This window comes from Aulonocara stuartgranti, assembly GCF_965226115.1.
Source record: "Aulonocara stuartgranti genome assembly, chromosome: 5".
NCBI lineage: Eukaryota > Metazoa > Chordata > Actinopteri > Cichliformes > Cichlidae > Aulonocara > Aulonocara stuartgranti.
Genome location: NC_138943.1, coordinates 15409445 through 15671043, shown reverse-complemented (window position 1 = coordinate 15671043; position 261599 = coordinate 15409445). Strand labels below are relative to the sequence as shown.

The following is a 261599-nucleotide window of genomic DNA, read 5'->3' as shown; positions in this document are numbered from 1 at the left end:
AGATAGGGGCAGTGTTGTCTCGTAGTTAAAGGCTTTTTAGATGCAGAAGTAATGGAGCCTATGAATAACATTTTAGAATCAGCATGACAGGAATTCCAGTATCACTGCATATGTTCGGTTGAAATCCTTTTTAGTTCTGCATCTCTGCCTTGTTGTATTACAAACAACTAAAGTAAAAGATGAAGGAAATCATTTAGTTTCAGTCTATGATACTGTAAGGTCATTGCAATGCACGGATTCCTGAATTGATTTTTTTTTATTGTTTACAGTTGCCAGTTAAATAAAGCTGAATTGACCTTTATACTTTAGTGTCTGTCTGTCCCACTTGGGCGTATCAGTGTATACAGAGCTATCTCTGTTCATGCCCATAGTATTTATATCCTCCTCCCATATCTTCCCACAGCAGAGGAAAATGATCTTCACTTGAAAGACCATCTGCAAATACCACCCAGGGCACTGTAACGTTCCCAATATAACCTCCCGGCACAGCCGGCTGGGCTGTTCCAGTCAATGGCCTCACACAGTCTGGAGTGTTACTAATGTAACAATTTCCCACTCTGTTTTTCTTTGGTTGTGCTTTTTTTTTTGCATTTAATTAACACCATGATGAAAGGGGACGATTCAGAGGAAGTGGATATAGATTTGGGGGACTCCAGTGACCCTGAAGACTTTGAAAATGGGGAGCAACGTGAGACACTGTGGAAGGCCTCTCCTGCTATGGAAGAGGAGGAAAACATTCACACGTCTACACTAGTGGAAATCAGTGATACCAAGCCGCTGATTAATGCAAGAGACCCCCGAGGTATCAATGACTGCCTTAAGGTATTGCATTCTTTCTGCAGTAGCTCTATTAAACTTTATCTCATGGTCTATCTGTACATTTGTCATGCTGCACATTAGCTGAAAAAAACAGAAAGCACTTAAATATTCTTTAGGTGACGTTTGAGGATGTTATAGCTGAGCCGGTATCAGTGCGGAGCGGTGACAGAGTGTGGATCTGGAGCCATGCCCTGTTCGAGGTGTCTAGGATCTGGATTTACCGGATAGTCACAGTATTTTTGGCCATTCCTGTGTCAATAATCTCTGGACTCCTGTTCGCCATCCTCAGCTGTCTTCATATCTGGTAGGTTTAGATTCGGACCTCTAGGTTAGTAATTAAGATTTTTGTTTTCAATTAAAGTAATGTACAGGTGACCTTTTGTGACCGCTTATTGAGCCTGCACACACAACAGTGAAAGAATGCATTACTATACATTTTAATCTTTCCCCAGTACACATCATACTGTGGTATAGCAGCATGAACTAGACAAATTTTTTCTTCAGCTTGATTTTTTTTCCCAACCATCATAAAAGACTAAGCCTTCCTAAGACTGACACATACAGCTGCGGTCAGAGAATATAACATCCTCCTCCATAATGGTTGTTATAATTATAAACTGACACAGAAATGAACCATGCCAACATAAGTGCATTTTGCCTCTGTTGGGTGGCTCCCTAAATTGGCACATGGTCATCAAAACATATCCGAACCTCCGGCCTCGAGGCTAAAGAGCCACCTGACCCCTCTGGAGATGAGACAAGAATCTGAGAAATATTGATGGGGAAAAATTTTCTATAATGCTATTAAAGTGTCACTCCATGGGCGATAGCTTCCGTGGCCTGGAGGGAGCTTTCAAATCGCTCAAAGAAATGACCTCGATGATGTCAATTAAAACCTTGTGGTTATGTGAAGTCTGAAAGACATGACTGCTGAAAGGTGGGATGGGTCTGATTCAAGCCCCCCTCCAATTTTGTTTTGGGAAGCCAGGTGTTTTCCGAGCTTTTCTGCATTAGGATAACTTTAAGATGCCATATAAGTACTAATCTCTTCACTTCATTGTTGAGAAACAAAGTGTTATAGCAGAGTGTTATATATTAATTCAACATGAGAAATTAGAAATAGGAAATTATTACTGTTACATATTAAAACAAACATTTTTGTGTTCTCTTCTATGACAGGTTGGTTAGTCCCTGTATCCAGTGTCTCCTTATTGGCACTCGCTGGCTGCAGAGCCTATGGAGCATTGTCCTTGGTGTCATTGTACAGCCTTTTCTCACAAGTGCTGGAAAATGTTGTGGTGGCTTCAGCATTCACCTGGCCAAAGAATGAGACTCACATGTGAGAAGCACTTCAAGACTGCAAATGCTCATTGACATGGACAAGTGCACTTACTGTTGTGTGGTCACGTGGACCCAAACCAAGCAGCATTTAAAAAAAAATACTTTATCCAAAATGTAACACCCATTATTTATAGCTATTATTAAAGTTCGATAGTATCTGCTGAGACTTGAAGTAAAAAAATCAATGGTGACGCAATTCTTCGTTTCACATTCGGGATGTGAAACCATTTTAGTGACTCTTTTTGCTCAGCATGTAGTTCTTTTTTCACTCTGAGGGATTATAGTTTAAGAAATGCATGCAGAAATCATTTTTTGCAATTTGAATATTACATAATATGTAATAGAGTTTGGGCTTTTCAAGATCTAGGTTTGAGGATGTATGAAAAGGGGCTTTAACAATACTTTGTCTAGTCAGAAAAAAAGAGTTCAGTTACCTTGTACCAAGTGTTGAAATGAGTTCTACTTTGTCAATGAAAAAATATTTGATTGTGCAAATATCTTTCATTTCACAATTATAATTACTGGACATGAGCTTCTCCTCTATCACGGCTCAGTTGTGGTCATAGAGAAAGAAACTTTATAATTGTTAAAGGTTTAGCATTGAACAGAATATCAAGAATATGTTTCTGAATAATAATAATTAATATTTGATGTATTGTCCTGGAAGGAAATGAAAGTAAAAGACATGGTTTAATATGGTTTTTAAACTAATACACTTTTAGACTTATTGTTGATATTAAAAAGACATTATTAAAGCATTTTTCAAATACAACGATGATATGCTCTTTTGTTGCAACATCCCTAATATAAGGTTAAGTTTTCCTGTGTCATCTCTTTATCTTCTTGCTTGAAGACAAATGACCATGCAGGGAGATACTGTATATCCAGTTAGTTATTGTGATGTGTCAAGATTGCCTACAGTACATTTAGCAATTTGAGGCAGCAAACACTTGATTGAAATAGGTGTTTCTGATGTCACTCTTCCACTCCCACAGCTGTCAGTAACAACAGGCAGGAACAGATGTGCAGTGGCATCCACATTCACACGACAGAGATCGACTTCACTGGCACACTTTATTGTTGCAGAAATCCATGCACATCAGAATTTACTGTGGCATATGCTATGTCTAAGAGAAATCTCTGTTAGATATAATATCTATAGACAGACAGGATGGCAGAAAGTGGACAGATAACTATCATTCATGACTTATGAAATTTACTGTGTGATGGTATTGGACCAATTACGTATTTGCAGATTTATTTCCACACTGATTTGAGCTTTTGAGGAAAAAAAAGTCTTTGTGTCTTATAAGTGTGAATTATGAAACTTTGGTTGGTTTGGAGGGTTCAATCTTCAGGTCAAATTAGTATAACTTCACCCAAATCACAAATCAGAGCACTTTCCCTCTCGCAGACAGACTGTTTTTTATTTGACAGCTCTACTGCTGACACTAATGCCCCAACCCTTTTATATAATCCCCTCCTCCACCTTAAAGCTTCTCCCTGTGGAGGCTATACACTACAATGTTTTCTTTGACAATTCACAACAAACATATATGAATAAACGTAGCTGACCTTTCACATCACACATTACATATTACCTTACCTTTACACATATTTTTTGTTGCAAAGAAAGATGAAAATGATAACAAATTCTTTTTAAATTTTACATCACATTTTGTTCAAATTCTATACACGATATATATAAAACACCATTTGTACTGTTTTCTGTCACCAGTGGGTGCAGGGTGTCATCTGGACAGGAAGTTTACATTGTCAGTTTAGCTCGATTCAAAATGTTACAGAAAAAATGTGCAGCAATAGCCAGCACACTGCCTCTGTAGTCAGTTAAATGGGTGAAATGGGTAGCTGTATGAGTGCTAGATTACTTGATTGCACGAAGCTTGCATGCCTTTTAGCTGGCTTTTCAGTGTACCATACTGGATGTGCGTGAGAGGCTCCTCTGACTGTTGGTGTTCTTGTTAACGTAAGTGGAGGAGCCCCTTTTGTGTCTGCACTGTTGATCACAGCTGCACGAGCATTCTGTCAGGTACCGTCGACAGCAGCAGAAGAAACACTGCATCAGGTCATGGAATAGGTGACCCGCGAAGAACATGTAAATCCACGGGTTACAGCAGCTATTGAGACTGGCTAGCAACATTGCAATGATGAAAGCCATGTCTAGGAAGACGGAGAGAAACAAGAACATGTAAGAGGTTATTTTGAAAGACTTTTTTTTCCCTCTTCATACATTCTTCTTTTAGTCTGTTATTTCCCAGAAAAGCCACAATCAACATTGAACTGACTCTACTAACAAATATCAGCTGTGTAGCTCGACTGATCTTATCCAGATGATATTAAAAACATATGAGTGACACGCAGCGTTAAACTGGATAACATGTTTTGTCATAAACATGACCATTGGCACAATAATTTACAACCACATTGGCGTTCAGTCCTATAGATATATTTACCAAATAATTTGAAACAAATACATACCCAACAAATACACTGTCTTCCTGTTTTAAATTGTGTATTTTTGAAACTTTCTTTTAATACTTTAGTAGCAAACTACTTTTTTTTAAAGATTTTGATCATCTGTAGAAACCACCAGATGTGAGAATTATAGCTACAAACAGTGCGGAGAAGCGTTAAGAGACAAACTAACACGTATCTAGTTGTCAGCTTTTCACTGCATTTGCTGACAGTGATGAAAATAAAGATGGGAAAAATACCAGACCTTGCCACCATGAATAAAATGAACAGTTTAGAAAGAAGAAGTGGGTTGATCTTTAAAAAGACTAGCAAGTCTTTCCCCATCACAGTAAGATGTAATCACTCGATGCTTAGGTTTGAAAGTTTGTTTATTCATAAGTTGTTCAAGCTTCACGAGGCTCTAGGAAGGGTAATGGCAATTTATTACTTGAGCCAACACTTTTAGTTTGTATTTAAATATCTGAACAACTACTTTATAGTCTAACAACTTAAACACCCTGCTTTTTCATCAAGCCCCACCATCTGATGTAATATTTTAGGATAGCATATCTAATAGTGTGGTTGATAATCTTTTAGGTCACTAAAAGTACTGGGTTGGGGTCATAAAACCCAGTAAAACCACTGGGGCCCTTTTTAATGCTTAATTTCATGTATGTATTGTAAATCTGTCAATCTGATGTACTTATTGTATACCCACATTATTCATACAGAATTATATTAGCTGACAAGCTAATGCAATTCAGACTTCCTCCTCCAAAAAACATTTTGGATCATAAAAATGAAACATGGTAGCTGCTGGATGCCTCACAGATAGAACTTTAGGTTGCTTGAAAACAAATATGACGAACAGCTTCGATTAAAAGAACCTGTCCTTGGTGGAAAAAATACAGCTTTTTTTTTCATTCACTCAATTGATTACATTCCAATTATTAGAGCCCTGGAGTACACTGAATAAGCACATAATCTGAAAAGTGGAAAGAGGACAACTTCCAAGTCCCCCCTCTTTATCCTAAATAGGGTGAGAGAGATTTAGAGCTTGCTGGCGTCGGTCCTCAAGCACTGACCCATTCTCTTCCCTGTACTCTGAGTCCCCACAGTACTTTGCTTTATTGTGAGAGGTGTGCCAACCAAATGGCCCATCAAAATTCTGAAAAGTGTTTAACAGCCTGCCCAGAGTTGTAAAATCATTTGGTGCAAGAAATCCTAGCCACTGGAAATACAGAGGGGAAAAAAACTGAAAATGACAGCATTCAACTTTTCCTTTTTATATTGGTACAATGCATTCATCACTTTCTGAAATGAAAGAAAAACATTTATCTTAACTCCTTTTCAGCATTGTGATTTACTGCTCTTTTCAGGAGAAATATAAAGGATGAGATGTCAACTTCAAAAACAGAGCTGCTGTCACTTTGTGGAAGAACAGGCTCTATATCAAAGATAAGTTTGAGGATAAAAAGTTAAGAAAACATTGCAGGAGTGCAAGAAGCCACATTCTCCTCCATTATCAGTGAATCCTTTGGAAGTTTTACAGTGTGATGTTATGACTGAAGTGCAGGCCCTGGAAAAAAGTTCACAGGTTTCATGCTGGATCAAATGCCCTGATAAACACGACCTTCATGGAGTCTTAACCCATGTGGCATTACTTCAAAGAGACTGCAATGAGTCAGAAAATATAGAGAATCTAAATTATCTTTACTTTTGCATATAGATTTGCACAGAGACTTTCCTTGGAAAAGTATTTTTTTGAAATCTAAAAGAATTTGATGTGCACTGAAACCACAAAGCCTGATTTAAATTCAATCTGTTGTCTGCCTCTCATAAAACTGCTCCAGTTCCACAAATTATACTGATGTATTAAGCCCCACTGTATTTTTGTTATGCCCTGTAAATAGTACCAGAGGCAGACCAGTCACTCACTCTTATGATTTACTTATGCAAGCATGACTATATGTCAAAGGAATTTTTTGTAACCCTCTACTGATTTATAAAATTTTTGAGCTCCTTAAGCAATGCTTTCTTACTTGCTTCAAGTTAAAAAGTATAATTACAATTAAAAAGGCTTTTTAAAATTTACCAGAGTGGGAACAGTAGAGAAATGATTCTACAATAACAGTCTGCTGATAAGATAATAATATGTGCAACACCGAAAGAGGCTTCCCCGCTGCTTGCATGACAGACAGAGACGTGGCAAAGATTAAGTCAGTGGTAGGTTTGGAAACCCTTCTCCAGTCCTTGGCTTGGCTTTGTTCGTAATAAAAAAGACTGATCAATTTAAAGTGATTGCACTGTTCGTTCCCCTATTCTGCATTATTATTTGGATTTACAAATATTAAATATATGCTTAATATTAGAGTGTTAAATCCAGTAACATTGCTATCCCACTGAGTTATAAAGAAGGAAACAAGTTTTTATTGTGGCTGCTTAATGGCAAAATATATGTGTAACTTTTTTCAATTATTGTTCAGGTGTATTTATTGAGAAACAGATGATACTGCTTGACCTGAGTAAACCAAGAAGATGAAGACAGAAAAAATTTTGAAAGTTGATATAATATATGAATGTGAGACCAACATAAATTTTCTTTATTTCTAAAGTTTTATTCTTTATTTCTAAGCCACTAAACGTACTTTTTGTGTCCACAGATAATACTTATATTGCTAAATGCACTCTGACAAAAAATACTTCAATACTTCAAGCAATCTGGAGTCCCTAATATAACACAGCCTTCTGGGATTTTTTTTCTTTTTAGATATATTTTAAATGTAATTTGTGCTTGTTTGACACATTTTTGGCCTTGGTATTTTTTATTTTTTTTAAATGAGAGCAACAGGAAAATGATTATTCTGGGGGGAAAGTCTGGCCACCAAAACATTGATTGGAATCTCTGAAAGCTCTGAATGCACATTTGTGGATGTTTTTAAGATAATGCAGCTTGAATGTCTACTTTAATGGCAAACTGACAAGATCTGAGGAGTATATCTGAACAAACAGTTCAATTAAATGGATATTAGACAAAATAGCACTGGGAATTGAGACAGAAACGCTTTGATGTTCTGGTACATTTACTCCCCTAGAGGCTCTGAGGTCTTTCTTCAAACTGATAACCACTGTGAATGTTACTCCCATCCATTTCTGTTTACTCTGGGGAAGTCTGATTTTAAACACCATTGTGTTGCCTTGAAAGAACGGCGGATTGCTTGTGCATTCCTAAAGATGTGTTGTGAGGTGGAAGAATGATTTTTGTTTGCGTGGGACACTTGTGGAACAGAATTTTTTTTTCCCTATTAAGTGCTTTTGGCAAGAAAAAAAAATCAACACCATTAATCTTGGACAAAGACGACGCATTAGTCATTGTGTCACTAAGCACTTTGCCCACAATAGAAGGAAGAAAACGGCGTCATAAACCAATAAATATTGCCATTAATCAAAATGTGTAAACACTTTAAAAAGAAAAACTGTTATGGTAAAACGAAGGCCGTTGGGTGCGCTTTTACCTTCTCTTGGTGCAGCAGGATCCCATGCCGACCACATCTGGACAAAGAAAAAAGGAGTCCAGCACACAATATAAGCAAGTACCACTACAAATGTCATTTTTACTGTGCGGATCTTAGCCTTCGAAATGAGTCTCACGCTGCTCACACGAGAAAAGGGTTGGGCGCCTTTGGAGGGCCTTGGAGTGAGAGCCAGAAAGTGCTCCCTTCTGGTTTTTAGATTGAAATTCTCCCATATTTTAAAACATATCAAACCATAGCAGATGCTTAAAATGGCCACTGGGAAAATGTAAATGCTCAAACTCATCCAAGTGATGTATGCTTTGGCACCCCAAGGCTGCACGAAGTCCCCCCAGCAGTCATACACACCATTACCGACCTCCCTAAGAGAAAATATGTAAGCTTGAGGACTGCTGAATATCAGGCTGAGCATCCAAGAGGCGATCACACAGAAGCGGTCTTTTTTCTTGTGCACGGAGCGAAGTGGCTGGCAGACTGCCAAGCACCTGTCTATCGACATTAAAACCAGCATGTACGTAGACGCAAACATACCCACGACCTGGAGGTATTTCACCAACCTGCACAGCAAATCGGGTCCATAGAAGCGAAAAGTGATATCCCAGATGAGCTGAGGTAAAACCTGAAAGATTGCAACTACAAGGTCTGCGATGCTCAGGTGCTTCATGAAGTAATACATCCGAGACTGACTGTGCTTGGTGGTGTGAATAGCCCACAGGACGCACATATTGCCTGTCAGCGCGAGAAGCAGCACAAGGACCAGAACGGTAACTTCCACTTTAGCCACTTCTTCATTTCGTTTCAGAGGGTTCACCGTGGTGTTTCCTACGTAGCTTTCATTTTCACGACTTGAGCTGCTCCATGTGAGATTGTGAGACCAACTGTACTGCTCGCGTAAAAGGTCTTCCATCGTGCGTAAAAGCGCCACTTAGGCGCAGCCAGCAGTCACATCACAAACCCAGGTTCGGGACCTCTATCAGCTGTGTTAGCTTAGTTTCCCTACGTAATTTTCTGCCAGCACACCCCGCTATTATTATTATTATTTTCCCTTTCTGTTTAATAATCCGAACTCAGGACTGCAGTCTGCAGAGAGAAGGGAAAACATTATTATTGAAAACTCTTGGTCATTGCACTTTAATCTTTAAACTAATAAACAGTAAATTAACGAAATAACAGTATTTAAGTGATTATGTTCAAAAGGCGCTCACCCACTAAATCATCCTATCTTCTCTTAGGGACTTTGGAGCACCACTGTCCTCATCACTCGCTGCCTCCAGTTTGATGTCTGATCTACCGAAGCTCTGCTTGCTACCAGTGTCAGTAACCCCCTCCCCTCGTTTCATTTTCCTTCGAAGGAAACTGCTTACTTGGGTATGGACCTTATAGTTCTTTCTGTCTCGCTCTTCCTCCCCCATACGTTCACTTAGTGTAAGCTTTGACAATGTGAAATACTTTGAGCCAACTCATCCCAATAGCCTAAAAGCAGTGTCATTTTTGTTTCACAGTTTCACAGTTAGTGCTTTCAGCATCTACATTATTTAAAGCGAGCTGTTGTTGGAGTCCAAAAATTCCAGTCTGGACTATAAAGGTCAATATTTTCTCAAAGATACCGTATATGGAAAAGGATGTTATCTGGATGAATGCCATTATATATGGGATTGTGATGTGGTGCTGTAATTTGGCACTTTATGCTAAGGGTCTGTCAGGTAATAGCAAAAAGCATAATAACTGTGCAAGGGAAGTGACTCACTGAATCCAATTGCACATAAAGAATGTGGGTTGATGTCATTAATACCATCAAAAGTGCCCTTCACTCTCATGCAACAGTCAAAATGAATGTAGTCATTTTGTTTAAATGTCAGATATCCTACTTTTGATTCAGACTCCATGAAATCACTCTCATCCATTTTAAAGCAGTAATTTAATGTTTTATCATTTCTTTATAGAACAACCTTATAGCAATTCAATTCTGAAAAAAATCATTATATATTTCTGACATATTTTAGTTACTTAAAAACAATAACCGTGATTTCAGTGTATGAAGGTAATCTTATTTCATTAAAATCTTTACTTTCTTTATTAAATCCAGTGTTTCTTATTTGCTTCACTGCAAACGGGTCTCTTTTATTTTGACTCGATAAGAAATATTTATTGTTCTTAATGAACATGAACATGGGAACATCAGATGTACAGTATGAAAGACATTTGTTCCTTTCAGTTTATCTTAGAATAGGTGCAGATGAACACTTGCAGGTGTTCTATTGTCTGTTATCACTCAGCTGAACTGGCCTGTCTGAATTGCCTTGTCTGTTAAATTTAATCTAACCAGACATGTTGGCAGATTTCTCTGTCTCGCTCTTTTTTTTCCCATTTAAGTATCAGTACATGTAACCTACATGTTTTTGCTTTTGGCTCAACTAGTTGACCTAAGGCAATGATGCATAGCAACGAGAATGAGCTATAACATCCTCTATTTTCACTGCCTGTAAATTGATAACTTGGCATAAAGCATGGAGCGCTCACACAGAGTACATGAAACATAGAAAAGAACATAAATAACTATTTCAAAATATGTAAGAAATTTACATTGCTCATTATATTAAGTACATGTACTTAATATAAGAGGCACTTAGTTCATTTATGTCTCAGGACACCTCTGAATGTATTGACCAAACTACTGTCCATGTTTAATTATTTATCCAAATAAATCTCAAGACATCTTTATGACTAACTGCTTAATACGCAATGCAGTACAGCTTTGAGTCATTGTAAGTAATGCACTGTACTACAAAGTACTGTTCTTAACCTCTTTTTGTTGAATAAAAGTCACTCATTGCACCAGACATTAGCATTTGGGCACATCCCCAAGCACTGGCACTCTACACTGTGGCGTGTCAGTGCTGCCCATAAAGCCGTCATAAAAACCGCAATACAAGCACCTACCAGCATGTTGCCTTGAAAATATAAAAATATCTTATTTAGAAGTAAGAACTCAGTAATGCTTGGAAAATCTCTCAATAATAATAATACTAATGATGATGTCTCTGTTTTGGCTCATGGCTCCTCTTTGCATAATAGGCAAAATTTAATTAGTGAGAAGGAAGCTGTAGATTAGAGGTCAAATAAGTTTTCATAATACTTGAAATGGTTTCAAATAGCAAACTCCCAGCAGTGTATGAATTCTAATCCATTTCTTGAAGCAATAGCTTCAAGAAATAAATCCTGGCAGATTTAACCGCTAAAAAAACTTTCCACCTCCTTCAGTAATTTTTAAATATTTATGTGGGGACATAAAAACGACATTAACCGGGTTCTGTCATCTCTGAACTAGTGGCCTCTACTGGTTGGGTGAGATATCTGTTAAATGGTTCTCAGGGACCTTTAGATTTTAATGTCTTGTTGTCAGATAAAATAAAAAGCATCTGTGACATTAGAGCAAACAAATGGTTGATTACACTGACCTTAGGTCAACAACAGGGACTAAGCAGTTAATAAGAGAACACAGAACAGATCAAAGTTTCCATTGGGGTATAAACTTAAACCCCAGACCAAACCATACTTACGTCAGACCCAAGAGGCTCGCTTATTGTGACAGAAAGCTATAATTTACTTACAAGAAAATATGCCAGACCGACTCACAGAAGTAACTGTGTGTGCTCTTAGAGCAAAGGACTTTATCAGAAAAATAGTCTGCCAGTCAGTACTGAGTCAGCTTTTGCTTCCCCCCCCCCCAAAAAATATGGCCAAGAGATTAATGCTAATAAAGTCAGCTTTGAACACAAGTTTAAATGATTTTGAACAGAACAGATCTATGACCCCACATCAGATAAGGTTATACCGTTCCCACGATGAGGACATCTGGACCCTAATCATTTGAGATTCTGAGGATATTTTCCTGAGCAAATGTACACTTTATTTCATTAATTACAGTCTGACAGGAAAATTCCAACACTCTCTTCCTTTCCAGTTTGTAGAAAATAGTGACACATGCCAGCTGATAAAACCTGAACACACCAAACCCAGCTCTTTGTCTCAACCTGGATATGTAACATAAGTGTATTTATTAACAGCTTTTACACAAAAAGAAAAAACTAAATAAGAACATTAAATGCCGCAATAGCCATTAAAAAACAACAACAAAAAAACCCAACCAAATATTCAACAGTCACAAAAAAATAAACGGGTAGTTTCATAAACAATAATTCAATAAAATCTCTCAACAGAAAGCTTGTTTAAATAAAAACGTTTTTAACTGCTTAACTTCTCAGTGTCACAGACCGAAAGGCTTTGAGACACATCGGCCCAGGCAACCTTTTTCCCATCTTCTGCTGTCCAATTTTGGTGAGCCTGAATAAACTGTGACCTCAGTTTCTTGTCCTTTGCTGATATGAATGGCACCTGGTGGGGTCTTATGCTGTAGGCCATCTGCATCAAGCTTCAATGTGTTCTGCATTCAGAAATGCTCTTCTGCATACCTTAGGTTGCAGCAAGTGGTTACTTTTAGTTGGATTCTTATCACGTTCATGCAGTCTGGCTATTCTCCACTGGTCTCTGAAATTAATTAGGCGAAGAGAACTGCTGCTGACTGAATATTTTCTCTTTTTCAGCCCCCAACCACAACATATTTAAAGTCACTTAAATCACTTTTCTTTTTCATTTGGATCCTTGATTTGAACTCTGGCCTGTCATCTTGACTATGTCTACATGCCTTAATGCATTGAGTTGTGCCATGTTAATCACTGATTAGATATTTACACTCACAAACAGTTGAACAGGTGTACCCAATGAAGTGGCAGGGGGATCTATATTTTTTAAATAAAAAGCTTATGGGTTAAAAAGTAACTGGACAGAAACATAAAGTCAAATATAATCGACACACCCACAGACACAAGCCTACGCTCTGTATATTCCCTGCTAATGGTCTCTGAGGCTTTCATTGCAGCCACCTTTGACTCATTTTTATTTGGCAGTTTCCTTGCCATTAGTCTGATTCTCTTCAAATAAAATGCAGCTCACTTGAATTGGGACCAAGAGAGTCACTTAACTAACCAAGAGTATATGTGACCTCTGTGTAGTGTCTTCTCTGGTCTGCATTAACAACAAAAAGGCAATGGTTAGAATGCTCTCTTTTTAATGTCGTGGGCAATCAGCACAAAATCTCGCAGGAATCCTCCATTATTCTGAGGATTACATTTCCACTTGCAGTGTGATCGTATAGTGGTAAATTTATACAACCAAAATAGAAAAACTTCAACACCATTAACATTGCATGTTAAATTTCCCAAATGAAAGGAATATAGAAATATATTTTAAAGCTGTACATGAAACAATGTAAATTCTCTAAACAGTGTGGCACAGTCACATACCTGCATTCACAACAAAAAGGCAATGGTTAGAATGCTCTCTTTTTAATGTCGTGGGCAATCAGCACAAAATCTAAACGGGAAAGCAACAACAGAGTTAGCTAACTATGCTCCCATTTTGTTTCCTCTCCTCCCAATAAAGAAATCTCACATAAACGTGCACTCAGTTCAACATAAAGACTGGAGAAATGACCCGCAACAAATGATGTATAAACAACAAAAATAATCGGGTCAGACTGTATTACTTTAACAGCCTGCGATATGATTTTTCCTCCCCACGACATTTGCGCATTCCTTACCTCGCAGGAATCCTCCATTATTCTGAGGATTACCCAGAATCCCTTGCCCTTTGTGAATATTGCAGGGTCACTTTTTCGACAGTAGGTGGCGCCAATGTCCCATTTAGCGGGATTTAACTTCAACTCTATTTAACTATGTTACACACCCCCCCCTTAAATCCTGCTAAATTGGGGCATGACAACAGAAAAACAGAAACTTCCAATGCATAAAACATAACAGTGTGACCGTGGGAGCACAAGATAGTTCAAGTCAGTTAAAAAAACTTTCCATATGGAATAAGGCAAGCAAGAGAGCGGCCAATTCCCCTGCCAACCCAGATATGAAAGATGCCGTATACACCTCCCATGATGTGAACATTGCTCCACGCAGGTATTACCCAAAACGTTCTGAGTAACAGCACATTTGCAAAACGGCTAGTAATCTATCCTGAAAACATATTTCGCACAAATGAAAACAAGGAGTCAACTGTCGACACTGAATCATCAACCTGTTGTTCATTGATCTCACAAATGAGACGTGTTGGAGGTTTCACAGGTCTACCTGATCTAGTACAAAGAGGTGGTGGCTGTGTACGCACTACACGGTCCCCTGTACTCAGTCGTGTGTCAGTCACAAGCTCAGGGGAAAGGACATGTGGAGCATCTCCCGCCAGAAGCTGCGAGGAGGCACTCCGGGACACAACAGATTCAATAGAGGGGGCAGGGGAGGGCAACCGGGAAACCAACGGGTCACACCCAGCAGGCGGGGCCACAGTCGATTCTGCCTCAGAGGTTGGGACGCTGAAAGCCGCACCAAGAGAACAACCAGGTTGACCAACCGCAGAGTCCCTGTCACTTGCTTGGTCCATCTGCATGAGCCAGCGAACCGTCTTCGTCTCACCATCCTGCACATCACCTGGAAGTTCTGGTTCACCTTGTCCACTATCCGCAACCGAGGGGCAGGTTGACACTGGTATGCACTCGTTTCCTGCAGGAATGAAACTCACAGGAAGTAGTAGGTTTCGGTGAACAACTTTTTCCCTGAGAGTCACAGGGTCTCTGATGTGGTACACATTGATGTCAGGTTTCACAGACGCCACCTCAAAAACTGTGGATTCCCATTTGTCAGCGATCTTCCTCTTTCCTCTCTCACCACGATTAGCAAGCAAGACTCTGTCACCGACTGAGAGGGGCGCACCCTTAGCCTTGCGGTCATAATTCCTCGCCTGGCGAGCCTGGGCAATACGGCTGTTCTGCCTGGCAATGCGGGCAGCCTCAGACAGGTCACGCTTCAAATGGGCGACAAATTCACCGTGGTCAACAACGGCACCATCAGGGAGAACATGCTGGAAAACAACATCAACAGGCAGACGAGGAATTCTCCCAAATACGAGAAAAAAAGGTGCGAAACCTGTTGTTTCATGTTCAGTGCAATTGTAGCAGAACGTCAACATCTGAAGCATTTGCGGCCACCTGGCTTTGGATTGAGGGGGCAAAGCCCGTATCATATTTCCCAAGGTCCTGTTGTATCGCTCGACAATACCATTCCCCATTGGGTGGTAAGGAGTGGTGTGTGATTTCTGGATGCCAGCCATGTCCAGGAGCTCCTTAATGAGTTGACTCTCAAAGTTGGCTCCTTGATCAGAGTGTATACGTCTGGGAAAGCCGTACACACAGAAAAAGTCATTCCACAGGCGGCGAGCAACCTGCTTGGCAGACTGATTCTTACAAGGGAATGCATGCGCTAATTTGGAAAAATGGTCTGTGACAACCAAAACATCAACGCACTTCTTGTCAGTCTGTTCAGCAGTCCAGAAGTCGATGCAGACTAGCTCCATCAGTTCAGTGGTACAAATGCTCTCCAGTGTGGCACGGTCATTCGGCTCTGGGGTTTTCCCAACCACACAACGAAAACAGCCTTTCACATGATTGATGATGTCACGCTCCATCCCTGTCCAAAAGAATCTCTGCCTTGCAAGAGACAGGGTGCGGACTTGGCCCTGATGACCCGCCGTATCATGGATGCCTCGGAGAACTTCAGTCTTCAGAGTGTCTGGGACAACAAACTGGTAAATCGTCACGTTCATGTTCCTGTCTTTCTTCACCTTATACAACATACCATCTTTAATCAAGAGTCTGGACCAATGTCTGAGTAATTTCATTACACCACGGGACTCGCTAGCACGTTCATGCCTGGTGGGCCTCTTGTGACGCCGGACATAAAAGAAAACTCTGCCCAAAACCTCATCTTGTTCCTGCAGGTTAGCGAGTTCACTTCTCGGCGTACAGGCTGGACGGGCAATAGTTGGGACCTGAGGGATATCAGATCCCACACCTCTCACATGGCTGATACCACCAGTGTCATGTGCAGCCAACACAGCAGAAACATCCTGTGACGAGAGAGAACCTTGAGGGTTAGCTAGGATAGTTGTAGCTCCTTCCTCAGACTGATCCACAACCAACTGGCAGTTTGCAGCACACCGAAACATATCCTGCACAGTCCCATCCACCAGACCGTGCATTTGGTTCAATAGGGCAGCATAAGGTTCAGTGACTAGCCTGTGGCCTATGCACGACTGGACAAATGGCTCTCTACTCAATGCATCCGCGACAACATTTTTGGTGCCAGGGACATACTTCAGTTCAAAACTGTATGCTGCAAGCTTTGAAACCCATCGTTGCTCACATGCATCTAACCTAGGCTTGGTTAAGATGTATGTCAGCGGGTTATTGTCCGTCCACACTGTGAAGTGGCTCCCTTTCAGCCAATGGCTAAACTTGTCACAGACTGCCCATTTCAGAGCAAGAAACTCCAAACGATGCGCTGGATAGTTTAGCTGAGAGTGTGACAGGGTCTTACTGGCGAATGCCACTGGTCTGGCGATGCTACCATCAGGGGGCAACTGTGAGAGGACGGCTCCAAGGCCGTCAAAGGAAGCATCAACTGCAAGGAGAAAGGGCGCAGTAAAATCTGGATGGGCTAATGTGACACTATGCACAAGTTCATGTTTTAGGGCCTTGAATGCTTCCCTGCACTCATCAGTCCAGTCAGCCGGAGACAGCTTCATGTGGCCCCTTTTAAATTTAGGCTTACGGCCTCTACCTCTCTTGCGTAGCGCAGCTGGTTCAGCCACAAGATCAAACAGTGGCTTAGCTTTTGCAGAGCACCGCTCGATAAAATGATGGTAGTAGAGAACCATCCCCAGGAAGGATCTGATTTTCCTTGCACATGGTGTCACCCCGTCAGACTCCATCAGGTCTGCTTCCTCCACATTGTCTATAGCCTGCACTTTACTTGGGTCTGTTTTCACACCCTCACCACATATGATGTGTCCCAGGAACTTCACAGACCGCTGAAGAAAGTGGCATTTCTTTGGTGCGAGCTTCAGGTTGTTGGCAGAAAGTCGTGAGAAAACCATCTGCAGACGTTCAAGAGCCACCTGTTCGGATGGGGCATAGACCATAAGGTCATCCAGATAACACAACAAACTTGTGAAGTTCTCATCACCAAAAATGGACATCATCATCCGCATAAAAGTAGCAGGACTATTTGTCAGGCCTTGAGGCATCCTGTTATATTCATGAAGGCCAAATGGGGAGGAGAATGCCGTGTATTTTTTGTCGTCCTCGTGGAGTCTGACATTGTAAAACCCCGATGTGAGATCCATTGTAGAAAAAAAAAAACATTCCCACCAAGTGCTGCGAGGGCGTCTGACTGATGAGGCAATGGATGTGCATCTTTAACTGTTCTTGCATTTAACCATCTAAAGTCATTGCATATGCGCAGGTCACCATTTGGCTTAACAACTAAGACAAGGGGGGATGAGAATTCACTCTGGGACTTACGGATTATCCCTGACTCCTCCATCTCATCTAGGGCAGTGCGAAGCTTCTCGTAATGGCATGGTGGGACCCGTCTGTATGGCAGTCTGAAGGGCTTGTCATCCACCAGGCGGATTCTGTGGACAAAGTCAGCAGCCTCACCGCAGTCCATTTTGTGCCTTGAAAAGATGGACTCATACTGCTCAATGAGTCGCAGCAGCCTATCTCTCCATTCTGGGGAAACTTCACAGGACGAGAGGTCCAGGTCCTGCAGGCCCAAATCACACAAGCGCTGTGACATCTCCGCTTCTGATCTCGGTGCGGGCGACGAGTTCTGTGTGTATTGTGTACTGGATCGAATTTGAACAGGTTCAGGTAAGTCCTGCACAGAAAGACACATCAGCAACCTTAGCATTTCTCCTGAGAGTGAGGGGCTTGTCGGAGGGATTCACCACTTTAACAGGGACCCAACCATCCCCAAACAAGGAAGTGACAACTCGCCCCACTAGGATCTGTGCAGGTTTGGATCGAGACTGAGTGGGTTCAATAATGACAGCACTTCCCACCGCTGAGGCATCAGGAGCAGGCAGCTTAGCCCACACTAAATGTTCAGACAAGGGCTGCAAGGTGATGCGTCTCTTAAGCTTTGCAGTGCCGAAACTTGGAGGCATTGCTCTGCCACCACAGTCATCAGAATAGGACAGCAAAGTTGCCAAATGAGGGAAAGCATCATCCTGGGTACCAACAGTCATTTTTAACTGTGAAATAAGCCACTTTATCGCATTGCTGCCCAGAATCATGTCATCAGCCTGGCCCGGAACCACCAGAACAGGAATCACCACCTTTAAGCCATATATTGACACTGTAAGATCATACATAGCAGAAGGCGTAACGAGGTGACCCCCACAACCAACAATGACAACGTCTTCAGCTGAACGTCTCTCAATATCAGGTATCGATTGTGAAAGTTTCTCATCAACTGTCTCACTTATGGTGCACGCCATAGAGCCACTGTCCACTAATGCTTTAAGAACTTGTCCACCACTAGTAGTCACTGCAGAGTAGAATAAACTATCAGTGTTTGAGAGCCTATGCAAGCCCTGTGCAATCAGTGTTTTATTTGGCGGGACAATGCCACTGTAAGTAGAATACAAAGTGTCATAATCATTAATATCAGTCACATCCAAGATGGGAGGCTTACTTGCTGGATCTGCACTGTCCTCCCCTCCACGCAGATCGTTCAGTTTCCCTGATGACCACTGGAAGGAGTACACTTGCCCTCTGGGCAGTTACGTCTCGAATGACCAGGTAGGTGACACATGAAGCACAATCTGTTTTCCCGACAGTGCGTGAGTGTGGAGTGGGAGCTATCTCTGCAGATGGAACATGGTGTGTCATCTAAGCCCGGTATTCTCGGCAGTCGGGCACTCTGTCGCCTGGCATTAGCTCGAGCATAGCCTGGGCCTTGAAGCAGCACCTTCTCTAGCATGCTGATCAACCTCTCAATAGCAGAGCCATCCTGACTCACAGCTGGCCTCTGCTCATGGTCAGCCAAACAAGGAGTACCATTTGTGCTAACCTCTGCCTCATTCACATAGACACAGTTACCCGTCTGTGGAGGAGACTGGAACCCCTTACCCAGGTGATACTCATCCAGTACCTCCTGAACTTCACGAGCTGACCATTTATCACATGTTTTGGTTCTAAAAATAAGAGCCAAGTCTCTGCAGGGGCAGTGTCTGATGAACATGCGTGCAACCTCCACACCAGAGTTCTCAAAAGATTTCCCCTGCTCCTTAAGACAGTTGCCAACAACATCAGCAGCCTTGTTCAGCCTCAGCCAGTACTCATATGGATCCTCTCGGTCCTTCGGCAGGGTGGAATAAAAGTCAGCCAGGGGCACAGACGAGCACTGGGTGGAACTAAAATGTTTGTGCAGAAGTCTGTAGATAGCTTGTGGATTATGCTGGACATCAATTCCACCATTCCTCACACCAAATTTCACAACATCTTTTGCCCTGCCTCTCAGATGCATCAAAATCTCCTCAGCTTGGTTTTCTGGAAGAATGGCACTCTTCTTTATGTAACTCTGCATGGCTTCCTGCCACTCATCAACAGACAATGAGTCCGAACTCTCCCCCCGAAACACAGGTGGGTCTTTAACCTGTCGTGGAGCCACCAGCTGGACTTGAGAGAGATCTAGTGAGCGGCTGGAGGGGAGATCTGTTGTTTCATGCGCCACCTCAGGACATGTATATGTAGCAGATGCAGGGCTCGAAGTGTGTGGCGTAGTCAGGTGTGACAGATTGCTATCAGCCAGGCGTTGCCCAATTTGCTGCACAATGTCGCTCATTTGGTCGACTAGACTCACATCAGTTATTGGGGGGTCTGAGGTAGATGACTTAGTGCACTGTACTGACTGCGACTCAGCCACCAGCTCACAAGAACTATCTGCTGCTCTATGCCCCACCCGACAGTCACCCAGTGAAAAAGGAACAGTTGTGAACCCTCTGCCCCTACCCACAACAAGGGGAGTCACATTTGGGGTGTCATCAGAGTCACTTAGATCCATATCTAGCAGAATATTAATAGAGCTAAGGTGGACTTAATACAATATGGCAATATACAAAGCCAATATAAAAGTATGTCCAACAGTCCCCAAAGTTTGATTCCGTTACCCAACAGACTAAACAATAAGGAAGCTGATGCTCCACGATGATGCTGCGACGAGAGGACACCAGCCCGATTCAGCAGCGTCACGAAGGAGTCACGGCACCAATGTGACCTCTGTGTAGTGTCTTCTCTGGTCTGCATTCACAACAAAAAGGCAATGGTTAGAATGCTCTCTTTTTAATGTCGTGGGCAATCAGCACAAAATCTCGCAGGAATCCTCCATTATTCTGAGGATTACATTTCCACTTGCAGTGTGATCGTATAGTGGTAAATTTATACAACCAAAATAGAAAAACTTCAACACCATTAACATTGCATGTTAAATTTCCCAAATAAAAGGAATATAGAAATATATTTTAAAGCTGTACATGAAACAATGTAAATTCTCTAAACAGTGTGGCACAGTCACATACCTGCATTCACAACAAAAAGGCAATGGTTAGAATGCTCTCTTTTTAATGTCGTGGGCAATCAGCACAAAATCTAAACGGGAAAGCAACAACAGAGTTAGCTAACTATGCTCCCATTTTGTTTCCTCTCCTCCCAATAAAGAAATCTCACATAAACGTGCACTCAGTTCAACATAAAGACTAGAGAAATGACCCGCAACAAATGATATATAAACAACAAAAATAATCGGGTCAGACTGTATTACTTTAACAGCCTGCGATATGATTTTTCCTCCCCACGACATTTGCGCATTCCTTACCTCGCAGGAACCCTCCATTATTCTGAGGATTACCCAGAATCCCTTGCCCTTTGTGAATATTGCAGGGTCACTTTTTCGACAATAGGTGGCGCCAATGTCCCATTTAGCGGGATTTAACTTCAACTCTATTTAACTATGTTACATATACATAATGGTAAATGGTAAATGGCCTGTATTTGTATAGCGCTTTTACATACCTATTCTTCCCTGGTTGCTTTGGTTGTGTATTAAGGATTGTTGACTTGTTGATGCTTTTGACCTAATGGAGCAAAATGCTGCTATTTCATTCAATCACTTCATTCAGCAATGAAATACTTAAAAACTGCCAGTGTGCCATAATGAAACTATGCCCACTGTAGATGACGCATGTTGGCTTATGAGTGGGGAATTTTTACTCCACCCACTCGTCTCCATCTTTTCCTTTCTTTTGTGAGTGTTTGTCAACGATAGCCTTGCCTTTCACTGCAGGTCATGAAGTCTCCTTTTGATTGTTGTAATTTTTCCCATGTTTTTACAATCATCATCATTCTTTTTTTCTTGCATTATCCATTTTTCTAATATTGACAAGCCATTTGACCTCAATCCAAAAGACAACCCTTAAAACTCAATCAAGTGTCACTGTATTAATTTAGATACTACTGTTGGTGCACTTCCCTCTCGCTGTTTACAATATGCACACTATGTACCTAGGTAGTGTATAAATATCAACTGGGTAATCTTGTTTCATGGAAAGTTGTGCACTTGTTCAAGTTGTGCAAGTGGGGCTTGTTGGAACTTAGGTGGTAAAAGAGGTCTTATATCAATCTGAAGGTTGGAAAATTGATTCCCAATGCCTCCATTCTGTATGTCAAAACATCCTTGGGCAATATTCTGAACTCAGAGTTTTCTCTGATGTGTCCATCATCAAAGATAAGGTCTTGAATAATCAGGCTACATCTTCTAAGACAGCCTCTCTAGTTTTAAGATAAACTTAAACCTTTTCTTTTTGATAAAGCATAGATTTGGGCTGGATCAGGTAACCCTGAACCCTAGCGTAGTTACATTGCCATTTTAAACTTGAATTTTTGACCATTAGAGATATAGGTACTTGTACCTTGCACTTATGGAAACAAAATACTTAGTAGTAGTACATTATTTGGGACACTGCATATGTTTTAAGGGCTTCATATCCCACTCTGGTCATTCTGACAGTACTGTGCAAAAGTCTTGAATCACTCCTCTTTCTTAATATTTTGCTTTCAGTGAGCCACATTTTCTTGTACTATTTAAAGTGGTTCTTTAAACAGTAATTGTTCTCTGGGTGAAGATCTCTCAAAGTGGTTTTTTGAAGATTGACTGCTTTTTTACTCATTTTCTGTCTAGTCATTGTACCTGGCCATTTTTTTTTTTGTTTAACTCAAATAACATTATGTTATAAATCATTCAAGCACAAAAAGGCACCAAACTCAAAGGATGAGCCAGTGTTGTGTCTGCACATAGCAGATCACTTACAGAAAAGGGGTTACTAACAGGCTGTTGCTAGCAGTGTGCCACTGTCAAGGTTTGGCAGTGTGGCAGCCAGGATTTGGACCCAAATGCTGGAATCAGAAGACAAGATATGAACTCAAAGGCAGCTTTAATGCTTAACTCAAAAATACACAAAACTACAGACTGTAGCTGACAAAGTGTAGCTGGCAAACAATCCAAAAACTAGGAATTTCCGGAAAATGTGGAACAAGGAAACACACTGCCAAGAGAGAGGACATAACAAAGGACAGAGGGGAAACTCAGAAAATAAATACTTACAAAATGATGAGGGGGGAGGAAACAGGTGGGAACATTAGCTGTCTGAAACTAACATGATGACTCAAAAGGAGGTCAAACTGAACACAAAGCAAAGTACAAGACACAAAATATTGCCAACATAACATGGAATTAGCCTAACACAGAGACAGATGGTGCACTCCAATAGTCCATTTTGCTTAGGATGTTCCTAATTTAGAGAGGTGACCTTAAAGTATCTGCGTGATGGTCATAATAAGAGCTGCGTCAGTTCTCCAAATACTGAGCAAAGGAGCTTCAATACTTCCTCTATTGCTTCCTTTAATATCTGGGTAAACTGGACCGGATAAAAGGGGAGGAGAAAATGCCATCCCATAATTCATAGCAACAGAACATCTGACCATCATTGAAAACAATCGACATAATAAACAAAGCGGTGCAAATGTTAGTAAATCAGGCCCTAAATATTCCTTTTTCTTTAACATTTCAGCCTGTGTAATGATGGATATTTTCACAGGCTGCCCTGTGTAAAAGCACATTTTGCAGATTGTCTTCAGCACAATGTGGTTTCAACATAAAACAAATGACCCAAACATTAATCATGAACTAGAAGAGGACTAGATGTGAAATGAATGACCCAGAATCTAAACAGAAAGAACCCAACCAGAAAATGCTGATATAACAAAAATGCAAAACAACACAGAATGATACTCAAAACCTAAAGGAGTCGTGAAACCACAAAAGTCAAGACCCGGAATTGTTGAATCTATCGAACAATTCAAACCATAACAAAGTCAGAAAGGCATATAGTACACAGTGTGTTTTTAAAAAAACATTGGAGCACAAAGGATGACGTGACAGGTCTAGAAAAATATCTACAATAGATTAACGATATGTGAAAGTCATGTCGGCATAAAATCATTATCTGTCGTGGACTGGCCTCTGTAGAGCCCAGACGTCAATACTCCTGAAGACACCTCACAGAAGTTACCCAAAAGTTTGCCTGATAGCATTCAAGCTATGTTGAAGAATAAGGTTGCCACACCAGATATTGACTTTCAAGCTTGCTAGAATTGCACAAACTGTTTTTTCATTGCATCCTTTATTGTATTTCCATTTGTGCGTGCACCAGTTTCAATAAATAACTTCATTTTCCATTTTCCTAGCAAATAATATTTAAATAATTAAGGGTGACTCCAGACTTGTGCACAGTACTGTATAAAAAGAGAGAAAAAAATCCAGTGCACTCTTGATTACACAAACATTGATCTGACATCTTTATGCATCATTAGTCATCAGTATACGTTACTGAGAGTTGGTTGAGCTAATGTAAATACTGAGACATCTTGCTGTGGTGGTGTCTGAGCACATGAGGGTCACTGCAGCAAAGGATAATAAACCAGTGTGCTGGTACAGCTGTCCTGTGGTTTCCGTGCACTCGAGCAGGCATAAACCAGCAGTCACTCTCTTGCTCCTAACCTGAAGCATGTGCGGGGTGGTGGAAGGGTCAGAAATCTCATGCAGAACTTAATGTGACTAACACAAGGTTTGTGCCAACCAAAACAAACACTGTCTGATGTGTTTTTCACTTAAATGCCTGGAATGTGTGCATTGGGGGGGGGGGGGGGGGGTATTTTTTCACTGCTGTAAGATTTTTTTTTAAATTTACAAAAAATACAATATGCAGATCTACCTTGTCAAAAAGTGAGTAATTTTAAAGTGACACAGAAAGATCAGTTGCTGTGGATTGTGAAATATGCATACATGACTGAATGGATAGTTTATTAAACGACTTAATAATTCCTTTTAAGTTTTCTATATGAAAAAGCAGGTCTACACAGACAAGCAAAACTGTTTTTGTGTTTTGTGTTTTTCTGAACGTGAGCAAAAGCTGAGCACTAACACATATATGACATCACTGTTTAACAATGCAAAACTGCCTGATACACAGGCCAGCACTGATAAAAGAAAATAGTAAACTTGGAGGCACATGATTCCATTAGATTAGACAATTTGGAACAGTTCTCAACATCCCTATACACACATACGGTAACACGAATAGCCCACTGATTACAGATACTTGACACATATTTGCTTTTTTGTTTTGTTATTTAGAAATGAGTAATTCTATTAACTAATCCATAATCACAAAGTACAGAGAGAGCATGTACAGTAAGTAGCAAACAACCAATAGAATTTATTAGTCGATTAATCAATTTTCTTCAGATGCAAAAATCCCTTTGCTTATTGAATTGTGTTGTTCAAGGCAGGAGATGTTAGTGTGGAGCACTGTAACAGTGATGTGTGCTGTCGCTCTGTTAGCTCTATGTGCAAACTGAAGTGGGTCAAACTTGGGTGGGAAGCAGAATACAATGTTGCATATAACCAAAACATTCCAAAGCATTCATTATAATAGGGGTCAGAGCAAAGGGTCAGTAGATGTTGAGGCTCTCGGTTGTTGGTCTTTGTGGGTAGAGGGACGATTGTGGCCGGCTTCAGCCATAGTGGCATGAATGCCTGAGACAGTGATGATGGTGATGAAGATCTTAGTGAAGACCAAGGGCAACTGGTCGGCACACTCTCTGAGGACCCTCCCTGTCACGCCATTTGATTGAGTTGCTTTCCTGGGGTTCACTGTTCTGAGTGTACAACTCACCTAGTGCTTCCGCCCCATGACACTTGAGCTGCAGCTTCCTTGGGTCTTTCCAACTCAGTGCCTCAAATATCTTTGGATTGTGGGAAGCCAGAGCCCCCAGACAAAACCCATGCAGGCCGAGGGAGGTCAGACTCCACACTGACAGGACCCAGCTGGTTGGTGGTTTTGAACTGCTAGTTGGTTGGTTGAAAAGTGCTAACCATCACACCACATTGCACTGGAATTTAGCCAGAAGTAATCACATTAATTGCAGTTGTGCTTTGCCTGCTATGATCTGTTAAAACATGTATCAAATGTATTTTTTTCTCAGTATGGTTACAAAATCCTTGTCATTGATTTACCATTGTGGATTCACTTCACCAAATGACTATTCCTTGTTTAATTCTGACCCTAATGAAAAGTGCTGCGGTTATCTGCTACTGTAATTGTTTCCAAGGAATCTGTCTGACTGTGCAAGGTAAAGGAAGGACATGAACATTCACAGTATGACTTCAATAATTAAACTGATATAATTGTTGTTCTCTAGCAGAGCTAGCAACAGAGTTTAACAAAAGGTAGCTGTGTGAAGGAAAATAATAATCACTTTGTTTTAGAGCCAACTTTTTCGAAAACTACTCCAGCATGTGGACACAATTTAGAGCAGCAGGGATAAAAGCCAACAGCCCAGAGAATCCATATAATAAGAGTAGACTGAATACAGCCCCTGGATCGCGCAGAACTCGCAGCTTGTGCAGCTGAGCTCAATCAATGGAAAGTCAGTGACATGCATTCAAGTGGAGGGTTTGCATGCAAGCTGCAACCTTTTGATGCTGTTCCTTTTGATTAAGTGTACCTTTTCTACAAGCTCTTACTTCTTTGATATAATTTATAAGTACAATGATTTCTTAAACAGGTAAAGGAAGGGGGGATTTCAAATGTCTGGATGGTTTACAGAATATTGTAATTAACAGTTTCCTGTGCTGGCTTGCTTTAGTGGAGGATGCAGCCCAGATCACGTCTGTTTGTTTATTCCAGCACAGTTGGATATTGTGCCCACCCCGAGTAAATTCCTTTTAAGTTTGCACCTAGTCAACACAGAGTTCGAGGGAGACTGACAGGAAAACCGCTTTATGTGACAGGGTCATGTTTACTTCAGTATTTACTTCAAAGCCTTAATTGAAACAACAATTTGAAGAAACTGTTGTTATACATACAGGAAGTGCAGAATTATTAGGCAAATGAGTATTTTGTCCACATCATCCTCTTCATGCATGTTGTCTTACTCCAAGCTGTATAGGCTCGAAAGCCTACTACCAATTAAACATATTAGGTGATGTGCATCTCTGTAATGAGAAGGGGTGTGGTCTAATGACATCAACACCCTATATCAGGTGTGCATAATTATTAAGCAACGTCCTTTCCTTTGGCAAAATGGGTCAAAAGAAGGACTTGACAGGCTCAGAAAAGTCAAAAATAGTGAGATATCTTGCAGAGGGATGCAGCAGTCTCATAATTGCAAAGCTTCTGAAGCGTGATCATCGAACAATCAAGCGTTTCATTCAAAATAGTCAACAGGGTCGCAAGAAGCGTGTGGAAAAACCAAGGCGCAAAATAACTGCCCATGAACTGAGAAAAGTCAAGCGTGCAGCTGCCAAGATGCCACTTGCCACCAGTTTGGCCATATTTCAGAGCTGCAACATCACTGGAGTGCCCAAAAGCACAAGGTGTGCAATACTCAGAGACATGGCCAAGGTAAGAAAGGCTGAAAGACGACCACCACTGAACAAGACACACAAGCTGAAACGTCAAGACTGGGCCAAGAAATATCTCAAGACTGGTTTTTTTAAGGTTTTCTGGACTGATGAAATGAGAGTGAGTCTTGATGGGCCAGATGGATGGGCCCGTGGCTGGATTGGTAAAGGGCAGAGAGCTCCAGTCCGACTCAGACGCCAGCAAGGTGGAGGTGGAGTACTGGTTTGGGCTGGTATCATCAAAGATGAGCTTGTGGGGCCTTTTCGGGTTGAGGATGGAGTCAAGCTCAACTCCCAGTCCTACTGCCAGTTTCTGGAAGACACCTTCTTCAAGCAGTGGTACAGGAAGAAGTCTGCATCCTTCAAGAAAAACATGATTTTCATGCAGGACAATGCTCCATCACACGCGTCCAAGTACTCCACAGCGTGGCTGGCAAGAAAGGGTATAAAAGAAGAAAAACTAATGACATGGCCACCTTGTTCACCTGATCTGAACCCCATTGAGAACCTGTGGTCCATCATCAAATGTGAGATTTACAAGGAGGGAAAACAGTACACCTCTCTGAACAGTGTCTGGGAGGCTGTGGTTGCTGCTGCACGCAATGTTGATGGTGAACAGATCAAAACACTGACAGAATCCATGGATGGCAGGCTTTTGAGTGTCCTTGCAAAGAAAGGTGGCTATATTGGTCGCTGATTTGTTTTTGTTTTGTTTTTGAATGTCAGAAATGTATATTTGTGAATGTGGAGATGTTATATTGGTTTCACTGGTAAAAATAAATAATTGAAATGGGTATATATTTGTTTTTTGTTAAGTTGCCTAATAATTATGCACAGTAATAGTCACCTGCACACACAGATATCCCCCTAAAATAGCTAAAACTAAAAACAAACTAAAAACTACTTCCAAAAACATTCAGCTTTGATATTAATGAGTTTTTTGGGTTCATTGAGAACATGGTTGTTGTTCAATAATAAAATTATTCCTCAAAAATACAACTTGCCTAATAATTCTGCACTCCCAGTATGATGGCGAAAGCTATTCACAGATATTTGCCACTGATCTTTAGCTATCTTCTTCTTGACTTGTTTTATTGTGTACTGAATTCATACTTTGCTTTTCTTGCTACAGTATTAGATAAGATCAAATCACAAGACTACTCTTTCAGTCCTGTTTCACTCTTTGTGTGTGTGTGTGTGTGTGTGTTATAGTTGCTTTTGGCTATAGAACCAGGCACCACAAGTCCTTGGTTATGTTCAGGAAAAATTCTTGGTTTGATTACAGTTTTTCTCATTCAGTTTGGTGCAGTTCTCACAGCAGAAAAAGTCATTCTCAGCCTTCTCAATGTAGTTCTCAAAACAGTTAATTGGCAATAAAGTATCTGAATTTTTGTGCCCCAGCCTCCCTCCCCTTTTAAATTCTTTCACTTCTTTCACTTTTTCACTTCCATATAGTACATGGGGATCTGCCAGGCCCTGGAGATGCCACCAGTCCCCTTGGAGGCCTTCCCCAAACTGCAGCTCAATTTATGTTTAAGCCATTCATCTACTAAACTGTTGTCAAACCTAAAATGAGGATGTGGGCCCAGAGTAATTTTCTTTCCAGAAACCAACAAGGAATGAGAAGGATTTTATTGAAATGGTATGGTGCTGAAATGCAGAAAAGCAAAACAATACTTATTAAACTATATGGATCAGAAAAGAAAGAAAATATATACAATATGAGAACACCAGCTACTGTATAGTCCATGCTACATACATTCAGCAAACATTTTATTAGGTATGCCTGTTCCACTGGTCATTGACGTAATCCCAATATCTAATCAGCCTTTCACATCACCAGGAACTCAAAGCATTTCTGCATGTAAACATGGTCAAGACAGCCTGCTGAAGTTAAAACTGAGCATCAGAATAAGGAAAAAATGGTTGTTGGTGTCGGAGGGCTGGTGTGAGTATTTGATGTACTGGGATTTTCCCGCAAAACCATTTAAAGGTTTACAGGGAAAGTTTTTAAATAAGAAAATATGCAGTAAGCAGCAATTCTCTGGATGAAAATGCCTTGTTGATATCACAGGGGAAGGGCCAGATTTCTTCAAGCTGATAGGAAGGCAACAATAACTCAAAAAAACACTTGTTACAAAAAAGCTGTGTAGAAGAGCGTCTCTGAAAACACAATACATCTGACCTTTAAGCAGATGGGCTACAGCAACAGAAGAGACTCACCAAAATTAGACAACAGAAGATTGAGAAACACTGTATGGCAATGGCGACCATAGTCACTTAATCTCAGTGCAGTGGAGCACCTTGGGATGTTCTTGAAAGGGAAATTTGGATGAGCAGCTGTTTTTTTGTATTGTATTGTATTGTATCTTTATTTGTTTCAGACATATAAAACAAAAAACAATATATACACACTACATATATTTTCATTTACAGATACGAATATATATGTAGATATACACACACACACGTATGTGTTCAGATAAACAAAAAATATATAATGAAATAAAACAAAATCGTCTGACATAATGTAACAATGTTTGGTCTGAAAAGGAGTAGGAAGAAGTATGAACATACTTATTAATTCCTACCCCTGCTCAACATCTTATTGATCCCACATAATTCACCTAATTCCCATCATCACATACTCCACACGATACACGAGGAGAACCTATATAAACTTGGCTACCGTGACTGATATAATTTGGATATAATTTGATATTTTTTATACATACAATGGGTGATCATCTTTATCGGTATCATATTCTTCCAAAATCAGTTTTCGAAGTATTTTCATGAACTTACTAATTCCTGAGCATTGCTGTAGATCTATAGTAAAACTATTCCACAGTTTTACCCCATAAATAGTGACACAAAAGGTTTTAACCTTTGACCGTGCTTTAAGAATCCTTAGATTCAATTTCCCCCTCAATTCATAGTCTCCTTCTCTGTCATAGAACATCCTCTGTATATTTCCTGGTAACATATTGTATCTGGCCTTGTACATAATTTTTGCAGTTTTATATTTTATAAGATCCATAAACTTCAGTATTTTTAATTTCAAAAACATGATGTTAGTATGGTCTCTAAATCCTGCTTTATTAATCATCCTGATTGCTTTTTTTTGAATTTTACATATTGGTTGAAGTGCAGTTTTATATGTGTTTCCCCAAATTTCCACACAGTATTCCAAATATGGCAATATAAGTGAACAATAAAGTACCCGGAGTGATTTGGAAGGCAAAAAATATTTAACTTTACTTAGTACGGAGATGCTTCTTGACAGTTTGGCTTGTATATGCTTTATGTGAGGTTTCCAGCAGATTTTGTTATCTATTATCACACCCAGAAATTTTGTATCCGAAACTTGCTCTATTTCAACATTGTTTACTAATAATTTTGCTCCTGCATCTTTTTTACAATTTCCGAATAACATAAATGTAGTTTTTTCCAAATTTAATGATAGCTTATTTCTATCAAACCATGTTTTCAGTTTAATCATTTCTTGTGTGACAATTTCCAAAAGCTGCTGTAAGTTCTCTCCAGCACAAAAAATATTTGTATCATCTGCAAATAGAATAAACTGTAGTATATCTGATGTTCTGCATATATCATTGATATAGAGGATAAACAGCTTTGGTCCCAATACTGACCCCTGCGGAACTCCACAAACAATGTCCATACACTCTGATTGATATTCCCCAATTTTCACAAATTGCTGCCTGTCTCTCAAATAACTCTTTACCCATTCTAACACCACTCCTCTAATGCCGTAGTACTCCAGTTTATCAAGTAATATGTCATGATTAATTGTGTCAAAAGCTTTTTTTAGGTCAATGAATACACTAACTATACATTGTCTTTTATCTATATTGTTGGTGATATTTTCGATCAGTTCCATTAATGCCAATGATGTTGATCTATTTGATCTGAAACCATACTGACTATCCGTTATTATTTTGTGTTTATCTATAAATTTGTCAAGTCTATTACTAAAGACTTTTTCCAGTATTTTTGAAAATTGAGAAAGTAGAGAGACAGGCCTATAATTTGTGAATTGGTGTCTGTCACCATTTTTAAACAGTGGTGTTACTTTAGCTGTTTTCATTTGTTTTGGGAATGCACCAGTTTGTAAGGACAAATTGCAAATGTGTGTTAAGGGTTTGGAAATGCCCTCTATCACTCTCTTAACGATTTCCATATCAATGTCGTCAGAGTCTGTAGAGTTTTTTGTTTGTGATTTCCCAACAATATCAATGATTTCCATTTCTTCCACCACCGTTAAGAACATTGAATGAGGATTGCGGTCAATGAGTCTAGTTTCTTTCTCTACAGAATCTGTTATATCAGGAATTGTTTCAGCCAAGTCTGGCCCAACACTTACAAAGAATTTATTGAACTCATTTACCATATCTCTCATATTAGTAATATTTCTATCATTATTTGCGAAATACGAAGGATAGTCTGCCTGCCCCGAGCCCTTTTTGATGATGGTATTTAATGTTTTCCAGATCCCTTTAATATTATTTTTATTCATAACCAGTAATTTTTCATAGTATTCCTTTTTACATGACCTTAAAATACTCGTTAATTTATTTTTATATTTCTTGTATTTATTTTCAGCTTCTGTGCTTCTGTTCATTATAAATTCTCTGTATAAGGTATTTTTCTTCTTACATGCATTTTGCAATCCTTTTGTAATCCATGGGCACTCTGCATATTTTTGTTTTTTACTATATTTCTTTACTGGGCAATGACTATTATATAACAGTTTAAATTTTCCTAAAAAAATCTCATAAGCTTTATCAATATTTTTTTCCTTATACAGCATCTCCCATTCTTGCTTGAGTAAATCACTTTTGAATGCGTTTATTGACTCTTCTGTTCTCACTCGTTTGTATTTTATTGTGTTTTGCTGTTTAACCTTCCTGTAATTGCTGTTATACACTATAAAAACAGGTAGATGATCACTGATGTCATTAATTAGGAGACCACTTATGGTTCTATTTTCTATTTCATTAGTAAATATATTGTCTATTAGGGTTGCCGACTGTGCTGTAATCCTGCTGGGCTTAGTGATCACTGGAAAAAGTCCCAAGCTATACATTGTATTAATAAATTCCTCTGTCGCTCTCTGCTTGTTTGGATTTAGTAGATCTATGTTAAAATCCCCACAAATGAACATGACTTTTTGATTTGTCCTAATGAATGTTTTATCTACCCACTCCTTAAAAATTTCAATATTAGAACCTGGTGTTCTATATATACAGCTTACAATGACATTTTTCTCTTTTCCCATACTAATTTCTATTGTTACACACTCTAATATATTATCTACCGCCACCGTCATTTTTTCTACCATCTTGTATTTTAAATTTTTATCCACAAACAAGGCCACACCACCGCCATTCTTATTCTTTCTATTTGTAAGATTTAATTCATATCCATCTATTACAAAGTCCTCTCCTTTCTGTTTATTAATCCATGATTCAGATACTGCAATCACACTGAATGGATGTGTAAATTTGCTTAAATATTCCCTTATTTTGTGAAAATTTGCATATAAACTTCTACTATTAAAGTGGATTATAGATATTTTGCCGTCGACCTTGACAGTTTTGTTGAATTGTTCTTCAGTATGATAGTAGCAGGTATTTTTGATGTTAAAAAAGTTCAGTTCTGGATCAATGTCCTGCTCTGTGAAGTGTGTTTTGTATTCCGTGTTTACTGGTGAATTTATCTCCTGATTAGCAATCCTTTGTGGTAGCAATGTATAATTCCCAGATAATGAATTAATTGATTGTTTCATCCTTGAATACGTTACGCTTTAGCTTCCGTTGTTGTCTTCTATTACCTGCTTTGATGACTGTAGATTGTTTGTCCCGCTCCTTGCCTTTGTAGTCAAGTGACCTGTTAATATTTTTCCAGATCCTGGATGCATTTGATGACCAGCACCTTGGCTTCCTCCGGTGTACCGTTGAGCTTTATAAATATTTTACAGTTTGCAGTCCAGGTGTTCTGAATTTTACCCAGTTTCTTTAGGTATCGTGCTTTCTTCGCTATGTCAGCATTGGATTTGGTTAGATGGTCATTCATGTAGACGTTCGATCCTTTTAGTTTCCTCCCCTGCTTCAGCAGTGCATTCTTGTGTTTCCTGTTTACAAATCTTATGATGATAGCTGGTTTATCACTAGCATTTCTCCTGGGCAAGGGGTGGCATGCCTCGATGTTATTACAGTCCAGGTCGATCCCTTTCGACTGCAAGAAACCAGCTGTGACACAAGACTGAAATTATGTATCTCTTTTTTTTAAATAGAAAAAGAAAACCTCTAACAGTGTGTTACTGTGTTACGGCTGTGGCCATAAGAACACTGTGTGGGCTGTTTGTTCTGTGTCTCTTTACTGTGTTTAAGACTCTTTACAGGTCCCTCCCCTAATGAAGAGTAGTGCGCAGCTGATTGGACCATGGAACAGGTGACCACATTCAAAAAGCCGCTCTGACAGCTCCAGGGAGAGAGAGAGTGTGGAACGAGCGAGTAGCCTGACAGCCGTTGCAGTCCTGACCCTGGTTTTCCCAGCGTGTGTTTATCTTGTGTATTTGTGGGAGTGTGAATTGTGAAAGCCGCTCCTAGTGCATTAGCTGAGAGCTTAGGCACTCGTGGGCTGAAGCGGAAGGGGTGAGCTGCCTTTTCTTTTGGAATCGTTTTCTCCTGTTTTCTTGGTCAGGGAGCGAGGGATAGCTCTGTCATTTGTTTGTTCTTTTTTCTTTCCTAGGGTTTAGTTAGTCTTTTCTGGTGGGACTTAGTTGGTTTTGTTCATTATTTTGGCCTGGGCTCACCCTGGAGCTATGCTTCTTGTCCTTAAATAAAATCATCTTTTTTTCTCACAACTGGTTTGGATGTTTGGCTTGGGAACCAGGGCGGGGATTTGTCTCTCTCTCCTCCAACCTTATGTGCGTCCCTACCCGCCTAGACTAGGGGCGTAACATACTGTATTTGCTGTTTCACTCTTTCAAAAGTAATTAGATTACCATGCATATCAGGACTGATGCCAAAGGAAACCTACATATCTCAGAGGCTTTGAGTAAATGGCAGTATTTGACAACTTGTGGAAATAGTTTGGGCTCCATTAATTCAATATTTATTACAAAGTATCTCTTTGTAAATATAATATAGTATTATAAATGAACAGTGCCATTTATAATACTATATATACTGTAATTTTTAAAACAATTATTTTTCACTACACAAATTAATAACATGAATACAAGTCATCACATCACTTGTGATGTTTTATTTTATTGTATTTTACTACCAATGTTTTTTATTAACAGTAAAACAGTTCAGTTTATACTGTATTATTGACAGTGTTTACCAAATTGTTTGCTTAGTGCATGAGAAGGGTGAGTCTGCAGACATTCAGAATACATGACACACTTTAGTGCACCCGAACTTAACTTTACATCAAATTATTCCCAACAATTATGCTGCATTTACTGATTAAAACATGTATGAACTTTAAATTATTTACATAAAGCACATGTGTCATGTAGTAGCAGTGTTGTGTTGTGTAATAGCCAGCTTTCTCACAGAGAAAATAAAACTAATTTTACCACAGACTACAAACATCAGATTTTGTTCCCATTGGGTTTTTTTCCAGTCAGCAAATGTATTATTTTGGTGTACTGGAAAAAGTGGTAGAAATGATGACTGGCGATGTTTTTAATAACTACCATCTACTGAGGGAAAACTCTGATTGGTGTACTTCACTCAACTATGTTCATCAGATTTTTGCTTATTGTAGGTTTTAGTTTTGAGTAGATGGGATTTTAAACAACAATGCAAGAAAACTTTAACAAACAACTGGATTTCTTCAAGCAAAAGTGTACATTTTCCCATTGAGCCCACACATATTATAACCACTCCAGATTGCAGTTCAGAGACAGTAATGGCACTTACTAGCAGCAACAGTAAATTTACCAAGCTACATTTTTTAACCTTGAAAAGGAAGGAAGGGATATGTTGAATGGAAGAAATCAAGGAAAGATTTCTACCTGTTATAAGCAAGGACAAGGAATTCATTTTGAGGAAAGAAAGGCAAGCACACATCACAAAAGGAGACTAGTTCATCATTCTACTCTTATTCAATATGCTGTTGTTTTCTAGGGCATAATACAGTGTTACTGTATCACCAGATAAATTTATCATTGCCAGGCAAAAAAATAAGAATAAATTAAATAAATCACATTTTTTGGGGGTATAAAGGATTTGTCAACATGTCTTTATTTCCTGTATAGCAAGTGTACTGGTGTTCCTCAGAGTGCTTGTCTTCCTATAAGACCAAGAAAAAATAGCAGAGGTCAGGCATAAAAGCATGATGAGAAGCACAAAGGACCCATCAATGGTCTGACTCATAACACAAATACGTCCTATCTGGTGAACTAACGGGGCTGGTTTAAATTTTTCTTCTCATTTTCAGCATGATCAAAGTTTTTCTGTGAGTTTTGATTGTTTTCTCAAATAGTTTCAATACCTGATAAAACATTGCTCCAATGGTGGTATTTACTGGTAATTTGCCGTTTTAAAAACACAAGAAGTTACACTAGATTTAATTTTGCTAAACAATATTTTAACACAGAACATGTTTTGGCTGTTTTGTTATACATCCTTCCAGCTTCTGGAGGTAAAGAAAAACTGAAGGAACCTCAGGCTGGAGCTGGCAGATATTTCAAAGCAGCAACTTTAGAGTGTTCACCAGCTGTGAACTCATAATGAGCAAGCTTTCTTCCCTCCAGATTCTTATTTTGTCATTACGAGGTGAAAATTGGGAAAAAATGTGAGATACAGCCTCAAAAGCCCTCATTTTTCTACACCCTCATTAGTGAGTATGGATGTCATTATGATCAGAGAAATAAAAAAACAATACAGGAACGGTGGAAAACACAAAATATGTATATTGTCAACTGTGCTGTGGTGTAACACCATTGTATAGATGCACATATGGACATCCGCAAAACCTTCAGTTAGTTTGATGAAAGAGATTTATAAACTGAGCAACTTGTGAACTCGAAAAGAGACAGTGCTGCACATGTGCACCCTACGAAACAGTTTTCTGGAAACAGGAGAAGCCGCCAACAACTGAAGAAGAACTAATATACTTTACTTTTCATGTATCTGCCTATCTTTGTAAGTAAATCCACCTGAGAATTAGCTGATAAAACCAGCTGTACCGACAACAGAACCTCTATTCTTTTTCTTTCAGTGCTTCCCAGTGCTGAACCTCTGTCTATTTTTGCCTTGCAATAGGATATTATGAGAGGGTTTACTCCGAATAACACCATAACTGAAATGGAAACAGTGAGGCAACACAATGTAAAATTAATCACCGCGCGATCTGTCACGTAATGTGATGACAGCACATGTAGCATAGCAGAGGAAAAGTGCCTATTGTTAGAACATGTTTTCAAGATCTTAAGAACTGATTTCCCCCTAAAAATTTCTCTCTCTCATATTCAGCACTTAAACATTTCCCATGTATGACAAAATGACATGATATGTGTGTGCTTGTTCTAAAAGCATGCAGTTTATTTGTTTATTTATTGCTGATCCATCACTTTAAACAGATTTTTTGCATGTATATATGTAAAATTATTATAAAACTCTCAATATGTAGTTATAAAGCAGTTGACTTAGCACCAGACCAGTAAGAATGTATATGACATGAAGCACTATTTAACATGCGAAAACCTAGCAATGACTAGTCATTATAGTTCTTTTTTATTTGTTTTTTTAAAACTGCCCCATCATTTTTTTTCTGTTAGAGGTAGAAATAAAATTTGCCCAGGAAACTGTCAAGATTTGTGAATGTACATGATTTTTTTTTTAAGGTTCAAGGTTCAAGGTTCTTTATTTGTCACATGCATAGTTATACAAGTATAACACACAGTGAAATGTAGCTAAATCACATATTTAACCATCATTAAAGTTAAACTTGGTTTTGATAGAAAAGCAGGAATTCATTAATTAGAAAGTCTTTACAATGTGCAGAAATGCTGTATTCAAATGATTATTCTAATGATCTTTGTTGCTCTGTGGTCTGATGTACTTGTTAGTGATTTTCTGCTCTCAAATCTCATTAAACAAAATCCAATAGGAAAGTTTTGATTTAGTCAGAGAACTTTATTGATGCTCCTACAGTAGCAACAATCTTTTCTTGTTTATTTGAGAAATATTCAAAAACAAAGTAAAAAAAAACAACTTAATGAGTTTTACCTGCACATTTGGCTTTACATTGCTTAGGTTTTCTAGTGATTGCAGGTAAATTAGATTTGTTTCTCAACTAGATCTTTTAAATAGACTACCCACTGGTTTTTGCTTGTGATCAGGTTCAATTTTTATCTTCAGACATCACAAGTCTATTTACCAGCTACAGAGGTTGAGCTCCTTTCCAAAGGAGTTTGCCTTCCATTCCTTGTTGTGCTGAATCGTCCACCTAGCAGTGGTATCAGATAATTTATTACAGTTTCTGCTGTTGCCCTCCACATTATCCTCTACAGTGTTCTTCGTGTTCATCGCTTCGTCATCGTTATGTGCTTTGTTGCTAGTAAAACAAATAATTGAGGCTGGGCATGCATTAGTTACTTTGTTGCATGCATAAGTATGATACTTGTTCATTCATGTAAAACTATGTTACAACTTTGACTTTATTGTTCTCTGTCAAATATTACTGTTTATTTAAATTAATTCCTTTTGTCTTTTTCCAAAAAAGCCTGACAGTGGGCCCTGCGACAGCTTGGCAACCTGTCCAGGGTGGACCATGCCTCTCGTCCTGTGGCAACTGGGGTGAGCTCCATCCCCCCGGTGACTCTGAATTTAGAAAATTGATGGATGGATTATCTCACAGTGGCCGACTGCAACAAACCAGATATGTGAATAAAAATAAACCTATGTGTGTATTTTAAAAGATAAAAATATTCATGAACAACCATCTGTTTCCTCCTCTGTTTGTGTCTGTGCTTGTTTACTTTCACGTATGTGAAAACTCAATTAACAGTTCCTATTTTGAGATTAATTGGTCAAGCTTATTACATTTGCTGCACACTATGCTCCTCATTAAAGGCCTTCATCATATCATTCTTATCTGTTTCAGGGAACACTAGTCAATAATTTTGTTTCACCACTGCTTGATTAAATTTTTTTTGTCTGTGCCCAAATACACTTGAGTGTAATTGTCATATTCTGAATTGAGTTGAATTTATTGTCTCATGTTGGCTATTGAAAAAAGGGAGACAGAGAACAGACATAATATTGCCAGGTGGACGAACAGTTCACTTCCCTTTATATCACTCACAATGGACATGCTGTTCTATCGCTGTCTGCTGGCTTAAAGTATGAATCATGGTTTCCATCTTGCTAGCTTGGCTAGTATGAGCAATGCTAACACTATTCTGACTGAAAATCATCATAATTTAATTTCAAGTTATTCTCATCAAATCTTGCTTTATTTTTATGCCTGTAATTTATCATTGCATCACACAAGACTGCAAGGAAATGAGAGTTAGTCACAGACTGTGGTTTTGTTTGAATAAATAAACAAGACAGCAACAAAATCAACCACCACAGAGGAAATTACAATTTATGTTTTCACTGGGACAGGCTGATTTATCAAACTCTTGTGTTTTCTCACTTGTCTGGGTTCACTTTAATCCAGAGTCCCACAATCATGCTGTGTTCAGTAATTTAACATTTGCAAAACAGATAGATGCAATTTTTGACACAAACCGTTTAATCACAGTTCTTATTAAGGTGAATCCATTTGCATGAAACTGAAGGTAAAAGTTTAGTTGGCTAATATATTATATTGCATTTATTATATGAAGCTTGGTTCTTGCACATACATGTCAACGTACAGAATAAATTAAGATGAACAACACACCCGCTTATCAGCTCTGTTTTTGATGAAAGGCTGTTGACAGTTGATCTTTATTTGTGTTTTTCTTTTTAGCTGCATTATGTCAAAGTCAGATATGATTTGATGCAGGAGATAATCAAGGCCACTGAGACATTCCCACCAAGGCAACTCAGACAGTTAACTCCAAAACTATTTGCTAAAGTAATGAAAGTCTCGTGTGTTATTTGTTCATGCCTGTCAAACCTCTGAGAACCACATAACAATCACCATGTCTCAAGAGATTTTATCAGTAATATCTGCTTGGCATTAGGATACAGGCTGTTTTTCTCTTGTAATTCAGTCACGACTCTTAGTTTGACATCGTAGTAGTGTCTAAATGAAGAAACACTTAATGATAGAATTGACCTTTTAAAGTCTGAACCATGAAATAATTGCCAAATCTGACAAATTTATATAAAAAATACTTTTTTTTAAAACAAATATTAAATAAATATTTCATTAAAAAAGAATAAATTTGTATATATGGGATATGGAATTTGATACATGTAATAGTCTTGGTGTTGGTGGTATTCATGGATGGATCAATATTTATAATGAACTTGTAGCATTCTCTTAGGCACACTTTGGTAGTACCAGGTTATGTTTTAGTTTTTGGTTTCCTCGTGGCATTGATGCAATAAGGTGCTGCAAATCTTCCTCCCAAATTTTAGAGATTTTGCTCCCTACTGACATGATAGCATCACACAGCTGCTGCAGATTTGTCTGCTGCACCTACGTGACTCAGTGTCTGTGAAGGTTCTCAGTACACCATGTCATTGTAGTCTAAGGGTGGCTGTAGCTCAGGTGGCAGAGCAGGTCAGCCACTAATCAGAAGGTCGGTGGTTCGATCCCAGGCTGCACCCTGGCTGCATGCCAAATATCCTTGGGCAAGATACTAACCCCGTGTTTGCCTACTGGTGGTGGTCAGAGGGCCCGGTGGCGCCTGTGTCCGGCAGCCTCGCCTCTGTCAGTGCGCCCCAGGGCAGCTGTGGTTTCAATGTAGCTTGCTATCGCCAGTGTGTGAATGTGTGTGTAAATGGGTGGATGACTGAATGTAGTGTAAAGCGCTTTGGAGTCCTATGGACTAGAAAAGCGCTATACAAATGCAGGCCATTTACCATTTAAGGAGCTTGGAAAGAAAAGCGTCTAGACTTTGTTAAGTTTCCTTGAAGATGTTTCACCTCTCATCCGAGAAGCTTCTTGACTTGTAAGAGCAATTGGTGGAGAGTCCCAGATTTGAAGCCCCATGGGAGTGTCCCCAAGAGGGTCATGGACCCCATATTGATCCTCTACCTAATCACACGAGCCAAGGTGTGAAAATGGGTGTGGGTCACATTCAGCCAAGATTTCAGGTGAGCTCATCACCCTATCATGTGATTTACTGAGGTCAGATGGCCCAGGGTGTGAGTGGGCATTAAGGCGTCTGAGAATGGATCTCAAAACTGGATTATAGATGGCAGACAGTTGGTGTCGTAAGCCACCCCCTCTGTTCAAAGATGGTCGTTCACAGTGGACATAGATGGCTTCTTTCACTCCTCTTTCGAACCATCTGTCTTCTTTGTCCAAAATGTTAACATTGGTGTCCTCAAAAGAGTGGCCCTTGTCCTTTAGATGCAGATGGACAGCCACGTTTTGTCCCGTCGACTCTTTAGACTACATCATTCAGTCCCACCACACCGCAGAGCTTCTCTCTTTCACTGAGATCTGGAATCGGTGGAGACCATTTGAGTGCAATAAACTCATTGTCATGTTCAAGAAACCATTTTAAGATGGCTGGAGCTTTGTGACATGGTATGTTATCCTGAATGTAAACATTTATGTTTCATGCAAATTCTGACCCTACCATCCAAATCTTAGATATTAGATTGAAAAATGGGTGAGATGTGAGATGGAGCTGCTGGTAGGCAGGGTATGTAAATCATGCCATGTCAGTCTGAACATGTGTACGAATCCTCATATTCACTCACCAACTGCTTTGTTGAGACTACACAATGACATTAATAAATACACGTGTAAAAAGTGTCATTATGAATTATGAAATATCATAAGAATAATACATGTTTTTTCTCAAGTCATCTTGTGTTTTTATAATGCATTTTTTGGTGTTTTGATGTTTTTACAGTATATATTTGTGACTGTCACAAATGCATGCACATTAATGTGGCATGTCAAATTAGTTAAATTGCACACATTTGTAAAAAGTAGTTTAAACAGTTTTCATCATGCCTTTGCAATATGTTAGACATTTAACTGAACTTTTGGCCAGTTGTTTACACTACATCATTCGTGTACACAGAACATGCAAATAGAAATGATTCTTCAACATTTTCATACAGTGTTTTGATCAGACACCTTGCCTGAACTTTGTGAATTAGATCAAAGCAAAAACCTTCTTTGATTTATGTAACTTCCCTGAGTTAATATGCAACCTTTCACCAAAAAGCAACTTGCAAGATATTTTTAGTGCTGATATGATGTATTTCACTGAGACTCTCCCCAGCACACTGTTGGTTATTTCATAAACCAAACAAATATAATCAGTTTTTCCAGTTCTTTGTCTTTTGTTCTAAGCACACACATATGGATACTAAACAGCTCTCCAAAGCCCTTTAGCTAATCACTGCCACACTGCAAGGAAACATCTAAATATGGCAAGTCTTGTCTCAATACATATTTACTTTTTTTTTTTCATCCGAAATAAGAGAACATTTCATTTTTAAGCTTATTAATTAACAGTTCTCTTCTGCAGCATTTGGCTCAGCATCAAGCGGTTCATTTTTAAAAGTTAAACAATGCTATATATATTCTACACAAACCTTTAACTATAATGTTTTAAAATTGCTCTTACAGATCAGCACTGAACAACATAAATGGAACTTTAGTTAGGTTTATTCAAATTACATCATCCTGTATTCTGCTGAAGCCACTGTTTACATAATTGGATGTGTTTGGAGAAACAGAGAAATATAGAAAATTCTGTAACATTTATGCATTCACAGATTTTAAATATTTACAAATTGATTACGGGCAAATGATTTACAAGGATTACCATTGTAAGTTATTCAGCTTTGATGCATCAGATCTCATTATTCCTGTGAAATGCATGGGTATCCTCTTGAACCACATTTCCATTTGACCAGCTTAACAGAGTTCAACGTATTCAGTATTTCTCACCATGATCACAGAAGCTTGAAAAAAATGTAAATGGTTTTTTACTCCTCTGAAGACATTACTTTATGCTCATTTTTAAAAAGCTATATAAGAGCAAAAGGCTCTCATCTGCTACACTTGATTTAATGCAGCAGACAAAAAAGAATTTGGATCAGCATTACAGCAAATTCTTTTCTTTTCAGAAGCTTGGCTACTGTTCTTTATCCAAACTTACATAAGGACTGTAAATTTTTTGAATAATTATTGCTTAACATGTCAGTTTATTCTTAAAGAAATAATGTTAAGATTCTTGGAGTGTATATTCTAAAACTGTGGTACTTAGTAGATATGTTGTTAATGAAAACAAGTTTAGTTAGCATAATTTAATTAGATTATTTATATTATATTAAGTCCTGCTGAGGCTCATGAAAATGCTATTGCGTGTGCAGATACTTAGTCATAGATGACAAATTTAATTGTTTTCTTCATGGTGGTACAATTTGCAGTTCAAAGTATCACAACTCCATAAGATTTACCCTAATATACAGGCCATTTAAAGATGAGGATTCATCCCTTGAGGATGTTGTTGACCCCAACATAACATTGTCAACCAATAAAAAAGAAGACAAGAAAAAATGGGTGGTTTTCCTGTGACTGAATTGAGGTTTTTGTTGGTTTTGTTTTTGCTGGTTTGCTTTTTTGCATTCAGCCCGTGATTACAGGTAGTTTTGGCAACCATCTGGTTGCCCAAATGTTCATCGTGCAATACCCTTAACCTCCAGGTAACCTATTATACTCACAAGGTGATCAAAAGTGGTTGATTGTTTGGAGATCCCACTGTATCCAGGAACCTGTTTCCATACAGACTTTCTGGCTTGGACTGGCTACAAAAACTGTCAGACAGATTGGCGAAGGTTTGAAACTAATTGCAGTCTAATTTGTCAATTCAGACAGATTGCCAATCCTTTGCAATTAAATTGCAGTGAGTGCAAGTAATCTGCCATGTGTCTCTTTGCAATGTGGGACTCAATACAACTAGTTGACAATTGGATGTCTTCTAGTTATATTCCTATATTACAGCAAGGTTGCTGAATGCCTGAGTGCCTCTGCAGTTACATTTACAGAAACTACGTCATTGTTTTGCCAACTTGACACCATTCAGTTTTAAACTAATGGCTGACTGACTCGTATTATTTTTAATATTATAATCTTATTGCCATTTTATCACAAAAGCCAACAAAGACAGAAACTGACTGTGAGTGGTTGCAGACCTGATCCCTATCTTCAAAGCGACCCTTTCAAAGGCAGCAAAATTGTAAGTACATAAAACATGGTCGCAGCAATGTTGTTCATGCTGTTGTTTATTGTTTTCCCTCGTGTGAATGTACTTGTTAGAACTGTAAATTTCAATTTCCCACATTATACATTATTTTGTAAAATAAGATTAATTTAAAGAAAAAAATAACTGCCTGTGACTCTGAGAAGTTCAATGTCACAAACACTTATTTTATTATATTATGCTCTTTCAATACCCTTAGGCGAGGTCAGGAATCCAGAGCACACTCTGAGTATTTCATCCCTATGCACTTCTTTACCCATGAGACTCTTGCAGTCTGATGCCCCGGTCCACTGTGGCTGCCTACTTGTTTTCCACAGGAAACAAACAATGTCCTGCAACTTTTTTCACATGTAACACATTGCACTTCAAATATGGGAAAGATATTCTACATCTGCATCTCATAGTAAACAGAGACAGATGATATCCATGAAATGGACACTGGGGAGGCTCTCATCAGTGTATGTAGTAACAAGGCTTCAAGCTACTCGTGAGAATTGGAGAACTATCCATATCAAATCGCAGACTGCTACTTCTGGTCATTGACATTTTAAACTCACTAGACTGTATACTTGAAGGACAGGAATTCAAGTTAAATGTTCAACAGATGGAGGTAAGTGAGTTCCCAAACTGTGAGGTAATCATAGTTTGAAACTATTTCAAAACATGCTAACAGTGAAACTATTTGCATGCATGTTTAACTGAAGACTGACTTCTATTCTTGGCTACAATAGTTCAGGAAGGAAGTAACACCTTAAAAGACACTTGGCTTCAAAGGAAGTAAAAATGAATGGGGAATGTAACTGTTTTGCAATAACAATGAGTGTTAAATGTCTTATCTTACTCCTGAAAGAAAATCAAAAAACTGTTATTAACATTTTCAGTTGCGTTCAAAAGTTTACATACATCATAGGCATGAGTGTCATGGTAATTTGGGGCTTTTTTTTTTATTACTTTTCCATCCATCCATCCATGTAGTTTCTTCCACTTGTCTGGGCCACAGCTCAGTACCTCTTTCAGCTCATCTGGGACAACAATAGGGTGTTCCCAAGTCGGCCAAGAGATGTAATTTTTCCAGCATTTTTTGGGTCTTATCCCGTGACCTCTTCCTGGTAGGATATACCTGGTAGCATCAGATGTCCAAATCACCTCATCTAGCTCCTTTTAATCTGGAGGAGTAGTGTCTGTATGCTGAAACCCCTCTCACTTGACTGAACTCCTCAATCTCGAAGTCAAAAGTCAGCCATAACTAACTTCCAGTGTTTACATCCACAATCTCATTCTTTCCTTTACTACCCGTAGTTCGAGACCATTGGTGAGCGTAGAGACCTAAAGCAACCAGCAAATCAATAGCTTTGCTTTAACACTCAGCTTTCTCTTCACCACAATGTCTGGTGTCATCCGTGACATCCGTGTCACTGCAGATGCAGCCCCAAACCATCTGTCAAGCTGCCCTTTTCCTCTCCCCTCTCAAGCACACCACCTACAGACTCCAAGAAGGCTAGGTACGCTGAACTGGCGTTTGGTGCATAAATGCAAATGAGAATCAGGACCCATTCTCTGACCCAAAGGCCTAGGGAAGCACTCGTTTGTCCACTGGTAAAAAAAAAAACAACAACAACACAACCCTGTGCTGTGGTATCCCACGAATACGCACCCCTTCCTGCTGCCTCCAGTCAACTCCAGACTAGAACAGAGTCCAGCCTCTCTCTACAACACTGGTTCCAGAGTCTAAGTTGTGTGTTGAGGTGAACCTAACTATATCTAGCTTGTATTTCTCAACCACATACAAAGCTCAGGCACCCTCCTTCCATCAGAGAGCCACCTCCTCTGGCTGCCTCCAGGGTGGGGCTGATCATTTTTTCTCTTTTTCATAGGAGTTGTCTGATTCAGTCTTCATCAGGGTCCTCACCCAGGAACAACTTGCCTTGGGAGTTCCTGCCAACAACAGAGACCCTGGGATAAGCACCAGAGAAAGTCCTTAATTAAAATTGGTAAAAAATTAAAAATCCTCTGACAGACCCATAAATACTACTTAAAGTTTAAAGAAACAACAGAGGTGATCCTCATCCCTAGGTTTGTCACGGAGAGTGATTTGTGCAGATTTAAAAATTAAGAACTAGTAAATGTTTGGCCTCATGGAAAATATGAACTTTTGGCCAGAATAACCTGCTGTGTCCTCTACATCATGAAATCATCATTTCTTAAGCCCAAGCCATGTTAAGCTGGAAAAAAAGATTGAAAAAAAGGTTTAATTTGAGATTGAGAGGAGAATTTTCTCTTTATATCCAGGTCCATTCCTCCCAGCTCAGGAAACAGAAAACCTGCATTTTTCCGTAAGCATATTAGTTCCAGTGATAGATCTTGATTCTCACTGAATGAGAAATTAATCGCTGTGACCTGGCACAAGTGTTTTGGCACATTGACGTCTGCCTCCAGTCAGCAGGTATTATCTGAGTGTTTCTTCATCTTCCTCATGGGCCAGAGTTCCCATTGGATTTTTTTTTATCAGGCTCATATATATCTCCTGACAGTTACCTCAGCATCTTTAACTTATTGAAGTAAAATATAGCAGCGCCAGGGAGCAGATGCCAGAGGGTTACTCACTCCACCATGTCCCACTGATTGAAAACAGATCTCTCACACCAGAGGGGGAAGAGGAGACAAAGGCAGTGTAGTAAGACTCATGCTGTTCACATTTGATTTCCAGTTGTATTGGCACAGTTTTACCCGGCTAGTCAGCAGTCACAGATTGTTGCATTCCTGTGCTCTGTAGATATTGTAGATATTTATCAATGGTTTAATAACAGTGTTAAAGAATGGGCATGCACACATATATAAACCCATCTTACTTTCTTGATTTTTTCCCGTTAAATTAAAATGAACATAATTCGAGAGCCATGACATCCTGTTAGCCCTTTTCTATTCACAGTGAAGTGCTTTTCGCCCAGAGCTGTGTACACAAGACTTAATGCTCAATGCTCAAAAGACAGTTCTTCTCCAATTAGTCTGAACAGTGGATTTTGCTTTCACAAAATGTTCTATGTTGTGCTAGCTAATTTGAAGTCAAAGCACCGCTTACGCACACATCTAACCTCAAAAAGCTTTACCTTTTCTAGTAATCCCAAAGATCTATACCTATTCCCTACTTCTACAGTCAATTATAGCATTAGGGACTAACTTGTGAAGCAGATAAACGAACTGGAATGCTGAGGTAGTAGCTTCTGGTCTGCTGCTTTATCCCCATATCCCTCTGGAAAATGTATATGCTGAAAATTATGGCTAATTTATAAATGCAAATGTCTTTAAAAGTGAGAGAAAATACTGGTACCTATAAAATTAAACGGGCAGTGCATAAAATGTCGATTCCTTCATTTTTTCTGTCAGTAATGAAAGAATTGTATTGACGTGCAACAACAGTGCAATACTACTGCATTTTGTAACGCTTGTGCTGACCTTCAAAAAACTTGAATTGTGGTGATACTCTGCCGTAACCTCACTCTAATAATTGTCTTAACAAAACATAACTGAAGCCATAATTAAGGATGCAAAGCTTCTAATTCTAAAGTCCTCTACTGAAGACTCTGACTATAGCCCAGCATGTAATGTAGGTTAAGGCTTCAATGCACTAATTAAAAGATTACGTACATCTTATAATATATCTTTTATTCATATACAATTATTGTACATACTTGGACATTTTTTTTTGTTTTAACTATATAACAATGATCTCATCACAATGAGGTTTCTAGGCAACCCGCACTATAGAGACATACTGCACAACAAAGTCTAATATATAACTCTGTAAAACATGAAAATGTCATTTCCTTAACAGTATAATTATTGAGCTTTAGAAGGTTGTTTTTTCTTTATAGTATTGCCTTTGTGCCAAACGTTATTCTACTCAGGGTAACAACATCAACAATATGATGACTTACTCTGAAAAAAAAATCTGCGTATAAAGTTATTTTGTTTTTGTTTTTTTTAGTTTTGTCTAAGTTTAAGTTCAGAATTTTAAAAAAATCACCCAAAGAACATGGAAAAAATCTGTTAGGGACCTGTGTGTCATTGTAATTAACTGTCTTCTCACTGCTATAACAGCTTTAGATCACTTCCCACTCTCCAGTCTTCTTGACTAATTCCAATCCATAAAAACAAAAGTGGATGGCATATAAAGGGCTTTAGTTGTTTGAAAAGATCAAAAATCAAAGAGGAAATACAGTATACATCCATATACTGCAGAAAGTGGACACGCAGAGTACAAAGATACAGAAATATATGTAAATATAGTGGGCATCCAGCATTTATCAACTCGCCCTCCAAGTTGGAAAATGCTGTCGTGCACAGGGGTCTCAAGAGGAAGAAGTATTTGCATCGCTGTACTTTTTTCTGTATTCGTTTTACTGTATTTCATGCCTCCCATTAAAATTACACACAATAACACAAACATTTTTGCCACTTTGTATGAAGAAAAATGTTTTTTAGCCTTTCAATGAATGTTGATAATTCCACAACCCTTCAGATGCATCATCCTCAAATTATACTAGTTTCCTCATTACTATTATAGGAGCATTATTAGCACTTTAGTCTCTGACCGTAGTGCAGCTTCTGTTAGAAAAGTTTATTTTGAATACAAGACATTCCTTTGCAAGCATTTCTACTTTTATTGCTAATTTTAAGGTAGATGAAACAGAGTGAATACAGCAGCTGACTGATGATTGGTTAAATTATGAGGTAAATTATATGGTTGCCTGGTTTGTCTGTAGTCAGCCATTAATTAAATTTAGTTTAAACTATAGACTAAGGAAATTTTATTGGTGTGGAAGTTGGAAAGTGTGGACCTGTCATGAGAGACTGGTACAGTTAATGTAACAATTCATGCAATTAAAAGAAAAAAGTTAAGAGCTGTCTGTTTTATTTAGTATGTGCTGCTGTTCTCTGTTCTCTTTACTCTAGTCAGATGTGTGACATTGCAGGACAAATGGAAAACAAAGTATTTTCTGGCGATTTAGTTTCGAAGCTACCTTCATTATTTCCTTCAGTTTCCACCCACGTGTATGAATAAAAAACATTTCCCTGTCACTTAGAGCTTGTTAGAAATGCACTGATCAAACAGAGATGTGGATTTTATCATATGACACTGGTATTTGCACTACTCTCCCATGGAAGAGAACAGAAAAGTAACATCACTACACATTTTCAGGGGTGTGTGTCTGTTTGTATGTGTTTCCGTGCGTGTGTGTGTATGCGTGTGCGTGTGTTTCCATTTTCAAAGTTTCCTTCTTACATTTAGAGGTGCGTAGAGAAGAATAAAGCTTTACTGTGCCCCAGGGGAAGTTTACTTTGCAGAGAGTGGTCAAATAAATATATATATTATACAATGTGATGTACAAAAGCAAATGTGCTACACTATCACCATGAACCATGAGGGAAAGGATTCAAAACGTGTTTAAAGAAAGGAACTGGAACTTAATATGTAAAGGATGCTGAAGGTCCAAAATGATTTGAGTCCTTTAAAGGACCATCATGTCATATACTTGCTAAAGCTGATAAAGTGTGGCCCAAGACATCTTAAAGCATACCTTTACAGTTTTAGCCAGTGTGTTCCAGTTTTTTAAGGTTAAGAAAGCCATAGAAGATGAAAGCACTGACTCAATAAGGGAAAGATAAAAGATTTTCTTTAGTGTCCTGATACATTAATAACTTTGCAACATTTACTGCCTTTCTACACAGTAAAGGTTTTTTTACTTTTATCTCAGATGTTTCCAGGGATGGAAAGTGTAGGAAATATTTAACTAGGTTACAATCTGCTTCATGCTGAAGCACCTTTCAGTTAAAGTTTGCTATATGCATTCGATTGTAAATTTAATATAGCTGTTTTCAGTGTTGTTACCTTGGCATACTCACTGAATAAGAAAATACCTCCACATTGTAAAGTTTTTATTAATTTTATTTTCTTACCAATAAAAAGGGATTCATGATGAAATTAAGATATGATCAGCAAACACTTTATTTTCACTATTTATGTCATATTTAACCAATTACTTACACACAAAGTATATTAAAGTATGTGTCACAGTGAGTTTTATATATTTACTAGGTATGTGTGTTTTTAAAGGGATGTCAAATGCTGTCATTTTTCTGTAAAGCAAATTTACCTTGCCTTTAGGTATAAATAAAGTTACCTTACCTTACCTTACCTTACCTTACAGTCCATATTTTTCTCTTGGTAGCCCACACAACTTCTACCGTAGGAACTACTATAAAAACAATCGACTTCTAACACTCTTGCTTTATATAGTCAATCAGTTATTGTTTTATTTCTTGAAAACAAAGACTTTAAGCAAGATATGTGCACCTTACAAGTCTGGTGCCTTACAGCTGCTTATTGACTTTGGATAGAAATATGTTTTAACTCCAAGTTGGATCGCCATAATGAATGAAGTGTCAGATTAACTTAAGTAAACAGCAACTGAGATTCCTTCTGGGGTCAAAGAAACATTACCTCACGAAAATGGAAGGAAATAATTCTCACTTATCAAAAACTACTCAAAATACCAGTGTTCACAAGTTACATGGATAACTATTTCCAGAAATCATGCTTTCTTTGCACAAAAGACTTACTTTATCTCATTAAGGACAGCAGAGGTGTCATGCAAGGGGTCTCAAGACAGCTTTAAGTGGCTGTGAGGTAATTAGTGGTGTAGTAAGCTGAAAATCTGCTACAGACGACTCCTTATTTTTTTACTTTTGCTTCCAATTGTTCATTATTAAACTCCTGCATAGTTTTAATTGACCATACTTGAAAATCTTAGTAGAATTGAGCAGTCTAATGAAGTGAAATCAAATTTGAAAATAAATCACTTACCTCAGAAATGCACTGTGTAACATTATGCTTCCTTTCCTTGTAAGTGCAAGGAATGAAAGGCTGAGCATCTTTTAGAGAATAATCTTATGCAGGCAGAATATACCTATACAAAACATTACTTAACTGTCATGATTAGGCTGTGTGCAGGCAGGATGAGGACGCAAACGCAAGCTCACGGAGGCAGGAATGAACTCAAAACACAGTTTTATTGCTGACGGAAGTTAAGGCGATACAAAATAATATGAAACTAAACTGGGAAGTCATAAAGGAACTGACTCACAAGGAAACACACAGAGGGGCACACAGTCATGAGGGAGAACGCTAGGGGTGGGGGAAAAAATCGATACTGTGTAGTATCGTGATATTTTGTTTGCTAATAATGTATCGATACAGGGACAGCAGAAGTCGATATTTTGTTACAAAAAAAGGTTTTGTGCTCTGACTTCAGAGCATGTTGATCCTTTTTCTGAGCAAGAATCCTGACATTCCTTCACTGTCCAAATGTGTTTAACTTTTTTTTGGCAGCAATAAACATGACAGTTTACTTATTTTAATTTAAGACATGTTTTATTTTAATTAAGTTTAAAACTTTTTTATTTAATGTAAAATTATATTTTGTTTTAATTTACTTTAAAATTCTTCGGTTGCTGAAGGGGCTGCATAGTTTTCATAAATTGCATAGTTCAGAATAGCTATAATTGTACCAGATGGTTGCATTCAGTTAAGTTGGACTAGACTGTAATACAAACCGTTCAGTTTGTCAACAATAAAACTGACTGAAATGAGAGAAAAACTGAGTGCGAGACTTTGATATTAGATAAAATGAATATTGATAAAGTTTACCTTTATGTACAGAATCTGAATATCGCAAAATATTTAAAAAAAATTGCAATAATATCGTATCGTGCGTTAAGTATTGTGATAATATCGTATCGTGGGATGTATGGTGATTCCCACCTCTAGAGAACGCGACACTGAACTGAGGGAGACGCGGCCATAAATACACAGAGGGTTAACGAGGGAAGTGGGACACACGGGGAACACAGCTGACACAGATAATCGTAATGAGACAGGGCAGGATCGAACACAACATGACACATACTGACGAGAGACTGTCAAAGTAAAACAGGAAGTAAACAGAGGTTCAGACAGGAGGAGAGAGAGCACGGGGAGAGCACAGACATAACGGGCTGGGGAAAACATGGAATAAAACACAAGGAGGGGAAACGAGGGCTCACAGATACACAGAGGGGCACACAGGGGGTAATCAAATAAGGAACATCTTAACAGAACAACCTAGGAACCAAGGCATAAATAAAGAACAAAATACAAAACACACGAAAACTAAGAATACTGGGCCAACATGGCAACAAAAGGTTACTGTAACTGAGAGCAAAAACAGAAACGTTTATTTAATATTGAAAATTAAAACCACCTTCGAACTAAAAATGTGTTCTAACATTGGAAATTAAATTTTCATGTTTTAGGCAGAGTATCATCAAGTCTAAATGATCAAAATATGGACTGTAAAATAGCACGTGATGCTCCAATAAACGTACGTCTCCCTTCTTCACTCAAGTTTCATACGTACTGTTACACTTGTAAGTGGGGGACCTGAATACTGTATTGCCAGGAAATACTTTACTTTGTGCTTGGTTCGACTCTGGTGGCCTTGCTAATCATATAACAACATCAATGAAAAGGCCTTTTGAAATAAGAACCCATAGCCGGAAAGCTGGGTGTTAGTCTACAGGTTGTTCATTCGCTCTTGGCAGGCATTCAGGCCTCAGTTAAGGCCACAATCTGATTATATTCCCACTTTTAATCTCAATAAACACACCTAAGTGAATTAAACTTGACACTGAGTGCTGGTTATGGAAGAAGCAAAACAGACTCATCTTGATCAGGATATGGGGGGAAAAGAGAGTTTTTGCTTTTGAAAAGGTGGAAAGCTAGTATGCTTACTTCTTTTTTGTTTTTTCACTTTTTTTTATGGTTTTCATCCCTTTGCATTATTTACAAATTTGTCTCGCAACTCTTTGGATGAAAATAAGTTGTGTGTTTCCCGCAGTGAAGATGACTTCCATGTACTGGGCTGGCCTCTGAGTACACGTGCATATCAATAAAAGGAGACTCTTTGAACCTTTTCAATTCGGCAGAGCATTTCAGTCTCCTTTCAAGGACCCAAGAAGCACAATGTCTCCATCCACAGGACAAATGTGGTCATTGAATGGCTTCTTAAACATTAACCGTGAACCATTACTAATATGTTATAGTTATGAGACATTAATCCAGTGAGAAGATTGTCGCTAGTGCAAAAAGGAACATTCATTATAAAAAATTGAAAAAAAAAAACATACTGAGATATCATTGCAGGGATCTGACCATGTGGATCTGACCATCAAATGACTAAAGATAAAATAAAAAGAAAGAAAATACATTTGACACTAATTGACTGTCAGCGCATGTTGCATTATATCTTTCATGTATGTTTGCAGTTTCAAATGTTTTCTTTCAGTGATTATTTAGCCTTTCAGGATGGCACTATAATCCATGCCAGCCAGTAGATGGCCCTGCAACACAACTATAGTTACAGCATTTCCACTGTACATGCATTTAAGTCAAAGTGATTATACATTATGTTGATTTTCATTTCTTACAAAGAAGTAAAGTCACTGCATTACTTACATTTTGTGAGGTGCATTTGCAACACAGCTACTGTTCAATATCGATCATCTACATTGTTTTGTTTTTAACTCAAAATCACAACAGAGACATTGAAGACATTTCTGGGAGGTTTCATTGATTTATTGTTTTACCAATTTCTGTGCAAGGGTAAGAATTACAAAAATCTACACACTAGAGATGATAATATATCCTGTTTCTATCATACAATGTTACTTTTACAAGCGTCCTTTAACAATATGTATATATTCATTCCGATGTACCTATTACACATTAAAGATATACTGATCATCCTCATAAGACGGACCACAAATATCACCAACAGTAAACAAGTTTGGCTAAACGTACGCACAGCCTGCAGTGACCATGTGTACTCTAGACGAGGCTTGACAAGCTTCAATGATGATGTGCTATATCATGTTCCTAGTACAAGTTCATCAAAATGAAAACACAAAACTTACAAATGCAGCACAGTTCCCTGTAGTGTTTTTTGTATAAGTGCATTAGTCATTTGAAGTGTACGAGAGTCTGTTGAGGTAACACAGCTAATCCTTTAATATAGAGAGTTGACAATAATATAAGCTCTTTTTTTTATGTTTGTCTTTATTTCATTGTTTTAATTATAGGCACAGCATATCTATAATGGTCACAACAACTTTCGGTATTATTTGTATTACTGTACTTCAGGTTATTTTGCTACTCTCTGGCCCATTCTGACATTAACAGATGAAGAAAAAAGAGAAAGTAGTTTTGGCTAAGGAAATCACTTACTTTTCTTTTGATATATAAGAATTAAGAAGTAACTTTAGAAACAGATTCCCAGTCCTGACACGGAGTGGACACTATCAAATATTAGAATCACAGTGGGTATATAACAGTCCTGGTCCACTGCTGAGGAAATGTAACAAATGGAGGGAGAAGAGGAGCTGCACTGCTGCCGCCTGACACAACTTTGCCTGACACAGGCTATTGGACAATGAGACTACCTTCGCAGTGGCCGTAAACTTGCCAGACTGAAGCAGCAGCACAAGCTGGCAAACTGGTGCCAATTAGGCCCATTTGTGCTTTAGTTGCCAATCAGTCTGCTGCCAGGAGTTTCACCAACACTTTTTTCTTAGCTTTACCCAGCTCCTTACATTTCAAGGTAACATTTGGAGGATTTCATTTAAAGCCACCGTGCATAGAGGTTTTGTATAGAATCTTTTAACGGCTTGGGGCCGAAGCCCATGATAACATTACACAGCTGCAATTTCCTTGGAGCCAGCATCTAGTGGTCATTAGAAAAACTGCAGTTTGAGACAGGTCCACTGTGTTTTCCCCATCCAGCCATGTTGTCTGTCTGTCTGCTTATGCTGTGACGCTGTGGGACAGGCTTGCTGAGACAACTTCTTTCAATATAAATGGTATATAAAAGGAATATTATGAACCACCACCACAGACTAGATGTCTACATGATTAGTGGTGAAATATTCCCTTAAGTATTCTCTTTATAATGGAGCAGGAAACCACTCACAAAGAACACGCTCATGGCATCTTTGTAACCTAATAACATTTCATTGAGATACTTCTCTGTTGTGTTTCAGTAAACAGAAGCATTTTCCAGTGCATCCCTTTACCCAGCATGGCTATTCAGCATGACAGCATTACTATAAAATAATTCTCATAGATTTAAATCCTATTTTTGCGTAACATATCACTGCAGTACAGTACATTGACTTGTTCCCAACACACGTGGAAACAGAGTGGATGTTGTGGGCAGAAACAAGCACCTATCCTACACTACACAAGATTAGTGGTAAATATTCATCGGGTGTCAATGTTTGTTTTGCCGTCCAAAAAAAGGGGAAGGGACATGATGATAATCTGAATCACTCTGTATCCACAGCATTCTTCAACCACTTGTCTGACTGGAGCTACATGTTACCTTGTTTGTCCGAGGAAGAAGAGGAGGTGGATGGTGATGGAGACGGTGCTTTGGGGAAGACCCTGTCAGTGGGAGTAATGCTCGGGCTGCCCAAACCAGACGAACTGGAGCTGCTGGAGCGGTGAGGTCCTTGGCCCTGTCCAATCACAGGAGCCGGTCGAACAGGTCTGACAGGCGGGGGCCTTAAAGGAGCACTTGGTCTACGGACTGACAGAGCGGGCTTAAAAGTGGTCATAGTCTCAGATGAGGAGCTACTACTGCTGCGTCGCTGGGCTGCATCTGGATCCCTGATCACCATGGTATGGAGAGGGCTGGCAGACACCTCCTGCACTCCACCAGGGTGCTTAAGCGGCTCCAATGTGTCGAGCACAACGTCAGGCGCGTGCTTGGCTACATTCTGCCTCTCCAACTCACGCAACTCATGCAGGGCTGTATTCATTGTTTTCTCTATATCCTGAGAAGCATAAGTAGAGGAAAAAACAAAAGACACTGATGTCAAGCAACCAAGCAGAGAGTAGCTAAATCTATTTTAAGTTTTATTCCTCAGAGCTCGAGCCTTTTTATGTGATGGTGGAAAAACTAAACCCAAAATTTTATTTGCCAACTGTGTAATGTTTTGGTACCCATCAAAGAGCTAATGATGCACATAATATTTAGGAATGGTAGCGAGAATTGAGATTTTTTTCCTCCTTAATTTTGCCTCGATACAGTTATGATTTTTCAGATGAAGCTATAAAAGGAAGCTCCCTTTTTAGAGAAGCCATACATATAGGATAGTTGTATACGTACATGTTTGTTATACAATAAAATAAGAAAAGTCTATATTAAAAACTGCATGTGCTTTTAAGGATTTTAATCACCTCAGCGAGTGCCTCGGTCTCAAGAGCCTTGTGGTCTCCTAAACTTGCATGCCGGGTGGTGCTTGGTGATGATCTTTGAGAGTGGCTGTCGACAAACGCCTTTCTATCAGGGTGGCTGATGCAGCCAGCACTGCCAAATGTGGTGAGACGGCGTTTCTCGGGACTGTCAGTTAGACCCCTGCTGACAGCTATTTTGTGTGGACTCTGGGGGCGAGGCATAACCCTGGGGGGTAGATCAGCAGCTCTGGTGGGGCTCAGGCTGTCGGCGCCATTCCTATGGCGTGGAGCTGCAGCGCCATCTGATCGCACTCGCACCCTAAAAAGAGGCGATGAAATTGATATTTAATTCGTGAATAGTTTCAGTTTCTTTGCTCTGGATAAATATTCAATGTCCTTCCTCTCTCAAGTCCATCCCAAATATCTAACTGTTACTACCTTCCTAATGCTGGTCCAAAGCGGTTCTCAGGTGTGTGTTCACAAGGAGACTGACGCTCATTCCTTGATGAGGTTCTGTCATCGTGGTGCGGCCCACTGCTGGTCTCACTCTCAGTCCGATGAATGCTCTCTGAGAACGCGTCGTCCCTGATACAGATGCATATCGATGACGCTTTTTTATTCATGTTTAACATAGAAAATAATTGACAGTAGTCTGCTAGATAAACTAAATAAGGAGTTCTGCAGTGTTTGAACTGTTAATTCATTTCTGTGTTCAATTTTTTTAAAGATTTTTTTCTTGATGAATGAATCATTGATAACTACATTCCCATTTCATTTAAAGCAACTGTTCATTGAGTTTTTGTACAAAGTATACAATCTGTTAAAGCCAGAACTGTAAGTGCTTGATTCTGAAGCCAAAGCCGACGTAACAGAGTTGTAATTTCCTTGGAGTCAGTGTCTAGAAGTCAATAGGGAACTGCAGTTTCAGGCAGTTTCACTGTCTTCAACTTCTTTCATTATAGTTGTTGAAAATCAAATGAGAATCCTTAATAATCACATCCCTGCACAAAAACACCACAGCATTGTACCTACCAAGCCCATTCTTTTAAAGGGAAACATTAACCACTAATTACTCTGTCCTTTTGGTCCTTTTCTGCATAAATCACTACTCTTCCTAATTTAGCTTTAATTTTGTTACCTGCCTACTATTTATCAGAAAAGAAGCTATTAAGAAATTAAAGGCCTCCATTCAATACGTGACCTGAGTGAATGTCCATTCGAAGAAAATCTCTTTTTAGCAAATTGTGGATCAGAGGGTAATTGCTTCGACCACAAAGGTTATGTTTTTGTTACCCTTTGTCTGTTAGCAGAATTACAGAATAACTACCACTTGAATCTGAATCATGAAAAGATGGATTGTAGCCAAATAAAGATCTCAACACATTTTGGAATAAATAAGAGTGATTAATGTGCTTAGTTGAGGTCTGCCCTCTTTGAGTATCTGTTGCTCCAATAAGAATGCAATAAAATGAAAGTGTAGCATTTTATTCATAATGATCCTTTCATTAGGAAGATTTCATTAAGGCCAAGCTTTCTGAAAATGGAACACAACTGACAAGCTTTTTTTTTTTTTACTTTTTATGGGCTTCACAGCCTAAATAAATCTAACTTACATGTCTTGTACCACAATGTATTGATGTGGGATCAGCCCATCCACACCATTATGTCGCCCTTCCCACCAGTCCTGAGAAGCTCGCAGGTAGAGCAGCAGAGAGGCTCCCTTCTTAAAGGACAGCTCTCTTGGACTTCGGCCCACGTAGTCAAATTTGGCTATGGCTTCGATTTGCTCCAATTCTGCCATATGAAAAAAGATCAGAGGAAATCTCATTATTTTCTCTGTCAGCTTCTCAACATCCAGCTGCTGTCTTCACAATGGATTGATGTGTTTGCTGACTCACCATCATCACTTGTGTTAGGCCCGGTACCATTGTCAATCTCATCCAGAGCTCCTGGTTCACTGTGGGGGCTTTCACTGGAGAGAGGAGATGCAGAAAAGGAAATGAAAAAAATAAGAGCCATTTACGCACTCTTATTCTTCAATCATTACCTTTTATAACAAAGGAATCCTTAATTACCAGACCAATATTATATTTATCATGTGGCAGCAACCTCAATAGACCGAGGCATGCAGACAGTCAAGACAACCTGCTGACATTCAAACCAACCATCGGAACATGAAAGAAAGATGATTTACGTGATTTATCAGCTGGTCTTATCATTTCGGAAACTGCTGATCTACTGGGATTTTCCCACCACAGCTAGGGTTTACAGAGAATGATCCGCAAAAAAGAAAATATTCAGTAAGAGGTGATGGAAAAATGGTCAGACTGCTTCCAGCTGGTAGGAAGGCAACAGCATCCTAAATAAGTACTTGTTACAATCAAGGTATCCAAAAAAATATCAGTGATTGCACACCTAGTGCCATTCCTGTCAGTAAGTCTACAAGTCATGTGGACTTACCAAAGTTGGACAACAAAAGACTGGAAAAATATTTCCTGGTCTTTCTTCCTTTATATTCAGATAGTAGTGTCATAATTTGGCACCAGGAACATGAAAGCATTGGTCCATTGTGCCTTGTATCAACAGGTGGTGTAATAGCATAAGAGATGGGTCTTGTGATACTCTGGGCCTTGTGATACTCTGGGCCTGTCAGTACCAAATCAGCATCTTTTAATCAGCACAGGTTCAATGTTTTTTGTGACATTCAGATGGTAGGGTCAGAATCAGAGCATTGTGTCAGCGGTTAAGGCTGCTGGTGGTGTAATGGTGTAGGGGACATTTTCTTGGGACACTCAGGACTAACTAAGCATTATTTAGATGCCACAGCCTACCTAAGTACTGTTGTTGACCATATTCAGCCTTCACAGCGTACTTCTGATGGTTGCTTTCGGGACAATAACATGCCATGTCACAAAGCTCAAATCATCTCAAACTGTTATGTTGCAAATGACAATGAATTCACTGTAGTCAAACGGCCTCCACGGTCACCTGATCCTAATCTGATAGTCTTTGAGAGCGGAATGGGAGATTCGCATCGTGGATGTGCAACAAACAGATCTGCAGCAACTGCATGATGCTATCATGTCAGCTTGGACCAAAATCTTCCAGGACCTTAATGAAGATATGCCATGAATAATAAAACAGCTCGGAAGGCAAAAGGGACTCCAACCCAGTATTAGCAAACTGTGCCTAATAAAGTGTCAGTTTTTATTGCAAATGTTGTTCATGCAAATGAAAAGCTAAAAAAGATCCTGGCCTTTTTAATTTTTCTATATGCATATTTTTTCATGTATTTTTTGGAAACCTCTAAAACATACACTTTATACACCAAATTAAAGCAAAATCCAAACTACCTACTACATTAAATGTGAGATTCATATTATCCAATTAAATGACTGATCAGGATAAATCCTTTTAACAAGGAACTGAACAGCTACTCTTCATTCTTTAACCCTTGTGTGGTGTTCGTATTTTTGTTACTCAGCCAGTGTTCATGGGTCTGGTGGACCCGCTAGAGTTTTGGCTTTCCAAATTAACACTATCAAACAATTTTATGTTAAATTACTCAACAGATGTTTACTTCATCCCAATTACAAGACATATGAACAGCAAACATGGTTAATTTTTTCCCTTTACCTTTGTTAGATCACATTTATGAATTAATGTGCTTCTCGTTTTTCTTTTATATAAAATGTTGTAAATAAATCAGTTATAATCAAGTGGAGTGAGTGGAAAGACACAACACATTTACACGTGAAAAAATAATTAATTGTTTAATTTTTCTTTTGAAAAAAACTGAACACGGGTCTCACAGACCCGAACACCATACAAGGGTTAATTCTAGCAGTTGGATCATTTAAGAAAGGCATTATTGATGTTATTCAATAATCATATTGCTGGTGCATACAGTCTTTAAATAAACAACACTTGCTAGCGTCGCTATAGAAAATAAGTCTTGTGTTTATGAGAAAAAAGCCAATACCCTTTATTAGGTGTCTGTCTAAGAAGATAATTCAGTATTGAGTGTAAAATCTACAGCCTTGTACAAAATGGCTTAGAGCCAGGGTAGGAAGTGGAAAATGTTACATGGTGCTATTTTTCCAAGGCCAAGTTGTTAATGGCTCAGAAAACACAGCACATTTTGGACACCTAGCTTTGAACCTACCAGTATTCGTCCCCTCCAGCCATGCACTTCTCATACACAGGTCCCTCCAGTTCTCGCTGGGTTGGAAAGATGACCTCATGGTGGATGATGATTGTCTTAATGATCTCATTAACATGTGCTTGGCAGGCCACAGGATCTTGGTCATCTGGTATGGGCATCAGTGTGGGGCCAAAGCAAATAGCGAGATTGTAGGGGTCCATCATGTTCTCATCGCTGTACTGGGAAAGACTGTGGAAAACAGAACCAGTAAGTATCATTATTTTAATTTTGCACACCGGAAAATTTGTAGTGACGAGACTTACTGGTTTAGAAATGCAAACAGGTATCTCATGACGATGATCACAGGCCGCGGAAGAGTCACGATTATCTGCTGAAGGTGATGAGCTCTTTCTGCACCAGAGTCAAGCTCTAAAAGTAATAAACAACAACAATCACAGAGTGCTACACTAAATAAAACATATTCCACATGTTTTCCTGGAATGTTACTCACTGGTAGTGGATATGAGGTCGGCGAAACGCTCTTTAGGGAACAGGGGGTTTTCCAACCCCCGGAAGTAAAGCTTAAGAACTCCCGCCACAGAGTTAATATCATGATCTGTCTGATCATCCATCAGTGGATCTTCTCCTGTAGATGTAGCATATTTTCAGTCTACTCAGTATTCATCCATTGCACTCACTTTCATGTAAGATAGCAGTGATTCTTAATATACATTTCAAATTCGGAAGTTAATGTATGCATTAAGAGTGCAGTTATGTTTGCTCATTTAGGATGCTGATCTCATGTATTATGCATTAAATGGTTTACATGTCCATTACAGGGTTACATATGGCACACAGGCTCTTTATTTGCACTTTAGAGTCCTGTGAGAGTAACTGCGGTTTCTGAGGTGGGCAAAACGAAATTTAAAATCAATCAAGAGTAGATGGCTAAGTGACCTGGGACTAACCTCTTTCAAATGCATTTTTAATATCATTGACTTCGACCTGGGATCCTGGAACTCGAAATATACCTTGCTGCTGAAGACCTGTGGACATATAAAGCTGTTAGTCTAAAATGGAAAAAAAGGTATTAATATAAATGGCACACCCCCTTAAAAATAAACCAGATTTATTTCTGTTGAATGTCTCAGTAAAGGAGTTTCTTCTGTTTTTTGTATCTAAGTATAAAAACAAGCTTAAAGATAGGAGACTTCAAACATATTAAAAAAAACAAAGGAAAGGGAAGGGTGTCTGAGGGCGAGCGTCTGGTGGCCGGGCCTTAGTCCATGGAGCCCGGCCGGGCACAGCCTGAAAAAGGGCCATGGGCCCATCTTCCTGCAGGCCCACCACCCGCAGGAGGCACCGTAGGGGTCGGGTGCAATGTGAGTCAGGCGGCGGCCAGGAGCGGAGGCCCTGGCAGACCGATCCCCGGCTAACAAGACTGGCAAATGGGACATGGAATGTCACCTCTCTGGTGGGGAGGGAGCCTGAGCTAGTGCGTGAGGTTGAGAGGTACCGGCTAGATATAGTCGGGCTCACCCCTTCGCCTTTCAAGCCAGGTCCTGACTGTCGTCTGTGCTTATGCGCTGAGCAGCAGTTCAGAGTACCCAGCCTTCTTGGAGTTCCTGAGTGGGGCACTGGCGGGTGCTCCTCCTGGGGACTCTGTTGTCCTACTGGGAGACTTCAATGCTCACATGGGCAATGACAGTGAGACCTGGAAGGGCGTGATTGGGAGGAATGGCCTCCCGGATCTGAACCCGAGCGGTGTTTTGTTATTGGACTTCCGTGCAAACCACAGTTTGGCCATAATGAACACCATGTTCGAACATAAGAGTATCCATAAGTGCACGTGGCACCAGGACACTCTAGGCCATAGGTGTCAAACTCTGGCCCGCGGGCCAAATTTGGCCCGCAGCCTAATTACATTTGGCCCGCAAAGCCATACCAAATTACTATTAGAGCAGGCCTACTGGTATTATACAGCTAATATATATATTGTTTAGTATTAAGCTTTGCTTGTTCCATATTCAGTTTTCCAGCAAAACTTATTTGAGTCCATAAGAAAAAATTCATTCTTATATCTGGAGGAAGATTTTTTTTTCAATAAATATTCATGTTAGCCCGCGACTTTGTTCCAGTTTTGAATTTTGGCCCACTGCGTATTTGAGTTTGACACCCCTGCTCTAGGCCACAGGTCGATGTGGTATGTAATCGTATCACCAGACCTGAGGCCATATGTTTTGGACACTCGGGTAAAGGGAGGGGCTGAGCTGTCAACTGATCACCACCTGGTGGTGAGTTGGATCAGGTGGCGAAGGAGGACGCTGGACAGACCTGGCGCACCCAAACGTACAGCGAGGGTGTGCTGGGAACGTCTAGCAGAGGCCCCAGTCTGCAAGATCTTCAACGCACACCTCTGGCAGAGCTTCAACAGCATTCCGAGGGAGACTGGGGACATTGAGTCCAAATGGACCATGTTCAGCACCTCCATTGCCGAAGCCACTGCATGGAGCTGCGGCTACAGGGTAGTTGGTGCCTGCCATGGTGGTAACCCCCGAACCAAATGGTGGACACCTGAGGGGAGGGGAGCCACCAAGCTTAAGAAGGAGTCCTACCGGGCTTGGTTAGCTTGTGGGACTCCAGAGGTGCTGTTGACTTCGACAGAGAAAATCATCAGGCGGTGGAAGGAATACTTTGAGGACCTCCTCAATCCCACTGGCACATCTTCCGTGGTGGAAGCAGAGTCCGGGGACGAAGGGGATGACCCGTCAATCTCTGGGGACGAGGTTACTGAGGCAGTTAAACAACTCCTTGGTGGCAGAGCCTCGTCCACCCCAAGTTCCTGAAGGCTCTGGATGTTTTAAGGCTGTCTTGGTTGACACGTCTCTGCAATGTTGCGTGGGGATCGGGGGCAGTACCCCTGGACTGGCAGACCGAGGTGGTGGTCCCCATCTTTAAGAAAGTGGACCAGAGGGTGTGTTCCAACTACAGGGGAATCACACTCCTCAGCCTCCCTGGGAAAGTCTATGCCAGGGTGCTGGAGAGGAGAGTTTGAACCTCGGATACAGGAGGAACAATGCGGTTTTTGTCTTGGCCGTGGAACACTGGACCAGCTCTTTATCCTCTTGAGGATACTCGAGGGAACATGGGAGTTTGCCCTACCAGTCTACATGTGCTTTGTGGACTTGGAGAAGACATTCGACCGTGTCCCTCGGGGGTCCTGTGGGGGATGCTCCGGGAGTATGGGGTGTCTGGACCATTGTTACGGGCCATTCAGTCCTTATATGACCGTTGCAAGAGCTTGGTCCGCATTGCCGGCAATAAGTCGGACTCGTTCCTGGTGGGTGATGGGCTCTGCCAGGGCTACCCTTTGTCACTGATTCTGTTCATAATTTTTATGGACAGAATTTCTAGGCGTGGCCAAGTGGCGGAAGGCTTTCACTTTGGTGGTCTCAGGATCTCATCTCTGCTTTTCGCAGATGATATGGTCCTGTTGGCTTCATCAGGTGATGGCCTCCAGCTCGCCTTGGAATGGTTCGCAGCCGAGTGTGAAGCAGTGGGAATGAGAATCAGCACCTCCAAATCTGAGGCCATGGTCCTCAGTTGGAAAAGGATGGAGTGCCCACTCCGGGTTGGGGACACCCTCTGAAGGGTGGCTGGCCTCTCCCTTAGAGATAGAGTCAGAAGTTCGGCCATTCGGGAGGGGCTCAAAGTAGAGCCGCTGCTCCTCCGCATTGAAAGGAGCCAGTTGAGGTGGTTCGGGCATCTGACAAGGATGCCCCCTGTGCGCCTCCTGGGCGAGGTTTTCCGGGCATGTCTCACCAGGAGGATGCCCTGGGACACGCTGGAGAGATTATATCTTCTCTGCTTGGGCTGCTGCCCCTGCGACCCGGCCCCGGATAAGCGGAAGAAAATGGATGGATGAATGTGGCAATTAGACTATAAACACCTTAATTCAAAAATTGAGGGGTGGGGCCAAAGCTTCTGCTTTTTCAGTCATAACTGGTGGAAATCAAAATTACATTGTTTTTCTTATTAAAACAATCTTCACAAGACAGACGTTACTATTAGTTAGTAAGAGATTCATTAGCATCTCTTGGACAGTAGAAGTCCTGTTTATCACTTACACCCCATCTTCTTTCTTATATATAAGGATTAATGTAAGCTGAGCATCATGAATATTAGAATGCAACCCATTTTGAGAAATGAATGAATCATAGAAATTAATATTTCACCTCACTCTCTCATCCAGGCTTGTACATATGAAATGCTCCAGTTTAAGATTTTCCAAACGATCCAGTTGGAGCAGTTATATTATCTCACATTGAATGCTATTTCACTGCTAATAACTTCTAAAATACCAAAAATATTTGAATGGCTACTATTAACAATATTAAGGTTGTATATACATATCATTCAGTTTTATTTTATTTATATAGGACCGAATCCCAACAACAGTCACACCAGGGCACTTTATATTAGGTAAAGACCCTACAATAACAGAGAGAAAACCCTAACAATCAGATTGTATAAAATTATATGTTTTGTTGTGTTTTGATTATACAGACTGAAAACTACATGTAAGCAAGAAAATGAAAAGGGAAACTCTGTCTGCTCTGTCTACTTGCTGTAATGAATAACTGTCTGTCTGTTGGTCTGTTAGCACTCTTTTGCAGTTTTTAACCCTTTCATGCATGAATTATGACAACCTCAATCAGGATTTTTTACATTTTTATTCATCTTTAGGCATGAAAAAAAGATTTTTGAACTTAATTTTTTTACACATGTATTTTTAAAAGTTTTTTTTTTCATGTCCACTTAGGTGGACAACATACGTTTTTGGCTTATGAAGTTGACAAACGAATAAATAATATACACTGTGTGTTGTGATCATGTGCAAGTATACCATCAACCCTGACACACATACAGGAAAACAGCCTTTGAATATCTCTCCACTGTAGTGACCACTATACGTGAAAGGGTTAAGATATAATTTTCAAATTTTGTGTGATGATAGACACCAATAAAAGCTCGAGTTGATTAATTTAGGTGAAAACTTTATATTGAGAGTCTGGAGAGACATAAGCGCTCTTATTGTCGTCGTTTCTATCTAAAATTGCAGGGTCTCTACTTTGCAATATAAGAATCCTTAATGCAGAATCCGATGCATTTTTGTTTTGTTAAATTTGAATTTGTTGAATTTTGTTGTAAATTTGCACTACACAAATAAAACATCAGCCTTTGTGGAAAGATAACTTATGAATAGAACTGGAACATACCATACAGGTTGATGTATCGAATACAGCTCTCAACCACCGCTGGTATAGGCTGGCCTGAATCCTATAGACACAATCAAATTATTACTAGAGAAACCACTAAATCAGAAATTAATAACCATAAGAAACAGTCACACTAGCAAGCCATTATGATGAGAAGGCTGAGATGATATCATTTATCACTTAACGTTAACTTTCTGAGTCACAATATGCAAAACAAAAATAAATTAGTGCACCACGATAACAGTATTTTCACAGGAATCCCAATGGGACAGAGGCACAGAAATGTTGGTTAGCATACTAAATACAGTGTAATGATCCCACCCAGCTATAAGACAGAGTACCTGACTCCTCGCACGGACATTCCGTCTTCCCCTGGGCAGAGAGCAGTAAGGCACGTAGACAGAGGAAGAGAAGCAACAACAACCACAACAGGTTAGTGAGAGAGACAGATCTTACAAAGAGAGACAGACAGACAGACAGACAGACAGACAGAGAGAGAGAGAGAGAGAGAGAGAGAGAGAGAGAGAGAGAGAGAGAGAGAAGGACGAGGCATGGCCTGAGAAAAGCATCAGTGCCATGTGGCGTGTGAGACATGAGGGCATGGTTTGGGGGGGAGTGGGAGGGAAGGGCCTACTTCAGAGCATGGTGGGTGGGGGGAAGACACATATTTTTCCAGCCAAAAACAGCTTCTTGACTTGGAGGGAAATTAGAATCGATTTATCAGTCGATCTGCTAATTACGACATCTCCTCAACTAACTGATTCTTTATTTGTTCTGTGAGAAAAAAGCCCATTGAAGAACTACTAAGATATAAATAATGATAATAAAACATACAACACTATACAAAAAAATCAATAAAGCAAAAAAAAAAATTTTTTTTCCTTTTGTTTTTTTGTCAGTTGATTCATTGGTTAATCGTTTTATCTCTGTACTTTTGTCGGTGCATGCCCTGCTTGTCTGCTGAGTTTGATTAGCATTAGAGTGGAAGTGGCCATCTGTTTATTTGCATAGCTGCTGTGTGGCCAACTGACATACAGCCAAATTAATTCAGTGTACGGAGGCTGGAGGCTCACAAGAACAAACCTTATACTGGTGCTTTTGAAAATACACCATCTTCACATCAAGCTGCTGGACCAGCTTTCACCTTATCTAGTGTTTTCGTCAAATGTGAAGACAAGCATTGAGCAAGAGGAAAGTCAGTGCATGAGTGAGGCAATGTTTGGATAAAAGAGTGGTCACAGGCAAGAGAACCCCCAAGGACTGCTAGCGAGAAAGCTGAGCTCATGAGAGACAGAGGGCACAGATGGGCTTATACCTGAATGAAGGCCTCCATATTGCCGTTAAACAGCCTAGGGTTAAAAATGGAGCGAGGTCTACACTTCCGCATTCTCTGGGGTTTAGGGGGAAGAGTTGGGGGCCTGGGGAGATGGTGGGGTTTGTAGGGTTGGTACAATGCAAACATGAAAAATAATGCAATATGCAACAGTAAAACTGATTTTGCTTAAGATGTTTTTCTTTTCAGATCTTTACCAAAACAATAGGCTGCTCCAAATCATAAAGAATATGGTAGTCATATATTGACCGTTTCTGAGATAGGCTACAGTCATTTGCTTTCTTGCTGAGAGCTAGATGAGACAGCCGATACTCTTTTCATATCTTCATGATAAATATGAAGAGACAGAGTGCAATTAGTCAAACTCTCGCTCAGACAGGAAGGGAAAATAATTCATGGCTCTCCATTAATTTTGAATAGCATAAAGGTGTATCCGTTACAGTTCTGTCACCTGTCAAAAAACTACAAACCTGATATGACAGAGATAAAGAAGAAAAGATAAAGATGGGCAACTTAACAAAAAAACAAATTAATAGAGAATGTGAAATATGTCAGTTTTAGGCGTTTTGGGTAAATTAAGCGAAAAACCTGCTACATCCATTATTAATACTTTCTATAGACAGTACAAAGTACTGCACTACAAAGTACAGTGGAATATGTTTCATTTAGTGGGCAATCAATAAGTGAGTGTATAATGTATTACGCTGTCTCTATAAAGCCATAATCATATTATCTAGCTTAGCACAATGTTTTAAAACCAAAAATAAATAAATAAGTACCTTGAAATTGCTTAGCTAGTGGCTTTAAATGTATAATATTTTGTGTTGCTTATTATCTAAAATCCGAATTATACAAATGATACATTGTGCTTGCACTAGCTATTTGCTACTAAATGCTAACGTAAATTAGCAAACCCTTTGCTGTAGCCTCAATCTGAGCATACAATCATCTGAGTGGGACCAACACACCATCAGGATGAACAGAATCAGCTTTCTGGCATCAACTTTCTCATTTAACACTTGGCAAGAAAGCAAATTTGTGTATTAACCTAAAAGTAAAAATAATACAAGGATGGAGCTCCTGTGACTTTCTCAAAGTAATAATGACTGAAAGGTAATACATCACAAAATACTCAATACAGATATAATTAAATATAAAATTTAATTGATCAAAATAAAAGTCAAGCATTTGTATTTGTCACACGCCCTTCTTGTCAATATTTTTTAATTTTCTCCTCATTTAATTGTTTTTATTAATCAAATCATTATCCATCTCACTGGCATTTCAGTCCCTAGTCTTAAGCTATATCTATAGATAAAAGCATCTCTAATTTGGATCCAAACCATTCAACATGGTGAGGTAACGATATTCCTACACTGTGACTTTATTTGTGCCATATCCAAGGACACAGGAAGGATTTTACACATCATTGCCAACTTTATTCACCCTCTTGTCACTGAAAACCTTACCTCGTTGTTCCATATTCAGCCCTCTCCCCTAAAAGGAATAAGCACACACAGAGAGAGGCTAAATTAGAACACACTAGTTTTACAATCACAGAAGTTAGCAGCACGGTTGAGTGCTGGCTGACTATACATGGCTGGCAGATGGAGAAGGAAAGGGGTGTTATGAGAAAACGGGCATCTATTCAGTCAGGCTGAATGGGGTGAACGCCATGGTTGAATCTGACTCACCGCCAGGCAGTGGTCATTCAACGGTCGCCCTAGAAACAGCACAAGAGCCCCAGAAGGGGACTAGGCTGCAGACTAGCTCTGTGAAAGTGAAAATGTATCCAGAGGCAACAAGAGTGGGAGCTGATTTGTACAGTATTATGATTTCATGATATGTGCACCACATTAGCACACTCACACGCACGTTTCAGTATAGCAAACAAATTAAGGCCTCGCTTTGATCAGTCAGTCAGAAATGTTTGTTCAAGGATCATGTCATGTGTAAAGCAGCTTCCAGCACAATCCTTCTTTATGTCAAACACATAATTCCAACCTTAAAGCATACGCTAGCAAGAGTCTGATGATCACCATGACATCGTGACATCAAATATACTTTTCTTCTCTCTTCTGGATGAGTTTAACACATATTTAATATCATGAATATGTAAGGAAAGCATGGGAAGAAATATCCTTTCAATGCTATACTAGTAATCCATGGTTTGAGATGACCTGCTTTTAGATCGTGCAGTTTTCAGGATGCCATGAGAACTACAACTTTACTGCATAATATCATTTATAATAATATAAGTAATATAATAAGTAATATAATTTGGTGTTTTGTTTTGATCAATATTTAATTATCTGATTTCTAAAAGAATCTGTGTACAGCAGACACAACTGTGATATATGGGAGTCTGAAAACTTTTAATATTCCCAACAAAACAAAATTATTTAACACATGTTTGTGATTCCAAAGTAGCAACATTGTGACATTAAAAGACACAGACCCTTACTGACCCTTTGGCTTCATTATTTTAACAGCTCTCGGGTCTTAAATTTGTATAACAGTGCTTGTTATCATGGACTGCAGGGTTTTTGTTCTCTTAATATAGCTCTGAATGATATAATTTTGTATTGTATTTTCTAAAAGCATGGGGTAGGCTACATACAAACTGAAGATATTATGTTTTTTTAAAAATTACTTCCTTTGGCTAAATTGGCTGTATAGTGTTGTTACATATTTGCCTAACAAGTGAAAGAGCTCTGGTTCAATCCCAGAAGGAGACACAAATTCCTTTGGGGTTGCATCAGGATGGGCATCTGGTGTAAAAAATGTGCCAAATCAAACATGCAGAGTTACTGTACCTGCTATGGTGACATCTTGTAAATAAGGGAGCTGCTGAAAGTAGCTCTACTTCCTTTGGATAAAAACAGCTATAATAGATTTTCTATATGTGCTTCTATATATCAAGGTACTAATATACTCTAGAGATACTTGCTTTCTTGGCAGTTACTTTAATATAGAACTTTCTACACCGCTAAACACAGTGCGACAACATTTTAATAAGTCTCACCTTCTCCTAGCGTCTGCTTCAGAAGGTCATGCTTAGCCTGCAGTTTGACAATGAGATTGCTACCATTCAAGTACTCCTTGTATTTCTATTGATAAGAAAGACAAAAAGACAATTAGTGCTATTTCTAGACATTCTTTGTGTTGTACTGTGCACATTTACACCACGCTGCAATTTCTTTGTTCATTTGTCCGACTACTCACAGTAAAGTAGAAGCCCTCAGTCTCTTGTTGATTGGCTCGTCTTTTGGTGATGTTTGCCTTGCTCATGTAAGAGTCAGATGAGGCTGATTTCACAGACTCTGTGGATTGGCTGTGCTGGAAAGCCTCTGAAACATCAAAGTCCTCCACAGTAAGCATATCATGGAGGGTCTGCAAGGTGGCGTCAAGAGTCTTCCTCACCTGAAACAAATATAGATGTAAACTTTAGTTGTCATTTCAGCATTAATCACAACATGAATATATTTGTTTAAATACAATTATATTAAAAAAAGATAGCAAACTGGTCATTTGTACACATAAAATAATAAAAGAATATTTGTACCACTGGGCATATTTTCATTAGTCTTCTCAGTGTCTCGAACAAACTGTGGTGTAAACACGGCAGCTCAGATTATACTGCTGCAGGCTATTTGCACCGTAGTTAGACTGACAGAGTGAACAATAGAGTAATTAGCTTGCTAGCTTGATGCATCACGACATGAAAGATTAACTATGTGCCTTCCATGTGAGGCAGACAGGAAGGGACCGTGGATTTCCTTATTCATGACAGACAGCCACTGACACATACACACACCCTGGTGACCTTTAAACATGTCTGTGTGAGTCACAGTGGCCTTGGTGACCATGCTGGGGGTGGCCCCCATTGGAAGCAGGAGACTGGATGAGATACGACCCCACATATCAGTGTCAGATTTAATGAATGAATATGAATGCATAGTGACAGCTCTGGAGAGTGGCTGGCTGTTGTTACATGTTTGTAGTGGAGGGTGTTGGTGGCCCGCATTATTAAACACAACACAGTAAATGAAGGTATGAAAGTGCCTCCTGTGCCATGATGATGAGTGATAGACTAATCGGAGGGATGGGTTCTGTTTTTCCTAAAGGAATAGTTTTGTGAAAAATTATTTTGTTTGCTAAAAAAGATGAATGAAAACACAGATATATTACTTTCATGCCTGCTATGCAGATTTTATGGATTGGGCATCATTGACCACTTGCAAAAAACAGTATTGGTATTTCTTTCTCTACAACTTTTAGTTTCACCTTACCCTTCTCTGTCCCAGCACCAACATTTACCAGCTACACTTCTGTAAATGGTTTCTTTTTAATGTGCCTAGAATTCTAAAAGGCTGGGGAAAAAAGCTTTTTCTTACTATTCACTTGGACATGGAATAATTTACAGAAAGATCAGACGAGGTCTCCCTTGGAAAAGAGATTTGATCTAAATGGGGTTTTCCTGGTTGAATAAAGGTAAAAGAAACAATAATAAGAGATCGATTTCAGTGATTTCAGTATTCAGTGGATGATATTGATCAAAGCTAGCTAAACTAAGCTAACTACCTAATGACTGATTAGTAGCTGGTTAGCTTATAGCTTCAGATGTAAGGGAAAGTGTGAGAGTGTTTGCAAAAATTATGAAGTATAAAACTAAATGTAACACATCAATCTAACGGCAATAAAGACTCTTTCTCAAGGACTCTGGTGTCTTAGCGTGTTGTTTTAAAGACTCTTGCATTTAGAGCAGCAGATATGTGTTTTTTTCCCTGTTCTTCTACATTTAGTCGATGGTTTGAATGATAACAACTTCACTTCCTTGCACAGTATTTTGCATTAATACACTGATGGTGCAACCTCTATATTCAAACTCAGCAACTCAGACTACTATGTTAACAGCTTCCCCTATGAGACCCTATACAGGATTCAGGATCTAACTTCACTATCACTGATAATCACTTGCATACATTTCTCATTTGTCTTTATGTACACCTTTGTACATAAAGACTCTTTCTCAAAAGACTCTGGTATCTGTGTAACATTATCTCAATGAAACATCAGGATATACTACAGGAAAATATTGACCTTAGAGAATAGAGAAAAGAATACAGATGCTGCTTCACATATCAAAGGCCAAATATGAACTGAGCGTGAGTATGGATAAGGCCATCTAAAACGTATACCTAAGCACATCAGTGAGCTTGTTTTGCTTTAAAATGAGCTGCTCACCTCTTCATTTTCTATTTTTAGTGTGGCCAGACGTGATTGCAGCTGGTGGTAGCGCATCAAGAGTTCTGTCTGGACAGGCTGCTGTGCACTCACTTGACACACCTGGGATTAAGAAATAAAGGGATATTTCCGAAAGTGACTTAACACAGTGCAAAATAAACATAGCAAGAATAAAGACCTTCAAAGAAAGCCTTTTTAAATCATTACCCTCCCTGTTGACTCACCTCATCTCCCATGTGTGGCTGATAGTCAAAGCATGCAGGAGGACAGAAGATCTGGCAATGTGTGTCCATAAACTTCAGCTTGTCTCCTCTGGTGTCCATGGCATCCACTGCGCCCTCCAATAAGTCCAACCCTTCGTGCCGAGAAGTTTCTAGACTATATTCTGCAGAAAGGTAGGTTCTCAAGGTGCGTGCTAAGCTTGCATGGTACCCTAAGTCGCAACACTGGGGACAAAAAAACAAACCATAGTAATTACAGATCCAAAAACAAACTTAACCTGAATAAAAATGCACTCTGACAAAAAGAGAGTATTTCCATTTCCATCCATATTTCCATTCTTGGCTCTGACTTACATCTATCATGTCTGAGACATCGTGGATGTAGTATTTGGCCACCAGGGCATTAGTAGCTGCCAGATTGAGAAGATAGTCATTCCGGGCCTTTGTGCATTTCATCTTGTTTTCAGAGTACTTGGCTTGTCTCTGGGGGTGTAAAAGGAAGAGCGAGAGTCCCATCAAGGGAGGAAGCAAAATGGTTTCCTAATGTACTCTAAGAATGCATTATACATTAAACAGTTGTATCTTCTCTATAATCTGTCAGTGTGCATGTATAAAATAGTTGGATTTACTTGGACACTTCAATTACAAATGCATTTACAGCTTGTTTGCAGTCGAATAGATAGAGTGCATTGGGAGTAATGTGCATGACATAAATCCTCATCATACATGGGCTAAAAACAGACCTTCTCCTTCAGTTTCTCCATCTTCTTTACAGAACTTCGACGCTGTGGACGATCATCGTAGCCATAACGCAGGCCAATGTCATTAGCCTTGCCAATGTGCTTCTCCTCCTGCTTTTCTGCCTCCTTCAGTTTGCTCTCAGCACTGAGACTCTCAGTGTGGTACATGTGGTATGTCTTCATCACCTGCAAGAATACACAGCAAGTATAAAGGACATCACAGTTAAACGAGCAAGGAAGCTGATAAGTATGATGAAGAAAAGCAATATCCTCAAATTTTGGTACAGGATCCTTGTTGATCATCAGATTATTTTACTTTGTAACCTAAAGATTCTGCAACCTTACAGAAAAAAACTCAAAGATCCGACAGTACGTAGAAAAAACTTCAGTCTGAACCAGGCTAAGTTAAGGAGAAAGAAATAAGAGAAAGAAAAACCGTAGGGAGACACCCTGTGGTTTGTTCTTTAGGACAAAGAATCAACTACAGGACTGAAAACACACTAAGTGGCCAGCAAAAACGGGCCAAAACACCACGTAATCTGAATTTTAAAATCCAATGAGAATGACAAATGTGACTTTGAACTTGACCTTCAACACAAATTTGATGGAGACCTGTGAGATGATCACTGTGTGCAGGCTCCACTAAAATATGACCAATATTCTGTAGTTAGGAGGAAGAAAGATTCTTGTGAATTATTAACGGACAGACAGAAGAGAGACGCCTCGCCACGGCATGAGGTCATTAGATTTTGGCTAAATAAACTAAGAATTGTCAGTATTCTCTTTTTTATGAACCTTTCTTATTAATTTTATAACCAGATCATCATGACTTAATAAACACAGCAGCTGCTTAGAAAGATACCAATAAGACGCCGGAGTACTTTTGTTCATCACACAAGTAAACATTAGTGAGTGTAGCATACTCATCATTCTCATGGGACTGTCATATTTTCATTGACATTTTCTAACTCAGCTGGAGTGTCCAGTACGTTTGTCTGATGTCTCCACACTGTCTGAATAGCCTAACCACAGAATAGCAAGACAAATTAAATATCCCAGCAAAGTAAAGTAAGACAGTCGTGGTACTTTTACAAAAACAATCTCTGTTTTCGGATAAATGTTTCATGGTTTTATCAAAAAAGCCACATGTAAATGTTTAACTAGTAAACCTGAATCAACAGCACAGTCGCACAACATCTGCTTCACCATCACTGATTCTCAAGTTCTGGTTTCCTAGCAACCCCGTCTGCAACGGACGTGCAAAGGACATTGAGATCGATCAGCAGGGGAGGAAGGAGGTTACAAAGTGACAGTGAGCAACCTCCTCTGCTACAGATGAAACGAAAAACTCTCAATTTTTGCAAAAACTCAGCAGCTGACCAAAACCAGGGACCTGCTGCCTGACAACATTTGCTTATTTAAAATGCAAATGATAAAATAACCACACAATGATTATATTTTCTCTTAAACTCTACACTTTTCTCAATTATAAAGTTGAGCAGACTCCTGCTATTCCTTATGCTGTGTGTGGGAGCTGCAGACAGGCATTTAATAATGCATGAATCAGAGGGAGGAAAAATCAATATCAGTATAGCAGTAATATAACATGCACGGTACAATGTTACATGTGAGAACTATTCTCATGTGGTTTATACGATTTCAGTAATCCAGATTCAAATCCATTTGTGATGTGCTGCATACACATCATTTTGCAATGTGCACATGTGCTTAGCTTTCTTACTAGGTCATTTTTTTTTCTTTTGCCACCAACTCTTTTTTTTAATTTAGTAATTTTGTAAATTACTAACAATTTGCGAAACTAACTGTAAAAAAAAAAAATCCACAATTGACCTACTTTCTGCTCATCTTCGCTTTTTGCTCCTTTATCATAAATGAATCAAATCACAGGGTTGTCAAACTTTGCTGCAATTATGTTTAGCCAGTTTTACAGGACCACGATAAAGGATTAATCACCTGCACAATTAAGCTGACAACAACTAGGATGTCAAGAGAAAGGATTGAACGTGCAAGCAGCCAAGAGTGGAGTTTTATACATCCTGCAAAAGAAATGACGCTCGGTCATGAAATAAATCAAATTTACAGTGAAAAGTAGTGCAAATCTATAAGAGCATGTTGTTGTTTCTCATCTTATTTGCAATGGAATGTTTTAAGACCTTTAAAACACAATTTGGTGACTGCTCTGTTTAATCACTGAAATGAAAAACAATGAATTGTGGATGTGACGAGGGAAAAAATAATCCACGAGGGTATTCTGTTTCACAGCATGCTATTGTCCTGCTTGCCAAAATACACTTTCATCGTAGTCTTAATTACATCTAGTCTGTTTATGCTTGTAAATTGTTTTTTCGTTTATGCTATGAATCATATTAGCCATTGAGCAGTAAGTAAAGATAAGGATATCACCGAGCAATTAGAGCCAGAAGAATGCATTCTGGCGAGTCTGCTGTACTGTCCCACATGCAGCCAGTGATACGCCTCAGTTCCTTTTCTTTTGCCAAATGAAGATGCAGTGCAGATAAACGCAGATGTTTTGTGTCTGCACCACTGCACAAACCTTTGCTGTGTGTTTACTAGTATGCATATGCACACATTTCTATATGCAGTATGTGGTTATAACAGTCCAACGAGAGTGACAACTGTTAACATATGAGGCAAGCAGAGGTGTCAGATTACATGTAACATTAGCTGAAAACATTACAGAAGCTCATTTTGCTGTAAGCACAGTGCACCTCTGTAGCACAGACTGCTGAGTCTGCTTGAAGCACAGCTAGGAGCACGAACACTGTCTCCTTCAACTCATGTAGCAATTCACAGCAGGAGGAAGAATGCAAATTTTATCCTTTCATGACCTCAGGAGAGGGAAGAGATGACCTGTTACAGGCTGCTCTGCTGAAAAGGCACATCTGCTCTGTGTGGTGTCAAACCCACAGGTTGCAGGTTTAGGTATTTAAAAAAAGCCTGGCTTTAAGATCGACATCCCATAGGCTTTCAACACAAGCAACAGCAACTCACCGTGTACAGTTCATTGGTGACTTTCACTAACTCTTCATGCATCTGTACACCGATGTCTTTACTCTGTAAAAAAAGAAAAACAGGAGACAGCTTTGTAGAGGAAAATAATACCACATTTAAAGGACAAATGAAGACAAGTATTCAAACATCTAAGAACAAGAACTGGGTTAGTTAACAGAACTGCTTTCCCACATGTGAGACACTTGAAAGCTGTGTGCCAGTTTTATTTTGTATGTGATGGATGTCATCAGTATTGAAATGCTATCATTACGCTGCACCAGAAAAGATACAATGCCCAAAGTGCAAATGCAGACTAAAATAGAACAGCGCAGTAACTGCAGAGCATTTCCCATTGAGCAGAGTCGCAGTTTCCGTTTGGTTTTAAAGGATGAGAGCCTATGATGAATTGGACATGTCCCACAAAAGGGTTATAACCTAAGACGGGGAATGATGCCAGTGGAGAGTGAGCCTAGAAATCCGTTTGAGGTAATACGGAGTAATGCTCAGCTCAACCAATCCTGTTTTTGTTTTGTTTTTTGTCACCTCTCAGGGACTACTTTGTCAAAACAGCAACCTTGCAATTTCACATGTGACAGGCATTAGACTTTAGCACATTCAGTACATTTAGTCTTTGTTTAAAAAGATGCCAGAGTTGATTCATTTCCCTCCCCCCATGTGTCATTTATTAACATCAAGACTGCAGCTGAACCAGGATACTGGAGTATAACAGGATTATTGTTCAGAACTTTACCAGAATTTGAGCTAACATTTTGAAAAAGAAAAAAAAAAGATTTTCTGCAGGCAGTTAGTGTTTTTCCTAGCATGGGTTACAGGCCATCCCATTCTCATCAGGGCTCCCATCAAGATACTGCAGAGCCCCCTAGAAGGCATAAATTACTCTAAACTCCTGCTGCTGTCAAATGATATGATACTGATATAAAATCCCTAAGGTGGTTAGGGGTGCTTTTCCACATGTACTCTGCTACTCTCATGCAAAGCATATGTTATGTATACTCTTATATGTAACAGTATAAAACATATATAGTATACTAAAGCATATATATAGTATATATAGTTTCAGACATATGTTTGAAAGACAAAATTTTGGATAAATGAAAGAAAGTTACAGTTGTGGTCAGAAGTTTACATAAAGTTAATATAGCATGAGTGTCAAGCTAAGTTTTGGCTTTAATGATTTCTTTGAACTGTTGTTTTTTCCAGGGTGGAATGATTGAACAGCATAAATCTTTACTGACTTTGGGTGGATGAGATTGAAATTATTTTTGAATATTCTCTAATCCTCCCAGGATTCATACACCCCCACTAATATTTGGTTAAATGTTCCTTAGCAACTTGCACCTCAACCAGACACTTTTGCTAGCCATCCAGAAGCTTCTGGCACAATTTCGGCTGAATGTTTGATCGCTCTTCTTGGCAGAAGGTGGTGGAGTCCATTCAAATTAGTTGGTTTCCTGGCACCAACCCACAAATCATTTCACAAATTCTCAACGGGGTTGAGGTTGGGGCTTTGGGAAGACCATTCCAGAAGGTTAATGTTAGCCTCCTCTATCCTTTCTAAAAACCTGTCCTGATGTGTTCGGGATCATTGTCCTGATGGAACAACTGTGCCCAAGTTTCAACCATCTGATAGCTGTTGATTTTAGGTGAAGGTGAAGAATTTGTAGAGCTAGTCCTCCATTATTCTAAACATCGTGAGCAATGCACTAGTATCACTGTAGTACACTAAAGTACATTTACTTGGTTACACTAAAAGTAAGAGAAGACAAAGGAAATTTTTTTTGTTTGTTCCTTTGTTTTTTTTATGGGCTATAATGCAGTGGTTTTACTGATCAAACCATTCGAGATCAAAATGGGAAATACCTGACCCGTACACTAAAATGAGTTTGACATCCCTAACTGATATTTTCATGCCCTTCCCCTAATTAGATTTTTTATATATTTTTTATATATTAATTATATTTTTACATATTACCTGTCATGACATTTGAGCAGATGAAATGTGTGTGTTAGTTACTGTCAGGGGAGCATGACCTCATTCATTTAATTCTGATTCTGACCTTTTTGAAAAGTCTGATGACATCTTCACCCACGTGCGCCAAACGGACAATGACGTTGTTGTTGTAGATGTCGCTGAGTGTGGCGTGGTCTTTGCTCTCGCGTCGGGTTTGATCCAAGACCAAATACCAGCAGTTCACAGTGGAGAGGAGATTTTGATCTTTCCTGAAACAGCGAGAGAAATACTTTGTTAATGAATGAAAGGCCTTCAGGAAATGTAAACCAAATGGGATAAAGGCTAACAAGAAAACTAAAGAGGACACCTAAGAGAACGTGTATGTATGGTCACGACTTTCTTACACCACCCAACATTCATTTTAATCCTAGCTTATTTACTATTTGGTGCCGCCTGTGGGCTTCACATATCAGAGATCAAGTGGTCACAGCTCATGTGGGGGTAATCAGCAAGTAAAGGCAGCATACGCACTTGTTGACACACAAACTCAGAAGGCATGCTGGCTGCCTCCTTGCTTAAGAGGACATGTGAGTTTAATTATCATCACACCAAAGATTTAATGGAGGTATTTTTCTTCTCATTTTGTCTTTAGAGAACACTTTAGCATGACAGCATATACAAATGCTCTGTGACACTGCTGGATGCACACGGTAAAAATAAAACATTTTTTGCTATCAGCCAATAGCTGACCTGTGCTGCGAATCAGACAAAATTGAATTGTGAAAGGAGAACAGTGAATTTGGGATGAATTAATTTCACAGTTTGCATTTCTTTGGGGATGTGAAAAAGACAATCAGACCACAGAATTCTTTTTGCCACACAACCTGAGCAAAAGGAAGAGTTTGGACATTTGGGCTAAGATCACCATTTTCATAACTTCTAAAAAACACATTATCAACTAAGATGGAAAGCATTAGAAAACTCCCAGTAAATTTAATGTGAAAAGTTCATCTTAATTTAATGGGGAACCTAATGCGTCATGATTATACCAGCATGCCGCAAAGTGTGTCATTAGTAGAAACCAGCACTAAAACCCCAGGTAGCAAAATAAGTGCTTTAAACAACCATGTCTAATAAGATGATGACCTCAGTTTGTATCAGCAATATGCTGCACTAAAATCTACCCTTTGTAGAGTTATAAAGTCATGCTAGTTACAAGTTTTTATACCCCAAGTCAAGTTTTTTAAATAAGAAACCACTGACACGTCGCCCAAGACTGAGCACTGATAAGTTTACACAGTCATTTTAATTTATTCAAATGGGTTCCTGCCCAGTACTATTATTTATCAGTCAAACAGCAAGTTAAAAACCATCTCTCTTAAGACTCTAGCTTTTAAGTAGACTGCACAGAAACCACTCATGCTGAATAAGAGTCACAAATAGTGACTCAAAAAGTGCTAAACATACACATGTGAAAATGTACAGTCATATCGGATGTGTCACATATTCTCTTCGATCTCTTAGTGTTGCATTCTAGATCATTGCTCATTGCTTACTGCGATCACCAAGTAAAGTTAGAAGCCTTACATATCCTTCCATGGCTGAAATCCCATGGCAGTAACATATGCTCTTAATACTGTTTAGCTTCAAAAATATGACTTTTCTTAAAACACAATGTCTGGTTCAGTTGTCTGTGCAATTAGTTCCAGTAAATAACCTCAAATTACAGATGCTTTTCTTGTGGTGAACCCGCTGCACTTTTTCTGATCCACAACAGCTTCTTCGTTTTCAGTGTGAATCAAAAATACGGAAGTTATTTTTGACTCTAATATTGGTTTTGAAGATCACACTGAAAGAGTCGTCCTGACTGGTTTTCTCTCAACTGCTGCAAAACTTTGATCAGTTTCATCCGTGGAGAATTGTATTTATGCTTTCATTTTCTTTTTGAAGTGAATTATAGCTGTTTTTCTGCCTTGGCGAAGCTCACTCTAATCTTCAGCTAGCGCTCATTTCTGCACTATAACAAAGGAGAAGAAAGGCACTATAGGCCCTCTCCAGCTCCCTCAGTGCATCCAAAACAATGCTGAAATGTAATCTAAGACTGTTCAAAACCTTTTTTGTTGTGCTATTTTTTAAACTCCTAAGTTGTTTCAGTGGGAAAAAATTAACTCTGTCATGCACACGAACTGAACATGAACATGTTTCCATTGTCATTGTCTTTTTTTGTCCAAGGCATAAACACTGCATTGTTTCAGTCCCATTCATAATCAGTATTATACACTGACCGGCCATTTTATAAGGTACACCTTGCTAGTACTGTGTTGAATGTGTCTTTGTGTCTTCGTAACTTCCTCGATTCTTCAAGGCACAGATTCAACGTAGTGCTGGAAAAATTCCTCTGAAATCTTTGGTCCATATTGACATGATATGGAAGAGCGTGATGTCCTGGTGGAAGCAGCCATCAAAAAATGGTAAATGGACTGGTTGTTACATAGCGCTCTTCTACTCTGAACACTCAAGATGCTTTCCCCACCTGCCTCATTCACCCATTCACACAAGCACTTTTTTCTATGCAAGTTCTTCCTATGCACTGAAAAGCAACTTGGGGTTGGTATCTTGCCCAAGGATATTTGGCATGTAGACTGGAGCAGCCAGGGACCGATTAGTAGATGACCCGCACTTCCTCCTGAGCGACAGCATAAAGGGTGCTAAAGGGATATGCCAAAAACCTGACCCTACTATCCCAGTGCCAAAGCCACAATCAAGACTCACTGGTTCATTAGACCAGGCAAGGTTTCTGATCTTACAGTGCTGTGCCAATCTGCATTTATAGATATGCAGATATCTATAAATGCATTTACTGCATTGGCAGTGTTTTTGAGATCATTTTCATCCTGAAAAATGAAGGTGTTGGCACTTTCCAAAATCCGACTGTACATTTCTGCATTAATAATTCCATCAATATTAACAAGCTGAAATGCATGACAGAGTCCACCATGCTTTACTTGTGTTTTTGATGAATGTAGTCACTCACTGTTTACCTTTCCGCTGATCTCTTCTGTGCATACTTACTATGATTTGAACTACTATTCCATATGATCTGTTGCTACTGATTTTCAGTCCAGTACTTATGTAATTAGGCATATATCAGCTGCTCCTACCTGTTTCCCTTTCTTAAGAATGGCATCTTGACAGCCACAAATCCACTGAGAATATTTCTGATGAGGATTCAGTGAACACTAGATGTGTGGTTCTAAAGCTAATTTTGAGTACTGGTCATCAGCTTTTTCTTTTTGCTTTTCTTTTCATCCTGTAACTCTTTGAAAAGAACATGAACAAGCTATCCTTTCCCTATAGGCACTCCTTTCAAGCAGAGCAGTTGTTTGATCCAGGACATGGGATGGTGCTGACCTGACTGCCAATGTTTTGCGGTTGGCTGCTCGTCAAGTTTTTAGGACAGTTTATGTGCCATTGTTGTACAACTATAACAAGTACAACAACACTTGTTTCAAGAAACCTTTAGGAGAATGCCACCCTCATATGAATTACAATTTAGTGACAGTGAAACACACAGCGCACCTACTAACTGCTACAAACGACACCAAAAACAGCGTTTTGAAACATAGAGCGATTTGAATTTTCTCACAGGTAGCACTTTGGTATAGGAGGTTTTGAAAATGTTCCCAGATGTTCTCCTGATAGCCCTTTTAGTAGCTGCAAATTAAAATATGAAAGGACGACTGATAAGAAAAAAGTGGGCAATAAGTTTTCGCTGTTTGAAATAAACTATCAAAGTGAGAGTGCAGAGCTTGTTCTAAGACTCCAACAGAGAGGACCGCACAGTATTAATAATGACTGAGACTTCATCCAGTCATTTCAATGGAGTCTTCAAGTAAGGAATCCAGCTTTTGACAGACGGATATAGTGATAACAATATATTATGGCAGGGGGAAATCTGGGACAGTGGGATGAGAGAAGCCATGAGAGGGTTTTTCCTAATAGGGGTCTCCCTTTGAGGGTATGCTCCATTTATCAATGTGTCAGTGGTGGAGCTCTCCACCATGATTACGCTTCCTGTCCAATTGGCTGGAGAGGCTGAAAGAGAGCTGGAAAGACCTCTCCTGAATAAACCAACGAGTTAGTTATGCCTGACTTACACAGCTAGGTCACATGAATGGATGCCTATGCTGTAATTTTCTATATTGCTAATCATTGCTATGACAGATAGTCTTTCATTTGTCAAAATAAGTAAAGGCACATTTTTCTGTATTTTTAACTGTTATTCTTAAAATCTAATTTGATTGTTTATTTTTGTTTTTAATTAATTGCTGAATTGCTAAACAAACAAATAATTATAACTGTGATTTTCAGAAAACATAAGTATTCTTTTTTTGGCTTGGACTTCTATAGGAATAAATGGCAATGGGCAGCATACACAACAGAACTACAGATCTTGATCTGAAAGTCAAGAGTCTGTTGCAGGCTGGTTTTAACAGAGAGGAAGTGGCTTCTCAGCATACTGCAGGGTGTGCTTGTTTCATCACCAGTAATCTCCCACATACAAACAGCTTAAGCCAGTTAAGTAAACCCAAGTAAAATAACCCCTATTGTCTGGTTCTTTAGATTTCTAAATGAAGCTGTGATTTATTTCCTGCATCCATTGAGAAAACATGAGTATCTGAGTAGCACCCTGGCATGAAGAAGCTGTTTGAGAATGGAAATAAAATGACAGCCACAGAGAAAAGAAAGGGGGGTGGTGGTAAAGAGTCTGACCTAGTTGGAAAAAACGCAGCAGCCTGAGGCCACAAGCTTCCTTGGCCCTGGCTTCATTTCAGGTCATTTCTTCTGCTTTCATCCCCCCTCTGTTTCTTTTTTAAATTTTTCTGTTTATGCCTTCTCTCTTTTTCCTTTGTCTCTGTTTTAACTGTCTGTGTAGCAATCAGCATCAAATATATGGGAGTTGTTTACCAGTCAGACACATGGGATACAAATGTTCCACTGTGCAAAAGTCTTTGGCTGGACTCACTTGAAGTGCTGGTGCTCTCTGGAGGAGCGGATCTTGGAGGAGTAGCGCTCAGCCAGTTTGTCCAGGCCTCTGGAGTACTCAAGCTGGAGCTCGGCCTTTCTGCGGAAGAACTCCTGCAGGTCCTGCAGCAGCTGCAGCCGGGACTCGGACTGCTGCTCCAGACAGCGGAACTGCTCCACCAGCTGGTTACGGATCTCTGCATATCAAAAAGGGAGACTATGTTCAGAATAAATACCGCCTCTCTGGGGGATCAGGCTTGCATGCTGGGCCTTACTTCTGTCTGCCAAACAGGGCTGCAGGTCAAAATTAAACCCACAATCTTTCCACAGTGGATTGAGCAAAGCATGTAAACACAAATATGTAAGGATACAATCAAGCTAGCGCAGGCACTAATAAAAGAGCAAAGTCGTCACAATTGGATAAAACCGGACGTCAAACTGTATTTGTCTGCTGTCTGAGTTTGTGCGTGTGGTGAATGAGGTGGTGGTGTGCATGTGGGGTGGGGGGGGGGGACCAAATGCTGGGGTAGCACATGTGTATATGAGATGCAAGTCTGATGATTACAGCAGACAGCAGAGAAAATATAAAATAGGTCAGCTTCTCAAAATGCATTGTGCTGAGCGAGCCTTAAGAGAAGTTTGACTTGAGAAAACAAATCATAGGCATTCTTACAATTATAAGATTACTGTGGTTTCTTTTCATGACATCTGGAAAGTCTGATTCTGTTCATTGAAAATGAGAATTAGGGATAAATGTATTTCAGTCCTTTTTTATAAATACAGCTGGGACAATATTGGATGTTTGATAGAGAAGCAATATTAGTACAAGCTTTAGATTTTTATATTGAGTATGTTGGTCAATTTTCAGGAGGTATTCAGACATGTTTTTCTACTCTAAAGCTAATATAATTATTTACCTTCCTGAACTTCTTCTCTGTGGCCATATTTTAATGACTTACCCCCACCACGACCAGACAGTCCCTACTGGTATTCCAACTGGTTATTCCTGAATACCTCTGGGATTTCAGGTAATAAAAACATCAAATAAAACAGTAAAATCCCCTTTACAGTCTTACATTAACACTAAAAAGGAAAACAAATCACATTCAATGTCTTCCACGTACAGTTTATGGCAAGGCTGTCATAAATCCGAAGGTTAAGAGGCTGCTGGCTGTGAACCATATATCATGTCAGGACTGAGGGCTGTGTTTAAATACCCTGCTACTGCCAATGCGCATACAAAAAAGCAGCAAGCATCCATAGGAGTTGGCTAGAACGGATGCTGAAAACAGTAAACAGCTCTTATGTAGCACTTTTATGTTTCGTTAAATCTTAATCATAGCTTCCTTGTAACTATCACTCTGTATTGCAGAATTTTGCTGAGGAAATTTTTAGTGCTGCGTAATTTTGCTGAAAGCAGATAAACAACCATGTTAACTTCCTGCCCAGACTTCTCCTGCATTATCACAGATCTCAGAGAGAGCAGTAGTTATTTTACCATACACCACGCTGAACTGAATCACTGGTAAATTTACATCTCTGGATTAATCAGTCATAGAACTACAAAGGGGGCGGGGTAAACAACGCTTCTCTTTGTACAAGACAACAAGATACAGCTGAGATGGCTGAAGATTCCACTATGACATTCTGTTACAACCATGCATAAGATCCTGAGGACTGAAAGACACTTTGTATAAATGTATCAATGGAAAAGATTGCTCAGCAGAAGAAAAGGCCATTTGTTAGCATCTAAATGGTGCTCCTGTATCTAGAATAAAAGGTTTTTCTTTTTCTTTTTAATCCTCCCCCAAACGACTGTGTGCGAAAAATGTGAATGAGTGAGAGAGAGTGAGAAAATCTGTGTAAATATGTAGTCCCTTGCTATCTGGAGATGTACCCCTCATGGTCCCCACAGTTGCCCAGTTGCCTGGTTACATGCCTCTGGAGGCATTTCAATGAGAGCAGGCCAGTTCCCTGTTCTGACAGTCGCAGCAGTCAGTCTGTTTAGCATAATGGCCAAGGACAAGGGCAACTTACTCTGCTTCGAAATACTCAACAAACAGCCTGTGATGATGAATGAGACAGCAATCGGGTTCAGAACAGAAGGAATGGTTATGTGCTAAAATAGACCACTGAACAGCACAATTTGTGGGCCTCTGTGACTGAAATAATTTTAATCGTATGGGGAGAGTTTAAAAGAGCGAGCAAACAATATAATGAGTTGATGTAAATTGATTTCACTGCACAAATTTATAAAGGAAACATCAAACAGACTTGTGATATTTGCACTTGCTCTCCTGTGAGCATGTTATTTTTAGAACTTAAACTGTTACTAGGGACTGTGCAATACTGCAGTACTTTCGATGAATCATTCAAGCCTTTGCAGTGTAATGCATAATTACACAGAGCTAGCAAGGAGTTCAAGTGAATTATATACATTGAAAAAGCGTCAAAAGCTCTCTAAATCTGACACTTTTCTATCTTTTCACTGGTGACACAAGAGCCATAAAATACTGAGCCAGACATGCTTCCTCTGCATGAGAACAGTGTGCAGCCAAAGTGAATAAAATGTTCCACACCTAAAGGCTTGTGGAAATTCACTAATAGGACATTTGTAGCTATTCCCCTTCTAAACCATATGGTTAACATCCAGAGACGCAGTGGTAACTTTACCAAGCATGTTCAGCAAAAAATAATTGCTTACAGAGACTTAGATGGTAACCCTGCAGCTTAATTAAATAAAGAGAACTTGTATAATTGCTTGCATCATAGAGGAAGTACAAAGTACGCAGACAGCAAACCCAACCTGAATTTGGGGGCATCTTTGCTTGTTGCCTTGTAGCTCTACAAATTATTTCTAATTTATGGTATCAAAATGGTGTCTATTTGTGTATGCATTTGCTTTCTGAGATGGTGTTTTTAACCAATGCAGACTTGCTCCCCAGCGGTCCTCCAAATCCCAACTGCACAGTGCTTAATGTGCATGATACTGTGCATCAGTTGAATGGAGAAATTATGGGTTAGTGGTGGTAGGTAGTGGTGGTGGTGGCAGCTTCAGACACCCTGTCTACCTGGCTGTGTTAAAAATATGTAACCTAATCAGTCTGTGGGCTCTTGCTTGAGCTGCTGAGGGCTGAATTGAAACTGAGAGTTACAAACAATTAAAGCTGTCCACTGCAACTGCAGTCTATATTTTTCATACTGTATTTTTTGCACAACTGGTGCAACCGAAGCACAATTGTGGTGTGGTGTGGTAAGAGACAATGTACATAACCGTAATAGCATAAGTACAGCAGAATGCTTTTTGGCTAACACGTGAGCCAGAACAAGGACCAACGTTTGGGGGCAACATCATTCACCATGAATGGATGAAGAGAGAAAAAAAAAGAAAAAATATAGTATGGAAATTATAGATGGTGCCTACAGTGGACACTTTGTTTCTAACACTTGTTTTCACTTTGGCTCTTTGTATGTTAAAACTCTGACCTTCTCTGTTGCTGACCAACAACAGCACGTGCAGGAGTAGCTCACAGACTGGTTGTAACACATTTTTTGTCACTGCCCCCATCTGACAACAAACACTCTGTGCAGGTAGGTGCGCATTCTGCAGCTGTGGTTGTGCATTTCGTGCCAATGCACAACCACAGCTGAACCATAATTTCCCCCTATTTGAGCTCCTGCATCACTGCAGGATAAAGGAACAAATATCACATATCACTGGCACCCACATATCCCATTCAAGCTAGCTTAGTAGTTACTGCGATGGCCAGCAGCAATCTCTGGGGTTAGTTAGCCATGCATGGCTAGTCATACAAAGTCTAACCCAGAGTGACACGTTGACATAATTTGGTACAAATCAAGGTTGTGTTCGGTGGACACGTGTCTTCCTAATGTAATAATAGCTATGGCATGACTCTATAATCTATTTGCTTGAGATTTCATTACTTCTCCTCACAGTTTGTGCAGCCAAAGGCCAAAAAACATCAGAATTCCAGGCAATTTTCACTTTAAACTGGGTAAGAAACTCAACTGTCAGCACAGCATTTAATACATGATACCAAAAAACAGGCAACAAAGATGTCGTTTCGCTGTCATTTTGAGACAGCATCATTCTGTGCATTATTTCAAGCTGATGAATACCCAGAAGGGGGTATGTCTGGATGTATATCTGCAGTGAATATGGGGTCAGAAAGAGAGCTTATTCTAACACCTGTGTTGTTACAAATGCATTGTCAGTAAACACAAATGTCACAAGCGTTTCCACTTCATACTACTCTACTCTGCTTTTCATTCTGTAGTAGCATAGCAACAGCACATCTTGCAAAGGTTTTGTGTTATGGACTATTACAGCGATTAGTGCATACGACTCCAAACTGATCCAATTGCATTAAAGATAATGGGTTTTAAAACTAGAAGTCCAGAATGACACATGACAGGGGCATCCCCTCATTTAATTGTGCTTTAGTGTCAGATTAGACAGAAGCCTAGAGACACTTCGGGGTGCTCAGCTACACACTCTAGAACAACAATATTCAGCTGAATAAGGAAATACTATAAACAGTATAAAGAAAGATTTAATAATAATTAGAATTTTATAACACATTTTATGTGATTTGAAAACATAAACTCCCACGTAAATTGTAACTGAGACCTGACTGTCTGCTGAAATGTGGCATGTTGAAAAATGCCACAAAGTGCATTAGGCTTGTGTGTTGAACTGCTGTGCAATCAGCAATTCAGCATTATTGGAGGCCAGTGTCAGTGTCAGAATAAAGCTCCCACAGCTCCGAACCGATCCAAGCTCAGTTTGCAAATGAGCTTAAGATGTCAGCTTAAAAGCTTTTCCTGAAATCGAGATGATGGCGCTCTAACAACAGCAGAGCTGATGTGTAGACCGGAGGAAGAGCGTCTGAATACGAGTGCACGAGACAAACAAACAAACAGAGATAGTGACAAGGAGAAACTCCACCACACCTCTGACTGAAAATGCTTATCATACTCTTCATTCCAGACACATGCTAATAAGCTCTTGACATTTCCTTGTAGAACAGCAATGAGGTCTAATGTGTGTATATAACAAGAAGCATTCTGGGTCAAATTTTGGGCTGATGCCAACGTTTAAGATAAGCTCTTAACTGATAACCAGTGCAGATGATTGTGTTTGTTCATTTTGTTTTCCAAAAGGTTAATAAACATCCAATAAGTCAGCTGATGTCATAAAGCTGATATATTAGCATATTCCTAGTATATGATGATAATGTCATGAAAATTAATGAGTTTAATGTCTGCTGGGGTCCAGTGTGAAATTAAAACATTCATTTAGTCTCATATCATGATATAAAAAATTTTAATTGCCTATAACAATCATAGTTTAACCTTTCAAACAAAGATGAAATGATGAAAAAAAATCAATGCCGGACTTAGTTTAGGTTTAATTCTGGCAAAAAAGGGAGACTGGAGTTTAGGTATAGAAGAAAGTGGTTTTGTGAATATGTGTGACTGGGTAAATGGGGTTAGTATAAGCTTAGCCATTTGCTCCTTTAAGCAAGCCATCCGCTATCGCTAACTTACTGTACAGATTTCAAAGAAGTGCTGATTGTCTAATCTAAATCTCATCAAAGTAAGTGTAGAGAGGCCTATATGTACAATATCTGTCCATGCAACCATTTTTTTCAACTTATCTAATTCTGGGTTGTGGGTGTTGGGCCTATCCAACCTTCATGCGGTGAGAGGCAGGCTACAAGCTGGACAGGTCGTGAGTCAATCTGTCGCACGACTAACACAGAGAAACAGACATCCATTCATGCTCACATTCACACCTATGGTCAATTTAGTATCACAAATTAACCTAACCGCATGCCTGACTTTGGACTGTGGGAGGAAGCCAGAGAATCTGAAGAGAACCCACACAGACACAGGAGAACCTCCACACGCCAAGGCCCCACGCTGGATTTAAATCCAGGACCTTCTTGCTGTGAGGCAAAAGTGCTTAGCTCCGCACTGCCTTGTCGCATAACCAAAATAGTCAAGCTTATTTTGGTGCTGCAGTGACAGAAAAATGCCTGCTACTAGACAATGTATGTGCAATATGACAAGTTAATTAGCTAAAGTATAGCCTATAGTTAATATTTATGAAACCAAACCCAAACTGGAATGTCTTACTAGGTTTGCACATATTTATCTGCCAAGCATTAGTATCTCAGTTCATTTTTGTATTTTTATTTTTTTTCTCATTGGACTGATGAACTAGTTGAATGACCTTTCCAGTTCTACCTAGTTTGAAAAATATCAACCTATGGTATAAGGAAGCTGCCCTGTCTTTGCGGTAGCCTTACATAAAACTACTTCCCTGATAGCTGATGCACCAAGCGTTGAGACCTAGTACCGTCTAAAGTTATCTCTAAATGGCTGGGAGGATATCCCACCCATTTACAACCTGCACTGTCTGCTCCAATCCAGCATCAGTGTTCCCGCCTCTCCTCTCTCTCTTTCTCTCTCTGGGTGGTTTAGCCAGTCACATATTTAGTGGCAGACAGTGAAATCCTTTCATGGTTCATAATTCATACAGACAGCATACATTATTTATGGACTTTCTGAACTGTTGGCTGTGTGACCTTCTTGAGCAATCACTCCTTATCCTTACAGTGTGACGGGAAAACTCATAAATATACTCCCTTTAAAGACTAAAACCGTATCATTTAATTTTGGCTTTTTACTAGATATATTTACATGTTTAACTAAATACATATGGGGGGAAATCTCAGGTTACCTGATTGGTAGAACTATAAAAAAGAAAAAGAAAAAAAAACTAAAACAAAAAAACAAAACAAATAAAACAGCTTCACTTTTAAACAAATTATGACGGTCTAATAGCTGGCACATATGTATACAGACTAGGCATGCCACAACCCTGACACTCATCTCAACACAACGCAACACAGATACCGGTTAACCCAAGGTAATTTCAAGTAATAACCTCACCCCAGATGGACAACTGGAGTTAACGCTTGAATGCATGAACTAAAAGACGGTTTTTTTTCTGGTGAAAACAAATGACTCGCACACAACTATAAAATCTGTCCCAGCCCACAAGACTGCATACTGAAGCCAAATAAAGCTTGTGGTAAAGTTACGCAATTGTGCCTACACACAGACAATAACAATACGTTCGGGCCTGCGCGTTACCAACCTTTCACTTGGGTCTCATATTCGGCAATAATCTCTTTGTCCTTCTTGACTTTCGCCTGAGATGACATTTTTGGGGAGAACAGATTGTGCAATCCTCAGGCAGGAATCTCAGTAGCCACGATGCAGCGTTAGCCCTTGTGCAGTCCTCTCCATATAGTACAGCAACAATCAGACGTGAATCATCGCCCGCTTGACACACACAACTTCGGAGATTAAACGCACTTGAGGTTCTGCGATGTTGCTGCGCTGCGTTCAGGGCGACGTCGATCTAAAAGTGCATAATTATTCTCTTGGTCCCCAGCCCCTCCTCTTCAGCAACACTCCTCAGTGAATCGCAAAGCGGTCCCCTTTTTTATTTACATTTCATAAAGCCTCGGCTAGAAACCTACTAGTCCCAGTGATAATAGCACAGAGCGCCTTCTGCACGTCCAGACTGCCCTTTTTCACCCTTTCTCGCTCTCTCTGCAAGTTCAATGCTGCAGCAAAAAAGGCTGAATGGATGTGAAAGTCAACGCGAGGCTCCTCCTCCTCCAGCTCCCTCCCTTCTTCCCTCACCACTTTTCTTTTCATGGATGATTTAAGATTCCCCCTGTGTGTGAACCGAAAAGCCTTTGCCAATAACAGAGAAGATGTCTGGAGCTGAGGGGAATATTGTTTGTGGATGATCGGGATTTAGCTGATCTGTTTCGAGAACATCAGCGGCGTAAACCTGGCAGAGCACAGGAACAGAGGGAGTAGCGTGGATTAATCAGATGCGATTATATTTAAACCAATTTACTTATAGCTCCGGTGATGAACAAAGATTTGTCATTGCAAATATTCTTAGTCTAAACATTAAGGAAAATACACGTTATATACACAATGTATGCAGAGGACCAGTAGGATTGTAACCGAGTACATTTACTCGACCGGTTTACTTAAGTACAGGTTTAAAGTACTTTTGTTTTATTGAAGTATTTCTTATACTACTTCTTGCTTGTAATTCCCTATATTTTAGAAGCGCTTATTGCATTATTATTAGCATCTATTTTAACCCTTTCGCGTCTTATTATTTAGCAGATTAATGACATTGTTGCACTTCACACACAGGCTGCAGGCTGAAACATGTCTTTTTGATAAAGTTTATGGTTAGAGCTGGAATCAGGTGACCCTGAATCCTTCCTTCATTGTGCTGCAATAGCCTTAGGCTGCTGGGATGCTTCCCATGATGCACTGTGCATTTCTTCTCTACCCAACTCTCATGTTTATATACCACTATTACAAATGTTTAAAACAGTTTTCGTATTTATTAAGCTCTGTTTTCTCTTCCATAGTGTCCCTTTGGTCCTGTCCTCCTCTGCACTCTTTTTTTTCCCTTCACACCTAACCGGTCACAGGAGATGGCTCCCAGAGCCATGGGGGTTCTGGGAGGTTTCTTCCTGTGGGAGAGGAGTTTTTCCTTCCCACTTTCCCCATGTTTTTTGTTTATAGGGAGTTGCCCGATAGTTTGAGTTTTCTTTCATATTTTGTAAGGTCTTTACCCTACAGTGTAAGATGCCTTGTAAATTGACACTATTTAAATATAAATTGAACTGAAGTGAAAAATTTAATTAGTATACATTAGGCTACCCATTTACATATAAGCAATTAAAATAATCAACAACTAAAAAAACTAAAGACAATATAATATAATACAATGCACTTGATTCTGAAAGGTGGTATTCTATAAGGTATCTTTACTTTTGGCAATTCAGAGATATTGTGATTATACAACTTGTGCACTACTTAAGCTGCTCGAGTACAATTATACATTATAGCTAAGTAAAAGTATTTATTCTACTTTGCAAAACAATTATCCAACACAAAATTATATTTAGTCTTGTGCACCACTTTTATAACTGATGTAATAGAACATGTTGTGCAGCCTGAAAATCACACCCAGTGTTTGCTACATGTGTGAAAATGTTCTTATGAAATATTCCGACTTCCTGCAACCACAGCCTTTAAAAAAAACCAGGTTCATAGCACTATAATCTCTGAATCTCAGTAAAAAGAAAAACGAAAGAAAGAAAAAAAAAGAAAAGAAAAGCCCTGCGTCATTTTGGAGCAGCTGCAATAAACGTGTCTTTGTTATGAGAAAAACTATATAGAAACAACTATGATAGGATTTCATCAGTTTGAGGGAACTTGGAAATGACAGAGTTAAAAATGTAATGTTGCAAAAGTTCCAACATTTTGCCAAAATACTGACTTTCTACTCGTGCAGCACAACAATATTCTTCTGTTTGGACACATCTCAGTATTAGGAATACTGTTCACTCAGCTCACTGGTTTCTGTTGTGTGGGAGCCACAGTGAGCTCATTGCAATATTTTTGTCATTAGTGTGCACCCATGACATCCATTCGTAGTTATGTAGATACAAGTGTGGGTGTTTTTGACATAAAATATTTGGAGGAGCAAATTTTTGATCTTCTTTCAAACAGTGCCTACAGACTCTGTCACTCAAAATGAAAAAAAATGTCAACAGATTTTCCGTTTTTATTTAATTCTATCATTTGAGCCAATAAAAACACAACTGCCATGTGAAAAAGTATATTCATACCTCAATATTTTATCACACCTTTAAATCCATAGAATTAGAACCGTGGATCCTTCATTTGGTGCCAGTGACTACAGGCTTCTTAAAGATTGACAGGTGAAACAAGTCTCATAAAATCTTTGACATATAAGGGTTGGTGTTCGTTTTGAAACTGAAGTGTGTAGAATCACCGTGGCACTATCTAAAGAGCTTCAGAGAAAAAATTGGTAACATATAGTTCTGACAAAGTAATAAAAAAAAGTCCAAATGATTTTAAATAAACTGTGCTCTACAATTAAAATAAAACATCTACAAGTAGTGTTCACAGTGGTGTTTCCACCCCAGCAAATTCAACCACAAGAGTGGAGTGTTTGATGCAGAAACAAATTTACAATAACAAGAAAATTCATCACAGGATCAGCAGGTGACTCTTGCAACTGTTGGTGTCAAAGTGATTTTGGCTACAATCAGAAAGCGACTGCAGAAATGTGACCTGCATGGGAGGTGTGCTTGGAAAAATCCTTTGCTGGCTAAAAATATCATCAGAGACCAGCTACAGTTTGCCAATAAACATATCTGTAAAGACCAGGTCTGTTGGAATAATATGCTCGGGACAGACACATCAAAGATAGTGTTGTTTGGCTACAGTAACAGCAAACATGTTTGGGCAACAACCAAAGGCAGATTTTTAGGAGAAGAAGCTCAGTTCACTTGTGAAGCATGGCAGTGACTATGTAACAGTCTGGGTTTGTTCCCTGGAGTTGCGGCGCTTGATTCGTATGTCTGAATCACAGCAAAGAGTGCTTAAAGATAATGTGAGGCCATCTGTCCAAAAGATGACGTGGAGCCTTCAATGAGACACTAGTGAATCCACCAAAGAATTGCTCAAAAAGAAGAAGAAATGCTGGATTATGTGGCGAGACTAGTGGCCTAGTCAAAGCCCACATTTGACTCCAGCTGAGATGTTGTGGGAGGAATTGGAAATAAGCTTTAAATGCAAGTAAACCCCCAAACATTTTGCATGTGACAGAATTTAGCATAGAAGAGCTTTCAAAAATTTTAGAACTGATGTCAGAGTATGTGAAATTATGCATACCAGTACGAGCAGTTGTTGTTGCCCAAGGAAATAATACTGTAGTTTCTGAGACCAAGCAGATCTCGTGTTTTCCACTTGAATTCTACACCTATTGTTCCTTATGGTTGTGTTCAAGTGCAACATCTCTATCTGAACAGATCAGACTCAGAATTTTTATTTATCTGAGTTTAATCAACTCCATCATCTCCATGTGTTGAGCTTTTTTCTTTCTTTCTTTCTTTCTTTCTTTCTTTCTTTCTTTCTTTCTTTCTTTCTTTCTTTCTTTCTTTCTTTTTGCATTATCAGTCTTGAAGTGTCAACAAAACAAGCTGATTCTTACTTTGTTTGTAATTGGTGAAAGTTGGGCTATAAGAAAAGCCTTCTGGTGTAACTAAACATGGTGTGCACTGCTGCGTTAACAGTGATAAAACACTTCCCCAGAGAAAGTGTGTTGCTCTGCTCTGCATTTCCCCTATGAGAAGTGCATTTCACACAATTTGCTGACACCTTCTGTCAAATGACTTCCTGTATGATCTCAAGTGCAAATGTGTGCAACATCTTTCATCTTTAGTTCTCCCAAAATGTGTTTTTGTCTCAGAGCAATGTAAAGTGGTGTGTAGGACAGGGATAATCGAGCCTGTGAAAAAATTGCATTTTGGTATGTGACAAGAGATCCCCATCTTCCTTTGCCCTAAATTTTGGGGGAAATCTCTCAGCGAGCTCTTGGTGGAAAGCCCCTGAGAAATCTGCAGTCCCTATCATGCAATCTTAACAATCGCAATTTCTAATTTTTTCTGTGGAAAAGTTACTCACCAACTAACTGTGTACCTGTTAAAAGTTGGGTGGGTTTGAAAATAATGTGGAAAAACTTGTGTGTAACTTTGCTAAGGAAACTTTAATGACATCCAGGTCTTTATGGGCAAAATAATCATCCAGGTCTCCACCAAGGAAAGATTAGGGTCCTTCAGGAAGCTAATAAAGATGCCTAACTTAAATCATTATATGATTAATGCTTAATTAAGGCTAAAGTTTCCCCAATCATCCCCCAAAGCAGTTCATAGTATTGGTCATTACAGCTCTGGTACTTTGGTATTACCAAAATCATGTTTTATGTTTCTATAATAGCTAATCCACCAGTATGTGGAAGCTCTTTAACTAAAATGACTATTTTAACGCTCAGCTATAATGTTTGTTTTTATAAATGAATTTCCACATTATTTTTTTTTATTAGATTGTCAAACTACACTTGTTTACCTGCACTCCTGAACAGAAAAAAATATTTTTAGTGGCTAAACAATACATGAGATTTGCTCAAATTTGGGGAAAAACAAAAAGTTGAATTCAATTCAGTGAATTCACTATTTTTGTTTTTGTTTGTTTTAAATGTGGTTTTGACAGATTTGTAAAATATTAGTGTTTTCTTGTTATCACTTTAGTTATTACATTGCATCACAGCATTAAGAATCCAATGGCAAGTGTATGCCCACTGTGGGTTTTAATCAAGTTGTAATAGTTAGACCTTTTTACATGGACAAGAGTATTTTGTTGTTTGTTTTTTTGTTTTGTTTTTTTTTTGTTTCCCTTAATACATTTTGTTGAACATAACTTTATTTTGGTGTATGATAAGGTATTCTGCTGAGGTCATTATGGAAACCTTGATACATTTCGTTCATACATGTTTCTGAAAGGCAAGCAACACGAATGCATATTTGTTTTCATAGCTTAATTCACAGTGATTCAGATCTGCTCATTCGTGGACATTATACTTAAATGTTTGCCAACAGGAACTGAAGCTTTGTGTTGATTCTCCTCCCCTGTATGAGAAGGACGCGCACAATGCTACTGAGGAACGGTAAAGCTATGACTCCCTCTGCTGGTAAACAGTTTAATAAGCAAGCAACAAATTACCAGCTACCAGTGCCATAATTTCTTCATAATTAATTAGGTTCACCAGTTCAAAAATGTCGTGTTTCTTGCTGATTTTATTTTTATTTAATTTGTCATTTAGTAGTAAAATGATAATAACATGATGTCACCGAGAAAAGAAAAAAGAAGAAAAAACATACCTGAGCCATCTAACTCCAAAACAGGTCATCAATAATTAGTTTCGGTACACAAACACGTCATCAACAAAAACCACATGTTTCTATGACTCTTCATAAGTCATCTAAAGGACGCTAAAAATAAACGTTTCTCAATACCAAAGGGAAACTGAACTATGTCGTTGCTGACCTTAACTTTATGACATCCTCTTTAAAGTATGCTTCCTTTGAACCACGACCTGCTTTTTCTCGGTGATGCCACGGCTTCGAAATGTACGGACAAGCTGCTTTTCTTTGAAAGCGACACTGTCACGCTGCAGTCTCTGCGAGGTGTAACTACATTTGAGCCGAGGTGCTCAGAGTAAACATGGTTAATTGTCAGGCTAAATCATTTCTGTCTGTGTGGAGTCGGTGATGTGTGGTTTTTGCAGTGTCTGACACCGCTTATTGTGAGGTAGGCCATTGCGCAAAACTGTTTGTCACTGGCCACACCTTTTCCACGCCTTCCTAAAAAGTGGTAATTACAGTTAAGCCGAGCTTAAACATATAAGCGAGACGCCAGGGGCTATGGACTGCATTGTTCACGGAGCAGCTCGAGTGCCAGACTTTACAGAACCATGTGGTGGACACTATTGTCAGTCATTGCTGGAGTGCTTATACTAGTTCTCCGTTTCTCCACTCGCAGAAGGTAAGATAAGTGTTACAGCATGTTGATTTTGCAGATAATAAATTAGTACTAAGGCTTGTTTACTGTGTAAATGCATATTTTGCAAATGTTATAGCTTTACCGATTACTTATTTATTTTGTTTGGCGCATTTAATCCTAATCAAAATTCATTAAAATGAAGGAAAAGTAGTTGATATTAGATCACTACTTTAACGCTGTATCACTAATTGAATATTTAGCATTTGGGGTTGCTTTTAACGGCAAAATATAGTGTGATTTATACTGAAGACGACTTGCCAATTGCCTTTTTAACTAAAGAAATCCTCCTTTTGGCATTGCTTAATGCGAATGCAAACCTGTTGTGTCAGATTCATGTAAAGTGAAAGGAAGCAAACGCTAATGCTTTTGCGATATGAATTTCCGTGTATGACAGGCGGAGAAATGAGCCTCCTCTGGACGAAGGTTGGATTCCATGGCTGGGACATGCCATTGAGTTTGGGAAAGATGCCGCAAAGTTTTTGGCCCGGATGAAAGAAAAACATGGAGATATATTCACAGTAAGTTCTGATTAATTAATTTAATACTTACTCTTTGAATCCAAAAGCTTGAATGCAGTTTATTTTTTAATCGTAAAAAATATTATACTGAACATTTCGGGGATAGGTGAGGTGAGCAAACTAACAATCTGTCCTCACAGGTGCGTGTTGCCGGTCTCCGTGTGACAGTGCTGTTGGACCCACACTCATTTGATAGTGTGCTGAATGACAGAGATTCCTTTGACTTTACCCGGATCAGAAGCCAGGTCATACAAAAAGTGTTCAGTCTGCAGCCGACAAACATCGAGCCTACCTTGGAGAGGAAATGGATGGAACAGTAATAAATATGTCTTTATCGATTTTATAAGCAACAAAATTATATGACTGAAATCAGTGTTGCAAATCTTAATGCTATCTTTAATTTGCATTTCTTAGGCATTTTCAAGGTTGCAGCCTTCCCAAGCTCAGCAGCTCCATGAACACTCACCTTCAGACCCTGCTCCTGCATTGCCACAATGGGTCCGCCCCTTCAGAGTGGAAACAAGAAGGACTTTTTGACCTCTGCTATAGTCTTCTTTTTAGGTAAGGCATAATATTTTAACCTAGCAAAAAATACTCTAACATTTTAAAAAAGAACATGATAAACATGGTGGTATTCTTATGCTTTTACCTGTGACAAGCAAAAAGAGAGTTTTTACCGTTTTTGTTGTTGTTATCAGGGCTGGATATCTTACATTCTTTGAGAGGACAGACAACGCGGCTGTTGCTTACCAAGAGTTCCGCAAATTTGACAATCTTCTCACCAAACTGGCTCGTGGCTCACTCAGGCGCGGTAAGTTGCACTGCAGCTTAACAAAAATAAAACAGATGTTCGATGGACATATAAACTAAACTTGCATCTGCGCAGCACCATAATGCAAATGTCTGATGGTTTCATTACAGAAGAACGCAGAACAGTCAGCCACTCGCAGGAGCGACTGTGGGAACTGCTTTCCCCGTGCGGGCTGAGGGGAGGGTCAGAGTCAAGCACCTGGCAACAAAGTTACTGTGACTTCCTACAACAGGAGGGGATAAATGCAGATATGCAGAAAAAAGCACTGCTGTTACAGTTGTGGACCACACAGGTAAGAACGGTTTAATTGTCTGTATTGTTTCCCGTTCACACACAAACCATAAACATCCACAAATTCCTTACAGTGGCATCAATGCATAAAAACTCCTCCGCACCCATCGCTTGAATACCATTTCACACAACAGTGTTCAGCTTGCCAACATGAAATCATAGATGCTAGATTCCCCGTGGCTAAGTCACTCAGAGCTACCTGCTTCAACATGTAACTTGAACTGGAGTTCCCATGAATCAGTTTTCCACGTCACTCTGTATTCCTTGAGTGTGAAGAATTACACATGCAAACACTGAGAATGAGAACAGTGTTAGTCAGTTGAAGTTGCTTCCTCTTTTTCTGACAGTTTCAGGCATCATACCAGGCAGTTGTGCTGTCAGTCTTTTGTTTTTGTTTTTTTCTTTTGTTTTTATGGCTAGAGTCCAATTCCTCTGATAATGTTGTTTAACCGGTGTGCATGGATGAAAAGCATTTTAAAAAGACTCACATTGATACTCCCATGGATACTTCCTCTAGTGCAGAACTCTCTTTTACACTATCCAGTAACACCAGTATCTTCCATGAAACCTTGCTGAAATATTATTAATTTTGTTTTATTGGGCTTTAATATAAAGTGTTTCCATTGTTAGCAATATTTACACAGGTGTGACTGTGGGATTTAAGGTTTTTCACTAGTTCAGACAGGTCTCAGTGGTGGAGCAATGAGGTCACTACTCATGCTGCCAGGTGGGGGGGATAGTGAGCTGTATTTGGTCTTTGTTTCTGCTGTTGCTCTATGCTACATTTTAGCTCTAATAGTTTTACATCATCGTTAACCTGTTATTCTCCCTGGAGAAAGCTTTGTTCACCCTTAAACACAGATGTATGTAATTCTAACAATGATGAACCTATCCACACTGCAGGCTCTCACACCTGCTGTGCATGTTTGGGAAAGCCCGCCAGTCCCCACGTATATTTCTGCATTATCATGTCTGCTGGGATATTGGAGCACACAGTCTCTGTCTTGAATGGAAACTGGAGCACCACTGCAGTGAATAGAAGGATTAAATGTGAGACTGGCGAGAGGTGCCAGAGTGAAGCTTATACATGTGTTACAGGCAGATTGATGGTTTTTTTTTTTTTTTCAGTGTAAAGTGTAAATGCTAGGATTTCACTGAAGTCGCCTACATCGTCATGAGTCTTGCACAAGCTGGAGGTTGCTGTTCTTTTTCCATTTGCAAGGAATCAATATTATTGACTGAAACATACACCGATCAGCCGCAACATTAAGACCATTGACAAGCGAAGGGAATAACGTCCAGCTTCTCATCACATCGAAATGTTCTGCTGGGAAACCTTGGATCATGTCTTTATCACATACAGTGCACACAAACACTGATGCTGAACAAGCACACCCTATCAACACTCCCAGTCAGTCACTACCTTCTTCTGCCAGGACATTGAATGCAGCAGTAGTGAAAAATTGGGCATGAATAGGTGACGGAACTGTTAGGCGTGGCTGTGTGCAGGCAGGAATAGGACCCAAGGTGCAGACTCCGGAGACAGACGTGAACTCAAAAAAGGCTTTAATTCTGAACGCAACATGACATAACTTGAAAAACTCAAAATAAACTTACACCGGTGGACAGACAAAACACACAGCAAAATAAACGGTAGATCGCGACACGGACACAGAGAAACACAGGGCTTAAATACACAGAGGGAGCAATCAGGGAATGAGTAACAGGAGGGAAACACAGCTGGGACAAATCAGAACTGACGAGACCAAAGAAGCGTAAACTGAACACACTGAGAAAAGACAGAGACCTTCAAAGTAAAACAGGAAACACATAACACAGACTGAACAAAGACACAGCCTCACATGTAGGCACTACAGAGGGAACAGAGACGTGGGACCAGGGCAGACACAAACACTGAGTGGACACGGGGATATAGGAACTAAGGATACACATAGACGCGAACTAGACAAGGGGATGCAGGTGATAGGGGAGACAGAGCAACTAAAGAAGACAGAGACATAAACCATGAGACAGAACTCAAAGAAACCAAAAAACTAGAAAATATGAATAATATCATACACTCAAAAACCCTGGGTCAACGACCCAGGCATCCTAACAGGAACATGACAAAGAACCCAAGAAGCTGAATGAAATTTGCCAGATCCTAACGTGATCACGCATTTATGGGCTGCAGTGAACAAACCTGATCGGTCGCAGCAGATGGCCCCGCCCCTCCCTGAGCCTGGTTCTGCCGGAGGTTTCTTCCTGTTAAAAGGGAGTTTTTCCTTCCCACTGTCGCCAAAGTGCTTGCTCATAGGGAGTCATATGATTGTTGGGTTTTTCTCTGTATCTATGAAGCGCCTTGAGGCGACTTTTGTTGTGATTTGGCGCTATATAAATAAAATTGAATTGAATTGAATTGAATCAATGGCAACCTCACCTCCCCACCAACATCCGTAAAACATACCTCAAGGTCCAGTGTTTATAACCTGGCATGGGTCAGACCTATTTTTGCTGCACAAGTTGGGCCTAAACATTATAGCAACTGTGGTTTTAATGCTGCAGGTTATTCAACACCGTTTTCACATTTAGTCATATAGTCAAAGCCAATAGCTGGCCAGCAAAGCATTTTGGACCGTGAATAGTTGGGAAATGAGTGGTATGGGGGTCGTGCTGGTGAGCACTATTACCTCACAGTTAGAAGGCTCCTAGTTGGAATTTCCTGGGTTGTTGGGCCTTCCTGTGTGAAGTTTGTCTCCAGTAGTTTTCTCTGGATTTCAGTTTCTTCCTATAGTCCAAATCATGTTGATTTTGTATATTCGTTTTCTGCCTTTTCCACTATGTTAGCTGGGGTCTGCTTGAATTCCCTTGCAACCCTATAAGTGGGATAAGTGGTTGAAAAGATTGATGGATAGATTAATGGGAATAGCTATATAACTAAAATGACCTTCTATAACCTTTAATGCAAATTTCCATTTAAAAACTGCACTGTTATACCTGCTTTGTGTGCAAATGGAAATGTTTTTTTTCTTCTCTCTCTTCAGTTATAATTCCCAAAATGACAGGTATTTTTCCTCTAAGAATCTGCAGCTGTTGGGATAGACTCATATTACAACCTGAGGCATTATATAAGGTGATCTGAAGATCTAAGAGGGCAGAAAGACAGTGTGATGTACTTCTAGTCACTTTTGCTCATTTGCCCTGCCTGTCAATGGAAAGTTGACCTGAGATGAGCAGCAGTAAGAACAGCTCCCCTAACCCACAGCAATTACTGTCTGACAGGCTCAGGTGTCTCCCACAGTGGTTGACAGAGGTGCCTACAAAGCATGGGGTGACTTATTGGCTTCTCCTCACATCAGTCATATTCACACAGCAGCAGTACAGAGAAATTAGAGGAAAGCAAATAATAGCCATCATCAGAAGTATCTCTATTTTAGGTATATATTAGCTTTATACGTACAAAATGAATTCTGTTGTTTTTTTTCATCTGAAACTCGTGTAAAGGTTTGTGTGCGTGCAATGTTTGTTTCAGTGTAATGCTGGACCTGCTGCCTTTTGGCTCCTTGGCTTCCTGCTCACTCACCCAGAGGCCATGGAGGCTGTTAAGTCAGAGATCAGAGGCCTTTCCACTCGGCGGGATACTTCCTTTCAGCAGCCCCAGAACAACCCGCTGGAAGCGCACAGCACACCTGTATTTGGTACGTAACAGCTGCTAGCAGCCTTTTCTGTTATTCACTTGAGCCCTTCTACCTTGGGGTTTAATTGCTCCAGTGGGATGGAAACAAAAGCTCATTTTGAGCTGTTAGAAATAACTGCAGTGTATTGAAACAGTGACAGCAGCCATGGCAGTTTGAACTTTGAACCAATTAAATGTTGATTGCCTTTTTCATATAATCGTATCTGTGCAATGTTTGTTCGTCGCCAAATTACGCCTGAGGGCACCGCTGACTTAACTCACACTGACACCCCTCTGACATCATCCACTCTGCTGTCCTTTCAATTCTACAGATAGCATTTTGAGTGAGACCCTACGGCTCACTGCTGCAGTAATGATCAGAAGAGAGGTGGTGCAGGATAAGATCCTGGACATGGCCAATGGAAAGAGGTACCACCTCAGACGAGGGGACAGAGTGTGTCTGTTCCCTTTCCTCAGCCCTCAAATGGACCCACAGATACACCAAGAGCCACAGGTATTTAGTGTGTACATATGAAGTGCATTAATCTAGAATAGGATATATGCATTAACAGCACCAACATGGGCCCCTCTATACTAATTATATTATGGCAAATAAGCTGGCCTCGAGGTGGCATGATTAAACACTGTGATTTAAAACACAGGCATAATACTTCCCCTGGCATAAGCTGGTAAATGCCTACAAATTCTTTGTCAAGGACTAGGGCTTGGTTATTTATTAATGTTCATTCTTATTATTTGTCTTAATTCATTAGAGGTGAAATGTTATTTTATAGCCAAAAAGTCAAGCTTGTTTTCATGATATCATAACACACACAGCTAACGAAGCCCACGTGTTTTGCTCTTGACAGACTTTCAAGTACGACCGCTTCCTAAATGATGATATGACAGTGAAGGATGAATTCTACAAGGATGGAAAAAAGCTGAAGTATTGCAGCATGCCTTGGGGTGCAGGGAAAAACAGCTGCGTTGGGAAAGAGTTTGCTATTTCAACTATTAAACAGTGAGTGTTAAAATCATTTGTAACATATTTCCATTATTTATCTGAAGTTGAAAAATAAATAATACTTTCATCATCAAAGAGTTCCATGCAATTTCAACCTGATTACTCGTTCTGGCCATCTTCACATAATATCCCCCCTTTTTATCATTTCAGTCCTGCTTTTATGTTCTCAATCATAAAGTAAGAAGCTGTTATACAGCCATTGCTTATTCTCTGTACGGACCTGTATGACAGAGGTGAAGGATATTAGAGAACAGTCACTCGTAACAGCCAATGTCAGACGTCCTGTACAAATGTTAAAACAGCCTCAGGTGCACTAATATGTGTGAAAAGATGTAAACAGTTTTTACCTCTTTTTTCTTTAGATTTGTCTTTTTGGCCTTGACCCATCTTGATCTGGAGCCGTGTGACCCTGAGGCTAAACTGCCTCCTGTTAATCCCAGTCGTTATGGGTTTGGGATGCTCCAGCCAGACGGAGACCTGCAGGTCCGATACAGACTGAAGAGAACATAGCACCTTACTGTACAAACTACTTACTGACATACTGTAATATTATTTATTGTATCTTATATTTGATCAGTCCACCTTAAATCCTATTTAACTTTTTGAATTTTGTAATTTTGTATGTTAATAAAAAACTAAAGGAAACACTAACCAGCTGATTTTGTCTCATTTTTAATGACTCCGATTTCTTATCTGTGTTCAGAAGTTATTTTCTAAAGGAAATGCAAATACAGAAGATGCAACATTAAAGATCAGTGCAACAGCTCGATTATATTGATTTTGTAATGGGTCAGGATTGATATCAGCTTTGAAATTATTTAAATGCTTGCACTGTAGTGCCGTGTAATATAAAATATTTCACCACACTCTTCATTGGAGGCCTGACCCCCGCCCGCTCCCCACAGGTTATGGTGGACTGCAAGGCAGACTAGTGAAACTGATCAATCTAGAAGTGATCACATCAGTCACACACCATACAACGATGCATCACTAGTGCCTAATAACGTAATAAATAGAGCTACAGTGTGTCTCTCCAGTCAGGTGGGAGCTGCGGGTGTGTTTTCAGATGCTAGGCTTTTGTGCACATGCACATTTACGCGTCTTTTTCTGGAGACATCATAGTCTGACGTACACGTAGCTGTGTGTTTTTGATGATAGATTTGCAGGAGGCGGTGGTGAAAGAGTTAAACAGATGTGAAAGAGAGCGCCGAGCTGCCATGGATCCACCTTCACAGAGATGCGGCGCCTCCTCACACAGCTGACTGGGAACACAGGTAGTCTGTCCGAACGAGCTTGTCGGCGTACTTGTTGATCTTCAGGGTGAATCAGGGAAGCAAGATGCGGAGCAGGAAACCGGCGGGTAGACAGTAGATCGTGCAGAAGATATCTCTGCCATGTCGGAGGCAGAGGAGGGGGAAATGGATTGGTTTAGACCCTGGCAATAGTAAACCAATAACGGCGCCTCAATTTTTTTTATTTTTTTTAAATGCTACTGCTTCCTTTTTGTTTGTGGCAGCGGATTGATTGTTCACAAGGCGGTACGTGCTGGTTTGATTCAGTGTAGGATGACAACTCACGAAGGTATTTTTGAGCTAATTTTCCATTTCTGGACTTTGTGTAATGTGCAACCTATCAATTGTAATAGCTTTCCAGTTGCATGGGGGGGGAACACTGTGCGTTTAAGCTTGCACCATTATGGAGCAGGGAGCCTTTGAAAAACACGGGAAAAGATGGAAGATTTGCATTCACTACATTGCACTTTTAGATGGCTAGTACCATTCCCAATGTAGCTACGCAGATTGCCAGTGTGTACAAAGGTGGGGCTGATGTTTGTTTTGTGGTTTGTTTAATCTGTTTTGTCGAAGCTTTGACTTGGATAAAGCAGGAGGAGGGTGGAGGCGGCTTCAAATGAATATTTATTATTATTATTATTATTGTTATTGTTTTATTTATTCCAGCAATATCCACAACACAGATATAACAATATCTACATTTTGAATTCAGCAGTAGACTTTTGTGTTCAGTTTTTTCATTCTTTCTTTTTTTCAAAATTTTTTTGCATGCGCATTTTGAAACTAGTCCTCAGGCCTATTCGTGCTTGTGAAAGATTACAAACTTTGTGAGACAGTGATCACATCTGCAGGCCCGATGTGTTGTGGACTTTTCCGTGCCCTCATCACACAACACACAAGCTCAATATATACGTTTCAATGTGAAGCTTGTGCCACGTGTACTGTCATAAATGGTCCATAAAAATATTGGCCTCTTCGTCACAAGAGGATGTAACGTAGGCTATATTTTCTTGTCAGATAGCCTGCCCTCCCAAGGGAGCTCGCCGTGATTCAGGGAGTGAACATTTGCTTCCTGGTGTTTCAGCACCATTGGACTGGACAGCGCTCACTTTGTACGACATTCATCACTGCGTGGTGTTCTGCGTCTCACCCACCCACAGCACTGCATGGGCGTCATACGGGCACAGATCGACCTCTGTGGAGGCAAAATAATAATAATAATATTAATAGTAAGAAAAAATGGGCATGATGACCTCTTTTGCCACCTTGTGCAGCCATCTAAGCCATCACAGCAGAAATAGTTGTTGTCATAAAGATAAATATTTCATCTGTTACCACAGAGGAGAGCTCTCTTCAGAATTGGTCAGCACAAATAGGTTGTGTAAAGTTTTGGGAACTTGTTATCATCAGCATTTTTCACCCACACTGGCTTAAATTGATGATAGAACAGCATGGATGCATTTTGGTAAAGTTTCCCAAAATATCTTTTAACCCCCCAAAAGAAATGCATGACAGTGTGTGCTGGCTTTAGCCTTTTATCTTTCTGAGCATTTTTTTCTACTATTGGATGAGGAAACAATTTTAAAAAAGAAGATTGGACTGTTTTATTCATTTAAGTCACAACAGCTTTTTAGGTAGATTAGGATGATTTCATTTCTTTATTCTAAATGTATCTGATCTATAGCATCTGAGGCAGTTTTTCTTCTGTTCCTGTTGTTAGAAGTGTCAAAAGTGTTTTGTAAGATTTTAGAACATGAGGCTTTTTGCAGTATCAGTTTTAGATGATTGCAGCACTGGGATTCTGTTTTTTTTTTTTTTTTTGCCTTGTTTATATGTGAATGAGTCATCTTAATAACCCCCATCTGTTCACCAAGAGATTCTTGTGGTTTTAGGAAGAAATTAAAAAAAAAAATAGAATAATGCTGAAGACAACAAGAACAGCAGTAACTGATTGGGAAATATCATTAGAAATAACTTAATTTTATTGATTTCCAGTATTTTTGCATGAGCAGTTCAACCAGTGAACAGTTAAGAAAGCATTTTATGATTGTTGAACGACATTTTCAGAAGAAATATGGAAGAATTAATGTGAGTGAAATAATTTTGTTTTACTTTTATCATCATTTTAACAATAGTCAGGTTTGCCTTTCTGGGGTAATGTATCCCAGAGCCAGAGCAGCAAGGTGTTACGACTGTTACAACAGAAATCAATGGGCCTCTGACATTTGTATTAAGCTCTGTAACACTAATGGTTTGTTTTTATTTTGTGATTCCTTCAGATACGATAATGAATGAAGAGACAATCAAGTGTAGTCCATAGCCTCAGCGGTCCTCATGCTCTCTTTACCTAAAGTTATCATGGAGAAATCCTTGGCCGAGTTAAATAAAGCCGGCTCTCGGTCAACATCATCGCTGCCACCTGAACCAGTGGACATCGTTCGCAGCAAGTCATGTTTCCGCAGAGTCAGGCTAAACGTTGGAGGGCTCCCGCATGAGGTCTTGTGGCGAACGTTAGACAGGCTACCACGAACGCGTTTGGGAAAGTTAAGAGATTGCAACTCGCACGAATCACTGATGGAAGTGTGCGATGATTACAGTCTGGAGGAGAATGAGTACTTTTTCGACCGGCATCCAGGGGCGTTTACATCTATTCTGAACTTTTACCGCACGGGTAAGCTGCACATGATGGAGGAAATGTGCGCCCTTTCATTTAGTCAAGAACTAGACTACTGGGGCATCGATGAGATCTACCTGGAGTCGTGTTGCCAAGCAAGATATCACCAGAAAAAGGAGCAAATGAATGAAGAACTCAAAAGGGAGGCAGACAACTTAAAAGACAGAGAGGGAGAAGAATTTGACAACACCTGCTGTGCCGAAAAAAGAAAGAAACTTTGGGACCTCCTGGAGAAGCCCAGCTCATCTGTTGCAGCAAAGGTAATGCCACGGGATTTTGGGTGTGAGTTGATCATGGTTATGTTCACTTTGACCCCTGTCGCAGAAATACCTGCGGTGTTGTGCTTGAAATTTCAGTTTATTCAAGAAAAATCAAATAATAGGAAGTGCTCCTGTACCAAATATCAGCACAGCCAGGTGACCTTAGATTACTGCCATTGCACGGAGAGGAAACAGCTTATGATTACACAAAATGTATCAGTCATTACATTTTGATTGTTCAAAAGTTGGAACATGGAGTAAATGCTGGAAATCATAGAAAAAGCCTGTCAATGCCATTTGTTCACATGGGATTTGTGTGCTGTTGTCTGCAGTTATTGTGATTTGAAACCTGGGAACAAAACAGGAAGACGAATTTGGTAACAACATAAATGGCTGCCTTTATTTATCGCTATAAAACATCTTTAAAACGTGACATTGGGCTCATTAGCCTTGTGTCCTGTAATGCTGCAGTTACAAAGGACCGTTGCTGTATTATTGCCATCATCATTATCATCAAAACCAAAAACAGACCTTCAAACAAACAGACCAGTGGACCAAATGGACCAGTTGGTAATAACTTGTTATTTCCACAATATTACTTAATTTTTTTCCACCTTATTATCTCACTGTTACCAAGCTGTAATATAAAGTGCAACTACATTAAAATAACTAAAGCACTTGCTTTTTTGTGACCCCCCCCCCCAAAAAAAATCATTTTGAGATTAAGAGGTTTGAGATATTGAATTTTAGCTCTGTGCACATGAACAAGAAGCTGGAAATGACATGGAATTCTTTCAACCATAACCCTAACCCGCACCGTTAGTCAATGCATGTTATGCCATCAGCAGGTCTTTCACAGAGCCACACCTGCAACTGCAACCTGGGAGACCACAGCAGTGTTAAACATGAGCAACCTTTGATCACACTCTTCTCAGTTGGATTGGAAGGATCAAAGAGGGGGGCTGTTTCTTTCCAGCTCAGTTTTAAGGGGAGCAGCGTGCCTTGTTTGTCTTGCAGCTATTATTGCATGGGAAATGGAAATGAAACTATTAGCAATTTGTGCCGGCTGATGCTTTGCAGCGAGGATTTGTTAGAACTGTCAGCTCTAATCCACAAACAGAGTGAGATGAGTGCTGTGAGTCTGTCAGTGAAATGTCTTCTTCACAGGAATCAAAGAGATGTAAAATCGATGCTTATTGGGTTAGCGCTAAGAAAGTGCTGTAGCCTACAAAAAGGAGATGACCACTCGGAGTCGACCATAAGTTCTTGTCTCCGTTATCACGCCCCGATACCTGCAATTTATCAAAATATCAGCGACAAACTGTTGTGAAGTGCTCGACGAAGATGGGTACAGCGATTCACTTTGAATAATAACACAGAAAATTGCTTATGCAAAGTGGTTTCGGCGAATCTCTAGCTCTCAATGTCTATATATATCTATTATTCATGTTAAAAGAATTTAACTGAGCTGCTAATTCACATCACCTCCTGGCTTGGCATCATTATATCTTGATAGTGGAGGGTAGGGATAGACAGAAAAAGGAGCAAACTTGACATAGCAAGCAGCAGAGTTTATTAATTCCTAATTAGTTAAAAAAGGACCACATTAAACCACAGACCAAGCTACCAAAACCATTCAAGGGGTTCATGTATTGTCTTAGTTCTTTTATTTATTTATTTAACTGTGGGCTTGTTGAGCAATCCAACTTGAACCACAGACTGATCAGCTGTGCTCTCCTATCCTGGACCAAAAATGTGCAGCAGCCCATAAAAAGATGGTGAATGGTAGCGATTAGCACAAAACAAATGGTTACCAGGCAACAAAAGTACGATTTTATCATCGCCGAAGGAGTGGGTATTGAACAGGAGTGGGCCTGTTTGTGTTTCTGTGTAATTGCACTTCTGTTTAGTTCCTGTTTTAATGTTTGTACAAAACAAAACAAGAAGCTACAATTTTTAGATGTTCAGGGGAAAAATGTTTAAAAACAAAATCTCAGTGTTGCTGCCTGTGTTTTCTCTGCCCTGCCATCCTTCCTGGCTTTCTTTTCTCTGCATTGGCTCATATCTCTCCTCCCTTCCTTCCTTCTTGAGGCTCCTCTGGTATATACTTCTGACTAAATGTCAGGGAAATGTCACATTAATTATTCTCCAGGAGACTCTAGGCCCAATTTGAAGCTTCCCTCTCTCTGTTTACATTCTTTGTCAATGGAAAGTTGACAAAGCATTGTCTGTCTCGCACTCAGATCCCAGATCAGATTCCAGTCACCATAAAATGAGATTGTGTCTGACCGCTGGCAAAGCAGTGCCTAACACCAAGAAAAGCCTTTTTCACCTGCAGTAGCATTTATGTAACATCATGTTAGATCCTGCTGGTTTCTGCTATTCATAATATCACAAATATCTGTTTACAGATTAGGACTTTGACAATATTCTTAAAAATCACAATACTTATATAAATGTTTCAAGTTATAGTTTGAATCCCATAGTATATAAGTTTATATTCAGAGTAAAATTTGTAAGCATTTTCTTTTGTTCATTGCTCAAAACCAATTGTGTCCCACTTCCTCTGAAACCATTACTAAATAATAAAATCTTAAATAGATTTTATTTTGAAGGTTTTATTTAAAACCTGCTATTAATATGGGCTCGCCTTCAGACAATTTACAGAAGAAACCAAAGCCAAACGTGAGTATTGCTGTCATCTTTGTCCTCCATGCATTAATAAATGTGGAATTACCAGTTCCTGCTCCGTCAGTGGGTATTGTGCATCAGATGGCAGGCAACAAATTCCAATAATGCTACTCTCATGTCACAGTTAACATGACAAATAAATGTGGCTTGGCGATATTCCTACTCATAAATCAGTCTGCAGCAGAATCCAATACAAGCACCCAGACTAGAATCGGTCACTGTTTCTGACATCTGGACAGTCACAGCTGGTTAGATGATGTATAAGAAGCCATAAAAAAACAAGACTAGAATTCCTGTCATCAATCATGGGCTGGATCATCCAGAGCCTGCACTAAATATTTCATAGAAGACCAACGAAGGCTGTACAATATCTGTACTTGCCTATGATTGTATACATATGTAGAAATCTCACAAATTTGGAGCATTGTCCATCCTTCTCTATTTCTAGCTGTCGACTGGACAGACAGGGATATCTGAAGAGGGTGAACAAGTTTAGACTGGCCTTTTTGTCCATTTTAAGATGTAGCTTTCGAGTTTTTAACAGTTATTAGATGAGATTCATGAGCTTCCTATGTGACTATAACAGTCCAGGCCAAGATTGCCAATGTCCTTTTGACATCTGGGACTGAATCAACCTTTAAGATTTAATCCTGCTTTTGACAGGATTGATCAGTGTGAATGCTCATGTCATCTAGAAACTTGCGTAAATATAGAGTAGATGTTTTAAACCTGTGAAGTGTTTTTTGTGGTTTCCACTATATGTCCATTGTGAGTATGCTGTTGTTTTCAGTTTATATAATGTTCCCCAGTCAGCAGACAATTTTCCTTATATAATTTTCCTTACTCATTAGATAACAACTATATCCTCATCCTCTAGCTAATGAAATGACTCATGGTTATATGTTCCAGCATGCCTACTAATATAAATTATTCTACTTGCCTCTAATTAAACTCTGTCTATCCCTAAACCTTTTAAAACTTGATGAAGTTAAATTATTTAAACTGAAAGCTGGGCTCTCTGTCTATTCATTTTACATTTGGCAAGATGAAGCAATGCAAGTTTATTTGTAATAATTATGTCATAGATAACTCGTATCAAATAAGTATTTTGATACAAGGCAACCTAAGTTGTGAAAATAATGCATTAAATGAACAGAAGAAAAGCTGAAATATAAAAAAGGGTAAACTAAAATGACTAAAGACAGTTTTAAATCAGAATCTATTGAATAAGTATGAGTGTCAGGATCTTCTTTTCAGTTTCCTGACAGTCTGCTTATTAATCTCCAGTGAGTTTGCGTAGAAATTTGACTGTAGTTGCTCACACAGTATATTTATTGAATCAACTGCTAATGCAATGTTAATGTTACACATATAAATGGACATTTTGATTAAAGGCACTTGAGTAAAGGAGGTATAAATGTTGGGTCTGTGTTTCCACAAGCCCTGCTAGTTTAGAGACTTATTCATCATGAAGAAAACAAGACATAACAGAAGATCTTCAACCCGCTAGCGAGGGAAGTCTTTGGTCAAGAACCAGCTCTTGAAGCTCACGCTCCTAACCTGTCTCCAGCCCAAAGTCCTTCAAAGAGCAGCTCGCTGGCAGCTATTTATTGACAACTGTTACAATACACAATACAACACAAGCACCTCCCCAGCACAAAGTGGCTGGAGAGGTGGTCAGAGACAAAGGAATGTCTTGATCCTATAGATGGAAGAGTTTACAAATTTAAGAAGCACAATGACAACATTCAAAAATTAGACTTAACAGTACCTTTGTGAATATTTCCTTCTATGATGTTCATTAATATCTTAGAAAGATCGCCATCTCAACAGCAATTATACGTTTATCCTTTAAACTGTGTCGTTACTTTGCAAAAGACAAAAACAAAAACAAAACACATTCATACACAGACTGTGAGGCATTTTCCTATTCTCTAAATGCCTCATAACAGTTGCACAGGGCACTGATGAATATTTTAAAGCCCTTTGTCAAATTTGTTTTTATCCAACTTTGAGGAGAGAGTGCTTTGGTGTCTACTTTGAAGTTGCTGCTAGCGGATTGTTAACATCAGAGCACGCGTGGTACAGTCCTAGTGAGAAGTAATGGGCGAGTACCTCCAAACCTTTGATTGGCACTGTATGTGTTGATGAAGCAGCTGTAGAAAGAGAGAAGTAAATGAGAATCACACGCTTCACTGACAGAAAGCTGTTGAGTAACCATGCAGCACTAAAGTTACTAACTGTACTTGAGGAGTAACATCCTTTTCTTGGGTTATTTGTCCATCTTATCTTGGTCTGTTCGGTGCAGAGATTTAGGCTGGGATCATGTGTGCTAGGAGCTTGAGCGCCCCAGAGATTGCTTTCACGGCAGTCGCTCTCTGCCTGTCACACTGTCTCCTCGTCAACATCTTCTGAGTGTCCCTTCTAACTTGCCCTCAAGTCAAAGTCAAAGGCAGCCATTCAAAGTCTACTGCAGCCTCTAAAGGTTAAAGTTGAAATAAACTGAAAACCTCAACCACAGTGCTTAAAATATGGACTTACTAACTACAGGAATTGATTAACCACGCTCACCTATCATCGATTTTGTCATCACTATTTCCTACACAAGCAAATACACACTCATGCTCACATATGACTGTATTTGCATGGTTTCATGTTTAGAATGCAGTAAAACCGTATCTCCAGTGTTCATTATGAATTTTAGAATAAATTTATTTAAATGTAAGAAAACTGACATTTTACTTCCTTTTACTCAAGCTCCACCCTCCCCCATTTTTACACACCTACACACACATCACACACTCACACATATATATATATATTTATATTGAGACAGACAGAAAGCTTCAGGAGGTTAATGCTGACATTTAGAGAAAAATGTTCCTTAGACTATTATAATTAATGGTGTTGCTCTATTTCATTATTGAATGTGTCAGATATGTAGAATGGAAGAACAGAGACAGTAAAAATAACTAACAGATCATGTAAAGGTACACCGAAAGGCCTGAAGGGCAGGAATTGAAGCAACCAATTAAATCATAAGTGAATTGTTTTGACAAAATTCACAAAAACATATTTTTGGCGTTGTTTTTGTTTTGGGCTTTTTTTTTCATCCAGTAAATGGATTATCTTTAATGATTACAGCTGTCAACAGACCATCATGCCATAACTAAGTAATCACAGCTCCATGTGGAAGAAACTGCAGTACAAGATTATATGAATTATATGAACCAGTTTATATGAATCCTGGTATAATTTTATTGGTTTTAAGGAAACTTACACTCATTTGCTACTTTTTTTTAGCTATACCTGTTTAGCTGCTTATTAATGCAAACATGGTGAAGACAGCATGCTGAATTCAAACCAAGCATCAGAATGGGGAAGAAGATTGTTCATTTCAGATGTCAGAGGACAATGGCAAAGCTGTTTTGAACTGATAGGAAGGCAACAGTAACTCAAGTACCCACCTATAGATCCACAGTATGCAGAAGAACATCTTTGAATGTGCAGTATGTTGAACCTTGGCGTAGATGGGTTATAGCAGCTGAAGGCCAAACCTGGTCCCACTTAAGTAAACTAAGAACAGAACACTGATGTTACAAAATACAAGATTGGAAAAACATTGCCTGGTCTGAGAAGCCTCAATGTCTGCTGCAGGGTTAGAATAGGGGTTTCAAACATTTGGCCTGCAGGCCACATCCGGCCGCGATACAATTATATCCGGCCCACGAGATAATTTCATATGTCAATCAATAATGACCCGTCGATATGTCGGAGCCCAGTCTTCAGCCTTTTTGCTGAGAATCCATGCAGGCAGGTGTGGGACTTTAGCGAAAACGTAAAACGAGGAGCATCTGGCTGCACTTCAGTGATATTGGAGACTGAAACGCTGAATGCAGAATTTATACAATTAGGAGCTGGATATTTTCAGCCATTTTCCATTATGGAGGACAAAAGGTTTCTAACTTGTTCAGGCTTTAAACCTCATGTGTGTTCTTCCTAGTAGTAGCTAATGCATAAAAATACGGCTTTTATGAAAACACTGAATAAAAATTGTTTTATTGAAAAAGGCTAGATTTACAGTTCAGTGTTGAATATTATGTAAACTATATGCAAAGTGTCTTTGAATGGTAGAGGTGCAGAAACGTCTGCATGTACCACAGAGCCATGGCTCAGTGCCTGAGTGTCTAAATGAGTCTCACAGGCCTGAGTTTGCGCTTGAAGCCATTTATAATTCTTAACTTGTTTGATCTGCTCACCACAAACAAGCACAAGCATACATTTTGGACTTTTAACTGTATTTTCATAAGTTTTACAGCTTTTCCTACTCATAAAAACCTCCCTTATGAACATTCATACTACACAAAGTAATTTAGCAATAAACAATTAACCTCTTGAACCCCAATGCCCGCGGTACCGGACGCAAGAGAGGGAGAACATCTGGTTTAACAGGATGTACTCCCAGATCTTTTATTTAAATGTAGACATGCATCATACCCACAGACACGCCAGAATCTCAGCGAAGTGTTCACAAAACCCTTTCAACAGTCACCAAACAGCTAGAGCAGGTAAACAGATTCCACAAAATGATGTAAACACAACACACAACAACAAAAAAGTGGACAGCCTGGCCAATGAGCTACCACAAGAGTTTCTGTAATTTTACACATAATTGGTTTACGTCCAAAGAGTTTTGTTGCCACATTTCTTTCTTTGTCACAGCAGCTTTTTCTTTGTCAGGTACAAAAACAGTTGAATACGTCACTTCTTTACACAGACAGTTTCACCGGTCCGGGGCTGTATTCGACCCGCGATGTAAAATGAGTTTGACACCCCTGGGTAGAATTTGGTTAAAACAAAAAAAAAGCAGGGACCAAAGCTGCCGTGTATCAGTGGTTCAGGCTGCTGATGGTGTAATGTAGTATGGGATGTTTTCTTGGCACACCTTAGTACCGATTAAGCATTATTTAAATGCCCCAGCCTACTTGAATATTGTTAATGATCATGAATGTGGCAGTCGGTTCATGATTCTCAAATGTCCCCCACAATCACCAGATCTCAATCCAGTAGTGGGCCTGTGGGAGATTGTGCAAACTGACACCATTGATGTGCGGCGATCTGCAGCAACTGTGCGATGCTATCATGTCAACATAGTCCGAAATATCTGAGAAATGTTTTCAGCATCTCATTGAATCTGTGCCACGAAGAATGAAGACTGTTCTGAAGGCAAAAAGAATTCCAGCTCTGAACTAGCTACACGTAGAAGTGTCCTGTGGGCGTATATATATATATATATATATATATATAAATGGTGGGATTCTATCTTTTTGCATCTTATTTGGGCTGATGAAAAGAATAGAAGGAAAGGTCAGTCCTGTTTGGAGACTGAATGTACTTTGCAAATTTCCTTACATAGTCAGTGGTAAGTGCAGTAGAAATCATTATATAATTATCATGGCATTGGTTGTTTTAATTTTGTGCATTACGGATACATTAGGTTATCTAATTGCTGACCACACAACAAACAAAAGAAAGATAAAGCCGTGCTAAAGATTTTTGAAATTGTAATATATTGATCAGTATTATTAGTTAACAATGAGTATTATTAGTTAACTTCTGCAGTAGCTGTTTCAACAATGTGCTGCATATTTCATGTTCATTCACTGTTAATGTGCAGAGGGTCTGGCAGAGTTGTGTTTGTGAGTATTTCATAAGTCATGTCATGCATTTTGTAGTGGATAGATCTGAACTGGTGGTGTCATTTCAGTTCCTCAGGTTTACACCGGGGCATAACAAGTTTTAGTGAAGGTGGTTTGTTGGTTTGCTCAGTTTACTAATTTCAGTGGACATGTTCTGTCTGTTTCTGTGATATAAATTATGTAACTATGGTCATCAGAGTAACAGTTGTGGACCTTATTCTAAATTTTTAATTGTTGTGCAAGGATATGCTTAGAAAAAGTCGATTTTTGTTTTGTTTTGTCAGAAGTGTATTTTTACTGATGAAGAAAAATCATGACTTTCGTAGAATAGTAGAGTGTGAGGAGGTGGTCAGCTGCAAGCGCCTTTCATTCAATTTGGAGTTAAGCTGTTACATGAGCTAGGGAAAGACATTAAGACATCACATTTCCAAAGAGGAATGAAGCCTCAGGGCCAATGGCTGTAAGGGGAAACAAATTAGAGATCAGGAGATCTGGAAAACTGAAGACTGAAACTATGAAAATTATTTGTGTGACATGTAGAAATCGAGTCAGGAAAACAGAATAATAAAGAAGCAGATTTCTCACTTAGGGTAAAAAGAAATCAAGTGCTTCTCTTAGCCTGGGGAAAGAACACTTCAAATTCTGGGTTGTCTCTATATGGCGATGTATTCGTTTAATATCTGCCTCTTACAGATATGGAAATCATGTGGTCATAGCATTGTGTCTGTAGGGCCTCAGATGACAGCAATCTTTCACTTCACAATATAAACAAAACTTCTCTTAACTGAATACGTATAATTAGGGTTAGACCTTCACAACCTTCCCACCACAGATGAAAATTGCTCTATTTATGAAAAGACACCACCTGTCTCTCCTGATGTGGTTGGTGTTCAGTGGGTTAAGCAAACAACTTTCACCTATTAAATGCTGAAATGCTGTGTGAAACCCAGAAGTATCTCTGGTTTATTCTTTAGCCCACCTGTATATGTCTGTGCTCTGTGTCTCCCTTTTTTCTATTCAGGTCAATTTTATTTTATTTGTATAACTCCAGTTCACAACGACAGTTGCCTCTTACAGTCATGCTTTATATTGTAATTATTCTGCATAATATTGGCGTGGATCGTACATATTCTACTATTCATTTGTCCTGTTTGAAAATGGGGTATGTCTACAAAGACATATGTATTTACATAGACAGTAAAGACTCAGTTCTTTAACTATTAAGGTAAACCTGGATAACATTACTTGAAAAGCTTCTGATAATCACTTTTATGGAGAGAATTTTATTTTATTATTATTTTTTCCTTTACATTAGATTAGGTTCGAAAGGATGGGGCTTATCCTTTAAAACAAAGCAAAAAATCACAGGAAAATTAGTCAACAATTAACTCTCGTCTAACAGTTCCTCCGTAGATGTAGTTTCCAGAAAAAGTCATTCTGGGACACAGCGGCTCTGGAGAAAACACGTGTGTGGTTGCATTAATCATAAAATATTTAGCACAGCTAGGAAGGAAAAGCATCAACGATTGGCTTCACTCTTTAACATGAAGACATATACACTATAATATGTGTTCCCTACTCTTTAATCTATAAAAAACAAAAAACAGTCTGGTTTATGGTAAATTGAAAGACATTTTTGATTTGGTACTTTCATTATTGCAGTTGGTGTCAAAAAGAGAGTGTACTGTGCACTAAAGTTTTGTCTCACATGTAGATGTAACAGTATGTGTAGTGATTAATATTGAAACTCCTATGTAAGTTATTCCAAGTAAGTACTAGCCCTGAAGGAGCGAGCCCATCAAGGACTGGCACAACTGCTGAATCATGATATTAGTGTGTACGACATGCTGCTTAAGCAACATTGAAAATTTGAAACCTCTGAGCAACAATGTTCCCTTTTCGGAAAAGTGGTGAGAAATTTAAGAAGAATATGCAAGATGTAAAGATTTTGCAACTCTGGAGAGTTAGTGTGGAAGTAATAGTTTTCTCTGTTGTGTAAGTTACCGTGTGTGTAACTTCCAGGTTATACTTGAAGTTGTGCTGGGAAATCCTATTTTTTGCTAGGGCTCCTTTTCCTAGAGGTTTGAAGAATAAAAAGCGTCAAAACGAAGCTGAAGGACTAAAACAAATTGAGCTTATCAAATCCTGAACATACCAGTCATTCATCTGTACATTTTTTTTTTACCATCCAACATGGGGTCGTAGGCAGGCCATCACTGAGATTTATGCCTGAACTTCAAATAAAATACATTTAGTTGCTTTTACTCTTACCATTTACTAATATCTGAGCAATGTCTATAAGTCTGAAATAAATCCTAAGAGAATCACTGGTGAATAATAAATTCATACTTGCATATCATATGCTCATACGTATTTAATGTGGAAACTGTCAGTGTCATCTTTCTACACTGCTCACTGTCCAGTGAATGAGGAGCTAATTAATTGGTCAGCTAGCCCTAATGGATTAGATTTATTTCACATTAATACAGATAATATGTACCCTAAGCAGTCCTCACAAGCCTACAAAAAGCCTACAAAACGGGCTGGGATGGTTAAGAGGTGTCAGTAATAAACTTTTCTAGAGTCATTTAGATTTACTCTGCAGATGGAGACAGATTGAGCAGCAGCAAGAGTAGCAAGTGTTTGCATCACTGTTACAGGAGCACAGCAGAGCAGATGAGTTGATGTTGTGGGGCATTGGCAGTGAGATTTAGTTATTGCAAGGGGGCATTAGATATACAGCATCTTGCATCAGGTACAGTTTGTCATGTGCCTTATGCATCAGAACAACTCGGCATGTTTTCCCTGAACTAACTCACAGGCTTTGATCCATTAAATAAAATATGCAGTAAACAGTATTATGTGTTTGCTTAAAAGCTGATGTATACAGCATATCATTGTATGATGGCATTCAGTAATTTATACAAACATTTATTATTACAGATAATATAGAACTGTTTGTTCATTTCCTGTCTTCTTCATTTCTTACACACAATACAGAAAAAAGTAGCATGGCGTTATAGTCTGCTCACGGTCCTTCAGTGAGGCTATTTCTCTATTACCTTTGAATGCAACCTCCCTGCACTTCATATCCAATTCTCAACATAACATATATGTGCTCAGATCAACAGAATCACTATAAAGGTTTCACAGGAACAAGCTGATCTGATTCTGGTGGCTTTTGCTGCTTTCTTCATTGGTGGATTTCACTTCACTGTGCAGGTTATTTTGAAAGGCAACTGAATAGAGTGAAGGCCACTCTACTGTGGTAAAGGAGACATATTTATCAAGGGAATATGGAAAGGAGACTTGACTATTAGTGCAAGAGGCTTTTCACCGAAAATAACACTTTCACTTAAACTTTGTTCTGGTTCCAGGTTACAACATGTAAATCCAAATGAAGAGACACACCGTTTTGTGCAGAAAAAACACAAGTAGTCAGTTTACAGTACTGCTTTTTTCTTCTTCGCAGGCTATGTCTTTTAGACTGTTTGCTTACCCCAAACAGGGATTAACCAGTCACAGTGAATGTAAACAGGCTGTTGCCTTTGTTCAAAATCAAAAGTACAATTTTAAAAAGTGCTATGTAGTGCTATGAAAAAACTTATGAAAGCATACTCACTTCCAATGCTAAGGCTTAACATATCAGGATATGGTACTTAGCACATCTTAAAATATGGTAAATAAAACCTGTGCCATTAATTATCTTACAAAGACTTAAATCAAAACACAGAAGCCCTGCACACTTTAAATTAAGAGAGTATATGTTAGTCATTAATTGTTCATCCACAAGTGTGAGCACATCTATAAAAACAGACGTTTTGGCAATTTTCAGGTCTGAAGCATTCAGTGTCATGTGGAGAAATGTGACAAGTGAGGACCTAAAATGCAGGGCACAAAAGGCAGGCAAGGCTCCATGAAATTTTGATTGGGACAAAAGAAATAGCAACAGGGAGAAGGAGAGTTCAAAAAAAGCAATTCTGGGAATTGGCTGGCCATGAGGCTAAACAGAGGAGATGTAGCAGTTTTGGGGGCAGGCCAAGCCACAGAGCTAGATATAGGAGCTGAAGCCAGCAGTGAAGCTGATGCGGCCAGGGATGCAGGCTCAGGCTGAGGGCCATTGTGGACTGTTGCGAGGAATGCCTGCTTCCTCCTGGAGGAAGGACCAGGGAGTGCGCCGCTGGAAGGCCTCTCATCCTCAGACCACCGTTCCAACAAAAAGAAGCACTCGGGTGCTGGGCAGCTGGACTCCCAACAGGCTGGGCTAGTTAGGCTAACGAGGCGTAAGAAGTGAGGACCCAAAATGCCAGCGCGAAGGCAAGTAGAGTTCAGCGAATATCAAGCTGTTTCTTTAGGCTGATGGCAGGTAATCCAAAAAAGACAAAACATAAAGTTAAAAAAGGGAAAACTGAAAACTATAAACTACCAGAAAATACAGTGTGAGCTAAAAAATAAAAACACTAAAGCAAGAGGAAGAGACACTCAAAGAACTAGTGGGAGGACATACAGACGGACAGTTGGGGAAGTGAACACAGCTGGGGAGAACGAGACACAGGAAACGACTGAAAGTACAAGACTGGACAAGTATGGCTTATTTGAAAGTGTTGTTGGAAGAAAGTCTCCTCTCTCTGAACAAAATATGGCAGCACAAATTAGGAAAACAGGTTAGAGATGTTTAGCCATGCTGCACAGCAACATATTTGGTGGATCACGAAGAAATCTCAACAGAAACACCTCATACCAATGATCAAGGACAGCTGTGGAGGGTGGTAAATTGCTGCTTCTTATATAGCGCTTTTCTACTCATACCACTCTTTATACAGCTTGCATGATTCACACATTCAAAGCTGAAGTGCTTTCTACCTAACATTCACACACATTCATAATCCAAAGTATGCATCGGAGAGCAATTTAGGATACCTGGCATGCAGACTGGAGTACCCAGGGATTGAACCATAAAACTAAATGACTAGTAGATAACCTGCTCTGCCTCTTGAGCTATAGCCACTAGATAATTACAGCCACCCTTTGGGATTGTTTCTAGCCACAGGACCTGTCACGTTGCAACCATTAAGTCAACCACAGAGTTTTCTGTGTACCAAAGTATTTTAAAGGCATATGTGAGGCTATCTGTCCAAGGTTTTCTGGCACTGGGTCATGCAACAGGACGATGATCCCAAGCAGTAGATCTACAATAGAATGGCTAAATAAAAAAAGAATTAGTCATGTTGTAGTGGTTCAGTCAAAGTCCAGGTCTCAACTAAATTGAAATGCTGTGGTGGGATCTCTGCAATGCCTAATGAACTGAAGCAACCTTGTAAAGAAGAGTGGGCCACAATTCCTCCAAAACTTTGAGACTGATAAAGTCATACAGAATGATTACTTCAAGTTACTTCTACTGAAGGTGTATCTGCAAGCTGCTGATGGGGTACACTTAGTTTTTAACACACTGCTTCTGCATTTTGGCTTAATTCGTTTTTATTACATAAATAAGGGCACAGTCTAATGTGTCATGTTCTTCTTCATCTGAGAAGTGTATTTACCTAATTTCAAGTCTGGCTAAGGACCTTTTTTTTTTTATTATATCCTAATATGTACTAAAGAGTGTGATTTTTTTTCCACCTGAGCTAGTTTGTTAGAACAGGGTGAGTGGTTTGATGTTAATTTAGCAGGTAACCAGTTACACATGTGAATAAATGATTAGATACGGCTACAAAATGTTTTAGGATTTTTTTTGTTTACTATTTTGCCCTGTTGATTGATTCCACAGACTAATGTTTATTCTCTGTTCCAATAAAGTAGTTTGATTAAGATTTGCTGAGGAAATTTGGTTTAATGTTCTATAATAGATCTACTGTAAAAGGATGCATAAAAGCTATTAAACTATTATAATTTAATATGAAATTATGGAAGACATTATTATTGGTGTCCCTTTTATAAACATATTTTTTAATGCAATAACAATATAATAATTGTCAGCTGAATTATGCTAATAGAAACCCTAGGTTGGGTACAGTGTGTATGTATACTGTAAAGATTTACATATTGCAAAGTGTCTTGTTTGGAGGTTAATGAATGGAGCTGACTTCTGTTTTATTAGGTTAAAAAACAAAACAGTAGGCTATTTATTTCATTTTTTACCATTACTGTATTGTTTTACTGCTACTGTTAAATTAGATTAGTCTGTCTGATGCTGTCCTCAACTCCACTGAGCTAACTGAAATCCAGATAAATGGGTGAGGGCGTGCAGATTTTAGAGTAGGAACACTAAAATAAAAGCATTTTAGACAACAGCTAACAGTAGTGTCCTGTAAAGCTTGTACAGCAAAAAAAAAAAAAGCTATTGTTGTGGATTATAGCCCATGCACTGTTAAATTAGAGTTTTGTGCTCTGCCAGTACTTTTTTGTCACTAAACCAAAACATTTGATATTGTGCTCATCCTGGTGGAATGATACATTATTTTACTGGAAATGACACGTGGTTTCGTCACGGTCTGACACTGAGTTGTTGGGACAAATCAAAAGAGATTTTTTTAAGAGCAAAATCAAGTGCTCATAGCTGTCCAATTACCAAAAACTTTAAGGATTTGCATGTTAATTTGAGGGTAACACTCAATGGGATTAACAGCACTCAGACTGAATGGCCGCTGATTTTGGTGCTCTCAAACTGTGAAATAAGGACCGTTATGCTGTTAGCAAGTTGAATATCTGCAGTAAGCGTGTTTGAGTGTAGGATTAAGAGCGATCTTGCTTTATATTGCTCTCGCTCTGCGAATAGAATACATGGCATCCACATCTTGCAGGCTAGGTCATGCATAACTTGCCTTTGTGTCTGTGTTTTTGAGCTTCTTTATTTCACTCTTTCACTACCAGCGCTGAAATGTTTAAGAGTTCACTGTCACTATCACCACGGTAACTGTCATTTCTGTGAAACATGCAGCTGCCTTCTATTCAAGCATCATTGTTGATTGACAATGTGTGTGTGTGTGTGTGTGTGTGTGTGTGTGTGTGTGTGTGTGTGTGTGTGTGTGTGTGTGTGTGTTGTTGTGTGCATTTCTGTAAGGGAGTTATGTGTGGGTCTTTTGCTGCCTACATCTAGTGTTTCACTCGCTTTTAACTTTTCCTTCTGTTCTGATGTGTGCGGAGTACTTCATGATGTTCTCTGATTTGGTAATAAATAAATCATTGTAGAATGGCACACTGTGTGAACTGCATTCTATTAGACAATATAGCAGCGAAATATCTCTGAACGATGTAATAACCTTGCCTCTTTGTTTTGTTTTTGTTTTTGATGAGAGAAGTTCTTAAGGTGTTATTTTTATGCATTTCATAGACAGAAGGAACAGGTGAAGCTTCACCACACATTGCATTAATTACCCTTAACTGTCCTGTAAAATCATCAGTCTACACTCATACCCACTGATTAATCTTTTAATTCCCTGTGAATGTTTTAAATGCTTTGTAGTTCACGTTACACTGTTATTTCTGATGAGAACAGCTTTCTTTGGTGTATCAAACCAGACTGTATACTGTTTCTATTTATATAACCACCATGGACCAGTCAGAGTTTAAATATAGATGCTGAGTCTGGATTCTCTTCTTCATCTGAAATGCATGAATAATTGAGAGGGAGAGGCGATGAGGTGGGATTCATTCAGGAGATGGATGGGGCAAGCATAGATTTCCTACCTACTTTAGTGGTTTACTGAATTGGGTTCTGGTGCACTTTGTGCATGTAAGCACTGCATGAGTTGGGGAAAAGTTTGCTGAAGATCCCAAAAATGGCCTGTTTCAGACTTTTCTATTCCCTCAAAGCACATATTTTTAAAAGGCGAAATTATAAAACGGAGAAATAAATACAAGCTCATCACATATACAACCACTCAAAAGTTTGGGGTTGCTCAACAATGATGAGGATTAATGAAATCTTTCACCATCTATAATTTATATGCATACTGTTGTATGGCTTTTTGGGGTATTTCCCACTTAGATAAGTTGTCGTGTACTGCAAATGAGCCTTTCTTAGTCTGAGAATATGCTGATGAATTTCTGAAGAAAGTGCTTTATTTGAAGAGGATTAAGACATTGTAATCAAACATTGGCAAGCTGTGGACCCATTAATAGCCAAATGTATGTGTCTTTAATCAACAGCACAGTTTTTAGCTGTGCTATCATATTAGGTATCAACATTAGGTAACAAGATGCACCACTGGACAAATGGCTGCTTTTATGGTTGCTTATGTAAATATTTTATTAAAAACTATAAATGATGAATGAAAATGATGAATTTCCATTTATAGCATTTCTTAACTTATCGACTAAAAACAACTGTGCTTTTCTTTCAAAAACAAAAGGTTTTTTTGAGTGGTATAGTATAAAGGCGCACAACTGCTATTAAACATAGAGAATCACATAATTACATTCCTACATCTAATCTCGAATCAGTTCAAAAAGGTTACAGTTTGAGCATGAGATGTGATTTCACTACATTTTTTAAAATTAAGTGGTCTGAAGGAAAAATAAATCGCGTGCATGTGATATCCAAACATTCAATAATGTGCTATTCACCTTTGCCTCACTAAGCCACATACAAGAAGGCTAAGAGTACAGTAGAATGAATGTCACGGAAGCAAGGTCACGATACTGGCAGGATCTCCCACGAAGGGCCATGAGATATAAGTTATTCATTTTGGCAAGATGTGGGAGGTTAAGATAAATGAGGCTGTGCTGTTCAAAGTTAAGAAGCGATGTCTGCTGGGGAGACTACAGCTGAGCCACTGCAAATTGTGTGTGCGTATTTCAAGCTATCATGCTGGGGGAAAATGTGGAAGACACAGTCTCCTCCCGTCTCCATGGAAACCCCATCTCTTTCACAGGCAGCGAGGAGGCAGAGCCATTCTATTCGAAACAGGAGTGTGAATTATTCCACATTATTTAGCGCTCACATTATTACTCACATACTACTGACCACTGATAATAACATCCTGAAGAAAACGAAGAACGATGGCTTGGTTTTATGATTCCTGTTCATCCAGTCAAATAGTAGAAGACCTAGCATGTGGCACGTGGTGCAAACATCTGCAAGTAAAGGTGGTGTCTGGCACACTCATGTCTGTTTCCTTTTTAAATAATGATGGGGGCTTTTAGTTTTATTTAAATATTGAGCCACAGTGCCATAGAAAAATATTAACCAACTGCCTATGCTACTGCAGTTGAAGCTCTGCTAAAACGCAAAAAGCGATGTGACACAAATACCAGAGAAACCTGGACACAGAATAGAGACAGAAGCAGATGGTTTAAAGCTTGGTGAGCTCTCAGAAAGGTACAAATCAGGGACAGAGGGAAAGAGAGAGGAAGAGACAGAGAAGGAGACTCTGTCAGACTTGCTTTTCACAAGCAGGTCCACGTAGCCACCTCCTGTCGAGCTTCAAGGGGGTTGTCATGGTGACAGTGGCTGGCAGTCAAGGCTGGGAGAGTGTTGCATGGTTTCCCAGTGGCCTCCAATGTGGCTCATGGGATGATGGGAAAGCAAGTCAGTTGTGAGTGGATCTTAGTGAGCAAGCAAGACCTGAATTTACTCAGCCAAAAATAGAGCCCGCTCACCTACGCTTCAGACCATGCTTGTTCAGGTGTTTAAGTTTAAGGAGAGCGTGTCATTATAATGTAGGTCTAACGTGTTTCCCTGGGTGAGTGCTGGCAAAGGTAACAGACAGGGATGCTGGGACTCACAGGCACACTGTTAAAGCAGAAGAGTCTGTTGCTCCTGTTGCTGCTAATGAGACAAGGTGCCAGCCAGAGCACTGGGAGTCAGGGAGTTCCTTAACTGTCACTTGGGATGCCACCAGACTTAGTGCGGAGTGAGAATACTAACCTGAATTCAGTTGCGTTTAACAGTAATACTATTAATGCAGTAATACATTTCCTCTGCATAATTGCATAGGAGCACCTTTGTAGTAAGAACACAGCTGGAAAGTATGCTTAACTCTTTCTCCCATAAAGATGAAATTTAATGACCTCTCATGTACCTTTGATGAAAAGTTTTGAAACCTCACTAATTTCTGACACACACCCAGTAAATTTGTTTCTGGAAGCAGACCTGAACTGCTCAATTCAGAAAAGACAAACAACAGTTCCTCCTATTTGGTGTCCAAGGGAAAAAGAGTTAAAGAACACAGTTTAACCTTTTTATATATCCTGTAAACAGACTTGTTGGGGTTGGGTAGGTTTCATTTCCAGTTGCTCTATAAAAAGCTTTACTCCACCTGTTTGAAACCTCTTGATACTTTAGTTTCAGGCAATGAGGGAATTGGAAATACAGTAATTTAAAATCATGAATAACAACCTGTTTTTTGTAGCTGTTCATATTCTCTAAGGAAAAAAAGAGGTATGAAATAAAACTACAGTTTTAGAGAATTACTATAACTGTAATTTCAATGTTGCCATGGTTTGTTTCCAGAGCTTTACACATATATATGTATATATATACACATATATATGTGTAAAGTTCAAGGTTCTCTCCTTGCTGTATGAGAACTGGGTTGATAGATGAATGAGCCTGACCCTGGCAAAGCCAATGCAGCGCAAAGAAATGAATCACAGCTGCTGCGACACAGCCAGCATAAAAGCAGGCTGTTGTATCTGAAAGAGAGTGGGTAGTGAAGCACGCCCAGGTACAAGCACAAGAAGATGGGCAAAAATAATTTGACAAGGAGTTTGCCCTGTTTCGAGTCCCAAGTGCTAAGGATAGTGTATGAGACAGTATTCCCTCTGCAGAGAATTCCATTTATAAAAACTTACTCTTTTGGATGACATTTGAGGGCATCCTTCATACCAGTTATGTCCAGGACTTCTTTTTCAAGCACACTAATGAGGGCTGGTGTCACCTTGTCCAAAAAGATGGTGTTGCTGCAGACTATTGCACTTGCTCACATGTAGTCTTCTCCTCTCCTCTAGATATTAATATCTCCCTCCCTTTGTCCTTTATCCCCTTTATTAGACCATGGCGCATTCATCGGTAGTTGCTGTCATTTTTTATTTTGGTTAATATAATGAAATCAATTATACAGTATCCACCACAGAAAAATTGCAGGGTAGGATCTCGGGTGTGGCTGCTATTTACATCCGTTTTGTCATGTGGACAACTGAGAGTCTAAAAATAGTCGGTTATGTTTGAGCTCCATTTAACATTTTCCTAACATGCACATGCTTGCGGTCTCTTTTTTCTAGTAAGCTGAAAGGTTTTATCACAGATTTGGGGTTCAGTAATCTTATGAAATTAGCACCCCATGACACTGAACAATTTAAGGAAGTAAGAGATAAAGACAAGTCAGGCAGGGATAGAGAGCGAGCACAGTTTGTAGAGGCAAGGCCATCAGGGACAGAGGCTACTGGGAAATGTTCAGGGTTTCCTAGTGGAACTTAACCTCATAACCATAAGACACAGCAGCACCAGTGTGCCTTCATTAGCGACCTTTTTATAGCTTCTCAATCTATTACCTTCTGCCCGTTTTTGTCCTCCTGTTTCTGTATCTTTCCTGACTCGTTACGATTCTACTGTATCGAGTAATAAGTGGGCGAACTTTAATATGTTGTGTTATACTTGTAACACACCCTGTTACAAGTATAACATGTCGAAGTTTTCTCTTTAACGGCATCGTGTTTTTTCACTGCATCATCTCCACCCCTTTACTTTCGTGCTGGCTTTGTCAGCTCCACCCTCACTCTCCAGTCCCAGCACCTCTCTTCTCTTCAAGTGTTTGATTCAAACAGATTTCCTCCAGGGCAGGAGGGAGAGGAGCACAGAGGGAAGAAAATAAACAGATAGGGTCATTATTCATGTCTGCCACGATGCTATGGCAACAGTCTCCTCCTGCTCTGATTGGTCGTAGATAAGGTTGTTTTTTGAGCCGTCACTTTTACTCTTGGGAGTCCGAATTGTTAGACCATGTCAAGGCCCTCGCTGTCAATCATTGCTGTCAGTCACCTTCTAACAACCTTTGTTTTGTTAAAACCCTTCCTTTTTTTGCCTGTAAGTTGTGATTTCTTCTAGATGATTTATACAAAAAACAATATATCAAGTGCTCCATGTGAGGCTTTGGTTCTTTTGTTGATGCATGTATTACCCGCAGATTCAGTTTATCACTGAGGTTTTGATCAAGGAAGGAAGTCACAGTGAAATATTTCACTTTTTACTGTTAGCTATGTTAAACTGCTGGACTGAATAGTATATCTCACCCCCTATGCGGCATTTTGGTCCAACACTGCACTCATTTTTGGAGTATTTTAACTATCCTATGATTGATTTCATCATATAACATCCTAACCTCTTTTGTGTGGGCTATTGCCAAAACAGGCTCAGTGTTCTAGCTGCAGCCTCCTACTCATCCTCCAAGTTGTGCTGTTTGGAGCTGGAGTCATTTAGGGTTAATATAACAAATGCGTACTGAAGTTCATGAAGTAAGGAACTAAAGGAATCAGATGTAACATTACATTCATCTTGAAGCCTCAAATCATTTAATATAGTAATAGACAAAGATGTAAGTCATCAGTAAACAGTATGTGATACAGTCCTGTGCAAAAGTCCTGAGCCACACCTTAATTTTTCATATTTTGCCCAGGAAAGTAGGAAATTGGTTTAGCAATTTATTGAAATGTTTATGTTTTATTGCAATGGCAGTGTGTTTTGGAACCTTTTTTTTTTTTTTGCATATTTTCTGTTTGCCGAGTCTTTGATTTATGATTATAGCCAGCAGATTATTTATTACCAGTTATCGGGCCTGGGAATATTTTGGAGGAAGCATGTCAGCTGCAAACTAGCTTGCAGGTTACCAGGGTAAAGGAGCTGGTGATTTCATGGTCTCCCCATGTTTGTGTGGGTCATTGTTTGTGTTCTCACAGGGCACTCCAGCTTCCACCCACATTCCAAAAACACCCAGTTAGTGGGGTCGGGTTACTTGGTGATTCTAAACTGTCCATAGGTGCAAAAGGATGTCTGTCTGAGTTACCCCACCTCTTGCCCTGTGGCAGCTGGGATAAGCTCCACACCATGGATGGATGGTCTGGCTCCTTGGAAGCAAAATATAAAGAAATGAGGATTGGCTGAAGACCTCTGCACAGTACTGTATATAGTATGTGACATTTTGTATCAGTCACTGTAAACTAAAAAAAAGCAGCATACAGTATATTAGTTTATGATAAATACACAAAATATACACCACTGGATTATGTTGACTCTGTGATTCATCCTCACTCAAGTCAGACAGGGACAGGAGCCCCTCTCTTTTACCTCAGCATTAAGATCACGAGAGACCTGCTGGATTTGTTCCCTTTATTCCCAGTTATAAAGGAAAGCTGGAGAGTTTTTTAAGCTGTTATCACTGAAATGCACACAGGGATAGTCAGTGTCTGACTTGGATATTTTTTTTATAACAGGTATGAAGTAGAACCATAAAAAAGAATGAGTATATTTTACACATATTCTAAGTCAGTGGTTTTCAAAGTGTTTTGCCTTAGGCAACCAAAGTGTGAGCCAAAATTTCAAAGCATATTTATTTATATCTGTAAAAGATAGCCTCTGTAATTAGATCTTCGTTTGAATTTTATTTTGGATAGTCTATTTGCAGCTTCTAAAACTAGCTTACCACCAGCAATTATACATGTACTGAGTTGCAAAGACCTTGTTAGACACTTTCACATAATCCAGGTCTTTCTGCTTCTGGTTCAGAATAGGTTATCTTCTGCGGAAGGCCAAGTTTCTTTTACAAACGTTTACATGCACCCATTTAGCTTGTTGCATCAAAAACTAAAGCATTAAGATAAGATAAGATAAGATAAGATAAGATAGAACTTTATTAATCCCTCGGGTGGGTTCCTCTGGGAAATTCGACTTCCAAAAAGCACAGCAACGACCGAAGTTACAGTTACAGAATTGTTATATATGTATATATATATATATATATATATATATATATATATATATATATATACACACACACACATATATATAAATACAGAGACAAATATAAATAAAATATACAAAGGGGATAAATAGAATAAATAGGAATAAAAAATAAAAATACAAGTGAATTGCACATTTCAAGTATTGAGTCTATTGCACTGTTGACTATTTACAAAAAGTATTGCACAAGGTATTGTACAGTGAGGTGCAGAGGCACTACAGCTTAGTTGTTCCCCCCTCCTTTGTCCTCCTGTTTCCCCTCCCTCTCCCCTCCAGAGAGGAGTTAAACAGTTTGATGGCGTGTGGGACAAAGGAGTTTTTAAGTCTGTTAGTTCTTGTCTTTGGGAGAAGCAACCTGTCACTGAACAGACTCTTCTGGTTGTTAATGGCCGTGTGCAGAGGATGCCCAGCATTGTTCATAATGTCCAGCAGTTTCTTTAATGTCCTTTTCTCTGCCACTGTCACCAGAGTGTCCAGCTTCATGCCGACCACAGAGCCAGCCCTCCTGATCAGTTTCTCCAGCCTGGATGAGTCCCTCTTTGCTGTGCTGCTCCCCCAGCACACCACAGCATAGAAAAGTACTCCAGCAACCACCGACTGGTAAAACATCCTCAGGAGCTTCCTGCAGATGTTAAAAGACCTCAGCCTCCTGAGGAAGTACAGTCGGCTTTGGGCTTTTTTATACAGGTGCTCTGTGTTGCATGACCAGTCCAGTTTATTGTCCACCCACAGCCCGAGGTACTTGTACTTGTTGACCACCTCCACCTCCTCCCCCTCTATCTGAACCGGCAGTGGACCTTCTCTGGACCTCCCGAAGTCCACAACCAGTTCCTTAGCCTTTGAGGTGTTGAGTTGCAGGTGGTTTGTGTGACTCCATGCGACAAAGTTCCTCACCAGACTTCTGTACTCCTCTTCCTGATCATCCCAGATACACCCCATGATGGCCGTGTCATCTGCAAACTTCTGAATGTGGCATAATTCAGAGTTGTAGCAGAAGTCAGAGGTGTACAGGGTGAAGAGAAGAGGGGACAGCACAGTTCCCTGTGGTGCTCCTGTGCTGCTGACCACAGTGTCAGACGTGATGTCCTTCAGCCTGACGTACTGTGGTCTGTCGGTGAGGTAGTCGGAGATCCAAGCCACCAGGCAGGGGTCCACCTCCATCCTGTTCAGTTTTTCCTGAAGCATACAGGGCCGGATGGTATTAAAGGCACTGGAAAAGTCAAGAAACAGTATCCTGACCGTGCCTTTTCCCTCATCCAGGTGTGAGTGGGCTCTGTGTAGGAGGTACAGGATGGCATCCTCCACTCCGACACCCGCCTTGTATGCAAACTGTAGTGGGTCCTGGGCATGTTGTACCTGTGGTCGGAGGAAGTTGAGGAAGAGCCGCTCTAGAGTCTTCATAAGATGTGACGTCAGTGCCACCGGTCGGAAGTCATTCAGCTCATTGGGCCGGTTCCTTTTAGGCAAAAATATTCATCTACAGTCCTGTTTTATTTCCTGTGCCTCTCACTTGACACCATAGCTTTGTTACAGATCAGCTGGTAAGCTATGCAGCTGCCGTTTTGGTATAGTTTCCTCAGCTTCACTGTTTGCCCTTAAGAGAAAAATGTCAGACACAAATAATCGTGTTATCATCATACAAATGGGCATATTAATGTTATCATTTTATAATTAGCCATAGCTGTTAGCCACTATCTTGTGACAATAACCAAACAAACAGCTAATGTAGATAACTGATTATAGCTAAATGGTTATGTCAATGTGTGCACTGGCCAGGTTAATGCTTATGGTAATTAATACTTAAATTTTGTTGAAACAGGAGTTTTACTGACCTCACAAAATGTTCCATAAAGGCTAAGGTGTCCGTGTTCATCAAGTTTGTTCTGCTGTTCTTCACGTGTTCAGCTGCTAGTGAGGGGAGGGGCGGTGTGTCTGTCTGTCTGTGTGTAAATGTGTGTGCGCTGAAGGAAGTGAAGATGACACTGTTGCAAAAGAGTTTCTAATCTGACAGTAATTTTTAGAATCCATTGGTAGTAGATTATAATTTGTGACAAATCTTTTAGGTTTTTTATGCTGATACATTATTGAAAACCCAAAAACAACGGCCACTGTGTGTGTCAAATGGTACTATAAGTATCAGTTCTGGTGACAACCCTAATCAGACTAAACACTGTTGAATCAATGGTCAATATGTGATCTGCCATTTTTGTTTGACTGCATTAAAGGCGATTTAAGGCAACAGGAAGTTTCCAATGCTATTTACACTATCTACTGTTACTATCATTTTTTTCCTAACATTTAAAAAAATTATTGAAATTCTGTGCTGCTAAATTTTCCAGTTAAAACATCCTTGTAATGGTCAGGTGTTGAGGACAAGTATCTTTCAGCCAGAGAAAAGAACGACAAATAGTGAACTCAGCTGTTTTTCTTCTTCAAAAGGTATAATTTGCCCAGAACTCATTGAACTCATATGCTCTTAAACCTTCTTTTATTAATGTGTTTATTTCCTGTTTTTATGCTTGTCTTTTTTGCTCTGTACAGTGTCCTTGGGTGTTTTGAAAGGCGCTTTTAAATAAATTGTATTACTATTATTATTAAAAGTTTTTCTTTTTAGACTAGTTAGCAACTAAAGTTCTTTGTGCAACAGATAAATTTAGACATCTGTCTAACTTAGTAGGAAATGAGGTAAAAAAGAGAAAAACTCTTTGCTTTATTTACATCATAGTCCATCTGTCTTTGTTTATCTAACCCCGATATTATTTTTCGGCACAGTGTTCCTTATTAGACCATTTCGGGAGCTACTGTTCCACATGACAGCTCGAGGACTAAAATTTTAAAGTGTCATACTAAATCAAATCAAACCTCAAGATTTCATTCAAGTGATTTTTGTAAACTAACCTTTAATATGAGGCATAACTAAGTTTTTTGTCTTCTACAAAGTTAGATGTAAAATCATTCTAGCTATTTTTGTTTTGTGTGTGTGTGTGTGTGTGTGTGTGTGTGTGTGTGTGTGTGTGTGTGTGTGTGTGTGTGTGTGTGTGTGTGAGAGAGAGCTGGACTTGATGGTATATCGCAAGCTGGATGGCACTGCAACATTTTCTCAAGTATTTTTCATACAATATTACGCAGTCATTTACTCAGATCAAACAAACTCAAGAATAACATTCTTCAAAGCAAACGCAACCATTTTTTTGTTTACACAATGAATCCTGGTTGATGGGGGTGCTGTCAGTGCTCAGAGAGGTGTAGTCTGCCACCACGTACGTGCTTGTTAGCATGATTGGTGGAGAGTGGGTGGGGTAGCGTGTGTGTGTGGGTCAGGGTGCTGTTTTTTGACAGACTTCCCAGTTCTGTGTACTGCGTAAAGTGAATCATCAGCATCATCAAGTGCAGTAGATTCTGGGGACATTCTGCTCCTATGTGGTTATTGCAGGTTCATTTTCATTACATGATGGTGTCAAGTGACGGCGAGTGAGAGGTCTCTCCTCAGTAATTCTAGAGAGACCATAATGGGAGAAAACAGTGTAAAACTACATGTGGATTATGTTTTACCTTTATCCTACTTTTAAATAGAGAGCACCGAAGCCTTTCAATTAGTCACTGATTTCGTGGCTAGCAAGTAGGTTCAGCACTCTGTGATAATGGTAGGCTCATCTTAATTATCTTAACATGACAATTTCAGCGCAGGGGTAAGTGCTCAAGAGCCCATTTGAGCTCTCGAGGGCTCTGTCCAACCTCCAGTTTGGAAAATGTCATAAAATATCATTTAAAAAAAACTTTCTACACCAAAAATAAGCATTTACTGTTTTACCCAGTTCCCAGTTTTATGTTTTAGAAAATTATTCAGTGAGTCTGATATGTGTTGCTGTGATACTTTTGTTTTTGTTGATTGGTGCTAAACATAATTGTCCACTCAAGCACACTCACTCATGTGGATCAGCCTGATAAGTGAGTTATGAATAAATAAGTGGTCCAAGTTTGTCTAATCCATTAGCTCTCAGGCAGTCACACTGTCAGTCAAGCATTTATAGAAGGTTTATTTAAACTGTTATAGTTTAATTACTTGCATATAGCTTAATTGTGTGATCAGGTAATAAAAGTATGCTAAAGTGCACACTTGACGATGATTTCAATTTCATAGTTTCCACTTAATGCAGCTTTCAACTTCAAGTTTAAGTCATTAAGGCGAAAAAATGTTTTTCATGCAATATCGTACACAAAGCTGTAAATAGAAAAAGGTAAATTATACCAAATTTGTTTTGTCTTTAAAATAGTACCATTTCTTCTAAATACACCTGAGTGCAGTTTTCAAGGTTTTTAGCAGGTTTGCTGTTCCCAACACCTTGAGCTCGCTGAGTGTCTTCAATGTCTGCAACAAAACCTCTCAAGTGACCAAAGTTTTAATTACTGTAAGCCATTCTCTGATGCATAAAATCTCATATTGACTAATTTTGTCTTTCAGATACTTGCCATCATCTCCATCCTCTTCATCGTGCTTTCCACCATTGCCCTGTCTCTGAACACCCTACCAGAGCTACAGGATACAGATGAGTTTGGCCAATCCACAGACAACCCTCAACTTGCCCATGTGGAGGCTGTCTGCATTGCCTGGTTTACCATGGAATACCTGCTCCGTTTCCTCTCCTCCCCGAATAAATGGAAGTTCTTTAAGGGTCCTCTAAATGTTATTGACTTGTTGGCCATCCTGCCCTACTACGTCACCATTTTCCTGACAGAATCCAACAAGAGTGTATTACAGTTTCAAAATGTTCGGCGTGTGGTTCAGATTTTTAGGATCATGCGTATTCTACGTATCTTGAAACTGGCTCGTCACTCTACAGGTCTTCAGTCTCTGGGTTTTACCCTTAGGAGGAGTTACAATGAGTTGGGCCTACTTATTCTTTTCCTTGCCATGGGTATCATGATTTTCTCCAGTCTGGTATTTTTTGCTGAGAAGGATGAAGAGGATACAAAGTTTAAAAGCATTCCAGCTTCTTTCTGGTGGGCTACAATTACTATGACCACAGTGGGCTATGGTGACATCTACCCCAAAACTCTCTTGGGAAAGATTGTCGGGGGGTTATGCTGCATAGCTGGAGTACTTGTGATCGCTCTACCTATTCCTATTATTGTAAATAACTTTTCTGAATTCTATAAGGAACAGAAGAGGCAAGAAAAGGCCCTTAAAAGAAGAGAAGCCTTAGAAAGGGCAAAGAGAAATGGCAGCATTGTCTCAATGAACTTGAAAGAAGCATTTGCACGTAGTGCAGAGCTGATGGATGTGGTGGTGGAGAAGAGTGAGAGGCCTCATGACAACCACCTCTCACCCAGCCGCTGGAAATGGACTCCCAAGAGGGCTGCATCAGAGACAAGCTCAAACCGTTCTTTCAATGCCCAGGAGTTAGGCTCTCCCAGCAAGGCCCGAGCCACCAGTCCCCAGAGGTTAAATGTTCAGAAACTAGAAGAGATGTACAACCAGATGGCAAAGACACAGTCACAACCCAACCTCAATGCTAAAGAAAGGGCCTCCAGAGTTGGTAAACAGAGGGATGAGATAGAGCTGGGGGCTATACATGACCATGGTCAACAAGCCCTAGGAACCAGGGATGGAGTTGGAGACATGAAAAGCTTATCCAGCATTGACAGCTACATTAGTTGTGCAACAGACTTCCAGGAGAATCCACGCTTCTCCCACAGTCCTGCAATAGATCTTGGTCTTCAGGAAAGCAACCGCTTCTCATACAGTCCAGCGACAGCATTGTCCCAGTACACCAATACAAAAACCGGCCAGCAAACAACAGGGGACCGTGAGCCCATGCTGACCCCTGTGTCTGTCACAAAGACGGACAGCACAAGGAAATTTTTCTTTTCTGGAATCTCCTCAAAAAGCCTTATTCCCAAAGGAGGCTGCCGCAGTGACGGGGAATCAGGACTTTCCCCACTTTCAGACAGCTCAGTTGTGTCAGATCACTCTCTGTTAAGCCCCGAAACCTCTGCGTACACTACTGCCAGCAGCAGGACCCCACCAAAGTCTCCAGAAGGCACTCCCCTGGCCCCAACTGTCTTCACCTTCCATGACTCCTCCATCAGCAAGTACATTGATGCCGATACAGACGATGATGAGCACCTCCGTGACATGTCTGACACCAGTCCCTCTGAGCGTCTCCTGGCTGATGCAAGCCCGAAACGCAGCATTAATATAAATTACCAGAGGGGCACTAACCATTTAGAAGCAGCCCAGAAAATGCTGGGTCAGAATTGTCTGTTCCCGCTAGAAGGGATTCGTGGGCTAGCTCATGAAAATCACATAGGACCAGAGATGACACGTAGACCAAAGGCTGAGAGGGGACGTCAAAATACTTTGGATAAAGGCCTCTGAGGTGCAAGTGAAGCAAAAACTAACAGCAAGTTTGGGACAGAGTGTTTTTGGTAGAGACACCTTAAAGGCTAAAACACTCCAAGCCAGAGACAAAGGAAGGCGAGACAACCGGTCTCGCTAAAACATTTCACAAATTACCTGAGCATGCCACTGGGCAATAAGCCTTGGGTGAACATGTGTAGTGAATACTCTGGGAGAAAAACATTTCTTAATTGAAGAATGTCACTGCCCCTCCTTCAGCTCATTCCTATAAGGAGATATTCCACACACACAACAAAAGAGCAATCCCAAGTAGCCAATGGGTCTGTTCAGAGATGTAGAGTCATCAGAGAAATAAAGCTGTAGTTATAAGTGCGAAACCCAGCTAAATGATGGTTTTAGTCGCAGGGGGTTATCTCTAAAAAATCCCCGCAGCCACTTTCCAGAACTAAGTCCCGATTGATTTTGTAGTCTTGAAGATACAGGAGAGGACCTAGAAGCCTATAAGCTACTTACTTGTGCCCTCCATTCCCAAACCTGGCCTTAGTCATTTACATTCGTAGGGGTGTGTATGTCTGCTTATATGTGTGCCTGTGTCTATAAGAGACAGAGCAAGAGAGAGTGAACAGTAATGAATGGCCAAATGATAATTCATGTACACACACTCTTGAGATTGTCTAGCCTGATTTATTTTTCTATAGATAAGAGAAAGTTCCTATTAGAAATAAGTACATTTCTGGTCTGCTGTGTCATAATCACATGTGAAGAGTTATCTCGTATGAGGTTCAGTGTTTTGGCACAGACGCTGCTCCAGCTCATCATGCATTATAATGACCACTTTTCCTGTTAACAGTGTTTTGCTAACTCATGTTAACCTGTCTTGGTGAGAGTGAATGATCGAATGACGGATAGATTTCCTAGCACATTAGAATCTTTTTTTTGGATCAAGAGGTTTCTTTTTGACATGGGCTAACAAAAGAAAGAATTATGCGGATTGCTGCATAAAATGCACATTATGAAAGCATGCGTGTACCCAGTCTCATAACATAAAATAACATGATGATTTGCTTGTCCATCATCTCTAAATAAAAAAAAACATATATAAGGAAATCCTCCTAGCCTACTGACATGATGTTTAGAGCAGTTGTTCAGCATGCATCAGCCTTCGTTTGACCAACATAAAAGCAGCCAAATTGTTCACAAATGCATGAACGATATGTGTATAAAACAGCAAAAGCAGGGGAGTTATCCAACCCCTATTTTGTTTCTTAAATGATAAAAAAATATATATATATATAAAACAGTCCGCAATCTACCCAGCTTACCATTAATCGGGTGCAAATGCCAGAATTGATAAAACTCATGCATGAGTGCACACACACACACACCGGCAAACTATACATCCAGGTACTGGAGACAATTTTCAGGATACCATAGATACGTTTAGTTTCCATGGTGATAGCTGTTTCCCTCAAATGTTGGCAACAGCTAAGCAGTGATTTGTTAATTGGAGTGGCGAAGGTTGACTTACATGTAACATATGCTCACACACTTTTACGAATCACACACGGAGACACGTGAACCCATAAAGCGACAGTAGTTGCATGTTAGCTGAGCCACTCCTCACTGTGCATATTCATGAGTACTGTGTAAATCTAACATTATAATATAAGGACTTTGTACTTTATTATTTATGTTCATGAATTCAGTTTTAATATATGTTCTGTTATCCCCTGGATTGGCAGACACAATTCTCCGTATGCCTGTGTGATTACACTGCTACATAGTATAGTGAGGACCAGTTGCTTAACAAGAATTGCTGCACTCTTCATACAGATTGTAGATGGTGAGAGAGGCAAAACAGAAGTGGTCCTCGTGATCTTAAAAATATATTAAGTGCTGCTTTACACGCCAGATTGTATATGAAACATGGACTTAGCCAATGTGAAATCAGCCACTGGTGCCTGGAGCATTTTAGCCTCTGTTCCACTAGTACCTAGTTAGTTTGACTCGACTCAGTGGTTCCTGTTATCAGGTACTTTTTACCCTTCAACCGTAAAAGGCTGATATGGTATTGATGTCACTGGCGGGCGAGCAGTGTGGTCACCTAAGTTGTGAATGCGACCACTCAAAACGAGGCGATGTTGACATTCATACCGTAGGTGCACCTAGCAAAAATCTCAGACGAGTTGGAATGTCATGACCTCAATGTCAAGGTCAAGTTTAGAGATTAAGTTTTCTGAAAATCTTATGAATGTGATAACTCCAGACAGACCCCACCTAAGATATTCCAGTTTATACCATATCTGGATCTACTGGCTGAGGGGTGTCCACCAGTATTTTTAGTACGTTCCCAAGTGAGCTGAGTTGAGCTGAAAATCTGACGTCAACAGACTGCATGCCACTGATTAGGCAGGTAGTGATGTCACTGGATGAGTCATGAGAGCGACTCCTTCACGAGAATCAACCAAGAGTCCACCACAGGATTATCACCCTGTCCCTAGCATTCTTTTCTGCCACGCCAACTCTTCTCATGTCCTTCTTTACTACATCTATGAATCTTCTCTGTGGTCTTCTTCATTTTTCCTCCTGCCTGACCTGTCCATCCTGGTCACTCCCAATGCTTCCACACTTCTCTTTCACATTTTGCTGTCACAAATCACCCATGTTACTCACCTTCACCCTGCCTGCACTCTTCTCTTCTTCACCATCCATTGCTGTGAGTGGTTGACGCCAGGTATTAGAACTCATCCACCTTCACTGCTTCTGCTCGTTGTACCTTCACTGTTACGCCTGTCTCCATCGCATTCACACACATGTATTTTGTCTTGCTTCTACTGATTTTCATTCCTCTTCTCTCCAGCGCATACCTCCACCTCTCCAGGCTCTCTTTCACCTGCTTCCTATAAAAAGAAAAAAACATGATTAATAAGACTTAGAAGACGGGATTGCAAACATGAACTCAACAGAAAAGTATTTACCATGGTCCTAAACTAAGAGAGCAATGGAATAACTTTCTGAAAGACTTTCTCTTTTGCAGCCATTGGACATCAGAAATATTAAATGTTTCAGCACTTATGTAAGGGATTTACTTTAAAGCTAAGTCCATCTTTTATATACAAAATTTCCACTCATTAACATAAGCTGAGTTACAGTATCAAGAGTCCTTCCACAATCTCTTGAAATCTAATTTCTAGTGCAAAAGTACAAGGTTTTTGTAACGTCTTTAAAAGTCTTTTGAGTAGGTACAGTACGCCTTCTGTCATCACATCTTTCACAAATGTTAACAAGATGAGCAAAGAACCTCAGTGCCAACAAAATATACTGTCAAAAGAAAAAAGAATAACTTTAAAATCTTTCTCAGTCTTTTCCTGACACAAATATACTGGCAAATGATGCACGCAAATAAGAGCATTGCACTATTATAAATCTATTTTTTCAGAATTTATCCAACCTAAGTTGATTGACACATATCGTTTTAGTGTTGTAGTTTAGAGTCTAATCACAAATCCTGATTTCACTTCCTGTTTTAATCACAGAGTTGGACCATTTCATATTGCTCTCCCATAGTGAGAGGAGCTGAGGTGTGAAAGGAATACCAACGACTGCGAGAAGCAGAGGGAACTGTGTGTATGTGTGTGTGTGTGTGAGAGAGAGAAAGGGAGACTGCTGTAAAGCTGGGGCATTATAGCAGTGTGGCTGCTGCTTAATGGAAAAGAATGAACTGTTTCCAATATGAATGTGCGGGCTGGGGGAATCCTGCCTTTTGTTTTCTCTCTATTCCATCTACAGTCCTGACTGTAACATGCAGCAGTAATGCAGATTGCAACACAAAGAAAATATTAGAGTTGTGTGAGAAAATAGGATTATTTTTAGTCGATGTTTTTGAAGTGCAGCTTTATTTATAGCTGGGAAACGAGATACGGGAGGAGCATTTTATGAATCATGTTTAGTATAATTAAGCAGATAACTGTACTGAGAATAGCTTCATCTCATTGACTCACATTGTATTACACCTTTACATTTTTCCTGTGTGTGTAGATATTTTTTTTTATTTAATGTCTTTCTTTATTTGAAGTACCAAAAAAACAAAAACAAAAAAATCCCCCACAATGATAAAAAATTACAATAATTACCCACAAACAGCTGTTAAATAGATTTTTGTTATAAGAAAATATCCTGTTGCACAACAGTTGACTGTGGGTATTGAAAACGATCCAGATGGTCTCTGGTAATGTTCTTTGGTTACGTTCCTACATGTATACTGTCCAGTAAATGTCTGTAATTCTTCACATTTTCCTGAGGTTGAAGTCACAGGTTAAATCCCAAAGGAATTCATGACAAATTTAGTCAAACAGATTTTATTTTCTTCAGTTTCAACAAGAAAAAATACAGTTCAACTTATTTCACCTGATTATACCTTACTGTCCATTTTGATTTTGTTACTTGAGTCAAGAAAAAACAAAAAGCAGCCAGACAAATATTTTAGGGTGAACTAAGAGATAAATATGAAATATGAAGGGCATTGAGCTCACACAACCCCTCCTTAAGCACCACGTGAGCTTCTGTCCTATCATTTCGGTTTTCTATATTATTGTAGTCAGGGACCATTTTTCACTGAAATATCTCTCAACAATGATGACAATCAATATATCACGAATGGGCAGCAAGCACTAGTGTAGAGACCTGAGATTTATCTTGGAAAAATATTACGCAAATGCACAACCATGTGCGCACACACTTACAAGTACTGAAATCCTGACACTAGCATTCTTAGAATTAAGCTTTTAGAAAGGAGAGAGCAAAGAAACATCAAGTATGATGTTTGATTTCATATTTAGACTGTGATACTGTGACACAATACCACCATAATAATAATAGTAAAAAAAAAGTGTCTTTCATTTCTACATTTAGCTTCATTTCATTTTATTTGGACGCTTAAATCCACTCCATTTTCAAGGGAGCCATTCAAATTAATTGAATCTAATAGTATAGCAGACCTTTTAATTTCACCGAGGTTCCCTGTGGAGCAATCCGATGTGAATCAAAGGACTAAACCATGACTCTTTATCAAGACAACACAATCTAGTGACTTCTTTCACCTCTTCTTTATTGATACCAATTAAAATTAAGAGCACAAGTTCTCTAAGATTTTTATAAATACAATTCCTAATCATCCCATATGACTCCCAGCTGTACAGTATTAGGCATTTAGTTAAAATCTAAAAGAGAATTGAATTGTTTAGCTAGCTGCTAAATTTAAAAAAGAGGTTAAAGGAGTTTCCGTTCTTTTGTTTTCTTATTTCTTTAATTTATTCTTCAAACCCCACAGGACTTTTTCAAGGACGTGATAGTTTCCAAAACCTGGTGAGAACTACTGCTTTAGCAAGTAGTCCAATTCCACATTCTTTGAATCTAACACTGTATTACAGGGTTGGGGTCGATTCAAGGTGGTGCACAAGACACATCACACGTGGCGCTATAATAAAAAGCAGTATTAAAGCATGAGAAACGGACAAATTCAAACATAAACTATTTTTTCCCTATATTTTAACCTCTCAGTGGAATTGACCCCAACCTTGCCTAAGCCATCAGTCTTTGTAAAGTACACTGTTTCCAGGGAATTGAAAAAAGATATTTGAATGACCTTAGCCAGCTCTTATACAATGTTGTTTGTAGGTCCCGAGGCTGTCTGTTTTGTAAAACAAAAACAAAAAGAGAAAAACATTTTTACCTGTTGACTTTCTATGCTGTTGTTTCTGTATAAATGTTCTATTGTTCAGTGCATGTTGTAACTTTGGCGTTGTAACTGGTTGTGATTCACACAGAGCCAGTACTTTACATGTTAAAAGAAAGTGTCTCAATGTCCCAAGATATTTTTATTTCTTAATAAAAAGCAACGTTTCCCTTAAATGAATCAAAAATGAAATAAATCAGATCACTTTACATTTTGATTAAGAATTGTTGGCTTTGATTTCACTGTTTCCAGCACATAATAGTTCAACTAATGTTATTTTCTGACATATCGAAATTTATACTAAGCTGTTTGAGAAAGCTACAGTTGTGCATTGATCAGCACTATTCATATAAACAGGTTTAGTAACCATTATTCTGGCTGGGTGGATCAGGTGACCTCTTTTAGTCACGCTGCAGTAGACTGCTAGGGGCTTCCCATGATGCACTGAGTGCTTCTTCTTCACTCACTCACTCTTTCACTGTGTGTTTATACAGGCTCAGGCCCCTCCCTGAGCCTGCTGGAGGTTTCTTCCTGTTAAAAGGGAGTTTTTCCTTCCCAATGTCGCCAAGTGCTTGTTCAAAAGGGGTCGTTTGATTGTAGGGTCTTTACCTTACAATATAAAGAGCCTTGAGGCAATTACTGTTGTAATTTGGTGCTATGTGAATAAAACTGTAAATTTATGTAAGTAAAAATCACATGAAAAGTGATCATTGTATGTACAGAATGCAGACCATCAGAAGAAAGCAGGACGAGGTTAGATGAAGAGGAAGCTGTTGACTGTTGAGCTGGAACAAGCTTCCAGCCTCCCCACACGTCTCCACACTCCCCTGCATCTAGGGTTTCCCACTGCCTGCCACTGGAGAGACTGCCTTCTGCAGGGGGGGAAGGGAGAAATTATTTAGTGGTCACAGGTCTTTGCCTTAAACTCAAGTGATAAGCAATGTTGCCATCTAGTGGCAGTGGTCACTGTTAACCAATTAGGCTGAAACGATAAGTTTCAGATCAGAAATCTGAGATGAAAAACAAAACAAAGAAACAAAAAACCTGTGTTATTACAGTACAGCTGCACTTAAGCTAACCCTGAACCTCTCAAAATGCAGACGTGCAGATCAGCAGATGCACACGTATTGGCTCAGATACATGTATAACTATGTGCTCCAGCAGGTATGGACAGGATCCTGTATGCACAATAACTGTTAGCCAGGTTTACAGTAAGTATGTTCACTGGTATGTTAAATTAAGGAATATTTGTGTTTTTGGAAGACTTTTTAAAATTATGTTTTATGCAATATACCAATATTTGTATTGTCTTGTCTTTATGTTATTAGGGCTGATCCTAAATAAGATTTGAAAACATTTACCGGGTTCTTAAATCATAATTTTAGTTAATGTATTTTAATTACTTTTTAAAATTACTTTTGGCATTAGTAAACTGCCCCCTCATTCCCCACAGCAGATTAATCTCCTTATTTGTTTTCACACCAGATGCAACCCTCCCATCTATCCAGCTTTGGGACCAGCAGTGGTTGTTCACTAGCAACAAATGGACCAAATAAAAATAGATATGGACTAGTGCAGTGTGACTCAAATAGAAATTAGATCAGGGGTATTTAAGATAACTCTGCAGTGGCAGAAAGGTCACATTGGTGTAGTGAACTTAAATTTTTCTCCTTCACATCAAAATGATTAGTTTCTGTGCTGCATCAACCAGAAGGTAGCCACGACCAGAAGAACACTCGGTTTCATTCATCAATTTGACCCTACACCGGATCTTAGTTTAGAGATTAACTATCATGCTGTATTCAGTCAAATTTGAAATGCAGGTTTAGGGCACCTAATAGCTTTATCTGGAACCTGTAAGTCCATCTCTTATATACAGTCTATGGGTCAAGGTATGCTTGAATACCTTACCTATCTCACTTGATTATTGACATTTTCTGAACAACTCAAATCTAAATTCAGTGTTGCTGACTGTCAAGCACATCCTGGTGAAACAAAGCAGATAATTAGCTTTGATGTTTCCATGCAAAATACTTAAACTGTCTTCAGCCTATCCGTGTTGTTTTCCTCTTCGTGTTTCGTCCGGCAGCACCAGCAGGTGGCTGGCACACGACACACACAGTGCCCCTCCTTCAAGTGCTACATCCACCTGGTATGTGGGCCCTTACTCTGCTGGCAGCCTTCTGTTAGAAAGGTCAACCGAAAGTGGACACATTGCCTATTTTATACAAACAGACATAGACATGCACACAGGTCCGCACATGTGCACGCAGTTAACAAAAAAAATATACAGTGAAAAAGCTAAAGAGTATAATTTCACATTTTTCTAGGTTGTCTCTAAGTGTTAACCTATCACATTGCTGCTGTGAGGGACACCTCTCTCTTGCCAGCGTTGCCATAGTCACACAGGGTAATAACTGCTGGAACTACAGCAAAAGCATTTATGATAAGAACATTAGTAGCACCATATGTTCAAATACGCTTTTAACCCTTTTACATTGTGCTAGGAAATTTTACATGAGTGGACCTGCAAATGAAGTAATTTCTGTTTCATTGTTTTGACTTGTACACGCCATTGTCTGTCATTTATACTACATGCAGTATACTGAAACTAGGCTATAAAACAAATCCTGCACTATGTAGTAGCTTCTTCCCACTTTTCCTTTCCAATATGATGATAACCAAAAATGTTTCTCATATGAGTGCTTTAATGCTATGTAGCATATATAAAATGACTACAGTCTGTAATTTGCAAGACTTTTACTGATACATATGAAATGACAATACACATAATAATAAACATATAGATCATACCTTACATTTGATGTGTTAGGTATTATCTTGGTCAGATATAATTCTTCAAAGGGAACTGGTGATATTTTGTTTTTCATTACAGACACTACAGAATGGTTGTCACAAACACCAGCTGTTGCAGTTTACCCCTGAAAACGTCTTTATTTTGGCAAATTTCAAAAATTGCCTTTTTTTCACCCTACATCCAGATAAGTGTTAACTCTGTACAGAGTGTACCATGAAATAATTACAGGAATTTGACATTTGTTTTTAAAAAGAAAGTAAAAATGAACATTTGACTTTAAAGGGTTAAGTAGCACACCCTCAATTTGGATATTAACTTTGGGATAATGGAGATGGGTTGTTCCACATCAAATGCATATGTTTTTATTCAAAATACGTACATGCTGTGGAGAACAAGAAGAAAACATTATTTGTAAAGCACTTTAAAACGTTACAAAGTGCTACATGTTCAAGCATGAAGTCAAACATATGGTCATACATTAATTCCAACATGCACACTTTGAATTTTAAAGCATGGCCAAAAATAATGGGAGTGAGATCAAGGAAGACCTATCCTATAAAAATGAACAAGCTTCCAGCCAAACTTGTAGTCTGAGGAAACCCAAGTTTATGTGTTACAACCTCAAAAGTGTTGTCATTTCTGGATGTAAGATAAGAGACAGTAACAGTTAGAAGACCCAGTCTGAAGGCCAAAGCAAGCCATCAAAGATTTCCTAAAAACAGGTAGCTTGTTATGGTCTTAGCAGTATCAGCCCCCTTATCCATCTGTCAGGATCCCCTCTTTCTGTCTTTTCCCTCCATACTTCTCTTTCCTCTCAGGTGGGTAAGTCCCGCTGTTCCTCTGGGACTGGCAATCTCCTCAGTCAAACGCCAACTGAGCTTCATGAAGCACACCTAACCATTTCCTCATCAAGCTTGCTGTGTATTTAACAATCCATTCTTCCACCGATTCCTTTCCAGGCTGTACAGCTACTCAGTGGCAACACAATGATCTAGGTCAGGGGTGCTCAATCCCAGTCCTCGAGAGCTACTGTCCTGCAGCTTTTAGATGCATCCTTGTTCCGACACAGCTGAATCAAATGAATGGCTTGTTATCAGGCCTTCTCCAAACTTGATGGCATGCTGAAGAGGTGATCAAACATTTGATTCAGCTGTGTTGGAGTAGGGATGCATCTAAAAGCTGCAGGACAGTAGCTCTCGAGGACTGGGATTGAGCACCCCTGATCTAGGTAGACAAGATTTTTTTTTATGCAATGTGTTCTTGCTTACCTTTTTGACTCACCTCTTCTCCTAGTTTTGCTCTCAGTGTGTTGTTTCTATATATCGCACTCATTTCCCCGTGTCTCAGTAGGTGGGTTGGAAAAATTATCTTGTCAAAATATCTCTGCTCAGTACAATTAAAATTATGTCTGCAATAAAGCTTCTAAACCCGCCAACTGTCTCTGAGTCAAAATTTGCTAATTTGGGAATTTATGACACAACTTCTCAAATTTTGCCTGTTGTGAGATTATTAGATATGAATCAAAAGGAGGCCTCACACTTACAGATGCTCCTTTTTTCTTAAGAAGTAAATTAAAAAATGTATGACCCCCCCCCCCCCCCACACACACACACACACACACTTGTACTAAAGTAGGTTTTTACAGTGTCCTTGCTTGGAACAGCACTCTGCACAGAAAGTGCCCTTCTCAAAACTGGGACAGGGATTGCATAAACTGAGTGGCTCCTACAGGATTGTCCTGCTCCTGCTGCAGACCTCAGCACAGCCTGACCACTCTGTCTACTCACTCAGCACACGGGACACTGCTGAGGTAAAGAGTATATTGCTGAAAGCGGCAAAGACCAAAACGAGTGTATTTAGAGAATCGTGCATCTGCAGGTCAAGTTGCAATTTGAGTGTCATAAAATCCAAACATTATAAATGAAACAGGCACATAAAGGTGATTTTTGGATACACAGTACTATGTACTGCACACCATAATGTACTGGGGTCAGACACTTCATTGCCTTCTGGCTTTGTAATAATGTAAAACATTCACAAACCCTAAAATTTAGACATTAGTCTCATAAATACTGAGAAAATAATATTCCTCTTTTGAAAAATACCTACCTGGAGATGCAGTTTGAAAGTCCTGGCAACAGTCTGCAGTGATCACAGTAGTATAATCGGTCAGATCTCCATCCTGTACTAATTCATGATGGATCCTGGCCGATGCATCTCAGACCTCCATTAGGACAACCCACTTGGCATACGAGAAATAAATACGCTTGAAGAGAAAAATCAGTGACACACAGTGTTTATGGGAAATGACATCACAACTCCACCCAACACAGCAACAAATTTAAAAAGTTTAATGTACTATGCAATACTTTGAATGACTTTGAAAAAAGGCCAGTCGCTGTTATTCACTCGGGTAGCGTAAAGTAGGACTATTGTCCTGTCAGACTTCTTATCGTTAAACTCAGATTTCCAATTTGCTGCTACAGCGAGAGAAGAAGGAAGGGGTAATGTGTGGACATGAAATATTGGTTATAATCACAACCCCACAACTTTAAGACTCGCCCTGCACTGAAACAGGAAACGTAATGAAAAACAAAGACATGACAGCGTGGCTCATTTTTCTTCTTTTCTTGACTCTAACTTCCTCTATATGTATCCATAAAACTCCAGAGCTCTCAGAGGTATGACCTCATTTATTTGCTGCTCGAGTAAACAGAGAGACAACTCTCGCAGAGTACAGCACCAGGCCAAATAAGTATTATTATCGTTGCAATGCATGTCATAAAAAACACACATTACAGAACTAAAAGATTTTCAAAAGAATATGTTTTATTTTCTAAAGAATGCTTCTCAGACCAAAAGGTCAGATTCACAATGAAATAAGAGGAAATGATATCCATTTGGGAACAAGAGCAGATTTCAGTCAGTTACAATTTCTCCAGTTAGTTTATGATTTTATTGACACAGTGCTGTGAAAAAGCGTTTGCTCCCTTCTTGATTTTTTTCACTTTTTTTTGGCTTAGTTATCACATTTAGATGTTTCGAGTAATCAAACAATTAATAATATGAGACGAAGATAACATGAGTGAAAACAAAATGCAGTTTTTAAATGATTATTTTATTTGTTATAGGGGAAAAAGCTATTCAAACCTACCTGGCTCTATGTGGAAAACCATTTGCTCCCTAAACCTATTAAATGGTCATTGCAGCAAGAACTACAGTCAAGTGTTTCCGATAGCTGTCAATGAGTCTTTTACATCACTGTGAGGGAATTTTGGCCCACTCTTCTTTGCAGAATTGTTTTAATTCTTACACATTGGAGATTTTTTTTAGCATAAAAAATCCATTTAAAATTAAACTAATGTGCTCTTGGAGGTCATTTTTTGTAGGTCGGCCACAATCCAGGTAGGCTTGGATATCTTTTTTCTCATAAGAAATTAAATCATCATTTAAAAACAGCATTTTGTGTTTATTCCGGTTATCTTTGTCTAATATTAAATTGGTTTGGTGTGAAAGATCTAAGTGTGATAAATATGCAAAAAAAATAAGAAATCACAAAGGAGGAAAGTACTTTGCTCTGATCATTTTAATAAATTATTGATAAATTATTTTCATAGTGATTTTTATATTACTCTACTTATTAGGATAGTAATTATGAAATAAACAACATCTCAATGTTGCCACCCTGTAAAAACCCGACTGGTCATCATTTCCGGTTTTGACATGTGCTCTGTAAATATACTGACTTGACTCAACCTGTCTAACGTCTGCATGGAGAAACCCATGAAACAGGTTTTGCTTGTTATGGTCATTCATCCTGTCCATGCCAACCGGTTATTACTTCATTATATTTGTCTCCATTTCACAACAGGGAACAAAATCTGCTTTACTCAGTTTGTGCTAAAATATATTATATTCAAAGGTTTATTTGCAGTTCACAAAATATTGAAACAGCCCAGTTTTAAATGGCTCACAACAGTAAGGATGCTGAATACTGTTAGAAAATGTATCGTTATCCATGCATGTCCACCAGAGGAAGCAAGCAATGATACACAGCTCTGTACTGGATTGCTAAACCAGCACACTTGACAGAATTTAACATGTTAAATGCTTGTTAGACACAAACTAGTACCAGCTTAAAAAGCAGATTTGCTGTTTAAAAAAGAATTTGATGTAGAAACACATGCACATGGATTTTATCTTACCTTAATTTTGTTTCATAATTTACCCCCCACCACCTCTTTAATTCACATTTCAATATGAGAGCAAATTATGCATAGATTCAAACTGGGGTCATCCATCACAACTAAAGCACTGCTGTGGGATATGCATTGCCTCATGGTAAGTAAATGTTCTTTGTAAATCCTATAAAAATACATATATTAACATTACCTATAAAAAAATGACAAGAAATGGGTTAAAATGGCTATTGGTTGATAAAAGTGGCTCACATGCCAATGCTGAAAGTAAACAAGGCTTGCACTGCTCACCTAGAAAACAAGAACGTGATACACAGCAAGCAGGCTTCATGGGATATAAGTAAGAGTGCAGAGATTTATAGTTCATAGACATTATCTCCTTATGTTCACATTTAATATGATTCTTGCTGCTCTACTGAGCAGCTGTAGAGCTGGGACCAAATCTTATCACTGAATCGTATCCCTTCACTGAACCAAATTAAGATCTATCTTGCGAGGTAACTGTAACTAACCCTCAGAGCCACTGCTGTCCTTTTGTCTAAGATCTGTGGGAGTTTAGAGGGTTTAGAATATGTTCCTGGACTTTCAGTAAGCTCTTCTTTCTTGTTTGACTAAATCTGTATTATTTCAAAAATGCTAACTACGCCGCACTAATCTTTCGGGTTGCTTGACTCGGGTACAGGTGGAACTGAAAAGTTTATTAACCGAGCTTCTTGTTTCCCCATCACAAATATTTATTAGGATACAATTTAATTACTGATCACTTTGCCTGAAAGCTATATTAATGGAGCTCTGTATTAATGTGAACTAATGATGAAAAATCACCTGTCTCTATTATCCATTTAATAATTTGTCTCCATCATTTAAAGCAGTGCCTCACCACCTCTCACTTTCAGCCAATGTTACTGTATGCATACATAAAAAAAAGATATTTTACATAAAGTATTCAAAGTATTTACTGAGGTGCATCTGTTAGTATTTGTCAGCTGTGAACTTTAAAAGGTTAAACCTGAACTCGCTGCAAAGCTGTTGGTCCACATTTTTCATCTATAATAATTCATACATTTACAGCTTAGGAGCTCAAGTTATTTCCTCTAATCTGGGAGGAGAGTATTTAGCCACAGTTGAAGACTGAGGGTCACAGGAGGAGGAAAGCACCAACTTGGTTGTAGGACAGGTAGGAAAATACACCTTTTCAGGTAACAGGGGTAAAGTCTGAGCTTCTGTAGGGTAAAAAAACAACAAAAAAACAAACAAACCAAAATGATCTTTCTAATGGACCTCCAGATGATGCTGCTGGATGTCATTTACTTCATCCTGAGAAATTCTTTGCGGGTTATCTTGCCTCCATGCACCAAGCCCATTGATGGCGAGCTGGTGCTCATAACCGGATCAGGCAGTGGCCTGGGCCGTCTCTTTGCTCTGGAATTCACCAAGCAAGGGGAAGAAGTGGTGCTGTGGGACATTAATAGCAATTCCAATGAGCAGACAGCCAAGCTGGTGCATGAGATGGGGGGGAAAGGCGTACACCTACGCAGTGGACTTAACCAGCCGGGAAGATGTGTACCGCAACGCAGAGCTTATGAGAAAGGACCTTGGCCGGGACGTTACAATACTAGTGAACAATGCTGGAGTGGTGGCTGGGAAGCGCATCCTAGACTGTCCTGATGAGCTGATTGAGAGGACTATGAAAGTCAACTGTCATGCTCTGTTCTAGGTGAGAACTCAATGTTTAAAATCAAATGTATAGAAGACATTTCCCCAGTCACATCTGAAGCAATGAAGCTTCTTATTTGAGTGGTTTAACAGTCCAGATTTACTTCATCTTTCCAACTTTCTTGTTAGCTGGATATACTTGTAGATGCCAGTGTATCACAAAATTTTAGATGCTAAGCTTTGGGGCTTATCATAGCTTCTTTTCTTTTCTTTTTTCTAACTTGATTATCCAGAGCAATACTGTGTTTTTTATGAGTATGGTCAAAAGAAAATGTGTTCCTGTCTAAATATGCAACTATCATTGCAAACTACTGATCAGAAATCAATCAAGGTCACTAACCATGCACATCCAGAAGATAAATGCTGAAAGTTAATCAGCTGTGAAAATGCCAAACACTGGAACAAAAGGCAGAATGGTTTAGCAGCACATCACAGACAATACGCATTACACAATCAAATCATAGCACATCTTTGGCCAGTAACTTTTACCGACTAAGAATCAGAGAGCTGGAATTCTTTCTTTTGGATTTCATACTGGATAATCTTTTTACAGTCGGCTGTACACAGAGCATGTTATTGAGGGACACTTGAAATGTAAAATTGCTTTGCGTCAAGAGCATTATCCCATTCACCCTATGGACTAGCAACTTTGACGTCAATCCTCTTATTAACAAGGTGCTTGTGCAACATAAGCTACACATAATAACCTACACATCGAACAGTATTTAAGTCACATTTAACAACACTGCACAGTTTGTTGCCTCATTCCATTTTGCTGCTATGACAATGCATGTTTGTCTGGTTGTTCCTATGTGTGGGCCTCAGACAGTGAAGGCTTTCCTCCCCCAAATGAAGGCCCTGAATCACGGACACATCGTGACCATTGCCAGCGTCCTCTGTCTCTTCAGCACAGCTTGTGTGGAGATGAGCCAATGCAGGAGAAATACCGCTACAATAAGTCTATATGAGAATATAACTAATAAGAATATGGCAGCTTTATTATTGTGTTTTACACTGTTCTCTCACAAAGTCCCAAAATCAAGTAACACATTAAAATGCATATAACGGCACTGGCAGTCAAAGCAGGGCTGGCAAATCACAAATAATGAATATTCAGCATCTTTAAAAGCAGCGTGAATAAGCTCTGATGGATAGATTTTCTTTGTGGTAGGATTACTGTGCCAGCAAGTTTGCTGCAGTGGGCTTCCATGAGTCTCTGGCCCACGAGCTGCTGTCTGAGGAGGTAGAAGGAGTGAAGACAACCCTTGTGTGTCCCTACATCGTGGACACGGGCATGTTTGAAGGCTGCAAGATAAGGTATGCCAACATAATAATCATATACAGTTAAGGTCCAAAAACTATGGTGAGTGAAACAATTTTCATAAATTTGGCTCTCTTTCATGAAACAGTGACGATGTGACAAGAGTGCAGACTCAACCTTAAATCAAGGCATTTAACTAAAACATTGCATTAACTGTTGAGGAATTACTGCCATTTTTATCCAGAGTCCCCTATTTTCTGTTAATTGGAAATATCACTGAAGACAACAAGGCTATTTTTCTGTAATTCTTTATTTCTTTTCCTTTTTTCCCATTAATTAGATGGTAAAAGGTCTAGCGTTGACTCTCGAGGTAGTATTTTGAATCTAGAAGCTATATATGTGAACAAGTAAAAGAGAAATTAAAAACAAAACAAAAATCCATCACAGGCCAACTCAACAGTTTGGTACACTCAGGAACATTAAAATAAGATAAAACACACACAGGTTTATTTTTTAGGTTTATCTCTATCCATCTATGTAGAAGACTACAGCAAAGAGAAAATATAGAGTTCCCTAGAAAGTATGAACAATTCATCACCCTCAGCAAGAGCTAAATTTTGATCTAATTATTAGTTACTGTTAATCTCAAAGCATGTCTGTGTACTGTCTTCATCCACTCACCCCCAACCGGCCGCGGCACTCGCTGATCCTGGTTCTGCTGGAGGTTTCTTCCTGTTAAAAGGGAGTTTTTACTTCCCATTGTTGCCAAAGCGCTTGCTCATAGGAGACCATATGATTGTTGGGGTTTTCCCTGTTTTCTTTGTATTACTGTAAGGTCTTTACCTTAGAATATAAAAGTAAAGGGTGTTGTGATTTGGTGCTATATAAATAAAACGGGACTCATTTGAACTGAAAATTGAATTGAACTGAGAATTTAATTGGTTATTAAAAATTAAAGGTCTGTATTTCAGTTGTAGCTTGCCATGTGAAAAATTATGAAAACTGTGTCACTGACAATCCTAACATGTTTACTCCTAACTCTAAATTTATTTTGAGTGTCATAGTTTAGACACAAACAAGGAGAGTTTAGTCTGTAGACCTGAATATACCTCACTCACATACACATACAGACTGATCATTCTTTGAGGGTCCATCATACAGGAAGTGCAGAATTATTAGGCAAATGAGTATTTTGTCCACATCATCCTCTTCATGCATGTTGTCTTACTCCAAGCTGTATAGGCTCGAAAGCCTACTACCAATTAAGCATATTAGGTGATGTGCATCTCTGTAATGAGAAGGGGTGTGGTCTAATGACATCAACACCCTATATCAGGTGTGCATAATTATTAGGCAACGTCCTTTCTTTTGGCAAAATGGGTCAAAAGAAGGACTTGACAGGCTCAGAAAAGTCAAAAATAGTGAGATATCTTGCAGAGGGATGCAGCAGTCTCAAAATTGCAAAGCTTCTGAAGCGTGATCATCGAACAATCAAGCGTTTCATTCAAAATAGTCAACAGGGTCGCAAGAAGCGTGTGGAAAAACCAAGGCGCAAAATAACTGCCCATGAACTGAGAAAAGTCAAGCGTGCAGCTGCCAAGATGCCACTTGGCACCAGTTTGGCCATATTTCAGAGCTGCAACATCACTGGAGTGCCCAAAAGCACAAGGTGTGCAATACTCAGAGACATGGCCAAGGTAAGAAAGGCTGAAAGACGACCACCACTGAACAAGACACACAAGCTGAAACGTCAAGACTGGGCCAAGAAATATCTCAAGACTGGTTTTTCTAAGGTTTTATGGACTGATGAAATGAGAGTGAGTCTTGATGGGCCAGATGGATGGGCCTGTGGCTGGATTGGTAAAGGGCAGAGAGCTCCAGTCCGACTCAGACGCCAGCAAGGTGGAGGTGGAGTACTGGTTTGGGCTGGTATCATCAAAGATGAGCTTGTGGGGCCTTTTCGGGTCGAGGATGGAGTCAAGCTCAACTCCCAGTCCTACTGCCAGTTTCTGGAAGACACCTTCAAGCAGTGGTACAGGAAGAAGTCTGCATCCTTCAAGAAAAACATGATTTTCATGCAGGACAATGCTCCATCACACGCGTCCAAGTACTCCACAGCGTGGCTGGCAAGAAAGGGTATAAAAGAAGAAAAACTAATGACATGGCCACCTTGTTCACCTGATCTGAACCCCATTGAGAACCTGTGGTCCATCATCAAATGTGAGATTTACAAGGAGGGAAAACAGTACACCTCTCTGAACAGTGTCTGGGAGGCTGTGGTTGCTGCTGCACGCAATGTTGATGGTGAACAGATCAAAACACTGACAGAATCCATGGATGGCAGGCTTTTGAGTGTCCTTGCAAAGAAAGGTGGCTATATTGGTCGCTGATTTGTTTTTGTTTTGTTTTTGAATGTCAGAAATGTATATTTGTGAATGTGGAGATGTTATATTGGTTTCACTGGTAAAAATAAATAATTGAAATGGGTATATATTTGTTTTTTGTTAAGTTGTCTAATAATTATGCACAGTAATAGTCACCTGCACACTCAGATATCCCCCTAAAATAGCTAAAACTAAAAACAAACTAAAAACTACTTCCAAAAACATTCAGCTTTGATATTAATGAGTTTTTTGGGTTCATTGAGAACATGGTTGTTGTTCAATAATAAAATTATTCCTCAAAAATACAACTTGCCTAATAATTCTGCACTCCCTGTAGAAGGCTAAATCCAATTTTGCTCTTAAACGGACAAAAAAATGTCCTCAAATACTCAATGACACAACCTATGTATGAGTCTATTGCTAATGTTTCATGTTGCTTGATATTTTAAATGTTCCTTGATGTTAGGGAGGAAGTGGAACTGCTCCTGCCCCCTCTGGAGCCCCAGTATTGTGTTGAGCAGGCTATGAACGCTATCCTGGTAAACCAGCCATTAGTGTGTATCCCTCGCCTCACCTACCTGCCTGTTCTTTTCAGAGCGTGAGTCTCACAACCTTCACATTTTCCAGATACTAAATAAAGATGAATGCTTTTCGAAAATGTCCTTTTCTATCCATTTTCAACAGCTGATTACGGTATTTAAGCTTCTACTGTCTTTGTTCTTTTTCAGGTTGTTGCCATGGGAATCTAACGTGACCACTTATCGCTTCATGGGTTCTGACAAGTGCATGTACCCCTTTATTGAAACCACGAAAAAACAAGTGACAAATGGCTCTGTTGCAGTCGCCTAGTCATACATTTTTACACAAAGAAACAACTTTAGGAGTACAAATGTTAACAATACCTTCAAAGGTATTTCAAAGGGTCCACAATACATCAGACAGGACAAAAAAAAAGAAAGAAAAAAATGTGGGTTTTGTGAACAACAGGCCAAATTGTCCATCTGCAGCCATGAGTCAGTCAAATGGATATAATAAAACAGACTTTACATTTTCAGGCTGATCATTTGGAAGTCTGTACTGGATGACAACTCAGCCAAGTAGTCATCAGCCTCCAAGAAGATTTCAATAATGCTCATATGAAATGTAAAGTGCCCTTGAAATGTTTTCACCATAAATCTGTGAAATGCCCAAACAGTGATTAAATCCTACACTGATCCAAATGGGAAAGCTTCTTTAATAGCTGTTATGCAATCCTCTATACTCTGTTATATTCACATATAATAAAATGACCTAAAACAACACCTACAAATGCTGTTAGAACACAGCAAGCGACGCGTCTGGTGCATTGTTTTCCTGTAAAGATCATAAACTGTAAGCAAGAAAAAGTAAGTAACACTGCAAAAGGGGAATTTTATTAATCTTTCTCTATGTAGACCAAGAATAATAACTTTAATAATAATGTGTCTAGTATTTATGACGTATGACTTACATATAAAAATATGTAATCAGAATCAGAATCAGAATTGTCAGAATAAGAACTGTCCCTTCTAGAAAAAAGATGCTTAGCTCCACTGACTGAATGCTAATATGGACTTTTGAGTGGAAAATTCTGGACAAACTGCACTTGCAGATCATGCATGTATGAGTGCACGTGTAGTTTACGTAGCAGAAGAAGGCTAAAAAGTATTGCTAATCTCACAAGACAGAAGTGACACTTCTGTCTTGTGAGATTAGCAATACTAATCACAGTCACTGGACAAACATTCTCTAATTTTATGCAAGTGAACGAGTATGACTAACGATGAAACATTTCCTGCAGCACAATGTGGTGTTGTAAATGTCTCTGGTCATAATTCCCAGAATGAGCTCTTGTTTGTGCACTCAAGGAAGAACAACTGAAAAGTCTTGGATGAGAAGATTCAGATCATACACGTTTGTTTTTATGAAGCAAATATTTGGTTATAACGCAACAAACGATTGCGTACGATACTGTAAAACTAACCCTGAATTCAATTAGCAGAATCAATATTTATTCAGATATAGATTTACTGTAATGATACCTTCAACCACTGAATGGGACATTAAAGGTGCAATAAAAGCAATTTTAAGTATTTTCTATAAAAATGTTAGCAAGCTATAGCCATGTTTATTGTAACCTCAGTTTCCTGCTCATAGTGTCTTAGTCTTCTGTTGTCGTAGCCCATCTGCTTCAGTGCTCCATGTGCTGTGTATTCAGAGGTGTCTTTGACGCATGCAGAGCGATCCAGCGTTTTCAATGGAGCAAATGTTTCATCAGTCATCCAAGTGACTTCTTCAGTCTCAGCAGCGTACAGGTTGCCGAGAACTTATTTGCACAAGCTTAGTTTCTTGATTTGCATATTAACAATCATGAAACTAAGCCCATGGCTCATTGTTATGCAATGGTGCTAGTTTTGGTCATTATGCAAATGCACTGTTTATAAGGTTTGGGAAACCTGCAGTCAGCTGGGACTCAAGATGTCATTTGGATGAGTGATTAAACGCTCCTCTGACTGAAAACGCTCTGTTGTCATGAACAGAATCAACTTTCAGGCAATATGTTCAGACGTGATCATCTGCATGTGGTTATTTGAGTTACTTCCGCTGGCCTATCAGCTCCGAGAAGTCTGGCCATTTTCACCTGACCTCTGGTATCAAAAAGGCTTTTTCACCCAGAAAACTGCCCCTTACTGGATATTTTCTCTTTTTCAGTAAACAACTTGCTACGAAATAGTTATTTGCTGCAGATGATGTTGACAGTATCATAAACAGTTGAATATTGAGTCAATTTTATGTTCTACCTAAATAAACTGTCCAATCAGGGCATATTAGACAATATATACCCCCTTGATACCAGTTTATGAAATGTTCACTCCGTGCGTGCTTGCTGCAGGGGCTTTATTTACATTTTTTTAAACATCAAAAAAAATGAATCACCAAAATATGCAATCTGCCCAGAGATTCACAAGATTTAGCATATGTGAAGGATATTAAAGAGTTAGTATATCTGTAACAACTCTTAAATTGGCCAACATCAGTGCAAAATCATAATCGAGCACACCTCTATACATTACAAAGAAAGAGACAAAATGGCAAATCTTAGTTTTGTGCATGTAAGCACATTTAATTACCATGGGGAGCAGAAAGAGTAGGGAGAGTTTGACATAAGGGAGGAAAAGGGATTTTCAAGGAAACTGGTGCAACAGGGAAACATCCCTGCCACACACAGATTCGACAAGATCACATTACAACACGCTACATTTAGTCACAGATTCTTCCCAGCCCTACATGGTAATGTTGATAACACTTCACTTGTGGTTGTTGATATAAAGCACTCTAGGAAAATCAGAGGTTCACCAGCTGCACCCTAGACAAAGATCTAAACCATATTGAGAATATTCTTTAATGAACTACCTCTGCAGGGGACAAAACGTAAAACACTTAAAAACAAGAGTTAGCAGTTCTCACAAAGAGTAAACAAGTTCTATGCAAAATAAAGAGTTCACAGTAAATCACTTCTTCCTTTTTCTCCTCCCCTTATCAAGCACCCCTCCTCCCAATTGATTGGCTAGGATGCAGCTACTTTTTTTTCCCTACAAAGCAACAGAAAAATAATGTGTACAATTAAACAACATCAAGGAGGATAGTCTATTTTTCCTATTAATCTTGTTTAACTGTGAACATTTTGTAACGGTGAATATGAACAGTGATGGTTTAGAGTCTACAGAGTCCAAAGTTTCCTGTAGCCTTCTAAATCTGACTAAGAACACAGTGTCTGAGTTTTCTCTAGTGCTTTTACAACCAAACCTCATAATCTAAACAGTGCCATCCAGGGTCTGTGCCAATGTGCTTGAGTTAGCCTGTTTGATGTGCAAGTCCCCTTCAATTTCTTGTTTGCCACACCTGCGGAAAATAAAAAATTATTAACTTAGCTGAGCTCTCACATAACACTCTTTTTTGTCTCCATACACAAGTGTTTATTGAAGTGGAATATATTCACTTCATTTTTAAAAATAACATGGAAGAATTTACATGTGACAATTCTGTTGTGTTTACAGAGCCCCGCATCATTTAACATCTAACAAGATGTGGCGTTTACTTCTTTCTACACCCCTTATAAGCTCAGTAACACAATAAAAGACAGAAACCTCTTTGTGACTTGCATTTGCTGCACAACTAGCAGTTGCGGCACCACTTTCGATCAGAGGGTATCGGCACAGGTTGCCTGATGAGAGGCAACCTGTCTCCAAAAATTTGTGGTGTGATTTTGACTGTGGTCACTCTCAGAGAGATGTATTATTTGTTATTTGTCACCAAAGCCTAATTTAAAAACATAGAAAGATTGCTAACATGTTGCAATCAGAGTCAGTCTGCACCGACTGGACTTAACTACTTGCCAGTTGGTGTATTCTGGTTATACTCTGATCTAAAAGCAAAGTTGCTGAGCGTCTATGTAAGTTTGCATTTAAATCCCCATCCAAGTTATTTCTGCATTTCTATTTCAAATTTATAAGGTTCGGGCTGAATATAGACAGTTAATGTCAATTTCTATGCATGTATAAAGGGATAGAGTTGCAAACATTTTCCATTTTCACCAATTTATCACAGTTAATATTGTATTATCACAGACAGATTGCACGTAATTGCCAGCTTGACCCTGTTCAACTGAAAACTGATCGCAGACTGACTCCATACTCACACACCAAAATTGCTTTGAAGACCGCAGCTGACTAACAAGTGGCTCAAACCTGGTCCTGGGTTTCAAACCAATCATTTCCAAGGTAACAAGGTCACAAGTTCATCACACATAATCTTTGGTTGCATCTCCAACCACTGTTTAGTGTCACTATTAGCATAAAAAAAAGCATCAGACGTCCAGATTTTCTTCTTCTTTTTTTTTGAACCATCCCACACACACTCTTCCTCCTTGAACAATCTAAATACACGAACCCCAAGGATGTATTCTCGTGCCATCTCAAACTTCAACCTCACATCATCTACAATGCAACTCAACTTAATCAGAGAATCAGGTGTGTTATATTGTTAGTCCAATATGTAGATATAGGTAAAGTTCCCTTCTCTATAACACTACACCACCAAAACCTCTTTTCACTCTCATTTTTACTTTTCAGATCTAACAGACATCTATGCAAACTGACATCACTGTATGTGATTCATCAGATTTTGGACAGCTGCATTTGTCTGAAGGTTTTATTTAACTCTTTCCTGACTGGAACAAGAGAAAATGAGGTTTTTAAAAGACGTAACAGCAATGAAAATGTAAATGTTTTACAAGTTGAAAGGCAGTGTTTCTCATAGCTTACCCAGAAACTGGTCCATTTCCTGTCCTTTCGTTTGACTGCTGGTCCAACTCTGAGAGCAACTTCAATATGTTCAGTGCAGCCTAAAAAAATAAGCAACAGTATGCGTTATCTGAGCTGTAACCTGAAACGTATGAGTCTTGGAAGTCTTACTGTCTTGGAAGAAGCAACAAAAAGGAATGGGAGTGCATGAAGCAGCTGGCTTATACAGCCCCTATTTTGGAAACGGCTGGCCTAAAGCCTTTGTAATGTGTCATCATGACATTAACAGCAATCGTGTGCCTTTTGGTCAAACTTGCACGACTCCACACAAGATTTATTCCAAATCCTCTTCATGGAAAGTTGCTGGGATAAAGTTAGGAATTATTAAACGTGTTTTTCTGTTAGTAGCAAGGGCTCGGGACTTGCACACTGAGAAAGAAACCCGTATTACCTTTGAAAGCTCCCTCTTCCACTCACGAAATAAATATTTAACAAATGATTATTATACATCAACAGCTGACTATACCCCCCATCACTGAAAATATATTTCCCTGATCACTATTGTGGCTCACTCACAAAGGGCGTCAATGAGTGTTAAATCTGTAGTTTCTGAAATAAATACTCACCATATCATGACAGGATTCTACATCTTTCCCAATCCCATGACTGATGAGCGGTGGCTGGGAGGAGCAGTTAATCAGTGACACAAACTCATTCTTATTGTTTTTGGGAAAATCCTTGTATTCCACCTGCAAGCAGATGATACATTTTAAATTATTTATACTAATTTGTACCATAAAAAACAATTTATACAATTCAAACTGAATAATTAAGCTCATGAAAGTCAAACCCATTGTTTACCTGTAGACCCTGCACAGATGCCAGATAGCCGAGCTGTTCCGAGGGCCTGGTTAGGGGGCCGTGGGGCAGTTGATTCATGTTATTTTTAGTCTTCAGGATAGTCTCTGCAGTCAGTGATGTCCCAGCATAAAGCAGCTCGTTGGCAATTATGGCAGTGATCGTGGTCTTGCCTGGGTTGGGTATACTTCGACTGTAGTCCTTGGCCTGGGATCCTTGGCAGGCCCCAACTGCTTGTGCCACCTCAGGCATCATGGGCAGGATCCCTGCAGGCAGCTGCTGGTGGCTCAGGTAAGGCAGGCGGAAGTCCTCCTCCTTGGAACCTTTTGAACAAAAGGCTCCAAGGTTAATGATTTTCTTCATGATTGTTAATAGTTTTTTATTTTCCCATCAAGTCTTACCCAGTGTCCCCTCCTCTACAGAACCAGGTTCGTAGAAGGTCACTTTGCGCCCATCACCTGGCTTTTTCACTGGGGTCTAAATATAACAACAATTTTACTATATAAATATAATATAAACATTGGCCACCTAACTTATTTATGAGACTTTCCTGAGAAGGTCTAAGCAGTACCTTTTCATCAGTTTTGAGTGCCGGTTTTGGGGGTTGAGGCTGAGGCACTTTATACCCCAAGAGCTCCAGCATTTTCTCTGCTGCGTTCCTCTTGGCCACCTTCTTGCTGGGTCCCATTCCCTCTGCAGACTGCCCACACACAGTAACCTGGACCAGAATAAACAGATGGAAAAGATGAACGAAATGAGAAATTAACAAGCGGAGACAGAGGAAAGCAGAGACAGATGTTGCATAAGTGCTGCTGCCAGCATGCCTCGGCTGCAGCTGACTCACCTGCATGACAAACTCCCTGCGCCGTGGCAGCCCTCTCTCTGTCACCATGCTATACTCCGGCTCCTTCTCCTTCTTGGCCTGCTGGATCTGAGCCAAGCGGCTGATGGGATTCATTCCCTGTCCATATTCTGGACTGGTCTGCAGCTGTTGGCACGACAGGTTAATGATTGCTTAAGGAAGCCGTTAGGTGTGTAATCACTATCCCAACTCTAGTATAAAACTTGCACTACCTTGATGATAGATTTGGTTTTCTTTTTGATGCGGGGCTGCGTCTTTTCTACACTGGGTATATGGGGTAGTCTCTTCAACTCTCCCAGCACAGCTGCTGCTGCTAGCTTCTTTGCAATCTTTTTACTTTTTCCCTCGCCCTCTCCTGTGAACTCGCCAACTGTAACACGCACTACAAAAGTCTTCATGTGTGGAGGGCCCTCTTCTTTTAAAACCTGGAAAGCAAAAGTGGAAACACCTGATGTAGGGGAGCATTTATTCTATTAAACTCAATAGATTATGGGCAGAAGGAACATGCAGTGGAGTACAAATTGGTGAATGACATAAATCCCCCCCTAAATGATAAATAAAATCCATTTAAACCTCAAAGCTGACAGGTAAGTTGCGTTTAAGTGCAATTTCAAAGACTTGACTGATTTCTGATTTGTTCAGGTTCTCCTCCTCGGGCTCTCCATTCACCTGTCAAAAAAGAGGACATGTTTTAAAAAAAACAAAACAAACAACAACGACAAAAAAAACCCAGAAGCAATAAATATCACAGATGCCGAGTGTGGGCTTCTTTCCTCACCACTGGCAACTGTTGCAGTATTGGCTCCTTCTGCAGTACTTTCAAGGCCTTGGCAGCAGCATCGTGTTTGGCTAACTGCCGCGTTCGTCCTTTCCCAAAAAACTGCTGGCCTCCAATAGAAAGCTCCACATGATATATCATTGGTCCCACAGGAGGAAATGGGTAGTAGTACCTGGATGACAATTGAAGTTAAATACAACCCATTTCCCCCCCATTTCCTCAAAAAAAGAGAGAGAGACAATAAGATTTCTGCTCAGATTTCTAAATGATGCAAACTCACTGTTGCATAGAGCGCTGGTAAGGCCCTGGAGCCCGCACATTGTAGTTGAAGTTTGGTGGTCTCATCCCCGTATATGCGTCGATGGGTTTATAGAGAGGCTTTTTACCAAGTTTGATGCATAGTGCACTCAGCTCTGTAATATGCGTCATGCCATCTGCTTTGAGATAAACAAAAAAAACCAAAAATGAATTCACTGCTTCTATTTTACAAGGTGTTAGCAACAATTAGAAAAGAGAATACAATAAAACCAGTGGGAAGAGCGTACCTTGGTGCTTTCCTGTGCTGCGGGGTGTCCTCACAGTGGGTTTAGGGAGTGTAGTCTCAGCGAGGGCTGATGCAGCAGCGGAATGCTGAGCTTTCTTGATACTGGTCCCCTCTGCCTCCCAATGCTGATCTCCCAGCGTGAGCCTCACTGAGAAAATCTAAAATTGATTCTCCATCATTAGCACAAAGTTGCAGCAGAACAGGACAACTGTAATAATAAAATGATGTGAGCAACTCGTACCTTTGAGTGAGCTGGCCCTTGCTCACAAAGCAGCTTATATTCAGGTTGAATCTTGTTAAAACGGGCTAACTCATTCACCAAACACATAGGGGTCTTCTCTTTAGGGTTTGCCATGTTAGATACTGTTTATGGAAAAGAAAGATCCAAAATTCTCTTTATAACTATCTACAGGAACCATCATAAAGTCTCACAATCTCATACACATACTATCTGGCAAAAGCATTCCAGGTTCTAACAAATTTTTTAACAAAACATTGCAATAAAAGGGGTGTGAGATGCATAATGTGATCATAAAAACTAAACAATAAATCCCAAACTAATTAATTTAAATGCCATCACCGATAAGTAAGCTTTTTGACCAAACAAAATCAGAAAACCTACCTGTGGTGCTATTGTAGGGAGTGGCTGACCCTGCGGGGAGAGCGGAGCTCCTGATGGGCTGGCTGGCGCTCTCTGACGGTAGGGTGCCTGAGGCACAAGGGATGCTGTAGCTAGGCTGTGGCTGCAGGGGGGCAGAAGCAGCGGGCATGGGGCTAGCTGGACACTGAAACTGGAGCTGAGACATCCTCGCTGCTATAGCTAAGTTAACAGTAAGATGAGGTCAAGAATATAAATTTACAGTGGGGGAGGACTGCTGATTGAGGTGATCTGAATGTAGGGTCTACCTGGAAAAAGAGGACATAAGTTTTCAAATAATAAATAACTAGAATATAAGAAAATCTTCATTTTGAAAAAATAAAGCAGCATCAAAACCTTCACAAGAGCAGAAATCCTAGAAGTCAAAGATAAAAGGTGTCAGTTGCAGGACTGTTAAACAAAGACTTAAACACCTGAACAATTTACTTACAAGTGCAACAAAAACAGATAAGGGAACCAAGAGTAGCACCGTCCAGCAGTCAATCAGCACTGCTGTACACTAAGCTTAAGTCAACCTAATATTATCAGCTACACTAAAAAAGTAAACAGCACTATGTGAATTTACTATTTATTTTTCTGCATTTTGCAGTTGCCAAAAACAAAATGTTCTTTCTAGCACATTCAATCAGTCAGGAATGCAATGAAGAAAGCCTGGCTTTTTTACAAAACAATTTTTCTTTTTATTCAAGATGTAGAAGAATGTGTTTTCTTTTGATTCAAACTAATGTTTCAATACAGTCCACAGATCTCAAATGTAATGGTAGTGCATTCCATAGTTTGAAGCTGCAACTTTGAAAGCACAGTCTCTCTTTTTTTTAGTCTGGCAATAGGTGTCGAGCAGAAAGACTTGAATTATCTGCACGTTATATAAGGACGAAAGAGTTCACGAATGTAAGCAGGCATTTGATAATGCACATCTCTGAAAGTGATCGCCAAGATTAAAAAAGCAGGATCGCACAAGACTATTAATACTTTCCCCATAAAGACATCATTTGAAAACTTTCCCTGTACCATTAATGACAAGTTTTGAATCTCTGTATATATCAATAAAGATGTGATCTTGGGGCCTTAAGAATAGTTTCGGTAGCTGCCCAGGTAGAGACCACCTGCACCGACTTCTGCCAAACACGCACAGTCATTTTGTTCCATAAGTACGCCTGAAATATGACACAAACTGCTCAGTTCAGAAGAGCTTCAATGGTTACTTCCAGTAATAACTAAAATGTAATCAGCAGCCATGCAGTGCTTTGTGGCATCATTAAAGTCATGAAGGATAGATATTTTTGGAACATTGTGAGGTGAAGAAAAAGAAATGTACAATCAGATATCATCTGCATAACAATATGAAACCCGTTTAAGGGTATAAATACATTTCATTGTAAGTAACAGACATTTGACAGCATAGCATGAAAAAAAAAATCACTCTGGTAGTTAAATACAAATTTTGTGTTCATTTGAGCACTACAGACAATTTGCCAATTTAAAGAAAAGCAGGACAGAAACAGTAATATGTGTTGGTCCCAGCACAGGTCACCCAGTTTGTCTATACTGGGGAGATAACTTTATCAATCAGCCTATAAGAACAGTGTTGTGCCCAAAACGGATTAACAGCCTTTGCCAAAAAGCGATTGGCTGTATTTAAACTGCTAAAAATAACTTGTTGGCCTATACTGTGTAAAACATATGTCAAATGTATCCCTCATGAATGATATCAAGTTATCTTGAGCCACAAACAACATTCCTATCACATGGTAGAATCAGTTTATGGCTATTATATATCCATTTTTAACAAGTTAAAAAGTTTCATTGACAAAACAAAAATGGCTTTTTAAGAGTAATCTGGCCAAGAGGACACCAGAAACTTCAAGAAATATAAAAATAGTTATTTAAAGGTATTTTAAATGGCCAAAAAGGACTGGAAACATGGGAAACAAAAACGCATGGAATCACTGGAAATCACTTTTTGTGCCAAAAAGTGATAATCTGCCAAGTGACCAAGGGAACACCGTAGCCATATAGTGCCTATAATAATACAGCACAGTAATGTTTATTAACAGCATTTTCGCTGCCTTGATCTCACAGTAAGGATGCTGCTGATAAAAACTCAAATCACTTTTTGTTCTCATTCAAACCACAGCTGGGAGGGTCCGTGCTGTCAAAGGGGCCCTGGGAGCCTTCACTAACTGTGATAGAGCAGAACCACCATTTACATGCAACGACTGTAACCTGCATCTCATGCTAAGCATGGTTAAATACAAAAATAATACTAATAATAACTAATTTGTTTAAGAAAAAATGTTTACTATTAGCTCGATTTACAACACGAAAAACTGAGGCTAGGTGGTTAGCTGATACAGCCGCTTGCAAACAACCACGATTACTGTCTGGTAGGCTTTCTGGACCTGTATATTCGTCAATGATTTGACTAGCTGTGAGCAGCACAAGCTACTGGCAGATAATTCCTAATTAAAATCAGGCCGCCGGGTGGATGTACAAGCTTTACAGGGGAAACATGCTCGCTAACTAGCATATTCGCTACGAAAGGCAGGGGTGGACATGATAGGACAATCTTTGCAAAAAAACAAGACTCGTTGCTGAACAGGTGCTGAGAACAGCAAGACAACGCCCACAACTCACTGACAACAGCACTTGACATGTGTTTATTAAATTAATACATCAGAAAAAAGGGGAGGAAACATCTTGTGTTTAATTCAAAGCGAGTCTGGGAGCACCCGGTGTCACCGCTAGCTAGCTAACGCCGACAAAGTCTGAGCACAAAGTAAAGCTCACCTCGTCGCTCCTTCTGTGGGGTTTTTAGTTACTCCATATGACACGCTGATTTACGGTCGTTTGCTTTTGTTAATGGCCTGTTTGGAGAATCACAGTGCGTTATTTTGATATCGAAATGCGAGCGGTGAGGAGGTGGACATTGGGAAGACAGGGCAAACACTAAAGAGAATGGCACTATCTCGCTTCACTCTGCAGGAAGTGACATCGACTAGGAGGAAGTACTTCCACGATCTCAAATATTATCATTCAGGACCGAGAGGCTTGTGAAGCACAAAGGAGTAAAACAAACATGTTGAGGTCAATCACATAAAAAAAAACAAACAAACAAACACCATCAACAAAAAGAGGACACAGTCTATTTGGGGTATTGACAAATTTATTTGCACCAATAAGCCAAAAATCACAGGTTTAGCAGAACTATTCATCCAAATGGTATAAAAAAAAATGAAATGCAGCACACAATTAACTGTTAGCTAATAAATATAAAATTGCTCATGATTCACTATAAAATATTACTTCTAGGGTCTACAAGCTAAACTCTGTGACTTGAGGATAAGAGCAGTGACTGAGCAGAGTGGTCTGTAAGTTCAACAGGTTACAGGTTGTGAGCCTGACAGATGTTCAGAGAGTCTCTTAACATCAGGTCACGCAGACGCCACAGTGCATCCACCATGGTGGTGTGGGCTCCTTTGCTCTTCAGCCAGTGAGCTGGCAGCCGACTCTCTTGTTCTTTGGTCAGGTGAGAATCTCGCCTTTGCGCTGTTAATGGAAACGCATATTTCTCCTTAAGTGTGATTATTCAAAAGGCAAATAATGTTCACTATTGCCTTTGAAAGCAAACAAAAACAAAGATATGCACACACTCAAACTGGTAAACATGCTGGGAAATGACAATTTGGGCTTAATGCAAAAATTAAGGCAACACAGTCAACATTTTAGAAATATATTCCTATCATGTAAGGCCAGCATCACATATGGGGGGAAAAAAGTATTGTGTAAGCTCCTGCTTGAATGCCTCAGAGCTAATTAGGCTGATTGGAAGGAGGTCAGCAACATGACTGGCTCTAAAATAAGCTCCCCATAGAGGTCAAATCTTTGAAAGGTGGAACAATTCATAATATCATCAATGTAAAATGTAAAAAAAAAAAAAAAGGATTTGTGGATTTCATCATCTACAGTGCATCAGAAGCTATCATTTAGCCATTTCCCCTAAATGTACCCATGAAAGGGTTGATACTGGTAGCATGTAATCATTTACAATTACTGATAAGCAGAAATATCACTTATCAGTAAATAGCACTGGAGAGTAGCTGATTTTTTTTTCTTGGTTGAAAGAACTTTATAAAAGTTATACTATAGTAAAAATATGAATAGGTTAAACATACAATACAAAATGAAAGCATTTGTATGAGAGTATTAACATATTAAAAGTGTGCCATTTAAGTGTGTTGGTCAATAAGACAGGAAAAAAAACTGCTCGGTTAATTAAATGTTGCCCATTTGAACCCATATGAAGGAAAGCTGGCAGCAATGTAGGACTGAGAGAAGTTACCATACTTATAATCACAACTCTTCTCATTAAGACATGACTGAGTCTGATAATTATAATTGAACTTTTAATTTAAATATTGTTTTTACTGCGTGTCTTTCCCCACTCTCTCTCCCCTCTTGATTTCATACATGTTGACCTCTAATCAGGAACCTAACCTAAGTTACCATGGCGCTCTACCCCGGTAGGAGGTGATCCACCTTCGTTGCACTGAAAACCCAGTGTCAACCCTCAAGTTTCTCAGACAAGCCGAAATCCTGCTTTGTATTACAGGAATCTGGTCCTCTCAGTTTTCCAACCTCTTACAGAGGGGTGTTATTATGTTGCTTTAATTTTTGTGACAATGACTTAGACATAATTTTAACATAAGAAAAAAAAAACTTCAGAGCAAAATGCAGTCTTTACAGTTGTTGCAATAACTCTTCAGAGCTTAAAAATACAAAAATGTTAAAAAAAAAAGAAAAAAAAAAAGACAAAGCAACTGAAAAAAAAAAAAGCAGTGATGGAGAGTTTTCTAGAAATAAAAGTAAAAACAAAGAACCTACCTTTGAGTGCTTGGTCCCACTTGCTAACAGTGCTGGAGTCTGAATTTAAGCCCTCTATGTACTTCAGGTAGGCCTCTGAGTGAAGCACTCTCTGAGTCTTTGGTGGTGGAGCCACAAACATGGGAGTGGTGGGCTGCAAATGTGAGGGTTGGCCTAACTGTCCTTGTCCAGGGTAGGGTGGAGGAGCATGCTGTCCTGGGCTAAACATCCCAGGCTAAGGTCACACAATGACAACATTTTGTTAGTATGTAGATGATACATAGAATGCATAATTTAAATTATCATTATGATTATCATTATTTGCAAACAAAAAAAAAAAAAAATAGGCCTATATATACACTTGCTAGTAAAACTGAAGCAGGTGATGTCTGATTATGCAGGAAACAAAACAAAATCCATATTTTCTTGAACAGTTAAAAACACCAATATAAACTATATAGAAATATGAAATAACACCTATACAGCCAGGGTTTTTCTGCACTCAGGCTCACCTGCTGAATAAAGTTTCCTTGTGCAGGACTTCCCGCCATGCCATTCATACCAGTGCCCATCATCCCTGTTGTAAATGAAAATATTTAGCTTGTGTGCATTTTGTAACTGTGGTAAACTCTTGTTTTTGTTCATTTTATGTTAAGCTTTATAATGACTCATGGAAATGTTAGTTTTTTTAACTACCAGTTGAACGTTAGTGGTTTGGTATCAGTTTTGCATGCATTCCATGTGTGAATTTCATATATTTGTTTGTATATTTTAAGTGTGAAATGTGAGAGCACTTTAGAAGAGACTGCTTTGACTGCTCAGTGTGTAGATCAGGCTTTGCAGCCTGTGGACCAGGTAAACCCCCTCCAGCAGGAGAGACACGACTGGATGTGACTGAGCAGGTGCGGCTAGGACAGTGGCCCTTACCCTGATGAGGCATGCCAGGGTACCCGGGCATACCTTGCTGGAGATGGTGAGGAGGCAGGTGAGGACCCCCTGTAGGGTGAGGTAGCATTGGGGCCACACTCAGCAAACCCTCATGGGGGCCCTGCATTGGCATGTAAGGTGGACCGTAAGCTCCCATCATGCCTTTGGGAAAAGTGTGAGGAGAGGACAACATATCCATGCATAAGTGACATGCAGCTGACACCAAAATAACATGCACTACTACTGCACACAGTGGCCCCTTTCACACAAGTACCTTAAACCACAAGGGCTGTTAATTTAAAAGTTTTCGCATGTCTGCAGACTTTCTACCATTCATGCAACTACATTTTTTCCTCATTTGTGAGCTCCGAACGGCAAAGATGACCGTATGGGAGATAAAATTCCACCACTGTGTGAAATGTTGTTGTTAGCATGGGAATTCCTGAGATAAGATCACAGTGACCTTAGACCACTGAAATCTAGTCAGCTCATTCTTGCACTGATTACATTTCCAAAAAAAGAAATGTTGGCCTCCAGCCACACATGGTCATCGGCAAAGATAAATAGACACAGTTGATGGTTGATATTGAAGGTTTCGTGTGAAAGGGGCAGACAATACATATGGGTTTGAGAATGTTAGCAAAACAAGCATGAATGGGAAATGAAATATTAACAAAAGGCATTCATAGTTAAAAAAAATAATATTCATGCAATTCACGTCATGCAATATAAAATATGAAGGTTGATGACAAAACTACAAACAAATAGCAGCAAATAAAGAGGAAAAACTGCAATAACAACATCGTTTTGAGATAAACTTCTTTTCAAGTGTTAGAAAATTACAGGATTACTGTCTTTAATTCAGTCCAGCCTCATTTTTCCTGCTGTCAAACACTCGTGCTGTCTCTGAGAGGGGTTACCTGACACAGGTGTCATGGTCTGGTTTATCATTCCCATAGTGCTAGGCGAAGGTACCACCCCCATCAGTGCCCCTACAGGGGTACCTGCTCTTGGGGAAGCTTGCTTCTGAGGTGGCCTCTCACGCTCTTGCTGTTCCACTATTTTGGCTGCACGCTCTGAAACATCCAAAGATGTGATTTTATTTTTTTTTGGTTTTGCTAGCACAAGTTCAAATAGATTCATATTTGTATTCATTTAATTATTTTATCTGACCTTCATACTCTGCCTTCTTGGAAGCTTCGAGGTTCCTCCACTCGGTGCCTACCAGTCGACTCAGCTCCCCGAAGGAAAAGTCTGGGTGACGAGCTTTTATCACTGCTCTCATTTCACTGCTGAAGAGGATATAACCACTCATGTTGATCTTTCTCTTGGCCCCTTCCTTCTTTGACAAGCCTTTAACCTTAGGAGTGGTCTAAATGGAAAAGCAAAGACACAAGTTTATATATATAAAAAAAAACATCAACATTTTCAAACAAGGAACAGATGGTTTAAAAAAATTAGACCTGCGAGGGTGTGTATGGCATGACATCCATGTCGTTTGTAAGTGGGGTTTGCATCTGAGGCAAAGAAGGTGTCTCTGGAGCTTCCTCATCCTCATCCATGTCTTCCATGTCATCATCTGCATCCTCCATATCTGCCAGTTTAACCTCAAGCTCATCTATCTTCTTGTCCAAAATTGGTGATGCTTCCTTCTGTGGCACTATTAATTTTCTACATGGAATAAAATAAGCAGACATCATAGCACCTCAGTGCTAATCGTTAAATTTAAATCAGAATCATAGAGAGCATAAAAGATGGCTGTGGCTTCAGGTCTGAAAAGAGAAGCCCATGTGCCTCAAAGCTAACGTTCTACTCAATTCCCAGCAGGGGGCAACTTCACCAGTGCAGTTTCAGGTCATCCTGAGTAAAACATAAAGTCCATTATGATCGTTATTCGTGTCAGAAACGAGAATCAGCCAATGAGATCAGACCGCCCCTCACTCATCAGCTCCAGTTTTACAAGAACAGCTTTACTGAATGGGGCAAAATAGAGTAAGTTCAATCCCCACACAGTGCTCAGAGGTTTGGTTAGTTTTAAAGTTGATCCAAAAGGTTGGACTGTTTTCTAAATATAGGTGTAGTCAGTTAATTTCAATATCAAGCACAAAAGAAAGCTTATTGGCAACTTCCTGTTGGCTACATCCATCCTTTATACCATCTATGATCCTAATAAGTGCTCTGTTTAACCAACAGACCTGAAGTAGAAGATCTCATCCTCGACCACTTTGGAAGAGTACGAGAAGCGTTTCAGACCCTTGAACTTTTTCATCATCTTCTCACTCTCAATGTAACGGCTCTCGCACAGCAGTACATCGTCTTCTGAAAGCTCGGTGGGTCTGCATGACAGGTAGTCCTTAAAGGAAGACACTACACATTTGCCTGGAGAGCAGACAGGCAGAATAAAAGATTAGAAAAGACTGCTGATGAAAAACTTGTTCTGAGGTGACTCAAATGTTTAAAATTATAGCTTTAATGTTCATTTAAACATTAATACACGAAATGGCCTTCTGGGAAATGCACTTTTGTCTGTCTTATCTAAACCTATTTCTCAAGTCTATGAGGTTGCCATTTAACCAATTTGTTTTCTGCTAGAAAAACAAAATTATTTTTTTCTTTAGTGCACAATTCATTTAAATGCATTACACGAGGAGTAAATGAGCTGACTCAAGAAATCTTTGGTAAGTTTTCAAAATCATACCTATGACACAAGTCATGGGCAGCGTCTCCTCCAAATGACTCAGAAACACCTCCCTCTTGTAAAACATCTTCGTGGGCTCGTGCTCCGTTTCCTCAGGGTGAATGAAGATGGGTCCAAAGAAGAATGTAGTTCCATTCTGTAGCCACAGCTTCTCTATCCTATAGCCCAGCACAGGAAGTCATGTTACTAACAGCTAATAACTCCATCTTATCTAAACACCCCCAATCAACACATAAGGCCCTATTTCAAAAGGTGTCAATGTAGCATAATATATGTCAACCAACCTGGCAACCCTAGGTTTTGATAATCCATGAGACTGAATGTAAACACAGTCTCCCACTTTAAACCACATGTTTTTGTAGCATAACTGTTCATAGTACTGGCAGCCGGGCTCAGCTCCACTCATCTCCGTAGGGACATCCTCTCTCTCCTAAACAAACACAGACAGAGGATTCAGGTGTTTATTATATGGAAAACAATCAACAGGCTCCTTATCAGTGTGCTAATAGTTTATGAGTTCATGCTTTCAAATTAACGCCAACTGTTTCGTTTTTTTGGAGTAGTGAACATAGGGCGGGGCGGGTAAAGCTGGGCTGGCTTCCTCCGAGGACTAAGTTTTTATATCTATTATCCGTTATTATTATTATATATAATAATAACGGATTGCATTTATATAGTGCCTTTCGAGACCCTCAAAGCACTTAACAATTCCACTATTCATTCACTCTCACATTCACACAATGGTGGAGGGAAGCTACAGTTGTAGCCACAGCTGCCTTGGAGCAGACTGACAGAAGCAAGGCTGCCATATCGCTCCATCGGCCATCGGTGTCTTGCCCAAGGACACAACGACCAAGATAGACAGAGCTGGGGATCGAACCGGCAACCTTCTGGTTACAAGATGAGCTTCCCAACCCCCTGAACCACGGTCACCCTGATAAATATATCTATATAGATATATTTGAAATATATCTATATAGATATATCTCTATAGATATATATTCTTCTAAAAGCAACATTATATATGTTCAAAGCCTAGAATATACAATCTCACCTTACCTTCTCTACAAAGCCATTGACTGTATATGCCACCGGTTTTTCCTGGTCAGGCTTCACAAACATTGAGGCTACACGAACAACAGGAAGAGGCGCCTCCCGAGGGACTAATTTAAAGGAACTCTCCGGCATGGCCCAAATCTTGATCTTTTTGAAAAACTTGTTCCTGGCAGTGTAGCGGGATTCACACACATAAACGTCCTCAGGTCTGAAGCCCTCGGGTTGCATTCTGAAATAATCCTACAGAAAGATTCGTAATTAGACAATGGACTTTTGGCGGCTTAAATTAAACCATTTTCAATATGTGGTTCACTTTCTCACCTTCACAAAAATGACCACACATTTGCCCAAAACCTTACTGATGGACACTTTGTTGTAGTAGTCACTCTTGAAGACTTCTTTTTCCAGAAACTTGCGTGTGGCCAAGTGAAAGGTTTCACTGGGTCTGTAGAACCAGCAGCCATAGAGCCACTTCTCACCTGCATATATAAAACACAATCTATTTTTAGCAAAATATACTGACTAAATGGAAACAAAATCAAGATGTTGAATCAGCTAACTTGCAGAAACAGAAGTATTTAAAATCATGATGTAATTCTATAATTCTTCCTATAATTTTCAAGTTAGGCTACCTGCTTCATCCTCCCAAAGACGTTCTATACAGACAATGTGGGGCTGGAGGTTTGGTTCTGACGGCTCCACATAGACGAAGTCCCCCACGTGGTAGGTACTGTTTTCAAATCTGCAGTCTTGACTGTACACATGCTCTGGCTTTGACTGCCACGCCTCTCCCGCCAGGTCCTCGGGCTTCTCGTCTTCTTAAGGTGAGAAACATGTCATGATTCAATGCCACAACCACATTTAATATTCTTCACACCTCCTGCATGTCTTCTATAAGTTTACACACCTTGGTTTTCATCCTCATCCTTCTTTTGTTTGTCCTCTTCAATCTCTTTGGGAATTTTCTCCCTCTTTTCCTGGTCTACGTCACTGTGGAGGTGTTTTAACGTGTAGTTGAGTGCAACGGACAGTAAAATCTCGCCATTCTTGCACAGCTCATCCCTGATTTTGATGAAAAACTGTTGTAGCTCCACTGCATCCTCAAATATCTCAGAGTCAGTCCTGTCAACATGAAAAACATTCATCATAAGAAAACACTGGCACACATTTGAGTTGTATCACCTAGTGTAGCAAAGCAAGTAAAAACAGGACTCATTTATTAGGAAGAGCCACATATTTAACAATAAACATTGATTTGCTTACAATAAAATTGATTACATTTAATGCATATACATTTTTTTTATTTCTCCTGAAGAGCAGCACACAAACAAAATGTTTGATCTTTACAAAATGGAAAATATAACAAAGGCAATGTTTCAAGGTAAAAATGTTCTAACCACTTAGCATTGTCAGACATTTATTTATGTTGTGAACACCCATTTTCATTTGCCATTTCTCTGGTTTTTGAAGCCTTGGTGAACCGCTCAAAGCAAATGCACTTTACTTTAATGGATAAACAATTAAAGAAAAAAAAATAATACACCAAGCTCATAATAATTTCCCATACCTGTGTAACCTTCTTGCCTTCTCTAGCACTTCAAACGTGTGTTCCTGGAAGACATCGAGTCTCCTGTAGCGACCGCGCTCCACATTCATTCTGATGACATCAAAATTAAGCGGCGGCTTTTCAGGGGCAGCTGGATCAACAGCAGGAATCTCAGCCAGTGAGTCACTATAGCAGCGACCCTCTTCATCCTGGTGACCCATCACGGATACAAACAGGTTCCTGATCAGTTCTCGCACCAGAAGACCCACAGCTGGAGGGCCAAACTCCTCCCCTCCCTCTTGCTGTTTCCGTGTCTCCAACAACACTCGGTGCAACACTAAAGCATCCCGATAAATCAGAGACTCAGGCTCGTTGTATATGCAGGCATTATTAAACATCAAAGCAAAGTCCTCCACCAGGGCGTCAACATCTTGGTAACGGCCTGCAGCCATGTGGCTTCGCACACGTTCCATGTCGATTGGTCTCTTGATTGTAGCGTAGTAGTCAGGCAACTCGGCACGAGAGGGTAGACGGAGGAAGATTGTGCTTAGGCGTCGACCTCGGCGGTCAGTGAAGTTTCGCACAGCATCATACAGCTCATTTAACCTCTGCTGAAGAGGGGTGAGGTATTTGGACTTCTTTGGAGAAACACCACTCTTTCCTTATCATAAAAAATGTATGTTAGTTTTAAAAAGCTTTTAAAAGAAGAAAAAAAATGTGAAACAGAAGCTAAAAAGAGCCAGAAAACAAAAGAGCAATACAGCTCAAACTGTCCGAAATACTTAAAAATGCCTTTCTTGTTCTTTTTTTTTAAGTTGATTTTTGAACATTTTTGCGCTATTAGATAGTCACAGCAGATACAGACAAGATGCAGGAGAATAATATGCAGCTACAGTCCGACTGGCTGGGAAATGAAACAACTCGTTACTAATGGCATTTGTTCACATACTGTGCAAGTCCAACCACTAAGCCATGTAACTTTCCAGCCAGCCCTGATTTCCACAGCTGCTGTTTTAAGCGAGACAGGCAGCGCTTTGGCTGATAATAATTTAAGAGGAACAACTATATAGTAGGTTACACCCCCCCCCAAAAAAAGTGCAAAGAAGTAGTTCAACAAATTAATTAATTTTTGAAAATTAAAGACTAACCAATTAGTGAAAAACGGGTCAAGGACACACAGACCTCAGTGTTATTACATGGTAATATTTTACAAGTGCAGAAGTATTTTCAACCAACATGCACAAGCATTCCCACTTACTTAGTTTCAGTTTGGGAGATCCCACATCCTCCTCCTCAGGTGGAGGACCCATCTCCTTGCGCTTATCTTTCAGTATCTTTTCCAAAATGTCAGCATCATTATATACCTACATAAACCAGAAATTGGGGAGTCAGAAGACTTAAAATCGTTATAAATTTGACTATAAGAAAAATTTAAGTTTTATCACAGAAGGAGTCAAAGTCCCAACCTGAGATCCCTCTTCGTTGTAATGCCGGGCATTGCGGAACATTAGCTTCATGTCTTCCATCAGAGCTTCCTCTGTGGCATAGCGCTCATTGCGAATGTTATGTTCAATTGTTTTCAGGTCCATCGGTTCAAGGATGACGTTATAGTAGTCAGGGTAATCCTTCTTGGATGGTTTAACCATAAAGAGATCACACAGACGTCGATTTGTGCCTGCCTCCCTGGCCTCGGTCACGGCAGCATAAAAGGCTTTCATTCGGTTCTTTTTCACATTTTTTTTGTGGCTGGAAAAAAATTAAAAATAGATAAAAGTATGACAACACTGAGACATTGAGAAAACAAACAAATTATAAACAACGTTTGCAATTTTAATACTTTATATTTCAAAAGCATTAGTATCAATAGAAATAATAATACCTTTTTCTCTTAACGCTCCCTGCATCAGAAGACAGAATGCTGTCCCCATCTTCGTCATCTCTCCTTAGAAGTTCCCTCTTTTTTGCCTACACAGAACAGGCAGATGGGTACATTGCCTTGCCTATTATTATCCATTATCTACAGTCTGCTTCAAATATTGTGCTTTTATAATGTGCTCTTTGACTTTTAAATGTACAGGTAAAACTGTTTTAAGCACAACCTGACAGAATGATTGACAAGGTGCTACCTGCATGATCTGCTGAAGCCTGAAAGCCCGTTTATAGATGCTTGAGTTAGGCATGTTGTAGCGCTTTGCATTCTCAAACATCAGATTGAGGTCAGCCTCAATTTGTTCCACGCTTTCATACTCGCCATTCTTCATCTTTGCCCTAAGAAGGAGAAAGAAAAAACTTTTTTTAAACTCCCCCCAGGAATGTAATTTGGTGGGAAAAGGGTTCATTTTTAAATACCATATGGTATGAATATCTGGTTCTTGCCTGATTTGCTGGAGAGAAGTGGGTTGTTTTATCTGCTGATAATAGTCAGGGTATTCCCTGCGAGAGGGCAGCTGCTGAAAGGGTTCAGAGAACATCTGGCCCTGGTTATTTCTGGCACCCCTCACAGCTTCGTACAGTTGGAAGATTGGGTTGCTCATCTCCATACTTGAACTCTGACTCTCAGCTTCTGACTCTCCCTCATCATAGCATACAGAACCTGCAAACATCGACAACACAAAGTGTTACTTTTTTCTGCACAGCCACAAAGTAAATTTGTCTGCTACATGAACTGATAAGAATTACCTGAGAGCACAGGATCGTCCTCACTCTCAGAGCCATACTGTAGAGCTACGCTGACACCAGAAATTCGATCTCCCTGACCAGACCTGCGATTTCTAAATAGTAACACAAGATACACAATTCACCATATATATCTTAAAGGTATGAGATTTTTCTGTTGGTATAACAAGCATATTTAATTTGACACAAAGACAACGCTAAGAGCAATGTTATACTGTTGTTTAATACCTGATACGAAGACTAGATTTAGTAGGTTCTGCGTGCTCAAGCTCTGTCTTACGTTGGATGAAGACTTTCTTTATGGTGTTGGCGTCCTATAGAATAAAAGAGCAATTGTTAATATTCAGAGTATTAAAACTCATAAAGAAGAAAACTGAGAAAAGGACTTTTACCTTAAAAACCTGAGATCCTGGCTCATTGTAAGTTTTAGCATTTTTGGTCATCAGTTCAACATCCTTGGCCATAGCATTGACATTTTTATAGTATCCAATCTATGCAAATTAAATTACATTTTGATGGTTAGAAATGCAACACACTGAAGCTGTAAAATTAACAAATGGTTAAAGGTCAGGAAGCAAAATGACTACCTGTATTCTTTGAGCGATTGTTCTCAGATCTATCGGCTCCTTTATAATGGCATAGTAGTCTGGGTAATGCTAAAAAAGAAAGAACAATTCTATAACGGACTGGAGTTGGTACACAAAACCACAAACACAGGAAAACAACTGGACTTTACACTCCTAAAGTGGCTTGAATAAAAAAAACCTATATGTAAGAAAATCGCAAAGTGAAGCTTTGTTCAACCTGTCTTATATTATTATGCTTTGTGTGAAGAACAGTTAATCAATTTCAAGTGCAACTTACCACTTTGGAAGGCAATTTCTGGAACAGTTCACTGACCAGACGCCCTGAGGGATCAGCATGTGAGACTATAGCCTCCAAAAGTTGCTCCAGCACTTCCTTCAAACTTCCAGCTGAAGTCTAAAAGACAAATATGTATAAATAAGTTCTGACCCCACACAGTGGTGCTATTTCTTCATAATACAAAGGCAATATCCTGAAACAGATTTTAATATTTTTAAATTCAATAAAGAAATATGAACCCTTTCTTATTATTGAGCTAATAATAATTGACAAAACAAATTTCCCACGTGTGGGACTAATAAAGGTTATCTTATCTTATCTTAATAACTGGCAATCATACACACAGGGCAACTCAGTCTTACATGTAATGAGGACTTACCTCCTCTTCAGTTGCCATTCCTGGGTTATCCATATCATCACCATCTTCATCATCCTCATCTCTGTCTCCAGGTTGCACAAACTCATTCCTTGTTTGAAAATACACTTCCCAAAGTTTGCATGCAGCTTGATACTCCTCACTGTCCCTCTGAATCATTAAACATGAGGCAAAATAAACAATCACATAAGGTTTACATTAGGAGATGCATACCTAAGTAAAAGCTTATATAATGAAGCTGAAGTAATAGTGTATTTATTATAACCTTAGAGGCTACCTGTAGGAAAAAAGAAAGCACTGTCGTTCTCCAAAACCTACCTTGTAGAATGATCTGGCATTGTTGAACAGGAGCTGAAAATCTGCAGTAAGCTGCTCAACATCATTATAATCCTCAGACTTCAGTTTATACTGAATCTTCGTCATATCAATTGGCTGGGACACCACTTCATAATAATCAGGCTGATTCCTGAAAAAGAAAAAAAAAAACAGGCTAATTGAAACACTTTCACATTATCCAACATTATTGAGTATGTTCAATAAACATTATTCATTCATTTTACAAAAGTGTGAAAACATTTCTTTTTTTTCCTGCATATTTGTCACATTAACACATTTCACATCAATTTAATTTTAAAAATAGGCATAATAACATAAAATAAATATATAATAATCAGAGTAAATACAAAATTCAGTTTTTACATGAAAATGTCATTTATTAGGGGAAAAAACTGTCCAAACCCATCTCTGGCCCTGTGTGTGAATCAAGAAATTATGGGGAGAAATTTGGCTCAAAAGGGTTGCAAATGCCAATCAAATAATCCACAAGCATAACTAATTCTTGCAAATGTGCACAACGAGTACAATGATCAGTATTTATTCAGGTTTGAATGTATGAATGTGTATAATTGTTTTACATGTGGTCAGAGTGCTTTGTATTTGTGTGTGGATTAAAACACATGTTTGTGAGTCCTCAAACGTTACACACAAATCATTGTACACATTTGTAAATCTTAGTTTATGCTTGTGGATCATATTTTAGGCACTTTTGAGGTAAATTTCTCTCCATAAGTAGTCAATCAAACTGAACCAAATTGAGTAGGAAAAGATGTCAAAAACCAACATTTCATGCCACAAACTAAACAAACAGATGAAAAACAAAGTCATTGACATCTATCAGTCTGAAAAGAGTTACAAAAGCATTTCTAAGGTTTTGATAATCTAGCAAACAACAGTGAGAGTCATTATCCACAAATGGCAGAAACTTGGAAGAGCATTGAACCTTCCCCGGAGTTGCTGACCTACCAATATTACTTAGAGAAACAACTCGTCCAGGAAGTCACAAGTTCATGATGACTTCATGATTCAACAATAAAAAAGAGACTACAAAAATGGGAGAATTCCAAGCTGGAAACCATTGCTGTATAAAAAGAACATAAAGGCTCACATTTACCAAAAAACATCTTGACAATCCCCGAGACGTTTGGGAACACTTGATTGCGTTTCCCACAGCTTGCAGCTAACCGTTGCTGCCAAGGGTGGCACAACCAGGTTTTAATTTTTTTTTTTTTACAATATTAAAAGTTTAATTCGTGTTTTAACAAAGGGTGACCAGTTATTTTTTTCTAACCTTCTTCCCCATAATAAATGAAATCTTCATTTTTTTATTTACTCAGGCTTTCTTTACCTAATATTAAATATCAAACAATGTAATTGTGACAGATATTTAAAAAGAATAAAACAACAAAGGGGTAAATACTTTTTTCATAGCAACGTCCATTATTCCATATATTCAGTACACATTTTGTGTGTTTGTCTTTTGCAGCTTCTAAACATTACTATGTAGGGAAGCTTTAGCTTTTCTGCAAAGATTACCTTAACTCCTCTTCAGTATTGTAATATCAAACAGATACAGTACCTCCTCTTTGGCACCCTTTGGAAGACTTCACTAAGCTGCCTCCCTTGATCATCCTTGTAGTCTCTGATAGTGTTGAACAATTCATGGCATACAGCAATCTAAGAGGGGGTGGGAAAGCATTTAAAACTCCAATATACTTTTACTATGATTTCAAAGGCACGTACAGATCACATCGGCCTTGCTAAAGTCAGGTCATGTAAAATATACATACACACACACACACACACACACACAGGCGCATTTACCGTATCCACAGGAGGGACATTGGAGACTCTTTTTCTTTTTCTGCCACTTCCAGGAGTAGAGGAAGAGACATCATCGAGGTCTCCCCCTCCGCTCACACTGCTGGAGGGAGAAGTAGCTCGTCTCCGCTTGGAGCTCGCTGACATCGCTGGCTGGTTAAACAACAGGCTAGCCCACGGCTACAAAAACAGAGAAAGAAATAATAACGCCACTGTAAATTTATTTTCAATCAACTTAGTATAAAGAGGACAGTCGGTTTTTTATTCATTTATAAAGTCTAAAATTGAAAGTAGTACTTAATCAGATAACGTTAGCGTCGCTTGGATGTATGAAACAAAGCAAACAAACGAGCGGCAGTTAGCATGCTACTGCAACACGAGTAAATTAAAAACGATAAAGTTCTCCCCCAATAAAATACGCGCAAGCTGGGGGGAAAATAACAAATAATTTAAATTTCAAAAACAAGTCTTACCAAAATCTCAGAAAAGTTAGCCGTAATTCCCTGAGCAAAAATGTTTAGCGGCTAACCGGCTAGCCAGTGTTGTTTGAAAACTCCTGCCCGGATGTTGAGGTTGTGTTTGGAAGGCAGAGGCAAAAGTGCCAACCGAGGCAGTGCTGACCCCTAGAGTCCAGCTGTAATACTGCACCGTGTACTATATTCAACGAACATTTTTACACGAATATGATTCATTGATTGACTGATTTCTAGTTCACGCCGATTTAAATCACAAGCCATACATTTATATGAATCAACACTGAAATACTAAAAGAAATTTCATATGGATCAAGTGGTTTTTCATAGTGGAGCTTCTGGAAGCATTACATAACAAGAAGCACATTCATGGGAAACAAATAACATTTAAAACAATCACAGAATTTATATTAAAAAAAATTGAATAAGAAATCACAATTGACCCAGGTGGGGGGTACACCCAGGACAGGTCACCAGTCTTTCACGGAGACAGACAACCATTTACACTTAGAATCATAAATTAACCTAACTCATGTCTTTGGACCGTGGGAGAAAGCCAGAGTACCCAGAAGCAACCCACGCAAACAGGCCCCAGCCAGTTAGGGATTCGAACTCAGTACTTTCTTGGTGTCAGGCAACAATGGTATCCACACCACTTCTTTGTGTTTTGACCTAAAGATTTGGTCAGGTTGAACCTTTTTCATGACTTTTTTTTGGGGGGGGGTCAGAGACTGCAAACCCACCCAGTTGTGTTTCATCACAAACTTGGCAACCAAAAAAATTAAAGAAGATTAAAGAAATGCACAGAAATAAAACCAGGCAATGTGGTGATTTATGTGGAGAGGACACCTCCACTCCAATCAAAGTCACCTGAATCACCAGAGTACAAACATCATAACATGGAGTGGTAATGAGAACTAATATCTCCGAAGTCCCAAGCCCAAGAACCAGTGGACACAATGCATTCTGAGCTAGAACCATTGAGCAGAGTCTTCACCCTGTATGTTGTCCCTGTATTTTAACAAACATATGACATCAACTACAGAGGGATCAAGTTGATGAGCCATACTGTGGAGACAGAAGGGAAAGAGTTGTTAAAGCTAGGTTAGGAAGAGAGGTGATGATCAGCATGCATATATATATATATATATATATATATGCTTGCTTATATGCTTCATGCTAAGAAAGAGCAATCCAATGTTTGCTTTGAGAGTGTTGATACAGAAGAATAGAGAACGTCAGAACGTCAGAGGAGAGTCTTGATAGGTGGAGGTATCCTCTGGTGAGAAGAAGAATGAAAATCCATAGAAGAAAAACAGAAAATGTGTGTGAATAAGAAGGAGACAGGCTTAACAGTAAAGCTGTAAAAAGCAGATGTAGCGAAGGTAGATCATTTAAATACATGGGGAGAATGATCCAAAGCAAAGGGCAGTCCACAAGAGAGGTGAAGAAGAGAGTGCAAGTAGGTTGGAGTAGGTGAAGACAAGTCTCAGGGGTGATCTGTGACTGAAGGATAGCAACAAGAGTGAAAAGAAAGGTTTATATGTTTGATTGCAAAACCTGCTATGATGTTTGGTTTGGAGATGGTGGGATGTGAAAGAGCTAAAGATGCTAAGATTTTCATTAGGAGTGACCAGAGTGGACAAGCTTAAATATGAGAACACCAGAGGGACAGCTCGGGTTCAGACAAAGTTAGGGAGGGAAGGCTGAGATGTTTGGACATGTGCAGGGAAGGGAGAATGGATTTATGGGGTAAAGGATGTTGAAGATGGAGCTGCCAGATTCATGGATGTAGTGAAGGAGGACATGAAGAGGGCTGGTGTGACAGAGGAGGATGCGGGGGATACAGTAAGATGGAGTCAGATAATCTGCTGTGGTGAAGAGCTGAAAGAAGAAGCGTAACATATGACAAATCACATCTATGGTTACTGTATCCACAAGAAACTGAAAAAAAAAACTGTACAAAAGTATAATGTAGTAGTTTGTTGTGAAAATTATAAATGGGAGTTAAAGAAGAGTTTTTTTCATTATGGTAATTATGATTACTAGAAGAAGTTGTGGTAATGGCATATTACTTGTACTTCAGCATCACTTTGTTTGAAAAGCACATTTATACAAGTGCTTAAGACAAAAGAAAGGAAATAAAAAACACATAAAGGAACGGCACTCAGTGATGGTTTTTATAGTATTGGAGTAAGTGTTCAGACACTAGAGCTTTTTATGAGAGAGAATTTCACTTAGCTTTTCTGTGTTATTAAGGACATTTGTATTATAATGTATTGTGCTTGGATTTACAATGTTGGCTATGCAGTACGCCCAACCAACATTTATTTACAATGATACACTGAGAAGGACAACTCCCTGCCTTTTCCCAGAAATGGCGGGCTGTGTGCTACCATCCCTGTGGAGCTTTTTCTCCCTGTGATGTTCCATGGAGACTGGTTGGTGGAGTTCTCCGTATACGTTTACCAAGAATATACATTTAGATACTCAGTGATTGTCTTCTTAGTATGTGGACAGTATCCTGCAAGTGGTGATAAAAATAAAGGAATAACAAGCACTGAATTACGACATAAATATTAAACTAAAAAAGAAACAATAATCAAACTTCATTCAAGGGGGAACGATAAACTTTTAATGAGTGAGTGAGACATTTTATTTCTTCCCGGATCTTCTCACCTGCTTTTTGTTTGTCCACACCTTTGCATGTCACTTGGCTGCCAGGAAATGGTTTAAGTGTGAGAGTGCACAGAGCTGCAAAAGAAAGATGCTTGGTGCGGAAGGGAGATTTAATCCTCTGATAATTCATGCGTAAAATAATAATTCATCCTGGGGCCATTTTGCGTTTAAAATGTTTAGTCTGCTGTAGCTAAACCGGCTTCTCTGGCTGTGATTGATAATTTATTCAAACTGGGTTGTTATGACTTTCAAAAACTCTTGAAATTTTGCCTGAATCTAACTCGCACAGTGCTTAAGGAGGAGAATTATCTGCGCTATAGTATCGCCAAAAATAAAAACTCTTCAGCTGTAACAGACAGTCGCTCGACAGTCATAAGGTGAATCGCAGATCGCGTTGTTGAGGGAACAGATAGTGATTTTATGGTGCACTACGTCCATAGACGTCTGGCTTTCTTGACGTCAGGAGAAGTCGGAGCGGACCCAGCGCTGCGCACAAGCACAGCAAGCACACTCGCTCCCAGAGGGAAGAAGAACGCATCACAGCCACAGATCGCCATTTAGGTACGTTCCCTTTTCAGTTCAACATTCATTGCAGGCTTGTTTGCGTTGTGTTATTTTTATCTGTGAGACAAAGTGCCTTTGCTCCACTTCCTTGTCGCATGTCCGCAGCCTCCTGCTTAAACCTTAAGATGCTGTCTTGATTTGACTGCCGTACCCTTGAGCACTGCAGTATGGTTCGCACACCCACATCGTCTATTCTTCCTGTAGTCTATGATAGTTGCATGTTCACCACGACCCACGAAAAACGAGCTCGCTGTGGCATTAGAAGCATATCGCATCGTTTTTAATTTCCATTCAAACTCCTTGCTTGCTTGCCATTCACGCCCTGCAGCCCTGCAGCCTCTATTGTCAAACCCTAATCACTGGAATAGCCTACACTTTCCACTTCAAAGATCTCCAAGGATTTGTATATTTGTAGATACTCATTCTTCAGAGAAACCCAATTGTTTCAAGCGAAGTGTTAAATATAGCACAGGTCCCCCAGCTAGTGTCTGCCTACAACCTACTGACCATGTGTTTGTTTTTGCCACGGTATATGGTCGCTTTCTTGTGACAGCCTCTGCTGCACTGTTTGCCCTACTTTATTAGTGGTTTTTAGAACTGGAGAACTGTCATTTTTAGTGGTTTGTGGTTTCTGTTTGTAAACTTGTCCTAGGTTTGTTGCTAAAGGTTTGTTTTGTCGTGATTTATTTCTATTTCTTATCTCATTAATGTCTACATCTTAATAAGACATACCTTGGTCATCTAATTTGTCCTGTTTAATAAATTCAAACACAAGAGCTGTTGTAATTTTGTATTTTGTCATCATGCGCTTACTTCCAGCTTTTTTTCTTGTCATTCAGTGCAGCACACCATATAACCAGAGTGTAATCTAAAACAATTAAAAAACACTGAATATTTTTGTTTAATTTTCAATATTAAACACTGTAGGAATGCACAGATTGTATACAAATTCCTAAACATGTATATCTCCACTTTGCATTTAAATCTTTGCAAACATAAAAGTAGAAGAGAAAAAGTGGATGTTTTTTCCTTAAGAATTAAAAAAAAAAGTCTTAGAATGTAACCAAGTCACTAATTCCCCGAATTGATCATTTAATTTGTTTCTCTATTGAAAATCAATGCAGTTGATCTGAACTTAATTGTGTATACTCTGAGTCTTTTCCTTGATTATTTTTTTCCACAGCTGTAGTGTGGCGTTTCCCATCAGCATTGTAGGATGCCTCTTGGAGAGGATGGAAATGGATGGAAAAAGAAGACATCAGACATCAAAGAACATTACGACTTCAAAGAAGTGCTGGGAACGTAAGTAGTACTTACTGTTTAGTTGACAGATTTCGACTCGATGGCTGACTGGCCGAAACTTGCAAAGGCACTTCCACACCTTTTGGGAATATTTGGATGTCACGCTCCTTTTTGCTGTGTCTGCATTACACCAATACTGCTGAAATCTCAGCAACGGGAATGCCTCTATAACACTATGGATAACTAGATACAAAAACAACCATGTATGTTTAGAATTTGAATTAAATTTCCCTTCATTATTGGAGAGTCTATCATCACAAAGATAAAACCCATACAAGTACTGGTAGGTTTGTAAAGTCTGAGACATCATATAGTGAAGCTGGCATTTGTTGTCCATGCGCATTGTAACTTATGAGTACTTGCAGGTGACAGAGTGCATACGCATGTTGCATGATTTAATGTGGTGAAAGCAAAATAATGAGGATTAACACAGCCTGACATAGCCATTCTACCATATATTTCCACACCATTTAACGACTGTGTAGCACCTATCACTGATCTAAACCATGCTCTCAGGAAGGCAGCTACCATGGCATCACCAACTGATTTGCAACTGCAAGCTTCAGTGTTTTTACTATCCTCATTTTTTGCTGTTGTTGTTGTTGTTATTTGTTTGTTTTGTTTAGGTAGCAATGACCATATTTCAGCAAGAGGGTGGAGTTGTCATGGTAACAAGCAAACCATGTTAGTGCATTTGTTAGTTGTCAGATAATTCAATTAAAATGCTTCAAAAGGTATCAAAAGCAGAAGCACAGTGTAGTGGTCCAGTTCAGTGACTCCAACTAGTGGAGAAAGGGACCAGCAGATACCAATCGACTGCAGCTGCCTGTGTAAAAAATACAATTAAATGCAATAAAAAAAGCAAAAAGCAAATGTACTCTCTCGAATTGTTATGAAGGGAGAAACTATCCATAGAGATGAAAACACTTTTCGTACCAGAATGTAAAACAGACTGTTTAGTGCTTTAAATTTTGTCATTTTAACATGGAGTCTAATGGGACTGATTTGTTTTGGGAACTTGCCTCCAGTGGTCAGCAGAAGAACTGCAGTTTTCAACACAAACGTAAAAAAAACTTTTGGCTCCAGAGGTTAGTGCTTGAGGAGGATGTGAAATACTTGTAGGCTGTTTGTTCTGGGTTTCCTCTTTCCTACAGTATACATAATACATTTTCTCCTTTTATGAAAACTCAAAAGTAAAAAAAAGAAAGAATAAGAACACATTTCATACTAACATAAAATCAATGTAACTGGATAGATCCCTTTTATTTAAACCAGTTATGAAATTGTAATTTTCAGTATGACTTGTTACTCTTTATCCTTTTCATATGTGTCTGTGGGAGCTACTCCATCATGGCTGACAGGAGGATATAAGACTGTTGTATGAACTCCAAACTTGGGTAATCAGGAGAAGTTGGCTGTAACTGCTGACTGCAGTTTGCCAGAAAATCTGTTGAAGCTTGAGTCCAACCAGTCATGTAAAATCTGGCGGTGAATCATATTTCCCGCTGCCCTCATATTGACCCTGATTACATTTTGTTATTGCCTCATAGTCTGGAATTTGAAATACATTTTAAATCTTGATTTAATAAGTCTACCAAATTAATCTTCAACCAGCTGGGTTCAGGTTGCCTTGCAGTCTGTGATGGTGAAGCATGGGTTCATGCAGACCTGCATCTGCACCCTCCAGGGGGACAGGACTGAGCCCAGATGGTCAGGTGGGCACCTCTCCACCCCTAAACTGAGTACAAGTGACCTAGCACACATCCACCTGTGATGACACGGGTGTGCCATATGTAGTGTGGCTGTTTTCTCTCCTCTTGGAATCACACCTGCTTCCCCAGAGAGGCAACACAGAATCAGATATTAATGACTGCACAACTCTGGTCCCCATCCAAAACTGTGAGATAGCAGTGGGTAGATGACACTGTCTCGTTATCTAAAACACTGTAAGAGACAGAAAATCTGTCTCTCAGAGCTGTGCATGCTGTCTGTAATGCACTTTGACTGTATGTTTCAGATTTCATGACTGCTGCTTAATGCTCATAACTCCTGAAATGATTCTACCAGGACTCCACAGCAACTTAAAACAGTGACTGTTAAAGTATGATATTAAAGGTTATATAACTTGGATTGAAGTGAGTAAAATGCCAGGATGCCATGCTCTCTTATTCCAGAAAAAAACGAGAAAAAGAAAATGCTGTAGTAATATTCTTTCCCTCCTGTCACTATAGCTGGACCTAGCAGAGGGTAGAATTAATGTGTTGACGGAAAGCTCCTTATGCTCAGAGAAAAGATTACTGGGGAGCTTTATCCAGGAATTCAGTGTGTGAAGTTAATTGATTTATGTTGAAATATTATATTCAGATCCGAATAATCCTCACAGTTCTACCTCTGTTTGAAGTCCACTGGAGAACAAATTGTCCTCATGGTAGTGTTAGCAGATGGGGGAAAAGAAATCCCCCCTCTACAATTAATATACCTGCCTTGCTTTGGAGACTGTTTTTCACTTTTGTTATTGTCATGCTTTTCTCCTTCAACACTGTGAATTACCAAGAATGAAATGAATGAGACAGAGTTGTAGGGCACTATAGAGTCTTGGGATTCTGTTAGTGTAATGAAATTGTACACAAAATTGTACTTTTCCCAAAACAGAATATTTGGGTGTCATGCTCTTAAAAATTTGCCACTTTTTAGCCTCTTGGTGTGTTAAACTATTCATCGGTTTATTTAGGACACCTCCTGAAAACAGACAACTTGTTTCTGTCCAGAGGTAATGCGTTCAATCTACCAGTTTCTCCAGAGCACATTCACTCTAATCCTCAACACACTTTTTTTTTCATTTATTGACAAAACCCAAGTGTCATCGGATGATTAGATAAATTGTGTCAGGCAACCAAGTGAGACTCCATCAAGATACAGTTTTTAACACCTACCTAATTGGGGCTGGTTGGGGCTCATGTGGTGGCACGCTCTATCCCCCTCCCTGTTCCTAATGTATGACTGTGAGCCTAATTTATTTATGGGTCAATATTATCAGCTATTATTAGATATTTGATGATCTATTGGAATGTGTATTCATAACAGTTGATAAATTAAAATGTAAAAAGTGAGAAGAGACATGAGAAACAACTTTCAACCCTGTGATGAATGCTGACGTTGTGTTCTCATTGGCTCCATTTTTAGTCACCACCATGATTTGTATATGCACCAGCATATACAAAGACACTACATTTGTGCAAATTAATTGCATGCTGTGTGTTCAAATGTTTGTGCATGTTGGATGTTTTTCCCCCAGAGTTGGGGTCATTACTCAAAAAAGTAATGTATTACACATATCACACAGAATATTTTTAAATAAAGCAGGTAAAAACGAAGCCTGCTGCCTGACTGCTCAGCAGTTTGTTTCCTGTTGAAGTTCAGGGTCTGGCTGCTGGGGTGGGATCAGCATTCACTCAGCTTTAACATCACTCTGGGGTCTTCGCTAGCTTACCGTTAGCATGCTGTCTGTGCAGGTGATTTCTAAGAGCAAAAGGTGCGTTAGCAGCATAATGTAGTTGTTTGCAATTTATACTTTACCATTGCACTCTTCTCCTTTTGTGCAGTCAAAACAAAATGTCCATAGCTCCACTTTAGACTGCACAACAACTTCCCTCCTCCAGCACACAAACTGAAATCAACTGATTGTAGCGTATTTGCTAGTAGGACAGATAGAAAAGCCGACAATGCATTCCAAGGAATCAAACTACTCAAACTGGTTCTTCATTCCCATCTCTAGATATATCAGAGTATCACATTTATAAATCATAAAGTGTCATGAAGTATCGATATCCATCTTAAAGAGCTTATATCAGTCAACCTTTACTTTGTGGAACTACTAATGTTAAAAGGAAGTAGCCTACATGAATGCAGAACGTGTTACCAAAGGGTCAAGGGTCAATCTCAAAGGGTCAAGGGTAAATCTTTCATCATGAAAAATGCAGTAAACAAATACAGATAGAATCTTTTTTGTTTGTTTGTTTGTTCCTGGAATTAATAGTCATAACTAGTAGACAAAAGTTCAGATTATATTTTGATACTTGTTATGGAGGTGTAACATGCGATGACAGTCTAGCTGACTCAAGTTTCTTCTGTGTTGGCCCTCTTTATCGAGAGTGTTTGTTTAAGACTTTAAGATGGAAGGAGAGTCCAGGGACCGAGGCATTGCTGTAGTTACTGTGGTTTATTACTGCCATTAATACTGAAAGCCTTCGCTTTTCTGTATCTCAGTTGTCCAAATAGATGTCTTTTTGTTTTACAGTGTGGATAAATGTCCTCTGAAATCACTTAATTTACTGTGTTTATTTACAAAACAGAACGCTGCAGCTTGACTTTAATCATGAACAGTGATAGTGTGCAGGAACATAAGTTCAGTTTATGAGTGCTGTGGACAGGGATTATACCCATGAGCTGGTAGCTTGTCTAACAGAAATGAGCTACACAGAGGCTACTTAACAAATCATTTAAACCACAAAACAGTAGTAAAATCAGTCTTAAGCTTCCACAGCAGAGTGATTCTGAAGTTTACTGCTGATGCCTGATTCTTCTTTTAGAGCCCCCGGTTAAGGAACAAGGTAATTACATGATACAGGTTTTAGAGGAATAATGCAATAAGTTCACAATCATAGTTTACACCTAAGCGATGGTATCTGACTCACTTTTGGAATACCCCTTGTTTCAATTAGTTTTAACATCAAGACCTAACTGACATTTTAAAAGGGAAGCTATTTGGCATAAAGTATGACTCATAAAGACAGGATAACAATAAAATGAGCCTTAATTTCAAATAAAACAAAGAGATGAGGCAGGTCAGCTTTAAGAACTACTTGTGCTGTAAAGGTGGATGATGAGTATAAATATTGTGACTGTGCAGTACTCAGAATCACTGGAAAGCACTTGTGCTGGTTAGTTTGTTTGAAGAGAATAGGAGAGGAGTGAAGAGGTTCGACTTACACATAACTCTAGCAGTGTGAAGGGAGAACGTACAGTTGTACAATTGTTGGTGAATAGTCCACTCCACTCCCAAGCTTTGGTGGTGTGAATGTATAAAGATATTTTTGCAATGCGAAAAATGGATCTAGAGATAATTTTGAATTGGATTGTACTATATATCCACAGAGATGCAGTCTTCTTTTACACTCTCTCAAGCCCACACACACACACACACACACACACACACACACACACACACACACACACACACACACACACACACACACACACACACACACTATGGATTGGACTAAAACGGGAATGGTTTTTTTGGGACTTGGAGGCGTGTTGGGTTTGAAGTGAGTATTTTGTATCAGGTGAGATCGATAGGCTTACGGGTCCTTGTAGATGTTTTCAAAAAGGGCAACAGTTTTTACTGATTGTGAAGCTATCACCTAAAATAAAAAAAGAACCTGATAAAAGTAATTGCCACAAAAAATTATATTTTTGAACTAAGGAACTCTCAGAACTTAGAAAAAGTATTCATTCTTAAGTAGCAAATACTTAGACCCGTATGTGACAACCTGTGTTCAGTGAATATATAGTGTTAGTGTACAGTTAGGGTTACCATCTATGATACTTAGAACCCAGGGGGTTAAGGCTGCAACTTTATGTTGCAACTGTATGAAGTCACTGGCTTAAGACTAAAACGGTGCAAATACACTCACTGGCCACTTCATTAGATACAGCTTGTTAGAAGCCTTGGTTTTAACAAGGGATTATTTGAGTTATAGTTACCTGCATATCAGTTCTGCCCATTGTCCTCTGACCTCTGGAAACAACAAGGCATTTTCACACAGAGAACTGAGGGTCACTGGATATTTTATTTTTCCTGACCAGTCTCTGGAAACTCTGTTTTCAGATTGTTGTGTGAGAAAATCCAACTAGATCAGAAGTTTTTGAAATATTCAGATCAATCAATCACCATCAATCAGACCATGTTCAAAGACACCTTTCTCCTCCTTTCTGATGCTCGATTTGAACTCCTGCAGGTCTATATGCTGCCTATGACATTTGTGTTAACAAAGTATTGAAAAGGTGTACCTAATGAAGTGGCCAATGGGTGTATATATGTGCAAAAGCCTTCTCTTGAAACCTGTGTAAAAATACATAGAAATAGCATGTAAGGCAATGACAGAGTTTGTACCGTGTTAATGCCTCTACAGATGGCTACAGACATTCACTGTGCTTCCTCTCTTATTATCTGCAACCAATCACCAACGGAAAATTTTGATCCGACCACTTTAAAAAATTAACAAAAAAATGAGGGGTGGCTCAAGACTTTTGCACAGTACTGTATATGTACAAAAATGAAAGCATGTGTGTGTGTGTGTGTTGTACAGTACAGTGATACCACTAATTAGAGTGAAAGCAATGCGAGACATTGATATGAGAATGTGTGAATCAATATTTGTCCATTTAGACAGCTGGGCTGATAGTGTCATCACCAACTTGTGTTTTTTTTGTGTGTGTGTCTATCTATCTATCTATCTATCTATCTATCTATCTATCTATCTATCTATCTATCTATCTATCTATCTATCTATCTATCTATCTATCTATCTATCTATCTATCTATCTATCTTCTTTTACAAGATGTCTTATTCTAACTGCCAAGATGACAGATGCATCAGTTATGAGTCTTGAGTCCAGTGACTCATGTGAAATGTATTTATTTTAGTTTCTTAACAGCGAGTTGATGCACATGCCAGGATTATTTACTGGCATTAAATACATTTCCATTGTATGTTACCAATTGCTGGTTAGATACAGAAACAATGTTTTAATCAGAGACTGAAAAAAAGAAAACCTTACAGCTGGATGAGAACATACAGCCCCATTTTTGCGCCTGTCCAGGGTTAAAATACACAGCACTCCACATATTCTCATTAGTTTAGAGCAACAGCTACAGTAGCTTCCTCTGTGTTCCTCTCCAAAACCCATTGAGAGTCCACCCCTACTATGTCTCCAAGGAGAAATGAGCAACTGGATGGTTAATTACAGTGTGTCTCATGGCAACAGTGGGGAAGTGTGTACATGTGTGTGTATGTGCGTGTTTATATGTACATCTATGATGATCCTTTTCTGGCTCTGTCGTCTGCTCTGTCATTCTGTCACTCACAGATCTGTGCTGAAATCACGCAGTCATATTGTTTTAAGAACACTTTCGACCATTATACAGCCTCATAGTTCTGTTACAGCTAATGATATTTTATGTTTACACATGTTAAATTACATTTTGGATAATATATTTTTATATTCTTTTATGTATATTCTTTTTCCATTCTTGTCTCAGCCTTTACTGTAGTACTAAGAGACTGACTTTTTTCAGTCACATGACATTGTTTAGAGCAAAGTGAATAAACTGTGGGATTGAACTCTCAATTAGGCAATAGTGATGAGAGGTGGGCGATACAGCTTGAAAATTATATCATTATATATCAAGGAAATCTGTGACTATGAAATCTATGATAATATAGAAAAAAACCTCAACAATGTTTCATCAGTAATTGCAGCTTGCAGGCAGCAGTATTTATCAGTGCAAACACAATGAAGAGCACTTCCCATCCTTCTTTTCCAATGAGGTACTGTCACTGATGACAGACTACCTAATTCAAAATGTGAATCTATTCCCACAAGGTGCTTGCAGTAGATGCACCATTATAGTACAATAGTGGTGACACAGCATTATTTCCAGTGACACAGCATAAATCCCATGTAAGCACAAAAAGTAGCCTAGGTCATGTTTTTCACTGAAATTTTAAAGTAAACGTACTAAAAAAAACTGCTTGACAGAATACCTAGCAACCTAGCATTGTAACTGTTTAGTAGTCAGTAAAATATTGTTACATAATAAAGCTGAAATCGAAAAATATTTTCTACTGGAGATGATAGTTAGGTTGACATTGTTGCTATCTGCTAGAATCACCTCCTCATGAATCTTTAAAGCTTGTTTTTTTTTTTTTTTCCGCCTCAAATGGTGGAACAAGTTTTTTTCCGCTTTTAGTGGGAACAGTTGTTTTTGTTTTGTTTGTTTGCATATTTTGCAAAGCATTGCATTTTATGTACTTAGTCTTCACTGGGGACTGACTCCATGCTCTCACTCTCGGACATGCCTGTGCTAGTGCCATTGTTGTTTGCTCCCTACTGTGAGAGGGTGTTTTTAAATGTACTCCAGTAATATTGTATGATAAGGCACAGCCCTAATGGTCCAGATGGTAGCTATAACTGCTAAAAAAAACTGATAACATTTTAAACCCAAACCTGAGCTGGCACGTTTTTCTGTTCAGGAAAGTAAAACTTCAAACTTAAAAAGTAAAATTTTAATTTGCAAAGTAATAAAAAATATCGATCTTCTTTACTGTTTTTTCCTTTCCTTTTTTGTAAAACAGTAAATGAGAAAATTCATAGATAATAACAATAATTACATTTTTCCATTAAAATGTTTCACATAAAAACGTGAAAAAATATATTTTTGTAATTACCAGTAACTTTAATTTACAGCGGCTGTTGCATTAACCTTACCTTTGGTGGGATCTAATAATTTGTTAAGCACTATATGTATTTATGTCTTTTAATCTTCATTTGTTGTTTATTGTTTTTTATGGCTATTGTATTGTGCTGATATTTTGCTGTCTGATATTATAGCATTTTGAACAGTACAGATTTGCACTCTGCACCTATAAAAAGTGATGATTTTTCTTTCTTGTTGTTTCACTGTTTTGTCAGTCACTTTGGTGCATATCTCAAATCACTGCAGAACAATTACTGGTGGTGTTTCTTATCAAAAACACACAGTAGTCTGCACACTCAAAATCTTTATCAGTACAAAGTAAACAGACTTTAGCTGTCAGTGTAACAGTGAATTCTGTGTTTTGTGACGTAAACTGCACTGTGGGTTTAAAGGCAATGATTGAAAATCCACAAGGTCACACTTTTCCAGTACAACAGTACACATTACAGCATATGGGTGACTGGACAAGATTCACATTTATACCTGTGTAATTTGTACTGCAATTTGCTAACAGATCCTATTATTTTGATATGGAAAATAAAAAGATAAGACTCTTTCACAGCCCTTTATCAGAATCGGTCACAATGAAATTCTGTTATTTCGGCATGTTTTAACTTGTTCAAAAGGATTGACACCTGGGTGCTTTAGAGTTAGTATAGAAGGAGCTGTTCTATACAATTTGAGCTGCATTACACAAGCATTTAATAATGTGGGCAGTTAGTATTAATGTCCACAAATGTGCCAAAGCTTTAAAAGGAATGAGCCCTATGATGTGTGCGGTAATGTGGAAGTTGAACAGGTAGTTCTAAGAATTTCAGAGAAATGTATCAAAGCAAGGAAGTGTGTAAATGCCATTTATAAAGTTGATGAGGCAGTTCTTATACAATGTAACAGTACATTTCAGACACATGTTAAAATGAGATAATACTGCCTACATTTCCATGAGAAAGACACGTGATCAAATTAGGATTTCCATAGGTCTCTCTCCCCCCTGAGGTGTTGATTGCCTTACTTTCAATAATCCCCATAAAGTTAGACAGAGTTTTACTGACCGATAGTGTAAGTTTAGCACTCTTGACCCTCTGATGAAAGCCTATGTAGCTACAAATGCTGCAGGCTTAAACATATTAAAATGCTTTCAGGGGTCGATGAGAAATGGACGTTTATGCAATTTTGCTCTGAGACTATTTTAAGGACGTTTTAAAAATGAAACCAGAGATGTGTGTTAGAATTGGTTGCTTTCTTGTGCATCAGCTTCACTATGCAAATGTTTCCAGTGCTTTGGTTCGCTGAGCACAAGATGGCCACGGTGCAAAGCCATCTCAAGGATTACCACGGATTCAGGCAGAGCATTTATTATGGAGAGATGACAGAAAAAATAGAAGAAGAAGAACATTACATCAGCTTTGTAATTACATATTAATTAACTTTAAAAGCAGAAGGAATATAAAGCGAGCAATTATTATTTAAGATTTTTATTAAAATCCAAACATTTTCAGTTTTGGCTCAAAAGATGACGTATTCTAAAACTTGAACATCAAACATCCGTTTGTGTTTTGAGTGACAGTGTTGCTTCGCACACATGGAAAGGATCCCTGTGGTTGCTAACAATGTTGGTGCATTCAGGTCTCCTCCTGAGCTCCCTCCCACGCTCCTGTGGGGAGACTGTGTAAATACAAACTATTCTGCCTCTCATCATCACCAGACCGTAATCTATAATGCAGTCTAGTCTCCCTCAGATACAGCTACACTACATTTACTCTATCTATTATTGAACATCGTTTCCTTTTTTAAAACAACTTCTCTTCCCATCTTTCTACGTGACTGTTGCATCACCTCCCGAGCCTTTTCTCGGCCCCCCAAAATCCTCTTGGTAATGCCACCGTTGTGAATTATTCATCTAAACATCGCTCTCTCACGCGCACACCTTTGCAACACAAACACAAACCCTGATGGTTTGAATGCAGTGTATGAGGTCTGGTGTGGTTAAGTGGTAAATTAAACATTGGTGTTTTCATAGCACTTTTCCAGGCCTATTGACCGCTCATGCATTAATGCACAAATACAGTGCCTCATTCAGTGCGTGCAGCCCTTTATCAATCACACTCTCAGAGAGGGAAATTCATTTTCATTATTTTGCACAAGGACGGAACAACATGCACACCAGAGGAGCTGGGGTTCAAACCACCAACCTTCCAGTTAGCAGAACATATAAGAAGAAATAAGAAGATTGCACCAAAAACCTGTATATTCAAACATATATAGTTATTTTTTATTTATTAGAGCTTATAAGCATGAATGTTTTGTTAAAAAAACAAAACAAAAAACAACTCTTCATGTGTTATTCTTTCATGTCACACTCTCTAGGCATCGTGGCACAAAGCTTTCTGATTTTGTCCGTTTCAGTCCACACGTCTCTCAATTACTGTCTGATTGGTGCATGTACGCTTGTGTGTGTTTTAGGGGTGCTTTCTCCGAGGTGGTTCTAGCAGAGGAAAAGAGGACTCAGAGGCTCGTGGCCATTAAGTGCATTCCCAAGAAAGCGTTGGAAGGCAAAGAGAACAATATCGAAAATGAGATCGCAGTACTACACAGGTGAGGCCGCTGGAGTTGCTCGCGATGCATCGGCTGCTGCTTTGTGTCCAGCTGGAAGGATCAATCAGTGCAGCCTGGTACTACAGTGCATATACATCACTCCAAAATATATGCAAGGGGTCAATTGAATGGGTGACTAAATGCATGGTGTCAGTTGAAACAGTAGGATTGTGCACCGGAAATGTCAGGAGTAAAGAAGATAGACCTATTTTTAGTGTCCCTGTTGCCAGGGCAACAGCACACAGAGGCGGAGATGGTGTGGAGTTCCCCGCAGCAGTGTACTGAAGAAAGAGAAAGAGACATAGAGGGAGGAGAAGTGGAGAGGGTGGGGTGGGGGGAGTATTATAGAGGGAGAATGATATGAAAAAATGGGAGGAGTGGACAGAATATTTAAGTCAGAATGAAATAAATAAGAGAGACATGAGAGTGAGGGAGATGAGGGAAGTTTGAAAAAAATGATCTGAGAAAAGACAGAGGGATTCTCTCACCCTACGAAAAGTCACATTAGCCCTTCTCAGCTGCTGTTGTGTTAGTGATGCCTCATATGCTTTCAACTTGACTCAGCAGCCGAGAGAGATGCTCAACCTTCTGTTGGCTGGTTCATAACAATAAGCAATCCAAATCAATGTTTTAAGAGACTAACATTTGTTATAACCATGCTATTAGGCCCTATAAGTGTTTTTCGTTCATTTCTGCAGGTGCAGAAAAGAGTCAAGAGGTAATCTGTCTAAAACTTAGCTGTGATTTTTCTGGGAGGCTGTCACATTTTCTATTTTTAGGGAGCAGTGTAAATACCTTGTTTTAACCTGAGTTCACCATTGTACACATCAGGGAAAAGAGAGAGCAGCGCTCACTAAAATGGGAATTATGCAGCAAGAATGCCATCTGGTGACCAATTAAATATAAACGTTTGGTGTTTGGTGAAATGTGACTTGTTTAAAAAAGAAAATGAATGAATAAAAAAAAAACAGATTTCTGATGATTTCTGTTTGTGAATTTTCAGAATCAAGCACCCCAATATTGTTTCGCTGGAGGACATCTTTGAAAGTACATCCCACCTTTATCTTGTCATGCAGCTGTGAGTTCTCCTTCCTCATTGCTTTCACACTGCCAACTGCACAACACAAGATACACATGCCTCTCATATTTTTCTTTAAAATAGCCTGGAAACATTTGATTTTGTTCTGTTAATTTAGAGAAAACAAATCAGGAAAAAGCTTCTTTTTAAAAAAAATCTGTTACATATGGCATTATGTAACACCTCAAATTTGACAGTGTATCATATTCGTATTAATATATGTCATTTCAAATGTTCAAACTCATGAAATCACTAGCAGGATGAAGCAGTCTTACGTAATTCGGACAATTTGCTAAAATTCAGTAAACCGTTGGAAACGACAGTAATAATCATAAAAGAATAAGATAATAGATTTTTTTTAATTTAAACAAATTTAAGCTCATGTTGAAGAGAAAATCACTTCTAATATTTGCAGTACTGTAGAGACTCTTTCCCCTGATTTTGTTTTACTGACAGGGTGTCTGGAGGTGAGCTCTTTGACAGAATTGTGGAGAAAGGTTTCTACACGGAGAGAGATGCCAGCCAGCTCATCCATCAAATCTTGGATGCAGTCAAATACCTCCATGATATGGGGATAGTCCACAGAGACTTGAAGGTATCTTAATTCAGCAAAAGACAGAGATATAAAAGCTCAACCTGTCTTGCAGTTGGCTTGTTTTTCTTTCTTTTCTCTTTTTTTTCTAACCTTCCTCTTTGATCTTTCTTCTTGTCTCTGCAGCCGGAGAATTTGCTGTATTACAGTATGGATGAAGACTCGAAGATTATGATCAGTGACTTTGGACTGTCAAAAATTGAGGGGGCGGGCAGCGTCATGTCCACAGCCTGTGGTACTCCTGGATATGTGGGTGAGGCATTCAATTTTCTGGTCTTCTCACGTCCCCCCTTCTCTTTCATGTGAGCTTAGCACTAGCTGTTTCAGCTGATATCCCCTCTTTATACTCTGCATTGTGAGAGGCTCTTTCATCCACTATTGAGTCAACTGCAAGTGTTTCAGAAGTGCTCTCTACCTGTTTAACATGACCTGGCAGATCACATAGTATTACTGAAAGGTCAAGATTACTTGAATTCATCCTCACCGCTGCTCTGTCTCTATACTTTCTCACTCTGTGAATGTTGACTGCAGCTCCTGAGGTGCTCGCTCAGAAGCCATACAGTAAAGCAGTGGATTGCTGGTCCATAGGAGTAATTTCTTATATTCTGTAAGTCACAGTTTATTTATCCCTGAGAAGTATAGAGAGCGTTTGGAGGGGGTTTCTTGCATTAAATAAAATCCAATGTCGTTTCTACAGCTTATGTGGCTATCCTCCGTTTTACGATGAGAATGACGCCAAGTTGTTTGAGCAGATTCTGAAAGCAGAATATGAATTTGACTCTCCATACTGGGATGACATCTCAGATTCAGGTAACCATGAAATGTCTACTACAAATACAGATTAAAAAAATACATAAATAGCAACAAATGAGATTATTATTTGTACATGAACTTAAATTTCGTTGGCAGCCAAAGACTTCATCTGTCACCTGATGGAAAAAGACCCTTTGAAAAGATACACATGTGAGCAGGCGCTCCAGCATCCATGGTAGGAAAGCTAAAATACTGGATCTATATGTAGCTGCTATAATGTCATAAGCAGCAGTCTGAAAATGTTTTCAAGTTTTTATTTATATATTTGTTATATTTTATTTTTTAAATTTTTCTGGTTTCTCAGGGGTGACATTTCGGCTTCTTTAATATCGCAAGATACAACAATCAATCAGTTATTGACTGCAATATTGTTTATTGTTTTTTCTTACTGTCAGTGTGCATATAACTGATTGCTTTAGCTGACTCATCTCTTTGATTGTGCATTGTCAGATGTTTGGGAAAAGCCCAAAGAAACATTTCTACATTGCAGATCAGCAGATCAGTGTTCTACAGATTGGCTTATGCTTCAGTGAAGTAATGCTTAGCCATGAATGATGCTAATTGTTTACAATATGATGTCTCAGTCATGTGCCTAAAATTCCTGTAATTTCTCCAATTCTTGGTGACTTTCAGGATATGTGGTGACACAGCTCTGGATAAGAATATCCACGAATCTGTCAGCGCACAAATCAAGAAGAACTTTGCCAAAAGTAAATGGAAGGTCAGTTCCTCGGCTGAATCACGCAGCACCCTGTGGGAAGAGGTGTATTAAGATTGCCAGGAGTTTCATTTTGTACGGCTTAACTGTTTTCCTCCTTCAGTAGCTGTCAGACACAGAAGGTTCTTACTATTTTTTTTCCCCTTCCACTCTTCCCTCTCTCCATGTAGCAAGCATTTAATGCCACAGCAGTGGTGCGCCACATGCGGAAGTTGCAGCTGGGCACTAGTCTCGAGGGACCCAGTCAGATTACTCCCACCAGCCCCTGCCATGGACATCTGCTCCCAGAGGAAGAGGAGGAGGAGGATGACGATTTGGGGAATGGCGAGGAGGAGAGCTGTAAGTTAGCAGTTCACAGTGAATGAACATATGGAAATTCAATTTTTTCCCAGGAAAATTTAGGTGATTCAAGGTGTATGTTTTTAGAAATTGTGTGAATTTTCATGTCAAAGGAGATGAGTTTAACATGTATATAATAATATCATAGTTACTGTAATTATCAGCTGCAATTAAACCAAAAACAAACTATTTTATTTTAGACAAAATTTCTTCCTTATTTAGGATAGCCCTAAAATGTAAGTTCACAATAATTTATGATGTTTGCGGTAAGGTTTTCAGTCATACAACCACACTGATTTGTCATGAGATGTGAATCTGGTACAATTGGAAATCTTGCCTATTTCTATCATCAGCCCAATATGATGTGGGTGTAGAATTAGGAAGAGGAGCTAGCTGGATTAGGCCAATTTACACTTACTTTGAACAGACAGACTCAAGCTCTTACACCAACCATGGATAATCTCAGACCCCAGAATAATCCGTGCTCTGCTCTAACATCCAGTGTCTAACTACGAGGATGGCCGTCGTGGAAGCAATGAGGGCAGCACGGATCGGGACAGCCTGAGAAGCTGCACCTACTGCTGCAGGCCAACTAGTCGGATCTGAGCACAACCTAATAGTGTTGTCATGTCACATCGAATCCCTGGAGCGCCCAGAGCCCGCCGACCCGCTGACCCGCCGACCCGCCCAGTCTGGCCAGGAATGCAGAGCAGCTATCAGGCACGGTCTACCAGAGTACATCCACAGCCAGCAGGTCACTGTTACAGTGCAGACAAAACATACATTTCCTTTGCCTGGGAAAAAAAAGAAAAAGAAAAGATAAATAATAATTTTTAAAAAAGAAAAAACTTCATGAGTGAAGATTTACAAGTTTTAACTGCATTGCATTAATGGTAAACAAAGCTGCTTCAAGTAGGCATGGCTCTTTTAAAGGATCTTGCAATATGTTGGTCCAGAAACCCTTCGCCAATACTCCTCCACCACCACCATTAAAGCACGCTGCTGAAAAAATCTAGGTGAATGTGGCCATTGACATTTTGCTAGTACTATAAGTGGTTGGCTTCAGGAAGGGCCTAGAGTTTTAATCTGTGATGAGATAAAGGTATTCTCTTTGATTACGTATCTCTTATATTATCTGTCATCTGCAGTACCTCTAATCGCAGTTACAATGGGCGTCCATCTGGACCACATGCTAGACATTTCTCGCAGCCTTCTCCAAAAATCTGGCCAGACAGGGGGGAAAAAAGCTAATGAAAAGAGTACTGAAAGCTCCTTCTGCATGTCTTTATACTCTTCACCCATCAATATGACTCAGTCTAGTCATCGACCAAGTAGCTGTTTAGTTAAATCTCAAGCTGTGTCTTCACTGCTGATTTCACCTGCCTATCTATTTCTGTTTGGTTAACCCCTTTTTCCCCCTCACATTGTCACTATTTAGTGTTTCTGTCTTTAAAAAAAAATAAGTATTCACTTCTTTTGTTTAAAGCCTATTTGCAAAGGAGATAATTGAAAGTGAAGGGTGATTCTGGGGTTCTGGACTCTATTCTGGCTCAGACTGGGTTTGTGAAGGGTCATTCTGACCTGAAGTGTCTGCATGCTTTTTGTTAGGGAAAACACTGAAATGTACGAATATCAAAAGGAGACTTCTTTGTTTTTTTTTCTTTGTTTGTTTGTTTGTTTTATGGCTGTTCTGTTATCTGAGGCTCAAACTGAGATCCCCAAAAGTCTGGAAATCACAGTAATCTCACCTTCCTCCATTGGCATTCGTCATGTTAGAAAAAGCATACAGAGAATCCACAACTAGTGGGAAGAAAACAAACATAACCATATCATGTTCATCCTCCCTGTTTTGTTTCTGACAAAGTGTCTAAATGTCCGCCGGCTGTCAGTCTCGAGGTCTGGCTCCAGAGGGATCTCAGTCTGCGCGCTCCGCCTGCTTTGTGCTGTGCACCTCTAGTGGAAGAAGTTTTGGTCTACTGTTTGCATGACCTGGTTCAATATGTTTACATGAATGATGATCAATTAGTATAAACACACATGATTATTATTACTCTGTTGTACTGAAAAAAAAAAGATGTAATACTGTAATTTTGAGATATATAATGTGAAGTGAGTAACACCAGAAGTAATGTTGTTAACAGAATACAACACAGCACAGTGGACTTATCATTTGCATTGACTGTGATGGTCAAGTCTCTACCTGAGTGACAATTCTCCTGTACTATGTTTATTTCCATCTGAACTCTCTTTTAATCGTTCTGGTTTTTTTTGCTTTTATTACTTATGTTGAATCTCTCCAACAAATCATTACTAGCTGATATCTAGACAGTGATAGGGGAAAAAACACATCAGTGCCATTGTGTGCATCACCTGTCTGCCAGTGTACAAGCTTTGTTCCTCCAGAGCAAAAGGCCCAAAATACTAAAGCCATACAGGGAAATTGGAATGCTTTACTAAAGATACAGATCAAGCATGTCATCATTTTTTAAATGTATGACTCAGGTGAAGGACGGCCTTCGAGAGATTTAAAACAGAAAAGGAGTGTGACAAAGCATTTTCCCTCCAACAGCTTGCTAGAATTACTTAAATCCTGACACTTGTTGTGTTGTGTTACATTAGTACGCAAGCAGTCCACTTTAGTTGAATTTAAACCTGTTTATTTCCCCCACTCGTATTATTATTTCCCCTCATTTTGTTATTGATACATATAGTACAGTAAAAGAAGGCTATCACTCTGGATTTACATGACTGTAATTGTGGAAAATATGCAAACTGTGTTTGAAGGGCTTAATGTTAACTGTAAGATAGCCAGTGTTGATGACTTTGAGAAACTGGCTATTATATGTTTGGTAATGACCTTCTGTTCAACCTTTCCTGGGATTTGTTTCCACTTGGCTGTGTTTTTTAAAGCTTATATTACCCATTACAAACACATCTAAATTCATAAAGAAACACGTGTATATTATATATATAAATATAAATATAAGTATATATTGTATATCCTTTTTTGTAAAAGCTGTTTTGAGCTACAAATGTATGGATGCAATGCATCATGGGTTATTGAACAAGATGTAAGAAAATAAGATTTGTACCCACAGAGATATGATTGCTGAAACTGAAATAAAACTTCCTTGTCTATGCATTGTGTGTTCTGTCATAATATAATAACCAGGTTTCTGAAAGATTTCAGGTGAAACTGTAGAAATGTAAAGTGTGCTGATTCCAAATAGTCTGCAAAAGGCAATGCATTCACTTTTTTAAATGCGGTGCTTCTTAACTCGCCAATCTCAATACTACAAAATTACAACTTTTAAAATAACCACGATCAAATTCGTTTGATTAAAAAGTATTTAAAGTATATTTCATATCTACAGATCTAGAGTAATTGTCAGTGGTAACATTAATCACAAATGTACATGTTTGCTCGTCTAGTATACAGTATGTATGGTATGAGGTTCTTCTTTCAGATAATAATATGAATGTCAAAAATTCTGCACACAGTAAGAATGTAGATAGAAAGCATGTAAAAAATGTTTTATTATGGATTAAATGGACAAAATAAACACCTAATAAATTGTGCTGCTGGAGAAAAAAGAATCAACAATGTCTGTATACAATACAATTTTTTATAGTTTTCTTTTTTTACTGAACGTTTTGCTCTAAGTCACATTTAACCAAAGTATTGAGAAGAAAAACAAAAACACAAAAGACACTATTCACAGTGATGACGTGTCTCCACTTGACCAGAAGGTGTCGCCTCGATCATGAGCATTGAGCTGTATTATCTATCTATTCTATTTATAGCAGAAGAATCCTTCACCAGGTCAGTTATTCCCAACAGTCAATTGCACCCACTGTGAATACAAAACACACACGTAGTTATAAAACGGTCACACTTCTTTTGCCCTTGTACAGGGCACTGCAGTCTTCCTCAGTCTCTCTTTGACTTGGATGAACTCTGGTTCTTCTTGTTTAACTTTCTGATCTTTTTCCAGCTGTGGAGAAAAGAGAAAACAACTTAGAAATGACACAAATCATATAAACTGTAGTGAATTACCTAAATACATTCATGGAATTAAGCTTAAGTACATTTAACTGAGTGCAGACTTAATGTACACAGTGTATGTGCTCTCATTGTTTCCTTCTTATGCATGAATTTAGTAGAATTCAGAGGCGAAGCCTTTACTCAGTATGTTGACTTTACACAATTACATTTATTTGACAGGCAGAGATTCTATATATTTTACAGATTTCATGAACTGTACTGAAAAATAACCTCCATCTCTTCTGGCTGAAAGAATTACATTTACACATTTAAAAGTGCCTCGTTATTGTAACACCAAGACTATAATACACCCACTGTGTCTATTTCTTTTTTCTTATTTTCCTTTTGCAACTGAGTCCTTTGTTTAAACCTTTTGCAGGATCTTTTATTTGTGACAAAATATTTAAAAAAGGTCATATTGATATTTATATTGCATAACATTGCATAGATATGACATATTTGAAATCATCAGTGATTACTGATTCACTGTTAGGCCATGTAGCTAGAAGCTAATGCTAAACAAAGGTAAACTGTCCAGCAGAGAAACAGATTTGTTGCGCTATTGGACTCCAGAGTGGACTAGACTGCCCTCAACTGGCTGTATGCAGAACAACTTAATGTTCTGTTTCTTTATATTTCCATGATTACAGAAAACATTATTGTTAGGTACACCTTGCTAGCACTGGGTTGGACCCTCTTTTGCCTTCTGAACTACCTTAGTCCATCATGGCACAGACTCAACAAGGTGCTGTAAACATTCCTCAGAGATTTGGCTTCCTATTGACATGATAGCGTCACACAGTGGCTGCAGATTTGTCACATCCATGATATGACTTTTTCCATTCCACCACATCCCAAAGGTGCTATATTGGACTGAGATATGGTGACTGTGGAGGTCATTTGAGTACAGTGAAGTCGATGTCAATGTTCAAGAAACCAGTTTGTGATGATTTGAGTTTCATGACATGGTGTGTTATCCTGTTGGAATTAGGGCATCAGAAGATGAGCACACTGTGGTCATAAAAGAATGATTATGGTCAGTAACAGCACTCAGATAGTCTGTGTTGCTTAAATGATGCTCAAAGTGTGCCGAGAAAATCATCTGCACTCCATTACACCACCATCAGCGGGCTGAATCATTGATACAAGGCAGGATGGATCCCTGCTATCATGTTGTTTATGCCAAATCTGACCCTATGACCAAAATGTTGTAGCAGAAACCAAGATTTTCTGTTGAGTACATGGAAATTGTAGCCTCAGTTTCCTGTTCTTTGCTTGATAGGAGTGGCACCCACCATTGTCTTCTGCTGCTGAAGCCCACCTGCTTCAAGGTTTGATGCATTCAGTTATGCTCTTCTCCATACCTTGGTTGTTTGAGTAACTGTTGCCCACTCTAAGCTCGAAGCAGTCCACCCATTCTCCCCTGACCTCTCTTTTTCATTCTCTGCAAACCTTAGAGTTGTGCAAGAACATCTGAGCAGATTAGCAGTTTCTGAAATACTCAGACCACTCTGCCTGGCACCACCCACCACACCACATTCAACGTCACTTGAATCAGCCTTCTTCCCTGTGCTGATGCACGTCATCAGGTTGTCTTGATATCTACATGCCTAAATGTACTGAGTAGCTGCAATAAGAAGGTGTACCTAACAAAGTAGCTGGTGAGTGTGATATACCTGTGTATGTGTACCTGTTTAGACATCTTTGTGAGGACCAAAAATTGGAGTGTTGCCATAGTTGTGGGGACCAACAGTAACGTGAGGACAAAAGTGGCTGTCCTCACAAGGTTGAAGCCATTTTTGAGACTCAAAATGTGGTTTTAGTGTCAGGGTTACAATTAGGTTATGTTTAGCTTTAGGCTAAGGGTTAGGTTTAGGCATTCATTTTTGATGGTTAGGGTTAGGGTAAGTGGCAGCTAGGGAGAGCATTATGTCAATGGGATGTCCCCACGAGGATAGCAAAGCAGACATGCTTGTGTGTGTGTATGTGTAACAAGAATATTCATGAGTAAATGTATAAAAGAAAAAATGCTGTGTGTCCTGTGCTCACATTTTCAAGCCTCTGTTGTCTTTTCAGCAGCTCTTGGTGTAGCTCTGATGTCTTCTTCTTTGCCTCCTCTTGATCCCTGCTCGCTTTCAATCTTTGTTCCCATTTCCTTTTTTCCAGAACTCGCTGGAGTTCAGTCTTTCCTTCTTGAGACACTCTCTTCCTTTCAGGCACACAGACACACTTAATGGTTTATGCACGCAATGACACTGGAGTATGAGCATTTCTGACCTTTAATCTCTCTGCCCAACCTCTTGTGGGTCATCTGCAGTTCCTTATGCAGCTCCCGGTGGCTCTCCAGGGCAGTTATCGCACTAGTAGCTTTTAGGGGTCTGATTAGATTACTGCTCTCCTCCTCACTCTGCATTTGGGATGGAAAAGCCTGAAGCTCTGAAAATCGGCCTTCAAGTTTGGTTTGATGAGTCTGCATCATGGAGGCTAAAGGGAACAAACAGTTTACATAAATATGTTTTCCTATCAAGATGATTTCTGGGTGGAATTCTGCCTCAGATTTGTAAGATTCAGTTTTACATACCAAACTCACTCTAAGGTTTGCCAGACACATTTACAACAAGCTTTAATGAGGTAAAAATGTTTTACTGTTAAAACAACAAATTTATAATCTATATATTACAACAGTATTTCAACTAGACAGGATATACAACATCACTCTGATATTTCCTCACCATACAAATGAAACTGTGTCTCATCTCTACCTGGAAAATGCTGAAGATCTCTCTGTCAACAGAAAAAGGTGGGGGGGAAAGGAAATAATACATCCTAGAGATACCAACATCCCCCAGACAAATATTGCTGTTTTATAGATACGTACATGCAAAAATAAAAGCAGCACAGAGAAAAGGAAACAAATAGAAATCTCCAAGTCGAGTCAACACTGCATCTTATTGGAAATAGCACAAACACAAAGCTGCATTATGATGCTGACAGACAAATGAAGTGTCAGCTCCTTACACATGTCCAGTGAAGCGAGAACCCTTACTGTTGAGGTGGAAGGCTGCCACCTCATTAATGACAGGATCAAACAAAACACAGTTAATTCCCACTGAGTTATTTGCTTGCTGGAATTTAAGCAGAATTAATAGCTGGGACAAGAATCATTATCCTCTGTGAATCAGTCTGGACAGCTGAATAAACAGTTCTTTCAGCTCTGAACTGTTTTTGTTGCTTACTGAAGTATTTCATAAATATGCAGGAAAAGCATGCATGGTAGCATAAAACCTTTTTTGTTTGAAAACTGTCTGCTACTTCGGAGCTTTCCAGCTTGCCATAGTGACATTTGAGCTACATTTAAACAGGCAAAAAAAAAAGAATTTGAATGCTCAATGTGATCAAATTCCAGCAACAATATCCAAATAAATGGAAAAAATACAAGATGACAGTAAATTGTCAGAATGAGAGGGAATCTAGATGAGGAATGAATACATTTTAATGACAAATTGCTGCTAGCCACTGTTTTTTTCAGGGGGGGGGGGGGGTCTTGTTTTGTAAAGCTCACACAGTGGATATTGTAGGGAGAAGAATTAATAGGACATGACAGGATAAACAGTCTCCAAGGGCAGCTTCTCAGAGTGCATTTTTCAGAGTGCATTTTTTCAGTTGGATATAAAAACCAATATTTGTTTAAGCATTCACTGCCTTTGAGCAATGGGTAACAAAAACGAGAGATGTCAGTAAGAGAAAAATCTGCCACAGGAAAAATGGTACTGTAGGACAAAAGCTGTGAGCACTTCATGTCAAGCTCAGTAATAACACAATGATACCAAAGTACAGTGACGAGGTAATAACTAAGCAAAACAAAGTTATAACCAGGTAATAGCAAAGTATATATCGAGTATTACAGACGGAACTTTATTTTAAAAGCAAAAGGAAAACCAATTTAAGGATAGCAGTAAAGTTATACTTTGGTAAATATAAATAACTTACAGTATTGTAAGTGACAGGTTGTGTCACTTACAACATTTGAATTCTGAAAATACCACTTACACACACAAACACACACACACACACACATGCACGCGCGCACACCTCCTGATGCTACCAAAGTACTTTAAATGAAAATTAGGACGATAACGACAAACTTACCTTCTTCCCATGAGTGACTCCCATGTCTTCAGAGTGAGTCCAGATTTGGTGCTTGCACAGATTCCGTTAGTTCACACTTTACGGGGTTTCAGCAATAATTTGAGGTTACCCCCTCTCTCTCTGCTCCAGCAGCCAAGAATGCCACAGAGGGAGGAAAGTGCCCTGTGTTTGGACCAGAGGGAAGCCTCTACCGAGAAAAGCTCCTGTTGAGCAGACTAAAGGTGTTCAGCAAAAAAAGCCAAAACATTTAACTCTATACCTACTCATTAAGTGCTGTATTTAAGTAAATTTGTATACACGCATTTTATTGGACTGTTTATTTTAAAGCACTGCCATAGGCCGGCTAAATGGATGAATGGATGGCTGGATGGATTTAGCTAAAAAGATTTAAGATTTTAAATTAACCACACAAGGCTCGGGGAAAAGTCTATAAAATTACAAGAGAACAGAACTACTACTTCTCTGTCCCATTAATCATTTTCTAATCTGTCACATTTAAACTTGTGACCCCCTTACAGGAGCCGTCGCTGTATGCTTTGAACCACTGGACCAAAGTAATTAGTCTAGTGGTAAAGCAGCTTTGTTGTAAAGGAACAAAAGTGTTTCAAGGCCATTAGTAAGAGATATGTGCACAGTACTCAGTAACTTGACTTCTACTATTTGAACATTTACTATACAGCCCACAATCACTAATCTATACTTGGAGCTTTCATTAGGATAAAAATATCAAGGAATATCAACGGGGGAAGAAATACTAATCCTTGAAGGATTGGACTGGCAGGCCATTATAGTACAGTGAACTTACTGTCAAGGTCAAAAAACCATGACAGTGAGTTCTGAGCTTTGTGACATGGTGCGTTATTCTGCTGGAAGCAGCCATCAGAAGATGGAGGCACCGCGGTCATAAAGGGATGGACACGGTCGACAATTCTTAGGTGGGCTGTGGTGTTTAAGGAGCCCAAAGTGTGACAACAAAATAAACACCATTACACCAGCAGCAGCCTGAGCCACTGAAACAAGACAGGATGGACCCATGCTTTCATGTTATTTAGGTCAAATTCTCATGCTCCCATCTGCAGGTTTCAGCAGAAATTGATACTCATGCATAGTATTACATAAGCAAACTGCAGCTTCAGTTTCCAGGTCTTAGTTGACAGCAGCTGGTGTGGTCTTCTTCTGCTGCTGCAGCCCATCTGTTTCTGGATTCAATGCACTGTGTATTTTTGTGCATATCTTGACTATAATGGATGGTTATTTGAGCTCCTATCACCTCAAAGCAGTTTGGCCATTCATAATTTTTCTTTTTTGGAGCATTCTCTGGATCAACGCCAGATCAACGCCAGTAAAACCAAGGAGCTGGTGGTAGACTTCCGCAGGCACAAGCATTCTCCACTGCAACCACTGAACATCCAGGGTATGGACATTGAGGCTGTGGACAGCTACAGGTACCTTGGTGTTCATCTGAACAACAGACTGGACTGGACTCATAACTCAGACGCCCTCTACAGGAAAGGGCAGAGCAGGCTGTACCTGCTGCGGAGACTCAGGTCGTTTGGGGTGGAGGGCCCACTCCTGAAGACCTTCTATGACTCTGTGGTGGCTTCTGCTATCTTTTATGGTGTGGTCTGCTGGGGCGGCAGCATCTCTGTTGGGGACAGGAAGAGACTGAACAGGGTGATCCGAAGGGCCAGCTCTGTTCTAGGATGCCCTCTGGACCCAGTGGAGGTGGTGAGTGACAGGAGAACGGCGGCTAAGCTGTCATCCCTGTTGGACAACGTCTCCCACCCCATGCAGCAGACTGTGACAGCACTGAGCAGCTCCTTCAGTGGGAGACTGCGGCACCCACGGTGTGGGACGGAGAGATTTCGCAGGTCTTTCCTCCCCACTGCTGTCAGACTCCACAACAAAGACTTTAACTGAACAAACACACACATCCACACATATGCAATAACACTAAGTGCAATAATCTTTTCTGGCATCGTTGTATTTTTACTCAGTTGTATATAGCATTCGTATTCTATTTTTATCTTATTGTATATTTTTATTCTATTTTATTCTACTGTATATAGTATATTATTTTATTCTATTCTGTACAGCTGTGTACTGTATTTATTCTTATTGTATTCTAATTTTTGCGTCATAACTTTTGCACTGTCCACTTCCTGCTGTGACAAAACAAATTTCCCACGTGTGGGACTAATAAAGGTTATCTTATCTTATCTTATCTTATCTTAAACCCTAGAGATGGTTGTGTGGGAAAATCCCAGTAGATCAGCAGTTTCTGAAATAGACCAACAACCATGCCATCTTCAAAGTCACGTAATCATCTTTCCTCGCCGATGATCCACAGGTGATCTCTACCATGTGATGTAGGGAAAATATTAATATGTGCTTTTGCTGAAATTATAGACAGGTATGTTTTGCCATTAAAAAAAATGCAGTCACTTTTTACAGTTCATGTTAATTAATGTTTATGTAAGTCAGTCAGTCAGTCAGTCGCTGAAGACTCTTGGGAAACAGCCGCCCACCTCCACCATCTCTGGCCATCCTCCATAAATGTTGTTTTTTTCATCATTAACAGCTTGCTGACAGATGAACAGAGGAGAAGAGAACGGTTGTTTTTATCATTTTTCCCCTTCCAGGCAGCAGATTTTAAAATAGATGGTCTTTTCTGACACAAATAGAACAAATGAAACTGCACTTAACAGGTTCACTAACCTTCTCAAAGAGGCTTTTGATTTTTGTGCCTGCTCTTCCAGCAAACACCCAGCTGTCTCTGCGCTTCACAGACCTGATCAAAGTGCTTCCCATTTCACTGAATATCTCCCTCATTTCATTTGTCATTCTGCCACAAAGTAGTAGAGCGGGTCACATTTTGTGACATTAAATTTGTTTTAAATGTTGAATAACTTAGATATGGACTTACTTTTGTGTGACATCATCAAAGGAGGCCACCAAAACGATCATTCCACGTTTTATCTTCTTCAGGTGTGCAAGGATGTCTTTTGGGTCTTTTGTCAGAGTATAAAATTGAAAAAAAAAAAAAAAAAAAGAAAGTCAAAGCTCCCTTACAAGATTAAATCAAAAACTTGATTAGAAGATTTAAAGAAAGAAAAGCGCTTACCTCCTGTTTTCATGTTAAGACAGACAGATTTTTCTACAACTCCAGTTTCACCTATGATTAAAAAATTGCATTGATCAAAATAATTATAATAATAACAGACAGAAGAATATTATGCATGCAGTTCTGCACAAAATCTAGAGTCACAATGCAATTCTTCCTATTTTGCAAGGAAGAATGGAAATAGATGCAGTGATGTGTTGAGTTCTGTGAAAAAAAACAGATGGCCAGTCCATGACTGATAGTGTTTTTCTATCCAGGTATGCTTTTTATGTATCGCCAGTGTGTTTGGGATCATTGTCACTGTGGGACACTTTTCAGACAGTATTGCGCAGTAGATCGCTTTTTTTCTGGGTTAAGAATTCCACAAATCTTGACATGATCTCTCCAACGCCATTGACCGAAACGCAGCTCCAAATCAAAACAGAGCCTCCGTCTTGTTTTAAAAATGGCTGTTGGCATTCACTATTGTACCTCTCTCCTGACCTCCTCTGTACTTACTGACAATGATTTGAATCACATATTTCAAATTTGGATTCATCTCCACAGCCACACATTCAGATCTGTCTGATGAAGGTGTAGATGCATCTATCAGGTCCTGTGTCAGATTTTTATCTCTTATAAAATCTCTTTCTTCCTTTCTCCTCCACTTGTCCAAAAACCCTTAAAGCACACGCTGCACACTATGCCAAGATATGCCACAGTTTCTACTAATAGTGTTTTGCTAATGACTTTGCAGATGCAAAAATACAGGTTTTTTTGTGGGTGTTTTTTCATTATTGACTGATTTTTTTGCAACAGGCTGCTAGTAACAAAGTCCCCAAAGTTATCATTTAAAATTGTTTCCTCGCTAAGTTGTCTGTTATGTTAGGTGCCTTTTTTTATGCTTGAATGAATCATAGGTCGGTGCTTAACAAACAAACATTCCTCTGAAAATGCTCAGGTACAAAGTCTAGACTGTTGATAAATGATAAACTTTGAAAAATCTTCAGAAATCCTGGAAAACTATTGCTCAAGAGCACTTTTAAAAGTTTAAAGAATGTTTGATTCGCTGGAAGATATAAAGAAATAAGAGAATGTGCAAGACTTTTGCATGGCACATAAAAACACTAAGACTCCAGACCAGCTATTTCCAAGTTAGAATTATGGTATTATTATTAATATTATTATTAAGCTACTATTATTGGTTATTACGAATCTTTAAAAGACTATTTTACCAGTTCATTTTTTCAATGTTTATGCATGTTTATGAGAGGTCTGAGTATTATACTCACCATTTATCACTGCAATGTTTAGCCCTGGTCCCACGTTATTCAGTGCATGACTCATTATGCTGTTGAAGCACTGACAGGGTTCAGTTTCACTGCAGAATCTTGTTTGTTTTTTTTAAAGTACTCTGTTAATTCAGGTGTTACCAAATGAATACATACATTTTGCCATCAAAACAGACTGTTGGCCCGACAATATCAGCGGCGCCGCTCCTGATACGTAAAGCAATATGGTTGGGTGGACACACTCTTGAGAGGCTGCACTTTGGCACAGACGTAGGTGGAGCTAAAAAGGCACAGAAAAGATTTTACAGCAGGAATACTGTGATTTTACCATATTTAAACTCAGATAATGACATGTGAGAAATAAATACTTTGTACAATGTTGCTAAAAAGACATTGTTTGAGATTCGCTTTGACTTGATCTGCGTTATAAAACCCTAAGTTGAAAGAAATGAGACAGTATGGTGGAGACAGCAGGCATAAACTGTCACTAAAAAGCTGTAGCTCCGGATTTAATAAGCAAAACATCTCACCGAGAGTATTCCTTTCTCTCTCCTGTGCTACGGATGAATTGATGGATATTCCCCATGTGATTAGGAGGACAATAATTACAGCAGCAAGGGGCAAAACAGCTGTCAACAGTAAAAAGATAGTAGATCAAATCTGCAGTCACACAACTAGAAGCAGCTGTTGCGAAATGAAGGAAAAGCTTACCTCGATATTTCATATCTGCAACAGATCAGAGAGCTTTTTTTTCAGTCCTGAGGGGAAGAGTTGAGACCTTTCAAACTCACCCGAAGAACTGAGAAAAGAAAGACATGCTAGCAGAGCTTTGGTGTCATCTCATCTGTGAAAACGCATCCTGATAATTCCTATAACCCATCACTTGTGGGGAAAACCCTTCTTTCTGTGATACATGTATATAGATACTGAAAACTAGATGATTAAGTTTCTCCTTTTCACAATGTCAAACAAAGGAAGGTGTCCACAAGTAACAGATACTATTTGTAGTCAACAACAAGGCTTGCAAACAGCCGATTGTGTGTTGCAGGTGTATAAACGAGCCTCTGAAACCTAGAGAGAGAAAAGACACTGAGGATGGCCCAAAAGCCTCATATTTCAAATGGGATGAGTAAGAGAAAAAGGGATTTAAAGAATCATTGTACCAGCTGTCAGAGTTTTCCATTTGTATGTAAATTTGGGTAAAAACCCATATGATGTGTGGAAGGATCTACATAAAGCAGCTCATACACAGAAAAAAAACATGCTAGAAACTAGAAAAGAAAAAAAATCAAAAGATTTTACTCAGAACTAAAAAATAACTATGGGAAAGGGCAAAGACAGCGTTGCTGAAAAGAAACATAGCAGAATCAAATGGGAAAGTAACTCACAAAACCTGGAAAGCTGACCACGGCGGAGAACGAGAAGTCAATTATCTAGAATAAAAAACACAACGACAGGGCAATAGAGCTGGTGTTTTTTAAGGCATTTAAGACAAACGCGTTGTTGGCACAGGAATAAGCCATTAGTCACATTTAGATGGTGAAAGACGTGGTAATCCCCAAGGAGGAGGTCAAGCCTGTCTGTCACAAAGCATCTGCCCTGCTGATCCTTCAGCAGTAGCTGAGCTCAAGCCTTTCCTGCCTGGAGAGCTCGTAAACAAAAACAGCATCTCCTTGTATCATATTCTGGCAAATCGAGCGCACAGATGAACACAATGATCATTTTCTCTAACAGACTGATTTCGCTCTGCTGCCACGTGGATGGATACAGATCTTTACAACCTCGTCCAATAACAACAACCGGCACATCTATCATGGAGATAATACTATAGTCTCATTTTATGGGCTTTATTTCAAACTGCACTGTTTGCTACACTTTTATCTCGCCGTTTATTTCCTATTACACGTAGTGATCTGTTTTTATTTTTTGTTTAATTTTATTGAGCTCTTACACTCATCGAGCCATTTTATTTTATTGCCTTTAGTTTTTTTTCTAGCTACTCAATTTTGTTTTATTTTGTTGAGCTCTTTTCTGCTTGAGCTGTTTCCCCCTCATCAAGCTATTGTACCAATTTATCTAAAATGTTGCAAAGGTGTTGTTTTCCTCCAGGACAGCATCAGCATCAGATCTTCCCGGCATAAATTCCTCAAAACAGTATGAAGGGATGTACTCTTTTCTTCTAAATTTGTGTTTCGTTTTCTTCTTATGACAACAGTGTGAAGCACTTCTACAGATTCAGCAAAACAACCAAACAGACTTGTTGAGCTGAAAAATTACCAATTATTTTTCCATATTTGTAGCCAAATGAAGTTTAACAGATTTACTACTTAACTTTACATGATTTTACCACAGAATCATCAACTAAACTCCAATAAATGGATTTTGACTCCCTTGTACAAAGCATGGCTTTTGGATTAAAATCGTCTTGCCTTAACACCCTTGAATAAGACAGAAGGTATCACACAAGGAGCCTGGGATGTTGAAGAGTGCTGTTGTGTTTCTGCTTTGTTTGAACTCACCAACTGAATTCCTATCAGAACTTTTAAGATTGTTTAAAACCTTGAAAGGCTGAAGAATTACAAACAAAGCACAAAACTATTTAGTATCAAGGATTTCACATTATGTTCACACCAATTTCAGGTGACGATGGTGTATTACTAAAGGTGACCAGCAGGTGGTATTTGTGTACTGCCGTTTACTGATCAGCGGTAACACAAAGCACACAGTGAGGGAATCGCTTTCCTTTTGTATGATTATCGACATTCTGCAGACAGCAATCAAATGAACGCCGGCAATATTTTTCAACATTTGACTCCATAGCTCCTGGATATTTTTATTCCAGAGCTACATTTAATAAAACATTCCCTTTATATAAGGACACAAATCATCAAGGTAACAAACTGGGGGGAAAATAAGTACATACAGAGCACACTTAACCAGTCCACATGATTAATATGTTTAATAACCAGCAGATTTAGATCCCAGATGTCCACAAAATAAATAAAAAGATACAGTAGGTTTTATAAATACTGATCCACATCAACATCAGTAACTACACAGCAAAAGATGATTGGAAAACACAAGAATCGGGTCTCTGTGTCTGATTTGTTGATCACACGAATAACCTAAAATGAACCAGTCGTTAGTTTGAGCTGTGACACTGACGTTCACGTCAGAATGTTCACTTGCAGCTCCCAACCAGGTAAGTGGCTTTTTTTCTATCTGTGACAAGTATGGCTGTCAGAGAGATCAGGGTACATCATTCAGCCCAGCGCTACATTAAAGACCCAGTGGACTAAACTGCAAATTGCCTTTAAGTGGAACGATGAAACAGCAAATCCTTTCAAAGGGAAACTGCCCAACTGGCAGACAGCTGAAGTCCTATTTTGACTACCTTTGCACATCATTTGGGGTGTGCGAAACATCACATCTCCATGTGCGACTTTGTAACAACCGCTTAATTCATAGCATTGCACATTTACATGTTCTGTGGCAGACAGACAAACATTGAGCGAATGTGAGTGCGTCTGCCCTTTCAATGTCCCACTGACATTTATTGCACTGCCAGTAAATAATACAGGAAATAATGTTCCGCTTTAGATTTTATATTTAAGGTATAAATTTAAATTTAAAGTTAAATAGTGGAAATAATGGAGTAAATAGTGGAGTGTTGACTCTCCATATGATCAGCAGCATTAGCATCCAAATCACATACCCACAAGTCTTATCAAACGCATAGGTCTCAGAGCTCCATTCGTCCAAAAAACAACAACAAAATAAATGCAGCTGAAAGATGTGCAGATAGCTCAGTAGTTATCAGGCTTTCCAAAATAAAAGAATAATTTAAAAAGGCTGCATGAATTGCTGCTTTAATACACTGACCGTATCGCCAAATAACACATTCAATTTTGTTGACAATTCATTACGACTCTTATCTACCACAGCTAACACTGAATGTTTTGTTGGTTGTTTTATTGTAGCATATTTTAGCAGAATATTGATTGTGAGAAATAAGGATTAAATGAGTTTTATGCTGGAAAAAAAGAACACCTTTTTTAAGCCCTGAGCTGTGCCTGCGGGAACAACCTCCACCCATCAGAGGGTTGGGTAGTAACCAAAGACATCAAATGTCATGTGTTATGTGTAAAAAAGGAAAAAAAAAGAAAAGAAAATGTCAGTGATGATTCAAATGAAGGTCATTATTTCACATCTAAGAGTATGAAGCTGCACAAATAGAAATCACATTTAATCTCAGAATTACAGTTTAAGATATAACTGCAAATATGGAATACTATTTCCTCACTTATTTTATCTGTAATTGTATATTTTTGGTTTTCACATTCTTGGCTCACTTTTTATCCCCGCTACGAAAACAATCCTCCATTTCATTCGTACACCACACAGTTTATAGAATAAACTCCATTGCAGTCAGTCCAGCAGCTTCCCAGTTGGAGATTTATTCCAAAAGATCCTGTAAGGGGAGAGAAAAGGAAGTTGAAATTGACTTGTGATGTGATTAGGAAGGATACAGTGGTGCTGGCTTGTACTGGAAGAGAGATGACAGCGAAAGCTACAATCAGAGAAGCCACGATGCACTGACCTCGTCTGAATCCTCTCCCACTGTGCGCGACCTCCTGTCGCCATCCTCCTCTGCCGCTGCTGAATGCCCCTCCTCCATCTGTCTCAGCACTGAGTATCTGTAAGTTGCCTCACTGATAAGAAAGTTATGTGGCAAAACCAGGGTGAGTTGTTTTTACTGCAATCTAAGTGTTTAAAATAAACACGTTAAGGCTCATTAATAAATTTTCATTACTTGACTGGGAAGCAGTATTTTCGGATGATCAATACGGCAGCAGCTACCGCCACCGCAGACACCAAGATCACTGATGCAATAATCCCGGGGTGAAGCCTTAACCCGGCCTAAAAAGACAAATGAATCCAATAAGATCTAACAGTGGGGTAGTTAAAGAGCCCATAAACCTAACAGCTCAGTTCATGAAGTGTGGCAAAGATAAAAAGGAAATACAGCAGGAGATATGACAGCTGAACAGCGGTGCATTATAAATCATAGTGGTGGGGTACATCCCAAAAGCTCAGCAGCAGGGCTGCAAGTCTCTGGCCAAGAGGAGAAACTGATGCAATCCGGATGACATTTCGTCACATCGTACTGCAGATCACTATAATATCTTTAAGTCGGGCCTGTCCATTACATGATTTGGAACAAAGTATGACAAAATTAATCTCTGTAGCAATAATTCAGATGGAGCGTGACCAAAATGTGACATTGAACACGAACAATTTTGTTTGGTGGTGCCAAACAAAATCACAATCACAATCAACCAAACAGAGATGGGTGGGGTTTGATGGTTATGAAGATCATTTTTTCTCTTTTGTTTACTACTGGCAGCATTTACACATGGAGACATGATAAAGGTATTGAAGTGCAAACTAAGCATTAGAACAGAGAAGATGATTTAAGCGACTTTGAATGTGGCGTGGTTGTTGGTGCCAGATGGGCCGGTCTGAGTATTTCACAAACTTCACCTACTGGGATTTTCCTACACCATCTCTAGAGTTTACAGAAAATGGTCTGAAAAAGAGAACATATCCAGTGAGTGGCAGTTCTCTGGGAGAAAATGTCTTGTTGATGCCAGAGGTTAGAGGAGAATGGCCAGACTGCTTCGAGCTATTAGAAAGGCAGCAGTAACTCAAATAACCACTTGTTACGTTATGCAGAAGAGCCAGGTACCACTCCTGTCAGCTAAGAACAGGAAACCGAAGCTACAATTTTCACAGGTTACCCAAAAATGAACAATAGGAGATCTGAAAAATAATGCCTGCTCTGATGAGTCTTGATTTCTGCAGCAACATTCAGATCAGTATTTGATGTAAACATGAAAGCACGGCTCCATCCCGCCTTGCATCAACGGTTCAGGCTGGTGGCGGTGCTGTTGTAATGATGTGGGGGATACTTTCTCGGCACAGTTGTTGCTGACCATGCCCCTTCCTTTATGACTAAAGTGTACCAATGTTCTTATGGCTGCTTCCAGCAGGATAATGCAACATGTCACAAAGCTCAAATTATCTCAAATTCATGACAGTGACCAGATCACAATCCAACAAGCATCTTTGGGATGTGGTAGAATAGGATGAATCATAGATGTGCAGCAACTCTGTGATTATATCTTTTCAATAAGAACTACAATCTCTGAGGAACGGTTCCAGCTCTTTGTTGAATCTATGCAACAAAGAATTAAAGCAGCGGTGAAGGCAAAAATGGGGTTCAAGTCAGTACTGGCAATGTCTACATAATAAAACGCATGTGTAGATATGCAGTAATACACACACACTGGAACAGGAACCCTAACCCATCTGTGGTTCCAGATAAATTTGAAAAACAGCAACGTCTGCAACACAAAGATGACGAGGTGCACAGTAACACTGAGTGAATTCAGAGGGGTATAAATATGCTTTAGGAAATGGAGTACTGTTCCTCCAAAATGCATCAGTCTCAGTCATATATCAGCTTGTGCTTTTAGACTTCCAAGAAGTGCTTCAGGCTATTTCACTACAAGTCAACAAGCTGAGACCAGAGATACGAAAACTTAATCTCCATCTAAATTAAAGTAAGTCCACTGCACTATGGGTATAAATGGTTACATCGCCATAAATTAGGGACCGTGTTTGTAAACTAATTTAACTTTTACCTCGAGTTTATCGGATCTCATTACTCATGCGGCCTTACATACCTGTTCAGACATCCTTGTTACCTTTAAAGCCCGGCTAACTTATTTTCATTATGCAGCCTCGAACTGTGAACATTATAGCCTGCAAGGATCCAAACTGAAGCGATTTAAAAGCATTTAAACGTTGTTGTTTTTTTTGGTCCGAGTATAGTCGTAAGATCTACAGCTGTTTACTTCCTGCTTCTGCTTTTTTCACCTGTTTCCCCGCCCCTGTTAAAGCACACCATGTGACATAAAGTTATGTGTCACGTGACCTTCCGATGGCCTATTTAAAACTTATTTTCAGACCTGTCGTTTTTGCTGCAAACGATCCGCTCTTAAAGTGTGATAGTACTTACAAGTGGTGACGTATGTGTCTGATTACTTTAGAGAGGAAGTCAGTTTTAACTAATGATCCTTTGGCATGTTTTTTATTGGGTCCTGTACTATATAAAGCACTGAGATCATGCTTGAAATGCGAGACAGTTCCTTATGTAACATTCAGTGCCTTTTCGAGGCTGTCACACAGTTCCTAGGACCAGTTTTGTGAGTCATAAGCGCATTAAAATTCAGAAATGTTGATTTTTCTCTGTCCAAGGTCTTGTTTTGGCAGCTTGTAACTGTTAATTGGAAACAATACATTGTGAAATTGAACATTTGTCACTCTGCTATTGTTTCCTGAATTTCTACAAATAATAAAGCATTTCCCAGGATGTGATTTTCTTTTCTGCCATTTTTTTCTTCATGGTTAGGCAACAGTTTATATCAGGCTGAAAATAATGATTCAAGCTGGTATCAGGCGCTCATCAGGTGTGATGAGTGATTTGGCGAGACTGACGAAAAGACTTGCCAGCCTCATGAGCAATCCGCCTGTTGTACTCCCAGTTACAGTTGCAGGCCATGAGATCCTAATTTTGAAGATTTTTACATGCATTGAGTATATTAAAAAACAATCATCTTCCTTTATCCTTGTCCCAATTCTGTCAAATTACTCATTTTAAATCCAGATAAACACAAGAAATTCAAACCACTGCTATTTCAAATTTAATTTAATTCACATTACACATACGCACAGCATGGTTTTATGATTTTGTGACACCATAAATTATCTGTATTGTAACATGTAAAACTGAAATATCACAGATTCAGTACGTTCTTTCAGGAAGCCCGATAAGAGTTTGCCAGCCAAGCTTCATGAACAGACTCTTTTTAGCATCACATGTGCGAATGAATAAGCAAGAACTTTCAAAAAGCAAGTATCTGTATTACATTCCCAGGCTCTTACAGGCTTACATGACACTACATATGGTGACACAAAGCTCCTGTTAGCTTCCACAAATGAACGGATAGACAGAAAGTGATTTTTTTCTGAATTGGGAATTCAATACCGATCAATAAGCTCAGCTGATAAATCCTGAAGCCATTCATCCACTTTCAATTTGATTTATTATTTTTGGCTCTAATTGACTTCAAGTTATGCCAGTTCATAGTACTTTCCTGTCTTTGGATCAAAATAGCAGTTCAGGCAAGGATCATAGAGCAGATTCAAATACTCATCCTCGTTCTCCTCTTCCTTCACTGACTCATCTCCTCCTGCAATAAAGCCAGAGAACCATTAAGCGGCACTGGGTATAGCTGTTCAAAAAGTACATAACTAACAGTACAACAGCGATCCATAATGGAATTTGCACAAATAAAATGTATAAGTGTAAGACATCATGTTTTTAATGCACACCGGAATAGCCATAGCAGATATGAATAAGAGCCTACTCTGTCAGCTGTTACTGGAATAAAATGAGAAGTCTGGATGGTGGGGTGACCTTCAGACTCAGGTGGATTTAAGTTTTCTGCCGCTGCCATTTTTTTCTTCATCAATCAAGACCCAAGACACCCAGGCCCAGTACCACATTATGAAGCTGTAAAGAGATTCCCTGTAATCCCCACGACTTTAAAGCATGAGAATTTAGCTGTTAAATTGACGGGCAGTTAAACACTAAAAAGGTTATGGAATGCTCCGGGACGAACATTTTATCTTATCAGAACTCGGGCAACAATAATGAAAACTAATTATAAGACACATTGTGTAAGAGCTTTAAAAATGATGTTGTAAACTGGAAAGGTTTCATCAATTAACCTTGTCCATGTGTCTAGGGGGTACAGACCTGTAATGAGCCTGTCTCTTGTGACCTTTGGCATAATGTGGAGGACACAGACCTTCACTCTTTTTTTTTATTTTTTATTCTTAATTAGATACAGTTTCACCTGCTTTCCCACCATGTTGTGTGTAGTCTTTGGTGGATTTCTGTACCCTAACATTTCTGCAAGCTCTGACATCAGTGAATGTTTCCATTAGCTGTATCCATTTATGCCATTAGTGTTAATGCTACAGCACTGGATTGTTTTCTGTCTTCCTGACTTTCACATACAAAAAGGCAGTCTGCAGGCAAAGGGACTAATATGAAGGTTTCTGTACCTCTGACTAGACTTCCCCCATTGTTCCATGTGTTGCCTGACCTTCTCTGCTGGCTGGGAGGCATAATAGGAGGGCTGAGCACATCCATCCATTCCCTAGGGAAAAGACCATAAAAGCAGACAGACATGACAACACATACCATTACACTTACCAACCTACTCTATGACATTTTAACAATGAAGTCCCATCATCGTGGGTTCTGAGAAGCCCATCTAAGCTCCCACTGTCCTTGAGCCACTTCTCCTGCAGCTCCACAGTTTTACTTGAAGGATCACTTATTAGATTTTGACTCAAGCTGTGACTTCCAAGTGTCCACATTCGGGCACGGAGTAGGGGTCTTAACCTTGCCTGCTTCAGAGAGAGCATGACTTCATTTCTCTCTAAATGAGTTTATCCTCCCGTCTGCGATGTACTCAGGCTACAACTATACATCAGTCATTTTCCACTAAATGAAAACACTGCTCTGTTTTAGTATGGCGTAACAGATTACAGCCAGAGGAGAAAATATCACAAGATGAATTCTTTTACTTGGAGGCAATGCAACATTCATTTGTTAAACAGCATCCATAATCATTTTTGGCTATACATCAGTTGTGCAATTATGCATTAACATCTTCTGCCTTTGGACAAAACCTCTCATGAGAACACATCATAGCATATTTAATGAGGAATTACAGTATAATCGTCTTATGCACAATATTCTCTGCTAAGCCCGCCTCACCATCATCAAGTGCAGCGATTGATAATGTCACTCTTTCTCAAAACAAAGTATTTTACCTAAACTAGAAAACCATTCATGCTATCTCTACAGTGTGATCCTTTACACCATGGTGTACTTAATACTACTACTTTTTATTTTCACTGGCTCTACTCTTGTGTCCATGTTTTTAATGGGAAATCTTTACTGGGAAATATTAAAATACAGAAATTACTTATGAGCAGTCCTCTTTAGTGATGTGGTCTTCTGATAATAGCTAATAAAAAAACCCTCCTATGATCAAGAGTAAATTATATGATACATTAAACCTACAGAAAGAAGGTTTCCTTTTTTATCTGATCTTCCCATACATTTAAGCGTACATTCATTTCATATTCTTTATGTCTTTAAGTGATAAAGTGCATTATCTCTGTTGAGGCTCTGATTTTTCTTTCTAACAAAAGCATCCGCCTCTTCTTTTCAACACCCATTTGACTGCATGATAGGCAGGAACATTGTACAAAAGTTAATGGAAGCAATTTTCAAGGACAAAAGCCTCTGCTACTGAACTGTAAATTGAACTTCAAATTGTTAAGTGGGACTTGGCAAGAGTGATTAAACTCTTAGATTTTCAAGTCATTATAATCCAAATATAGACCAGAGATAAAGGGAATAAATTGGTTTTATTCAATTAGAGAAAGCACACTGCTTTTGCACAGTGGTTGAGTGTACTGAAAATGAGCTTTCTAAATATCTCGAAAAGAAACAGTATCAAGAAACTCTGTTTGTCTCACACGGTGGTAACAAAAGTTCACAATAGTATGTAATGTACAACTGTATTTCTAGTCAAAGTCTCACTGACAGCCTTATTTGCTGTTTCAACTTTAGCATTCTAGCCAAAGGCAGACACAATTATTACGTGCAAAGAAGCATGTTAAAATGCCAGAAAAGCCCTGGCAACATTAAGCACAGCAATCGGGGCATTTTAGCTGTCAGGGAAGCTGTTGCTCTCAACAGCAAGAAAGCCTTGCAGTGGTGCCAGGATGCTCAAAAAACACCATGATAGAATTCTCTGTAAGGGTGTCTCAGAATGCAATGCCTAAAAGAAATGAAAGAAAACAACGACAAATCCTGTGCAGCTGCTATTCAGTATGTAAATCGAGGCTTACTTCGAAGTCTCATTTCAGGACTACAGCTGTGGAAGCTGCAGAGCTCCGTCAGTGTTTGTGAACAGTAATATTAATTTCAGTGGTTATTCAATCAAACAGCATCGCTTAACTAGATATTTGCCAGTCGGCTGGATGGATAAATTTGAAATCTTTAAATCTGCATGATACAGTAATGCAAATACAAAGATTTCAGCTCAAGGAAGTCTACACATGTCCACACCATGCTACCTTGGTTTTCATCAACAAATCAAATGTGTTTGAGAGATGGGGGTTGCGTAATTTCAGTAGTGAAACCGTGATGCAATTCTTTTGTCTTCTTTTGTAACCTACAACATGGTTGTGTAACAGACCACATGGTTGTCTATATTCACAAAGAGATGGAGGTGTGCAGGGACGCGGCTCTATAACTGCCAGCTGTGGGGCTACAGGATTTCTCCAGAACCTTCCAAGGTGAACTGGATCTATTCGTACCCTGCCGCAGTTTGTTTTTTTGTGTTTTTTAGATGCATAAAAACACCTGAAAGCGAGTTTGAAATAATGGTATTCAGTGTTGTGAAGTGGGCAGTAATATCCTCCTAGTGTTAATCTGTTAAATTGAAAGTATTTGAGCTGTATTTCTGAGACTCTTTCACCTTGTGCTCTAAATCAACACACTGAATCTGTTCCAAGAGGTGTTTGACTCAAGCCTTAATTCTGAGCTATTTTCCCCTTCAAGGAACATTAGAAGAAAACACACACACACACACACTTACACACACAAAAATGATGGTTATAGAAAACATTTTACTTCATCTTGCCTTGACAATGACAAATCCTATTTAACTTACGAGTACGAGAGGGGCCGGGGGGGGAGGGGGGGGGATCTAGTCATTCTCCTTTCACTGCTACATAATGACAATCTGTAATTCTCAACACATGTCAAAGGATGTTTTCAGAAGTCTTTGAAAGCTTGCAAAATTTCTTTACCTTTACTTGATAAACCTCTGGTGGTTATTTACTTTTTTTGGGGGAGGGATGCGTTTCTCCAACTTCTAAAATATCTTTTCTGTTATTCTGTTTCACACTTCATAAGCCTTAAGTTGATACTGGATATAGCACTTTTTTTTCTTTCGCCCTCAGCAATACAAAGCCATCCATCAATATTCTTTCTTTTTGAAGAGAATTTTATTTGGTTTTAAGCTGTAGGTAGGCAAAGCAAGGTGGAACGTGTCTTATGGCTGTTTTGCATTATGAATTACTGAACCGAAGCCCCTGCTGTGCAGAAAATCTAACACGTGCATTTTGAATTCAGGTGAATCTGAAAGCTGATGTCTACTGTATAGCAAACAAACAAATGCTTTAACAACTTCTGACAAGTCTGACAAGCACAATGACACATCTTCGGACTGCTTTCTTTTACCTTTGCTCTGGGCAGCTAATCAGAGGCACCACTATCAGAAGGAAATGAACACGATCAAACTCTGAAAGCCCCACAGATGTATATCTTGTATATGAAATAATACCTTGAAGCCTCTATTTGGAGGGTGGGGATGGAACAGTACTATTCTCCTCTATTAGCTTCTCTATTACTATTACCCTTATCAATTTTGTGTTACGAGAATAAAAGAACTGTACCTACCACACCTCCAGGTTATTTGCACTCATGTGAGTAAGGTTAGCCCCATTCAGAAAATCTACCTGACAGCTGACATTTAGCAACAAATATTGCACTGACTCATAACCATCCAATCTAGATGATGGAGCCAATTATAAATAGAGGCTTGAAGGTACACACCAGCAGGACTTTAAAAATTATATTCTACTTGCCGAAGTTATCAACAATTTAAAATATGTGTCCATTCATTTTAAATAAAGGGTCTCTTAACCCTCTCAAGGCAGGCGTTGCCGATTTGCAACAGTTAAAAACTAACAACCTGATTACCCCACATACATATTTTATGAGTTTTTTTTACTCAGAAGTACCACTGCAGAACTTGGTTGTGCATTAGCAACAAAAAGTTTAATTTGAGCCTGAGAGGGTTAATAGTCAGACTTCCATGTATAATACACTGGAATGCTAAAAAATAATGTGTAAAAAAAAAATAGTGTGTGTAATAACACACACTTCTTACCTGGGGTTTGATTGCAGGAAGGGGTTCATTTCCGTCTGATAGTGGTGTCCCTGATTAGTTGGCTAGAGCAGAAGTAGAGGAAAGCTGTGTTAAAATGTCACCAGATGCTCCAATGCAAATCATTTTTCCCAAGAATTCTCATTAGGTTCAGTTGAAAAGACCACCAAGTACTCGATTAAGGCGCAAAAAGGAAAAAGATTTACTTGTGCAGCACATCAAAATCGAAAATATTTTTTGGTTCAGAGTGACCTGTTTCATTCAGTAAGGCAGTAATGAAGGTCGCCGCCATTTGACTCCTTTTTAAGCCCAGTCGCCCTGTCTCTCTATGAAAATTGTGCCACAACACTTACCTGTAACTGATAAGTGTCACTGGGCCTTTTGCTACTGTTGTGCACATCGTGTCGTTGAGTCAAAGGCAACTGCTGCAATGTGCTTTGATATTTCACTACTTTTGCAATACAGGTTGAGTCCTTCAGGATCAAGAGATAAATTTATAATTTTTCCTGTGCAGATTCATGAATTAATGCATTTAATGCAGTCTTGCCAGAGAATTAAACTGTGCCATGTCGTGCTGTGAGGTGTCACTCAGATATAAATAAAGCATGAGGAGCAACATTTTGTGGAGACACAGCTGTTCAGGACATCCACAAAGTTGCCCGTTCAAGGCTCCCTGAAATTACACATAAAGAACATCACCTGAGAAAATTAAGCTAAGTGAACATTTTTCTTTGTTAACAAAAGCTTTAGTCCAACCACAAATTAGCCTTTACTCTTCTTCTTCTTTTTCTTCTTTACAAATTAACAGTTGATGAAAATCCTTGTACTGCAAAAACCTAATTCTATGTTTTGTGCCTTGGCATAAAAATCAAGTATGACAAATCTGAGCAGTAAGGAACAGGAGGGATGGGTGAGCAATAAAGGGTGAACAAACCGTGATCAAGTAATCCGTGGAATCTAATAATGTGTTCAAAACTTTAGATGTCCCTATACTCTGTAAGTATGAAGGACCTAAAGCATAGGTAGAATTACAGGTAGAAGACAGCAATGATTTCCTTTTTAATATATACTCATTTTCAGCTGCATGAAACACAAGCACATTACCCTCTCCATCTTGTCAAAGTTAAAGACCATATTATAGCCTCAGGAGGATTTTTAAGCGTAGTGGCTGTTAAAGGCTATTACATTACATGACTTTGATGAAGAAGCACTCATGTTGAAGCTGCAGTCCTTACAGTTCTTGAGTTTATTTTAGCTATCTGTATGCTTCCGTACCTTCTTTATCTAATCACCTTCTTAGAATAAGACAGGACCTAAAATTGCAGCCTGTGGAATTCTGCTGGTAATATGGACCGAGGATGATGATGATGATGATGAGTTACTTGCCTGTCAAGGGATGGAGAAACTCTGGGGATCTAGGAAATAGCAACCATTTCTATATTCCAACTGTAACATTAAACCCAGTACCTCACATGGTCGATCGCACCTGCATGAACTCCAGTTTCAAAGAGAGCACTAAGTACATCTGCTGCCAACAGAAGTGCATCACTTATTTTGAACAAACATCACCTCGTGACCAAACAGCAAAATGTGGTGAGGATGTTCAATATAGCAGCGCTGGCTGTCAGTAGCTTGGGAGTCAATGTGATGACTTGCCTGGCACACTATCTGCTGTGTGTCTGCGAAGCCCACACACTTCTCATTTGCTCTTGGAGCTGACATCTATAATGTTTGTATTGTCTCCCTGGTGGAAACACCTTGGACTTTATTGACTCTTCCCTTTATATATCAACCATTATACATCCTTTATTCCCCTGTATGCCGGATCAAACAATCAGAAATCTAAAGAGCTTCACATGTATCTGATCGACATAGTCTTAGGTTCTGATTTCTGTTTCTGCAACTATCTATTAGGAAAATATTAAAACAGAGCAGTGCATGTAAAGTGTTTGTTTGGAAACTTATGCTGCACAAACCTATTTGGCAGAGAGGTCGAGTCAAATGACAGATAATTTATTTCCATAGCTTTCTGCTTTTTTTAACCAGGTATTTTCTTTGAGACAAATGAATGGTGGCTGAATTCCCCTCAAGTGGCTATTATCTATTATTTATTTCCACTTTACATCTGCCCATGAAAAATTACAGACTGGGTTGTATTACAAAACTAAATCTCAGACCTCTCACTCTTCATTCCAATATAATTTTTGTAATAACACATATAATAATAATAAACTCCATTAAATTTAAAGACCCCGTCCTAAGAAAATCAAATATTTAGGCCTAGACTTGTGTCCATAATGTATTTTTTATTTGGTAGAAGACACATCATGAGAAAAACAAGCAGTTTTTCTCACGATGAAGGTTTTTACCAGTGTTGTTCCAACATTCAGATAGTCAGGATTTTTGTATGTAACAATGCTAAGAAACCAAACCCATCAACTACGAGGTGGAAGTAGCTGGTCAGAGATGAGAGAGATCAACAGTGTTTATGTGTCATTAACAAAGCATTATTATCTGTTTGCCAAAGCAGAGCAGTCAAATTTACAAATTAATCCCAGCGGCTTCCTCTCCTGCTTAACAAAGCACACACTTTGACAGCGTGATGCACCGCTGAGTCTCCCTCAGTGCAGCAGGAGAACTTGTGAGTGAGTGGCACTCTGAGACGCTGAGTGAGGGGTGGCTGCAGGACTGTGGCGGGGTCTGGATAATAATCCAACATATAACTGCAGATTGATCGTTTGATTTAGTAAAATCATTAAAAAGAAAACATTTGGCACTTCGATTTATTGTAGATTTCACAGTCACATAATCATTAAATCACTTTAACTTTTTAATTACCAACTTCCCATTAATTAAAGTGATATGGCTAAATGTTTTTTAAATCTTTAATTCCATCGTGAGATGTGTTTGACAGGGTAACTTTATGTTGAAGACAATTTTGATGCCAGAATTTCAAATTAGTCAATTTTCTTTATCAAATAAAAAAAAAAATCACTCTTCAGGTTAAATTACTAAAAACACTGCTTACATTTTTTTTTGTCTCAGTCTCCCACTTGTACAGCAATTATCAGATTTGCAAATGTATCATTTTTATTCTAAAATGACACTGCTGTAGCCATGTGTCCACAAAGAATATGTTTCACATCTAGGACAACATACCACTGTGTCAGAAATCTAATTCGTCACATTTAATCTATAATGTACATTTTTTTATGGAGATTATACAATTTTATATGCCACTGGCTCTTCCCTTGATGTAACCTTTGCAAATCTACAGCCTCTTTTGATGCATTTCCAAAATCTCTCATCAAAAGTAAGCTTAGTTTAAAGTGATAAAACTAAGTGCATGCTATTCACGAGGTCACCACAAAGTAACCAGCGTACTCCCCCCATGGTCATAAAACTGAATCTGTTAGTGTTTCTAAATACGTAGGATGCTTACTGGATCCCAGACAACTTAGAAAATGAAAGAGAAATTTATTTTACTTTTTTTATACAGAAAAAACTATTTTTTATGAGATTATTTTACAGTGGCTCATATGCATGTTTGCTTAACCACAGTGTGTTGTGATCTATCACAGGTCATTCTTTGTGGGATACTCATCCTTAACAAACAGGGAGAGAGCAAGACTGTATGCCGTTTATTTACAAGGCTCTTCTACAAAGATTGCCTTGTTCAGAGCTTAAATTTAAATACAGTACTTAGAATATCAGGTCATAGGACATTCTAACAGCTGTACTTGGATTTAAATACTGTGCTGCCTACAAATAGGAATGAGCTACCAAAAAAATATGAAACTACAATTATTTATCTGCCATTATTCTTGCACCCTTTTCTTTATTTCTTTACATGTAAGACTCTTTATTGAAGAATTAAATAATAACACTTTTTTATATACGTAATATATTTTTTTTGTAGTGTTTTGTTTTCAACATTGTAATGGAAGCTTAGCACACGTTTGTCTGGAGGTTAAGTTTAGTCTGCACTGCCATAAATCACAGCAGCAGAAACCACTTGAATCACAACATCCAGGGTCCAGAGATGGATTATCATTGCCAATGGAGGAGTCCCAGCCCCAGACAATGACTATTTAGGTCTTGAAATCACTTAGTGTCTTTTTTTTAGAGAAATCTATCCTTTTGATGGAAGTTTTAGGTGTTAGATTCACTAAAATGTTATATCTCTATTTCTCTTCATTTGTGATCTGTTTAATGTGTGGTATCTTTCTTTATCTTCCTCACTTTCACGTTATCAGCAAAGTGTTTTCTTACAATACTGTTGGTGGTGCTGTTGCCATACATTACAATTATAAACACAACAGCTAATTGAAAAAAAAGAAAGATAGAAAGAAAAAAAAACATAACTTCAGGGCATGATAGAGTAAAATGTAAATCCTAAAGTGGGGTCTAAAGATACATGTCTTTATTGGTGGCCACATAATTGTGTCCTCAATAGAAACAATGAGGTGGTAATCCCTGAGGTAATAGCACTATTCATTGTGTCCTTAAATCTTAGGACATTAATGGATACCTGAATATACAGAAATGGTAACAGGCGTATAACTCAAGAATTTGTAATGATTTTATTCACTGGGGATCCTACAGTGGACTCAGCAGAGCCAGGCATGATAGTGTTATCTCTCCATAAGTGAAACATACTTTTGTTAATGGACCATAGATCTAAATGACCTTCAATAGCCGAGAGAAAACTGCACCATCTTTAAATTCTAAAAAGATCTCTGGGGAAATTTTCAAATGACCTAAATAATTTTTAGTCACTGAGGGACCTGTGGATATTGCGCCAGTGTATATTTAAAAACTGGAAGAGGCCAATTAATGTATTTCTATCTCAATAACCTTTTATAATGCAAAAACATACTGGTGGAAGAGGTGCATTAGCACTTCATGGTGGTGTAAGTTGGGGTTTGAAATGGAAATGAGCAAGAATGAGGATCAACCCGGGTCAAACAAAATATTCGAGACAGGAGGACAAAAAGAGGAACAACGTGCTAATGATTGTAAGTGGTAGATGAGCTGCACATGTGCTGCTTGTTAGTGAAGAGTCAATAAAATATGAAGAGTAGCAAAGCTGGACAATACAGACCAGAGAGATGTGGGTCCATGTAGAAGTATCGTCACTGCTCATGCTGATGCTGACATTACACCGGTGGATCTGAGATGCACTGAGGCCCGAGGCTTTACATTCATCTTCCTCTTGCTCTCTTTTTAGGCTAGCCAGCATTCGAAGCTCCTCATCATCTTGTGTCTGCGGACTGCCGAGCAGGTCCGAGTCGCAATGACTGGAATCAACAGGCTTTAGTGTCTCATCTTCTTCTTCCTCCTTCAAATTTATCACCAATAAAACGGAGATTACCTTTTTGGGAGCAATCCACAATACAATACCTTGCACTTAGTCACAGTCAGATATACACACTGATATAATGTTTTGTGCAGACAAATAAAGTGCTGAAAGTCTTAACAATAAGCTTTAGTCCCAGATAGAGCTCAAGGCAATTCTGGACATACGCCATTGTTTTGACCCACTGAGGAAATGTCTTTTAACTGTGGATCTATTGATTTAGCAGACTATGGTAACAGGATTTTTCTGACAAAGTGTAAGGAAGTCTTGTGATACCCTGGTGACGAATCAATAGCAGTCAATAAACCAAGGCTGCAGGGAGGGAAACAAACTCCTTGTCATATTCATCAGACAATCTTTCAGTCAAAGCCTTCACTGCATGTTGCCTGCTGTAGTTGGCACAAATCAGCAGTCAGGAGCTACACTGATGAAGGAAACTGGGATATCACTCAGCAGCAAGTTGTGTAAATGCAGAAAGCAACCATCAAGTGACAGATCTCCCTTCAGGCCTTGTGATCGCTTCAGTTGACTATCCTCTGATCCTGGATCGTTTCAACTGGTGCTGGGGCCTACCTCAATTTGTAACAGACCATAGACTGATCCGGCAAACCTTTTCCCCAGCTCTTTTTAGCTGTCCAAATCAGCAGTGATCACACATTACTATGAGTAAAGAGAGACAGCTGGGTGTACGAACATCAAAGTTTTTAATAAGCTGCACATTTGCCACAAGGACTCCAAACCCCCACTTGCACATCACAGTTAGAGCTCAGCACCTTTATGACTGCATACTAAAAGAATTGAGTTAACCCATCTACCAAAGATGGAATTTAATCAAAATAATTTTCATTAAACCATGCTGCATTAATCAATTTTCAAGGGGGTAAAACATAAACATTAGCCCTCATTTCTATTCTGCTGTGGACTCCAACAACTTCAGACAAACATGTCTGGTTGTTTGAGCTAGCCTGCTCAGTCTCAACTTTTTTTCTTTTTTGCCACTTGATAACTTTGTGTTTTTGATGATTGGTCCTAGACAAATATTGTGTAGTGGACTCATCAAAGCTTTTTTAGTGGAAACAGTTGCCTACGGGGCTTGTTGTGAGTGACTCAGACTCAGGCTCAGACAATAAGACTGCAAATTTGCAGTGCATGAAACCAAAAAATGTGCTTGAATGAGTCCAAAAGCTCTGTAATGCTGCAATTTTAATTCTCTAATTTTGAGCTATGGGCATCCCCTTACCCCACTCATTTTCAGCAAATAATTGAATTGAAACAATAAAATTAAAGATCTTAAAGTAAATATAAAAAATATGAATAAAACAAATATTAACTTTTTCTTTTCAATGCAAATGAACACGATTTTTCATGGGTTGTAAAGTGTGTCTTCACTGGTCAGTGTGACATCTTAATGAGCATGCCATCCTGGGTGTTGACACAATAAGAGGTGATCTGAATCTCTTTTTTTTTTCAGCAATAAATTTGAGCACTATTCAGCTATGAGTAACTATCACAAAAATACTGAGCCATGATACCGGGTGAGAGCTGATGGTTGTTAAAATTGTAACCCCTACCTTGTGCTGTTTTGAATCATCCAATTTGACTTCTTGCAGGAGTCTTCTACAAACTGATATGCTGCTGCTCACATCAAGAACCCGGTTTACTTTCTCTGAAACTCTTGGACCACGCTTCTGTTCCAGTCCATTAGGTGAGAAGCACCGTGTGGGAAACAGCCCAGGTTCAGCTTTCCCACTGGAATGAGGCTGCATACTGGTGTTACGTGGAGGTGTTAGGTTCACATTATGAGATCCAGGGTGACCTTCAAGTTGTGTTCTGGGAGATGTAAGATTGGACCCACTTGTTTGTTGATGTTGGAACATGGTGAAGTTGTTATCCTGAAAGAAATACAAGGACACCATTGGGAAATAAAATTATTCAATTCTATCCATTAGTTGATTAATGTTTCTGTCGTGCTCTCTTTTGGTGTTTGAGCTTTAAATTAACCTCACATTTATAATAGCATTTTCTTCTTATCTGCTAATCTCTCACACCTTCAGATTTAGCGCTGCAACTCGGTATTGTAGTTTCAAACCCACATCCTACTGTACCAAAGAGATTATATAAGATACTGCATATGCAAGAACTACACTGGTCGTCTCAGCATTAAAAGGAATACTCAACACAAAGAGATCTGCATATCACACATTTAAGTCTGTATTCTTGAAAGAGACCTGATCCTTTGCAGTTCGTTTCCACATTGAGATTACAATCTGGATTCATACCAGCAAAAATGAAGAAAAAAAAAAAACCTTGGTGCTGCAGTGGTTAGCACTGTTGCCTCACCATAAGAAGGTTGTAGCGCGTGGCGAACACTAAAGCGGTCGCGCCAGAATGTCACGCTAAAAAGAAAGATTCTTTAAAATACAAGGGGGAGCAAGCAAGTCAGATACCATGGGCACAGAGAGGAATGCAGGTCTGATCAGAAACAGTTTATTACTAGGCCAGGGAGCACAAATAAAACACCCTTAAAATGTACATAATAAAATGTTCGCTCTCTACTAAAAACAATTCTAAAACCCGTAAAACTACCATTTTCTACATTCACTAAACCCCCCCCCCCCAATTATAGCAGGGGGCTATAATTAGGCCACATGTTCATTATGGGTCCATCAGCAGGCCAGGAATTCCTCCTTTAGAGCAGAGTCCACGCCAGCTCCGTCTTCAGCAGACAAGAAAGAGCCATCCATCTTCTTGTCCTTCCGCTGGCCCATCACTTCCCAGCCCGGCTTGCGTTCTGCACCCGAATCCATGATGCGACCACCGCCACAGCTCCCCTTGCGTCGGTGTCAAATGCAGGCAGAGGTAAACCTCTGCCCTGCTGCCAATCACACGCGTTGTCTCTTACTGTTGCCGCTCCATGAGGTCAGGACTTGGTCGCCGCATTAACCTTCCAGTCTGGGGCCTCTCTCCTTCAGTGCTCAGCTAGCCTGTATTTAAAAGGTCTTTACACAGCTGATAGGCCACCTCTGGACACACCCCTGCCTCAGCAGGTGGTCCCTATCAGCTAATTTGTCCCATGTGCAGCCAGTCCACAGTGGATAAAAACCATGTCACATAAAACACTAAAAACCATGCAATAGAAACAAAATAAAACCATGCAAACAAAACAACACTCATAAATAAACACTAAAAATCTGAATAAAAACAATATACAAGATAAATACAAATTTCCACTGTGTGACAAGGTCCTAGGTCAGGGGTGGGCAATTCCAGGCCTCGAGGGCTGGTGTCCCTGCAGGTTTTAGATCTCACTTTGGGTCAACACACCTGAATCACATGATTAGTTCGTTACCAGGCCTCTGGAGAATTTCAGGACATGTTGAGGAGCTAATTTAGCCATTTCAATCAGCTGTGTTGGTTCAAGGACACATATAAAACCTGCAGGGACACCAGCCCTCGAGGCCTCGAGTTGCCCACCCCTGTCCTAGGTTAATACTGACCAGCCAGATGGGGTCTTTATGTGCAAAGTTTGCATGTTTTCCCTGTACTTACTTGTAGGTTCCCTCTGGCTTTCTTTCACAGTTCAAAGACATGCTTGGGGGTAGGTTAGGTTAATTACTGATGTGTTAGCCCTGCGATAGACTGGTGACCTTTCCAGGTTGTACCCTGCCTTTTGCTCTGTGACAGCTGGGAAAGGCTTCAGTTAAGTAATCAGTTAAGTGGAAGAAAATGGATGGATAAAAATAAAACCGTTGACCATCCTGAACCAAGGTAAGTAAGTGTAATCAACACAGATGTAAAAAGCTAACTACATCATCCAGATGCTGGCACTGTGTATTTAGCTTTTGGAACATACATGCAGTACTGTATGTGCAGACAGAGAATAAGGGAGTTCTACTCATATGAAGTTGTTCTTTTACTCTAAATCTGGATCAAACTTAGAACTCATCGCAACAGTTATTAAAAAAAAATATGACAATAGTAAAAAAAACTAAAATTACAAATCACTTGCATTAAATACCTCACCCTGAAAAATAGATGTATCGCACTCATTTTAATAAATGCTGCTCCTAATGGAATTGAAAGATTAAGTATTTAAAACAAGATGCTGTTTACTATCCTCTCACTTTTCACGTCAGCCATTGCCAGTTCTTCATACAATAGAAAGAATCACAGTTGTGGCATACTCACAACCAGATTGTTATCACAAAAACATTTCTTTGTTCATAATGTAGTCTTTGTTTCTCATGAATTTAAGAGCTCGAAGCTTTCCTTGGGCCTTGGAGATCAATATTTTTTCCTTATGCTGTCTGTTTTTTTGGTGTTTTCTTTCATCTCTGAGCTTTGTTGTGGGGTGAAAGGTTATCACAAGCCCCTTGAGGTTTGTAGCTTACCGGCTCTATATGTTATTTGTTTTCCCTCATTTTTCAACACTTTATCAATTTTTTACATTCAGGTGAATAAACAATAAACAATATGTATTACTGAAATCCTGATACGGGTGCTTTTATGAGCCTGAATGCATTTTAATGAACTAATTCACGGTCCATTGGCTTAGGTACTGCATTTAAAAAACTGCACTTCCCTGAAAATATTGGAAAAAAAAAGATAAACGAGGTTTTAATGTATTTCAAAGTAGTTTATACAATCAAAGTTCATTTCTTTATTTTGCTTTTAATATTTCTCTATGTTTAAGAGCAAATGCTTGCTCAAAAGAATTGTATGAAGCTGACGCAACACCTTGAAAGATGATATTGCTCCAAGTTGAGAAATGAACAACCTGACACAAATAAATCAAAACCAGGTTTTATATGCAAATCTTATTATTCCATTACATCAATATATGTACAAAACTGAAATCTCTGTCTAAATTTTCATTTTTTTTCCTAAGTATAAGGAAAAATAATGTTCTTTTAAATGTCTTTAGAGCAAAATTATTATTTACACAAACACACAATCTGCAATACCTGTCCAAAACAAAACAACACTTTAGAAAAACATATACATGACTTATTTAGTTTAATATCTTGCTGTAAATTTATTTCATGATAGCAACTGAGTTGTGTTTTAAAAACGAATGCTGGTATCAGAATCTACAAATATAGATAACAAAAGCTTACTACACAAATCCAGTGTCTGTCTGCAAACCCCTCCTACACAATTAGGAGTTGGGCAAACAAGCTTGGCACACAGGTACATCTTAGACACCTGAAAGTTCTTATCTATATATCATATATTGTTTGATCCTATATTGATGTCATGATGTTGCCTAGCAACCACCCACCTACAGCCTAAAATGACCCATCTGTAGCATCTATGGACCTTTAACGCCTTATAAAAAGGATTATATTATCTTAATTTTCACAACAATAACAATAATTTAATGACTAATTATTCATATTATCAGTCTGTCATGTTGCCTAGCAACCACCTAATAGCTACCTAAAATCACAGACCAAACAATACTGTAGCACAGTTATGTGTTAATATAAAGATTCCAGTTTTTTTCACCAGATAGGTGTTCGCAAGACATTTATTTTCAGTTCCTTTGAAACCCAAACATTATGTTCCAATTTTTTATTTTATAATTTTGTTTAACTTTTATTGGTTTATATCTGTGGAAAATCGAAGATACAGGAAACATGCTATTAGCCAAATCATATGTCACAGGTTCAAGGCTCACTAGAGCGAACTCCCGGCATATCGTTTTCAACCCCCCCACGGGCTACTCGTGTTAAACATGATATATAAGTCACTTAGATAACTTAAAAATGTTATTGTTTGGCTTTTTTCAGTGTTTTATTTGTTCGTGAGTAAATCGGTTTGGCTGAGATTACAGCTGAATAAACATCAAACGGAAAACTGATTAAACAAAAGTGTGAGATGATCCTGTGAAGACCGACCCAGTGAAAATTTAGGCAGTGGTGGACCGGACCGGCCAACCCCCACCTCTTGTAATCACCTCCAACGGTTCCTCGGTTTTGCAAATTTTTACTGGAGGTTCATTCACAACAACAACCAGGTAGTTGCACCCCTAACACGCCTTATCTCCACTAAAATATACTTTCTCTAGTCCTCAGAAGCTGAAGCTGTCTTTGTCTAACTAAAGAAGCTGTTCACATCACCACCTGTTCTTGTCCATCCTGACACCAAGCTGCAGTTTACTGTGGAGGTAGATGCATCTGACTCGGGGGTTGTGGGCAGTACTCTCTCAATGCTCCAGTCCACAAGGCAAGCTGCAGCCCTGTGCCTTCTTCTCACACCAGCTAATTCCAACTGAACAGAACTACGATGGCATTGGTTAGAGGGGGCCGAACAGCCTTTTGTCATCTGGACAGATCACAAGAACCTGACATACCTAAGGAGTACTAAACGACTCAATGCTCGCCAGGCTCACTGGTCTTTATTTCTAAGTTGCTCTAACTTCACTATTTTCTATGGTACTTGATGTTCCATAGAAAATAGTTCCATAGAAAAAAGCCAGACGCCCTGTCCTCCTGTCCCATTTTCTGCTGCCACTAACTCAACAAACCCCCAAACATTCTCCCCTCTTCATGCACAGTGGGCTCACTAACATCAGACTTTGAGGAGAAAATTCAAAAAGCCCTGCAGGATGAACCAGACACTGGCACCGGGCCGCCTGTTCTACAGTCATCCACTGGTTCACACTGCCTGGTTCAACTGTCACCCTGGGGTGATTAGAACTATATTGTTCCTCAAGCGTTACTTGTGGTGTGAATCATTGGAAAGGGATGTAAATGATTATGTGGCAGCATGTTCTAGCTGTGTTTGTAGTAAGAGTAACACTCAATGCCCTTTGGGTCTGCTGCAATGTTTACCTACACCTCATCGCGCTTGGTCCTACATAGCACTACACCTTTTTATGGGTGGATAGGTTTTCCAAGGCTGTTCACTTCACCAGTCTCGAGAAATTAACCACTGCCACTGAAACTGCAAAATTACTGACCCATCATGTTTTCAGGCTTCATGGGATCTCTACAAAAATTGTTTCTGACCAGGGCTCCCAGTTAATTTCCCAAGTATGGAAGACCTTTTGTTTTGCACTCTCAGCCAAGGTATGTGTAAGCTCAGGTTTTCATCTTCAAATCACTGGCCAGTTGGAGAGGCTAAATAAAGAACTGGAGACGGCTCTCCGCTGTGTAACCTTCCAAAACCCTTCCTCCTGGTCCTCACAACTGACATTGCTGGGATACGCAGATAACTCTCTTACATCCTCTGCTACTAGTTTTTCGCCCTTCGAAGCATTTCTAGGGTACCAGGCTCCACTCTTTCCCCTCCATAGAAGCTCACCTCACCATGCCAACAGTACAGCAACAACTACAGAGGAGGAGGCAGGTGTGGACCCGGACCAGGGAGGACCTCCTCAAGACGGTCGAGAGAAACCAGCATTATGCCCATCGCTGTCAGCCTTCCACTCCCTCCCAATGACCTTGGACAGAAGGTGTGGCTCTCGGCTAAAGACATTCCCTTCAAGGTTCAAGGTTCTTTATTTGTCACATGCATAGTTATACAAGTATAACACACAGTGAAATGTAGCCTGACACGCTCCTCGACATGTGCAAAAATCGTATATATGTATATGTGTATATGTATGTATGTATATATGTATGTATGTATATATATGTATGTATGTATGTATGTATGTATGTATGTATGTATGTATGTATGTATATATATATGTATGTATATATATATGTATGTATATATATATGTATGTATATATATATGTATGTATATATATATGTATGTATATATATATGTATATGTATATATGTATGTATGTATATATGTATACGTATATATATATGTATATATACATATATATGTATATATATGTATGTATATACACATGATTCTCCTTATGCTGCTGAGAATATAGCCCAGAAGAAGCGGATAGTATAGCTTTTATTTTGGAAAGAGACATTTCTCTGTAATAAACTCTCTTTTCCAAAGATGAGTGATTCCTCAATCAGATACAGGGCTTGCAATATCGCTAGCCCGACGTCCCGGAGCTAGCGATCTTTTCAGTCGGGCTACCAAAATCTATCTCTTCCCTGCCCATCGGGCTATTGTAGGAAAAATATATGTCAATGCTTTTGCATTCTTTCAGAAATGTAGCTGGGTAATTATGTCATTGGCATCGGTGAGCCACTGTCAATATGTGACATATTGAAGTCGCGTTTGAATTTGCGCTTGTTTTTTTGCTTTCACTTTGCAATCGTGCGAACTGTGTATAGAGAGCGACAGCACTGATCTGTGAGTGATGATAATTTGCGCACCAATTCCTCTGACATCGTCTTATTAATCGTTAGCTTACTATGCAAACATGACAAGTGAAATCTCCCGCAGCAAGCTTAAACATGTGAGAGGTTGATCGCGCAGAGAATCGCTGAGCTTATGTGAGTACGTGTTTAAAAGCATTTCAGTTCTGCTGAGCCAAATAAGACAGGTCAGGGTGAAGAAGTGACAGCCAAAGAAAAGCTTACCACAAAACGGAGAAGTTATGACAAATCAGACTATAAGGCAAAAAGAAAGTGCAGCTTTATGGTTTCATGGACAAAATAATTTCTGTGGCTGCGATATGATGAGCTAAATAACCAGGGCTGCACATAAGTGGTCCGCAGGTGCGCATTCGCTGTCAAAATAAAAAACACGCACAAGGGTTAGGGTTAAATTTAAAAACTGTACTTTTGAGTTAAAAAATATATTTATAATTTTAATAAATGACAAATTAAAAATGCATGAACATTTTTTGTATCGAAAAAATATCGAACCGTGACACCAAAGTATCGAACCGAACCGTGAATTTTGTGTATCGTTGCACCCCTAATATATATATATATATATATATATATATATATATATATATATATATATATATATATATATAGAGAGAGAGAGAGAGAGAGAGAGAGAGAGAGAGAGAGAGAGAGAGAGAGAGAGAGAGAGAGAGAGATACACTGGGTGAATGTGCAGTAGTAGCAGCAAGGACCCTTGATGTCCTTGACACGCAAGCTCGCACCACGCTCCATTGGTCTTTATGAAATTGATTCTGTCATTAATTAGTCATGTCACATAAGCATTGTTATTGTTACTGTATAAAAGCTGTATTAACAGCATTATGAAAACAGTGAGATGTTCTATAACAGTCACCCTTTAAACAGGTATGGGTCTCTCTTGTTGTTGACAGAAATGAAGTTCTGGTTTCTTTTGCATTTATAGCAGCTTTTTCATTATGAGGAATAATAGTTACTGACCAGAAAACAAAAAGTCATAGGTGGGGAGAATGAAAACATAAAAGTTCTTTCTGTTACTGGTTTTAAATGGCTTTCAGCTGAGTAAAAGCAGCTGATTACCGTTAAGAGGTACAAAGAAGGGCAAATTAGTATGATGCTGTAATTGGACTAGAAAAAACAGATGGAAGCAGAAAGTTCTAAGGGTGATCCACTAACAATTCTCCAATTTCTAAACACAAACGTAGTCAGTTTATTTCAGTAATCACCAACACCATTTAACAAGAGCAGCCCAAATTGACCGGTCGCAAATAAAGAACAACTAACAACAGAGGCATAGCTTGTTGCCTCTGTTGTGATGGAAACAATATTGTATAAGTCTAGGTTTTATATATGTGTTTTTCCCATGGTAATTCAGACTAGGGAGAGGCCACAGAGGGAAAATCGATTTGCTCTAAGGCAATGGTGAAATCTTTAGTCAGACACTGAGTGGGGACTTGGTGGATCAGGGCAGATGCTCTGGATGAATCCTGAAACATGTGATGGAGGGCAAAACCATGTAATCTGTGTGTAACAGCTGTGTAGTGGTGTAGAAGAACGCCGAACATTATTTACCATTAGATCCAGAGCGATCCAATAAAGCTACTGCTGTGCCACATGTGCAAAAATACACACCCCTTTTTTCTGAATGCTGCGTGATATTGCAGGTATTTTACTGAACTCAAAGGAAAAAAAAAAATCAGATACACACCCAGGTGTGGACAACACTCAGTCTCAATCTGTGAGTCGAATGCCTCTACAAAATCCAGAGTTACAGTAAATGGCATTATTCTAACAAGTTTAACAACAGCCTGAGGTCCAATAACAGCTGTTTTGACAGATACTTTCAGTGTTACGTAACAAACACAATATGTAACAGAAAAGAAGAAAAGAACAGCTCAGAAAAAGGTAAGCTATCGAGGTGAGGACTTGAGTGACGACCTATAGGACAGACCGAAAACTCTGGCAGGCAGCTGTGCCACTGTGGCGTTAAAGGGATTGTTCAAATAAGAGTGTTGGCAGCTATGTCAAGCGCAAATGAGTTAAAAGATGATTTTCATTCAGTATGAAACAATGGCACACACAGCAGTAAACTGCCTACCGCAAACCTCAGTAAATTACAGCTGTAAGACTGACTTCTCAATTCTCCCTTCCCAAATGTTTCTACTCTGAAAAAGAAACTCCTGAAAATGCATGTGCAATGAGGCCAGCCACAAAAATAAATGTCTTCATGCCTTTACATTGCTAACCTTTTATTATAGCGCTATTATAAATCCCCCAAAATAGCATTTTAATGCAAACAGATTACAAACTCTGTATTAAGAAGTGACATTACTATATGTGAATTGTTATAATTTCCTTTTTTCTTTGTATGTAGATGTCAACCTTAACGGTTAAACACAATTACTGAAAACTCAGTTTCCCCAAAGCACGGTGGCAGAGATAGAAATAATATTGAGACAAAGCAATGCCTTTTGGAAAAAGAGCAAAGATAAAGAAAAAAAGTAGTAAACAAGAAAAGTTTTACAATTCACCTTATAGGTACTTTTTCAATCAGTCTAGTGTTCACACACATTGTTCTGGTTTGGACAGCAGGGTACTGAGGTCTTTAAAAAAAGAAAAAGAAAAGAAACAACAGAAAAAGCATGCTGCACTAACTATACAATGCCCAATGCTGAGGCAATAAATCCCTACAGTATTCTTTTATTCTTTATATGTGTTCTGATAGGCCCTTTATTAGATTATTTAACAAACACTATAAATTGGCAGCCAAGGAAGTTGAAATGGCTGTGCTCTTTTGACAGAGGTGAAAGTAGTTATAAAACCATTCTCCAAACCAATATTTCATGCAAATTCTAAAGAAATGTTCAACCTGGATAGAGCTTTATGGAAGAAAGGTTATACATGCAATTTACAAAGGTCACTATAAAAGATTCATTTTTTGAAACCAATCTGTTTTACTGTTTTCCCAATACAATAACCCTGGCTCTTCAGTTTCAACATGTACATCTAGATCTGTACACAATGTCAGTGATAAATGTGAGCCTTAGGAGAAGCTCTTACAATACAAAATACAAAATCATAACATGCACTATTAATATTTTTTTATTCAATGTAGTTGCTAACCTTGTAGATATAATGCATTAATTTAAAACTGCCATAAAACAAAAAGAGTGTTGAGTTTGATATTGTAAGATCACTGGCCTTGTGTTTCTTAAGATGTGCTGTTCACACTAAACATGGTTGTCTTGTACTGTGCCCATGCACGACTGTACTCCCTTCCCCCTTGTCTGCTGGACTGCACTCACACTGTGCTTTATGATCCAGGCCTGAGCACGCATCAATTTGTCTCAGCATCTCAATAAGCTTTCTCCCCATTTCATGCACACACGCTTTTGAAAAGCACTCTTGTGAGCACAATGAGGTTCACAATTTTATGCATTTTGTGTCTTAATTTGGACAGGGTTTTGTTTTGTTTTTTTGAGCGGCGACACACTATTCTCTCACATGCCTTACAGATTTATAAATTACTTAATGCATTGACTTTCTCAGAGGCAATGGGTGTTTGAGTTTCATGCTTGGGCAGAAAACATATGCCCACATCTTGGACAGACAACATGCGCTCCTCACACAGTAGCAGTGATCATATTTGTTAAAGGAACTGGTACAGCCTAGCGTGAATAAAACCTTGAATTTAACTTTACATAATGTAATTGATTCAACATATCTCCTCGAATTTGTATGTGTGTTAGTTTCCTGTTCATTTCTGGGGTTTGCTTCATATTTTTTTGGTAATTGATTTTCCTCTTTGTTTCCTGTAACTTTACATTCTGTCTTTGTCTTCCCAACACCGATTCCACCTGTTTTTTGTTTTCTTATTGGATCTCTGTGTATACTTTGGCCTGTCCCTCCTTCATTTTTTGTCTCTATTTTTCTTATGCCCCTTTCTGGATTCCTATTTTGTTTTACCAAGTACATGACATGTTTTATTGCCAGTCAATAAAGCCTCAGCTTTTGTATTAATCCTGGCGCAGTGTTCTGCATTTGAGTTGTCTCCTGTAGAATCACAACAAGGATATTAATTTTGAATTATAAGATTTATTATAAAGTTTTAAATGAGTAAAAGTAATTAGCATGTCTTTGAAGATCATTCTTTGTGATCATAGTTTAATCTCCTTGCTAAGCATAAAGAAAATCATCGCTTTTTGTTACAAGTCTCAGAGCCATTAATAAATTATCTGATGATAAATAACCACACTGACCTTTCAAGTGAAAATTTGATGCATAATATGAAATGTGCAATATGAAATACTACTCACCAAAAAATTTAAAGTGAAATTAAAGCTAGTACTTCAAACTTACTCTGATTAAACAGAGATAAATCAAACTTTGGGCATTTTGAAGGATTTCTTAGTGAATTAGACATAGTTTTTCATTTCTACTCCATGTCAAACTAGTAGTGCATGTAATATAAAGCAGTTTTTGCTTGACAGATAATCATTAAGTGTCCCCGCAAGACAGGGGCACTTTGTGTGTGTGAACTCAAAGAACAGTGTGCTTGTGTCTCTCCCTTAACATACCTCATCACTTTCACTGCCAATAAAGTCATCCTCGGGCTGGACATCATACCGCCTCCCAATCTTGCTCTGAACCTGATGATCTCCCATCTCCATCTTCTCCTGGTCACCCTGGCCTTGTCCTCGTTTGGGTGAGTGAGGCTGGGATGAGAAAGTGAACACCTCCTTTTGCAGAGTGAGCTGAGGCTCAGACCCTTCATTACTCTCCCAGCTGTTCCAGACCTTCAGGTCAGAAGGCAAACCTTGCTGCACAGAGCACAGTTGAGACTCTGTGACCATGAGTGCTGAACTTTCCTTTGCAGGAGTGTGACACTCATCTAAATGAAAGATGATAAAATAAGATCAAGTAACAAAAGAATAGTTGCAAGGAAATGTTATTAAGAGTTTTAAATGTACAAATTCCCAAGTATGTCTTTCACAACGCATGTAAACAATTAGACATGGAGTCAAATTACAATGAGCAATAAATCACTGTTTTATTACTTTTTAATCATACGGTTACTGTCATTCTAATTTGATTTGAATATGTGCACACGAAATTCATAATAACGATATAATAGGGTTGCAAATCATTCAACGACCTGGCAAAATAAGCATTAATGAAGTTATCCTGCACCGACATGTTTGTATTGCTTATTAACAACCCTGCTAGGTTAATTAGGTACAGTGAAACGTTATAGACAAAGAAAGAAGAAAAACATCAGTAGTAAGAAAACCATTTTACTGCTAATTTGTCACTGATGAAATGTCACCTATGCCAACTTTATATACATATATGTATATACATAGCAAAGAGAATAAAAGCTTGTTTTAGCCTTTAATGAATGCTGCATCCACTTCTGTTGGTATGCGAGAAACAATGAATCCTTATACTGCGAGATAAGCCTGAGATCACAGAAAGGGGCACCTAAATTTGAATGAGTGAGCACATTTGAATCTCTCGACAGTATAATCACTTTCTCTAATTGCCCACTGTGTGGCAAACCCTGTGCCCAGGAGATGTCCCTCTGACTTTTATTTAATGCGCCACATTACCATTAATGAACTAACTGCTTTCCGTCTGTGGGCAGGGCTGCAGCAAAGGAGCTTACTGCTGGAGAAACATCCATAATTGAGCTTTCGGAACACATGCACTCACTTCACAAGGACAATGTGGGTATAGGTGTGTCCGTGTGTGTGTGGGGTAGCAGTGCGGGGAGAGTTTGTGGGGGAGGGATCCCACAAGTGGCCTTGACACAGGTTATGCAAAATTAAAAAGGGGGGAAAAGCTTGTGTCCAATGTAGAATGAGATCTTTTAAAATTCATGCAACACTTCAACAATCCAGTTTAAAAAGTAAGAGTGGGAACACATATTGTTTTTCTCAAGCATAAACAAAGTGCTTATTAAAATCATAACATGCAAAGCAGTCATCAAAATCACCCAGCATGTACATTGCTCTAGTTTGTCTCGTGTTCCCATCTCTTGCTGTCGTGCTTAACTTTTACTGATATCACACATCTTCCAGGTGTCTATTTACGGCTGCTTTAAGCCTCATCGGCTACATGTTCTGACTTTTCTGCTAGGGTCAGAGGCTGGTGCTTGCTCTCCTGCCTGCTGGATGAAGGACTGCAGCTTTCCCAGCTTTCACTATTCCCTCTATGGTGCTGAGGTACAGCATCCCAAGGAGATGTTAACCATAACTGAAACACCTAATAATATAAAAGAATAGTACACCTTTAGCCCACCACAACACACATAGAATAGACACTCAACTGCCACTTTATTAGGCACACCAGCTCATTAATGAAAATATTAAATCAGGTAATCACTAATAGCCAACAGAAATGGTTAGGATGACATGCAAATGAAATGTTCAAATAAAACATTAAAATGGGGAAAGAAAATGATTTTAGTGTCTCTGAACATGGAATGGCTGTTGGTGCCAGACGAGCTAGAGTATTTTAGAAACTGTTGATCTGCTGGGATTTTCCCACACAACCATCTCTAGAGTTTGCAGAGAATTGTCTGAAAAAGATCAAATATCCACCGAGCAGGCAGCTCTCTGGGTGGGAATGCCTTGTTGATTCCAGAGGTCAGAGGAGAATGGTCAGGCTGCTTTGAGCTGATAGGAAGGCAAAGTACAGTAACTGAAATAAGCTCAAATAAACGAAACCAAGGTATGCAGAAGAACAATTCTGAACGCACAAGATGTCAGACTTTAAAACAGACAGACAGCAGCAGCATCAGAAGACCACACCAGGTTCTGCTTCTGCCAGCTATGAACAGGAAATTGCAGCTAAAACTTGTATAGGTTCACCAAAATTGGAAGAAGAAGACTGAAAATTCCCTGCCTGATCTGATAAGTCTTGCTTTCTATTGCTACACTTGGATGGTAGGATCAGAATTTGGCATAAACTACCAAAAAGCATGGCTCCGGTATCCCTTGAATTAAGGCCCCCTATTACCAACTGAGCATTGTTTGAACATCACAGCCTACATAAATATTGCTGATGATCATCCATCCCTTTATAACCACAGTGTGACCATATGTGACACAAAGCTCATATCTCTAATAGAGCTCCTTTGGAATGTGGTAGAACAGGAGATTTATATCATGGATGTGGAATTTACAAATCTGCAGCATCTGTGTGATGCTACATGTCATCATGGACTAAAATCTCTGAGGAATGTTTCCAGTAACTGGTTGAACCTACACCACAAAGAATTAAGGCAGTGCTGAAGGCAAAATGGGGTCCAAGTGGCTGGTGAGTTTATACAGTGCATACAACTTACTTGATGATGTTTGCTTTTCTCCTCCAGCACTGATGACTCTCAGCTTCTTAGATCCCTTCTTGTCAACTGCTCTTTTTTTAGGGGGATGTGGCTGTAAACTGCCAGATGCTCCTACATAATGTACTTTCAACATTACAAAAGCTTTATAACACAAAACAGTCAAACAACAATGTTATTAGAGCTTGCCAGAAGCATATCTGTGAATTGATTATGCACCGTGAAAATCCTTATTAATGAAGGCATTTCAGTAACTGAGCTTCTTACATTCATTCAGTGAGGAGAATATTTCCAGCTACATTATGTTCAGCTGAATTAGGGAATTTTAATCATCCCATTTTTTTCATTCTGTCATGCTCAAAGAATGCTGTATTACCAGCCATAAAAGCTGTTATTAGGTGCTTGAAAGAGCATGTTCTGAGAAAGAGGACTCTTATTTTGTTCGTTTGTTGATTCTGATGCATTTACTGATGTCTAGTATCTGGAAGAAATGAAAAGGCAAAGTAACCATCTATGCTCTAAGGGAAAAGATGCACTGGAAATCAAGTATATTAAAACCCCACTATTATATTAAAACTTTTTTACTCTTTGAGGATTTAGTGTCAAAAACCATTCACAGGTACTGAGGTAATGGCAGCTAGTTTTGCACTGAAGATTTGTGATAAAATCTGTTTCAGTTAGTTTCATTATACCAATGTTTAGTTCAAAGTATGATGAAAATGTTTTTGCAGACCACAATTTAAGTTCATAAAATAGGCATTAGTTGTTTTGTGCCTATATCTAACACTTCACATCAGCAAGTATAAGGTGAATCTGCTTCACAAACCTAAACTCTAATGAACTCTTCATTTCCTTTGTTGGCAAATTAGATAAAGTGGTCCTCAAGACCTGCACAGATTCAACAATAACATATCTGCCCAGTAACTGAAAGGTCACAGTGCAAAACTGCAATGCCCCTGGTTTGATTACAGCCAGCGGGTGTGTTGCATATCACACCACTCTCTCACCCAATGTTCTGTTTCCTTCTTTGCTGTCAGCTATTCAATTAAGGCGTGATGCCAAAAAAACACATCTAAAAAAATATGACCTAATGAGGGTGTGGGGAGTAGTGCTTGTAGTATCTGTTTAATAACCCATCATCATTCTGCTCAGCATCGGCACAGAAAAAAATGAGCAGAGGAAGTGAAAATAATATATTTTTTTGGCTTCTTTCCAAAGACTATTTTTGTTCTTCAGGTTTCAGCCTCTTTTTTTCTTTTTGGGTTAAAGAACTGTGTTTTTTTAATCCCTGTTGAAACCCCTAAATATCATTTTACAATTAAATATTTATCTAGTCCCATTTCCTGGGTTCTTCCTCATTTTCTAAACCTTGTTTAATGTGGCATGGGTTCCTGCAGATACACAACACTCCCAGTCCACACAGACATATGTTACAATGGTGTACATGCAGCCCAGAAAAGCATAACTTCAGCTTGAGCTAGTGTACAAAGAAATAGAAAGAAAAAGAAACAAACAAACAGATAATAGATAAATAAAGTCTGTAACAAGCAATGCTAAGTGTTTGAGTGATAAAATAGCAAGATGAACAGGGTTTGTTCATAGATAGCATTCAGACTCAATAAATCACTCTCTGTACTCTGTCAAATTTACCCTCATTGAGAATGTGGGAAGGTTCTCCATGTGATAAATTCTCACTCTGGTTGGTAATGCTCTGACTTTCTGTAGTAACCTTTTGGTTCATTCTACTCGATCCCTGTGGGACGTAACCAAAGGAAACATACAAGTTCAGAGACAAATTTATTCTGTTTTGTAGTAAATACAATTTATGGCAGGCATACAAATCATTCAGAGAGATATGCTGTAGGTTCTTACAGGATTGGCTAGATTACTAATTTGGAAAGGAAAAACAGAGACTACATTTCTTTCAGCTCCATCTTATGTTACCTTGCTTTTTCTTCCAGTTAGGAGAGGTGGTCCAGAGGCTCTGGAGCCTGAGGCTGTGTGTAAAATGCCCTGGGGCCTGGTTCTCCGATAACAGGTTGATCTGGCAGTGGTAGGAACTGCACAAAAGTAAGGAATTCCCATTAGTTATTGATCTGAATTGATTAGTTCCTGTAGGATTTCTCTTATGCTAATACATAAGGCCATTTCAGTTTGAAGGGCACAGACCAGCATATTAAGATGAGGAAAGAGCTGTGTTCTTTCAAACTAAAAAGATCCCTTAAAGTCCCTTTGTAACTGTGAATAAAAATCTTTAGAACGTTCCCTTTTATGTAGATTATATACTGCAATATGTTTTTTTTAATTAAATTTCTTAAACTATATTGCAAACATAATCAATCAAGAAAATACTATGCACTTTACTAATGCTTAGCATTTTAATTAGAGTCTAATGGGCAAAATATTTTATGAGGAATGAAAATTAATGATTGGATACAAATTTGACTCTACTGCTGAGCTGATATAACGGATGTTTTTCTTTAATCTAACAATCTGTTCCATTTCATCATGTGAAAATAATGGGCTACAGTGGGAGATGTGATATGGCGACAACTTGACCCCGCTGTATCTGTGCCAGGACTCATCAGGACCACCTCTGCTGATGTTAACAGCCAAACACACTTTCTTGTAAAGCCTCATCAGAAGAGTGAGCAAATACTTTGCTCTCCACAAAACACGCACACACACACACACACACACACACACACACATACACACTACAATAAAAAACAGGCAGAGCTTTGGTGGATTTAAGAAGAGAAAGAGATGATGTTGCCCCTGTGTGATACAGCAAGTTAAATTAATTGAACTTTACTGCTGGAATGTGTACATTCCTCCTGAAACTTGAAAAAGAGTGATATAACCGCAAGAACTACAACAAGATCTATGTCTGCATAAGCTACAAATATTTTTAGAACAGACTTTAATTTCTGAGAAATTTTTGTCTTTGGGATTAAGAGAACGTCTTTGCTGAAGCACAGAGATAATCAGGGCTTGTTTGTTGTTGCATGATACAAAGTGCTGTAGCTTACTTTTAACAGTTTCTGACACTTTGGCTATTGAAGGATCAGCATTCACCCAGCAATTCTGTCAAATTCAAAATTGGATGCCTACTTTAATAGCAATCGTTTTAATTATGATTAGGAATGTTATGCTAATAATGCAGATGCTAATTATGAAAAGATATTTCTTGTGCATGGTTACTGCTCTCTTCTATGGGCACTGCTGGTTGACTCAACATGACTTAGACAGCTGTCAGAACAAATAAATATGCACTGATAAAAAAGGCCACAAAGGTGACAGAAGTGGATTACTGGTGCATGTCTTTTTGTATGAGGAGATAATTGCAGCTCCTTGAGTACAGGTGAGGCACAAATGAACACAAAAATGAAGACCACGGGAATTTCATTCCAGGAAAACAAAGTGATTATCATCACAGTGCCTTTGTAGCAAACACTTTCTCTACATGCAACCATTTGTGAACCGTTTCCTATTCATCTGTATAAATAAGTAAGTTCATGGGTGGACTGTGGCTCATATTGTGTACTCTCAATGTTACTCTCAAAACAATCAACGCTATGAACCTGCTGTAATCCATTAAAGAAGACCTACACTAAAGGACAAAAATATCTGACAAATTCTGTTCACCCTGTGAACATTACATTAATTTGAAATGTTATAACACACCACTATTATGCTATAGTAACTATCACATCTCCTCTGGGGTCAAGAGCTTTGCACGGATTTTTAAATCCAGCTGCAGGGATTTCATCCACAACATTGTTGGTGGAGTCAGGCACTGATGCTGAAGATAAGGCCTGTCTTTGAGTCTGCACTCCAATTTATCCCAACAGCGCTCAGTGGCATTGAACTCAGATTTTGTGCAGAAAAATTACTTCACACCTAACTTATAAAGCCTTTTTCTTTACAAACCTGGCTTTGTGCAAAGGGGTACTGTTATCCTTCCAGATAAAACTCCTTCCTCCAAACTGTTGCTGAAAAGACTACCAATCTCAAAAACAAAGGGTCCTACTCCAAATAGTCTAAATCGTCTTTGTTAAACAAAGCAACAGCTACTTCATATATGATTTTAATGACAGTTTACACTTTGCACGCTTTATGGTTACTTTTGATGAAATTACAATTCTCAAAATGTTTTTTGTTTGTGTCTTATCTTACGTACCACAGTCAGAGTTAGAAAGACCAGTCCTCAAATCTGTCTTTCGCACATTTTCCCTGTTGAACACCTGAATGACTTGGTTCACGTCTGGTGGGAACTGGCAACTGCGTGGGATTAAGTCCATTAGACCAGCTCCACTGCGAAACATGTCTAGATTGGAAAAAGTAACAATCTCACACTAATATTAGCTATAAAATAAGCTCAAACACATTATTACAATATATAACATCACACCACAAAAGTAACACTTTGATCAACTGAAAAATACGAACTGACCGAGACACCCTTTTTGGTAGATAGAGTAGGTGTGCAGTAGGCAGCCAGTAATGTGCAGCTGTTATCACTGCTGAGCCATATCAGCCTTGAACAAAATCTACCACTGAGTTCTCAGCCAGCCACAGAAAAACAGCCAACTGTTTGTCTCTCTATCTCTCCAAATACACAAACATAATTTCACACAAACCCACAAGAACAAAGACCACTGGCTTGCTTCTGTGGCAAGTACTTAGGTACTGTATCTTTATTAAACACATTTGGAGTAGCGTATTGGGTAAGTCGATAAAACTTCAAAATTTGAAACCAGCAACCATCTACTTTACCATCATCTGACATTCCTGCATGCTCCGTTCTTACAGTGAAGATTCTCCGGACTTTGCAGGTAGCGAACAACGTGATGCCATCCAGTGTCAAAAATCCCTTGAACAGTTCACCGCTCAGTGATACAAGGTCGATGCATAATGTTGACCACTGAGACAACACATACAATATTAATTTGTAGTTAAAAGCACCACACACAGATAAAGATCAATACCTACTAAGAAACATGGAGAAGGAAAAAAACAAACAAACAAAAAACAAACAAACAGCTGACAGCAAATTTAATACTAAAGGAATGTCAAAGATGAATAAGATACTCACAACATTGCGTTTCAGTCCAACAAAAGGTATCTTTGCATGCAAAAGTGTGGCAGACACCTCTTTATGCACTGTTGATAAGTGGAGTCTTCTTTTTAGGCCCTCTGAATCAGTTATCCTGTGATTAACAGACAGCAAAGTAGAACATGAATTATCACCAGCATCAGTAGTGCCACTAAGAAATCATGACCTGTGAAAACAAAAAGCTTTATTGGTCTCTAGAGTAAGCTCTTAAAGATGTTTTCACTTTTATCTCACGCTGTGAAATCAGCTGTCATGACATACTCAAATGGAAGAAGAACAACGACACACAATGTTTTCACCAATTCTTAAAATAGTGTGCGAGTAAATAAGCAGGTAAGTGTAAGAAAATCATTTCAGGCAATATCTCTCCCTGATGCTCTTGATATCCAAACAGCAGTTTCTACTGCATACTGTAAGCTGCAGTTTACCAAAGATTTTTTGGGGTAAATATAGAATTTACCAAATTAGACTGAAATAGAATAAAGATTGAAATAATGAAACAATGTAGAGTGGCATTCTTCTAAATGCTGCAGTGACGATATATGAACACACAATTGCATTATGCAATCAGAGCCACTAAATGCAAACTGTGGAGAAAAACAGCGAGCACTTGACATTCACATTCTACATTGTAATAATGTGGCTGTTCAGAATTTATAGTGGCACACAAGATAAAAGCCTTCTTTGTGACAAATTGTTGAACAATATCTTAATAATAAATGGTTATTTAGGCTGTTACATAACAGTCAATGAGGCACTTTGTTTTCTAAGTGGCTCGATGGGTTTTTTCCTACCAGATGTAAACAAGCTGTTTTCACTGTGAGCCCATTGTTATTCAATCACTATTTCTTTGTCACACTGTACATTACTGGAAAAGCATTTTTCACTGTACATTACAATAAGCAAGTACTCTAAGTGAGTACATAAAATGTTATTTTGTTCTGCTCGCATACATTTTTCAGCCAGAATGTTAAAGATTTATACCAAAATGTTGAAGTCAGTCAATTGAATTAACATTTATAACATTTGTACCATAAGAACAATCTCTGCGCTACTTACACAAGCTCAGCAGAAAAGTCATGACCGTGAGAAACATTGACTTGAAGCACCAAAAATCTTTGGAGAAGTCCAACTAAGAAAAAAACAAACAAACGAAAAGAACGAGTTACTATTAATATTTAGAATTAAACAAAACAACAAGTTGCACACTTGTATGAAAGTAGTAGAGACTTACGAGACATTTTGCCATTCTCTGGCATTTGCATCTTGACTGTCTGGCTGCTTCCATCCAGACAGTAAACACATCCTTTGACTTCTTTATTATACTCCTAAGGGAGAAAATAATGCATAAGAGGAATTGCTCAGTCTCCGTGTGTTATGACCAGAAAACTACCTGTTGTGTAACTGCTCTCTGAGATCCAAAATTTATTTTGTGTATTTAGTTTTGTTTGTTTGCTTTTTATCTGAATAAGTCTGTAGCATATATGTTTAGAGAAATGCAATTGTTTCAGTCCTCATATGCAGGTGCCAGTTTGTCTTTGAGAGGATATAAAGCCTAGGTTAGTGTGATTACGTTACTGGTAATAAGCTAATAGTAAGTTAAACAAACAGCTCTAAAAAAATAAATAACTAACTTTATATATGGCTGACGGCCCTCCGCAGAGTTTCCATTTAGCCGCAGGGTCTTTTCCTTGTCCACTGAAGATCTCAACCACAGCTCCACCCTGCAAGAAACAACTAGTTCTCGCTAGCCTGCAGTCGATGTTACATCAGCCTGAAGCTCATATCAGCTCCGAGGAAATTGTATTTTTATACACAGGGCAAGAATTTTAGTAAATAAAGGGCTAAATTGATTCGGTTAAAATAAGCTTACCTGATAATTATTCCTGAACATTTTACATGACACAACGTCAGCGGTGTGAAAATACTTTTTGACGTGGGCGTACACCCCTGCTCAAATGATATAGGCAGTTGAGGAACACCAGTTTAGTTAACTCTGGACACGTCTCCATAGCAACCGGCAAAGTCCCGCTTGTAGAGCTCAAATCTCGCGAGTGTTTCTGTTTATGTTGTTTGTGTGTTTCCGTTTACCTTAACCTGAACAAAATCCCTATTAGAATACAGATTAACCCCACACTCCAAATTTGACATGTCTTATAAAGCGATACCTGACCAAAGGTTAACTAACCAGTCATTTTTCCTAAGCCTTCCGACAGAGGTAGCTAGTACTTTTTTTAATATACCTTTTGTCTGTAAAAACAAACAAGAGCCGATGGTAACTGGAATAATTAAATCGGCACAGGTGACTCAAACAATTCTCACCTGCTATTTTTATTGTAAATAGCTGTTGTCGTTTACCTGCCACTCATGAAATCCAATAGGCGAATAACCTACTTTCACTTCGTTTTTAGAAAAAATCCTGTCTGACACTCAGTTAACGCAATTTTGAAATTAATGTGATGGCAAGATTAGCGGCCTACTTCTGACAGGGTGCTATAAATTAATCAGACATAATAGTTACTCACCGTATAAATTAGCCCCATTATTGACAAAAATGTAGCACAATGAAATTTGAAAGATTTAAACAAGAAAGCTCAGATCACAAAATGTCCTTTGACTCTGCTTTTTTCACAACCAAAGTTTGTTATAGGCCATTTTTATTGGATTTCACTGCGGGGTTTTTTTTTGTTTTGATGTTTGTTTATTTGAGAGAAATAATATCTTTTATGTCTCATCATATTTCATGTTGCCAGACAATGTAGATGGAGAGTTTAGCAGTGAAAAGAAACCTCAGAAAAATACTCTTTTTTTTTTATCAAGAAATATTTGTGGAGTTGCAAAATCTAAGATGTGTTAATTATCCCAAGAATATCGTTCCTAAAGGTGCTGCTTAACAAACAGTTAAAAATAGACCAGTGTTTAAGTTCTAGCCTCTCTTGAAATGCTAAAATCCATTATTGTGTCATTGTCACTTGCTTTGTTTACCCTGGCAGCAAAGCTATTATGAGATCAAAAAGATGTCTTTTAATTAGCTACTCAGGGAGGAAACATCCGGAAGTACAACTGTATGTCTTACAGCTTATTAACATTTTTTGCTTGTATCCGACTTCAAATACGACGTGGTCTCAGTTATTTATGGATATAGAACAAAGGAAAACAAAGAAATCTATCCACTCGCACCTATGATGACTACAGTGAGTTTGCCAAACAAGTACTGCAGTCATTTTCATTGTGAGGGATTTCAGTATTCAGTGCAATAACACCAACATCTTAAAACTCAGCATTGCAACAAAAATATAATGTTGTGAACTGTGAAAATTCTCATACCAGCAGATGAATAACCAAACACACGTCTCCAGTTTGTCAAATGTCAAGTATACACTCACTGGCCACTTTGTTAGGTACCCCTCTTCAGCTTCTCATTGATGCAAATATCTAATAAACCAATTAAATCCAGCAACTCATTGCATTTAAGCATGTAGATGTGGTCAAGATGACCTACTGAAGTTCAAATAGAACATCGGAATGGGGAAGAAAGTTTATTTAAGTCACTTTGAGTGCAGTGTGGTGTTTGGTGACGGGCAAGCTGGTCAAAATATTTCAGAAACTGATGCTCTACTGAGATTTCCCCACAAAACCATCTATAGGGTTTACAGAGAAAGGTCTGGAAAAAGAGAAGATATCCAGTGAGTGGCAGTGGAGGTGGCTCTGGGTAAAAATGCCTTGCTGATGTCAGAGGAGAATGGCCAAATGACACTGAGCTTATTTGAAGAAAAAGGGTAACTCAAATAACCACGCTACAAGAATTAGCATGGCAAACCTTAAAGCAGATAGGCTACAATTCACACAAGCTCAATGGCTCAGGATGGTGGGATGCTTTGAGTCCCTTAGTACCAGCTAAACATAGGTTAAAGACCTACCTGAGTGTTGTTGCTGGCCACGTCCATCCCTTAATGAGCACAAGGCTTATTCTGAGGGCTGCTTTAGCATGATAAAGGGCCTTGTCACAAAGTTGAGATCATCTCACGCTGATTTCTTGAACATGCCAATGAGTTCACTGATGGCTCCACAGTAACCAGCTCTGAATCCAACAGAGTACCTATGGAATGTGGTGGAATGGGAGATTCACATCTGTAGCAACTGTGTGATGACATCATGTCAGTATAGACCAAAATTTATGAGGAATGCTTCCAGCAACTTGTGGAATCGGTGCCATCGAGAATTAAGGCAGCTCTGAAGGTATACCTAGCAAGGTGTACCTAATAAATTGTTTGGTGAGTGCCATAGACATTGGATCATGTTTTGTTTTGTTTTTTCCCCTTTGATTTCCCAGTTTAAAATTTACATTGTAGCCGATGCAGGACTTTCTTGCCTAGTTTCAACTTATTTTCTTTAAGATAAAATAAACTTCAACCTCCAAGCAAGGTAAACAGCTTTAGCTTCCATTGTGCCTCTCTGTTGCATAAAAAAAATTAGGATTTCTTATGGAAATATGGAGAAAGTCGACTTCCTCCTTATTTATTAAAATGACAATAATTTTATTCATCAACTCCAGAATTGTGCAGTTGTGCTTTCAATCCGTCATTTCTGTTACAACCAGTAAATGCAGGTGTAACCAAATTTACCAGTACTGAAATCTCCAACATTACTACGTTAATAACCACAGACGTCAGGTCTATTGTTGGTACTCCTTGCTTCACAGATGCCTTTCTTATTATTAACTCTACTTACATAATTAGATACCTTTACAAATCTATCCACAGCAGAACAGAAAGTCTTGTTTTAATGGTTGATAACCTTTTATGAGTGTGGTATTGGAAGACATGTAATACTTAAGCTCTTATGCTGTTCAGTATATAACATATACAATCTATCAAGTGTAACAGCTCATTATATTCTTTACCTAACCTTAATAGAGAGTACGAAGGTGAAGAAACTCCATCAACCACTGGCTTGTAGTCTCTATATAGTCTGTCCTTTCTTCGTAACTATTTTATTATGGATGCAGAATTGTGTGTAAGATGTGTGCAAGATCAGAAACAGCGTCAACAGAGCATGGTACTTTGAAAGGTTCATAATTGACTTTTTTCTTTGCAGAAATGGCTTGACGCTGATTGGGACAGACAGCATCATTAAAATAAAGCCTGGCATGCAGTGAACACTGATGAAGCCGGTATGGAGAAATCACTTAATAAATCAGCTCTTGTTAGCATACTTAATTATGACTAATTATTCAGTCATTATTTTGAAAAGAATCTATTCATTTACAACAGTCAAAACACATCAATTACTGTTCTCAATGTTAGTTCTGAAATGTTGTAGGGTGACTGCAACACAGAGGATTTCAATGGAATGACCACAGTCATGCCACTGATACTCTCAAAATACAGGCTTTATCGTGAAACTATTGTGCAGTTCAGGGCTTCTGAGTTAAACTAATCATTTCCATGACTACGCATTGCATTTACACATGATTTGGATGCAGGGATTGAACCTTACAGATGAGCATTTCAGAGTATAGTAGCAGACCTCTACCTTAAAGCCATTTGTATTGATCTAGTCTGGGTTTTTTCTTCTAAATGCTTTGCTTCTTTCAGCATAAAAAAAAAAAGAAAGACAAAAGATCGTTTAACCACCAAAAGGAATGGATCCCATTATGCAAGTGGGTTTCTGTTTTTTCTTAACCCCAGCCTAGGCTAATATATTATAATTTGTGTTCAGTTTGCCAGCTATAGCTTATGAATTCAGATGAATTAACCTAAATCATTGTCAGATGATAGGTGGTAGGTGGTAGTTTAATGAGTTCCCTCTTTTGTTCCTCACAAAGACTGTGTACTTGCATGCAACCAACGCCTGCTAAAACATGATTAGTGAATAGTATACCAGCATACAGAATGAGAAAACTCACATCTGAAAAGTATTTTTCCTGCAGATTCTACTTATTCATTTACAGATATGCAATAACCTCCAAAGTATGTAGTCATTATAAATGTGCAGCCTTGGAATATGAACACATGCTTCCCTTGAGTGTCATCACAAGTTCAAAAAGACAAACTAATCACAGTGAGTAGTCAGATATCACGGTCACTAACATCCTTCATAGCCCTCTTCCTTTTGCTAGCTGTGACACGTGGGACAAATTCTGGACTACTACGGCTTTTGTGTTTCAAAAAGCTTTATTCTAGTCTTTTGATAGCAACTGAGCAGGAAATCACAAAGCTTACATTACAACACAGCAGTCCATTATATCTGCTCATGTTTCTCATGAAGCCCTATTTCACTTAATGTTTCAAATATAGCACAACCTACATCTCAACCCCTTACCCTTGAAAAGGGCTTTTGTCTTAGCTCAATTCAAATATCTCCTCACACTTAAGTCCTTACTATGTGAAGTGATTTTTTTTTCACAGCATTGCACTGCACAGCATTCAGTTAAATTTTGTATACATACTGTGCCAGATTTTATAGTGTGAATTTCAACAGCAAGCTGTGAGCTTGTGCAAAAGGTCCCAGCTTCTGGTTTAATAAACAGTATCACCTTGAAAGGCCAGCTTTTCTTTTATATCTGAAGACATATTTAGGTCACTGTGTTCTTTTGTTTTTATTCTTTATAGAATTGCTTTCAGCTAGTCTACTAGGATTACCAAGAGGTAATTTTCTGAGGTCAGAACACGTACATTACAGAGAAACATTTAGTGGAAGCATTGCAGCTTTTTTATTTTGAAAATAGCAGTGGAACCATTAAAAGACAAAATACCAAAATCTGTGTTTCCATTAAAATTACTCTTAGGAGAATGTGACATAACGTACTTAGCTGCCCATTATGTACAAACATGCCACGGCTCAAGGGACACGACCATAAAATGTGTTCACATAGGCACAAACATGTACACACGATTAAAATATGTTTTAAAGCATTTTTTTCTTTTAGAAAGAACAAGCACTTTAAAATGTATTAAAGGTAAAATATGTGCGATTTCTCATCAGAAATCCTGAACACAGAGGGGGCAGCATTTTAGGAAAAGTATTACCATGATTTTATGATCGAAATTTCCCCCCACCAACCGCCTCCATCTGTGCACTGCACTCACGTGGGATAAGAAAAGTCTGTGCTTTGCTGACATCTGTGGTCAGCAGCTACATTAATAGTATACCAACTGTTGAGTCTGCTGAAAGGCAGAAACATGTTGTCCATCCGTTCGTGGAGATTTCACAGTTTTTTGGGCTTTTTTTTCCTTCTTGTGTCCATGAATGGATTTCCATGCTGTGCTGCGACAGGAGTCCTCCTAAATTTGGGTCTATGATGCTGTCCAAACTTTTATTTATAATTACCAATGTTGGCTCCATAACTCCCGTGCTGTAAAGAGGCAGAACATAGGTTCAGATGGCATAAAATCACAGCAAAAAGAAAAAAGGATCAACATGCCATATTTGGGCAGAAAAGATTTTACCTCTGTGATTTGTGCTAGGTATTTTTTTTATTTAAAAATTAAAGACATATCAACATGGATCTTTGAAAATATTACAAATTACTAGAGGTCCTGAGGTGGTAATAGTCACATGTGAATAGTATTAATCATACTATTAACAACAGTTTACTTAGCAGTCTAGAAGAAACAAGTTCAGCATCAAACTTAATTCCTTTTTTCTCCAAAAGCTGTCTGAGGCAATGGAAAGTGGTGCAAATGTTTATTCTTGTTGCATTTTTATTTTTATCATTTCATTTCTTGAAGAAGCTTCAGATATTGTTCTGTTTACTGTCTCAGCATCAGTTCTACTTCTTTGTTCTCTCTCTTCTTTGGACTCAAGGCAGGCTAGATGCAACATTGATTTACTGTGGTATTATACAAGGGTAATGCCTGGCAATAGCTCAACTTTACTATATATCTCTGGAACGCAGTGCATAGAGATCTTGGATATACTGTTGCATTGTTTCTTCACATTTTGCTGATGTATTTAGTTCAAAATTCTGCAAATTGTAACTTCACGTTTGTGTAGCCCACAAGGAGAACTTTTATTTCTCGTTTAAATTGCATACCAAACTTCCCTTAAGCCTAAAGATGCGCAACAGTCTTCTGCAACATTTTCTCTCACTGAAATTCCCAGTTGATGTGGATTAAAAAAAGAAAATCATGTCATCATTGTTTTCATAGTTTGCCATTTTATAGCCTCCCTGGATTAAAAAAAATACTGTGATCCAATGAAGTGTCACTCTAGAAGAGAAAAAAAACTGTACCAAAAGGTGAGCTGAAAACAGAAAAACGAGAAGAGGACTGTCATTAATTAAAATTAGCCTGAGGCAGTCGGTAAAATCATGAAGGAGGGTGCTGATTAATTTGTCAAAGTACGCTGTTTCCAAATTTCATTTCGCTGTTGTTCTGAAAATACTGGACACCTCAGTGACAGGTGATAATTTGCATGCATGGCTGGAGACACTTTGTGTATTTAAAGATTTAGGGTTCTGAATTTGACGATTAATAATTGCTTGTTATGACGGAGGTGTGTTGCTTGGGGTGCAAGGAAGCATGTCAATGAACACAACACCCACACACATAGTAAAACCCCTTAAACATGCCCTGGGACAAGGTTTTGGAAGAGCAAAGACTGATGAATGTATCTGTGAAATATAGACAAAAAGCTGTGGATCTTTGAATTGGCTGGGACCATGAGGCACATGATGAAAATGCATTGCCTCTCTGATGTTTGTGAAGATAACTAGAGAGCTCTGCAGGTTACAGTAATGCGCTCCTAAAAGGAAATGAAGAAAAATGGACTGTGCTGCATTAAGTCACCAGTGTTCACCCCCACCCCAGCCCCCAGGTCTAATATTATTTTCTACACAAAAAGATGAAAACATATGGCATAAATCATACAGTTACAATACAATGCAGAGGGCCCTGAATTCTTAAAACCAGTTGGCCTTGTAATCCTGTCTTTTCTTTTTCTCTTGAATATATGACCAATATCTTTTCCCAAGGCAAAACTCCTCATCACACATTAGGCATGAGCAGAGCACCGCTAAAATATCTGCAGTTCTGATCATGATTCCACTTGATGTTAATGCTGAAAGTGTTTCTTTTTTTCCTTATACAGTTAATTTGTCAGATGTTTTAAAAGGCACTCAAACTTGACTTTCGTGTGTGTCAATAGCAAATGGAACATTTACATTGGCATATACAGACTTCACAGAAGGTTGTGTGTGTAGTAGTTATTAAATACTAGCTGTGGCACAACATGGCACCCATTCACACAAAGGAGAATCCTTGTATATTTAACAAATGGGTGTAGCTGGATAGAGCTTTTGATTTCAATAGGGTGAACGTCAGTGTTGATCAAACACATTACGCCGACAAATATGCTCATAATGTGTAGTTATCACAAGTATTGCTCATTTTACACTCGCCTATTAAAGTGGGTGAGACAGAATCGTTATCCTTGTATTGAAACGACTGCATCATGCCTAATACACTTTAGATTTCCAATAATAAATGGATTAACCTGGGGACTTTGGGGGGCGTAAGCCATTACTGCAAAAGCTAATTCCTTATGACAAGAGCTCAGAGTACCAGAACTTTTGTGCTAGCAAGGCTCATGTCAGCAAGCACTATTAATGTTCTGGTAAAACAGACTAACAGCACACGGCAATGGAAGATTTGGAGGCTTTATTCATTCCCACTCTGGATCTGTTTGTTGTTTTGCCACAATTGCTGATCATTTGTTCAGCAACCCAAGTAAAATACTTTTAAAAAGGGGATAGGTTTGCTTAATCATATATTGGAGTTGTTGTTGTTGGATTTTCTTTTTTTTTTTTTTTTTTTTGGACTGATTAATCTACCTTGTGACCAAGGCACTTAAAGCTTTTTTTCCCAATTTCCCATATTATTATGTATGCACACTCAGAGACACAATATAAACTACCACATTGTATTTGTTCAGTACTGGTACAACACTGGCTATCCTTCACTGACTGGATGGCTTGTATGTGCA

At 39.1% G+C, this 261599-nt stretch overlaps 13 protein-coding genes across 26 annotated transcripts; 5 read left to right on the top strand and 8 right to left on the bottom strand.

Moving 5' to 3' along the window:
- Positions 1-424: 424 nt before the first annotated feature.
- Positions 425-2896, top strand: cav4a (caveolin 4a). Its single transcript, XM_082532327.1, has 3 exons — positions 425-822; positions 936-1123; positions 1999-2896. The coding sequence occupies exons 1-3, from the start codon at positions 604-606 to the stop codon at positions 2147-2149; spliced, it is 558 nt and encodes a 185-aa protein (XP_082388453.1). The 5' UTR covers positions 425-603; the 3' UTR covers positions 2150-2896.
- Positions 2897-3215: 319 nt separating this feature from the next.
- LOC309706367 (isotocin receptor-like) lies at positions 3216-9471 on the bottom strand. The gene is made up of 3 exons (XM_082532833.1): positions 9374-9471; positions 8151-9248; positions 3216-4341 (listed from the first exon to the last, which is right to left on the bottom strand). The coding sequence occupies exons 2-3, from the start codon at positions 9073-9075 to the stop codon at positions 4088-4090; spliced, it is 1179 nt and encodes a 392-aa protein (XP_082388959.1). The 5' UTR covers positions 9076-9248; positions 9374-9471; the 3' UTR covers positions 3216-4087.
- Positions 9472-53242: 43771 nt separating this feature from the next.
- LOC309706399 (SLIT-ROBO Rho GTPase-activating protein 3-like) lies at positions 53243-90632 on the bottom strand. 2 transcript variants are annotated; one of them, XM_082532908.1, is made up of 22 exons: positions 90110-90632; positions 82922-83117; positions 78002-78164; positions 75924-75986; positions 72894-73076; positions 72505-72633; positions 72154-72375; positions 71930-72031; positions 69908-70105; positions 69708-69792; positions 68152-68179; positions 66665-66767; positions 65350-65410; positions 61039-61116; positions 60582-60716; positions 60394-60499; positions 60092-60319; positions 57825-57898; positions 57540-57720; positions 56365-56511; positions 55930-56245; positions 53243-55523 (listed from the first exon to the last, which is right to left on the bottom strand). In XM_082532908.1, exons 1-22 carry the CDS (start codon positions 90174-90176, stop codon positions 55059-55061), a joined length of 3330 nt encoding a protein of 1109 aa, XP_082389034.1. In that variant the 5' UTR covers positions 90177-90632; the 3' UTR covers positions 53243-55058. The 2 variants fall into 2 exon arrangements, with proteins under 2 accessions (XP_082389034.1, XP_082389035.1); XM_082532909.1 differs by lacking the exon at positions 66665-66767 and adding an exon at positions 65691-65721.
- Positions 90633-95726: 5094 nt separating this feature from the next.
- Positions 95727-103468, top strand: ptgis (prostaglandin I2 (prostacyclin) synthase). Its single transcript, XM_082532910.1, has 10 exons — positions 95727-96471; positions 96884-97007; positions 97148-97323; positions 97422-97568; positions 97706-97818; positions 97929-98110; positions 101642-101807; positions 102118-102299; positions 102655-102806; positions 103172-103468. Exons 1-10 carry the CDS (start codon positions 96401-96403, stop codon positions 103317-103319), a joined length of 1461 nt encoding a protein of 486 aa, XP_082389036.1. The 5' UTR covers positions 95727-96400; the 3' UTR covers positions 103320-103468.
- A 543-nt stretch (positions 103469-104011) lies between these two features.
- On the top strand, positions 104012-135762 carry kcnb1 (potassium voltage-gated channel, Shab-related subfamily, member 1). 2 transcript variants are annotated; one of them, XM_082532266.1, is made up of 3 exons: positions 104012-104083; positions 106381-107035; positions 133845-135762. In XM_082532266.1, the coding sequence occupies exons 2-3, from the start codon at positions 106436-106438 to the stop codon at positions 135759-135761; spliced, it is 2517 nt and encodes an 838-aa protein (XP_082388392.1). In that variant the 5' UTR covers positions 104012-104083; positions 106381-106435; the 3' UTR covers position 135762. The 2 variants fall into 2 exon arrangements, with proteins under 2 accessions (XP_082388392.1, XP_082388391.1); XM_082532265.1 differs by lacking the exon at positions 104012-104083 and adding an exon at positions 104281-104390.
- A 2851-nt stretch (positions 135763-138613) lies between these two features.
- On the bottom strand, positions 138614-145179 carry LOC309707400 (somatomedin-B and thrombospondin type-1 domain-containing protein; the record flags this gene model as incomplete). The annotated part of the gene is given in 8 exon segments (XM_082534708.1): positions 138614-138643; positions 142209-142349; positions 143528-143558; positions 143561-143598; positions 143600-143616; positions 143620-143695; positions 143834-143903; positions 145098-145179. Coding segments are annotated over 7 exon segments (432 nt in total). The 3' UTR covers positions 138614-138643; positions 142209-142231.
- Positions 145180-149757: 4578 nt separating this feature from the next.
- Positions 149758-154704, top strand: rdh20 (retinol dehydrogenase 20; the record flags this gene model as incomplete). Its single annotated transcript, XM_082535029.1, is given in 6 exon segments — positions 149758-150006; positions 150008-150208; positions 151036-151134; positions 151382-151527; positions 154322-154453; positions 154584-154704. Coding segments are annotated over 6 exon segments (948 nt in total).
- Positions 154705-156972: 2268 nt separating this feature from the next.
- Positions 156973-165869, bottom strand: stau1 (staufen double-stranded RNA binding protein 1). Of its 2 annotated transcripts, none has more exons than XM_082533022.1 (15): positions 165667-165869; positions 162841-163124; positions 162460-162581; positions 162220-162376; positions 161955-162111; positions 161675-161846; positions 161470-161565; positions 161109-161321; positions 160879-161022; positions 160606-160752; positions 160436-160511; positions 160038-160357; positions 159803-159925; positions 159198-159277; positions 156973-157776 (listed from the first exon to the last, which is right to left on the bottom strand). In XM_082533022.1, exons 2-15 carry the CDS (start codon positions 163022-163024, stop codon positions 157689-157691), a joined length of 2079 nt encoding a protein of 692 aa, XP_082389148.1. In that variant the 5' UTR covers positions 163025-163124; positions 165667-165869; the 3' UTR covers positions 156973-157688. The 2 variants fall into 2 exon arrangements, with proteins under 2 accessions (XP_082389148.1, XP_082389149.1); XM_082533023.1 differs by having other exon boundaries at positions 161955-162108.
- Positions 165870-166024: 155 nt separating this feature from the next.
- Positions 166025-180639, bottom strand: LOC309706465 (protein polybromo-1-like). Of its 5 annotated transcripts, none has more exons than XM_082533017.1 (30): positions 180513-180639; positions 180043-180219; positions 179798-179895; positions 178201-178348; positions 177886-178032; positions 177507-177623; positions 177230-177298; positions 177035-177133; positions 176871-176956; positions 176646-176737; positions 176343-176559; positions 176093-176234; positions 175846-175931; positions 175433-175712; positions 175225-175330; positions 173988-174627; positions 173328-173542; positions 173053-173238; positions 172742-172899; positions 172424-172660; positions 171649-171794; positions 171365-171522; positions 170862-171045; positions 170130-170337; positions 169840-170038; positions 169587-169742; positions 168667-168828; positions 168252-168316; positions 167761-167974; positions 166025-166425 (listed from the first exon to the last, which is right to left on the bottom strand). In XM_082533017.1, exons 2-30 carry the CDS (start codon positions 180184-180186, stop codon positions 166262-166264), a joined length of 4923 nt encoding a protein of 1640 aa, XP_082389143.1. In that variant the 5' UTR covers positions 180187-180219; positions 180513-180639; the 3' UTR covers positions 166025-166261. The 5 variants fall into 5 exon arrangements, with proteins under 5 accessions (XP_082389143.1, XP_082389145.1, XP_082389144.1 ...); XM_082533019.1 differs by having other exon boundaries at positions 168700-168828; XM_082533018.1 differs by having other exon boundaries at positions 173053-173235.
- A 2586-nt stretch (positions 180640-183225) lies between these two features.
- camk1a (calcium/calmodulin-dependent protein kinase Ia) lies at positions 183226-202855 on the top strand. The gene is made up of 12 exons (XM_082534045.1): positions 183226-183752; positions 184939-185057; positions 196063-196194; positions 197198-197272; positions 197729-197867; positions 197991-198117; positions 198396-198471; positions 198562-198674; positions 198774-198852; positions 199311-199398; positions 199566-199734; positions 200237-202855. Exons 2-12 carry the CDS (start codon positions 184972-184974, stop codon positions 200338-200340), a joined length of 1188 nt encoding a protein of 395 aa, XP_082390171.1. The 5' UTR covers positions 183226-183752; positions 184939-184971; the 3' UTR covers positions 200341-202855.
- A 380-nt stretch (positions 202856-203235) lies between these two features.
- Positions 203236-208092, bottom strand: LOC309706235 (protein FAM107B). The gene is made up of 5 exons (XM_082532576.1): positions 207929-208092; positions 206512-206563; positions 206077-206263; positions 205829-205988; positions 203236-203729 (listed from the first exon to the last, which is right to left on the bottom strand). The coding sequence occupies exons 1-5, from the start codon at positions 207950-207952 to the stop codon at positions 203625-203627; spliced, it is 528 nt and encodes a 175-aa protein (XP_082388702.1). The 5' UTR covers positions 207953-208092; the 3' UTR covers positions 203236-203624.
- A 1634-nt stretch (positions 208093-209726) lies between these two features.
- On the bottom strand, positions 209727-216767 carry LOC309706234 (protein FAM3C). Of its 2 annotated transcripts, XM_082532574.1 has the most exons (10): positions 216676-216767; positions 213712-213756; positions 213035-213122; positions 212854-212952; positions 212480-212603; positions 212324-212382; positions 211053-211103; positions 210855-210939; positions 210647-210773; positions 209727-210513 (listed from the first exon to the last, which is right to left on the bottom strand). In XM_082532574.1, the coding sequence occupies exons 3-10, from the start codon at positions 213045-213047 to the stop codon at positions 210421-210423; spliced, it is 651 nt and encodes a 216-aa protein (XP_082388700.1). In that variant the 5' UTR covers positions 213048-213122; positions 213712-213756; positions 216676-216767; the 3' UTR covers positions 209727-210420. The 2 variants fall into 2 exon arrangements, with proteins under 2 accessions (XP_082388700.1, XP_082388701.1); XM_082532575.1 differs by lacking the exon at positions 213712-213756 and having other exon boundaries at positions 216676-216742.
- Positions 216768-219373: 2606 nt separating this feature from the next.
- On the bottom strand, positions 219374-253627 carry cfap20dc (CFAP20 domain containing). 6 transcript variants are annotated; one of them, XM_082532568.1, is made up of 16 exons: positions 253486-253627; positions 253247-253336; positions 252847-252940; positions 252672-252744; positions 251592-251706; positions 251273-251420; positions 250677-250823; positions 248438-248553; positions 248144-248246; positions 246497-246619; positions 243726-244039; positions 232426-232746; positions 230600-230869; positions 225499-225560; positions 221522-221616; positions 219374-220641 (listed from the first exon to the last, which is right to left on the bottom strand). In XM_082532568.1, the coding sequence occupies exons 1-16, from the start codon at positions 253504-253506 to the stop codon at positions 220523-220525; spliced, it is 2211 nt and encodes a 736-aa protein (XP_082388694.1). In that variant the 5' UTR covers positions 253507-253627; the 3' UTR covers positions 219374-220522. The 6 variants fall into 6 exon arrangements, with proteins under 6 accessions (XP_082388694.1, XP_082388696.1, XP_082388695.1 ...); XM_082532570.1 differs by having other exon boundaries at positions 230600-230836; XM_082532569.1 differs by having other exon boundaries at positions 246497-246607.
- Between the last annotated feature and the right edge of the window lie 7972 nt (positions 253628-261599).

Bases quoted from the DNA above. Each gene is read 5' to 3' on its own strand.
- cav4a (XM_082532327.1), top strand. From the start codon at position 604: ATGATGAAAGGGGACGATTCAGAGGAAGTGGATATAGATTTGGGGGAC. The intron at 823-935 runs GTATTGCATTCT...AATATTCTTTAG, and splicing joins GTATCAATGACTGCCTTAAG to GTGACGTTTGAGGATGTTAT. The intron at 1,124-1,998 runs GTAGGTTTAGAT...CTTCTATGACAG, and splicing joins CTCAGCTGTCTTCATATCTG to GTTGGTTAGTCCCTGTATCC.
- LOC309706367 (XM_082532833.1), bottom strand. From the start codon at position 9,075: ATGGAAGACCTTTTACGCGAGCAGTACAGTTGGTCTCACAATCTCACA. The intron at 4,342-8,150 runs GTAAAAGCGCAC...CCGTCTTCCTAG, and splicing joins TCCTGCTGCACCAAGAGAAG to ACATGGCTTTCATCATTGCA.
- LOC309706399 (XM_082532908.1), bottom strand. From the start codon at position 90,176: ATGTCATCTCAGGCGAAAGTCAAGAAGGACAAAGAGATTATTGCCGAA. The intron at 57,899-60,091 runs GTAGGTTCAAAG...TCCTCTCTCCAG, and splicing joins GCTGGAGGGGACGAATACTG to TGAAAGCCCCCACAGTGAAC. The intron at 55,524-55,929 runs GTGATTAAAATC...TATGCTTCTCAG, and splicing joins AGACCGAGGCACTCGCTGAG to GATATAGAGAAAACAATGAA.
- ptgis (XM_082532910.1), top strand. From the start codon at position 96,401: ATGTGGTGGACACTATTGTCAGTCATTGCTGGAGTGCTTATACTAGTT. The intron at 97,569-97,705 runs GTAAGGCATAAT...TGTTGTTATCAG, and splicing joins TGCTATAGTCTTCTTTTTAG to GGCTGGATATCTTACATTCT. The intron at 102,807-103,171 runs GTGAGTGTTAAA...TTTTTTCTTTAG, and splicing joins GCTATTTCAACTATTAAACA to ATTTGTCTTTTTGGCCTTGA.
- kcnb1 (XM_082532266.1), top strand. From the start codon at position 106,436: ATGCTCTCTTTACCTAAAGTTATCATGGAGAAATCCTTGGCCGAGTTA. The intron at 107,036-133,844 runs GTAATGCCACGG...TTTGTCTTTCAG, and splicing joins GCTCATCTGTTGCAGCAAAG to ATACTTGCCATCATCTCCAT.
- stau1 (XM_082533022.1), bottom strand. From the start codon at position 163,024: ATGTCTCAGCTCCAGTTTCAGTGTCCAGCTAGCCCCATGCCCGCTGCT. The intron at 161,023-161,108 runs GTAGTGCAAGTT...TCGTGCCAACAG, and splicing joins AAACCAAATCTATCATCAAG to CTGCAGACCAGTCCAGAATA. The intron at 160,753-160,878 runs GTGAGTCAGCTG...ATTCTGGTCCAG, and splicing joins GCAGGGAGTTTGTCATGCAG to GTTACTGTGTGTGGGCAGTC.
- LOC309706465 (XM_082533017.1), bottom strand. From the start codon at position 180,186: ATGTCAGCGAGCTCCAAGCGGAGACGAGCTACTTCTCCCTCCAGCAGT. The intron at 171,523-171,648 runs GTTGGTTGACAT...GCTGGGCTATAG, and splicing joins TCAAAACCTAGGGTTGCCAG to GATAGAGAAGCTGTGGCTAC. The intron at 168,317-168,666 runs GTAAGGGCCACT...CATTTACAACAG, and splicing joins CCCTGGCATGCCTCATCAGG to GGATGATGGGCACTGGTATG.
- camk1a (XM_082534045.1), top strand. From the start codon at position 184,972: ATGCCTCTTGGAGAGGATGGAAATGGATGGAAAAAGAAGACATCAGAC. The intron at 185,058-196,062 runs GTAAGTAGTACT...TGTGTGTTTTAG, and splicing joins TTCAAAGAAGTGCTGGGAAC to GGGTGCTTTCTCCGAGGTGG. The intron at 198,853-199,310 runs GTAGGAAAGCTA...GGTGACTTTCAG, and splicing joins CAGGCGCTCCAGCATCCATG to GATATGTGGTGACACAGCTC.
- LOC309706235 (XM_082532576.1), bottom strand. From the start codon at position 207,952: ATGGGAGTCACTCATGGGAAGAAG. The intron at 206,264-206,511 runs GTGAGGAAATAT...TGTTCCCTTTAG, and splicing joins GACACAGTTTCATTTGTATG to CCTCCATGATGCAGACTCAT. The intron at 205,989-206,076 runs GTTGGGCAGAGA...TGTGCCTGAAAG, and splicing joins CTGCAGATGACCCACAAGAG to GAAGAGAGTGTCTCAAGAAG.
- LOC309706234 (XM_082532574.1), bottom strand. The intron at 212,383-212,479 runs GTATGTATTCAT...GTGCTTCAACAG, and splicing joins GTCTGTTTTGATGGCAAAAT to CATAATGAGTCATGCACTGA. The intron at 211,104-212,323 runs GTGAGTATAATA...TTTTAATCATAG, and splicing joins AAACATTGCAGTGATAAATG to GTGAAACTGGAGTTGTAGAA.
- cfap20dc (XM_082532568.1), bottom strand. From the start codon at position 253,506: ATGTTCAGGAATAATTATCAG. The intron at 248,554-250,676 runs GTACGTAAGATA...ACTTTTGTGCAG, and splicing joins TCTTTCTAACTCTGACTGTG to TTCCTACCACTGCCAGATCA. The intron at 248,247-248,437 runs GTAACATAAGAT...TACGTCCCACAG, and splicing joins TAACTGGAAGAAAAAGCAAG to GGATCGAGTAGAATGAACCA.